Source organism: Harmonia axyridis, chromosome 7 (genome assembly GCF_914767665.1).
Source record: "Harmonia axyridis chromosome 7, icHarAxyr1.1, whole genome shotgun sequence".
Lineage (NCBI taxonomy): Eukaryota > Metazoa > Arthropoda > Insecta > Coleoptera > Coccinellidae > Harmonia > Harmonia axyridis.
In genome coordinates, this window is record NC_059507.1 from 34,429,255 (window position 1) to 34,694,691 (window position 265,437).

A 265,437-nucleotide genomic window follows, 5' to 3' on the forward strand; every position below is an offset into this window, starting at 1 on the left:
GTGATTTTTGCATTGAAAATTGTTGGTTGGCAGAACAGTTTTCTGAACCACAAATTTGACATATAATAGATAAATCCGTTCCAGTCTATTTTGTTCCACAGATGTGCCAGAATGAACTAATTCGCCACATAATTAGAGAAAAGTATATCCAGAATTTTGTTATTTGAATATCGGAATTTCAATTGGTTAAATCAAATTAGTGTAGCTTTGATAATGAAAACACCTGTCACATGTAAAGTAATTAGATATTTAAATTTCTATGGTCATAGAGTATTATTGCTAGTCTGTCTGGAAACAGATCGAATGAATTTGACCCTACGTATAACATAAATTCATAAAATCTCGAATAACTCTTGAATTATTGAATTTGGGAGCATAATCATGTTCGGTCACTACCCTTATTTTTTATCGTAGAATCCAACGAAGTCACAAAAAATAGGGTTCTAATTTGAAAATCGAAATTATGATCAAATTTTGTTCACAATTTTTGGCACAATATTTGAAACACCCTGTGATGATATTCTTCAAATTCAAGATATGCACGATATTCCTACATCATTCTAGTTTGAGAAAATGAATTGAGTATACTCATATGATATTCACAGTAAAAATAATTCACGTAATAGTGACTATGGAAATTCTCTCTTTTTTTCGGTTTTTCCTTAATATTTTCAAAACTATGAGGACTAACGCAATAATTTCAGGGAAGAGTAATTTAAAATGGAAATCTTGATAATATCTAATACATAAAATGAAAAAAAAAGTTTTTTTTGAAATTTTTTTTTCAATTCTTGTATAACCGGAAGTGCTGGAACTTCGAAAATAGTTTAGCTGAATAGGGCATCATAAACAATGTCATATTCCGAATTTTCAGATTTCAAATCGGCCCTGTTCTCCAGAAACGTTTAATAGGCCGTCGAACTTGAAGCACCCTGTAGATAGAAGTAAAGTAATTTTTAGATTACCCCCGAAGAAAAAAATGAACTACGCCCTTGTTTCACGGGAATGTATCAACCACAGAACAATAAAAATTAAACCGAGCATTCAATGAAGAATGCCAAACCTCAGGAAGGTCTACCCCCACGATTTCCTGATGAGTGATAGCATTTCGAATGATGGGGAAATAACAGTTTTTCATATTCAAAGATCCATGATCTGGCTGACGCCTATCTGTAACAATTTCCTCATGCAATTACTCTCACTGATACCATACGCAGACATTGAAAAGTCAAGGTGAACGCCAATCTATGCTATATTCAAATGCAAAGATTTATGCATTGATCCGAATGCATAACGCATAATAAATAATACAATATCAACCCTTTTCCATACCAAATATGAAAAAGTAATTTTCTATTATAAGAACTAGTACAAATTTTTTTCATTGCATTGATACTATTATCACTTGAAGGTCAAGATCTTTCTTGATATAAATAGGGCAACTAAATGTCTAGGTGGTAGTCTAGTTCGGTACTTTAGGCCTATCAACATGAACGCTTTAGTAAGTAATTCAAAAATCTCTATTTTCTCCAGTTTACTTTGAATCTCAGGAATACCTCGATATATAAAAGCTGCAAATATTTTTATACGGACACCAACTTCAAGCTTAGCTTTCAGCTCGGTGGGATTATGAAGTTTGACAAAATTCGAAGCCCACGTTATCAACATCAGTGAAATTGTATCACCTCTTCTTCTTCTTTTAGTGCTTCCTCTAGTAAAGATTGGCCTCAACCGTGGAAAATTCGTCCCTCTTTTTAGCGGTGTCAACATGCCTGACCAGTATCTTATATTCTTCATCCAGGAGTGTTGTATCCCTAAAGTTCCTCGTTCTCCCATTATTTTGCCCTATATGATCAACTGGATCTATGAATACTGATCACCCCTCAACATTTATTCGTAAGAGTCAGTTTTCCACCTTTTTATTTGTGTTAAAAACTATCTATCTGCATCAACACTGTCCAGCACTTTCTTGTTCGACACTTTATACGTTCGAGAAGTCCTAATAACAGTGGCGACGCTATTTTTCAAAAACAGGGGTGGCCAAGGATGGGCCGGATTTTTTTGGGATGTCCAAAGATAAAGTGAAATTATAGTTCAGCTAATCTTTTAATTATTTTATGCTTAGTATGTCAAATTTTAAGGGGGCCCGGGCCCCCCTAGACTCCCCCTAGCGTCGTCCAGCGAAATACCCACATTTCAAATTCTTCGATTTTCCTCAGAGTTTCCAACTTGCCTGTACAGGCTTCCATCTCTTTTAAAAGAACAGAGTATTCAATATAACCTTCAAACATTCGAAGATTTCATCTCCAAGGATGCATTACTCAATAGTCCCTTCATTCGCTCAAATGCTGATCTAGCATACTCTATTCTTGATCTTATTCGAATGCTGGATGTAGAATGTCACTTTTTGAACCTTCTGTTTACTTATTCTATGCACTGGCCCTCTAAAACTATGTTGGCTATATTATGTTAGACCTAAATGTCGATTTTCACTTACGTCATATTTCAGAGTCCTAACTAGAAAAACTAAATATCCTGGCATATTCTCTCGAATACATAAGCGTACAACTTTGCAGCCGCCGTTTTTTTTTTCGGAATTCGAGGCTTTATTGTAAAAAAACTGGTTATACATATTTGATTCAAAGTATTGTCTATATCTATATGTCTATCGCTGGCCACTACTTTCTCCCATATTTCAGACAGCGTACGAATCCCGCGTTGAAAAAACTGGTCATCTTTTGAAGCGATCCATGAATCGATCCAATTTTTTACTTCTTCATAAGACCGGAAGTGCTGGTCAGCCAGGCCGTGTGCCATTGATCGAAACAAGAGATATTGCGGTTGGATTGGACTTCACATTTAAACGTTTCCAAGCATGTCATGACCACTTTTGCAACATGGGGTCGAGCATTGTCATCCTGTAAAACCACTTTATCATGTCTCTCATTGTATTACGGCCGTTTGTCTTTCAATGCTCGGCTCAAACGCATCAATTGCGTTCGATAACAATCACCTGCAATTGTTTTAGTCGGTTTCAACAACACATAATACACTAAGTACGCCGAGCATGACCTTGGAACCGTGAATATTCGGTTTGGCCTTCGACGTGAAAGCATGGCCGGGATATCTCTATGATCTTCTGCGCTTGGGATTATCGTAATGAACCTATTTTTCATCTCCAGTCACAATGCGATGCAGAAATCCTTTCCGTCTTTGCTTTGCAAGCAGCTGTTTACAAGCAAACAAACGCCGTTCAACTTCTCTCGGCTTCAACTCGTACGGCACCCAATTTCCTTGTTTCTGAATCATTTCCATGACTTTCAGGCGTTTTGAAATGACTTGTTGCGTCACTCCCAATGATCCTGTCAATTCTTGTTGCGTTTGATAAGACTTTTGATCAAGTAATACCTCCAATTCTGCATCTTCGAATATCTTCTCTCTTCTGCTGGTCTTCGACGTCGAAATCTTCTTTTCTTCTTGAAGCGTTGAAGCCACTCTCGGCATGTTCTTTCACTCACAATAGATATTTGAGAGCATTCGATGAGCCTCAGCCGAAGTTTTCTTCATATTAAAGCAGAAAATTAAAACCACCCGCAAATAAATATAATTTGGCACGTAAGCTGGCATGTTTAATCGAGAATAACTTTATGATGCAGACACAAATCGACTAATATTTCGATGGCGTTATGTTTAAAAATACCTAAGCTTATTGTATGACATCTACGATCTATTTATTTCGACTACCACTTACCGCTACAGACAAATATTGCAAAACGGCGGAAGCAAAGTTGTACACCAATAAATTCTCTCGTTTCTATAATTCTCAGAGTTTCCGAAGATTGTACCTTTTCAATAGTTTCCTGACTATTCGATTTTCATTTTTTGTGTGTATTTTCTGCTGTTTTAATCGTTGTTAGTCGAGACGGAAACATCAAACAATTCAAAGATCATGAAAATCAATGCAAGCGTTCTTGAGTAACAATTCTACAATATGTCTTATAAATCCAATTCTTCCTGCAGATCCTCGCCACCTTCGCCTGCCTGGCAGTAGCCTCCGCCTCCCCATCAGGCCTAGGAGCTGTTATAGCAGGACCAGCAGGAATTGTATCAGGACACGCCATTCCCGGTGCCATCGGCCTTGGTGGTATTGGTGCTCTTGGTGGAGTTGGTCTAGGATTAGGAGCTGGACTCGTAGCCCCTCATGCAGGAGCAGTCATCGCAGGACCTTCCGCTGTTGTTGCAGGAGCAGGTCTAGCTGGACCTGTTGCCGTAGCAGCACCAGCTCTCGCTGTTGGAGGAGTAGGAGCCATCACCGCTGGAGGTGGCGCCATCTCCGCCACTGGACACGGAGCTGCCGTCAGAGGACCACCAACTGCCCCAGTTGTTGTATCTGGACCCTCAGGAACTGTAGCTGCTGATGGTCTCTGGGGACCAACCGCAAACATTGGAGGACCTGGCGCTCTTGGAGCTATTGGACATGGAATCATCGGTCATGGAGCCATCGCCCATTTGGGTTGAGTGTTCGGAAGATCCCTGTAAATACGTCTTGCCACCTACATGAAATTTTCCATAACTACATTCTACCTTCATCTGATCAAAATGATCATTGTCATTTTTATTCATCATTATCCTGCATGTCTGTGTGTGTTGTTCTATGTGTTTATTGAATAAAATATTTACACACCAAGTCGTTTATATTTCAAGTATTAAACTTATAAATCACAGATTCTGATGCGCCAATATGAGAACTATTCAAATTCCATTATAAGAGAGTAATAAAGGAAGAAGAAATTCAACCAGTTGAATTTTGGTGGTTTCACTAGTGACTTATTTCAATTATGTCCATCTATCAAGAAGACATATTTATGCATGACATATCGAAAAGTGGCATATAAGCGTTGAGAATAAGACTAAATGGTCGATTAGCTACAAAATAACACTTCATGAGTATTTTGAATTTGAACAACCTTTTTCACATCTACCTGTTGTGTTCCCCAACACAATATACGTGATGAAGTCGAATTAAGAAAACGCATCCGCAATTCGGCTTCATCACGTATGGATGTTGCGTATACTTTGTCTTTTAGGCAGCCCCAATATTAAAAGTCCAGAGGATTTAGGTCTTCATGTACTCATCCTTGGTACAGGAAGACTCGTCGCTCCAAATGATCTTATTAAAAAAATCTGGATCTGCATGATGTTTTCGCAAAATTTGCCGGCAAAATTGAATTTCGTTGAAGTCAATAATTATGCGAGTAATATTTCCGCACGTAAATAATTGCCATTGTTCACTAAGTAATGCAATATCGAAGATTTCTTAACAGAATTGACAAACTTGATTTTGTCAGAAACGTATCCATTTGGATAAAAACAGCCATATCTTTTTTCTTTGAATAACAAATGACTTGTGTGATACCTTTTTGAAATCACTATAAAATAGACAATTTATTGGTGTAATGTGCAGCAGTAGCTCGGTACATTTTGGTTCCACTACGATGGGCTAAACTTCATGAACAAAATAATCCACTACCAAAATTTCCAATAAAAATAAAACGTTCGGAAGATATTTTTAATGTAAACGTTAAAATCATTCTTTAGCAATATTTTACTGAAAAAATTAACCAAAAAGATGTAAAATTGTACCAACCGTAAGGACAAAACTATTGAAAGTGGCAAAAATTCATTATTTTCTAAAAAAAAATATCTCGAAAACGGTAAGACTTTTATAATGGAAATTTCATCGTAGCAGGTGGGGTATCCTTTGATCTACATTCTCCCTCGGTTTGACGTGGTCTCCACGAGATACCCTGTATATCAAATTGACAGCAAACTTTTTTAAAAATGTTCAACGTACTGAGTTAAACTATTTTCCTATTGAGAATGAATCATTATAAAACAATATCAATTATCTTTATTATCTATCATTATAAACAGTACATATCATGAAATGAAACTATAGTAACTGAAATCTAATCTATTCACCACCCATCATCTTGTAATTGAATGATGTGTAGGTTAACGAAAGGACGGCGCACATTTCCAATAACAGTTATCACCGCAAAAACCAATAGGAATGTCAATTGAATGGACTCCACCCTTTTCTAGAGGACCACAGTAAAAAATTCTGAGGTTTATCGCTATTCATAAAAGAACGCAATCCTTTCCCTTTTGTTTACGTGTGTTTGTTAACTGTTTTGTGCATTCTGGATTTCGTCATCTGTACGTGAACATAAACAGATCGTAATCGCAAGTTCACTGGGAACAGGAACACACATATTTCAAGTTGAACTGTCACTTAGCGGTTCAGATATGAAAATAGATATCAGAGTAGCTTATCATTCGCATTGTTTGCAATAGAAATTGTATCTGAAAGAACCACGCACGTTTTATATGGGAAATGGCTTTCCGTGAATTTGGCTGAATTTTTGATATGTTTTAGTTCTTGATAAACTGATCAGAAGTGTCCATAGCCACAAAGCTCAAAAATGGACAGTTTTCGAGATATGGAGCCTTGAAAATGGATTTTTTGCAATTTTCGGGGTTTTAGCTCATCAATCGGGGAGCTCTCATTTCTGGTTGGGATGGAATTTGGATGTTCGGCGTGCAGAACCGGACTGAGAAATGATCTGCCTTGGTTATATTAGGCACCGCCATCGATAATTTTTTATACACTGCTCCACATTGGCTATGAATTGAGATACATAATTCAAGATCTTCCATACATCTTTTCATGCAACAAGATGACGCCAGAATAATTCACATGACCGAGAAACGACATATAGTAATCACAATTATTATCCCTGAGGATATATAATTATGATTTTCCCATTTTCCCCCATTACAGCTCGCGATGCCTGGTTATGAACATTTTGGCTAACATATTTGATATTATTGGACATCAGATATATGAGGATTCAGTTATTATGGTCTCTCTTAAAAAAATTTCACAATATGTCGTTTCTCGGTCATGTGAATTATTCTGGCGTTATCTTGTGGCATGAAAAGATGTATGGAAGATCTTGGATTTTGTATCTCATTTCATAGCCAATGTGGAGCAGTATAAAAAATTATCGATGGCGGTGCCTAATATAACCAAGGAAGATCATTTCTCAGTCGGGTTCTGGCCGCCGAACATCCAAATTCCATCAAAACCAGAAATGAGAGCTCCCCGATTGATGAGCAAAAACCCCGAAAATTGCAAAAAATCCATTTTCAAAGCTCTATATCTCGAAAACTGTCCATTTTTGAGATTTGTGGCTAAGGACTTTTCTAATCAGTTCATGAAGAACTACAACATATCAAAAATTCAGCCAAATTTACGGAAAGCCATTTCCCATACTAAACGTGCGGGGTCCTTTCAAGACCGTTGATCTCATCTTTCAAAAGTTAACTATCTGACGAACGACACCACAGAAGATTGTGTGGTGATGATAGCCGCATAGAACCAAACGCGCTAAAATTGGGCGACAGTCGTATCTACCACTATATGTATATTCCAGTGTTCCCAATCTAACGCGAATTAAACTAATTCGCAGATCGAATTAGTGGGAGTATCTATTTTTTACTTCACACACGCTCCTTCCAGCTCATTATAATCTCGGTTATTTGAGGCGAAGTAACACCTAGGAAATATCTGGTGCGGATTCCAGATGAAGGTGTTGCAATCCACCACGCTACGGGAGGGCGTGGTAATCGAATAGGAAAAATAATGCAAGGTTGTTCTGCCGTATAAAATGGAAGTAATACATAATTGTCTTTAAAGTATATCCTTGTTACAGATCGACAGATTCAACAATGAACTCTGTGGTAGGTAACGTTTTGATTTTTTTTTAGATCGGATTTGATTTCGTAACTTTGCATTGTTTCGTTTCGTGACTGCGGGTGATTGAGGAGGGATAAGGGCATTTGAAGGGAACGAGGAAGGATTTTGCGAAAGATCATTCGTTGTTTCACTATAATTTCAATTGAAAACATTTCAAAAAAGCTCTAGCTGGGGCGATCGTTCTTCGACAAAAAAATTCTATAGTTCTGTTGATAAACGTCTTTCCGATATTTGTCATGAACATTTGAGTAGTTATTTTCTCTATTTCTGTATCAAATCCATTCATTCTGTCGTGTGAAACAAAATCGTGCGGAAATATATCAGTTTAACACAGATTTCATAATTATATTTCTTCATAAGAATAATAATAAAGGTCTTTATTCAATTAATTTCATGAAAAATAATAACAAACTCAGAACACTCCTGTTTATGATACAGACAACTGTTCTGCCAACCAACATCAATACACGATATTTTTGGAAATATTTCATTAATTTCAACCAAAATTCAGTGAATTAGAAAAAAAAATGTCTCGTTTTTTAATTTTGAACTCATGAAAGACAATAAATCCCTCCTGCACTTGTATTATATGAATAACTATTATATTCACATATACCTATTACATTCATAAACAAAATTTTAGTCTCTTCTGTTGATGCAGAAATACTGCACTTTGCTTTCAGATTTGTTTATTTGTTTAAATTTTGAACATGTTATTATTTATTAAATGAAGGCCTCGTTTTCAATAACTCATTTGAGGTATGAAATGAATGATTAAAAAAAAATAGGTATTCAGCTTGAATTTTTCTTGTTGTGGTGACGAAAAAAAAATTTTGCATCAAACTTGAAATTATACATCTGATAGCAAAATTTCATCTGGATTGCATTTGTTGTTTCCAAAAATTGGATTGAGACTATAGATAAAACGAAATTTTGAAAGGTCATAATTAATGGGACCCATAATCAGAAGTCAAGTTGGAGGTAATGAATATTAAAACTTGGGCATCCCAGAATACTGATGCCATGACCTTGCCAGCTGACTGTTGGATTTTTCCTCGCTTTGGATTCAGTTCACCATGTGCAGTCCACTCAGCTGACTGTCAATTGGACTCCGGAGTGAAATAATGGACCCGTCACTGCTCAGAATCATTAACACGTTGTTACTTTTGATCGATTGTGAGCTCGCGCGGCACCTATTTTGCACACAGCTTTCTCATGTACAAATATTCGTGAATGATATGATGTACACATTCAGATGATATCTTCACAACATCTGCTATCTCGATCAACTTCACTTCACTCATTCAAAATTAGTTTGTGAAATGTTTGGATTTTTTCGTCGGTGACAGCATCTTTTGGGCGTCCACTGCGTTTGCCGTCTTCGGTGCTCATTTCACCACGTTTGAACTTAGCATATCAATCAATGATGGTTGATTTTCCTGGTGCAGATCCCGGAAACTCTTCATCAAGCCAAGATTTTGCTTCAACTGTATTTTTCCCTTCAAAAAACAATATTTAATCATCACACAAAATTCTTTTTTTCCATCTTCTTTCAACTAACAAAAGTAGCTACACTCACAACGCAATATCTCACAAACTAATGGTCGGACTGCTGTCAAATTTTGACACGTATTTTTTGAAGGTTGGTACTAACTGAAAATCATATGGATTTAAAACTAGCACCGCCATCTGTGGATCAAACCGGGGACTTTTCAATTGGCCGAATATAATCCAAAATTTAGATTTTTCAATAACTCGAAAATTTGGATTAGACGGAATTGAAACTTGTTAGTAAGTTTCAAAGGATCAAGACCTCTGCTAAACGTTGTGAGGATTTTCCACTAAAAAATTAACTTGAGCATTCTTTTCGAAAAGTTCGATATAAAGGGTTTCCAATTAGAGGTTTCATTTTGAATACCCCGCTATCTGAGCTTTTAAACTTTCATCTTTTCACATTTGACAAGTAAAATCTACGCCATTACATCCAGATTTTCAACGAAAAAACATCTTCATTTTCATTTAGGATGCTACGTTAATGAATAGAATTTCTGCATTTAGGGCTCCGAAAATCCAAGAATAATTGTTGAAAAGCCTCTTCACCCTTAAAGTTTTTGGGCTGGTGATGTGATTGGACCTTACTTATTCGAAGTTGTGGCTGGTGCAACTGTTGAGGTGAATGGATTGCGATAGTGATCTATGATTAATGATTTTTTATCACAATTGAAACATTAACAAACTAATTTTTTCAACAAGTGTCCAAAAGCTTATATGCCATCGTCATTGCCAAATTAAGGAAATATACCAACCTATGCATAACATTGAAAATTTATAACAATACTCCTCAGGTATGGTTGCTATTGGCAGCTTGCGTACGAGGAACGCTTGCTGCCCCAAGTCTTCCACCTCTACCAGTAAACCCTGGAGGTATTGGAGGCCTCTTCAGAGGACCAAACTCGGAAACCATCATCAGAGGACCTGACGGCAGCGAGATAACCTCAGAACAAATAGGCGGAGCAGTTCAAACATCACCTGGACTGGAACCTATCGTAGTACCAGATTATCCATACGATCAAGTTGCAGTATCATCAGTTGCTGTAGCTCCTTCTGAGACAATTGGCGTTCCGAATAACATAGAGGTAGCTGGACCAACTCTCATCCAAGAGAATTCTGGTAGCACCTTACAGTTAGCTACAATACCTCAATCTTCACCAATTGAAGTTACGGCAGCAGAAATTCCAACACTTGCCACGACTGCTGAAGAACCACATATAATAGAGACTGAATTGGTAGACGCTCCTGAAGTCGAACCAAACCAGAGTTCTGACTTGGAAGGACCATCTGGATCAATCTCTGTAAGAGGATCAACATCTATTGTGTCTGGACCAGCATCAACAACAATTTCAGGTAATGGAAACGAATTGTTAGCTCAATATTTTCGGTAGTAAATTAGAAAAATTGATTTCAGAACCTGTCAGAAGAATACCAACCGTAGCTTTGCCTATTCAAGAGCCAACAACTCTTCTACTTCCACCAGCTCCACCAGTCAATTTGCATGCTGTTAATCCGAGTTTGACATCAGTGGGTTTGAATTCTCCACCTTCTGTACCAAATGCACAAATTCCATTAACAAGTTCACAACAATCCCTGTCATATCCCAGTTTAAACACTGATCTGATACCACCACCTCTACCATCTACTCAAATAGCAGGAATTGCTGATACTTCCTCCATTCAAACTCAAACTGTTTTTTCTGCTCCCATATCATCTTCTGATCAACTAGTTCTCAGCGACAATGCTAGAGTAGGAATTTCTGATTCCCCCTCTATTCAAAGTCAAACCGTTTCTTCCTCGCCTATACCACTAGAAGCATTACCACCTAATGCAGTAGATTTGGGCCAAACTATAGTATCCACAACACAGAGGTCTACTGTTGCACCTTCAGCAGGTGACATCGATGTCAGCAGGATCAATTTAGGGCACAATCCAACTCAGCAAACTATTGCGTTTTCACCATCACAAATACCACTTGAACAGCAAAACATCGTATCATCCACTTCTGCTCCAATTCTATCTTCGACTATCCAAACAGTACAGCAAAATGGAGGAATATCACTTTCTCCAAGCGTGCCTCTCTTGACAACAGCATCTGAACTCAATCGTATAGATGTATCTTCTTCTCCTGCTCTGAATAGTGCCAATGCGATATTCACTCCAAATGGTTTGACTGGAAGAATCGAATCTCAGGAACAATCGATTCTCAGTAACCAAATAGTATCGAATACCGCTAGTTTGGCTTCAGATGATGGCAGACAGTGGTTAAGCCCAACCGAAGCTAATATTCCTTCAAGGCCTTGGGTGAACGTGGACACCGATCATATCTTGCCATCATCAGTATCACCACCAAGAAGTGGGAGTAATGAGTTACCAATTTCCACAGTTCTAGATACAGTCCTTGTGCAACCAACAGATCCCAAGAACAGGGAAGTGATTGAATTTGGTGGAAAGCAGTTGGAGAATGTTGGTAACATTGTTCCTGTGTTGCATCACCCTGTATTAGTGGCAGGAGGCTTGACTCATTTCCACCAAATACCAACAGCTTCAATAAGCCAGCTTACTTCAAGAAATGATGCCAACATTCAAGATCTTAATAGATATGGAAGGCAGACAAAAGGAGAAGAAGTTAAGAAATAGTGTAGAGTTAGGATTATATCCATATTTCTTCTAGTCTCTTAGAGTTATATTTTGAATATTATGATAATAAAATATATGATTTAAATAGTTTATGTTACATCATTCGTAGAAAAATGCCAAAGACTTGAATTTTGAACCTCGATATCAAATTTTCAAGCAAAAATTGAACAAATTTTAACGAATAACCATCAAATGGTGGTTATTATAATAATATATTCATATCAGTCATAATAGTCATATCAGGGAAATATTTCCATGATATGTCTCCAATATATTATTTTCCCTTTTTGGTTTTTGGTCAATAAAAGACATAAAATATAATTTTCGGAGATTATTGTAGTCTATTCCTGATAATGCTTTGGCGAGGCGTTCACCAGTCATCATCAGTAAGGCATTCAGTGTTCTCTGCCTTACACTTTCATCTCTCGGGCAAGCAAAGAGTCACAATAATGCATTCAAAAATTTGATTGGTAATTGAATTAGTCATTGGTGTAAGAGTATTGTTCTTTAAGGTCCTACTTTGAATGCGATATCACAAATTTGATTTAAGAGTGGGTAATTTTGTACATGATTTTGTTAACCAAGTAATCTTCAAAATTTCCATTATATATTTTTTCTACACCGTATATAAAATCGCCTTCACAAATAATATAGAGAATAATAATAAAAAAATTTCAAATTTATAGTTTTGACTGTGACTCCTTCCATAATTTATGATCTGAATAACATTCAATTGTAGAAAATGGTACACTATTTTCTCTAGCTCTCCTTTTGTTAAGAATGAATTCAATACTAGATATATCTCCTACTGTTGCTTTTTTTTAAATTGAATTATAGATGTAAAATGTGAATCATCAGTATTTCAAATGAATATGCTGATTCTTTGTAAACGTTTATTGTTATACATTAATTAAATTTTAATCCACATAACATAACTTCAATATTATTGATAGAATGTCATTTCGTTGAAATGAAATTTTATCACAACATTTTGTGGGGGTTTGCAAAAATGAATTCCTTTTGAATTAAATGGAATAAGAAGTACCTTGATTTTTAAATTTCCTGTAATTATAATTTTGAAAAAATTATAGAAAACCAGTTTTTTTGAAAAATCTTTCTTCTAGACGATCCTTAGATATTGTTAATAATAATCAATTTGACAAAATTTCAGTTCTCTTCATCATAATAGCTATGCTCTTATAATTACAACTATAATTTCATTCAAATATGATTCACAAAAACAATATTCAGTAGTTCAACTTGAAGGAAAAAAAGGCGTTCATTTATATTCAAAATGCTATATTTGAGTCCAATTTACAGAGACTAGGATCTGACAGGTAACAATCAAATATATCACATAAACAAATATTGAAAAGATAAATAGAAGAAGGAAGAGGTATGAACGTTTGGCAGTGCATCAAGAGCAAACTTGTTGTATCATTCCTGAGTTGATCAGTGTAGACGAAGACCTGATTTCAATAGAAGACCGCCTGAAAATAATCACATAGTTAGAAATTCACTCAGACGCAGTTGAATAATACACTAAACATCTATAAAAGGTGTGAATAGTAAACTTACTGGATGGTCCTACTAAAACACCTCCGTGACCTCCACCAATGGCACCATATCCCAATCGTCCTACAGCAATACCTGGAGAAGCCAATATGGCTCCAGGAACGCCGATAGCACCTGAAGTAGCAATTCCAAGACCCAAAGATCCCAAAGCCAATCCTGGACCTCCCAAACCGATGGCTGGACCAGCTCCAAGACCGATCAAAGAAGCTCCACCAATTGGACCCACAAGGTTAGCTGAAGCACCGATTGGTCCAACAAGAGCGGCAGATGGACCTCTGGGTCCAACCAAATTAGCTACAGGACCAGCTGGGCCTACCAAATTAGCGGATGGACCAGTTGGACCGACCAAGTTGGCAGTTGGACCAGATGGGCCGATCAAGTTGGCTTGTGGACCAGTTGGGCCGACCAAGTTTGCAGTTGGGCCAGTTGGACCGACAAGGTTGGCTTGTGGACCAGTTGGTCCGACAAGGTTGGCAGTTGGACCAGTTGGACCGACAAGGTTGGCAGTTGGACCAGATGGTCCGATCAAGTTGGCTTGTGGACCAGTTGGTCCGACCAAGTTTGCAGTTGGACCAGTTGGGCCGACCAAGTTTGCAGTTGGACCTCTTGGACCTACAAGATTGGCAGTTGGACCGGCTGGGCCTACCAAATTGGCTACTGGACCGGATGGACCTACAAGGTTGGCGGTTGGACCGGCTGGACCTACCAAGGTTGCTGTTGGACCTGCTGGGCCTACAAGGTTGGCGGTAGGGCCTGCTGGACCTACAAGAGATGCAACTGGACCTGCTGGACCTACGAGAGAGGCAGATGCACCGATTGGGCCTACGAGAGATGCTGATGGGCCGTGTGGTCCAATTAGAGATCCATATGGTCCTATTCCCGCTACGAGGTTAGCAGATGCTCCTACTGGACCCCATACAGCTCCTGCTGGTGCCAAAAGTCCTGCACCATGGCCAACTATGGAGGCAGTCGACGAACAGATGATCGTCAGAGCGATTGTTGCAAATGCCTGTTGATAAGGAAACGGAAACAATTATTTCATTGAATTCCTTGGACATACGAAGTTAATGTAAAGGGCTTTCACACTTATGCATCGACAGTATTTTGTTGAATTTTGGAAGGCGAAAAATTATTGCTAATAACAAATGGGAGTGGTGAAAAAAATGTCAAATATTCAATTTTTATCGGACTATAAGTATATTAGAAAAAATAGGTAAAAGGAAAACCTTAAATAAAATTGGTAAAATTGAGATATACCCGTATAATTTTTGAGATGTGGATTTTTTGGGTGGAACTGCTGAAATTCATTTTGAAAACATCGAACAATGAAATGAAGGACAGATGTTCTAGTTACAGTTACAGTTTGATAATCAACTAATAAATGTGAAAACGAGGAAATTGAAATTAAAGTGAAAAAGAGAAAATTTTCCACGAGAGAAAAATGTTATACAGTTAGATTTAACGCGGAAGAGGAATTCCGATTCGGGAAACGTTAAATAGACATAACCTAACATAACCTATAACGTTATACTTACCAAGGAGTTCATATTGTGATAACTAACTAAAATCCAGCGAATTATGATTTGAATCTAGCTACCCCCTGCTTATATATATCCCGGCGGAGTCCTTCAAACGTTCGTGCATTAAAATATTCAGCAAATAGGAAAAGACAAGTTTCATATTGTGTCCACCCATGCCGTAATGCACATTGCATCATGTTAGAATGCGAAAACCGTAAATGGAGCATGTTATTCAAATGATACCGCTACTAAATAGTTACAGGCAAAAATTGATGGCCTTTGCGTTCGATACCCATTTCACAACGGTTTTTTCTTCTTGGGTATCTTTGTATCTTAATGATACGTCGTTTAATGAACATTGCTTGAGCTATTGGCTGGTGCATAGCGAAGAAAGTTCACACGATTTCCGGAATTCCTTTCCAATCAGATAGCTCCGTGGATTTTGGCCCAATTCAGGAATGTTTCTTTTTGTTTTGTCTGTTATTTTCGATATGGTGTTTACTGGCTAATGATGGTGTTCCAAATCAACAAGCAGGGTGCGCTTCGTTGATATTTGTTGTGTGAAGATTTCCGTGTTATAAGGAAATTCTGAATATCTCGAAAACTTTGGGGCGTATCTAATTTGAAACGAATTTTTCACTGAGAGTATTATACAGTATGTCCCATCGAAAATTTGACCCACCCAGAACTCAAAAACGAAGAATTTCCTAAGAAAAAAAAATTAGTTTTCATCATGAGTTTGTTCCTAAAAACTACCCCCATGAAGTTGGCATCAACTCCCAACATTTTTGTATAGGTAAGAGATGTCAAGTAATGATTAGTTTGAAAGTTATTCATGCTCTGTGTACAGGGTGGGCAAATAAGCGAGGTAAGCGGCTATATCTCAGAATCTACTCATCGTAGAGACTTGCGGTAAAAATTTTTACCACTAAAATGTACAAAAAAACACACTGGAAATTGTTTTGAAGTTCATACCTCTACCGCTAGGGGGCGTAATAGCTATCGTCGAGTAGAAAAATGAATTTTACTCGAAAATGTTTCATATGAAGTTGAAGGAAAAATATCATCACTGTAATCCTTGATAAATTCTTCATCTTTTTGAATTGTCACTTTCGATTTAACGACATCAAATAAGGGTAGGTTGAAGGGAGAAATCTGACTGATTGAAGTGTCTGTAACTTCAGTTTGGCTCAAGATTTTTGAGCAAATTAGATCTCGTCTGAAAGATAATATCTTGTTGATTGAGGACAAAATATATTCATGATAAATTTGTTTTTGCTGCTTTCGATAGGGGGCTTTAAGTCATAAGTTCATTGTTTTGTTCATTTTACTTCGAAATTTCAAATGTAATGATAGGATTTCCTTAACAGAAACAGAAATTCCATCAAATTTACAGGAAAAAACCTGCAGGTCGCAAAGCGATAGTTTCAGGCGTTCTGAAGTTATGGCCGAAAGAAGATATTCTTCAACTGATGCACGGCGAAAAACCAAATTGTGTCTTTAAGTTTTGACAGAAACAGAAATCCCATCAAATTTCAAATCATATAAAACATTTTTCTACTAGACGATAGCTATTATGCCCCCTAGCGGTAGAGGTATGGACTTCAAAACAATTTCCAGTGTGTTTTCTTGTACACTTTAGTGGTAAAATTTTTTACCGCAAGTCTCTGCGATGAGTTGATCCTGAGATATAATCGCTTACCTCGCTTATTTGTCCACCCTGTACAACCCAGTTAAAATTTTCCGAATCGGTTGATTATTCACAAATAATGTAATATTGATCTTACCGTTAAAAGGTAATATAATGTTGAACAGACAGTTGAACAGCCCAAACTCATAAAACCTAAGAGTTTTGAAGAATACAAAAATTATTTTCAAGTTCTGTATTAGGGAGAAAGAATTCCTATGACGAAATTGTTCCGAAAAAACAACCTGAGGGTGGCAACAACCCCAAAATTTTTTTAAATAGGGAGATAATGTTGGATATGGTTCAATTGAGAACTTTTTTCTGTTCGTAGTTGAAATGAAAAAATTTTTCAACTGAAACACATCCAACATCTCCTCCCTATTCAAACAATTTTGGGGGTTGTTACCACCCTTTTTTTTGGAACAATGTCCTAATAGGAATTCTTTCTCCTTAATGCAGATTACAGAACTTGAAAATTATTTTTGGATTCTCCAAAACTTTTATGCTCTTGAGTTTGGAGGGTTGAACTTTCTGTTCAACATCACTTTTTGGCGTGATATTACATTATTTCGTGAATAATGAACTGATTTTGAAAATTTAATCTGGGTGGTGTACAGAACATAAATAACTTTCGAAGTAACCAATAATCGACATCTCTTTCCTATTTCATACAATGTTGGGGGTTGATGCCCCCTTGAGGGGGGTGGTTTTTTCGGAACAAACTGATGATGGAAATTTTTTAAATCTTCGTTTCTGAGCTCTGGGGCGGGGGTGTCAAATTTTCATTGGGACACCCTCTTTAGCAAACCCTTTACTTTATATGAAAACTTTAAGAGTTTTCGAGGATGAACTTAAAAGGAGGATAAACCGCATTTTCTAACTGAGTGAAAGCACGTTGTGACTTCCGGAAAACACAGAAAGATACTAAAATGCGGCATTTCGATAACTAAATAGGACATTTCATAAATGAATCTTCATTCATATTGATTTGAAAATGTTTACTGCTCAATCGTTTCTTCAGAACCTTATTGATCAAATAATTACAATTCATGAAATGTACAATTCAGTTATCAAAACACAGAATTTTCTTGTCTTTCTGTGTTTCCCGGAAGTCACAAACTGCTCCCATTCAGTTGGAAATTGCGGTTTATTCCAAAAAAAATTGAGTTCTAATGCTCTAATAAAGCAATAATATACTGGGAGTGCCATTCGAAATAAGAAAGAAGTAGTCTTTTTCCGGTTTAACCGGAAGTTGTAAAGATCTGAAAATATTTTAGGAATTTTTTGGGAAGAACGTCTCAAACCCCAATAAGCAAATTTTCAGCTCAAAATTATGATTAGTTTTCCATAAACGACTAATAGGCCATCGCGATTAATCACCCTGAATATGTCTCTATACAGAGTGGTCCAGATCTCAGTGCAATAACTTTGGCATCGGATATAACGAATTATTTCATGAAAAAAATTCGCATATCCTAACAAGCTTCGTTTTCGAGATACAAGGTGTTAAGGTTTGAAAAAAAATCAGTTTTTTACTTATAACTCTAGTATCTTTACATTCATTGTTTTATTTTTCAGGTATTGAAGTCTTGATGATGTTTCGAAGTGTCTCCTGCCAAATTTATACAGTGGTGTAGATATAGGGGTGCGATGATACTTTCCAATTGAAAATCTACAGCACTGTCTTTTTTTTTCGAAAAAATTGTTTAATTTCTGAAATCAACAGATCTTCATTAAAATAAAGATTTTATTTACATAGAATGTGTCATTTTCAAGATAATCGAGTACAAAGCAAAAACTAGGTATCCACAAAAATCTACAAAAAATATATTTTTCAAATTTTCCCAACTGTGATAAATGAAAGTACAAAAATTGGCTTAGTGTATTATAATGCTTTCAAATGGCATTTAATTGAATATTTCAGAAAGAAAATTTATCAGACACTCAAACAATAAAAAATATTCACAAAAAAATTTATTATTTGAGTGTCTTTCAGAAATATTCAATTAAAAGCCAATACAATCATGAATTTTCGTTGAAGAATATTCAACCTATATTATTATCAATTATTATCAAAATTTTTCAAAGAAGTGCCCAAATTTTCATCTCTCGGTAAAAATAAAACCTCGATTACCCAATATTAATTTTTTACATTCTACAGAGTGGACTTCTTTTAGGACGGGAAATCTAGAGTGTCGACAGAGGCATCGCAGGCCCCTTTGAAAGGTTACATTATGCCATTATGTGTGAAAAAAAATATCATTCAAATGTCCATGACTACTACTTCATACGTAGATACTGTACCCAATTTTTCATCATTTTACCACATAAATTTGGCTGTATTTCATTAATAGTACGTTCAATGTCGATTTTTAATTGCTCAGTTGCTGTTGGATTATCAGCATAAACGTGAGACTTAATATATCCTCAAAAAGAGAAATCACAAGGTGTTAAAATCACACGACCTGGGAGGATAATGGCCTAGACCATTTCTTGAGATAATTTCATCCCCAAATTTTGTTTTCAATAAATTGATCGTTAAGGTGGCTGTATGGCGAGTAGCACCGTCTTGTTGAAACCACATATCCTTCAGATTATTCTCAACTGCAGAAAAAAAAATTAATTTAACATTTAACCAAAAATTCTTCATCACTGAATAACTTTTTTTTATGAAATGGTTCATCATTTACCACTGATTTTGATCAAACAATTTAACAATTTCTAAACATTGTTATCTTTCCATGATCGAATGGCAATCCTGTTGAACACAAATGACATAAGAAATGTTAAAAAATTAAAGAGAGTATTGCCGTTACAACCATTTTAAATTGTATCATTCTTATCGAAAAATATTTTACTTGTTTCATCTCAATTTAATGTTATTGAACAAATATAGATAATTGGATTCCAATGATACCTTTCCATTTCAGAAAGCACAAATAGATTGAAACAAGTCCGTCGACAACCTTATCATTATCACGGTCAATGTTGAATAAATCAAGTCTTAATTCGTTCAAATCAATGAATTATTTAGACGTGTATATACGAGAAACTTGATCTTAGCGAGTTTGATTGAATGACTAGAAACACATATATTACCTACTTGGCTTATTAGGAAGTTCCTCAATTCGTACAACATTGCAACCCTTTTTTTGTAGGAAAACGCTCCAAAGTTTTATTTTATATGAAAATTTTGCTTCTGAGTCTATCGAAGATACGTGAAGCGAGAAAAACACTGACGGAGCTTTTGAGCGCTTATTGATTATTGCACCTTTGGAGACCACATGCAGGTAGGTACAAACGAAAATAACAGATTCCTCGGATCATTTTCAGAGAAAAAGTCCTAAAGGGTGTTTTTTTTCGAGGTATATAACTTTAAGTTGGCATTACTGTTCAAGATAGCAACCGATTTAACAGCTGTCAAGTGATTTATTCTCAGTTTGGTTTGGCAATTCATCATGAATAGACTCACGCTTGAACAACGCTTGCAAGTGGTGCAATTTTATTTCGAAAATAATGGTTCTGTGCGGAATACGTATCGCGCACTACGTCCATTTCATTTTGTTTAGCGATGACGCGCACTTCTGGTTGAATGGCTACGTCAACAAACAAAACTGCCGCATTTGGACTGAAGCTAATCATCAATTGTATGTCGAAACACCGTTACATCCAGAAAAACTGACTGTTTGGTGCGCTTTATGGGCTGTTGGAATCATTGGTCCGTACTTTTTCAAAAACGATGATGGCCAGAACGTTACAGTCAATAGGGATTGGTATAGAGCCATGATTACTAACTTTTTCATTCCTGAATTGAACAACCATGATGTCCAGGAGCTGTGGTTCCAACAAGACGGCTCGTGCCACAATCGATTTATTGAAAGACACATTTGGTGACCGCATAATTTCACGTTTTGGACCTGTGAATTGGCCTCCAAGACCTTGTGATTTAACACCGCTAGACTACTTTCTGTGGGGATATGTAAAGTCATTGGTCTATGCGGATAAGCCACAAACCCTTGACCATTTGGAAGACAACATTCGCCGTGTTATTGCCGATATTCGGCCACAAATGTTGGAAAAAGTCATCGAAAATTGGACGTCCAGATTGGACTACATCCGAGCCAGCAGTGGAGGTCATATGCCAGAAATCATTTTTAAAATGTAATGCCACAAGATTGTCTTGCGGATAAATAAAATTCATGTCAATCGAATAATCCATCCTTGTAATTGCACAAGTGCATCAAAATTACCGATATTTTGCATGACAGCGTGTTGTCATAAAAACTGCATGAGTTCATTTTCATTCTTTCTCCAAAAATGAAAATGATCCAATGCAGTTTTTCAAAGAAAACACGCTGGAATGCGAAATTATCCGGTCATTTTGATGCACTTACATCACTTTTCAAACTGATGTAGAATGGAATTGTCATAGATTCGAACTGTGTAAGATGCATAGAAACTATGCATCTATGAACAGGACAATTATCGCAGTGCTTTTTCGCTTCCTACAATGCAATTATCGTAGGTAATTGCACAAGTGCATCAAAATTACCGATAATTTTGCATGACAGCGTGTTGTCATAAAAACTGCATTCGGTCATTTTCATTTTTGGAGAAAGAGCCCTCCACCTTCGGTGTCGGGCTCTTTCTCCAAAAATGAAAATGACCGAATGCAGTTTTTCAAAGAAAACACGCTGGAATGCGAAATTATCCGGTCATTTTGATGCACGAGTGTAATTCGGAGGAATATTTCCCGAATGAACTGTTACATTACTTGTCAAACTGATGTAGAATGGAATTGCCATAGATTTGAACTGTGTAAGATGCATAGAAACTATGCATCTATGAACAGAACAATTATCGCAGTGCAGTTTCGCTTCCTACAATGCAATTATCGCTGTAATTTTCGATAATTGTTCTCCATATACATAGAATTTTTGACAGGAGGGAAATATTCGCTGTAATTTTCGATAATTGTTCTCCATAAACATAGAATTTTTGACAGGAGGGAAATATTCAATCTTTTGAATATCTTTTTGATTATTAGGTAGGTATGTTATAATATCTTTACTGGATTTTCAGTTAGATGTTCCAAAAAAAAAAAGGAATCGAATCGAAATAGATTGTGATATAACATCCAGCCGACTGAGCAACAGATTTTATCAATCCAAATGGATCAGAGTAGGTACACTTAAGTTCGAAGTAAACGTCATATAATTACATATTTTGCCTCGGCAATCAATGGTGCAACCATAAATTGCAACAGAAACACAGTCGTGACGTACGAATGTCATTTTCCTTTTGTATTAGATACCAGCCACACCTAAGATTGCCATACTCGCTGATTTTATAGCTTCCTTCTCCTGTTATTTCTCAATTAGTAATGTTTAATTTCGAAAAAGTCTCCAATATTGGTTTTATTTGAGGCTGATTAAAAAATATAGATGTTTTATGTACAGTGCATCCCATTTTGGGTGAGACAGCCAGGTTTCTCACTTACTATTTAAGATAGAGCTTTGCGGTTTTCACGTTCCTGTCCTACTTTTTCGTGAAACTCAAGTTGGTCTAATCAGATTTTGCATAACTGTTTCCGTTCAAGAGATACAAGGCGATTTTGGAAATTGATACTTTTCGGACCCCTCCTTTATCTCCGAAGTTATTAGAAATAATGCTGAGGTAAAAACTACGTCCGAATCAGAATTCTGCGTAGAATCCAGAGGCGTACTCAATTTTTTTTTCGGGGTATGGTTTTGAAGATTCAACACAAACCTATATTTTTTAAATGGAACACCCTATATATCATTACTTCGTTGAATTCTTTATTTTTTTCCCTTCAAAATGATGTATGATACTATGTAGGTAGGATGTTCAGAAATATCAAAAAAACACTAAAACATCAAATAAGCTGTGTGACCTGTTGCGCCGTCTAGTTGGAACCACAGCTCCTGGACATCGTGGTTGTTCAATTCAGGAATGAAAAGTTAGTAATCATGGCTCTATACCGATCACCATTGACGGTAACGTTCTTGCCATGATCGTTTTTGAAGAAGTACGGACCAATGATTCCACCAGCCCATAAAGCGCACCAAACAGTCAATTTTTCTGGATGTAACGTTGTTTCGACATACACTTGAGGATTAGCTTCACTCCAAATGCGGCAGTTTTGTTTGTTGACGTAGCCATTCAACCAGAAGTGCACTTCATCGCTAATGGACGTAGTGCGCGATACGTATTCCGCACAGAACCATTATTTTCGAAATGAAATTGCACTATTTGCAAGCGTTGTTCAGGCGTGAGTCTATTCATGATGAATTTCCAAACCAAACTGAGAATAAATCTTGTCAACTGTTAAATCGGTCGCCATCTTGAACAGTAATGCCAACTTAGGGCCAGTTGCACCATTTGCCTAAACATTGATTAAAATTTAAACATTGATTAATTTCTGATTTCTCTTGAGAAATCATAGAGTAATCAACGTTTAAATTTTTAATCAATGTTTAGGCAAATGGTGCAACTGGCCCTTAAAGTTATATACCTCGAAAAAAAACACCCGTTACATTAAAAAATGTGTAAGGTTCTATAATATTACCTTGCAATTGAAATAAATGAAAAACTGAATTGCTGACGAATGGATTCCATGAATTATTCAGATACGGCGCAAATCTGCTCTAATGTATCAATTTAGCATATCTCCTGCAGTGTTGTGAAGTGGAAAATAAAAAAACGGGAATTATTTTCTTCTACACCCAAGCGACCTATCCCATACATGTCAACCGAGCATGCAATATCGTTTGATCGTACGTAAGACTTGTTGAAGGTTAATATTTTTCTAGAAAAACTCTAACGCATAAATACGAGGGTATATGCATTTTATTCTGTAGTTTCCTTCCAGTAATTACAAAGGCAAAATGAACTCTGTGGTAAGACAATTTTTATTTTTGATTGAATCTCTATGCACCAAATATGATATCCACTTGAACTGGAAAACTGAACAACCATAGAATTGAGTCAAATACTCAGCTCTTCACATCGTCTAACATCATTACCTACCAAGAAGCTCTAATTTATGAATGTGAGACTCGCACCATATCCGAAAGATAGTTTCAAATTCCAAACTTATGTTGATTTCCACATCGTTTCCTATGATTTTCGAGTTTTGGCTACATTTTCCACAGATGTCAAACTGGCATTTGATTCAAATATACTTCTATGCTAACCAAATTTGAAGTTAATGTCAAAGAGAAGTCTCATAGAACTCGGCGAGATATTTAATCATTGCTTGGTCATAGAACTTGAACGAATTTTCTATATTATTATATTATTTACTAACCCCTCAGCTTTCCCTAACAGCTTCGTCAAAACTGAAAGTAAGAAAAATTAATGATTTTCAGGTAGCCCTCTTCCTCGTCTCAATGCTGGCTGTGAGCCATGCCTCTATCTTGGGCTTAGGTGGCGCGGCTACCTTGATTGGACCTGCCAACCCAGGAGCCGTTCTAGCTGGTCCAGCTGCCCAAGCAGCTTTGGTAGGACCTGACGGAAGTCATATTTCTGCAGCTGCTCAAGCCGGTGCCGTTGCAGCAGCTCCAATACCTGGAGGAGTTGTATCTGCTGCTGTTGCTCCAGGAGTTGTGGGTGTCCATGGATTGGGACTTGGCTTGTTGGGATTGCACGGACGCTAATCATAGAATACATCAATGATCTTCTTAGCTATCTTCATGTGATTTTGGTCTTTTTCTTGTATCTCTTCAAAATTGTGCTTCAGTAAATCTATCTTTCCTATTTTCAGTGTTTATTTAATTTTCCAATAACTTGTCGACTTAATTGCCATATATACGTCCAGACATACGGCTTTGCCCTTCCACTTTCGAAAAACATCTGGCCGGTAAATTTTATAATGCCTTTTTGGATTAAAAAAGGTTGGTAAAAATTCAGCTGATTATCGGATCGTTTTCTATGGCGCTCATCAAATTTAGCTAACGTTTTCACATTGACAAAAAATAAAAAAAGAAGAATTCCGCTGTTGAATGTCAAAGTGACGTCTCATTCATTCATAGAATAAGCCGAGGTATGTATTCATCATTTTACCATAGAATATTTACAAAAAAAATTCATCTCTAAAAACAATTTTTGAATACAATCACATTCGACCAAATTGAGAACATTAGTTTTATTTCGTGGCGGCGCCGCACAATCATACTTGTCATTTCGATCTTTTTTCTGTCGATTCTGAAAGGATAAATTGATTGAAACCCGATCCCGACCAATCAAAAGCGATGTGTAACCGAGTATGATCCACAGATTGCGAAGTTGGCGAAAAAAATCTAATCAGTACATACACCAGGTTTTTAGACATCTTAATTATTACTCAAAGAAAAATCTTATATTACTTAACTCATTGTTTCGATTCCCTATATAATCTTCTTATATCATTTTCATAAGAATTTGAGCAAAAAAGTTCTGATGTCTACAATTTTTGAATCTTCAATTCATATGAAATTGTGCACATGCATTAATGTCGGTAATTCACTAATAGTAAAGGTATAAACAGAACGATGCGGAGCGAGACGGGAACGAAACTTTTGCGGGATGGAAATCAACGGCGGGATACCTATGAAGGAATGCATACCGGTACGAACTTTTTCCGAGTTATTGGGAAAATTACGAATGGCTACCTCAAAATCATTGGAATTATTTAGCTCAATTACAAACTCAAGCAACTTTTATTTCTAATAAAGTTATCTTGTTTACGACCGATCGGACTTTACTACAAATATGTTAATGCATGTCGTATGGGATACAATATATTCTTTAATAAATTGGTGAAACAAGGTGTACCACTCAGCATCAAGTAGTGCTTCAGATAACTAGCTTTACGAGACCGTTTTACCCCCGCAGTCCAAATCAGAACAAATCTATTACAAATAAGTTTGCAATGAGTATAATTTCATTAAAATACCAGAAAATGTTCAAGTTCAAATGTCAAACATGTAATAACAATAGCCAAATAACCTTTTTTGAAATACCATTGGCTGTGTTATCCATTACGGCATTAAATACAGACATTGCACTATCAAAAAAATTTGAAAAGTCTATATTGAATTAATTCTGAAAATGCTATTAGAAAATCAAACAAATGTATCACTTTTCAATTTTTTGTAATTGAATACACCAATTGCCTTGATCATAATAATTGGATAAAATTTTTACATTGGTCAATTCATTACAAGAATTTTCCAGTTCGTTTTCTTCATATACATGATAATAACGAAGGAATGTCCCTTTTTCTTCAGAATTTTGTTTCAATTTCCATGGAACAAGTAGATCTTTGTGTTTGAATTGAGTTCGGTTAGTATGTATTGGTAAAGAAACTCCTTTCTCAAGGGTTAATCCTTCAGGAATTACATTATCCTCTTCTTTTTTCTCTTGTTTGATATAATTGGATTTTTTGTTTTCTTTAAATTGATTTTTGGCCCAAACATAAACAAGAGCCTTTCCTCCAGGTCGTAGTATTCGTACAATCTCCCTGATCGCCTGCTGTCTTCTTTCCTGAAAGGAAAGATTTCATAATAATTCCCCACTTCTGAAATATTTATTCATGTTCTACCTCTGTAGCTAAATGATGTATTACAGCAATACAAATACATGCATCTGCTATTTCATTCCTGAATGGCAGAGACAGACAGTCACATACTAAAGATTGGAAGCCTCTATCTCTGCAAACATCTGCCAAGCTAAAACTTCTATCACAACCTATCTGAAAATCTTAATTTTATTATTTGACTGAAATTAAAGTGAAAAAGACATACGTTCAATGTATTTTTGTTGATTCCTAAATATTTTCCATTTCCACAGCCAATATCAACTAAAACTGAACCTTTGTCCAGAGATTCTAAAAATTTCAAAATGTTAGGCCAAGGTTTATGTCTTGTATCGCTAAAATGATCAGCTATTTTCTCATAAACATTGTGTACATGAGTTTGCTCCAATCTAGCAGCAATTTTTTCATCGTTGATGCTGAATTTTTGGTTAGACAAAAAAGTATCACATTTACTAGGGAATTTACAATTACATTCCCCGTTTCTCAACTTCCTGAAAGTATAAGAGATCCTCACACCTCTCACAGATAAAGTGCATCTGTTATTTTTTTTTATTACATCAAATTTTCTAGGAGTAATACAATGTGTCCAAAAGTACCGACTTTCTTCTGACATAATTAAAAGTGACCTCCTGGGTAAATTCACACAATAATGAGCTATATTGTCATTCTTAAACTCCATTACTATTGAGGAACCCAATGATAACGATATTATTGGATCAATGAAGGCAGAATGGGTGTCAACATGAGCAGGAATTCCCTGTCCAGGGAGGTAATGATTTACTGTTAGCTGATCTGGTACAAAATCTTTGAACTTATTACATCTTTCACCTAATCTTGTCCAAAGAAACTCACAATCCACCGGAATTTTTTCTGTAAGAGGATTATTTGGATCAACATTGTTAGTATCATATTTAAATTCAAACCCAAAATGTTTCACTTGTCGGTTTTTCATTAATCCTGATTCAGATCCATCAAAATTCTGTATTCTTATCAGTAAATCTTCTTCTTCTGTAGTAATAAAATCTTCTAGAATTATCAAACCTGGTGGAAGGTATTCCCATTTTATTTCATCCTTTATTAATGGTAGAGATGAAACAAACCCTAGAAATACAGGTTTATCATCTTGGGCTATTTGTAAGCATCCATTGCAAGAGTTGAAGCAGGAACTTGCATCTTCTATTGATTTGAAAAACACAAAGCAATAAGATTTTCCTGGTAACATGAACAAATCTGCAATTTCACCATATTTCTCGAATGAACTAAGGACTTTTTCTTCTGAAAGACCATTTACCAAACCTGCATTGCAAATAACAATTATCTAAAAAAAATTATTTCAATAACAATAGTCTCAATTATTTTGGTACTGTACATTAGTGGGATCGGTCGAAACTTTAATACCATCTTTTGATAAAGTGTGATAGTGTCTCCTCAATTTCTTTTCGAATTTCATCTTTATTTTCAATTAAAATCTTGATGAAATTCAAAGATAAAATAAACATTGAATATTAGGTTAAGTCACAGAATAGAAAAATATCATTAACTTCATAACCCGAGATTAGAAATTTAGGGATGTCAAAATATTTTAATATCTTCACAAAAATATAGTGATATGAAACAGAATATTCTCTTTGAAAATAAATAGTACTTTCCTAATATTTCTTTTCGCAAATATAGTTTGTTACATAAATACATGGATCAAAATTTTCGAATTAAATTTGAGATAATGTTTCTGTTCAATAGGTGTTTCATTTAGAAAAAAAAATCGCATTTTCAATTGCAAATCAGTGGCGGACAGGAAGGGCATCATGGTCCCTTATCTCCCCTATTTATTACACCACTGGTAAAATCTAAAAAATTATGCATTTTTCACATTCCCCATTCAATTTGTATTAAAAAATGTTAGCTTGTTTGAATCCGGAAAAACTAACCGTTTTGAAGGTAATTACGCGTTTATCGCAGTGTGGCAACTGATTTTTTTTACAATAGATTGATTTACCATTGACAGGCTTCAATACTATGTACCTCTGCAAGAAAGCAGCTTTGGAGAAAACATGCATATGGAAGTGTCATTATTTTTGTTGTTAAATATACAGTTGTTATTTGGACCAGTTTTTGGGATTGTAAAATTAATTTCTGCCGAACAAAATTTTCATCACTACTACTAGTTTCGGGAATTCCTACATATAATAACTGTTAGCTAAGCTACAGTGAAAATAAAACTCGGATTCATAGGATTTTTATATTTTAATTAATTACATATACACATATGTACATTTAAAAACTTTGGTATATTTAGTGGAAATAAGCTCAAACGTCATAAAAAAAAGAAGCTAGAGGATACCTTATTGTAAAAGCTAAACATGTACAAAATATTTGTAATAAAATGAGGATCGTTGTCAATTTTGCTTCATGCATGGGGCCTAAATATAAAAGCACAAGGTTTATCAGCGTGAAATTATTAGTTGTTATGAATCCATCTTTCTCTTGCCATTTTATCAACCTCAAAAACTTAAATAATTTTATAAAAAATTTTCCTAGAATTCCTAACTTTGAATAATGAAACTTTACTAAACTACAATCTAATTGGTTAGTTTCAGCATTGAACATCGGTAAACGATGTCTAGGACATTCAATGAAACGAAATAATTGAGGTACAGAAAACAGAAAGTTGAAAACTTGTGGAATGAAAAATAGTAAAGTCGTTTTACTAAAATGTCCTAGAATACCAACAACGGCAAACGTCATTCCAGAAAAGTAGCAAAATGTGTCTCCAACAAATATTCTAGATGGATACCTGCAAAAAAAAAATGAATGTTTTCATTTAATTTCCATGTAGTTTTTACTTTTAAAGAAGATCACTTCCCATCCCTAGATTTAGGTAGAAATTGGATTAATTTTATTTTATGACCCTGAAAGAACATAGAAGAAACCGTCGAATTCGAAATTAACCATGAAGGGTAGGGTGGGGTGCAATAATTTAAGTAGAATATAAAAATAAAATTATAATTAGCAATAGCACCCTAAGTTCCATAAAGTTAAATTTGGCTTCGGAATGTGGCCTCAACATTTCCAATGTATATTAACAAAATAAACTTCCGAAGAATATCTTTATGTATTTTAGGGCTAATTCAAATTTCTCTTATCATTTCATATTATTACGTCCAAAAAGGTGACGAAACAGGTGTTAATGATGATAAGATTAGATTTTTGAGCTCGAAAAATTATGAAAAGCCTTTTGAACAAACATATCACACCTCAAAGGATAAAGTAAACCTGCCTAGACATCATGTTCGAGATAAGTTTACAGATTTCAACTCTAGCCTGTGCTTCACCAATGGCACAGATCTCAAATCGATGGACAGATCGAAAAATTCATGGAATTGTGATTGTAAAATAGGTTGGCATGGTGCCGAGTGTGGACAGCCAGAAGTGGTATGGAGGGCTTTGTTAACAAACAAACAAAAACTGAAAGTAAAGGGACCTATGAAATATTCAAGAAGAATGCTGTATATATTTCAGGTGAATGAATTCATGGAAAACATTATCGATATAAGAATCAATGAGCTTGATGAAGTTATAGATTTGTTTATACTATTTGAAAATAATGGCAATAGGATAGAGAAACTATTGAAGAATGGTTTCTTGAAAAAATATCATAAGAAGATAATATACATCAGGAACACCCTTCTTAAGGATCTTTATAATACCATTGCCTCCTCTATATCGAGCTTAGAAAATAATGATATAATTGTGATTAGCACATCCATGGAAATTCCCAACAAGTTAGCTCTAGGTTTCCTCAAATATTACGACAACTGGCCTGAACCCATTTCATTCAGACTAAGATGGTCAGTATTTGGATTTTTCTGGAAACATCCTAATAAAACTAAAACAGAGGGAATAGCCTGTTCTGTGAAATATATGAAGAAGGTGTTTGATTCCAATTTTGTCAATTTGTATGAGAGCAAAAGCAATTTGGGGTTAGTTTTAGGAGATTTGAACCATTATGGAGGATGGTATTGTGAGTACTGTATGGATCCCATCCAAATAATCAAATTTGCTAAAGAAAGAAACCTTGAGCTAGTTAAATGGAAAGAACTGAAGAAAAATCAAATCGATGTCAGCTACGTAGAAGATCTTATTGGAAATGGATTGTATATTGACGGAAAGACTGAGCTAGAGAGGAGTAGAAAATACCAAGATAATTATTTTGCGCCAACATCTGTTTCTGATAATTCAATGAAATATGACTTTTTGCTTATGAATTTATACACAAAATTGGACTATTACGAAGGCTAACAATGAATTTCAGTCATACTAGAAACTGGTATTTGCTAAATTACTTTCGATATTTACTGATTTTAGTAATGAATTATTTTTAATAATTAATCTGTAAAATAGTTGATATGCATTAGATTTCATATAGTTTCAATATTTGAGAGGAAACTTGCTACTAGTCAGTAATGCCTAATATTTTAATTAGTTCCAAATCAGTTTTTTCAGAGTAATCAAATTACAACTGTGATATAATAATAATTCGAATTAAATTGTTGATATAACAATCAATATTTTCTTATTCTCCCTTTTTATGTTGTTGGATGAGATTATTGAGAAATTCTTAGTATATAAACTTTTTACTTTTATAAGATGTATAAATAATTCAAAGAGATTACTTACCAATTATATTTAAGTAAGGCAAGTGAAGTTGCACAGTATGGCAGCAAAAAATAAAGACTAAACTGATGTGCCTTCCAGAGTGGTCCTGATAATTCGATCAAATTGAATATTATTATAGAAATTGCAATCACGATACTTTGACCAACTTCTAAACCATTTATACCGGCAAGAATATTGATAGCGTTTGTACAAAATACAGCTAACATTCCCATGTAAACATAGTAAAATATTCCAATATCTAATATAACTCCAAACAGACCTCTGAATGGTTTTGGAATCACAATTGTAGTTGTATTGAAATTAATATAATAAACCATAAGTAAGGGCAATGAAGCTATCGTTGGTAGCAACAGCTTATGTCTCCAGCGAAGGTCTAAAACATCATCGGCAAACCCCAGAAGGAGCATACAACAGATCGAAAGAAGAGCCACAATCAGTTCAACAAACTGCCAAAAAAAAAAACAAAAATTAATTCTTATGCTCGAAGAAAACCTCCATGGAGACATATACCTCATGCGGGAACTTTTCTTTATGATCCCCATTTCCAAATGATACAGGAATAAACAAAAACATGGTTATCAAAAATATGCATCCTGTAACAACTCCGATAGATTCAGGTCTGGAAAAAGTAAATAATGTATTTATATAGCTATTTTTGAAGATTGAAAGTGCAACATACATTTTTACTCCAATTTTCTTACTTTTATCTATACCAAACAAATTAGCTTGAATGAACTTGTCTTTAACTTTGGGAATAAGCTTTATAGAAAAATAATAAGCCGCAATAGACATAAAAGCATTTACTACTATAGGAAACCACATTATAACTTTATTCAAAGAATTTTTATTCTTAATTCAATGTTTTGGTGTACCAAAGTTTTTTCTGAGGAAAACTTTCATTATTATTTTAGTGTAATTGGTGTCTAAAACTATTTGCCTGAAGCTACCGAGATAATCCTATTCGCAAATTAATGTTATATTTTATCATTTTTCTCTAATCAGAATTAAAGGTTAAACTTTTCCCGATAAGTTTTGATTGTTGGCAGTCATAGAATAAGAGATATGAAATTAGCTGCGAGCTGCCGCATCCGCTGGCATACTTGCCGAATATACTCGAAGATGTGTCTTGCACATTGGCGTGTATCAGGGTTTTACGCAGCGATTGCAATTTATTATCCGAATATTTAATTATACAACAGAATCTGATTTTGTGAATCGTTGAATAATGAATGGACAAGTTCAAGAATCATAATATAACTGCTATCTGATAAATGTAAATACTTGCACAGAAATTTAAAAAAGAAAATTGAGACTATAGTCAGAAGTTTTATCTTTCAAAAAAATGTTTCCGATCAAATTTTCGAAATTGCTCGATTATTCTTATTGCAGGCATAAAGCGATATTAAGCGAATAACCACTAACGTCCGCGGTTATTCTTGGTTTTGCCCTTGGTTTTAGCCCTTTAAGAATAACCGCGAATAATTAACTTTCGCTTTAACACAATATAGAAACCATATGTGTGTGTTTCTATACTGTAGCTTGAATACAGTGTCAGTTATGCTGTAATCAAAACAAACACAAGCAAATTTTATTTTAACATCATCATTCTGTATTATTGCTACGTTTTAATAAAACGAAGCTTGTATTCAACAGAAGACTGTGAAGGCTTGCATATTTTTGAGTCTGGGATTCATCAAGTCTTATTTCGATCAAATGCAACCTTACTTTTTCAATGACCCAAAGGATGCATTTCGGTTTTTATGTTAAATATGATTTCTAATCTTTGGATAAGCTTCGCTTTTGTGAATGAATTTCAGTAGCTTCACAAAAGGCCAATGCACTCCACTGGGTCAGACCCTCGTTCAGTTCAAGTACCTTCAGCAACTCTATTAATTCAATGCGGGCAGCTAACTTCACACTGTTCTGTCAAATGTAAATATAACCTATCTACATTCAAATTAAAAATTTAAGTTATGAAATTATCCTATTCTAGTTATTATTAGTTCCATGAAAAGGTTTTTCTTCATACAACTTACTTTCCCCAATTTTACTTATATCAGATTCAGAATTCAAACTTAGCAGTTTGATTTGCAATTCAGTTCCATTCAGTTTTTAAAATAACCAGAATAATTTTTGAAAGCAAATGGATACTGATTATAATGTTATCCTATCAAGTGCCAGAAATTTTAAACGACTTGGAGATTTCACTCATGCTGTTGAAAATTACTTTTTATACTTTGAAAATGTTCCTGAAACAATATGGGATGAATGTACCGTGAAAGAATTTATTGATTTAGTTAGTGATATGGATATTTTCCTTAGAGTGGATTCAGTAAAAACTGAAATATGGCGTATATTAGAGAAATCCTTCAAGTTATTTCCAAGTAATTGGAGGATGGCAAATGCTTTGGCCAATGTGTTTATGAAGTAGGTATGTGGTCATGAGTTTGAATTTGAATATAACTCAATTATTTTCTATTTTAGGGAAATCGAGCATGAATTATTTCCCATTCTTACATTCCAGGCATTTCGACTTGCAAAAGATAAAAATCAATCTTGTTTAACAGTGGAAGATAAGTTATTGACAGTTATGTGGGATAAAGTTCCGAGGTGGCATTTCAGAATGTTAAACGGAAAATTACGAAATACTGCATACAAAAAAGTTATATACAAATCCCTAGAAGATGGTTTCAAAAATGCGATAGATATTGGTGCAGGATGTGGTCTGCTGAGTTTATATTTAGGAACTCACAATTCTAATCCAAAGATAACATTATTTGAAGCAAATAAAACACTATATGACCAAGCCATTTTGAATATGAACAAATATTGTCCCAATGTATCTTTAACTAGTATTCAAATTAATTCAAATGATATTGCTTTCACTGAATACAGATCTAATTTATTAGTAACTGAAATATTTGATGTAGCAGTTTTCGGAGAAGGTATTTTAAGAACTTTGTGTCATGCTCTGGATACCTTCATGATCAAGAGTAACTACCGAATCATTCCTGCAAAAGTCAAAATTTTTGTAACAGGAATTGGATGTGATAAATTAAGTAAACAATTCAGGCTTCAGAATGATATGGATATATTACATATGGACGAGACTTTTTATGTTACGAAAGATTTTATCAGTGAACCCTATGATGCTAAATGCATATTGAAAGAGAATTATGAGATTTTAACTGACACTGTTGAAGTGATGGAACTTAACTTTCACGATAAAGATTTCTTGCACTTGATTTTAAATAATTTGTGGAAGACAAAGATACATTTGACTGGTTTGAAGTGCGCATTGATAGATTGTTTGGTTGTGTGGTTTGATCTTCATCTCGATGAAGAAACAATTGTTTCAACCAATCCCTTCCACAGTCAGAATGAACCTTGTTGGGAGCAAGCAATATTCCATTCTACAATTCCTTTGCGAATAGATAAAAATGTACTTTTGCCTTTAGAAGTAAAAATTGTGAACGAACATTTAGATTTTGGATTAAATGTTATACCAAACTTTAACGCTCACTTTATTTTGGATGAATATTCCATTCTAATTTTGAATGATGAAAAATGGACTAGCTATGTAGAATCTCTATCTGAAATAATACCTAGTAAGCGTTCAACAATATTCGATTTCAGTTCTTTCCCATTGATGGGCTTACTGCTAGCGAAAAAAGGACATACAGTTTTTCATGTTTTTAGATACGAGGAGAATCTGAAATTTATCGAATACCTGATTAAAACAAAAGATATTGAACCTACATTATTCAAGTTTGTACAACACAAAGATTATCCATTTTGTGTTTTGGGTCAAAGCGAGATAGATTATGTGTTTTATGAGCCTTGTTGCGCCAATGGGTCATTAAATCCTTCACCTTTGGATAATATTATCTTGGAGAAGTTTGAAGCCAAAAGTTTTTTTACTGGAATCATTGTCCACTTCAAATTGATACATTCTCCTTATATAGATTACTGCAATAGGGTCTCGGCAGAAAATGTAGAACCTTTTGAAGATTTAGCCTCTAAAATGAATGATTTTACGGTAGGTTAACTCTAAAAAAATAAATTAAATTGAAATAAGAATTGTTAGGCCTCATTGATACTACTTACTCATTTTATAGGGTACTGAGCATGTTGATCTATCTCATAGTTTTCCCCATGAAAGCATGACAAATGAACAAAAGTGGGACATGACGCAGGATTCTACCAAAATAGTCCCCATACAAATTCTGAAAGATGGAAAGATAAATGGAATATTGACCTGGTACACTTTGATGGGAATTGGAGGAGTTCAATTCACTACAAACGAAAGCTCCTGCTTCAAATTGAAGGCCTTTCTGTTACCTGAGAGAAATGTTGAAAGTAACGAATTCCTCAATATATACTGTCAGAGTGAAAAAGGAGTTTTTTTGAAAATTGAAATCTGTGAAGAAAAATGGCTTAAAACAAATTTTCAATCATACGATAAATATAGCAGTCCCATTCTGTCATTCTATAACAAATTTTGGAGATCTTATGATCAAGAATTAGAAATGCTGTCCAATTCTATATCATTATATGAATAGTTTTTATCATGTTATAAATAAAAAATACTACATGTTGTTTTGTTATATTTACTCTTTGTACATTGACACCTGTATATTTTTTTATTCTTTAAGTACTTCCCCTCAAAATTTTCCTGAGGGGACAATTTAAAGTTCCGTGGGGTAAAGTATGGGAACATTTTGGAAAGATTAACTTGATGAGAAATTGCTTTGAATTTTGAACATGCGAACTTTTTTTTGCAAAGAAATTTGCGGTACTTTCACTGACTTATACCAGGAAGCTCTTGAAGCTACCACAAGTTGCAAATGTTCGGGGTTGACTGGCCTATATAAGAACAAGAAGTATCAGCCAAGATGTCGTCGACTTCGTTAACAGTATCCACAACCTTTTTTGGGTTTGTATGAATAGGTAGGATTAAAAACTAAAGATCAATTTGGTCGAAGTTCCCGGAAGGCTAACAGAGCCGTAACGACCCCGATTCAGTAATAATAATGTGAAAGAAATATTTCATTTTCATATTTAACTGCAATGGCAAACGCACATTTCACCGATGAAATAATAAAAAAGTTCTTTTATTCAGGGGTTTAATTTTTGCTAACAAGAGGAATTAGTAAATTTGAAGGTGAGAAAAATTAAAAAAAAATCTGTTTTGCAGTTTTATTTGTTGAACTGTATATCCAACAAAAACTGATAAACTTACTGAATTCTTCGTGAAAATGATTTCAAATCCGGGTATTGGAAAGATTGGTTTAGTAAGTTTACCTATTGATTTTTTTTAATTACATGTCTGATTTCAAATAATATTATTTAGTCACGGAAGATAATATACCTAGAGAGGTTTAGATTTTATTTACAAATTAGTTTTTATAGATTTTTTGAATATGATGATTTCAGGTCATGTTATATTGTTTTGATATCAATTGCGATTTATATTCTATCATTATGTGTAAAATAAGATTAGCCCACTCCTTAGGAAAATACACAAGTCATTTATTAAGAGAAACTCTAATGAATTCTTAGACATATATCGTATTGAAATTTTCAATAAATCACTGTAGAATATTTGTTAAAATATTTTCAAAGCGTGGAATTATTTTACACTTGGAGATGAGCAAAACAATTATATTAAAATCATATTGTACAATAATTGTGATTTGTCAATAAATGTCCTTCTCCTTAACACCAGCAGGGTAATGAAAAACAAAATGATTCTAAATGATGAAAACAATCTATTTACAATATATACACAAAATGTTTAAACAATCATTAACAATCTAGTATTCATGATCAGAATCAAATTCTTCATCATCGTTAATGTCAACTGAGGGTCGCAAATCCAAATCTTCATTCAGTAAGGACTCCTCACTGTCGTTTTTCTCAATGTTCGTAGTTGACGCTGGAGTTTTAATTAAGCTTTTCAAATGTAGAAACTCTACTTCATTACGACTGAGTTCCTGATTAATCTTCTTCAAAATTTCAAATAGTTTCTGTTCCATTTTCAGAAGCTTTTCCAATTTTTTCTCATTCGAAGCCATCGCGATATCTCTCACAAAATTATTCACTTACTGCGAGTCTTGAAAAAAACCTATATCAACTATAAAACAAAAATGCCCTGAACTCAAAAACTAACAAAAACATAACCTAACCATATGTTTGCGATTTCTGAAAACAAAGAATAAGGTGTCTTGTCCTCTTCTTTCTCTACTTCACGTCACGATTAACCGCGCTTTTGGGTCACAGAAAAGTCTAGATAACTGTGGAGATTCAAAATGACAACGACTCAACGACTGACAGATGCACTGATTCTATGGTTCAACATTTTGTCCTCAATATTTGCTTGCTTTTGTGCTTGAAGCAAAGTGATAATAATCATAAACGAAAAACTACATTTTTCTTTTAAAATGATATTGATTCCATGAATTTTTAGGCAATAAATACCTCTTAGAAAAATGAATGGTAAAAGAGTTCTCTTTATTATATTATCACATAATTAAATATTTATGCCTTTAACTCTACTCTTAATGGTTTAATAAAACCTTAATTTTCGTAAAAATAAACCACATAGTTTTATTAAGAATCATTATTTCATTCAATACTAAATATATTGAGTATGAATATTGTATTTTTTATATTCAAACAATTAATTTTTATGGTATTCTTTCATAAATGTAGAAATGATTTGAAATAATTTTTTGGTGATTCTTTATAGTTTATACAATGCCCGGTGTATCCGACATGGGCATGGTTTGGATGGGGGCCGGTCAGGCTACTGGAGATGTTCCTCTGGGACTCATGGGTGGTGAACATCAAGATATATTAATGGATCAAGATAATCCTTATTTCACACCTTCCCATCACAGTATGTCCAATCAGTCCTTAGAAGATATGAATATATCCCACACAGCTCATATGGTATGCTAAAAAAGTTTTATGTATGATTCAAAGATTAATTTAACAAAATTTCAGGTCGACGGAATGGATAATTTAGATATGATTCATTATATTGACATAAAGAATGATAGCAATGATTCAAGTTATGCAGATGATGATGGTTCACAACCTGTTTACATTACGACATCAACTCAGACAATGTCAAGTTTTACACGAAAAATTAAGCCTGTTAAACATCCTGGACTTGTACTGAAGACTCCTATTGCTTATCAGAGCGATACTGATCCCTCCGTTATTCCTATTCAAAAGGATGGTATAGGTAAATTATAAGGTCTTATATATATTTTTTATTATTAGTATGTAATTTTTCCTCTTGTAGCTGTTTGTGAAAAGTGTGGTGCCATAGGTGTTAAACATGCATTTTATACTCGGGAAAGGAGGTTTTGTAGTATGGCATGTGCGAGAGGATACAATGGCTTAATCAGTGAACCAATGCCGCAACAACCTCAACAAGTGACACCAAATTCACCAAATGAGAACCAGCAATATGCAAAGTACAAATTTTCTATGCAGCATGAAGACTATTTTTCAGACTGCTATCTTGACCAACAGTTACCTCAAATATTGCAAGCCCCAGATTCTCCTATGGCAGAAGAAAATACCACCATAGTCAGGAGAAAACCTGCCAGGATGGCAAATTCTTACGACTGGGATTCTCAATTGAATGATCAGTATTTCAATGCTGCTCCAGTTACTAGTTTCAAACATGCACCAATGTTTGATATGTGGGAAAATATCATGGTGGGTATGAAAGTAGAAGTGGAGAATACAGATTGCGATAATGCCTCAGATGCCTTTCCTGATTCTTTCTGGGTGGCCACGGTCATTCGGATTGTGGGATATAAAGCGCTTTTGAGGTACGAGGGTTTCGGCTCTAATGACTCCAAAGATTTCTGGGTTTCCTTATGCTCTAACCAGGTAAGATATAGTTTATTATCCATAATGAATCCTTCAGCTAGATTTTGAGGTTCTTGAGTGAACCCGACATTAACTTCACCTAACCTACAAATAGTAATCTAATTTATTTAGAGTTTCACCTTGAACTCAACTATAAATTCCTCTCATAAAAAAAAACATTTTTTCATTTACCATGTTTCCACATTTGGCTCAGGTAAAATATTATAAACATTTAATGGTTTCACAATGGATTAATGCACTCTTGTCTTTTTGATGTTTACACCACCGAGATAACACAAAACTCAATAAAGTTAACATAAAAAGTTCTGTAAATTATATAATTTATCTACTCCTATTGAATTATATATTCATTATTCAACTGCTTTTGAGCAATTGATAGTATCTATTAACAAACATCGTGAGTTATAATAACTACTATAACTCACTATAATAAATCGGAAAATTTGGATCTGTGCTTGTATACTCTGCTTCTATTCGATTGGCCGAAAGGGAACATTCCATTATTGTTATTGAGGGGAGGAATGTCCGAGGAAATGTCACTTTAATAATTTTGACGTTTTCAAATTAAGTTGATATCTAATTATTGTGAATGTTTCGCTGAAAACGATTAATTCAGATAGTGAAGATGAAATATTATATAGGTATACATTTCCAAAACACAAACAGCTAATGTAACCATACAGAATTACTTGCCCGAAAAAAATATAAAAGAGTTTGTAGCAGTAAGGTCATTAAGTCGTCGTTTACAGGGAATGTTTTTTGGTATATTTTAATGCATTTTTATAGGCAACTATTCAGGGTTTTCAATATAATTCTATTTCTGTACTCTGTACTGGATTCGAGCTATCTGAAGCTAGTTCGATTGTGATTGGTGACACTAAGTTTCCATCTCTCGGGATCGAGCACATATGTTTATTTCCCGTTCCTTCTGTCTATATTCTAAGTCTGTATTTTTTTCTTAGTATTTATTGATATAGTCGTAGATAAAGTATAGTATTCAACTTGCGGTAATGGTCATAACTCACTTGATGAATTACTGCACTCGCCCGCGGCCTGTGCTGCAAACTTCATCTACGTGAGTTATGACCTACATTACCGCTCGTTGAATAATATACTATTATTTTGATGAACATATCCAGATCCACGAATAATAATAATAATTCACTTTATTTCTGACCTATGATCAGTAATACTTAGCTGTGTTCAATATATTTCTTTCCTCAGCTAGTGGATGAAAATGTTTCGAATTTTTCCCTGATTCAACCTTGAATATCTTAAAAATGGTGTCTTTTTCTGGAATGAAGAATAATTTCATTATAATAATAATATTTTGTATTGTATGTTGGTGACAATCTTTTATACTCTGAACAAGCCAATAGCTGTATGTCATTATATTCCATTCATTTCATTAAAAATTCCATATAAACTGAAGTGAAATATATTGTTAAAGTTTGCAGTGTATCAAATTATTATTTCATTTTCAAACGGCGCCAGATAGGTAGCGAGAATTCGAACAATTCTGAAGAGCGCCACCTTACAGAACTCTTGTAAGCAGAACACCAAAGCAACAAAATCGAATCAGTACACATGACAGGGATTGTATGCATCTTAGCCGTAACCTAAGAAGATACTTGGAACTCAATTGATGTTTATATATTTTTTTAAATTATTAAACTCTATTATAAATATGAATGTTAATTTAGTTTTAAAGGTTTAAATTATATTTTAAGGTCTTGTTACCAGTAGATTTGTAATGATTAGAGGTCAGAAATAAAAGGAATTATTATTGATAGTGAATTTGGATTATCGCTAACTGCTTTTTTTATGTATATTTCTAGGTTCATCCAGTGGGATGGTGTGCCACAAGGGGCAAACCTTTAATACCTCCGAAAACCATTGAAAACAAATATAGCGATTGGAAGGACTTTTTGAGGAAAAGATTGACTGGTGCAAGAACGCTGCCATCTAATTATACACATAAAGTGACAGAAAGTATGAAGTCTAGGTTTGTTTCTGGAACCAATCTCGAAGTTGTAGATAAAAATCGTATATCTCAGGTCAAAGTAGCAATAATCCATAAAATAGTAGGTAGGAGATTGAATGTTAGATATTATGACATGGCTGCTGATGATCCCGGCTTCTGGGCCCATGAGGATTCATCTTTGTTGCATCCAGTAGGATGGGCTAAGAAGGTTTGTTGATGTTGATTTTTAATATACAGTTGATTGTTATCGTCATTCAGACACGATAGGGTGTCCTATTCATTTACATCCTCATAGATTAAATTTGCAGAAAAATAATTAATATCATTACTTGGTTATCATCCATTGTTATTTATTAAATAAGAAAATATTGGGAATATTGGACACAATTTTATTCTATTGTTTAATTTGTACAACGCCGACGTTTCAAAACAGTTCGTTTCTTTTTCAAGGCTAGTTATGACAAACAGTATTGTACTCTTATTATTTTTATTATTATTTGAACTGGGGTCGTTTTGCTTCGGTAAGCCTTCCGGGAGGTCGTCAACGACGTTTATAAAATTGACAACCTCCTTGGGGGCCTTGGCCGTTACCTCTCTGGTATCCAGGACCGGCTTACCCATGTGAATGGTTCTTAGTCCAGCCAGCTCCGGACACTTGCATAACAAGTGTTCAGCCGTTTCTACTTCCGATCCACAGAGCCTGCAAATCTCGTCTGCTGACTTTCCCATACGGTACAAATGATGTTTGTACCGACAGTGCCCCGTCAGCAGTCCCACCATCACCCGAAGCTCTGCTCGCGACAGCTTCAGGAGCTTTTTGGCGTAGGTAGGTGAAATCTTCACGAATTTCTTTGCCTGAGCAAGTCTAGGAGTGTTAGTCCAGTGGATTGTCCTACTGTTCAACTCCCATAGCTGGACCGCAGCTTTGTATTGGTCTTTTCCTATCCCACAGAAAGGCTCAGGTCCAGCAGGTCTTAACCTTGATGCATTTTTTGCAAGTTCATCCGCTCTTTCATTTCCTTCAACCCCACAGTACGCTTATTAAAATCATTAAGACAATTTTCAAGGAATCAAAATTCTTTCACACCGCAGATGTTGATTATTTGCGGTGATTTTGATTCCTTGAAAATTGTCTTAATGATTTTAATAAGCGTACAATATTGTTTGTCGTAACTAGCCTTGAAAAATAAACGAACTGTTTCGAAACGTCGGCGTTGTTACAAATTAAACAATAGAATAAAATTGTGTCCATTATTCCCAATATTTTCTTATTTAATAATGAAATGATAGTTGATGATGATGATAGTTCATGACAGAATTTGTTTAAGATTTTATATTTATTCATAACACAAATAATGTTCTCACTAGGAATGACTATTATAAATTGTTGTCAAGGGTGTTTTTTTTAGAGCTATAGAACTTTAAATTGCAATAAAACAACGATGGTGTATTCGATTGACATGAATTTTATTTATCCGCAAGATAATCTTGTGGCATTACTTTTTAAATATTATTTCTGGCATATGACCGCCACGGCTGACTCGGATGTAGTCCAATCTGGACTTCCAATTTTCGATGACTTTTTCCAACATTTGTGGCCGTATATCGGCCATAACACGGCGAATGTTGTCTTCCAAATGGTCAAGGGTTTGTAGCTTACCCGCATAGACCAATGACTTTACATAGCCTCACAGAAAGTAGTCTAGTTGGTGTTAAATCACAAGATATTGGAGGCCAATTCACAGGTCCAAAACGTGAAATTAGGCGGTCACCAAACGTGTCTTTCAATAAATCGATTGTGGCACGAGCTGTGTGACATGTTGCGCCGTCTTGTTGGAACCACAGCTCCTGGACATCATGGTTGTTCAATTCAGGAATGAAAAAGTTAGTAATCATGGCTCTATACCGATCACCATTGACTGTAACGTTCTGGCCATCATTGTTTTTGAAGAAGTACGGACCAATGATTCCACCAGTCCATAAAGCGCACCAAATAGTCAGTTTTTCTGGATGTAACGTTTTTTCGACATACACTTGAGGTTGATTAGCTTCACTCCAAATGCGGCAGTTTTGTTTGTTGACGTAGCCATCAACTAGAAGTGCGCTTCATCGCTAAACAAAATAAAATGGACGTAGTGCGCGATACGTATTCCGCACAGAACCATTTTTTTCGAAATAAAATTGCACTATTTGCAAGCGTTGTTCAGGCGTGAGTCTATTCATGATGAATTGCTAAACCAAACTGAGAATAAATCACTTGACAGCTGTTAAATCGGTCGCCAACAGTAATGCCAACTTAAAGTTATATACCCCGAAAAAAAACACCTGTTACATACAGAATATATCTCTAAGAGTATATTTTGTGGTTGTGTCAACGGATACCAGTAAAAAGTCACATGTCTTGAACTTCCTAATTAGTTGAAGTTTCATAAAAATTTAAAAAAAATGAAAACTAGAAATATTCCGCTCAGAATATACAATATGTAACAGTCCCCGAAACATTTTCAGGTCGGACACCACCTTGTGGCCCCCCTCAACTACGTAGAGCGTATCAACCAGGGCGTATTCGAGGATAACGACGCAACGGACGACCTCTTCACCCCCTTCCAGGCGGGTTCGGTGGTCCATCCCTCCACGGTCGGATTCTGCATCGGCATGAAACTGGAAGCCATAGATCCCCTAAACCTATCCTCCATCTGCGTGGCCACCGTGATGAACGTGCTCAGATGCGGCTACATCATGATCCGCATAGACAGCTATGAATCCGATGCCACCGGAGCGGACTGGTTCTGTTACCACATCAAATCGCCCTGTATATTCCCCGCCGGTTTCTGCGACGAGAAAGGCATCCCTCTGACGCCCCCCAAAGGCTATGAGGCTGGAACCTTCGCCTGGAGTCGTTATCTGGCCGAGACGGGGAACGTCCCCGCCACTCAGAGTTTGTTCAACCACTACGTACCCCTCCACGGTTTCGTGACTGGGATGAAGATCGAGGCGGCCGATCTGATGGATCCGAGGCTGGTTTGTATAGCGACCTTGGCCAAGGTCGTGGGCAGGCTGCTCAAGGTGCATTTCGACGGCTGGGAGGAGGAGTACGACCAGTGGTTGGACTGCGAGAGTCCGGACATATATCCGGTGGGTTGGTGTCAGAGCGTGGGGCACAAGTTGGAGGGACCGCCGGTGCCTTTGAAACCTGCGCAGGTCGTGACAAAGTCGAATAAAGGTGGGTTTTTGTTTTTTTTTTCTCATTCATGCATAAAGCAAAACTTTATTGAACTATATTTAGTGGAAAAAGAAGTTCTTCATTGCACTAGTGCAATAAAGTTTTTATTGCACTCATCTGTCATTCTACTTCAACGTGCTGTCATCATGACAAACAAATATTTCAGCCTGAAGGAAATAACGATGTACAGTTACCAAGTACTAGTAAGTTTACAGCAGTAACAAATCAAGAAGTGGATTTAAAAAGTACTTCACCGCGAAATATTCATATTGAAAATTGCACCAATTGTTCATTCACTTTCAACATTGAGGGTAAAAATAAAGTTTGAGTTAAATTGTTCGTAACGTATTAGTTCCTGTTTCAATGCAAATCGATATTAATAATAAATTATTCAAGTTGCGCTTTTCATTTTCCTACACCTAGTGCCGCACCTCAATAAATCATTTTTTGCTTTTTGCATGAACGTAGAAAAAAAGTTGTATGCAACTCGTGCAAAAATTGTGTATTGCACTTGTTGCATAAATAACTATTTTGTGGGGTTGTAGATGGTCCACAGGGTGGAAGAGTTTCGTACTTGTGGGCTCCAAACGCTTTGTTTTCGAGATACGGGGTGTTCCTTGTAGTCCTACTTTCTTGAGTACCAAAACTTATAATTAATTTATTCATCACAACTCAATAACTGGATCTATACAGGGTGTCCCGTAAAGATCACGTCAAACCGAGGGAGAATGTAGATCAGAGGATAACCCACCTGCTATGACAAAATTCCCCTTATAAAAGTTTTATCGTTTTCGAGATATTTTTTTTTTTGGAAAATAATGAATTTTTGCCCCTTTCAATAGTTTTGTCCTTACGGTTGGTACAATTTTACACCTTTTTGGTTTATTTTTTCAGTAAAATATTGCTGAAAAATGATTCGAACGTTTACATTAAAAACATCCTCCGAACATTTTAAAGGGGGGCTATGAGAAATATTTTGAATGGAAATTTTGGTAGTGGATTATTTTGTTCATCAAGTTTAGCCCATCGTAGTGGAACCAAAATGTACTGAGCTACTGCTGCACATTACACCAATAAATTGTCTATTTTATAGTGATTTCAAAAAGGTATCACACAAGTCATTTGTTATTCAAAGAAAAAAGATATGGCTGTTTTTATCGAAATGGGTACGTTTCTGACAAAATCAAGTTCGTCAATTCTGTTGAGAAATCTTCGATGTTGCATTACTTAGTGAACAATGGCAATTATTTACGTGCGGAAATATTACTCGCATAATTATTCACTTCAACGAAATTCAATTTTGCCGGCAAATTTTGCGAAAACATCATGCAGATCCAGATATTTTAAAAAGATCATTTGGAGCGACGAGTCTTTCTGTACCAAGGATGGGTACATGAAGACCTAAATCCTCTGGACTTTTAATATTGGGGCTGCCTCAAAGACGAAGTATACGCAACACCAATACGTGATGAAGCCAAATTGCAGATGTTTTTTCTCAATTCGGCTTCATCACATATGGGTGTTGCGTATACTTTGTCTGGAGGAAAAAGGCGGGCACTGTTCTAGGATGAAAACTTCAAATTGGAATATCTATGCCAAATATAATTTGAATATCTTGTGAAGAGAAGGTGCTATGAGAGGAAATCTTGAAAAAAATCTAATTTAACACCCTGTATCTTGAAAACGAAGCATTTGCGGTCTCATGATTATAAATGATCCAAAGAATCTGTCATTTTCATTTTTACCTCCAATTTAGGAACACCCCTGTATACATATTGATAACATATATTTGTTGTAATATTTCCCTATTGTGATATATTTCCCTTCTTTTTTTCATTGTATCAACCTAAAAAAAAACTACATTCATTAGTTTGTTTTTTGAATCTTTGAAATAGTTTTTACGAAATTAAAAAACAAGTTTTTCTGCAATTCTCTGATTCAGTGAATAATTGCATATTTTACACCGTTATCTTGGAAGTGGTACTAGCAGTAGACAAATACGTGATGAATAGGCTCTTTGACAGTATATAAAAATATACACACCGGCAAAATTAAGGGATGCAGTCCTCAGTTTCTTCGTTTTTTGTTATATATAGGAGTGAATAAAAAAGTGAAAAGCAAATGTTTATTCAAAACAACTGTGAAGTGAATCCTGTATATAACAAAAATACTGAGGAAGTCATCTAAACAGTTATGTCAAGCTAGAAATAAAAAAAAGCAAAAATCGGTCAAAGGATTTAACAAAACATTAGGTACAAACTTCGTTGAGATTTTGTCTGTTCCCCTAATTTTGGGGTGTGTATTATATACTATTTATTTGCATACATCAGACTTTCAAAAGGAATATATGTATTAGGTGTCCCATATTCGTTGTCTAGTGAGGGGATCTCAGAACCTCTTTGAGCTAGAAAAAATGAATGGCACATTTGCGAGCTCGATTTTTGGAATAATTAATTTGGTGAAAATCGCAACCTCATAAATTCAACTGTTTTCAAGCTGTAAGAGAAAATTGGAAAATGGCGTGAAATGAAAATTTTTTTAAACTTCTTTGTTATTGGTGCTATCAATATGAAACAAAAACATCCTACAGGCACTTTTTTCAGTAGAATCCATTAGTGACCACCAAGGTCTCCGGATTTAACATCGGTACATTTTTTCCTTTTGTCACATTTGAAGAAAAACGTTGAATCAATTTGAAATGTTGGCAAAACTAATGGTGGTGAATCTGGAGACTTTGGTGGCCACCGAATATTTTACTTATCTGAAGTTATCCGATTATTATAGATAGGCACTAGGTTGTTTTGAAGAATGAAACTGAAACTTTTGATGTTTTTTATAGTTTGATAAAGAATTTATGTATCATGTATATTTTCGAAAAGGAAAAATAGCGATTTCATTTTTTATGAAAATTATTATGGTTTACATTTAAAAAAAACACAACAAGTTTGTATTATAACTAGATTCTGATTAAAAAAGTGCCTGTGGGATATTTTTGTTTGATGTTGAAAGCATAAATAATAAAAAAGTTATAAGAACATTTCATTTCACGCCATTTTCCAATTTTCTCTTCCAGCTTAAAAACAGATGAATTTATGAGGTTGCCGTTTTCACCAAATTAATTCTCTAAAAAATCAATCCCAAAAATGTGCCATTCATTTATTTTCTAGTTCAAAGTGGCTTTGAGATCCCTCCACTAGAAAACGAATTCATAAATTAATGAATTTTCATTATATAAAAAAGATATGCTCATCTTCAATTCTTCAATAACCTCCAACTTTTTCTACAATGAAATATGTTTGTTATGTAGAGAGTCTGAACAGTGATACCAACTTGAATCGTCCATTCAAACAATGTTATCTTTGCTTATCATGAAACTACATTGGAAATATCATTTTATTGACTCGATTCTCCCCAGGTATCAAAAAGAAAAATCGGAAGAAGAAAACCAAAGATCAATCGAGTTCACCAAAAAGTATTGCCTCATCAGTGAAGAGCGTAAGAACTGAGAGGAGTAATGATCTGTCGATCTCAGGATTAAGGGAGGAACCAGAATTATCTTCTGTTTTTGATGATAACTCCGAACTGGATACAGCCAATGAATCTATAGGGCCCGATCAGAGCCTACCAGCACAATCAGAAGCGTCTCCACCTCCAGAAAGAAAAGTCACATCCTATGTGAAAAACGTATGTGTTTCACCGTTGAAATTTGTAAATTTTTAAGATTTATTGTTTTCAGTCAACGACTACTACCAGTCCGACAACTATTCCTAGACTAATTGACAATTCGGGTGGCAATTGTGATCCAAGTGGCTTAAATCCCAGTGAATGGAACGTTTTCGAGGTAGCTCAATTTTTGAGGGTAAACGATTGTGCCAATTATTGTGATGCATTTAGTAAACAGGTAGGTCTACAAGTGAATTTTTGAAATTATTTTTATGTCGCTTGGAAATTTTCTATCTAGTAACATACAGTATTGACATATAGCGGGTGTTTTTTTTCGAGGGATGTAACTTTAAGTTTGCATTACTGTTCAAGATGGCGACCGATTTAACAGCTGTCAAGTGATTTATTCTCAGTTTGGTTTGGCAATTCATCACGAATAGACTCATGCCTGAACAACGCTTGCAAATAGTGCAATTTTATTTCGAAAATAATGGTTCTGTGCGGAATACGTATCGCGCACCACGTCCATTTTATTTTGTTTAGCGATGAAGCGCACTTCTGGTTGAATGGCTACGTTAACAAACAAAACTGCCGCATTTGGAGTGAAGCTAATCCTCAAGTGTATGTCGAAACACCGTTACATCCAGTAAAACTGACTGTTTGGTGCGCTTTATGGACTGGTGGAATCATTGGGCCGTAATTCTTCAAAAACGATGATGGCCAGAACGTTACAGTCAATGGTGATCGGTATAGAGCCATGATTACTAACTTTTTCATTCCTGAATTGAACAACCATTATGTCCAGGAGCTGTGGTTCCAACAAGACGGCGCAACATGTCACACACAAATCGATTTATTGAAAGACACGTTTGGTGACCGCCTAATTTCGCGTTTTGGACCTGTGAATTGGCCTCCAAGATCTTGTGATTTAACACCGCTAGACTACTTTCTCTGGGGCTATGTAAAGTCATTGGTCTATGCGGATAAGCCACAAACCCTTGACCATTTGGAAGACAACATTCGCCGTGTTTTTGCCGGTATACGGCCACAAATGTTGGAAAAAGTCATCGAAAATTGGACGTCCAGATTGGACTACATCCGAGCCAGCCGTGGCGGTCATATGCCAGGAATCATATTTAAAATGTAATGCCACAAGATTATCTTGCGGATAAATAAAATTCATGTCAATCGAATAATCCATCGTTGTTTTATTGCAATTTAAAGTTCTATAGCTCTAAAAAAATACCCTTTATTTATATGTTCTTACTCCTTTCAAAGGAAATTATTCCAATAAAGTGATGACATTGTGTTGATGTATTATCTCATTCTATATTTTGATGGCATGGTACAGACTAGGTTATTGATTCAAGTATAGTAAAGCAAAAATCTACATGCGAAATTTCGTGAAAAAATAATATAAATACGAATTTAAACAAGCGCCCAAAAACTTCAGAGTTAGTGAATTATTTAACTGTTTTGAATTGAAAACTCTTTACAATAATGTGGTATTTATTATAACTTTTCCTTATGTTGCAGAAAATTGATGGCAAAATGATGCTCAACTTGACAGAGAAAGAAATAATCGAAATAACCGGTGGAAAAGTAGGTCCCTCGTTGAAAATATATGATCTCATTCAGCAACTGAAAATCAAAGTGAACCCATCACAGTCTCGCCAAATGAAAGCAAATATCAAAAAGTTTTTATAGTGCCTAATCTATTCATATTCTATTTATAATTATACAATGTATATATGATGACGATACGTTAGTTCATCTTTGAAATTGTATGTACTTGAATATCGTCAGAATCCTACAGATTGATATAGCTGTCGAAAAGAAGTAATACTGCACCAATATTTGGTAATAAAGTATTGAAAATATTTATATGAATCATTTAAATATAGAAACCATCGGTTTTATCATCAGTTTTTCTTGTTTTTCTTTATTTCTGTTTGTGTTTTTAGTTCTTAATGAAGGATTAATATTTATTTTACAAAAAGAAACCTGAATTTTACCAGTGAAATCGGTAATGAACAGGACCGTTATCAGATCAACAATATATTTTTTCGGCAACCGTCCGGAAAGTGCTCACTTCCCGGACGCTTTTTCTCTGAGAAAGTAGCATTTCCCGGCCTAGTCCGGAAAGTACGTACTTCCCGGACTAGGCCGGAAAAAAATCATAGAATCCATAGCAACCGAGATAACGACTGACAGTTCATATGAAATTAGTTGTCAAAAATTTGCATGTTTTTTTATCGCAATCGCAATAAAATATGGAAAGCAGCAGCGATAGTGTTATTTTACATGGTTGCCGAAAAAATATTGTACGCAACACGCCCGAAAATGGTTTTTTTGGACTCACAGACTTCCAGGACTCGCTTACGCTCGTCCTGGAATTTTGTCTATTCGTCCAAAAAAAACATATTTTCCGGACTTGTTACGTAAATTTTACGTAACAAGTCCGGAAAATATGGTTTTTTTGGACTTGTTACGTAAATTTTACGTAACAAGTCCGGAAAATATGGTTTTTTTGGACGAATAGACAAAATTCCAGGAAGTCTGTGAGTCCAAAAAAACCATTTTCGGGCGTGTTGCGTACAATATTTTTTCGGCAACCATGTAAAATAACACTATCGCTGCTGCTTTCCATATTTTATTGCGATTGCGATAAAAAAACATGCAAATTTTTGACAACTAATTTCATATGAACTGTCAGCCGTTATCTCGGTTGCTATGGATTCTATGATTCTTTTCCGGCCTAGCCCGGGAAGTACGTACTTTCCGGACTAGGCCGGGAAATGCTACTTTCTCAGAGAAGAAGCGTCCGGGAAGTGAGCACTTCCCGGACGGTTGCCGAAAAATTACTATTTTTGATTTATTGAATATATTTTGGGTTAAAAATAAAATATGTTGTATCTAATAAATTATTCAATTGAGCAATTGAGTACCTACATTTGATCAATTTTGTTCTCAATGAATGTACTCTTATTGAATTTCACCCACAATTTGAATATTTATTCTCCATTTTTGCTTGCAGAAGTAAATTATTGATTTTATTTCTGTGAATTAGTGGAGATAAATCATCAAATATATTTTTTTTTATTTATGGACCACTGTAATAATTTCACATTCATTTCCATAAATAAATGAGAAACTTACCTTTGATAAAAGCATATTCTCCAATACTTCACAATGAAGTTTCCTCGTAAGCTGTGTAGAATAAGAATATTTATGGAATCTTGTACAATATGTGATAACCTATTTTCATCATTTATGAAAATATTTATTTGAATAAAGTGAAGCAGAAAAAGAAGCAAGTGGAAGGATATCTCAATTTTTTGGAAGAGATTGATTAAATGTTTGCTGAACACTGTCATATCCTACATTTTTTGCTTTTGATATTCTCATTTTGCCCCTCGAAGGAGAATAACAGGCATTTCATAGTTGTGATAACAAGAAACATAGGACAATGTGGGCAGATTTTTTTTTATTCAACTTGAATGTTGCTCAAAGCAACATGTCATATTTTTTTTAGAATTCGTAACATCTCATTATTTTTAGAGAATTCTCATCACTTTACATTTTACTGATTTGAATGTTGTATCATTTTCGAAATTCATTCCTTGAAGTGCAAACATTTGAATATTTTGTGTTTTCATCAATCCACTAAATTTTTTGAGATACTTTCAATCCATTTTCGTTCCATTGTATATTTGTCTGTCAAAAAACATTTCATTCTCATTCAATAAAACGAAGAATATACAAAAAAACCATCTCCCAAGTATTTCATTTTTAATCATAGGAATCTACCATCACACCCGAAATATTCAACCCAATCAGCTGATATTTAAAGGTAGGTTGAATAATTTTCAATTCAAATATACTGTTTACATGTGAACGTCATTAAAATTTGAAAAATTAATAAAGAGCCTTTCTATGTTTCGACTTCTATCAATTTGACGAATACCAAATCATTTTGCAGTTATAATTCCTAATGATCCTTTATTTCCTTAACTCGAACGATAATAACTCCTTTCCAAGATCACCTGCCAGGTATCTATCGTACGAGATTAGTTCGAGTTCACGATCTGCAAAATTTAGGTGGTAGCGAACACAATTTAGTAGGGAAGGGAAAGTCCTTTCTACGACTTGGGTACGTGCGGCGTTTGGCGGGAAGGACGAATCTTGTGTACGCTCTTTGGGCGGGGCTACACGCCAGCTGGCAGACGATCAGCGCGCCAAACACAATTTTCCTCCGCGTCGAAAATAGTTCCGTCATGTTATCACAAATAACTCTGTGAAATCTGCGATAATTATTCAAACTTCAATTGATTTCAGTTACCATTGCGATAATTATCCATATTTACGCGATAACTTGTCAGAATACGGGATATTTGACAATATACGTTCCACCTAATGTCGGCGTAGGGATATCAGAGTGGCGTCAGCTAGGCCTCAGCTGTTTCCCGCCAAACTCCTCTACCAGAAAACCGCTGTGAGGCGTAGCGTATGTTGCTTGTCTCGCGCTTCGTTTTGATATTAGAAATTAGTGATAAAAGAAAACTTTGAAATTTGTTTTGACAACCATCTGTACTTAGTGCGTTGAAAATGTCTATCTATGCGGGTGAAGATAGAGTGATTTTCGAAGGTAGCGTGGACGTGAAAAAAGATATACTGAGTGATTTGTCCAGGTGAGCAATTTTCGAAATTTTACTTTTACCGCCTAACGTGACTTGTACACATGATTTTGACGTTTACATTAATTTGACTTTTGAACGTCATCCTAAATAATCTCTGGTGTTGCACTAAGTTGTACCTGAACTCGTTTTCTAATTCGAAGTGTGAAGTTACCAAGGCTTGCCAAATATTTGCCGGCAATCTCAGCTGTGTTATGCGTTCGCCATGTTGTGCTGATATCGTGTCGAGGTGTTTTATTTGTTAGCCGGTGTACGATTTGTTTCTTCATCCGCTGGGTTTTAAACTTTGTCGGAAATACTAGAAATTCCTGCGTTGTTACTACACTGGATTTACTACTACGATTCAATTTGTGGAAGTACCTGTGCTTCGAAGAATACCTATAAGGAGTTCATTTTCGAATCGGGAGGTTTCCGATAAGAATTTATCTAATCGGTTCTGTTAATTTTCGCCTTTGATAATGTTGAATTGTGACTTATATCGGTAATCGCATGAATATTTTCGTGATGAAAAATTTAATCATTTATAGTTTTTTCGTGTTTTATACATCGACTCAATGTTTTTAAGGATCTCGGATTCCAACACACTGAATTCGCACCAATGTTTTCGTGATTTAGAAATCTACAGATATGAGTTTTGATATTCACTGCAATTTTCATTTATTTTGATTTTGTTCACATGCATTTTTCGTTTTTTTAGCCATGAATTAATCAAGTAATTGTTTAATTCTTATATTAAGTATGTTTACTCTTTGATTTATATCGGAATGAATAAAAATGGAATTTGTCGAAGGCTATTGAAATTGGAACTAAATTTCTGTTTTTTATTTTTCAAAATCTATGTGGATAAATTTTGTTATTCGTTTCAATATTTTCAAGATAAGCAAATAGTAATCATTTTATAAAGCTAAGCTAAGCGACCGTGTTCTTTTTATTTTTTCACTGCATTTGGGACTCGAAGAATATTCATAGTTTTCTAGCTAATTTTTTGAAAATGTTTCTGTTATTCTGGATGATAATTCAATTTTGTAGGCTCTTTGAATTTTTGAACATTCGAAAGAATTCTCCCGATTATGTTCAAATAATAATCCAATTAGATATTTGCTTTGAATGCATACTAGGTATTAGAAAAAGATAAATTCTGAAACGCTAACTCTATAAATTTGTGCGGGGAATTTCTGAAATATTTCATCATTATCCCAACCGTATTAATATTTTTAATTTTATATTTTAACCCTGTTAATAATTAATAATTTTGATTGAGATGAATAGAAATCTGACTCATGGTTCGTCATTGTACCTAGTCAAGACGAAGTCATTCCTTACCTAAATAAAATTTAATTGTAGATTTTTGGAGAAGATTATCAGTGTTAAATATTGTTTCTTAAATTGCTGATAGTTTTGTATTCATTATTTATTGTATTCTATATGGCGTAAATTGTCCTAGATTTCTGATAATGATAAGGGATGTAGGATATTTCTGGAGATTTAAATTGTTTTATTCATACCTACTTGTTAGCAATTGTTTGTTCCCAGGAAATTAAATCGTTTATTTGGTTGTATTTGTAACTTTAGAGACAATATGTTCTTCGTGTTCATTTAGTTACTTGAATCGTTAGTTATTTCCATGAATTAGGTATATCAAAAGATATTTGAAGGACTATAAAGATTTCTGGTTCTTATATTTTCATATTATGTTCTTTGATTCCGGCATAAAAGCTTAACTAGATTAATACAATAAAAGTGATAAGAACGTATGTAAAAGATGAAAAAAATGATATTTCTCTAAAACTTTTTCCGCAATTGTTACCAAAAATTCAATATTGGTTTTATAGGAACAATGACATTCCGTAGAGGAAATACCTACCTAATGTCCCTTTTGTGAAGTAGGTACCTATACAGATGTTATTGTTAAAAGCCCTCAAAAACGTGAACAGAAACTTCAAGGGGGGTTTAGAACAAACATCTGAGGAATTTGTAGATTTGTGGCTTATTAACTAGATTTCATTTATGCTATGTTATTGGTTTTCTCGTAAAATTTAGTACACATGGCTTGCTTCGAACAGTTTCAGAAAACTGAGTATCCTAACTGTAAAACTCATTTTCTGGAATACAATGCAACGTAAAATCGTGAAACATGTGACGCTATGACGTTGCCGAATCTACACTTCCTCCACATGCGGCAACGTCGCGAATCGACGTCATTTATCGCCGAATATCGACTTTTTCCGCTTTTCTATCGGCATGTATCTTTCGCTCCAGGTGTTAGCCGATGACTGCGAATGAAATTCGTCAAAACCGAGCCCATGGCGCTTTTACAGCCGGCGTATTTGGCTCGATTCGAGTCTCGGCTTAAGTATACACATGCTTCGCATCTAGTATTTAACGACAAGAAATTTACTGTCGAACACTCGGCGAGAACCGCAACGCGTAGCCGTAATGTTTTCTCCTCTTTTCTCTACAATGGATCGTAAATTTTCATCGTTCGATATCGCTGCGGTGTGGCCTCTGGGCGCGAGATTTTACGTGGGCGTTAAAAAGTCGTATGGACAATAGCGGGCTTCCCGTCAAAAAAGTACACGGAAAATAAAAAAAGAGATTTTAGGGAAGAAATAGAGGTTATACTATTAAAACGTCTGAAAATTTCACTAAAAAACCAATTGGGAATCAAGAAATATGGGGAAATTTGACAATACTTCGGTAATTTTTCATAGGTTATGGGCCTTTGACAATCGACGTCAAGTTGCAGGTTGTCGTGCAGATTCAATTTGATTCTGTGCTGAAATCGCTCTATCATTTGTTTCAATTTTTGGAAGAAACTGTTAAATGGCAGTTTAGAATAAACTCAATTCAGTTCTTGTTTTATATCACTTTGAAAATTGAAAGGTTTTTCAATCTTATTTCAATAATGAATTTCAAAATTTTTTCGTTATCATGGAATCACTAAAACTAAAGGGACTATGGATCGGATAGAAAGTGATCATAATTGACGTATTGGTTTGACTTGTTCAATTTCGGAAATTTTTTGTTTGGACTTGGAATATTGATTATCTTTCAATTTTAAGACCAGGACGAATTTCATTTAGAGATGTAACTCCTGTTTTGTTTCTGCCTGACTTTACACTGTTATGTTCAGATTGATTTGCCCTGAAGATGGCCATGTGAATGACCGAAAGCTTGACGTCATTTAATAAAGAACTTAGATTCCAAAGTGATTTTCTGCTCAACGCATAAGGTTTTTTAGTTCAGTTTAGGAAGTCAAAGTAGATACAGAAAATAATAAACATTCACCATACTATAAATTCGATAATTAGGAAAAATATCGTTTTCCAAATATTCAAATTTGCATATTTAATCGGAAATCACTCAAATAAATATATTTCATTGAATATAATATATATTCATAATGATATAGTACAATTACGGATTTGAAAATATATCACAATCCGACAACGTAAACTAACCATGTTGGGGACATGTAAAAATTGCGTATACTCCCTCTATCTATGTTTATTACTCTATAGATTACCCCATTAGGTTTTCACATTTTGATCGATATCAGTTAAAATGTTAAAACCAGAGGAAGCCACAGTATGATAAAATACAATACCCCGTTGCAGTCACAGTTTGATGTATAGGAATTACTGAATTTATTTGCGATTCTTATGAATTCAAGTTTATCGTTTGATTTTCTACACTCGATCGCTATGCAACGCGAAACACGCAATTTGACCCAAGAGAAATGTGCCCAAGCGATAGTATTGCGAGAAGAAGGGTGGACATACACAAGAATTGCAGAAAGGTTTGGAGTTTCCCATACAAGTGTGTCCAGAATGTTGCAGCGATTCAGGGAGACAGGTATGAATGTCCGAAGACCAGGACAGGGTAGACCACGGGTAACAACTGCCATTCAAGAACGTTGAAACTTCAGAGTTTCTTCGTTGAGACAACGGTTTGCAACCGCTCGCCTCCTTCAAAATCATCTTGAGCAAACTCATGGGGTGCAAATTAGCACTCAGACAATAAGAAATCGCCTCAGAGAATAGGATTTAATGCTGATAAGTATATAAGGAACATTCTTGAAGAGCATGTAGTGCCATTTGCCCCATACATTGGTGAAAATTTCATTTTTATGGACGATAATGCCAGACCCCATCGTGCGCGCATCGTTCAGGAGTACCTTGAAGAGGTTGAAGTCTCTCGAATGGAATGGCCAGCAAGAAGTCCAGATCTCAATCCGATTGAGCAGGTTTGGGACAACCTCAATAGAAGGGTGAGAAGTTCAGAAAATCATCCAGCTACTCTTAATGACTTAGGAATCCAACTCAGAGAAATCTGGGAAGGATTAGATCAGAACATTTTAAGATCACTCATTTTGATTATGAACCGTCGTTGCAGAGCTGTAATTAACGCAAGGGGTGGAAATACTAAGTGTTAAATCACTTATCAGCATTCCAGTATTTTGAAAATTGTTAATTTCTCTCCTTTCACATAAGATTCGGTAAAATCCTGAATTTTTCTTCCATTTAATGTGTCTTGTTTTGTTCAAAACCTTCCCGAGAGAACATGAAAAATAAGTTATCAAGTTTTTCGAATGTTTGCCAACCGATCAAACTAGCGCCGAACTCTATCGAAGAAAAAAAATCCAACCGCATCGTTATTAATCTATTCAGCTGGGCCCCCCTCTATAGCCCGCCCAGACGGTGAATCCTTGACCGTTTAACACTCGGCCATAATATATAAAGATGTAAATTGGACGTTACGGTAAAGTTCAGGTAGACGGGCGAATTTTTCATGGACAGCGCACGTTGCAATATGCCTTTCTGGATTACTACGGGCGAAGAGGTGGGCGACGCAGGGGGGAGGGCAGAAGGAAATTACAGGGGGGGATCGAACGGCGTTAATCACGTGTTATTAGGGAGGGCGACAAGGTGAATCCTTTGCTGGTGGAGGGAAAACGACGACGCATCGGATCAAGGATTTCGATTTATCGATATCGTTTTTGGTTTTTTTTTGCGAACGTCGAATATACAGGACGTTCCTACATTGGAGGTGAAGGGTGTTTTTTTTAGAGCTAAAGAACTTTAAATTGCAATAAAACAACGATGGATTATTCGATTGACATGAATTTTATTTATCCGCAAGATAATCTTGTGGCATTACATTTTAAATATGATTTCTGGCATATGACCGCCACGGCTGGCTCGGATGTAGTCCAATCTGGACGTCCAATTTTAGATTACTTTCTCCAACATTTGTGGCCGTATATCGGCAATAACACGGCGAATGTTGTCTTCCAAATGGTCAAGGGTTTGTGGCTTATCCGCATAGACCGATGACTTTACATAGCCCCACAGAAAGTGGTCTAGCGGTGTTAAATCACAAGATCTTGGAGACCAATTCACAGGTCCAAAACGTGAAATTAGGCGGTCACCAAACGTGTCTTCCAATAAATCGATTGTGGCACGAGCTGTGTGACATCTTGCGCCGTCTTGTTGGAACCACAGCTCCTGGACATCATGGTTGTTCAATTCAGGAATGAAAGTAATCATGGCTCTATACCGATCACCATTGCCTGTAACGTTCTGGCCATCATCGTTTTTGAAGAATTACGGACCAATGATTCCACCAGACCATAAAGCAAACCAAACAGTCAATTTTTCTGGATGTAACGGTGTTTCGACATACACTTGAGGATTAGCTTCACTCCAAATGCGGCAGTTTTGTTTGTTGACGTAGCCATTCAACCAGAAGTGCGCTTCATCGCTAAACAAAATAAAATGGACGTAGTGCGCGATACGTATTCCGCACAGAACCATTATTTTCGAAATAAAATTGCACTATTTGCAAGCGTTGTTCAGGCGTGAGTCTATTCATGATGAATTGCCAAACCAAACTGAGAATAAATCACTTGACAGCTGTTAAATCGGTGGCTATCTTGATCAGTAATGCCAACTTAAAGCTATATACCTCGAAAAAAAACACCCTATACTATTGTTCCGAAGATTCATCATTGGAAATAGTAATCCAAAAGGCGACAAATCGACCAGCAAGCATTCTATACATCTACGACAGCAACCCAACAAAACGACCCAAGATTTCGTGACCCTTCCGTCCGATTCCTCGTCAGGTGACACCTCTTAACTACCTGGCCGGCCAGCTGTCGTTCGATACGGTGAAAATGCTGGTCCAGATTTAACAAGATCGGTGCCTTTCTTTTTCTGCCCGGTTCCCGAAGACCGCCTAGAATCACGGTAAAGTAACAGCCGGTACTGAGATATGACGCGATACTTATCACCTCAAAGATAAGCCGCCAATTAAGGCGCTTAATTGGACCGGTGTGTCATTCGGCGACCATGCCTAACCGGCCGATACACGTTACGGGCTCTGATTGGCCGAGAAATGACACGAACCGATGACGTGGGAATCGGAACGTCCAGTTTATTGTGCCCTATAGAAGAAAAGAAAGGGGTCATACATCGTTATGAATGTATATTATATTGAATGAAATATATTTATTTGATTGATTCTCGATTAAATATACAAATTTGAATATTTAAAACCCGATATTTTCCGAATTGTCGAATTTGTAATAAGCAGAATATTTATTATTTTCTGTATCTATCTGCTGAAATCCAAGGTTTGGCAACTTTTGCTCTCCTAGTGTCATCGGTTGTTTCACGTCGTTTGGCGCGCTTGAAGTTTGTTTGATGAATCTCTGATATATTTAGGTATTTATTTCAATATATTTTGAGTAAATATGAAACGTTGAATCACTATGGAGCATAAGAAGTGCCTTCTTCGTGGAGAAACTCGCGAATTGAGTGAAATATCGTATCACTGATGTTTTCATTCCCGCGAGCTTCATGTCAAATTTGATAGTTCATGTTGGGGACAAAATTTGCATACCGAAAATGACACATGCTCCCTCTATCTATGTTCATTACTCTGAGGAAAGACCCATCAAACCGAATCATAGTAATGAAGCCAAATTACAGCGATCGCCTAGACCGTACAACAATCTAAAAAAACCTTAAAAAACGCGTCCTCTTCCTGTTTTTTTTTATCTAGCGGCGCCACTTGTACCGTGTACGTACATCCCAATGCAACAGCGTAAACGTCAATAACAACAATAATTACGTACCGCAAACAATGCCGCACTTAACATAATAATCACCTGGTATTCCTTATCGGGGCGCCAGTATTTAATGACATCGGAGATGATTGCATATTTCCGATGTGACACGAAACGGTCACGAGGTGCAAAATTGTTTAAGGTGTCGATCTGTCACCTTGCCGTATCGATTTTGACGGTAGTAGAAATGTCAACGAGATCGCGATACGAAAATCGAGAGTGCTTTATTATCTCTACCAGTTACGTTTACGTTTATTACCTACGTTTGTGAGAATAATATAGATGTATTGTTTGGTAATTTTGAGTTTTCGAGTGTTGAACATATAAAATGCATGTATGAGTTACTGGCAGATTATACTCTTTCTGCTTGTTGAAATAAAAAAAAATGTAGAAAATAGATTATATCAATTAAAATTAAAAAAAAGAATTAAATAATTTCTCGTCTCAGGTTGTCACTCAGAGTAATGAACATAGATAGAGGAAGCATCTGTCATTTTCAGTAAGCAAATTTTGTCCCCAACATAAACTGTCAATTTTGACATCAAGCGCGCGGAAATGAAAACTTATCAGTGAAACGCTATTTCACTCAATTCGCGAGTTTCTCCACAAAGAACGTACTTCTTACGACCCATAATGAGTCAACGTTTCATATAAACTCAAAAATATTGAAATAAATACCTAAATATATTAGTAATTCAGAAAACAAACTTCAAGCGCGCCAAATGTCGAAAACAACCGATGACACTAGGAGAGCAAAAGTTGCCAAACCTTGGATTTCAGCATGTAGATGCAGAAAATAATAAATATTCTGTTTATTATAAATTCGACAATTAGGTAAAATATCGGATTTCAAATATGCAAATTAGCATATTTCATTGAGAATCACGCAAATAAATATATTTCATTCAATATAATATACGTTCATAATGATATAGTGAAATTGTGGATTTAAAAATATATCACAATCCGACAACGTAATCTAACCATGTTGGGGACATGTAAATTGCGTATACCCCCTCTATCTATGTTTATTACTCTTTGGGTTGTCAAAATATATCCTTTCTGTTATTTTTTTTACATTTTTGTACGTTTCGTGTGTCACGGGCAAGTTATGGTTGTCATTATTGCCCATCTGAGCTTACAATTCGAAATACAGCAAAAATAATCGAAGAGACTTGATCTCTTACTGATGTCTTAAAGGCCTCAAGAGGGATTACCACCACGAGGCTTTCCGCGTATCAGTCAAACATTAGTTACCCATTCATATCCCCTCTGGCGCTCCTGCGATGACCAAACTTTGTAACTTCTTTCTCTTTACGAAGCATATTAGTAGAGGGCAGCACTATACGACGGTGGATTATATATTTTTTTTAGAAAAATCATAGTAATTATTTTTCATAGGTTTCTGTTTTTTCTCGAATATTTTAAAAATATATCAGTACTTTGTACACTGAACATATCATCAATTCTTTTGCGGAAAACGAAAAGTTGCCAAAAATTTTTTCCATTTGCAAATTGAAAATATTGTCATTCTACAATTTAGATTATTATTGTTGTGTAATTATGTAAAAAACCTTATAAAATCGGTGGTTGTAAGAGAAAAAATCTAAAATTTCGTTTTGAACTGAGCAGTCACGTGGTAGTATTCTCTTTTAAGGTCCGCTTGACCGAAAATATTGCTGCTGTAAGTGAAAGCGTTGAAGAATATCCAACTTTATTCATTCTTTGGCGCGCACAAATTTGGGCCTCTCTTACTGCACGCTAAGCTGTATTTTGCATCTCCATCCTTATTAGGTTCAGTTTAAACAAGTACTAAAGTCAGCTGACTGACTGATGCTGATTGAATGCTTGAACAACAACGTTTGGATGGCGCATCGAATTTTCTTCAGCGACGAATCACATTGACTATGTATGTGACTATGTAAACAAGTGTAAATTGTCGCAATAGAGGGGCAGTGAAAATCCTCATTCAACTGTTGAGACCATTACATCTACAAAAAGTTACTGTAGGGTGTTCATTTTGGTCTGGTGGAGTGATTGGACGCTACTTCTTTGAAAATGAAGGGGTGGTGAAGAAGTCTATAATAACAAAATGATAGATGGTTGATATTTTCGATATTACTCTGAAGCAGCCATACTCAACCTTTTTTTACGTTGGGCCATATAATTGCTACTGTTCATTCTTGCGGGCCGCAGTTATTTACCTACCTACCTTACTTGTAAAACTATAGCTTTAGCCCGCGTTTCCGCCCGCGTGGTTTTTTTTCATTGCGCATAATCATATTTATTTATTACTGATAAAAGGTTTGAAAAATCATGGTACTGGCGGTTGAAAATATGTGATACGGCAATCTCGCTAAGAAGACAAGGTATAGGTAGTACACTAATAGTGTCCTGCAAGTCTAAATGAGTGAATATTAATACCGTTATGTTTGGGTATTTTGAAGTATTATTCGTGATACTACTGTGAAAATTGTAATACTGGGCTATGCTGTGGCTCGGGCCGCATAAAAGGGACAAAACGGCCGCATGCGGCCCGCGGGCCGCACGTTGAGTATGGCTGCTCTAAAGTGTAATAAGTACAACAGAACGTCAACCAGCCAATCTATCTACAGCTCGGTAACAGATAGAGGTCGACAAATCGTCAATGGAGTGAGTATCTTTACGTGCCAAGGTTGACGTTTGATCGATCGTACCAACCTCAAGAACAGGTGGTCGGTCCCGACCGGTGGTTCTTGAGACACTTAACCGGTAGTTTCGAAAAAAAAAAGAGGCAAATAGAAATAACCTACGTAGGTATAATCGTATAAATAACAACAACCTCTCTGTCACGACCATCAGGCATCGGTCACGAGCTGCGCGTCAGCGGGAGAAATGAAGTAATTACTCGTTATTAACATTAGAAATTACGGTCTAGGGGATCCGGCAAGGTTGCGAATCGCCGGTTGCTGGAATCTCGCAAGGACGATTTTCCAACCGGCGGTAGAAGGCTTCTCTCTACACTCGTTGTTGTTGTTGTTATGTACTTGGGATGAATGGGGGCTTACGTCACTGCGCGCCGTAACAGAGTGAACAATAATGGTTCTTGCATTCCATAAATTACGTGGCTTATTGAAACGCCGGGATACGAAAAAAAAGTTACGTTGAGCGTCCTGAAAATTCTTAAATTACCTGGATTCATAATTATGTGGGCTTCACTTGTTATAGGAGGCCTTAATGAAGGGAAATCCATTTTGTGGTTCCGAAAGAAAAAGTGAATACACATAATCGATTACTTAATAGTCGTTTGCTTATAAAGGCTGTTTTTTTTAGAGCTATAGAACTTTAAATTGCAATAAAACAACGATGGATTATTCGATTGATATGATTTTATTTATCCGCAAGATAATCTTGTGGCATTACATTTTAAATATGATTTCTGGCATATGACCGCCACGGCTGGCTCGGATGTAGTCCAATCTGGACGTCCAATTTTCGATGACTTTTTCCAACATTTGTGACCGTATATCGGCAATAACACGGCGAATGTTGTCTTCCAAATGGTCAAGGGTTTGTGGCTTATCCGCATAGACCAATGACTTTACATAGCCCCACAGAAAGTAGTCTAACGGTGTTAAATTACAAGATCTTGGAGGCCAATTCAAAACGTGCAATTAGGCGGTCACCAAACGTGTCTTTCGATAAATCGATAGTGGCACGAGCTGTGTGACATGTTGCGCCGTCTTGTTGGATCCACAGCTCCTGGACATCATGGTTGTTCAATTCAGGAATGAAAAAGTTAGTATTCATGGACCAATGATTCCACCAGCCCATAAAGCGCACCAAACAGTCAGTTTTTCTGGATGTAACGGTGTTTCGACATACATTTGAGGATTAGCTTCATTCCAAATGCGGCAGTTTTGTTTGTTGACGTAGCCATTCAACTAGAAGTGCGCTTCATCGCTCAACAAAATAAAATGGACGTAGTGCGCGATACGTATTCCGCACAGAACCATTATTTTCGAAATGAAATTGCACTATTTGCAAGCGTTGTTCAGGCGTGAGTCTATTCATGATGAATTGCCAAACCAAACAGATAATAAATCACTTGACAGCTGTTAAATCGGTCGCCATCTTGAAGAGTAATACCAACTTAAAGTTATATACCTCGAAAAAAAACACCCGTTACAAAAGTAGGTATTTTAAAATAAACTCTGCTCCATTCCATACCCACCTGATTAGATTTTCTGCTAAAAAAACTACGTGATTTATGGAATGAACGTCGAAACTTAATAAAATGTTCACGCAACTCGATCAACCAGATAAATATTCATGGAGGATTCTCGGAACGAATGGTCATAATCCAAATTGAGCTGACGAAGTCGAAACCAACCCTAAGGGTGGGCGTTCTGATCCATCCCCCTTTTTCTATACCGTCCAAGTTCGATGAAGCAATTTGAATTTAGGATGACGATTAAAAAAAAAAAATGTTCTATTCATAGGGGCATCGAGGGCTGAATATCAGCTGTTCGAGGAGAGTCCGGCAATCAGTAAGGGACGAGGGGTGGTTTTATTGAGAAACGAACGAATCGATCGGACAGGGTTTGTGTTTAGAACTAGCGGGGAGAATCCACTGACGTGTCTAAATGGGGATGAATAGAGAACCTTACAACGAACCTGACTCCAAAATATCCATCTCTATCTCTATGTTTTCTAGGGGAAAATATATAGACCTGGCAACATTGCATCTCACAGATATAAACAATAATAAATAATGAGCTGAATAAGTTGATTTTAGAAAATCTTGAATTTTTCGTATATTCTATACCAATGGCAACGTCGTAATTTTTCAAAGAGTATGGTTCAGAGTCTGGCACTTGGCCGTTTGAGACAATTTTTTTATACAGGGTATTCCTGAATTGGAGGTACAAACGAAAATTCCTCAGGTGGAAACAAAATGAACTAATAAAAAAATTACAGTGGAAAATGCCTAGTGTTCATGTAGTATCTTGTATTTGTTTATTGATTTGGATGAAAGTTGAGTGTTTTATTTGTAAGTCCCTTGAAATTAAAATCTATATGTAGTAACAACATCTACCTTGATATCGAAAACATCAAAGTCCATTTATTATATGCGATTTTTAACGGATGACATCATCAAAACAAGGCGAACTAATTTGTTGAGAATGTTTCCCTGACCTATTTCTCTAAATTGAGTGCGATATATTGATAAGGGAGTTAATTTTTTTTGGCTTTTCTACGGATCAAAATAGAAATTTATTCACGATAGTTTGATGATTATAGTGTCATGAGTTTCTATTATATTAACAAATAAAAGTGTGCATTAAGAATTCCAAATCAATAAATTAGTGAAGTAACGGGTGTTTTTTTTTCGAGGTATATAACTTTAAGTTGGCATTACTGTTCAAGATGGCGAAGTGATTTATTCTCAGTTTGGTTTGGCAATTCATCATGAATAGACTCACGCCTGAACAACGCTTGCAAATAGTGCAATTTTATTTCGAAAATAATGGTTCTGTGAGGAATACGTATCGCGCACTACGTCCATTTTATCGTCGACAAAATCGTCCATCAGATCAGTTAATTCGATTAACCATGGAACGTTTTCGCACCACGTTTACTCTTATTGATAACTCGCATCCCCAGAGACGCCGTACGGTGCGTACAGAAGAAGCTATTGCTCCTGTAGAGCGTAGCATTGAGGAAGACCCGAATGAGTCTATCCGCCATCGACCACAGGAATTGGATCTGTGTCCATCCACTTTATGGAAGATTTTGCGGAAGGATCTTGGTTTGCGTGCTTATAAAATCCAACTCGTGCAAGAATTGAAGCCAAACGATCATCAAGTAAGGCGTAGATTCGTCGAATGGGCCCAAAATGAGATTCCCGTTGTTCCCGATTTTCATAAGCGAATTTTGTTTAGCGATGAGGCGCACTTCTGGTTGAATGGATACGTCAACAAACAAAACTGCCGCATTTGGAGTGAAGCTAATCCTCAAGTGTATGTCGAAACACCGTTACATCCAGAAAAACTGACTGTTTGGTGCGCTTTATGGGCTGGTGGAATCATTGGTCCGTACTTCTTCAAAAACGATGATGGTCAGAACGTTACAGTCTAAGGTGATCGGTATTGAGCCATGATTACTTACTTTTTCATTCCTGAATTGAACAACCATGATGTCCAGGAGCTGTGGTTCCAACAAGACGGCGCAACATGTCACACAGCTCGTGCCACAATCGATTTATTGAAAGACATGTTTGGTGATCGCATAATTTCACGTTTTGGACCTGTGAATTGGCCTCCAAGATGTTGTGATTTAACACCGCTAGACTACTTTCTGTGGGGCTATGTAAAGTCATTGGTCTATGCGGATAAGCCACAAACCCTTGACCATTTGGAAGACAACATTCGCCGTGTTATTGCCGATATACGGTCACAAATGTTGGAAGAAGTCATCGAAAATTGGATGTCCAGATTGGACTACATCCGAGCCAGCCGTGGCGGTCATATGCCAGAAATCATATTCAAAATGTAATGCCACAAGATTATCTTGCGGATAAATAACATTCATGCCAATCGAATAATCCATCGTTGTTTTATTGCAATTTAAAGTTTTATAGCTCTAAAAAAAAAACACCCTTTCTAAGAAATTGAAATAAGGTTTCAATGAAGAAATGATAGCCAAGGTTGAAGCCTATTTCGAAAGTAAAGTCTAATCTTTCTACAAGATATTGAAAAGTTAAAGGAGCTTTGAAGGTGATCATGTTGTCGAATTTTTAAGACATATTGTGGTGTTACTGGTTGGGCCCTTAACCTATTGAGAGTTAACCATTCTTCCAAATTACCGACAATACTGAAAAATCACAGGTAGCATTTCTGAAGCTGCGACAAGTGCTCCAGTCGCTCTGATCGTTTATCCCAAAATCTGCGAACTTAATAGCACCAACAACCAAGTCGTGAAAATCCGGAAAATCCCAAAATCAACAGGCGGATTCCAACGTTATCGTCCCCCGAAGTATGAATGGTCTTGTTTATCGCCCGAGCTATTCAAACAAGCCAGGAACACTCGCCTACCATTCATCGAAATTTCACCAGATAACTTTGTTATAATAGAGAGAATGTTTTTCTTTCGGGGCAACGATATCGCGCGGTTTCAATGACGCGCCAAATTCGGTGGAAACTATAACTGGAACACTTGACGCGTTTGTGGGTTCTCCTTCGTTATCGGCCAGCTCGATAAGCGATAATTATTTAGGTGGCACACTGCACGACACTATCATCATCTCTGGCTTACGTAATTTTTGTTTGCTGGAATGACTGTTCGATTTGTCGGTTCACAAAAACTGCATTCGGGTTATTGTTTGTGCTTCCCGCTCTCAATGACTTCCTTCAGTGATTTCCGAACAGTTGAATTCAATTTGTTATTGTTCTGTTGTTGTTTTCGCTTCTACCATATCTGAAATGCGTTTTAGACAATCACGAACAATTTTCTTGTATGTCGGTTTGTGTCCGCTCGTCCTTGTTAGCAGCTTTTACTTTTACAGGGGTTTACCAATAAAAGGTTTCATTTTCATATTAACAAAAAAAAACTGAATGGTGTTTTTTAAGAGCTATAGAACTTTAAATTGCAATAAAACAACGATGGATTATTCGATTGAATTGAATTTTATTTATCCGCAAGGTAATCTTGTGGCATTACATTTTAAATATGATTTATGACATATGACTGCCACGGCTGGCTCCGATGTAGTCCAATCTGGACGTCCAATTTTCGATGACTTTTTCCAACCTTTGTGGCCGTATATCGGCAATAACACGGCGAATGTTGTCTTCCAAATAGTCAAGGGTTTGTGGCTTATCCGCATAGACCAATGACTTTACATAGCCCCACAGAAAGTAGTCTAGCAGTGTTAAATCATAAGATCTTGGAGGCCAATTCACAGGTCCAAAACGTGAAATTAGGTGGTCACCAAACGTGTCTTTCAATAAATCGATTGTGGCACGAGCAGTGTGACATGTTGCGCCGTCTTGTTGGAACCACAGCTCCTGGACATCATGGTTGTTCAATTCAGGAATGAAAAAGTTAGTAATCATCGCTCTATACCGATCAACATCGACTCTAACGTTCTGGCCATCATCGTTTTTGAAGAAGTACGGACCAATGATTCCACCAGCCCATAAAGCGCACCGAACAGTCAGTCTTTCTGGATGTAACGGTGTTTCGAAATACACTTGAGGATTAGTTTCACTCCAAATGCGGCAGTTTTGTTTGTTGACGTAGCCATTCAACCAGAAGTGCGCTTCATCGCTAAACAAAATAAAATGGACGTAGTGCGCGATACGTATTCCGCACAGAACCATTATTTTCGAAATAAAATTGCACTATTTGCAAGCGTTGTTTAGGCGTGAGTCTATTCATGATGAATTGCCAAACAAACTGAGAATAAATCACTTGACAGCTGTTACTTCGGTCGCCATCTCGAACAGTAATGCCAACTTAAAGTTATATACCTCGAAAAAAACACCCGTTATAATTGAGGGAAAGTGTAAAATTGACAAAGGAAGAACAATTAATAAAGTTAGCAATTTTCACTAGGACCAGTGAATATTTGACACAAAAAAAAGATTTATTATTGAAAATAATAAACCGAAATGGTAAGGGTCTTCAAAAAGCAACCCCTGAACAACTCGAATCGTGCAAACGCATCAAATAACTACCCTCCTTCAGAAAAGTGGGCACCCCGATCCGTCAAATCGGCTCGTCAAAAACCGATGAACCCCATTGGACGAACCGCGGGAACAATACGGAACCCGGAATAAAGAGCTCGGTCATCAATCAACCCTTATACACTAATTTCCGACCCCCTTAATTGTGATTTCCACTCTCTTCTGGCCCTCACGCACAAAAGAAGAGCGGAATTCGGCAAATTGGAGAGAGGAGGTCGCCTTAAACCCCCCTCTGCCCTCCCGCTCTCTCCACCCTCCTGGCTCGACCCTTCAAGGTCGCGGCAACAATGCGCGCACCGGGGGATGTTCACCTCAGCCACGGGCGAAACCGGATGATTTTGATAATCGAATACCGAATGAATTTAATAATCGAATGATCATTCGAATTGATTTTGATTCGTTTTACGATCTGGGGTAGGGGGTGGAGATGCAGTAAGGCGAAGTTTCGCTATTTTTAGGGTGATTTTATATATATAATTGAAAACAATGCTTTAATGAGTTCATTACAGCACTATTTTTAGAACTGTAATGAACTCATTACGATACTGAAATAGAGAAAAAACATTAAACGAAAATGTATTTCGTACAGCCTTTAAAAAACTAGATGGTGCAATTATTGCACCATTAAATATGATTCATTCACCGACATGTTGAAACTTGTGCGGCGGGGTTTCGAATGGACTAGTTTAGTGATGTTGATAATACTATATTTGACACGATAGAATTAAAATATAGAACAAAACTGATAAATCAGTGAAAAAAATTTGAAAATCCATCAATAAAGACTGAGAAATAGATTATTTAAATTTACGTATTTTAGCGCGGAACGTCTTTGGTCTCCGACTCGTCTGTGACGTCACGCTACTTGCCTGTGATCGCTACACCATAAATTACGTTTAAATACTTAGCCGCGCCAAGGCTCTCGCGCCGTTTGTAGTTGTACAGTGTAATTTTAACTCGAGTTTTGTTTTTATGTCACCATAATGGAAGAAGGCTTCGTGAAAGGACAAAGTTATTTTTACTCAATAACTTATTTCAAACCAACTTACACCTTGGTATTTTTATTATCAGAAATAGACAGCTAGTACTGATAGGTACTTGCATCAAAATGATCTTACACACATATGAAGTAGTATTAGGTCCAATTAAGTCACGCCTCATTAATTTGCACCACTTCTTCCTTTGATTCATGTCATTTGGTACATGAAAAAACAATTTATTGGGGTTTTTAATTGTCGTGCTTGCACACATAGGCACAATACAATATTTGTAGGATTTTTATTTCAGCCATCGTGTAACGAACAAAACACGACCCGAACGGCACAAGTGATTGTACACCAATGAATTCGTAAGCACTCTGCGAATACCAGTCGCCTCGTGTAAGTGGCGTGACGTCACACACTAGACTGAAATTATTCTTCCAAGCGCAACTTCAAAGTCCCATAACTTTTTCATTTCTAGAGATATTTCAATGATTCTTCCACATTTCTGTTTCATTTTACTTAAATTTTTAGAATTAGTCCTTGACAAAAAAATGAAAACTAGTCCTTTAACTACTCACATCGAGTTAGAGAGGTAATTTTTGTGTCTTTGACTTGTAGAGGTAAAAATGATGAAATAATTTTGTCTTATGCATGGTTATTTCTTTGACTTAGACAGGTTTTTTCGAGGGGATTGAAAATAATTCGTGTTATCATTTATATCGAGGATTTTGAGTTAACGAGAGACGACTGTATTTCTGAAAATTATTTCTACCGTTCGATCAGATCGAACCCCCGAAACGTACCTAATGTCTAATCCTCTCTCCTTCCAGCAGGATAAACAAGGGCGGCGAGCCACCGACGCCATCCATGGAGGCGGAGAAGCGGATCCGAAGGGAGATCGCGAACAGCAACGAGCGCAGACGGATGCAGAGCATCAACAACGGCTTCCAGTCGCTCAGGTCGCTGTTGCCGCACCACGAGGGCGAGAAACTCAGCAAGGTAAGTCTCCGCAGTGGGGGAATAGGTGGGGGGTGTGGTGATTAATTAAACGGCGCTCCGGGTTTTTGTCGCCTAGGGGGAGGTGGGGGGTGTTGTTTGGTTCGAATTTCGGACTTTTTGTCTGCGGGATGCGGATCTGGTAATTAGCGTGGGGGGAGTTTTTAGGTGGGTTGGGGATTTAGAGGGGGTGCGGAGGTATCGTAGAGTAATGAACATAGATTGAGGGAGTATATGCAATTTTTACATGTCCCCAAGATGGTTAGATTACGTTGTCGGATTGTGATATATTTTCAAATCCACAATTTCATTATATCGTTATGAATGCAAAGGGTGTTTTTTTTAAAGCTATAGAACTCTAAATTGCAATAACACAACGATGGATTATTCGATTGAGATGAATTTTATTTATCCGCAAGATAATATTGTGGCATTACGTTTTGAATATGATTTCCGGCATATGTCCGCCACGGCTGGCTCGGATGTAGTCCAATCTGGACGTCCAATTTTCGATGACTTTTTCCAACATTTGTGGCCGTATATCGGAAATAACACGGCGAATGTTGTCTTCCAAATGGTCAAGGGTTTGTGGCTTATCCGCATAGACCAATGACTTTACATAGCCCCACAGAAAGTAGTCTAGCGGTGTTAAATCACAAGATCTTGGAGGCCAATTCACAGGTCCAAAACGTGAAATTAGGTGGTCACCAAATGTGTCTTTCAAAAAATCGATTGTGGCACGAGCTGTGCGACATGTTGCGCCGTCTTGTTGGAACTACAGCTCCTGGACATCATGGTTGTTCAATTCAGGAATGAAAAAGTTAGTAATCATGGCTCTATACCGATCACCATTGACTGTAGCGTTCTGGCCATCATCGTTTTTGAAGAAGTACGGACCAATGATTCCACTAGCCCATAAAGCGCACCAAACAGTCAGTTTTTCTGGATGTAACGGTGTTTCGACATACACTTGAGTATTAGCTTCACTCTGAATGCGTCAGTTTTGTTTGTTGACGTAGCCATTCAACCAGAAGTGCGCTTCATCACTAAACAAAATAAAATGGACGTAGTGCGTGATACGTATTCCGCACAGAACCATTATTTTCGAAATAAAATTGCACTACTTACAAGCGTTGTTCAGGCGTGAGTCTCTTCATGATGAATTGCCAAACCAAACTGAGAATAAATCACCTGACAGCTGTTAAATCGGTCGCCATCTTGAACAGTAATGCCAACTTAAAGTTATATACCTCGAAAAAAAAAACACCCGTTATTATAATATAACTTTAAAACTGATTGCAATGAAAACCAAATGATTACACCCTGGTATTATTTAGTAATGCGTTGAATAAATATTTCGCCATTCTCTGTCAATCGTATTGCCTCATTAGGATCACACGAACAGCTGATTTTACCCAGTCCTGCCAACCAATTATTACCGAGAAAGCTCGTTTGCGACCCCTCCGGTAATTCCAAAGCTGTTACATCCCGAAAAAGCCATCGCAGAACGTTCCAAGCGTTCCCGACAACCCATTCACGGCCGGGCGTTACTGCGACCCGAACGCCCGGATTCAACAGCTCTCAAAATCCGGGCGGAAATGGTCCTTCGGACGGCGATCGCTCTATCGCGCGGTTAAACGGCCCGTCCGATGGCCGTAATCGCCGTACTTTTCGGCGCCTAACGGCGGTGCTCGGTCGTCGCTTTAACGACGCCCTCAACGACGTCGTTTCGGCCGCATCTGGCACGCGGCTCGGGCCCGTTTCGTGACGTTGCGATCGGACGCTAGATTGCGGCCGATTGTACGGATATACGGGAATATATACGGGTACGAATGACAGCCTTGTGGCGTCCGAGGCGAGTATATACTTAGAAATTGTCGATTTCGAAGAATTAGCAGTACCCCAGTTAAAATCAATTGACAATGAGCCCGATTTAACGACGACAGTACTGCCAAATGCTTTACTCGAAGAAGTCGATCGGTGACATTGCCCATATGCTTCTCTTGAAGCCATAGACTAGTAAGTAAAGGTTGTTTTTTTTAGAGCTATAGAACTTTAAATTGCAATAAAACAACGATGGATTATTCGATTGACATGAATTTTATTGATCCGCAAGATAATCTTGTGGCATTACATTTTAAATATGATTTCTGGCATATGACCGCCACGGCTGGCTCGGATGTAGGCCAATCTGGACGTCCAATTTTCGATGACTTTTTCCAACATTTGTGGCCGTATATCGGCAATAACACGGCGAATGTTGTCTTCCAAATGGTCAAGGGTTTGTGGCTTATCCGCATGGACCAATGACTTTACATAGCCCCACAGAAAGTAGACTAGCGTTTTAAATCACAAGATCTTGGAGGCCAATTCACAGGTCCAAAACGTGAAATTAGGCGGTCACCAAACGTGTCTTTCAATAAATCGATTGTGGCACGAGCTGTGTGACATGTTGCGACGTCTTGTTGGAACCACAGCTCCTGGACATCATGGTTGTTCAATTCAGGAATGAGAAAGTTAGTAATCATGGTTTTATACCGATCACCATTGACTGTAACGTTCTGGCCATCATCGTTTTTAAAGAAGTCGGACCAATGATTCCACCAGCCCATAAAGCGCACCAAACAGTCAGTTTTTCTGGATGTAACGGTGAGGATTAGCTTCACTCCAAATGCGGCGGTTTTGTTTGTTGACGTAGCCATTCAACCAGAAGTGCGCTTTATCGCTAATGGATGTATTCCGCACAGAACCATTATTTTCAAAATAAAATTGCACTATTTACAAGCGTTGTTCAGGCGTGAGTCTATTCATGATGAATTGCCAAACCAAACTGAGAATAAATCACTTGACAGCTGTCAAATCGGTCGCCATCTTGAACAGTAATGCCAACTTAAAGTTATATACTTCGAAAAAAAACACCCATTATATCCGAAAAGAGCACCAGTACGAATCTCGCCTCCAGGTGCACGAAATTACGCACCGAAAAACGCCGCGTTACGAAAACGGAAACGACGTTTAATATGTTCACGGTGGATTCCCATATTTTCCTCTTTATAATGACGAATCGCCACGATTTACATCGTAATTGAGCTCTCTCCCCTGTCTCGAATTAATAAGACGGCCATAACTCCCAAGTTAATTGGGCAATTCCTCAGTTCTCGATTATCGCGCGCTCTGTTATTAATACGCGATGCAAATTTGATCGATGTAAAAAACGCGTTTTTTTTTTCGTGAGAGATCGCTCCCTTAAATGGATACGACTCCTTATTAAATTTCATCGGGCTTCGGGCCGCGTTCTTGGATGAGAAGAAGTGGATTTTCCGCGTGATGGGTTTGTAATACTTGGGGACTTTTTCTTTTTCTTCTGGCGCCTTGTCCCCAGCAAGCGTTGATTATTACATTTGGCCAACTGAGGAAGACAGCAGAAAAACTGCAATTGCTTTAATTCGTGTTATTCCAAAAAATGCCATCTCAGACAACTAGCTCTACGAGACCTGTTTTCAATGCGAGGCAAATCGATTTAGAAATATATATATTTTTTTAATTAGAGATTTATTTCTGACCCTTGAACAGCGGATTTCTCAACTGGTATCAGAGTCTAAGATATAGCCATAATTTCCTGAATATGAATACGATTACGATAGAATTGAGAAGTGCGCCTTTTCCATTTGTAGTTCAGAAAATCAAAGCTCTATTTCAGAAAAGGGAACATGTAGTTTAGAATGAAAAGGAAAGTTCAGAAAAAAAAAATGTATTTGAGAATAGTTGATTTGATTTCAGAAAAACGAGAATGAAATTTAGATTAGGAAGTAGAAATTCAGAAAAACAAGGATGTAAGTCAGAAAAGTGAATCGAATGCCAGAATAGTTATTTATAATACAAGTGCAGAAGGCATTGGTATTCTTCCACGAGTTCAAAATTCAAAAACGAGCCACGAAGTGGCGAGTTTTGGAATGAACGAGTGGTAGAATGAGCCTTCTGTACGAGTATTATACATTATTTTCTCTAATTCATTGCATTTTCATTGAAATTAATGAAATATTTCTATAAATATAATTTAGTGATTTTTGCATTGAAAAATGTTGGTTGGCAGAACTAATTCCTTTAAGGCAAATTGATGAATTGACAGATAAAGCCGTCGCGGAAAGTTCGGAGTACCAACATAGAATAATAAAATATAACCATGAAAACTGTGCGTTTCTGATATATTCTCGCACGATTTTGTTCTACAAGATGTGGAAGAATGAACGGAATAACCACAGAATTAGAGAAATTGTATTTCAGAGGTTATCAATTCAATTTCGGATGATGTAATATGTAATTCAAAACCTTACTGATTGTGAGGTACCAGTACAATATGCAACATAGGTATTACACATATATGGCTATTCATTTTTATTAATTCTGAAGTACATACATTTAACCAATCCTGAATATCTATTCAGTATTTCAGCAAATCCCTATTCCAATTTATAATATGAAATAAATTTTTCTGAATTGAATATTGCTATTCTGGAATACAAATTACTGTTTCTGATTATGAAGATCTTTTTATGAATTTAAAATTCCCCATTCTGAATAAAAAACTTCCAATTGAGAATAGTTATTTATAATACAAGTGCAGAAGGCATTGGTATTCTTCCACGAGTTCAAAATTCAAAAACGAGCCACGAAGTGGCGAGTTTTGGAATGAACGAGTGGTAGAATGAGCCTTCTGTACGAGTATTATACATTATTTTCTCTAATTCATTGCATTTTCATTGAAATTAATGAAATATTTCCATAAATATAATTTAGTGATTTTTGCATTGAAAAATGTTGGTTGGCAGAACTAATTCCTTTAAGGCAAATTGATGAATTGACAGATAAAGCCGTGGCGGAAAGTTCGGAGTACCAACATAGAATAATAAAATATAACCATGAAAACTGTACGTTTCTGATATATTCTCGCACGATTTTGTTCTACAAGATGTGGAAGAATGAACGGAATAACCACAGAATTAGAGAAATACAATTTCGATATTCAGAAACCCAATTTGCTTTTCTCAATTACACATTACGCTTCCTGAACTACACTTGGAAATTGTGTAGTATTCGTCATAGAAGAACCTACATTCAACAAAACGTTCATATGGAAGATTTTTAATGTCACGGTGTTCACGGCCACTTCTAGACCACACTTTTTCGTAGGGTTACACGCACACGTGGATATTTCGCAGAATCGAGACCGTCGACGGTCTTGGACCGTCCATAACCTCAAAATAAAACCCGCCTAATTGGCCGACCTTCTGGTCCGGCCAATTATACACATCTATCCGTTCCCTTTGTCTCTAGTTCGGCAGATGTGACGTCTGCAAAAAAAATTCGCGGCCTCCCGACGCGATACGGTCGACCTTGCAGACTCGAAATTCAGCCGTCTGTCTGTCCGCCCGCCCGCTAACCCCTTCCCTCGTCGTATCAATGGAGGAGATTCGGAATGATCGGATTGCGGCTTCTAGACCGGAGGACCTTCGGCTATCGCGAGACACAAAGAGATCCGAACAGCTGTTCGCGGAATTGCCGGGGGCAAGGAACCGATCCGATATCGGCGATTTCTGACGCCCGGGTCTCGATTCCAAGACTTCGTGTGGTTTTAGAGCACGTCCAATGGACTAGTTTTCATTTTTTTTTTGTTAAGGATTAATTCTAAAAATTTAAATAAAATGAAACAAAAATGTGGAAGAATCATTGAAATTAGGGATGCGCCGAAGCGGCTTTTTTGTGATTCGGCCGGATACCGAATCTCTCACTAAGCAGCCGAAGCTTCGGCCGAAGCGGCCACCGAATCGATTTTGATTGTTACTCATTAGAAATACAGTGAATAATAAGACCATTGGTACTGAATATATATTCTCTAGCAAACAACAACTAACAACTTTTACCAACACCACCCCTAGATATTTCAGAATTACAGTTAATGCGTCGCGCATATTTATTGTCATCACATAGCGAATAATATTTCCAAATATCACTATTATTTTTAGACATTTTACTCGTAAGTTTGTACAACTACCGCTTCCTTCGAAATTCAAACGCGAAATGAAAGCACAATCAAAGGGCGTCTGGTCTGATGCATTCGATATGAGCGAGTCTCAAGACGAAATTGTATCTCGTCGCTTCGGCCGAATCGAACAACTGCTTCGGCCGAAGCCGAATAATTGAAAAGTAGGCCGAAGCGGCTGGATACCGAAGCCGAATCGATGCTTCGGCGCATCCCTAATTGAAATATCTCTAGAAATGAAAAAGTTATGGGACTTTGAAGTTGCGCTTGGAAGAATAATTTCATAGTACGTGTAAGTGTTGTGACGTCACACACTAGACGACTGGTATTCGCAGAGTGCTTACGAATTCATTGGTGTACAATCACTTGTGCCGTTCGTGTCGTGTTTTGTTCGTTACACGATGGCTGAAATAAAAAAAAAATCCTACAAATATTGTATTGTGCCTATGTGTGCAAGCACGACAATTAAAAACCCCAATAAATTGTTTTTTCATGTACCAAATGACATGAATCAAAGGAAGAAGTGGTGCAAATTAATGAGGCGTGACTTAATTGGACCTAAAACTACTTCATATGTGTGTGAAGATCATTTTGATGTACCTATCAGTACTAGCTGTCTATTTCTGATAATAAAAATACTAAGGTGTGAGTTGGTTTGAAATAAGTTATTCAGTAAAAATAACTTTGTCCTTTCACGAAGCCTTCTTCCATTATGGTGACATAAAAACAAAACTGGAGTTAAAACTACACTGTACAACTACAAACGGCGCGAGAGCCTTGGCGCGGCTAAGTATTCAAACGTAATTTATGGTATAGCGATCACAGGCAAGTGGCGTGACGTCACAGACGAGTCGGAGACCAAAGACGTTCCGCGCTGAAATACGTAAATTCAAATAATCTATTTCTCAGTCATTTATTGATGGATTTTCAAAATTTTTTCACTGATTTATCAGTTTTGCTCTATTTTTTAATTCTATAGTGTCAAATATAGGTATAGTATTATCAACATCACTAAATTAGTCCAGTCAGACGTTCCAACCCTTATCGGCACGTTCGTTCGCCTTTTAAACGTCCTACCCCTCTCTCGCGACAATCGCCGGTCGTCAGACGAAAACCATTCGCCTCGCGAGGCGAGAGACGGACCGGGCCGGCGGCCGAGATAACGAAAGCAGAAAAGTCGACTAATAGGGCAATTATTTCGCCGATACGACCGTCATGCAAAACGGTCTGGGCAGATAACGTAATCTGCACAGAAATTTGTATGTTTATAAACGAGCGTTAGGTTGGCAGGCCTGCTGCACGTCGCGTTACGGACGACCGACGGTGGCGACGTCGGCGGTGCTAGAGGGAGGGGGGAACAGAGCGTTGTTAATTAACGGGCGCCTATTTTTCGAGGTCGTCATTCTCGACTTGGACGATTATCGTTCGAAATTAAACGGTTGGGTATCGTTCAACAGGTCGATGAGGCGTTTTCGGTTTATTGCTTGCGATGATGGCGTTTTGGAATCGTCGGAGGAGAAACGGAATAGCCTCCGTCCAGTGGCGTGTACACATAAAAGCTAGAACTTCAGTTGCCCCGACTAATTCGAAAAAGAACAGATGCATTTATAATTAAAGTAAGGATAAACAAAGGAAAAAATTTCCACTAAAATTCATTCTTTGCGATGGTGATCTGTCAGAAATAAACGTTCTGATACCTTAGTTTATACTTATACGTCTTATTTGATGTGGTTTTTTATGCTATCCTGATAATGCCATTTTATTGTATGGACATTCATTTGATGATTTCGATGTATTCGAATGATTTATAACCGTTATTCATAGGCCTGATGAAGGAGCTAAATGCTCAGAAACGTTGCCATTGAATAAATTGTGTACAACTGTTCCTTGTGACTGATATTCCCCACCATCGAAAACGTTCTGATTGGTTGAAAATCACATGTGTGGAATTTTCTCTGAAATTCCGGATAAATAAAAATAAATGTCTATATTGCGACAAAGCATATTCTTACTAGATAATACAGATGAATCTGCTATCGTTCTGACAAATGGACCTACTATATCGAAAGGGTCATTAAAACTTCTGAAATCTTCCAGTCAAACGTTGAAATGTACCTATAAAGGGGGTGAGGGATAATTTTCATAATAGCTACTCCCCTATCAAGAACCAATTATTTAAACTTCTTATTTGAAGGGCTAAAGGATGTATGGGTAAAAGTTAGTAACCTAGTTTTTAACGATCACAACCTAGTTGTTGAAAAGTGCCAAAAAAAACCATAAAAACTGCAGTGCCCGAGAGTGCCGTAACGTCAGCTTTCAAATGGACAAATGGACAGCTCTCGTCTTTACCCACCCCGCCTTTCTCGGACTATTAGACGCCCCTAAGTGGCGGTCTCTGCCCAACCCGTAATTCTCGCCGTCAACTTTACCCGAAATATATCGTTTATCGGGCGGAAATGCAGCGGGGAACTAGATGGCGCCACCGTTTCAACGCGATCGGAAAATTACGGTCTGCCGTGCCGTGGAAAACGGTTGATGATATGGAATTAGCCGTCACTTGAGGATATCGTCCGGACTGTCGTGATTTCGTATCCTCGAAAGGAGTGGCGGTTTTGGATATTTATCGGTATCCGAAAGTATGAAAATATACTTATTATTCGACTTGAAACGAATATGGCGTAAATCGCCGAAGAAATTCAATTGAGGGAGAGCAAATTGCCCTTCCCCAATTGGATTTCAATGAGAGGGAACAACACCACATGACTGCTCAGTTCAAAACGAAATTAGAGATATTTATTTCAACAAAAACAAAATCACTTAATATATTTAAACAATTATCGACTTTGTAGTATTTCAATATTTTTAATTTTCGAATAAAAAGAATTATAAGAATCCTTTTTGTATTTTTCAAGAGAATTGATGTATTTCAGAAACTATTCGTAAAGGAAATCGTACGAGAAATTATTACTAAAGAGACGAAACTCTGATTTACTGAAAATTTAAAAAAATAATTAAACACTACTTGACTTGAAAATCAAGCTCGTGAAAAATTACATACTTGAGCTTAACTTGATATCAAGTTAATTGATATTACTTGAGCTTGACATGCACGCGTCGAACTGCATATACATATTTCTGCAATCTCGTGCGCGCTTAGACTTCTTGAGCGCCGAGAGACTGAATCATTCGCCAGTGCGACTTTATTAGTAGTTTTCTCACATTTCTATGAAATCTATCAGAAGATTTTGGTAGTTTCAGGAATATCTTTCCAAACTTAGCCAAAATGGCCGAGGATTTTTTATCAACTGCAGCATCTTCAGCTACTGCTGAAAGACAATTTTCCAAAACTGCTTTTACACTTACAAAAACCTTCAATAGGTTAGGCAGAAATCTATAAGATGCCTCATGTGTCTTAGATCCTGGATGGAAAATTATGAAATCAAACGAAGCCTGGAGGTTTCTCAATGTTAAGAAACTTTATTTTCAAATGAGTTTTTATTTTGTTATGATTTATAGTGATTTAATTTATGTTTCTATTTCAAGAAACTTTTTATTTTCGGTTCTTTTATACTATGAGTTCAAGAAATAAAAGTGTTTTTTGCAAGGTTCCTTCTCATTTCAACATTTTCCTATTGATGTGACAATACACAATAAAACTGCTAAAAATCAAGTAGCTTGATATAATTCTAGTACTTTGAAAAAGCGTATAGTAACAAGTAACTGAACATTTCCAGTCGAACCCGAATTCAAAACCTACCCTCATTTTCCGCCCGCGTTCTTCCAAGAGCCAACTCTCGAAAACCCGCCTTTTGGCTTGCGTTCCTCATGGGACCGTTCTAGGCCGACGGGGTTTTCGGAGAGTGGTGGGTTGCGGCTCCTCGACTGAAAGGGTTTACTCAAGGATTACGTGTTGAATTTGATCCTTCGGCCGGACAGGGATTAGGGCAAAAAGTGGCCCAAAAGTTTTTCTTGGGGAAATTTCCGGGCTAAAAAGCTTCTGACTATTCATCAGCGTGGGCGAGGAGATTGAAACTGCCCGGGGGAGGATGATGTTTAACGAGGGTTCGAATCCGGGGGATGCTGCGTCGGGGACCGCCTTCGAAACAAGCGGGATCTGATAAAGATTCGAAACGGATTTACGGAAAACTTCGTTGTTTTGTTTGCGTCTTAGAATAATTTGCACATGTTCTGATTTCGCGTTTTGTTTGGATAGGTTTTCGTTAGAATTTGTAATTTAAACAGGAACGTGTTATCTGCACATAAGATTCCGGTGTTGAGAAGGCCCGAGTGCATTGGGGTACCCCAGGGGGGTGTTTGTGGTCAATGAAAATTAATTCGAAGTTCCTATATGGAACTTTAGTATCACTTTCTACATACATTCTTCTGAGAAAGGAGCAATACAAAAACAAATTGTTAGCTTCAAACAATAAAGTATGTGTGGATAAATATCAGTATGAGCAGAGGAAATGTGAAAGGGGCATCATACATTTCAACGTATGGTACAAAAGCACAGATAAAAACATCAGCAAAAACTATGTTTCCCCTATAGATGTAGTGATTGGTTTGTGTATTTGTTTACAGAATGAATTGACAAATTTATATTGAAGAGCTTCTTCATCCAAGCTAAATCTTCTTCCTTCCATTTCACCAAAAGTTTATGACGCATATATCATAATTAAATCTGAAAACAAAAAGGAAAGAACCAGAAAGGAGTAATAAATTATATAGGTTCCATTATATTGATTTCAGGTTAGCGACCCATTCTGAAAAAGAATCTTAAACCGAATGGATAGCTTGGAAACCATCATGAAATTTATAAATTGGACAAGTATTCAACAAGTGGTCAATTGTTTCTTCTTCACCACACTCACATAGTGGGCTTTCAATAGAATATCATTTGAAGAGCATACTATTACAACATCCATGACCAACCAGTCCTAAGTCGATTTTAAATACGCCAAATTCTCCTAGGAAGATTGAAACCTGGAACTTTCTCTGAAGGATCAACGATTAACTTTTGTTGAAGTCACTACAAGAACTTCATTCCGAAGGTAAAAATTCCTTGTCACTTTCATTAGATTGAAGGAAAGTATTAATCCATGAAGGTTTACCAGATTTTCATCTGGCTCTTCTAGTATCTGGGAGGTAAGATACAATTGGAAATAAGTTCGGGTAAAAAATGAAATTTATCCCAAAATTTCTTGACTGCATCCTGTCTACGAATATGAGGCGGAAGAATATGTGATAGCACTGGTCACCAATGTAAAGGTGTGGATCTAATAGTTCCACTAATAATTCTCATAGTAACGTTAAGCTATGCATCAATGTTATGAACATGAGCACTATTGAGTCACACAGAACAACATTATTCATCAACAGAAAAAAACAAGGTCAAAGCTGTCGTACGAAGTGTTCTGCCATCAACAACATATGAAAAACCATCTGAATTTTGGATAATAAATACATATTCTAAACGGATTTACAGAAAACTTCATTGGTTTGTGTTCTATCCTACTTTGCGCCTGTTCTCATTAGACCCTACAATTTTACCAGGAGCATGTGATCTGCACAAAATATTTCGGTGTTGAAAAAGCCTGAATGTGATGCGATGGGATTCCCCAGGGGGGTGTTCGTGGTGAAAGAAAAATAATTGGAAGTTCTTATACGGAACTCGAACACCATTTTATTCATTGATTCTGTGTTGATTAGTATGGAATTGCTATCAATTATGGGATCAATCTCATATTTCAGAAATTATAGCGCGAATTTTCGGAAATTCGGAATTTAATTATGTTGTAGTCCAACAAAAACGTCTATTCAATGGGCCTGTGACCTATATAGTTTACAACAGGCTCGAAACGATTCATGAATTTGGTTCTCCGTGTCAGGTGACAATAGTCTAGTTTCCAAATTACGTCGAGGACGCGAACGGGACTCGCCAGGACAGCGGCGCAAACCGCGACCTGTTCAAAGGATGAACGCTGGGATTATCACAGCCGTTCTATTATTAAACGTCGAAATGCACAATGCGACGCCGTAACAGTCGCTGCTGTTACGACGATGAATGACTGACGGCCAACCTTGAGCGTTTCCGATTAATTGAACGATTCGCGTATTGTTCGCTCGGCCAGGATCTAGAACTAGATCTCTCCACTAACTCTCTGCCAGAGTTAGACATGAATGAAACGGAATCACCGCGAGCTTTTATTTCGTTACGGGAGACGTAAAAAAATATTTTTACTAGAGAGGGATTCGTTTTACTAGAGAGGGATTCAGTTTCACGGCGGGATCGATAAGAATGGGGGGTGCCCCATGGGTCCGTAGTAGGTCCTCGCTTTTCTGGACTTAACGATAAGTCGGAATAACTTTAGTACCCAACGTCGTGGTTCTTTTTATGTGTTCTATTGATGGACATGAAGCGATTTCAAGCGATCAATCAGTAATGACTGCTGTTATTGTTGGTTTTGACCCTTTGGGAATAACCACTAATAACTAACTTCCGCCTGAATACTGTGTGGGTCATGGTTCATCATTTTCATTAACGTAGGTTAGGGAGCTGTAATCAAAACAAACACAAGCAGTTTTAGTTTTAACATCATCCTTCTGTATTAAAGCTTCGTTCTGATAAAGCAAAGCTTGCCACCAACCGGAAATTTTGTAGGCTTGCATACTATTTAGTCTGGAATTCACCAAGTCTTACTTCGATCAAAATTTTCCTTACCTTTTCAATGACTCCAAAAGTTCAACTTGGCTCTCAAGTGTAGTCTCCTGCGATCCAAATTGCAAGTTGAAGTGCTAGTTGATAATCATGTGATAATAACCAACAATGACCAAAAAGCTTGTTTGAATGCAGTTGGTTTTTGTTGCTAATAACCATTGATAACCAGGTTATTCTCTTGAAATCGCCTAATGATTGCCTCGAAGTGGTTATTCGAGAGAAGCAAGAATCTGAGGGAGCCATATCAGGGCAGTAAGGAGGTAGTCCGATGCGATTTATTGGAGTTGTTTTGTGACCTTAAAGTCGTATCAGTTTTATCACAAGCACAACATAATTGTGCCTCTTTGTGGAAGAGCTGAAGTATTATTATTATTATTTGAACTGGGGCCGATTTGGTTCGGTAAGTCTTCCGGGAACTGCGACCATGCAGATCTTTTGTTCACTACCCTACTCATTCATAGAAACCCAGGGAGGTCGTCAACGACGTTAATAAAATTGTCAACCTCCTTAGGGGCCTTGGCCGTTACCTCTCTGGTATCCAGAACCGGCTTACCCATGTGAATAGTTCTTAGTCCAGCCAGCTCCGGACACTTGCATATCAAGTGTTCTGCTGTTTCTGCTTCCGATCCACAGAGCCTGCAAATCTCGTCTGCTGACTTTCCCATACGGTACAAATGATGTTTGTACCGACAGTGCCCCGTCAGCAGTCCCACCATCACCCGAAGCTCGGCTCGTGACAGCTTCAGGAGCTTTTTGGCGTAGGTAGGTGAAATCATCACGAATTTCTTTGCCTCAACAAGTCTAGGAGTGTTAGTCCAGTGGATTGTCCTACTGTTCAACTCCCATAGCTGGACCGCAGCTTTATATTGGTCTTTTCCTATCCCACAGAAAGGCTCAGGTCTAGCAGGTGTTAACCTTGATGCACTTTTTGCAAGCTCATCAGCTCTTTCATTTCCTTCAACCCCACAGTGCCCTGGTACCCATAGTAGAGTCACCTTATTTTCTCTGGCCAGTTGCTTTATGGTGTTACGGCACTCCCAAGTCAGCAGAGACCCCTGACAACACGATTCCAGGGATCTCAGCGTGGTTTGGCTGTCCGTGGTGATGTAGATATGCGCCCCCTTGAGGTTCATTTTGAGACACTCCTGGGCGGATACATAAACAGCCATTACCTCGGTCTGTAGAATCGAGGTTTCACTTCCCAGGGCTTTAGAGATCCTCAGTTTAGGTCATTATATCCCAATGCCGGTGCCAAGAGCTGAAGTAGCTTTTAAGTGAGGATTGATGATCAACGTTCATTTTGTGGAAGTATTTGTGGGAAGATGGGGGTGCTCCATGGACCCGTTCTAGGTTCTCCGCTATTCTGGATGTATGCACCGAAAAGTTAATTTATCGAAAGTGGTTGCATCGAAGTGGTTATATGTATTTTGGGAGAAAAAAGAGTTGCCTTTAGCCAGGTCAATGGTAGTTTAATGAGGTCTTGGTGCAGGGTGCATTAATTTTCTTCATTAAATCTAGAAATTTGTACGGCTTCAATAGACATATATCGAAATTATTCAGAAATACCGCAACTAACTTCCAACAGAAATATTGCGTCCCTTCTATTGAAAATTAACGAAGTCGGGTTTTAAAATGTACAGGGTGATACGACAACCAAAATGCAGGCTACCAGCTCTCAGATTTCCCGAGAAAGGCAGATCGACACATTTTCTTCTCGATCTCCAAACAAAACCTATATTTTCGATAAAAAAGGATACTTTGGACTACTCCAAAGGTTGACAATCGTCAATGACGATCAGATAGAAACTCGACGGACCGTGGAACGAGCCGAGGTCGTGTAGAAAAACAGCATCGTGAATACGCGTTCGAACTCGGGGCGTGGATGGAAATATTCGCCGGCCGGGCCCTGACCTAGTTAAAGCCGTCTGGCTTTTGACGCACACGCCGATAGAGATGTGTTTTCTCGCGCGCGCGATGTTAGGAAATTCGGGCACCGCGCGAAAAGTCGTTCGAAGAAGGTGGAAAATCGCTTTGCCGTTGAGAAGGTTCGGGAAAAAAAAATCGACGAGGCGGAATAAATGCCCATAACAATGCTGATACGCCTTTTTGATCGATGGAAGTTCAGACGTCGTCGGTAGACCGCACGCTTTCGACGTTGCCAGGCGCCGCGTCAATGCCCTTGCGAAAGCGTGGGTTTTCGAGTTTCGAACATCGAAAGGAATTTCGGTTCGAGCCTACAACAACTGAATTGTGACAGAGAAATTACATTTTTAGAAAAAGAAAAGCATTGACTTCGATTGTCCTTTGGTGTGTAGTGATAACTAGCTTTCTCTGTCTAGCTCATGCTCGCCGTTTATGATTGACGTAGCTGCAAATTGGACATAAACTCTGGTGTCTACATGAGAGCCCAAAAATGTCTTGATATGGATTTGGATGGTGTGAAAACTAGCTATCCCCGTCCTTCATAAAGGATCTCATTAAGACCAATTCTTATTGGTCGAAAGAAACCCTAGCTTTCGATATGTGAGCTCAAACATGTCTTGACAGGGACTCCAGTTACATTGCATAGTTATTATATCATACCACGACAAATAAATTGTCCGGACATAGCGGTATTAAATGCAATGAAGAAGCTTACGAACTTGCACTTAAAGCCTTGACCCTTCTGTAGGCTTGACAAGGAACACTACAGGACAGAGGTTAATCAATGGAAGCTTAGGAATAGGGGCTCCTATGTTGGAATATACAGGGACTTGTTGCATGTGAAAGGATTTGTGGAATGTTTTTCACCCCATACAAAGAAGCTCACGTTGGCCATTTCTAATTGGTGGGGTGAAACCCTAGCTAGTGGTATGCCAGCCTAAACATATCTTGATAGAGACGTCAAAAAGGGCTTACCTATACATTACAACGGATAGTTAGGACACGCTGAGCTAAAGCTCTTCGATGAACCGTCTTGGCTCTAATAACTTATGACATCTGGATGAAGGCGACAAACTGACTGCTAAAGTTTCCAAGGCTTAGTGGTATTGAAGGCAATGAAGAAGCTAAGGAACTAAAGAGGAACTCAAGGAGAAAATACACTACAGGTTGAAGAAGCTAAGGAATAGCGGTTTGTGCAATATTCTTCGCCCTACTCAAAAGAGCTAATGTACTTAACAAGTGCTTGGTATTGTATACCAACAAATGAAATTTAAAAAGGTTGTAAATCGAACAAGGAAACATCTGAACGCATAACATGCAAATGTCTTGAACTGACCAACCTAAGACATACTTCTGGTCCAAAATCACTCACAGAGTGATATCAAAGGATCCCATGAATGTTTCCAGATGTGCTTTATAGTAGAGGATTTCCTTGGAAATTGTCAAGTGGAGTACTGGCAACGATACGGCTTGATATTGTAGATATCCAATGTGAGGAGAAGAGATGAAACCCCATTAGTTGAATAAAGATAGTATGTCATTTGAACAATTCCCTCTCCAACATCACTTCGATGGAAGGGATGTTCATCTGAATCACGATTTGCAGAGAGGGTGAGACATGTACTCCCCTCTCGTTTCTAATTGGAGTTTCACTGTTTGTGGGAAGAAGAGGGAAGAGGGGAAAACGTTGATCTCTGTTCGACTTGCTGCATTCTTTGTGCATTTCTTTCTAACGCATTGATATTACACCCCAAGATACCATCTTGCCAGCATTGTGGAACAAAATATCAGGCAGGGTTTGTTTGTTTTCTTGCTGAGCTCCCTAAAATCCTAGATACAATACAAAACCCTTGAGCCTCATCCACCAACTACCCCTCAACAAATTTTTCGCCACCAAAGGACGAATCCGGTGAAAATAGCGTCATTTAACGTATAACGAAGACGTAAAAGACCCTTTCGGCTTTCGTGACGTAGAAACGTGAACCTTTAAATTAACCGTACGGCCGGTTGTGTTGCGAGTCGGCTTTTCCACGAGCCGTGGATGTGAAACGGCAAGAACCGAGTTACCCACGCCGCGCACAAAGGCACGGTAGAAACGGGGTCAATCACTCTCCACCGTGTCACGGGACGAAAGAATTTTTTTTTTCGCGCGCGAGCGCCAGTTTCCCTTCGCCCGCTCTAATGCGGTTCGCAGATCTCGCGTGATTTTTTTCCAAAGTCGTTAGAATTCCCCAGCCATCTGGTTAATTAATTGGTGGTATATATATATTTTTTTGGGCAGATTTCTGAAAAAAATCGAGAGAAGCACTCATTTGACACAGAATTGTTTAGATGTATGCAAGGTGTTTGGTGAAGATGTCATAAATTCCGGACATTCATACCTAATTATGAAAAAAATTGAAACGTAGGAACAAGTTATTAACTTGTTTAAGATTTAGCTTTGAGAGAGACAAAGTCGAAAAATTACAATATGTATAACAGGCCTTAAAGGCGGCCACTCACGATGCGCCCATGTTCGAGCGTTTACAGTCGGGCAGCTCGGGACACGACCGCACGACTGTAAATCAGAGAATGAACTTGACTGCCCGACTGGAATCTCTTGAACGCCTGCTACCAAACGCTCGAAAAAACGCTTTGTGAGTGGTGGGCATTAGAGGTATTACCACCACGTGGCTTTCCGCGCATCAGTCAAATTTTTGGTACGCATTAATTTCCCCTCTGGCGAGTGCCAATCAGTCGTTTCTGGAAAACCAGACGTATTTGAACTCCTTGGTGAATCCAACGCAATAATTGTTGTGGTAGAATTTACTTCACAATTTTCAACACTATATTCGAAACGTTGTAATCTCCTCAAACAAATATGTAACAAAGCTACCATACAAATAAATATAGCAGAAAACCTAGTTATCCAAAAACTTAGTGTTAAAAGAGGAGTTAGACAAGGGGACACTTTTTCCCCAAAATTATTCACCCTTGCATTGGAAGACATATTTAAAAAACTGAATTGGGGTGAATGGGGTATAAAAATCGATGGACAACATCTCACCCATCTAAGATTTGCCGACGATATTATACTCATAAGCAGCAAGCTGGAAGAGCTTCAAGAGATGTTAAAGGAGTTGAAAAGGGTGTCAGAGCAGGTCGGCTTGAAGATGAACCTAAGCAAAACAAAGGTATTGACTGAGGATATTAAAGTCGAAATGGATGGTAATGAGATCGAGAAAGTTAGTGAATATGTATACCTCGGACATACAATAACACTGGGCAAACAGAACCAAACTGCAGAAATCACGAGAAGAATCCGTATGACCTGGGCCGCAGTGGGAAAACTTGGAAATGTTCTGTGAAATCTAGAAATCCCTATAAATTTGAAGAGAAAGGTGTTCAACACCTGTATACTCCCTGTTTGACCTACGGCGTAGAAACGATGACACTCACAGTCCACTCAGCCAATCGAATGAGAACGACACAGAGAGCTATTGAAAGGGCTATGTTAGGGATATCCTTGAGAGATCATATTCGGAATGAAGAGATCAGGAGAAGAACGAAAGTAGAAGATGTAATGGGTAGGATAGCGGAAATGATATGGGCCTGGGTGGGACATGCGGCTCGACAGGAAGACGATCGATGGACTAAGAAAGTTGTACATTGGAGACCACGAGAACATAAGCGAAGTGTAGGAAGATCACCAAAACGCTGGTTAGATGATATTAAATTGAAGGTCGGACGATGTTGGCACCAGTTGGCTCAAGATAGAGGAAATTGGAGAATTCAAGGGGAGGCCTATGTCCAGGAGTGGATGCAGACAGGCTGTTGAAGAAGAAGAAGATATTCGAAACACCCTGAGATTATATTTCTTGAATTCAAAAGTTGCACTTCATTTCCGTCCTTTTCTACTTCGAAAGTCCGAATTCAGTTCACGTTTAAGATAATAAGAAAAAGCTGAACGAAATATTGACTACGCATCGATATTAAAAAGCTATTTGAAAGACTGCAAATAGTAGAAACGGAGAGTCGTACAGAATTGAATAATTAGGTAATCATCGCAGAAAAGAATAAATAGAAAAAAAAAATTTTTTATTCTTTTGTTCAATGTTAGAAATAGTAAGAAGGCAAAAATATTTTACCTAAGTAGAGACAATCAAAGATCGAAGCATCCAACCGGTGCGCCTTGAACCTACCCATATGATCGTCCGCACCGGTCGTCGATTTAAAGATCCAGAAGGCGTGTGGGAAGCAGACCAGACTAGAGTAGGCCTAGAGAAGGCTGTCTATGCACCGTGATTGATCGTTTCACGCGTCACGTGACCGAGGCTAATTGTTCCCGTCTGTTGAGGGACGCCGGAAGAGCGGAACCCTCGGCTTCGCGCTCCGAAGGTTCCGGCGTTGAGGTAGCTCGCGCGAGAGCTGTGGGGTTCCCCAGGGGGGTGTTCGGGGCGCCAGAAGAATTTAAAAGGTTCGTTATACGGAACTATGATAGCTTTTTGTTCGTTGATTCGATGTTGTGGATTGCGAAATCGTATTTTGTTGTCAGATCAGTTCAGTATTTCAGAAATCGTAGCGTGAAAATTGAAGTTTTTTAATTTGTTCGAATCATTTTCGACAGTAGTAGTGATTAACAACCAAAATTCATAATATCAATCAATAAATAAATAAAACGAAAAGAAGTCTGAATAATTTGGTGCAAGTTATTCTCATTAAACCTTGGAGATGATCATCGGTGGTCGAAATCTAAGTTTATCTTCGAGGACGTTGCCCCACAATTATTTGTTGATCCAAACATTATGCAAAGTTTCAAAACAAATTTTTTCAGTTCGGAACTTCCGATTGTGTATGTTTGCAAAACGGTGTGCTGTTGGAAATCAATCATTTCCCTTTTGGAGCGAAAATGTGACGAAATGATATGACGCTTGTTCTTCGAATCAATAACTCAAAAAAAAAAGGCATTCGCGATGAATATGAATGGAACGAATGCCGCGTGGGCAGAAAAGCAGACTTGGATTACGAAGAGGCGTTATCTACGAGCGGTATTCGAGGTTGACGCGATTTCGTACTCAACAATGGGCGGTTTTTTTTTCTGCGATAACGCGCGAAGCAGACGACAAGCTTTGCACTTCCTGCTCGAGATTAGGCCGTTCACTTCGATGAGTTGGCAACGCTAATCGTTGTTAAGGCCGGCATGGTTTTTGCGCGCTATTAAAACGGATAGATAGGCTATTAAAACGGATAGATGTGTCGCCACACCACGCAACGTCACCCAATTCTGTATCGAATTGTCACGTTGTGACGACACATAAGCGAGTTTCTGTCTTTATTATAGCGATATGTATAAATATCAGAAAATTGACAACATTGTATCCTTTCCCTTCACAATAATGTAACTTTTGATAAATTTGGTTCATTTTTGTCTTGGAATACGATTCCAAAAAATGACAAAATATTAATAACCAACCATAAGACAATTCAAGATGACTAAAACTGAACGAATTGAATAAACGGTATAGTTATTCAATCGTTCACTCAATTTGTACAGTTTTAGTTATTTTTTGATTGGTTATATATATTTTGACATTTGGGATTGAATTCCAAGACAGAAATAAACCAAATATATTATAAAGATATATTATTGTGAAGGGAAAGGACAAAATGTTGTCAATTCTTTATTTATATGGAATTACCTTCATCAAATAGACTCAATTAACTTTTATAATTTGAAGCAATATAGGCTATTTGACATTATAAAAATATTGCCCTATTCCTAGACGTCCTCAAAGATTAGACGATATGCTTTGATTTTATGAAAAAAAAAAAAAAAATTCTATCAAATATGGAATAAAGCTGTAAGAACTCGAATAATTCAAATCTGTCATCTCGTGATGCAAAACGAACTGGATTTGGCGAACTAACGATGACGTCAATTTGAAGTAATCACGTGTGTAATTTGCATTTTCGTTCCTTTGCGTTGAGTGTTTTGCTGCTAGTTGTTTGGAGAGATTGAACCGATTCATTTTCCCCATAGAATACTTTTTTAACTTGATATTACTCATATAAAAATAATATTCTCAAGAAACGGATGAATCATTTATACAGGGCGTTCCACCATTGAACGACGCTCTAAAACGGTTAAGAGTTGAAATTCGCAGCTATCATTAGGTTGCATTCTCAAAAAATTTGGAAATACCAAAAAAGTGTAAATGACCAATTAAATTTTCAGATTGCATGAAATAACTAACTTTTCAAAGCTTAATCAGATTAAAACTTACCGTTTTTAGGAAAACCTAATAACTACGAAATTTATGAAATGAAGTTAAACAGAATTGCTTTTATGCTAATTCAAACTAAGCTTTTGTGATTGTCATATTTTTGAAACCATCCACTTTTCATGTGATCAATAATCGTCACTTAATAATTCAGGGGAATTTTAAAAATTCTCTGCATCAACTTGCAGAAAAAGACTTGTAGCCTCCGAAATTTCATGATGCTTTTGGGGTCTGCAAATACCGGTTGAGTTTTTCAATGAAAAATCCCAATAACACGAAATATACCGATTCGATCAAAATGAAACTCGGCTGTTGATTGTAGAATAACCTCAAAAAGAAACAGATGTCTCTTTTGTCAACATCGAACGGTCCAAAATGATGAAACAATGAGAAGGGACCGGTAAGTGGATATATCAGAGGACCCCAAATCGTTCCAACCCTGAACCAACTCCAGTTTACGCAATCGGCCGATCTTATCTGTCGTCGATCTCTATACGTTTCCTCTATTTATTACCTTTTTTCCATTAGCAATCGGTCAATTTTCCACCCCAAAACCGCCCCCGAATCGAATAATGTCATAATTCCACCCCTCGATCCCCTTTGTTCGGGCGTATTCCCGTCCGTACGAAGAGAAACAAAACGCGATCGGGCTTTATGTATTTTTTATGGACCGTCGAATCCGATAAACTCGGTAATTTCGGCGTTTGCGGCTGTAATTTTTTTTTTGGGGACGCCGCCCCGTGGGCCGCGCAACACCCCATAGAGAATTCCTATCGTTTCCTGCCGATCTTTTCATTATTCAGGCTGGCGACCTTCCCGTGGCCGACCTGGATAAGTTGGCTTGGGACTAGGGACTTTTTTCGACGTGACTTTCAACAAGTGCGTCTGAACTATACTTACATAGGTAGTTTTTTTACAATTGGTCCATATTTTGCCTTGCCTTTGTATGTTGTGTTGTTCTAGGTTGATAGGCTTCATCAAGTTCAAAACCCTTTTCTCTTACTCTTCTGTGAAATAGGTATACAAATCATTCACAATGGACTAGTTTTCATTTTTTTGTTAAGGATTAATTCTGAAAATTTAAGTAAAATGAAACAAAAATGTGGAAGAATCATTGAAATATCACTAGAAATAAAAAAATTTTGGGACTTTGAAGTTGCGCTTGGAAGAATAATTTCATAGTACGTGTAAGTGCCGTGACGTCACACACTAGACGACTGGTTTTCGCAGAGTGCTTACAAATTCATTGGTGTACAATCACTTGTGCCGTTCGTGTCGTGTTTTGTTCGTTACACGATGGCTGAAATAACTATATACATACATATACATTACTTTTTTCTCTTTTTACTTTTTACTCCTCACATAAATATGTTTTGCTATTGATAGACTTCAACAACCAGTACTCAACTACAAACTGTTTATGAAACGTTTTTTAAATAAATCATTGTTATAAGTTGAACCATGATGAAGCAAACTCAAAAGTAGATACCTACTTGAAAAGTTTAACTCCTTTTATTTCTGCACTGACATAAGATGGATTTGTAGAAAAAAACTTCATCACTGCAAATATATCTATTTTAGGCAAATTGTCACTTTGTCCTTTCACGAAGCCTTCTTCCATTATGGTGACATAAAAACAAAACTCGAGTTAAAACTACAAGCGGCGCGAGAGCCTTGGCGCGGCTAAGTATTTGAACGTAATTTATGGTGTAGCGATCACAGGCAAGAGCCGTGACGTCACAGACCAAAGACGTTCCGCGTAAATTTAAATAATCTATTTCTCAGTCATTTATTGATGGATTTTCAAAATTTTTTCACTGATTTATCAGTTTTGCTCTATATTTTAATTCTATTGTGTCAAATATAGTATTATCAACATCACTAAACTAGTTCATTGAAATACCAATTTTAGAGAGTTCAATTTGATTTGGTTGATATCGACTAATTCCTTAATCCAAGTGTGAATTAAAGATTTTTTTGAAGTATGAGATACGGATGGGGAAAAATTTTATTTAAAAAATACAAACATTCCGGGACGAACGTCTGTATTTATTTGATTTGTATCAAGTTACTCATTGTGATCATTAAACGACAGATTGCACGAAATAACGATTGTGAGTATTAAATAACCAGCTGTGACTATTAAGGAACCGCTCATGTGTATTAAGTAACTGTTTGGATTTATTTCGGTAAGCCTTTTAGTGAGTTTTCATTCCCGCTTGCATTTTTATCGTATATGATCGAAATACTCATCCTCCGATAAACATTGTCATAATTCATCAATGGGCGTCGAATCCGAAAGAACCCTTTCCGAAACCGACCATTTTCCGATATCGTTACCAGCAGGCGGGCGGATTGATTGACCTCACCGTCCCGTCCCGAGAGCCAGCTGTAAATGTAAACAAACAACGTAGTGACTCCAGTGAACCGATGATCCAATTTTCGTCAAGACAAAACGACGTCGTCGAATCGATACGGCGTAGCGAGTAAGCGTGCTCCTTACGCCCCACGTAAACAATATAATTTTCGAATGGGTTAAATGGCAGTTTGTTTCGAGTTGTCGTCCGGTTATTGATGATGAAACGGCATTACGTAGATTAATGCGCTTTTGTGGACCCCGCGCGGGGTTATCGGACGTCGATTTCGTTTTAGGTACTCGTGCACCCGTAATAATCAACACTTTCATTCATTATGTTTACTTTCAAAGCTTTGTTTTCGTTTGTTATTTTCGATTATAAAGCGTGATTTTTTAGAGCCATAGAACTTTAAATTGCAATAAAACAACGATGGATTATTCGATTGACATGAATTTTATTTATCCGCAAGATAATCTTGTGGCATTACATTTTAAATATGATTTCTGGCATATGACCGCCACGGCTGGCTCGGATGTAGTCCAATCTGGACGTCCAATTTTCGATGACTTTTTCCAACATTTGTGGCCGTATATCGGCAATAATACGGCGAATGTTGTCTTCCAAATGGTCAAGGGTTTGTGGCTTATCCGCATAGACTAATGACTTTACATAGCCCCACTGAAAGTAGTCTAGCGGTGTTGAATCACAAGATCTTGGAGGCCAATTCACAGGTCCATAACGTGAAATTAGGCGGTCACCAAACGTGTCTTTCAATAAATCGATTGTGGTACGAGCTGTGTGACATGTTGCGCCGGCTTGTTGGAACCACAGCTCCTGGACATCATGGTTGTTCAATTCAGGGATGAAAAAGTTAGTAATCATGGCTCTATACCGATCACCATTGACTGTAACGTTCTGGTCATCATCGTTTTTGAAGAAGTACGGACCAATGATTCCACCAGCCCATAAAGCGCACCAAACAGTCAGTTTTTCTGGAAGTAACGGTGTTTCGACATACAATTGAGGATTAGCTTCACTCCAAATGCGGCAGTTTTGTTTGTTGACGTAGCCATTCAACCAGAAGTGCGCTTCATCGTTCAACAAAATAAAATGAACGTAGTGCGCGATACGTATTCCGCACAGAACCATTATTTTCGAAATAAAATTGCATTATTTGCAAGCGTTGTTCAGGCGTGAGTCTATTCATGATGAATTGCCAAACCAAACTGAGAATAAATCACTTGACAGCTGTTAAATCGGTCGCCATCTTGAACAGTAATGCCAACTTGAAGTTATATACCCCGAAAAAAAAACCACTATATTTACCATTGATCCTCATATATTAAACGTCCATAAATACACTACTCGAGTCTACCTATTTCAGCATCCCAGCTATCTATCGTCCGGTCCCTTCGAATACCGACGAAAGGACTCCGTTCTTCGATAACAACAACCGCAGAGAAAGAAAGAGAGAGAGATAGATGGGGGCCGGTGAACTTTGGGCACGCTATCTAAGAGAACCTTGATTGTCGATTTAAAAGTCTCAAACGGCAGGGGGAACGAAGATATAGATAGAGGAGAGACCAGGAAGCGATAACAGGGGCACAACGACCCAGGGACGCGAGCGCGGGCGGGGAGAAGAGAACGAGAGAGTCGCAGACCGTGAAAGTAACGCCTGGTTGACTTTTGACGCGGTCTTCTAATGAGGGGGCCTCACTTGCCCGGTTCACCTGTACCCCGACGGTCTTTTTCACGGTTCGGGGACGATCTGTTCTTGAAGGGGGCGAGAGTAGAAACACTCGACACTAGAACTGGCCGAATAGCGAAGAGTCCACTCTCTTGTCACAGGTAGAACTGAAAAAACCGACTGTCTGCATATTCGTATATTCAAATTTATACGTAACACCTCCATTTGAAGTCCGTTGGGTTCCGATGAATTGAGACAAGGTTGTATGTATATCCGTATATCGAATTCCACACAGAATACCCCTATCTTGAGTCCTATGCTCTTGTCGGTCGAAGGTTTAAATCGGTAAAACACATAATGAATTCTTCAAATACAATGATTCTAAAGGGACTAAGATTCTTCTTAGTCCCTTTTGGGACTTGATTCGGTAAATGATGGACTACATTAAATTTATAAATGTTAAATGCGTGGAATATTCCTAGTAGGATTTCTTATTTTTCCTTCCGAAGTTAGGCCTCCTATATTCCGATCAATAAAAGGCCATTTTGATGCAACACCTGCAACCATCAGGTAATACCCCAACAAGAACACCAAATCGCCAAAGCGGCGGTGGCAAACTTTCGAAGGCGGGGGAAGGAGGAGGAACGCGAAGGCCTATAAACCGATATTACGGAAGTTGGAACAGAAGAGCTAATGGTCCTCTCGCATGATACCACCTGGAATTTGCATAGGACATTAGGGAAGGGGATGAAATCCTAGACCGGCGAAGAGGGTGGAGTATCTGCATTCTAATTTCAGGTATCGCGGCCGTGTCTTCGATGCAAATCACACCACGTCACCTCCTCGTTCCCCCACTTGTTGGGGGGTTTTATTTGCAAATTATCGGCAATTTGGACCCCTTGGCAAGGCTTCAGAAATCGGTAACGAGGCTATTTTTGGCGTTACGTTGATGGAAAGAAAATGTGTGTATTTCCATATTGTGTCCTCGATATTAACGAGAATAATGTACTCGTAGATGGTGCCGGTGTACCTCAGGGCTCAGTACTGGGTCATCTGGAGAACTTGGGGCTACTCTTTGCGTACAATCTTGTATGAGCTGGAGTAAGTCATTCGAGTTTTGTGACAGTATAGTTGAATTTAATGATGGTTTGAAAGTGTGTGTGCAAAATTAGACGCACTAATTAATATAACAATAAAGATAGGTAATATCAGTTCTGCTGGTACTTGATAAAAAGTGATTACATTGGACATTGTGAGTTATTGCTTGAGCTGTTTCCTAAATTGTGAAGTTTTCACCAAGCGGACAACGAATCGTTGGGTGCGATGAACTCCTTGAAGTATTGACATTTCGTTGTTGGTTTACATTAGGAATGTAATGAAAAAAGTCAAATTCACGATGAAGTACTATAAATAATAATATAATAAGTTCATTACTAAATATAAAAATAGCATTCACGAACGAAAACTGATTAATCATTATTTGAAACAAATGTTTTCGTAAATGACACACTATTGCTTGAATCTACATGTGACGTCACCGATGACGCCACGATTTGTCAAATTGTAATTTGACGGGCTTTTTGGATTCTGCTTTTTTGAAAGCATATAGAGAAATATTTAAACGATTTGAAGATATTCACCAAACAAACGCTTTCGTAAATGACACACTATTGTTTACTAGTGCAAGTGACGTCACCGATGACGCCACGATTTGTAATGTTACAATTTGACGGACTTCTTGGAATTCGCTTTTTGAAAGCTATTTTATTGAGAAATATTCCAACAACAAAACATTACTGAATGAATTGAGAGGATTTGAAATATCTGCGAAAAAGCCTAATTAAATAACGGGGGAATTCATACGAAAATAAGTGGCATTGGACAACCAAAAGAAAATATACTTCAAAGGGCAAGTTTCCTGGAGAATTGGGCATATGGCCACCTATACTTTGCGATCTGACACCAATCGAATTCGCCAGTGGAGTACACCAACAAACCAACGCTTCGAGTGAAAATATTTGGATTCAGCGTCGAATCCATCGCTACCGCGCTCGATCAAAGTTCACCTTCTCGAATTCGACGACCGCCCACGAACCTCCCAAAATTGCCCGATCGCGGATGATGACCGTGGCCCCCCGACGCCATGAATGAACAACATTTTCAGGGTCCTCCTGGTCTTTGTAATTGCCGAGCCGACGAAAGAGAAACCGTTGCACCCGATACGCCATTTACAACGGACGGCGTACATATCTAGATAGTAAAAATTATGGAGCACACTACTCATGAATGAAAGGAACGAGGTCGCCCGTCTAACCGAAGGAAGGCGAGACCACAAGACGGGGCCGGTTAAAAAAAAAGAAGAAGAAGAAGAATAAGGAGCGTTTCCATTTCCATAAACTCTCTACTCTGTGTGTGTATGGATGTGACGTCGGCCACTGGGGTTGTCGAGTCAAAGAAAGATGATTGTGAAGCTATGTATTGGCTCGTAGTGGTTTTTACTATTACTACAACACGGCTTGGAAAATACTACGGATTGCGATGTTGTCGGTTGTATGCGGATTAGTGACTGGATTGTCTAGGTCACTGTAGGACCCCCGAGAAGTTTCGAAGTTGTGCTAGATAGGAGATCCAGGTTGTGCTCTGCTTGGATTTTTTCTGGTCCGGGAATTGAACTTTTTACTTTTGGATTAGGAGTTCGAAGTTTTAGCCACTTTACCAACCGATCTTGAGGGTTCATCTTTGGAATTTGTCTTATTAATCGCAGGACTTGAAGTCGATCGATTCTAACTTCACTCTTGTATAGGAAACTTTTTTGTTGTCACCTTTAGGGATTGAAGGTGCACAACAATATATTTCATTCAATCCTGGGCCTTTCCATAAATTTGTGGAAATAAGGTTTTTTCTATCTCATTCTACAAAATAAAACGGCTGAATCAATTGAAAAAAATATACACTTTCGTAATGCTTCTAATTCCTATTGTTTTTTGGCGGCCTCTTTGAATTTTACCTTTTTATTGCTATTCATAGAGAAATAATAATGCGAAATGATAATATCTATTTTTTTTACTGAATGATTTGGAAGAATTTTTATTGTATTGTAATTATCTGGATGAAATTTTGTCTGAATTTTTAGAGAGGATATATATTCCCTTGAGAAGTAAATGTATCGAATAAACCAATAAAATACATAAGAAAATTCCACTTAAAAAAAATAAAAATTAATGAAGTAATTCTATTACCCGCATCTCCAAAAAAAGATTAACGATGCGGATAACAACTTAGGAGGAGAAAACATGAATATTTCATATAAAATTAAATGAATATCATTCAGAATTGAAAAGAATTGAAAGAATAAAAAATAATCAAAAGAATAAAAAATCAAATATGAATATGTATAAACACAATTATCGCCCTTCAACAAATGGAAGAAAACATGAATATTTCATATAAAATTAAATGAATATCATTCAGAATTAAAAAGAATTGAAAGAATAAAAAATAAACAAAAGAATAAAAAATCAAATATGAATATGTATAAACACAATTATCGCCCTTCAAAAAATGGGAGAGCTGCATACACATTAATACAACAATAAAAATAAGTAATATTACTTTTGCTGGTTCTTGGTAAAAGTGATCACAATCAGCATTTATGATTTATCGTTTGAGCTGATTATAAAAGCTGTAAAGAAGTTCACCAAACTCAGGATAAAATCATTGGGAAGAGGATAAAACAGTAGGAGACATGAGGAAACAGGAATATTTTCACATGTAACGAACCAAAAAGAGACATCAATAATCAATCAGGATTTAAAATAATTGATGAAAATTGAAAAAAAATATGAATAATTGAAAACGATTCGAAAGAATTTTGAGAAATCAGAAGAATTGAAAAAAAAACTAAAGAATAAAAAAAATCAAAGGAATAAAAAGAATAACAATTAAATAAGAACATGTGTAAACACAATTTTATTACTGTCGAAACCAGCTCCCTCAGCATCCCTGCCACCGCCAATTAGCCTCGAGTGCGCGAATCGACAACGTCGCCTACAACCGACGCGACTCCGACGACGAAACAAAGTGTCGAAAAAGAAGCGAAAGAAAAAAAAAGGAGTAGTACGTCGTAAAAAATCGAAGGTATATCCGTAACTTTCTCTCATATACGAGACTACGGGAATAGTCGCGTAGTTGTGGAGAGACGGAGAGAACGTTCATTAAAAACTCGACTAATACGCCGAATGGCGCATTCATTTGCGAACGGCGTACGACGTCGCGCGGCGCACGACGCCGTCTCTCATTAATCCCGCCGGACCGGTTGTAGGTCATGTGGGCATATCGATTTTCACGGCGGTTTTTTTTTTTTTCGGCGAGGTGAATAATTAAAAACGCGGGGAGGCGTCGGTTGGATCGGGACGCCGCGACGCTAGGCGGAGTAGAGAGGATAGTCGTGGTTTGATGTTTTTTTCGGGAGGTTGGTTGGGAGAAGCGGTTGTGTTCTGGATGATTACTGTGTCCTTAAACTGCAATCTATTATACGATAATTGGATTTTACACATTTCTACTGGAGATGAATTGCAGTCAGATTAATAATAAATATTTAAGAAATATAATAATTATAATAATAATAATGATTAGTAGTATCCAAGTTACTGTTTGCAGGGCTGCTGCCAGACATTTTGGTGCCCCGGCAGAATTAAAAATTAGCCGCCTGACCTTTTGGTGCCCCGGCAAACTAAAAATTTGCCGCCCGACATTTTGGTGCCCCGGCAAACTAAAAATTTGCCGCCCGACATTTTTTTGTCCCGGCAGACTAAAAATTTGCCGCCGACATTTTTGTGTCCCGGCAAAATAAAAATTCGCCGCCAGAAATTTTGGTTCCCCGACAAAATGAAAATTCGCCGCCAGACATTTTGGTTCCCCGGCAAAATAAAAACTCGCCGCCATGCTTATGCTAATTCCCTTATTTGATTTCAATAAAATTGGCAATTTTTTTATTGTACAACAAAGAATGGTTTTTTCACCAAGAAAAAAATGTTGTATCAAAAATTACGTCTTGTTTTATTAACTGACTTTAATTCCCTAAAATTTGGCGCCCCAGCAAAATGTCCTGTATGCCGACCCTGGTGGCCCTGATTGTTTGAAAAAGTTTATAGGAAGTTATATTTGTACACCAAACTAGATAGGTCTCGGTAAAATCAGATATTATATTACTAGCGAGAAAAAAATTCTAACAGAAAATCTCAACAATGGTATCTGATAATGCACATAGCAAAATTGTTGTTAGATATTCCTCTCAATTATACAGGATTTTCCAATAAGAGGTATGCATTTTGAATAGCCCGCTTTCTTGTTCATATGTGACTTTTGAACCTGTCATCTTTTGGGATCAATTCAATCTCACTAACTAATGATTTTTCAACATAACAAGCCAGGCCACAAACATAACTAAATAGACGATCTATCAATACATAACCTTGTGGTTGTTGTTCAGTTGCCTTATGGGGGTTCTTGAAGAAGGGTCACCACCGCGTCACAGTCTATGACCAAAATAAAATAATCCTGTCTTTAGAAATCCCTTCACTATTCAAGTAAATAATACCAAATATGCTCCAAAATTGGGAGGGTTTCTTCAACTAGGACCGATTCTCCAAAATATTTTTTTTTTCAAAACCTCAGGAGTACCAGGATCGCTGCAGGTCCTTATATTGAGGAATCATCTCCCATATATTTATACTGATTTTATTTCATTAAAAAAACGTTACAAAAATATAAATTAAACATGACTGAAAATCAAGGAATCTCATTCTAATACTTCGCTGTCGAAAATCCATTCGTCGTGAGACATCTTTAAATTTTCAGTTGACGTAGAAGTCGGGGAAAGTCAGGACACAGTTCGAATACCTCACGTCAATTATTCAAAGCCTTCTTCGATTTAATGGAAAATACGATGGGGTTTAATGAGCAAAGTGCTAAAACGACACTCGAATCGTCTGTTTCTCCATCGATAATGAATTAATGAATTATTCCATTAACGCTTCTTCATAAATGATTCGATTTTTCATTAGCGTCTGAACTGTATTAATTGGGTCAATTTTTTTTCTGTCGAAATTTTCTTTGACGCCGACGCTAACTTTTTCTTTTTTTTTCCAGGTAAGGATACACTTCGGAATTGAAATTCGTCTATAATTTGACTTCACGAAAAGGTAAAGTGAATTATTAATTAGAGTAGTTTATAATTACTCTTGATGTTTCTAATTTTCATTCATATTTCTTTTGTATCAAGTCGACTTCACACTGGATCAATTAAATTAAGATTTATGAATCGGATAGAAAACTACAACCACATTAGAAATTTTATTATTTTTAATAATTTCATAGTTAGTAAAGTAAATTTTTTTTGTAACTGAATATTATCCTTCAATGCGTTCTTCAATTATATTGTACTATCGAGGTCAAACGCATGACGAAAGTCAGTAATATCTCATTTCCTCATATTATAAATTCAATTTTTATATTGCCCTAATAATGTCAAATATGGGGAATTATACAAGTGATTTATTTTCACTTTGCGATGTAGACTTGATTCATTTATGCTTGTGGAAAAAACTCGTAGAGAAGAAATGATATTGACACGTATATTATATGTATTTTCTCATATTTTAGAGGACGACAAAAAGTAGTGTGGGACAATCATTATATTATATTCCTTTGTTGTAAATCAAGGTAAAAAATTTAAAGGAAAAAAAAAACAAGCTATTGAATGCGTGTCCCACGCCTGTTACAGATAATTATCGGTTGAACTAACAAGCTATTAAATATTTCGTAATTGTTCTCGATACCGGTGGAAGAATTTATTCTTGAAGTTCTTGTTGTTTATGCTATGGAATTATCTATCTGGGATCCGTACTTCTTCAATGTGAGGTCGAAAATAATGTAATTTTCGGGATTTTTGTTGGATTTTGTCTGGAACACTAATTTTTTAAATTAAATCATTCAGTCTCTGAAAATTAGGAGGAATATTGCAAGTGCAAGAGTGAATATGAATAGTAAATGCAACAGTTCGAAAAGAAATTACAAATAAAAAAACTCTTCGAGTTCATAGAAAAAAAAATATGTTGGAAAAAAGTTAATTAGTTGTTAGTTTAATGTGGAATGTGTTTATTGTACTTAATCACGAGAAAAACACGTAGAGTACAATCAAAATTTTTTGCACGAGTTGTATAAAATATTTTTGCTACGATCAAACAATAACAAACAAAAAACAGTAGATACTGCGATCCGCTAAATACCGGGGTTTATTTGAAAGTATTGTTAGGCAATAATTTCACTGGCCTCAAAGGAATTTCTGGAAACTTGGTCAACCCTTTTATAATCGAAATATTCTGGCTTCCTCCAAGAGACTTTGGATATACTATACAATAAATATTCAATTGGACCAGTGCCATAGATATTTGATTACTCTAGTGCAATAACGGAATATTGTTGTTACTGAATTTAGTCCAACGATCAAAAAATTAAATCGAAGAAAGAGCAACATAACAAGTCAGTAAAATATCCCTCCTTGTGGACATGGTCATAATACGCTTAAGAATGACATAATAGTGCAAACATAATTTAATTGCACTCGAAAATCAGCGGAACATTATTTCGACCGATTTAGTTCAACTAAACTTCGTTTTTATACCAATTGAAAAATAAATGGAAGTAGGAACACACCAAGTTAGTAAAATATCCACCCTTTTAGTTATGATCAAATTAACCATGAAAGAATTAGATATGAGTGCTAACAAAATTTAATCGGACTAGGAAACAGTTTTCTGAATGAATAAAATTCTACAAAGCCTCGTTTTAATACCAATTGAAAAAAAATGAATAAGAAAGGACACATCAAGCTAGTAAAATATCCACCCTTCTAGGGAAGCTCACAAATAGACGTGAAAGAATGAGAGAAATTTAATTGCACTAGAAAATTATGGAAACAGTTATACAATTTTACAACGCTTCGTTTTTGCACCAACTAAAAAAAATTGAAGAAGCAACACATCAAGCTATTAAAATATCCACCCTTCTGGTGATGATCACAATCAGGCAATAAAAAATTAGATATGAGTGCTATAAAAATTTAATAGCACTAGGAAAATCATTGAAGCAGTTTTTCATCTGAGTATAATTCAACGAAGCCTCGTTTTTATACAAATTTAAAAAAAAAATGGAGAAGAAGGAATACATCGAGTTAGTAAAATATCCACCCTTCTAGTGATGATCACAATTAGACTTGAAATAATAATGAAAAAATTAATTGCACGAGGAATTTATCCAAACAATTTTTCAACCGAATTAAAATTCTACAAAATGACGTTTTTACACCAATTAAAAAAAATGAAGAAGAAAGAATACATCAAGCTAGTAAAATATCCACCCTTCTAATCATGATCAGAATACGGAATGGCAGATTCGGGCATAAGTGCTATAAAAATTTAAATAATAAATTCCACTAGGAAATTAACGTATCAGTTTTTCCCTCAATAAAATTCAACGAAGCTTGGATTTTACAATAATTAATAAAAATAAAAAAATAAAAGAAGGGACACATCAAGCCAGTAAAACGGCCACCCTTCCGCAACCCTCGAACTATACGTCGGGCTGCATCGAACGCGGTCGAGCGTCCCCCCCTTACGCCGCCCCCTCTCCCCGGGCCACCCCATCCGTCATAATTCTTCTCAAGACCGAGAGAGCGTTCCGGAATCTCGCAACCGCCCCGTCCGCACCCCGCACAACCCCCTCTCTACGAGGGAGAGACGTAGTACGCGATGCGGCGTGAGCCGGGGGCGGCGGGGGTTGGCGGGAGGCATCGGCCACCCTGCGCACTAGGGATGCTGGGAAATATCGACTGACCGACCCCCTCCTCTCGCGCGCCCCTTTGGCGGGGGAGGCGTTCTCCGGTGATGAATTACGGGGGCCTCTCTCTCGCCGATGCGTTCTCGGGGGCGGCGGGTTCCGTACGGGATGGGTGGTTTCGTTATTTCTTCGGGGGAAATTTTTAGATTAATTTTTTGTTTTTGTTGTTGTGAAGGTAGGATCGCGTGTTTTTTTCGTTATTGGGAGGTGTAGATTCGGGATTTTTACTAAAAATTGTTCCAGTATTCGTATTTTGCTTCCTTTTATTTCTTTAAATGAACGTTTGGAACAGTTTTTAGGAATTTTTTCTTTAGGTCCTCCTTGAAAATTATCGGAAATTATGAAAGATGTAGATATGAAATTTAATACAAAGATACAAAAATTGGTTGCTACATGGAGTTGATCCTCGTAGTTCGAGAACAGGACCCCAGAATTTTTTAAACAAAAAATCTAAATTAATTGAAAAAAAAAAATCTGAAAATTAACGATACATAATCATGGAATTAATTTTTTTGGGTAGTTTCTGCCTACAGATTCGAAGTTATGAATTTTTGAAATTTTCATTCTTTTTTCAGAATTAATGATCCCTGGTTCGACATCCCCCTCTGATGGCTGTTTATTCATTTATTTTTTATAGCGATACTTTTATATATTTTTCGTCGAGTTTCGATATATTTTGCCTTAAAAGAAGGGAATAATAAACCATAGTGTTATGAACATTGAAATTCGAATTATTCTAAAATTTCCGATTTGGTTCATTTTCTTCAATAAACTTTGAAAATAGTTTGAGTTGGAAAAAAAAACACCTTCTGAAATTTTCACAGTTTACTTATTGGAATGTGAAGAATCCTAATTTCGAATGAAATTTTTTAATCCGTCCATCCGTCGTCAGATCCTCTCTCAAAAACAATGAAAGCTATTCGCTTGAAATTTGCTAAAAAAATAACTTTTTATACCTCAATGATCCCCTCAGATCGAGACGTCGTTCCAAAAATTTTTGAAGCATACAAAAAAGAATCAAATTTCGTCAAATTTATACAAATTTACAAAAATTAACTACACAGAATTATGAAATTTTATAATTATTCTGAATAAGTTTTCGTCAAATCAGTTTTGAAGTTATGAATTTTTCAATATGCCCCTCCCTGAAAATGGTGCTTACATCATCAATATTACAACCTTATTGTTATTTAACCTAGAATGAATATCCTAGGTCGAGATAGAAGGAAATAATAAACCGTTAGATAGAATTTTTAGTATTTTATTTCGGGATATATTTCTAAAATTTCATTTTATATGACGAACGAATATTAAATTTATAATATTTAAATATAAATTAAATTAATAATAACAAAAAAAAAAATAACGAAATTTCATATATTGCAATTTTTTCAAAATGAGTATTTTGTTGACAAAAAAATAATTATAATAAATTGGCGAAATCAAATTTGGCAATTTTTATTTACGAAACAAATTCGGGCTAGTCACACTTTCACAACTTTACAAATCCCACTCAAGAGTGCACATTTCGCCAACCCGAAAATATGTAACGTCTTGCTCTCCCCCGGGATCTCTGATTAACCGAACCCGACTGCCCCCATTATCGTAAAGGGGGACATGTAATCCGCGACTAGGACGAACGCGAATCCGGACATCACCACAAAACGCAGCAGAGCATTCTGGAAATAACCTATCCCAACAACTCCGCTCACGTACAGGTCAGGTGCACTATGATTCGTTAAATGCACCGCGTGCTTTCGAACTACTTGGGATTCACCGTTGCAACGTCCGTGCGTTCGACTACGACGGGTTTCCCGGTCGAAATTGATAATTCCACCGCATAGTTATCGAGTCGATAATGAAGAAACCTAGAAGGCGACGCCTCGGATCGGACCGGGACACGAAGGAGCCCTGTGGGATCCCGCAAGGGGGCTAATCCCCACCTGGTCGTTGTCGAACGCTTTTATTTGGCGTAATTTGGTAATTTTCCTGTGATTTAGGAAGATACACCGATTTGAGAAAGTTAGCAGAAATGCATGGCTCGACTTGAATTCAAGTCAAGTAATTGTTTTTCAATGTCAAGTTGAGATTTTTTTTTATCGAATACACACTTGAAAAATCTAATACATTATATTTTGCTACTTGGATTTTTAGCAGTAGTGTACACATCAATAAAAAAATGATGAAATGATAGTGAACATTTCAAAAAAAAAAAAAAAGAAAACACTTTTATTAATGAAACATTAACTGAAAATATCGAGAATTTCAAAATGGAAAAACAAATAAAATCACTATAAAACATAGAAAAATTTAGTTTCTTAATATTGAGAAACCTCCAAGCACTGTTTGATTACATCGTTTTCTATGAAGGACTTAAGACCAATGATGCATCTTATAGATTTTTCGCTTAATCTATAGTGAGTCAGTCAGAGCAGCTCTAGAAAATTGTCTCTCAACATGAGCTGAAGATGCTGGCGTTGATGAAATTTGTGTGGAAACACGTTTTCGTGCCTCTAATAATTCTAAAATATCTTTAGAACAGTCAGCGCGTGGTTCAGTCAGGAATTTGTCTATTTCATATCGCCAAGCCATTTCATTTGCTCGATTTACAGAAGATTATTTGAATAAACTTAGGAGATCGATGCCAAACTCACTATATAATTATTTTGTCTAAGCGCGCACGAAATAGCAGAAATATATCTGTATCAGACTCAAGTAATTTCTAGTAGTTTGATATCAAGTCAAGCAATGAATATCTCATTCCAAATCAAGTCGATCAAGGATTCAAGGAATGTAATTTGTCACAAGCTTGATTTTCAAGTCAAGTAGTTGGTGAAAATATTACGCTATTTGACTCGATGAATCCCTAGTTGCAAGAGCACACCAGAAGAGAAATCGTTCAGAGATGGATTAATCCAGAACTTCATTACTGCAAGATGCAAAAATTATCTGGATCTCAGTAAGAACATGCTACACCTCTTCACTGGCTTTCTTACTGGCATTGCTATCTCAGAAAGCAACTAATGAGGATAGGGTTATAAGAAACTGACTAGCGCAGATTCTGTCAGGAGGAGAAAAAATACTTCTTTTGCACCTTAGCACAGAATGCATGCCGATACAAAAAAAAATATAAGAACGAGAAACTTTTAGTAGGGAAAACACAATTTATTGAAGCAAGCTTTTGTTGGTGCAGTAGTGAGACAATATATCTTGAGATCTTGGTGCGATGTAACCCCTCACACAGTAATATATTCTTGGCGGAAAATGAGCCGTTGATCCTAGACTGGAAAAAAAAACCGTCAACGTTGATCTTACGCGAAGACTGTAGGATCTATCAATCAGGCCGAGGAAACGGCATGACGGAAGTGTGCGAGATGTTGTGTGTTCTGAATGCGAAAGACGACGATAAATCAGGTTTGGTGTCAGGGACGTCGATGCGGCTGCAGAACGTGCGTTCCCGTATATAAGATAATAATTTAATATATTCCATTCGATTCGAGTCGGTCGAACGTATCCCGTTTTTAAATGGTTGGGGATTCAGGGGTGATCGCAAATCGAATTCGAGATAAAGTACCAGGGACTGATCGCGAAAAGTTCATCGAAGTTTTTTTTCTGTTATTGTAATTTTCGTTATTTTTTATTTTCATTTTGTTTCGTTGATTTTTTTGTAGGTTTGGCGGTTGCTATTCGGAAAATATCTCTACAAATCAAATTTGTATTTCAACCTATGAAATGTCTTAACGGAGTCCCACACGGTTCTGTTTGCCAAATTTTTTATTGTTGTTGTTAGGACCTGCTACTTCTTCTAGATTTTTCAAATTTTATCTTGTTTCGTTGATTTTTCCAAAGTTTTGGTGTTTGCTATTCGGAAAATCAAATCAAAGTCGTATTTCAGCCAACGAAAACCCGTTTAAACGGAGTTCCACACGGGTCTGTTCTCCCCCAAACCAAAAAAAAAAAACACCCGAGTATAACCGCGCGGTCGACGAACGAACAACCCCCGGGACGCCCGCGCTACGCGAGAGCGTCGGCATCCAAGGACGCCCTCAGCGTCGCGGCGTAGAGCGTACCCTCATTACCGGCTGAACCGGCGGGTTCACGAACGCGGGGGTGGGGGGTGTCGGAGGGCTCTACTAGACCCAGTTTCTCCACCGACGACGCACGCGGAGGGGAGCGAGAGAGGCATCGTTCGGATCGGCGTCGAGACGCGCGCGCCTATCGATCCGCGACGGCCTGACGTCAGCCTGTTGACGGTTGCCGGGGCGACCGTAACGTCGTTTATCGACCCGGGCTAGTATAGTTTGGCGTGTGTGTGTACTATTCCCGGCGCGGGTTTCCCATTGAGGAAGGAAGGCAGGAGGAAAAATCGGGTAACCCAGCGACATAGTGCGGCGTTTCGGGTCTCTGGGGGGGACGCCCGGGGCGTCGGACTGCGTTCGGGCCGTGTACGACGCGGAGTCCGGGAGGGTTCGATGTTTGGCCCAGGGGTTTTCTTGTATGATAGGTTTTCTGGTATTATTTCAGGCTTAATGAGTAGCAGATTAATCGAGGACAAGGCCAATTCATCATTTGGAATTGTTATTAGTGCATTATTTAAAATGCACAATTATTTCGTGTCAGAATTGGGGCCGGTATTATAAAGGATAACCGACGGTTGAACCGTGCGTTAACTACCAAATTCCGTATTTCTAGTGAGGAACTTGGTAGTTGACGCAACGGTTGAACCGTCGGTTAAAAAGGGCGTTTTTTTAGAGCTGTAGAACTTCGATTGACATGAATTTTATTTATCCGCAAGATAATCTTGTGGCATTACATTTTAAATATGATTTCTGGCATATGACCGCCACGGCTGGCTCGGATGTAGTCCAATCTGGACGTCCAATTTTCGATGACTTTTTCCAACATTTGTGGCCGTATATCGGCAATAACACGGCGAGTGTTGTCTTCCAAATGGTCGAGGGTTTGTGGCTTATCCGCATAGACCAATGACTTTACATAGACCCATAGAAAGTTGTTCAATTCAGGAATGAAAAAAATAGTAATGGCTCTATACCGATCACCATTGACTGTAACGTTCTGGCCATCATCGTTTTTGAAGAAGTACGGACCAATGATTCCACCAGCCCATAAAGCGTACCAAACAGTCAGTTTTTCTGGATGTAACGGTGTTTCGACATACACTTGAGGATTAGCTTTACTCCAAATGCGGCAGTTTTGTTTGTTGACAAAGCCATTCAACCAGAAGTGCGCTTCATCGCTAAACAAAATTCGCTTATGAAAATCGGGAACAACGGCAATCTCATTTTTTTTTTATTTGCAAGCGTTGTTCAAACGTGAGTCTATTCATGATGAATTGCCAAACCAAACTGAGAATAAATCACTTGACAGCTGTTGAATCGGTCGCTATCTTGAACAGTAATACCAACTTAAAGTTATATACCTCGAAAAAAAACCACCCTTCACTTGAGCTTGAGCCAAGTATCTTAAATATCAAGCCAAGCCGTTAATTCTCCCACAATTAATTATGATTACATTAGAACTTATCACCCTTATCGCACAATTTCTCAGAACACCCCGTAGAAACCTACCCTATCGACTGCATCCTCCAACCTTCCCCCCAAGACCCTCGACGTGGTAGTTTTTCTACGTCTCGTTCGCAGCATCCGGTCGCGCGCGCCTGCTTCCTACGCCCTCCTCTTCACGGACCACGTGTTGTGCGGGAGAAACGCTCCCCGAGATAACCACCCCCCTCCCGCCCCTCGCCTCCTTTCCACCCCCGCGTCGCCGTTTTATTACGGCGCTGCTGCATCCGGAAAATGAACGCCGCGATGCATCCGGAAATAAACCTAGTTACCGGACGGCCGTTTCCCCCTTTGTGCAACCCCACCCCCCTCTTGCCCCTTTGGGGTGTGGGACACTCTCGCTGGAGTATGAGGACGCCTATGGAACGTGAGAAGGAAAGGTGTATATTTCTCCGTTTTTTTTTTTAATTTTGCAGCGTTGATTTTGGGGAGAAATCCTCGAGACCTGGTGTGAAGGAGTTCTTGAAGGGTCAGTTTTAGGGCTCATGTGATAATAGGTGGGATTTTTGGTTGAAATTCTATACAAGGTAGTGGAAAATACTGCGAATTCAACACAAGGATTGTTCTGACATTCAATGAACTCTCATTGTATACAAGAATTTATTTTATTTGTTGGCGTCTCAATAGATTTATCTCTTCATGAGAACAAGAATTTGAAAAAATATGTTAAGTTGCGAAACTTATATACATATTATCACGTAATGAGGAACGAGCTGGATTAGACATTTTATATGAATATTCATTATTCATTTCATTTGGAACCAAAAAAAACCTCATCTGAGGAAATACACAACGGATCTCTTTCGCAATTGGCCGCTGCTCAACTGTCTCTCAGGCAGATATACTTGCAATTCTTACCTAAAAAGAAACTACCAGAAATGTTATATACCGATACTTGCTGACAATCAGGCAGGCAAGTTTGTTTAGTCTGGGTTTCCGGTCACTTGGGAACTAAAGGAAATTATGAGGCCAACACACTTGCCAAAAAAGGAGCACAAAATCCTTGCATTGACCATTGACCCAGAAAATTTCTGTGGTATGGGTAAATATATGTATATACAAGAAAGAGTTCCCGGAGAAGGAAAAAAACCGTAAGAGAATAGTTATTTATAATACAAGTGCAGAAGGCATTGATATTCTTCCACGAGTTCAAAATTCAAACGAGCCACGAAGTGGCGAGTTTTGGAATGAACGAGTGGTAGAATGAGCCTTCTGTACGAGTATTATACATTATTTTCTCTAATTCATTGCATTTTCATTGAAATTAATGAAATATTTCCATAAATATATTTTAGTGAATTTTGCATTGAAAAATGTTGGTTGGCAGAAGTGATTTCTTTAAGGCAAATTGATGAAATGACAGATAAAGCCATGGCGGAAAGTTCGGAGTTCCAACATAGAATAATAAAATATAACCATGAAAACTGTGCGTTTCTGATATATTCTCGCACGATTTTGTTCTACAAGATTTACAGAATTAGAGAAACATTTTGACGAAATCTTTCAGGTTTGGATCATTCCCAAAAGTTCCTTTCTATCTTTGATATTGCGAGATCTAAGAACTATTCGGAACTTAGCAATAACATGCTACAATTCCTCAATGGATTCCTTACAGGACATTACCTCATGCTAATGTGTCTAGCAGAAGAGACGAGTGCATATTCTGTGGATGAGGAGGAAAAAACTCCGGATCAACGGGTGATACCATCGCCTGCCAACGCAAAAAATATTTTGAACAAGTGAGTAAAAGTGAGGAAGTAACTTCTTTGAAGCCATCCTATATAGTGGAGTTCATTAGTTCATTCTAAAAATGTAGGGCGAGCTGTGGACTATGACAACCAAGGCGAGAACAGCGCTGATGGGAGACACAATATACCTTGAGGTGCAATAAAACCCCTCTTAAATCTATAATCTACAATTCCTCTAGGAAATTATGGGTCCAAGATTAGTGCCTTCTGGAACCCCATTCGGTCATTAGAAAATTGTCGGAATTTCACCTACGAAATACATGTTTCGATAAATCTTCTGAGGAATGATGAAATATCTCGACCTTTCCAACTAAATATTATTCATATTATAGTAGACCGTATGACGTCCCTGGACGTCAAAAAAGGGCATCCCCCGACACGTGTTCTCAGGATTAACCCCGACGTATTTCCGTGGATCGACGTAGCGCCGTCCCGTTCCGCAAATTAATCCGTTTCTGGCAGACAACAACGACTTTCTCCGAGATCGAAACCGGACAATAACCGTAACTTGTCAACCAGATGATCGATCGTTATCGCGTTCATTGTTTGCTTTCTTTCCGTGAGTCGACGGAAAAGTGTTTTTTTTTCCTTCTTCTTCTATCTACCCGTCGGTCTGGCGATATTGGAAAACGCCATTGTGGACGGCGGATCGCAATTACAGATAAGTCGCCGGTCCTGACGTCGAAGACGGAGGGATATAAGACGAGGAAGGAAGGGAATTATCGGCTTTGAGACGGAGCGGCTGATTCTGTGTGTGGGTAGTCGCACGTGCCGTGGTTTGGACATAATCGTTGCGAACTCCTACAAGATTAATCGATTTCCGATGACTGGAGTTCTTGAGGGATGCGTTCTTGGTCCTTTATTGTTTAGTCAAGGGGTTCTAGAAATGAGACTTAAAGCATTTATTTGCCAAAAATGTATCAGATGATCTAAAATTCAAGCATTAAAAGGCTGATAATCTGACATACGTGGATTTAAATATTCACTACAGAATTTACTTACCTCAGTCACTTATCACTTAAAAATTTTCCTTCATATGACTGCTAGCATGGAGTTTATTAAGGTAGAAGATTCGACAGATCCTTCATAGTTCCAATGAGATATGAGTACCTGGATAAAGTAGATTCTTTTCTTTCAATCTAGATGCAAGTATTATTATTATTTGAACTGGGGTAGTTGTGGCTCGTTAAGCCTTCCGGGAACTGCGACCGTGTAGATCTTTTGTTCTCTACCCTCCTCATTCATGGAAAACCAAGGAGGTCGTCAATGACGTTGATAAAACTGACAATCTCCTTAGGTGCCTTGACCGTTACCTCTCGGGTATCCAGGACCGGCTTCCCCAAAGATGCAAGCATATTTCAACAGACTCCCTTGATAGATTCAGGTTTCTTTATGAGGTCGTCTAGTTTTTTTTTATTGAAACACTGCTTTGAATTTGCCGTTGTCATCAGATTGAATTCTTTGAACTTCACCACACGATATTTCTGTATCCTGTATCTCAAAAACTGGAGCTGATAGCAAGAATCTGGAGACGTTTTCTGAATCGACACAAGTTGCAGAATGGGCTCCTATTCCAACACGAATGCGAAATTCGAAAACGAGTGACGAAGGAGCGAGTTTTCGAACGCATGAGTGTCGGATTTGCCTTCTGCAACGAGTATTAGACGATATTTTCTCTATTTCAGTCGAGTTTTGTGAAATATTGTCGAAATTCAATGAAAAATTCAGATTATATATCCTAGTGACTTTTGTATTGTATCTTGGCAGTTGGTATGACTGTTACGAAAATTGACAGATAACGGAAATTGAATATGAATCGTACGTTTCGAATTTTGACATAATTTATAATTACGCATTGAATTCGTGAATTATTCCTGACGAAATCGATTTAACACTAGCAGAATTAAGAGAAATTGCGAATAATGTTGCAAATCATATCGCTATATCCAAGTTATATTATATTGACAATTATTGACGTTTGTTAAAATTTGGTAGGATTTGAAGTCAGTATAGACAACCACAAAACGAAAAATATAACTGAAAACGATGCTGTAATGAATTCACTACAGCACTGTTTTTAGAACTGTAATGAACTCATTACGACACTGAAATAGAGAAAAGTGATTTGAAACCAGCTGTTGGTTTTCTAGCACTAATTCGTTTTTTCATTTTATTTGAACAATTCTATGAAAGCAATTAGCGCCCCAAAACCACTTTCAATGAAGTGCAATCTTGTTGATGTGAAACATAACCAATCTATTCGCTCTCTTGAGTAAGAAACCCGTAAAGGGCATACAAGAACCAATTCTCGAGCTTTAATTTTTACCTAGGGTGGACGGGGATTCAGGAGACGTGGTAGTAGACCCCCGAGGGGCCCAGGGGTGGTCGGTTACACGAATAATTGCGTCGTAACTCCGGTCGCGGGACGGAGATAATAAAAGGAGAAGAAAACGCGTAAAAAACGGACGTAAACGTCGCCGTAAAACTCGGCCGCTGATTGGTTGCTTAGGCCCCGTGCACACGCGAATCCGGGTCGAAGGACCAGGGGGACCGGATCGGGCCGTAAAGGAAGAGATTAGTGGGGGGCGACCCCACCCTCGTGGCGGGGGACGAAGGTCCGGTTCTAGACGCGCGTTTCGCGAGTGTTTTTTTCACGGGAACAATGGGTTCCCCTTCGTCGAAGGGGGACTACTTGATGATGACGAAGACGTTTCCTTTTGAAAAGCGGGAATTCGGGGTTCCTCTCATCAGGTTGAGTGGCTGAACGGGAAAGGCAATGAGGATCGTTTGGGATATTCGATCCCGGGGGGAGTAATCTTTTTGCCGGGCGTTTTTCGTCGACTTGGGAGACTTTTGGGAGAGTAGACGCATCTGGGGTTTTCTAAGGAATCGGGCGATTCGACGTTGCTAAAGTTTGACGTGGAAATTTCGGTGCTTCTGATTGTCGACCAGAAAAGTAGTCATTTTCCTTGAAATAGAGTCTTTTCCCGTAAAAAAATTTCGACTTCATCAATGCCAGTTTATAGAGGGTGTTTTTTTTAGAGCTATAGAACTTTAAATTGCAATAAAACAATGATGGATTATTCGATTGACATGAATTTCATTTATCCGCAAGATAATCTTGTGGCATTACATTTTAAATATGATTTCTAGCATATGATCGCCACGGCTGGCTCGGATGTAGTCCAATCTGGACATCCAATTTTCGATGACTTTTTCCAACATTTGTGGACGTATATCGGCAATAACACGGCGAATGTTCTCTTCCAAATGGTCAAGGGTTTGTGGCTTATCTGCATAGACCAATGACTTTACATAGCCCCACAGAAAGTAGTCTAGCGGTGTTAAATCACAAGATCTTGGAGGCCAATTCACAGGTCCAAAACGTGAAATTAGGCAGTCATCAAACGTGTCTTTCAATAAATCGATTGTGGCACGAGCTGTGTGACATGTTGCGCCGTCTTGTTGGAACCACAGCTCCTGGACATCATGGTTGTTCAATTCAGGAATGAAAAAGTTAGTAATCATGGCCATTGACTGTAACGTTCTGGCCATCATCGTTTTTGAAGAAGTACGGACCAATGATTCCACCAGCCCATAAAGCGCACCAAACAGTCAGTTTTTCTGGATGTAACGCTGTTTCGACATACACTTGAGGATTAGCTTCACTCCAAATGCGGCAGTTTTGTTTGTTGACGTAGTCATTCAACCAGAATTGCGCTTCATCGCTAAACAAAATAAAATGGACTTAGTGCGCGATACGTATTCCGCACAGAACCATTATTTTCGAAATAAAATTGCAAATTGCGTTGTTCAGGCGTGAGTCTATTCATGATGAATTGCCAAACCAAACTGAGGATAAATCATTTGACAGCTGTTAAATCGGTCGCCATCTTGAACAGTATTGCAAACTTAAACTTATATACCTCGAAAAAAAAAAACACCCGTTACTTTTCATTTCAAATCGGTCAATTTTGTATGCCGTTTTCGTCGCAAACTGCTTGCTTCATTCGAAGTAAATCCAAAATGAAGGAAAGCTCGACTGGCGATATCAACATTTGTTAGTCACGCTACAAAAATTCACACTTTCACCCCTAATAAAACAAACTACCATTTCACGACGAAATTGCAAAAAAAGGAGATCGCGCGATAAGAAAATCACCGCCCTCGATTCGACAGGTACTCGACCTCCTCCTTTTAATCGACTCCTCCGCTCGAAAATTCCGATACCCCCTTTGGAATCGGATACGACGGCGGATCCATCCGGATCTCCGAACTCCCCCTTCAGACCGGCGGGAGAGTTTTGGAGGGTCGGGGGTGGCTCTCCGGCGCTTTTTAACATTCATCCGCCGACCCCGCAGCCAGGCGTCGAACATCAAAGGTCTCGAACCGTTAATTCCGCTCCCCACCCCATCCCGACGACGAATTCGGGATAATGGGATGATGGGACTATCACATGGTCGGGCGATTATCGCATCGCGGCGCTAATTTTATGCGGGGAGCGTCTTTGGGCAGGGGCGGAGGAGCATCCCTGTTTGAAGCGAGGGCTTTAAGAGGCTCAGAAGTTGAATTTGTTTGGGAATGAATGTGGTGTGACTTATCACCGAGTGTTTGTCTTGTTTAAATCTTTATTAATGATGTTTTGTATTTTCGTATAATTATTTTCAATGATAAACTTATGGAATAATTCAACGGAACTTACACAGTTTACGTTTTGGAAAGTGTTGAATCCAAATATAGATTTAAAAATTGATTTCTCTGATACTTGACATCACATAAACATGAAATCAAAAACGATGTTTTGCTACGGTGATACTGAGTATAATATTTTTTTACCGCAAAGCTCTACCACTCATATTTTCTAAGTTATGAATTCTCGAATATCTTACCCGATATGAGCTTCATAATCATGCAATTGGTCCTAGGCTTGAGTGCCAACCTAGATTCCAGCCTATCCAATAAACTATAGAGTGAATTCTGAATATGATTATGACATTTTGACTATGGATAAGGTACCTACATCTTTTTAGATCAGTTTGGTTGTCCACATCTTATGATCTATTAATTTGGTGAAATTATTGTTTCTCTAATATATTTTAGAGGTGTATCTTAGGTTTTGATATAGTGATCGCAGACCTTCAGTGATGGAGTGTACCAGAAAAAAAAGAACTTAGGTTGATTAATAGATCCTGTAAAGCATACAAAAGCATGGGATGAATCAATTCTGTCAATGTAATATTGTCAAATCATTACTATAGTGATATAAATCCGATTACTTATTTGTTTTGGTTATTCATTATTCCAATCCCATGCCATTGAGGACAAATAACCAAATAGTAAAACTCTGCCTCCCAACATTTCTCGAGTCACGAGACATTATCCGGGTGGAAGGACCAACAGAACGATACAGGCTCAAAAAATAACTACCCCCAGAATCTGTATCAAATGTTGTCTGATTCCGGATATAAATCCCCAGATTTCTATCAATGTTTTCGTAGAAATGAAAACAATATATAGGGTGTTTTTTTTCGAGGTATATAACTTTAAGTTGGCATTACTGTTCAAGATGGCGACCGATTTAACAGCTGTAAAGTGATTAATTCTCAGTTTGGTTTGGCAATTCATCATGAATAGACTCACGCCTGAACAACGCTTGCATATAGTGCAATTTTATTTCGAAAATAATGATTCTGTGCGGAATACGTATCGCGCACTACGTCCATTTCATTTTGTTTAGCGATGAAGCGCACTTCTGGTTGAATGGCTACGTCAACAAACAAAACTGCCGCATTTGGAGTGAAGCTAATTCTCGAGTGTATGTCGAAACACCGTTATATCCAGAAAAACTGACTGTTTGGTGCGCTTATGGGCTGATGGAATCATTGGTCCGTACTTCTTCAAAAACGATGATGGCCAGAACGTTACAGTCAATGGTGATCGGTAAAGAGCCTTGATTACTAACTTTTTCATTCCTGAATTGAACAACCATGATGTCCAGGAGCTGTGGTTCCAACAAGACGGCGCAACATGTCACACAGCTCGTGCCACAATATATTTATTGAAAGACACGTTTGGCCTCCAAGATCTTGTGATTTAACACCGCTAGACTACTTTCTGTGGGCCTATGTAAAGTCATTGGTCTATGCGGATAAGCCATAAACCCTTGACCATTTGGAAGACAACATTCTCCGTGTTATTGCCGATATACGGCCACAAATGTTGGAAAAAGTCATCGAAAATTGGAAGTCCAGATTGGACTACATCCGAGCCAGCCGTGGCGGTCATATGCCAGAAATCATATTTAAAATGAGATTATATTGCGAATAAATAAAATTCATGTCAATCGGATAATCCATCGTTGTTTTATTGCAATTTGAAGTTCTATAGCTCTAAAAGAAAACACCCCTTAGCTCCACTGATTTCTGAGCCAGATTTCCCCAGATCTGGCAACACTGCCAAGTGCGCCCGTTCCGCCTCAGGTGCGACGACGGGGACCTCGCAGATTACGGCCGGGAGGCGGTTTCTCCACCCCTAACCGACCCTCTTCTCTCATCCGTCTTCGGCAGACGTGTGCGTTCTTCATCTGCTCGACCGCCACGTGGTCTAGCGCGCCCGTGCCGGCCGACCGACCGGGTGTGGTGGATCCCCCAGGACCCCCCTGCTAGTGGTGTGGGGGCTCCAGCGAGTCTGTGTTATTCCCGCCACGTATCGGTCGTCATGGTGATCGCACCCTTCTTGATACCGCGCCCGGTCCTTGGCTTCGCTGCGATCTGATGCGGTACCAAAAGGGATATCAGCGGTCCCGAAACGTGGTTTGAAGGGATTGGGATTTTCTTCGTTAATGGACTAGTTTAGTGATGTTGATAATACTATATTTAACACGATAGAATTAAAATATAGAGCAAAACTGATAAATCAGTGAAAAAATTTTGAAAATCCATCAATAAATGACTGAGAAATAGATTATTCAAATTTACGTATTTTAGCGCGGAACGTCTTTGGTCTCCGACTCGTCTGTGACGTCACGCCACTTGCCTGTGATCCCAAGTCCGTGTGCCTGTTACACGTTTCTGGAATAGTGAGCCTGAAAATTGGGATTATGATATCATTCGATATTCTCCACTAAGTTGAAATAAAAGGTTATCCATTATAGGTTTCATTGTGATTTAAAAAAAGCTAGTTTATTTCGAAAGGAATTGTTGGAAGCTTATTTCCAAGTCAAACCTTGTATCCCTATTGTAAAGTGAAGGGTATGCCATCATCGGCGAAAAACGATATAGCCTATTCTCAGTTGTTCTTGAGCGACGAACACGATTTCAATTCTTCACATCCCTAACTTGGCCCAACAGCTCAAACTATTCCAGTTGTTTCTCTATTGCTTTCCGAGAAGGTGCTTTACGACGACCTAAAAGTGCTTTAGTGTTGCAAACTGTGACTGCAAAATTTTCTCCAGTTCTGTAACGAATTTTATTATTTTCATTGTGTTGTCGAAGCGTGTTCATTTCATTTTTAGTGATGGCGTGTTAAATGCTTCAAAAGCTACAGTTGCCCAGATAGTGGGCTGTTCGAAATGAAACCTGATTTTGAAAACCTTTTAGAATAATGTGGAAATTCTTGAGAATCCAAGAAATATTTCAAATAAGAACCATGTTTTAACTAGTGTTGACCCTATTTTATTCTGTAATTACATTTGTTAGACCTGCTCTCCTAGATCTAGAACTATCAGCTGCAATTAGGACAAATTGCAGCTGAGTTCACGGTGTCGGTCAAACCTAGTTAACCGCCGGTTAAAAGAACGGGCTTAAATGTGTTACACAGTCGCGCAGTAACATATCCCTTCGCCCGTCTAGAACATTCCCGAGCTACCGTCGGAACCTACCCCGACCTGACCCCATAAGACCTCCCCAAAAGGTCGAAGACGTCGATCTGGGTAAAAAAGCCACGCAATATCTCTTCCCCGCCGACTTGTATATCGTATCCCAGTTTCCCGGAACAACAACAACAAATAAGCGTCCCATTTATCCCGAGAGTGCATCTCTCCCCGCCCGCCGTGTCAACATCCGACGTGTATCCTAGATGGAAACGGGCGGCGTCGGTTTTACGGTTCCTCCGTCGTTCTGTAAACGGAACGTACCCCCTGACCTTTGCCCTTAGCCCCCCCCTGTATCTCCCCTTTCCCCCTCGGGATGTGGGAGCGTCGGCCGATCGATAGAGGCTGTTCTGCTTCGCCGACGCTCCCTGTTCAAGGCCGCCCGGCGTCGCGACGGCCCGCGCGGCTTCGCCGACGACGACGACCGTAAACGGGCGCTTTGTTATCGCGAAACGACGCCGACGCCCGGTCAGGGGACGTCGGCGAACTAGGCGATATAGACGTCTTTAGCGCCCTAGGGCGTGACGGGAAATGATTCGGGGGAGGCGCGGGCGGATTAACGACGCTCCGCGTCTGCGGAGGGACGCCAGGCGTCGCGGGATGTTTTACGGCGGGTTTTATGTTGGGATTGTTCGATTTATGTACGGTTTGGTCTGGTTGATGTTGGGGCGTTGGTGGCCGAGTGGGGAAGGGTTTTTAAAGATGTTTTTGTTCGAGTGTTAACTCGGTTTTATTCTTGAATACAATCGGTTACAACCGACATCGTCATTATCGATTCCTAAAGACGTTGAAGCCTTTTATTTCTTTTCAGGTTCATTCTTGAATAAATTCAGTCCTGCGTAAATCTTATCTCTTCAGTCTAGGTTCTAGACCACTTGGGAATTGAAGGAAATGAAGGGACCAACTTACTAAAAAAGAGTACAAACTCCTTTCGTTGGAACGGAACCTTTCTGTAGTAAAGGACAATATACCTACAAGTAAAAGCTTCAGGAGAAGCAAAGAACCGAAAAAGAAACACTCTGGCAGAATCTTCCTGGGTTGATTCCAAAAATATTCTTTGACACTACGAGATCCAATAAGCATCTGGATCTCGGGGAGAATATACCACATCTCCTCACTGGATTCTTGATAGGGCATTGTCGCCTTAGGAAACACCTCATGATGATGGGTCTATCAGAAGATACGAGTGCAAATTCTGAGGGAAGGAGGAAGAAACTCCAGATCATCTGGTGATGGAATGTCTCGCCATCGCTAGCCAACGCAAAATCTGCCTTGGACAAGAAACTTGAAAAGGGTGTTTTTTTAGAGCTATAGAACTTTAAATTGCAATAAAACAACGATGGATTATTCGATTGACATAAATTTTATTTATCCGCAAGATAATCTTGTGGCATTACATTTTAATTATGATTTCTGGCATATGACCGCCACGGCTGGCTCAGATGCAGTCCAATCTAGACGTCCAATTTTCGATGACTTTTTCCAACATTTGTGGCCGTATATCGGCAATAACACGGCGAATGTTGTCTTTCAAATGGTCAAGGGTTTGTGGCTTATCCGCATAGACCAATGACTTTACATAGCCCCACAGAAAGTAATCTAGCGGTGTTAAATCACAAGATCTTGGAGGCCAATTCACAGGTCCAAAACGTGAAATTAGGCGGTCACCAAACGTGTCTTTCAATAAATCGATTGTGGCACGAGCTGTGTGACATGTTGCACCGTCTTGTTAGAACCACAGCTCCTGGACATCATAGTTGTTCAATTCTGGGATGAAAAAGTTAGTAATCATGGCTCTATACCGATCACCATTGACTGTAACGTTCTGGCCATCATCGTTTTTGAAGAAGTACGGACCAATGATTCCACCAGCCCATAAAGCGCAACAAACAGTCAGTTTTTCTGGATGTAACGGTGTTTCGACATACTCTTGAGGATTAGCTTCACTCCAAATGCGGCAGTTTTGTTTGTTAACGTAGCCATTCAACCAGAAGTGTGCTTCATCGCTAAACAGAATTCGCTTATGAAAATTGGGATCAACGGCACATTATTTTCGAAATAAAGTTGCACTATTTGCAAGCGTTGTTCAGGCGTGAGTCTATTCATGATGAATTGCCAAACCAAACTGAGAATTAATCACTTGACAGCTGTTAAATCGGTAGCCATCTTGAACAGTAATGCCAACTTAAAGTTATATACCTCGAAAAAAACACCTTTTTAGAAGTGGGGAAGTAATCTCTTTGAAGTCCAGATACTGGAGTTTATTAGAACTCTCGAACTAGAAGGCGAGCTGTAGATCAAGTAATGACCAAAATAGCTCTGATGGGGGCACAATAGACCATTAGGTCGCAAGGCAACGGAACCTTCTCAATCAAGTTTAAATCTAATCTATTGTTATCTTTCCACATCATTTGTCTTTTAAAGACTATCTCTTGATGATGATTCCTCTTTCTTGTTTCGACTATTTGGCACCCAAGTGAATCTCTTACATTTTGAAAAAACAATTAGCAATTAGCATCCTTTCGCAGTTCATATTCTCATAAATATTTTTCCTAATTACTGAACAATATCTACAAATCATATAAAAACACCCAAAACTAGCGGATTTTCTGATTTTACCGGACCTAGAACAGAACCCTGAAAGCACCCCCCGAGAGAGACTAAAACGTCGGATATAAGGAGAATAAATATCTATAAGAAAACCTGCACCGATTTGTTCCGGAATGCGATTGTCGTTCGCGTAGAAAACAGCGTAGTAGGATCGTTGGAATATGCAGAATCGATTGAGTGTGGCGAAACGAATAAAAACGATCGGAATTCGCCGAGACATTCCATTCTTGTAATCGCGTCATCGTCCCAGTTCTCATGAATGGAAAAAGTTCAACGATCATAGCGCGCTCAGCCGAAAGCTGTTTCACTACGTACACTCCTACGATTTCCATTGGAAAAAAAAAAGGTTTTATGTGTTACGAAGGAAATGGGCAATTTAGAGATTACTGAATGGGATATTCGACGGATTATTCAAGGCCTCTCGTATTATTTATGTCTTTTTATTGAGCTCATAAGTATCTTTTATGAAAAAAGATATCAAAAGAGGTAAAGTTGAAAGAGGCAGACAAAATGTAATTTTATGTTACGTGGCGTCAGTGCGGTAACTTTGAAGTATAAAAGATGTGGTTTTATGTGGAAAAGCCTTCATTTTCAATGTGGATTCAACGATTTTTTGGTGATGATTTTATTGATGAAATCATTTTATTATTGTCATTGTAAATATTTATTTTATTCGAATGTGTATTTTCATTATAATAATTTGTTTGAGGTTATAATTCGTTTTTGTTGTAAATGGAAAAGTGTTTTATGACTTTCTATGGAAAAATGTTTTTTTCAGAATCTCAAAATACTGACGTCAATTTCGCCTAATGCAGTTCTTTTTCTGAAATTCAGAATTATTTCAAATCTATGCTTTTTTTTGGCGTATGCCATATCACATTTTCATTTTCGAATTATGAAGGGTGTTTTTTTAGAGCTATAGAACTTTAAATTGCAATAAAACAACGATGGATTATTCGATTGACATGAATTTCATTTATCCGCAAGATAATCTTGTGGCATTACATTTTAAATATGATTTCTGGCTTATGACCGCCACGGCTGGCTCGGATGTAGTCAAATCTGGACGTCCAATTTTCCTTGACTTTGTGGCCGTATATCGGCAATAACACGGCGAATGTTGTCTTCCAAATGATCAAGGGTTTGTGGCTTATCCGTATAGACCAATGACTTTATACATAGCCCCACAGAAAGTAGTCTAGCGGTGTTAAATCACAAGATCTTGGAGGCCAATTCACAGGTCCAAAACGTGAAATTAGGCGGTCACCAAACGTGTCTTTCAATAAATCGATTGTGGCACGAGCTGTGTGACATGTTGCGCCGTCTTGTTGGAACCACAGCTCCTGGACATCATGGTTGTTCAATTCAGGAATGAAAAAGTTAGTAATCATGATACCGATCACCATTGACTGTAACGTTCTGGCCATCATCGTTTTTGAAGAAGTACGGACCAATGATTCCACCAGCCCATAAAGCGCACCAAACAGTCAGTTCATCTGGATGTAACGGTGTTTCGACATACACTTGAGGATAAGCTTCACTTCAAATGCGGCAGTTTTGTTTGTTGACGTAGCCATTCAACCAGAAGTGCGCTTCATCGCTAAACAAAATAAAATGAACGTAGTGTGCGATACGTATTCCGCACAGAACCATTATTTTCGAAATAATATTGCACTATTTGCAAGCGTTGTTCAGGCGTGAGTCTATTCATGATGAATTGCCAAACTAAACTGAGAATAAATCACTTGACAGCTGTTAAATCGGTCGCCATCTTGAACAGTAATGCCAACTTAAAGTTATATACCTCGAAAAAAAACACCCGTTACCAACAATTTAGGAGTACCATGTTTGAAGTTTATGAAAGTTTAATCTGAACGAATGTTAATTAACATGGCAATATTTTTATACAGTGAAACAGTCTATTGAAACATAAGATTTAATCACATGTACAGGCAACCTTAAAATACGAAAGATTGTGGTAGCATCAGCGCTTTTCCGGAATTTTCAAGGAAAAACCTTCCAATCGCTCTCATCGACAAAGTGGACCAAAATCCGACGATTTTTCCCGAAACCTAAAGGTAACCATACCCGACCGGACGTACCCCCATCACGCGAAGGTCTAAGGGTCGGCATTTCCGGCGTGCCGGAAATCGGCGTCCCGCCACCCGAGACGCTCTTCCGGGCTACGTCGGTCCCGATAAAGACCCGCCATTAACCGCCGCACTGTTGCATTAATCAAAGGGACCCGTTAATTCGCGCGGTGGAAATTCGGGAAACCGAGCCGGGAAAACCTGAGTGGGACGGAGGGGTGGGGGTGGGTAGGGAAAATCCATCCGGTGACCGCGTGAACTGTGACCTTTCGGGGGCGGCGGATTTAACAAACAGCCGTACACACATACGGCGGCGGTGCGATCGATAAATTTGGGCCGGATGTTACGTTTTGGATTCAGCCACACGTCGGGAGTTTGTTAATTTGCCAGTCAATCGCGTCGGAAAATGAACGCGGATTTCCCCGATAGATTTCCGAAGCGTTTGGTTGTTCGGCATTTTACGGCGTACTTCGGTTTTTGGTTTCTAGGTCGCGTTTTGGGATCCTTTGAGGAATTGGATAATTTTTTTTATCAGTATTAAACTACAGATATTCTATTTCCATTTTTCGATTATTTAATATCAATATCAAACTAAAATTCTTTTTTTTTTCTTTATTGTTCTTGATTTTTAGTTGTTCTTATAACGCCAAAAAGAGTACTCAACACACTTTTTCAAACTTCAAACTAATGGTTTAGTTCCGCGTTGAGAGTAAAAATATATCAGTGATACAATATTTCACTGAATTCGCGAATTTCTCCACAAAGAACGCACTTCTTATGTCCTATAGTGAATCAACGTTTCATATTAACTCGAAATATATCGAAATAAATACCGAAGTATTTAAGAAATTCAGACAACAAAGTTCAAGCGCGCCAAACGACGTGAAACAACGGATGACACTAGGAGAGCAAAAGTTGCCAAACCTTGGATTTCATCAGGTAGATACAGAAAATAATAAATATTCTGCTTATTATAAATTCGACAATTAGGAAAAATATCAGATTCCAAATATTCGAATTTGCATATGTAATCGGGAATCACTCAAATAAATATATTTCATTCAATATAATATACATTCATAATGATATAGTAAAATTGTGGATTCGAAAATATCACAATCCGACAACGTAATCTAACCATGTTGCGTATGGTTCCGCGCAACTACATTCACGAAATACTACAGTATTTGTGAGTGAGAAAATCACTAAAAAATTGGCCAATGGAACACGAAATATTTATTATTTAAAAATTAGAATTGGGACAGAATTGATCAGTTTTTTTTATTCGACAATAACAGCAGTATTCAGATGTTCCTGAATTTCTGTTATATTTCAGTCTTTTATGTGTTCTTGATTGTTGGGAATGCAGTCGAAAATTGAGGATCTAAGTGATTGTGACTGTCTAGAAGGCTATAAATAGTTATTTATACTATACCTTGTCAACTTCAAATTGAGACTAATCTTAATCAATTTGAGATTAAACAATTTCAAAATGAGAATAAACAACTTGAAAATGGTTAGCACAATCAAATTGGGACTAAACAATTTCATATTGAGAAATGACATATACATTTAAATTTGATGATATGATATAATTTATAATTGCTTTATAATATTAATACCTATTATAAAGCATATCTACATGAATACAGGAAGCAGGATACATGAAACTAGCAGAAGCAGCAAATATAAAACAGCAGATTTGTACTGTTTTCAATAATAATGGAGATTGGTGAGACCTGCAACTAAATTTAAATGTAATTGTCATTTTTCAATTTGAAATTGTTTAATCCCAATTTTAATGTGTTTATTCCCAATTGGAATGTATTTATGTCCAATTTGAATGTGATTATTCCCAATTTGAATGTGTTTATCCCTAATTTGATTGTGTTAACCGTTTTGAAGTTGTTTATTCTCATTTTGAAGTTGTTTGTTCCCAATCTGATTGTGCTTACCATTTTGAAATTGTTCACTCTCATTTTTTCTTGTTATTGTTTAAACTCGAATTCAATGTGTGTTTTTGGTTGAATCGATCAACATTAATTCTATTAAATTGAGATAATGAAACACCGGATTTCTTAACTAATATATTGAATTTGGCTGTACAAGTTCTGTGTTTACAAGGTAACAGCTACGAGCGTACTGAATATGATACCCCTATTTTTCTCGGGGATGTTAAGTGTCGCTTTGGATTTCGCATATCAAAGCGCAATCCAAGTCCCTGATTGGTCCACGTCTTCGTTCCTTGCCCTTAGATGTGACTTCAGGATGACCATATGTAGCGACAATGTGGCGCCAAGGATGTTCCTGTTCTATTTTTAGCTCTCGCTGTACCTACTGGGGTTGGTTTCTCGACCTAAATGCGTCTTTCTGAATATTGAACTGCCCGTAAAATTGCGTGAAATTCAGTTGACGCAACAATGTGACTAGTCTCAATCTTTTGGTCAAGTTGAAAAGGTATACAAGAACACAAAGCAAGTTTTTTGCTCGTCCGTATTGCGGACAATTGTGCCAACCTTAAAATGATAAAAACTTGTTTTTTATACGTTCAGTTCACGGAGGAACGAGTCGAGCGTCTTCAGGCGGATTTCTAGCATTTAAAGCGCCGCCCCCACGTCCCGACCTAGCGGAACGGCCGATCCGTCACGGCCTCGTCCCCCTTTTGTATCATCATCCGTTCCGGCGTCGAGATGCGGCCGATTACCGTCTCTTTTAAATTTAAAATGGGCGATCAGCTGGTCGCGTTTAAAAATACATCGGAATATACACACGGCGGTCCTTCTCTCTCTCGCTTTCTCCCTCGCGATTCGGATCTTCCCGCCGGTGTGCGTGTAAACACAGCTGATTGGGGCGTGTTGACGACCTGCCGTCACACGTACGTCGCCGCCTGATCGATCCGGAGCGGTTCGGGGTAGGTCTACGCGGTTTCGCGTAAATGGCAGCGACATCTGTAGGGATGGGAGGCGAGAGTCGTCTTGTTGGTGTCTTTGGGATTGGAGATTTTAGATTATTGATGAATTGTGTGATTGATGGTCACTTGAACATGCTAAAAAGGACTTTGGGCTACTATTTATTAACTAAAATGACTAAATAATGATAAAAAAAGTATTAGTACAGGGTGTCCTAAATTCGATGCTCACTCTAAATCAGAAAGAATCTTGAAGCACCCCCGTTTTTTTTTCAAAATGATAAGATATCAGAATAGTTAGGTTTATGCAACAAGTGCAAAAAGTGATTTAAAAAGTACTTCACTACGAAATATTCATATTGAAAATTGCACCAATTGTTCATTCACTTTCAACATTGAGGGTAAAAATAAAGTTTGAGTTAAATTGTTCGTAACGTATTTTAGTTCCTGTTTCAATGCAAATCGATATTAATAATAGTATTCAAGTTGCGCTTTTCATTTTCCTTTTTGCATGAACGTAGAAAAAATGTTGTATGCAACTCGTGCAAAAATTGTTTATTGCACTCGACGTGAAATTGTCCGACGAGGCCGTTAGGCCGAGTTGGACAACATGTCGAGTGCAATAAACAATTTTTGCACGAGTTGCATACAACATTTTTTCTACGTTCATGCAAAAAGCAAAAAATGATTTATTGAGGTGCGGCACTAGGTGTAGGAAAATGAAAAGCGCAACTTGAATACTTTATTATTAATATCGATTCGCATTGAAACAGGAACTAATACGTTACGAACAATTTAACTCAAACTTTATTTTTACCCTCAATGTTGAAAGTGAATGAACAATTGGTGCAATTTTCAATATGAATATTTCGTAGTGTAGTACTTTTTAAATCCACTTCTTGATTTGTTACTGCTGTAAACGTACTAGTACTTGGTAACTGTACATCGTTATTTCCTTCAGGCTGAAATATTTGTTTGTCATGATGAAAGCACGTTGAAGTAGAATGACAGATGAGAGCAATAAAAACTTTATTGCACTAGTGCAATAAAGAACTTCTTTTCCACTAAATATAGTTCAATAAAGTTTTGCTTTCTGCATTAATGTAGAAAAAGTAAATTATAGATATCTTGGTATCTGTTACGATATATTCGAAAAATTCTAAAATGTCTTTTCCGTAATTTTATGGTTTATGTGAATTCAATTAATTGTGTACCACCTATAATATAATTGTTTAATGACTTGTACTATATTGAATGTTCTCAATCTAAAGCATTAATAAAGATTATCATTATAATATTATTATAACATTCGCAATCGATATTGAAATAACAATTTATTTCTTTTCAGGTAAGAATATACACCAGACGTGATATGAATTATCCTTGAATTTGAATCTACGGTAAGGTGATGTAGATATTTGTTTTATAACAGAGTTTTATGATATTTTTTCATATTATTTGTGAATTCGTTCAAAACTATTATGTAGTCGATGTCATTATTTTGTTTTTTTTTCCGGAACCTTGCATGTTAAAAAAAATACCTTATTGGAGGTGTACACATGATTTTTTCCAATTTTTTTTTTTGTCAATTTTGTACATTTTTTGCATAAATAACTAATATTATTGCCAATTTTTTTTTTGATATAAATTTTTTTTGTCAACTTTGTACGTTTTTTGCATAAATAATTAATATTATTGTACTTAATGAAGGGTTTTCCAATGGAAATTATACCATTTTAAATGGTTGTAATGGCAACACTGTGTATTAACATTTGAAATTTCTAGTTCAGTCGTGTTAACTAGGTTATGCCCTATAATCAAGGAAAGATCTTAGGCGATTCAAAGATTTTCAAACAAAAAATAAAAACCCAATATCGCTATTCCATAATACAACTTCTACAATGTTCTGAAAAGCCCTGACCTACTTAACAGATTCCTAATAAAGTCCCACAAAACATTCTAAGCGCAACACGACGGTTCTCAAACGAAAGAGTTGTAGAGGGGTGGGGGGTAAATAATGCATGTTCTAACAGGCACGAATCTCATCAAACACCGGACCTACTAACGACTTTAAACGGCCGTAATCCCGCAAAGCAAATCGTTTTGTGTGGTGATCAAACCCGCTCCTATTGCTCCCTTAAGGGTGCTTCGACTTATAACCTGCTATTTTATTCATAACGAACCCCTTATTCCCCCCCACCCCTCTTTCATCACGGACGCACGACTTCGTCGTTCGAAATTCATCAGGAGGTCCGAACATTAGCGTGTTTGATCGGTAAACATCCCAGTAGTGACACCTGCGAAAGTAAATAAAAATGATGACGATAATAAGGCCCAGTTTCACCAAATGCTTTAATCTTGACTTGGCTCTTGAGTGAGGCCTTAGATCACGATTAATGTAATGTAGCGTTTCACCACATTCCAAAGCGCCATTTAATCGACCAATCGCGATTTAGCACTAATCGGCCATTTTTGGAGGATTACAACCTTTCAAGTTGAGATTAATAATTATTTATCAGTATGGAACTCTTGTCTATGTAATTATTTTTCCGGAAATTTATAATTTTTGGGTCAATTTTATCAAAATATGACTATATGTATAGGCTCAATATTTCCCATTTAAAATACACGTAAACTTTGTTTTTGTGTTTTAGGAAATTTATTGCAAAGAATAATTTATTGATATGTTTGATTGAAATATTATTTAAGAAGCAGTTAAACTTGTTGATAAAAATAAATAAGTTAATAAAATTACTTATATAGTTTTTTTTCCAGAATATGTGGTTTGGTGAAATGGGATAATTTCTTTTTAACTTCTGCAAGTTTCCGACATTTCGAAGCACATCACTCGACATTTTCGGCAAAAATTAACTTTGTTTTTTGTTTACAAGATGACAAATGTTTTGAAATGTTATGAGTTATGAATGAATGACACCTGACACCTAGCGCCAATGGTGGTCATCACTGCTAATACGATACAGAACACTATATAACTTTTTGTTCACAACGTTGCCAAACGGTTTGACTATTTAAACGCGATTTGGTTAATCGCGATCATCTTCGGACGGGTTGATGCATGGTGAAACAGAAAACACTGTTAAGCCTGCTTTAGTAACAAGCGGAGTTTAATCAATCTGGGATCAAGTGCTGTTTGGTGAAACTGGGCCTAAAGGGTAGTCGAAATCTCCGATAACTAAATATGGAGAGGAACTCAGCCTGTATGGTGGGAGAGTTGAAAGTGGGGGAAATCATACTAACAATCAATTGTATAAGGTTTACCAAAATGGGGTTGTTATAATGGCAACACTGTGTATTATTTTCTGGCATTTCTTATGTCATTTATGTCCAGTAGGTTAGGTGCGTATTATTTTTGACATTTGTGCCAATAGGTTATACCATTCAATCATGGAAAGTTACACGCTTCAACAACGTTTGGAAATTACATAAAATTATTTTTTATTTTTAATTCTTGCATGTGGATCAGAGGAACGTTTGAGATTGTTTCACTCATACTGAAAAGTGGTGTGATCTCAAAAACGCCGAGAGGAGAGGAGTAGTCAAACTTTGGCAGGTCACGAGAATGCCACGTGTTATAATATAAACCCCTCTTGAGTTTAAATTTGTATTTCCAGTAATGAGAATTCCGCGATTATAAAAGTCAAACAAGGACTGTTTATTAAAATCTATATACATACCTATATCATATTTTCCGTGAATTCAGGAAATCTAGTTCGTTGTTGACCGCATACTCGCCAAGTTACCGGCCAACTGTTCACGTGATTCTGCCAACCTTACGGAATGAGACAATTCAGTTTGGAATGTCCCTATTTACATTTTAACGACTTATCTGCGGCAAAGGAAATTCGTTTCGGCTTTATTCCTCCTCACAGGAATGAAGTATGATCTCATAAAGTTTTGATGAGGCTGTATAAGGCTCTTGTTCCCGAATAGATTCCGAGAATCACCTCTAAGCATCGAGACCGGTAAAAAGTCCTGCCTACGCGGCATCAGCATCCTGTATGTTAATATCTATCGATTTTTTCCGCCACAGGACTCGTTCGTGGGTGCCCGTTTACGATGCAGTCCTCTTAGCTGCATTCCTCATACGCCGTCCGGTCTCTGAAATTGCATACGAGGCGTGCTCCTTAATATCTTATTTCTTTAGAAGACTGCTTCCTGAATTTTCCGGAGACCACCTGAAAATTGGGAGATTTGGCAACGTTTCGAATGGCAAAATTCAAATTGCGACTGTCATAATGGTAGTTTCACGAGAAATCAGATGTTTTGTGTCATATACGAAGGGTCATTCCCCTCTAAAGGGATTTGTTTCCATTGCACGATATTGCAACATCGAATATAGATTGAATAACTCAAATCGGTTATGTACTTTGATTGAGTAAACAAAAAAGTTTTATTTTGAAAGCCAACGAAACAGAACTTCGCTCAGCACATTTACTTTTCATAACTGTCAAATCATATTATGTATGGATTCGTTATCCTACTAGGCGTTGTTGCCACTTTGTGTAGCTGTAACGAAGCGATTCAACAATTTTTGAAAACTGAATGTGGGTAGTTTCTGAAAAAATTCATCTATAAAACTCAAATTAAGTTTGAATTTATATTTGCAGTATTGAGTATGTAGCTTGAGGAGAATACATCATTCCAAAGGTCTACTTTTATCTCGATAAATAATACAAGGATTTGTTTCAGAAACGCGCTTTTTATTGAAGCGTGGATTAACCTTGAGATTGATACATTGTAGTCTTCGCTTGTTTATATTGTTACTTCAACAAATATACATTGGATTTGTCCAAATTCCTATAAAAAATGAGTTACTAATGTTTGCAACTGGTGTTTGTTTTTCAGTTCGCACGATACCAATAAAGTAAAGAAATGTATGAAACTAGAATAATTCGAATGACATTGAATAATTTGAGATTTTTTTCCTCCATTGGAAAAATTTTCACAACTGTTTATCATACTATGAATCCTTCAGGTGAGTGAAACGTGTTTCTTAAATGTTATAGGTAAGAGCAGAAAAATTGGAAAGATCTACATTGTAGTAATTCGATAATTTTTATTTTCGAATGAAAAAAAAAACTATTTTGGTAACTTTCGTTTTTTTCAAAAGAATTGATGATATGTTATCTGTACAGGGTGGGCAAATAATAATAATATATTCTTCAACTGATGCACTGCGAAAAATCAAATTGTGTCTTTAGGTTCTGACAAAAACAGAAATCCAATCAAATTTGTATGAAAAACCCAAAAGGTCGCAAAGCGATAGCTTCAGGCGTTCTGGAGTTATGGCCGAAAGAAGACACAATATAGTTTTTCAGTGCATCAGTTGAAGAATTTCTTTTTTCGGCCATAACTCCAGAACGCCTGAATCTATCGCTTTGCGACCTTCTGGGTCTTTCATACAAATTTGATGGGATTTCTGTTTCTGTCAGAACTTAAAGACACAATTTGGTTTTTCGCCGTGCATCAGATGAAAAATATCTTCTTTCGGCCATAACTTCAGAACGCCTGAAACTATCGCTTTGCGACCTGCAGGTTTTTTCATGCAAATTTGATGAAATTTCTGTTTCAGTTAAGAAAATCCTATCATTACATTTGAAATTTCGGAGTAAAATGAACAAAACAATGAACTTCTGACTTAGCGCTCCCTATGGAAAGCAGCAAAAACAAATTTATCATGAGTATATTTTGTCCTCAATCAACAAGATATTATCTCTCAGAGGAGATTTAATTTGCTCGAAAATGTTGAGCCAAACTTAAGTTACAGGCATTTCATTCAAACGGATTTCTCCCTTTCCCCTACCCTTATTTGATGTCGTAAAATCGAAAGCGACAATTCAAAAAGACAGAGAATTTTCCAAGGATTACAGTGATGATATTTTTTCTTCAATTTCATATGAAACATTTTCGAGTAAAATTAATTTTTCTACGCGAAGATAGCTATTACGCCCCCTAGCGGTAGATGTATGAATTTCAAAACAATTTCCAGTGTTTTCTTGTGCACTTTAGTTTTCAAAATTTTCACCTCGAGTCTCCACGATGAGTGGATCCTGAGATATAGCCGCTTACCTCGCTTATTTGCCCACCCTGTACAAAGCACTGATATATTTCAAGAATATTCCTGAAAATCCTACAAAGAATCATTCCAAACGAAGAAAAACTATAATTTTGTGAAAATTTATAAAAATACTCTTGAAGTAGGTACTTCTCTTCGATGATTGTTGGAATTATTGTAATATTTCTAACTTCTACTGATCATTCAATCGTTCTGGCCATACCGCACATTGTTTTTCTCCCTCCTCCTCTGAGAAAATATTGACAGATCACGAGAATGCCACTTGAAGGTGCTCCCTCCTTAAAACATCAAAACAAAATAAGAAGGACGAAAACTATTTTTTTTCTGTGACGGGAAAAAAATTTGTCATTTTATTTCTGTTGACAGGTAACAAAATATGACTTTTCACGAAATTACTTTTTTCCCCGGGAAAAAAGTGAGTACTTTTTTCCCGGATATATATTTATCTACATATAGATAAAAGAATAATAATAATACGACCACACTATTGATGGCTTTTGTTGTTGTGCCAATTCCGAAAAATAAGCCAATAACACTGACTCCGAGAAAGAACTGCATGTCTTTTTCATTTTCCATTCCATAAATCTTGAATACGCGGTTTCGTAAATTTTCCGCGATTCAGCTGGCAATAATTTTCGTGACGCTACTTGCTCTGCTTCTATCAACTCCAGTGGAGTCAGAGAAAACTCGGAATCAGACATTTTTTAACTTTATATTATCCAACAAAATAACTACCAAACAATTATTACTGAGTTCGCAATTTTTGAAACAAATCACAAAATTAAATTGACAGATATTTGATAACTTTGAATTTTCCCTTAGCAACGTAGGTCTATTTGCAGCTTACTAGTTTAAAAATTCATATCGATAACATTCTGAGTTTAATATATTGTAATAATATGTTCTTTCACTATTAAATTGTCGTTTTTCCTGTCACAGAAAAAATAGTGTATTATACACGGGAAAAATATTAGATTTTAGCTAACCTCGAGCTAAAATCTAATACTTTTTTCCCTTGTATAATAAATAACTATTGGATGAATGTTTTCTTTCGGATATTGTCTATTCAAGTCCATTCGAAAACACATCCCCCTCATCTGAACAACTACTGCAACATCAAAAATTGCACCGAGACCTTACAAGGCCTCCCCCGTAAGCCATCGAAGACCGAAAAAGAGAACGCGGGGGCGCCTACTTCTAGAACTGCACGAAAATACGACCTCGTAATTCGCATTCGCGCCCACCTAGCCGTAGAAATTCCCTCTCTGGAAGCTGAGAGCACTCGTGGGCGGCAGTTCGGAAGAACCGTTCGCTCGGAAGACGACGGGCGCGCGGGGGCGGCGGGGGAAAAAGCAATTACAGAAGTTCAAGTTCACCGGACCACCCGGTAGAGATGAATTACGCGCGCGGTCCCCTTGCGGAAAGATCGCGCTATCCGCGTCGAAGGACCAACAGCCATTGCAGATGACGGTAGGATGGATAGATTTTGCGGAAATTAACTAGTCCAGTCATTTTAGTAAAAAAGCGATACTAATCTCGGAATTTGCTATAAACTTCAGCTATAAACGGGTATTGTTGTATTTGGACATCCTGAAAGTTGTCTCGAAACCTACATACATATTTGCAAGAAATGAAAAAATCGATTTTTGTGATCTTTGTTGGTTTTGAGACAACTTTTAGAATGTCTGATAAAAGAGGGAAAGGTTCTAAAGGGTGTTTTTTCGAGGTATATAACTTCAAGTTGGCATTACTGTTCGAGATGATGACCGATTTAACAGCTGTCAAGTGATTTATTCTCAGTTTGGTTTGGCAATTCATCATGAATAGACTCACGCCTAGACAACGCTTACAAATAGTGCAATTTTATTTCTAAAGTAATGGTTCTGTGCGGAATACGTATCGCGCATTACGTCCATTTTATCGTCGACAAAATCGTCCATCAGAGCAGTTAATTCGATTAACCATGGAATGCTTTCGCACCACGTTTACTCTTATTGATAACTCGCATCCCCAGAGACAGAAGAAGCTATTGCTGCTGTAGAGCGTAGCATTGAGGAAGACCCGAATGAGTCTATCCGCCATCGAGCACAGGAATTGGATCTGTGTCCATCCACTTTATGGAAGATTTTGCGGAAGGATCCTGGTTTGCGTGCTTACAAAATCCAACTCGTGCAAGAATTGAAGCCAAACGATCATCAAGTAAGGCGTAGATTCGTCGAATGGCCCCAAAATGAGATTGCCGTTGTTCCCGATTTTCATAAGCGAATTTTGTGTAGCGATGAAGCGCACTTCTGGTTGAATGGCTACGTCAACAAACAAAACTGCCTCATTTGGAGTGAAGCTAATCCTCAAGTGTATGTCGAAACACCGTTACATCCAGAAAAACTGACTGTTTGGTGCGCTTTATGGGCTGGTGGAATCATTGGTCCGTACTTCTTCAAAAACGATGATGGCCAGAACGTTACAGTCAATGGTGATCGGTATAGAGCCATGATTACTTACTTTTTCATTTCTGAATTCAACAACCATGATGTCCAGGAGCTGTGGTTCCAACAAGACGGCGCAACATGTCACATAGCTGGTGCCACAATCAATTTATTGAAAGACACGTTTTTTTGACCGACTAATTTCACGTTTTGGACCTGTGAATTGGCTTCCAAGATCTTGTGATTTACCACCGCTAGACTACTTTCTGTGGGGCTATGTAAAGTCATTGGTCTATGCGGATAAGCCACAAACCCTTGACCATTTGGAAGACAACATTCGCCGTGTTATTGCCGATATACGGCCACAAATGTTGGAAAAAGTCATCGAATTGGACTACATCCGAGCCAGCCGTGGCGATCATATGCCAGAAATCATATTTAAAATGTAATGCCACAAGATTATCTTGCGGATAAATAAAATTCATGTCAATCGAATAATCCATCGTTGTTTTATTGCAATTTAAAGTTCTATAGCTCAAAAAAAAACATCCTTTAGTAGGGTTATATCACTTTTCTCCCACGAAGTTTCAATAATTTTGTTTTCGGAAATAGTATTACAGGAAGGAATTCCAAAATACATCATGTATCCTGCCAATTCTACCACTATAAATACATCTCTGGTAACCCACTTGGAATACGTTTTTGCGCGTTTAAAAAGCACTCAGTTATCTGATCGAGTGGAATCTCATTCCGAAACAAAGCGGCAGTCATCGTCTTGGTAATAACGTGAGAATGTTGACGCCGTCGACGTTCAAACAATAACAAAACAAGCGACAAAGATCCCAGTCATGATGCACAACAACAGTCGCCATTATGTAACCATCGAACGTCGAGAGAGCGAGCTTCTTCTTCTTTTCCCGGCCTGTGGGAGTCCTTTTGTCTGCCGTCGTCCCGTTCCCAAGTACATTTCCGTACCAGTCGTACCAACCGTTCAGACGTTGGGAAACGGGCCCGGGACATTATCTTATCAAGGCAGCTCAAGGAGTATAGTTGTTATTGTTGTTGCGTCGGTTCATTTTATCCTTGGGTTTTCGTTCGAACGACCTAGTCGGAGAACGGAGAAGCTTGGCTAGGATCGGGGTATTCCCCTGTTTCTGTGGTGTTGAGAACATCCCACGAGGTTATTTTAAGCGCTACGTCAATCGAGATTCTGAATCATTAACATTGTTTTATATATGAATATACACTGCGCAAAACAATTAACGCACATTTTGAAAATCTCAATTTTTGTGAAAGTTAACTCTACATTGACTTTATAACTTATTTTTAATGTTCTCTCGGGAAGGTTTTGAACGAAACAAGACACATTAAATGGAAGAAAAATTCAGGATTTCACCGAATCTTATGTGAAAGAAGAGAAATAAACAATTTTCAAAATACTGGAATGCTGATAAGTGATTTAATACTTGGTATTTCCACCCCTTGCATTAATTACAGCTCGGCAACGACGGTTCATACTCAAAATGAGTGATCTTAAAATGTTCTGATCTAATCCTTCCCAGATTTCTCTGAGTTGGATTCCTAAGTCATTAAGAGTAGCTGGATGATTTTCTGAACTTCTCAGCCTTCTATTGAGGTTGTCCCAAACCTGCTCAATCGGATTGAGATCTGGACTTCTTGCTGGCCATTCCATTCGAGAGACTTCAACCTCTTCAAGGTACTCCTGAACGATGCGCGCACGCTGGGGTCTGGCATTATCGTCCATAAAAATGAAATTTTCATCAATGTATGGGGCAAATGGCACTACATGCTCTTCACGAATGTTTCTTATATACCTATCAGCATTCATAGCTCCATTATCAACGACCACTAGGTCTGTGCGAGCAGTCAAAGATATTCCACCCCATACCATAATCGATCCTCCCCCGAAACCAGTAGTATTCAGGAAATTGCACTGAGCATATCTTTCATGTGGACGTCTTCATACAAGGGAACGTCGATCACAATGGTAGATGCAAAATCTAGACTCATCTGTGAAGAGAACTCTTTCCCAATCAGCCTATTCCCAATGGATATGCTCTCTCGCAAAATCCAAACGCGCCCTTCGATGGGCTGGGTAAGATCTGGGCCTCTTGCCGCGACACGAGGCCTTAAATCATATTCTCTGAGGCGATTTCTTATTGTCTGAGTGCTAATTTGCACCCCATGAGTTTGCTCAAACTGATTTTGAAGGAGGCGAGCGGTTGCAAACCATATGCATGCATAATTCTGATAAAAATAATGAGAACACCTTCAGTTGTATTTTTATGTCCCATAGTGAATCAACTTTTCATATTAACTCCAAATAAATTGAAATGCATACCTAAATATATCAGAAATTCAAAATACAAACTTCAAGCGCGCCAAACAACGTGAAACAACCGATGACATTAGGAGAGCAAAAGTTTCCAAACCTTGGATTTCATCAGGAAGATACAGAAAATAATAAATATTCTGCTTATTATAAATTCGACAATGAGGAAAAATATCGGAATCCAAATATTGAAATTTGCCTATTTATTCGGGAATCACTCCAATAAATATATTTCATTCAATATAATATACATTCAAATCGATATAGTAAAATTATGGATTTGAAAATATATCACAATCCGACAACGTAATTCAACCATGTTGGGGATCTGAAAAAATTGCGTATACTTCCTCTATCTATGTTTATTACTTTATGCTATAGAAAATTTTGTTTTCCTGATAATTTCAAAACTACCAATATCATAGAGATGAAATTTTGTAAAATGTAATAATGCAAAAATCGGTGTAATGTCGTTTAAAAAAACCATTTATAATCATCTGAATCAAAAGTTTTCCAAAACCTATGGAGGTCGTAAACCCAATTTGGGGTAAACCCAATAAAATCGCCACAGCCTTGTAACACTTAAACCATTATTGGGCAGAAAACTTTCTTTCCGAACTCCTCAAGTTATTTTCGACACTTCCTACTTAAAGGGACGAGCTTCCTGTACAGGGGGGACCTCATGCTGCCACATGCAATAACAACACCCCACTTCACTGTTAATGGTTACGATAACAGATAAGCCGAAAGCGAACACTCTGTGTGTATCCGTATGGGAAGCGTCTTGTGGATAATGCGTAGGATGTGGGGAAACCAGACGCTTTCAGGAAGTTGGGATGTATGCTGTTATGTTTCTTGTGAACTTAGTTCTTTCTGTTTGCAGCGGAAAAAGTTCTGAATTTTCAAGTAGCATTGGCTTGTTGCCTAAGAAAAAACGTTAGTGGGTGTTTTTTTTAGAGCTATAGAACTTTAAATTGCGATAAAACAACGATGGATTATTCGATTGAAATGAATTTTATTTATCCGCAAGATAATCTTGTGGCATTAAATTTTTAATATGATTTCTGGCATATGACCGCCACGGCTGGCTCGGATGTAGTCCAATCTGGACGTCCAATTTTCGATGACTTTTTCCAACATTTGTGGCCGTATATCGGCCTTAACACGGCGAATGTTGTCTTCCAAATGGTCAAGGGTTTGTGGCTCATCCGCATGGACCAATGACTTTACTTAGCCCCACAGAAAGTAGTCTAGCGGTGTTAAATCACAAGATCTTGGAGGTCAATTCACAGGTCCAAAACGTGAAATTAGGCGGTCACCAAACGTGTCTTTCAATAAATCGATTGTGGCACGAGCTGTGTGACATATTGCGCCGTCTTGTTGGAACCACAGCTCCTGGACATCACGGTTGTTCAATTCAGGAATGAAAAAGTTAGTAATCGTGGCTCTATATCGATCACCATCGACTGTAACGTTCTGGCCATCATCGTTTTTGAAGAAGTACGGACCAATGATTCCACCAGCCCATAAAGCGCACCAAACAGTCAGTTTTTCTGGATGTAACGGTGTTTCGACATACACTTGAGGATTAGCTTCACTCCAACTGCGGCAGTTTCGTTTGTTGACGTAGCCATTCAACCAGAAGTGCGCTTCATCGCTAAACAAAATAAAATGGACGTAGTGCGCGATACGTATTCCACACAGAACCATTATTTTCGAAAATAAAATTCCACTATTTGCAAGCGTTGTTCAGGCTAGAGTCTATTCATGATGAATTGCCAAACCAAACTGAGAATAAATTACTTGACAGCTGTTAAATCGGTCGCCATCTCGAACAGTAATGCCAACTCAAAGTTATATACCTCGAAAAAACCACCCGTTAGATTTGAAGTTGGTAGGCGACTTCAAGCTTCAACCATGGCCTCTAAAAAGAAGCAGTCACATTTTCGAATCACATAACAATTTGGGACTGAAGATCGCCGCATTGTTAGAAGATAAGTCAAGCTTCAGCCTTATCTTTTAAAAAGAAGAATTTTCAAAACATTTCTACGTATCCTCGAATCTGAAGGATGAAAATATCAACTTCTCATCTTTATTATCGAGTTTTTCCATTCAAATAGTACCATTTTTTTAAATCCTCGTGTTTCCCGTTGTTAAATTTGACCTGCATCGACCTGGAAATAATCCAACTCCCGTCTCTCGCGAACGTAAAAACGCGGTTTCTCTCTATCTTCGGACGTCGATGAGGTGGGTGTCCAGAGAGATTTATCTCCTTCGCTAGGTGCATTTTTGCGCACTCTGAAAACCATCGATGAAGAAAGTCCGACACACACACGCGGGGAGAAAGAGAGAATTTAACATCTCGTTAGGCGCAAGTGGAACATGCACCGGTAACAGCATCGAAAAAAAGCTCCTTTCGTGCTAGACAACCTCTCTCTAGATTCCGTACCTCATACCGGGCGATTGATGATCTCGGTGCTCGTACACGCGAGAACGAAATATTACGTCATTAATGGCCGTTTGACAGGCCGTTGTACAGCATCAGTCAACGTCATTCGGTGCACTGGATGAGGTCGCGTTTTTTTTTTAAGAAGGCGCATTTAGCGATAGGTCGGTGTGTTGCGAAAACGGCAAATGTTCATTCCATTACTACGTTCCTTTTTTAGGTTTGAAATAGAGTTAGATGAAGTCCTGAAGCTGGGTTGATTTCTTTTGCGTTCTCGTACAGTAATAGTTGAATAAATTTCACTGATTATAAGTTAAAGGATATGTTAATCTACCTAATTTTACGGTTACTCTATGTTACAACATTGAAAGGTCAGCATTTTGGGTGAGGACATTTCTTGGTTATATGCCCACCTGTTGCATATTTTGTTTCACATTAGTTATGTGCTATCGTTAATTTCTTTCTTTCTACTTTTTGAAGGCCATATTTGAAACTTAGAGTTGTCTACTAACGTTGCTGCGATAGTCACTCTAACATTATTTGAAATTTGTCTACAATATGACGAATAGTAGGTCGATTCAGTGACTAATGTCGTACATGAATTCTTTTTGAATTTCTCTCAATAATCACAAATGAGCACTGACTAACATAAAACAATTCAATGAATTATAAACATTGTCGAAGCGTGCTCCTATCTATGATTAAAACTTTCTGAACACAAATGACATAGGAAATGTCAAAAAATAATATGTACACGGTGTTGCCATCACAAACATTTTAAATTGTTTCGTTTCTATTGAAAAATCCTTTATAATCGATCGAGCCTTTGTTTTCGTTATTGGTCATACACTCATACATATATCATCATAAACGATCTGAGAAAAAATGATATGTTTAACTCGGCAGCAAAGTAGACTTGCCTTGGCTGAATTCCTAACCTCGCTACGTTCGGCTATGAACTATCAGCCGCGGCAGTCAATCTACTACTTGGCAGCCTAGTAAAACAAAAACCTATTGTTTAAATGCCCAAAATTTTCAAAGAGCTTTCCATAGCAAAATAGTATATTCTAAAACAAGTTGCAGAATGGGCTCCTATTCCAACACAAATGAGAACGCATGAGTGTTAGAATTGCCTTCTGCAGCGAGTAAGAGATGAAATTTTTTCTATTCCAGTCAAGTGTTTTGAGATATTGTCGAAATTCAATGAAAAATTCAGATTATACATCCTATTGACTTTTGTATTGAATATTGAAAATAAGATGAAATAATTTCTAACTTCATCAGGCTGATGAAAAAGAAGAGAGAAGAATTTCCAACCGAACAAAATCTTCACCACCTTGAATCTAGAATGATAAAATGACATTTCCGCGCCGATATGACAGGTCGCCGTACAGCCGTCAACGCCATCTATGTCAGGGCCGTCCGCATCAGCGAGTGCACATCTCAGCGAGCCGCGATGACGGGTACAGCTCGTAAACTTTGCAACGATTTATAAATAGGATCCTTTCGACACGAATTTTTCTCGGATGATGTCATCCCGTTCCGAGATCAGCTGTTTCCAAGATTGGCTTGAGGCCGCAGAAGGTGCAGACTGTTTACTCTCGTGATAATACGAAACCACGGGCGCGCAGCAAGAATATACGTCTCGCTGCATGTCGAATCCGTTTTAAAACTGGCTACGAGTTATTCGGCGGTATGAAAAACATTTATTTATTGACATCCTCGTAATTAGATTCAAGAACGAAATGCATTGATTTAACACAAAAAAAAAATGTTATTCAATCTGCGAAAAAAAGCTGTACAATAATAATTGTCGTTCATTATTAGTCACGAGATACCAAATAGATTGAACGCACTTGCATTTTCATTTTTTGTGTCTATATTTTTACTGCTAATTTTGACATTTTGAAAATACATACATAGTTTGAAAAGAGTCTTTTCTCATATTCTGTGGTTATTCCGTTCATTCTTCCACATCTTGTAGAACAAAATCGTGGGAGAATATATCAGAAACGCACAGTTTTCATGGTTATATTTTATTATTATATGTTGGTACTCCGAACTTTCCGCCACGGCTTTATCTGTCAATTCATCAATTTGCCTTAAAGAAATCAGTTCTGCCAACCAACATTTTTCAATGCAAAAATCACTAAAATATATTTATGGAAATATTTCATTAATTTCAATGAAAATGCAATGAATTAGAGAAAATAATGTATAATACTCGTACAGAAGGCTCATTCTACCACTCGTTCATTCCAAAACTCGCCACTTCGTGGCTCGTTTTTGAATTTTGAACTCGTGGAAGAATATCAATGCCTTCTGCACTTGTATTATAAATAACTATTCTTTATTTCATGGATTCAGTTCCTACTTGATGGTAATTTATTATTAAATGAAATCAAACAGAACTTTGCTTCCACAAGTTTTGTCTCATTTCAATTTTAATTATGATGCTATTATAATATTCTAAAATAGTTATTTATGCAACAAGTGCAAAAAGGGAATGTTTATTGCACGAGTTGCATACAACATTTCTTCTACGTTCATGCAAAAAGCAAAAAATGATTTATTGAGGTGCTGCACTAGGTGTAGGAAAATGAAAAGCGCAACTTGAATACTTTATTATTAATATCGATTTGCATTGAAACAGGAACTAATACGTTACGAACAATTTAACTCAAACTTTATTTTTACCCTCAATGTTGAAAGTGAATGAACAATTGGTGCAATTTTCAATATGAATATTTCGTAGTGAAGTACTTTTTAAATCCATTTCTTGATTTGTTACTGCTGTAAACGTACTAGTACTTGGTAACTGTACACCGTTATTTCCTTCAGGCTGAAATATTTGTTTGTCATGATGACAGCACGTTGAAGTAGAATGACAGACGAGTGCAATAAAAACTTTATTGCACTAGTGCAATAAAGACCTTCTTTTTCCACTAAATATAGTTCAATAAAGTTTTGCTTTTTGCATGAATGTAGAAAAAATATAATATTCCATATTGGTATTGAAATTACTGACAATATTTTTTCTTTTCAGGTAAGAATTTACACCAGACTTGATATGAATCATCTTTGAATAATTTGACTCTATGGTGAGGTGATGTAGATTTGTTTGATGACAATTTTATGATATTTTTTCATACTACGTATAGGCGAATTCGTTCAAAAATATTTTTATGATTAGAAGTGGTTCATTACTAGGTTTTTGATGTCATTATTTTGTTTTTTTTTTTGGAACCTTGCCAGTTATAAAGAAGGCTGTATATTATGAATGAAAACATGAATCTTTCCATTTTTATTTTTTCAATATAAAAAAAGATTTCGTTACCAATTTCATATATTTGTTGTATACATAACTAATATTATTTCAATTAATGACGGATTGTCCAATAAAATGATACATTTTCAAATGGATTGGCGAAAATATCGAATTTAAAGAGAAAAGGTTTTCACTGGCTGGGCCCGTAACCTATTGAGTAACTTATTATACGGCGTTTTCCGGCGCACAAACGCACCCCAAACCAATGCACATGTGTACGCGCATCTCCGTAACACCGATCTCGATACTTTTCGATCGGCGCTGTACCTTCTGGGTCACGAAGGAACTTTCCTCCCGAATTCTTCAGATTCTTCGTCCGATGCCGCCTCGGAACGTGACCCCGAACACAGAGCGAGCTGCAGGCCGTTCACATGCTTCATGAATGGATAAGATCGTTCTTGAACGCTCGAGTCAGAGGAATTTCCATCTATCCGTCCGCGAGACTAGAGAGAAGTTTTTAAAGTCCCACTGTGTGCTGGCGCGTTTCGTTAGATAACGTTGCGGTAGGTTGAAAGGAGGCTTTAAATATAGAAAACGTCAGAGATAATCGAGGCTTTTCGCGCGACCGGATCGATCGCAAAATGCGAATTTTCGTTCGGATATCGGCGTATGTTATTGTGTTCGGATTGTCTCGTTTTTATCTTCGTTCTCGGGTTTTAGATCCTTCCGAAAATAGTTTTTATATCGGACGACAGCGGTGATAACGAAAGTTTTGGCCTCATTTGAAATACACTGCGCGAAAAAATTAACGCACATTCTGAAAATCTCAATTTTAATGAAAGTTAACTCTACATTGACTTTATAACTTATTTTTTATGTTCTCTCGGGAAGGTTTTGAACGAAACAAGACACATTAAATGGAAGAAAAATTCAGGATTCCACCAAATCTTATGTGAAAGAAGAGAAATAAACAATTTTCAAAATACTGGAAAGATGATAAGTGATTTAATACTTGGTATTTCCACCCCTTGCGTTAATTACAGCTCGGCAACGACGGTTCATACTCAAAATGAGTGATCTTAAAATGTTCTGATCTAATCCTTCCCGGATTTCTCTGAGTTGGATTCCTAAGTCATTAAGAGTAGCTGGATGATTTTCTGAACTTCTCAGCCTTCTATTGAGGTTGTCCCAAACCTGCTCATCTCAGATCTCGGATTGAGATCTGGACTTCTTGCTGGCCATTCCATTCGAGAGTCTTCAACCTCTTCAAGGTACTCCTGAACGATGCGCGCACGATGGGGTCTGGCATTATCGTCCATAAAAATGAAATTTTCACCAATGTATGGGGCAAATGGCACTACATGCTCTTCAAGAATGTTCCTCATATACCTATCAGCATTCATAGCTCCATTATCAACGACCACTAGGTCTGTGCGAGCAGTCAAAGATATTCCACCCCATACCATAATCGATCCTTCCCCGAAACCAGTAGTATTCAGGCAATTGCACTGAGCATATCTTTCATGTAGACGTCTGTATACAAGGGAACGTCGATCACGATGGTAGAGGCAGAATCTAGACTCATCTGTGAAGAGAACACTTTCCCAATCAGCCTCTTCCCAATGGATATACTCTCTCGCAAAATCCAAACGCGCCCTTCGATGGGCTGGGGTAAGTGCTGGGCCTCTTGCGAAGAAACTCTCAAGTAACGTTCTTGAATGGCAGTTGTTACCCGTGGTCTACCCTGTCCTGGTCTTAGGACATTCATACCTGTCTCCCTCAATCGCTGCAACATTCTGGACACACTTGTATGGGAAACTCCAAACCTTTCTGCAATTCTTGTGTATGTCCACCCTTCTTCTCGCAAAACTACCGCTTGGGCACATTCCTCTTGGGTCAAATTGCGTGTTGCACGTTGCATAGCGATCGAGTGTAGAAAATCAAACGAAAGAAAAACTATTGATCACTAGAATTGATCGAGAACAACTGATTTCAGAATTGAGCCAATACATTCAAAATCTGATAATGTCGTCGTTTTTTATTCCTGCTGGGAAAAAAAATCTGTATTGAAGAAAAACGTTGAAAATGGATAACATATGCATGCATAATTCTGATAAAAATAATTATCATTGAGAACACCTTCAGTTGTAGAATGAATTTGAGATTTCCATAATGTGCCTTAATTTTTTTGCGCAGTGTAGAACAGTATGAATGTTAGCTTCTATGTATTATGTACTTATTTACTACAAGGTCTAGCGCAGAACAAAGAATCCATTGTGGGGAATTTGTGCCACGAAAATAAATAAATGTTTATAACTTTATCGCTAGGAATTTCTAGCGTGGAGTTCACTGGGGCATTCTTGCCGTGAATAGACTTTTATGTTATCATTATTTCGTCATTTTAGGGTTCTGATGAAACGTTTCACTCGTCTGAATGGAAAGGTTGTGAAGGTAACGAGGTTTTACCGTCGAGGATCTCGAAATTAGAAAGTAATTTTGTGTTATTTTCTGTCCTATTTCACGATTACCTAGAATATTTCGTACAACTTTCACAAATGACATCCAAACGTTAGATTATCCTCACTAATTGATGAGGATAATTGGATATCTTGAGTTTTTGCCTTCAAAACTCATGGAATGTTATTTCAGTTAATCATTTTAGTTAAGGGAATCAAAGTGGAAACGATTCTTGTGTCGAATTTTATTAATCTGGTTCTCTTAGAATAGGCCTGAGCTGCTTCTCCAAGACAATTGGTGCGCTACTGCGTGTTGAAGGCATTGATTGAAATTCTTCTACGAGTTCAAAATTCAAAGAACTGCCATCGAAGTGTCGAGTTTCTTAATGAACAAGTGGTACCGGGTTTTTCACCATAATTTGACCCCCCCTTCAACTTTGTTACTGAAAGAGGTACAAAAAAATGTTTCTCAAAAAAGTTGCACGGAATCGACTAGTCTTTTTTAAAATGATTTCACAAAATGAAATATATTCAGAGTGGGCAACATATTGATTGCAACTTCATTTTTTCAAATGGAACACCCTGTATATTTTTCTATACTTGAATAGCTATTTTTCCCCTGATTTCGAATATATAACATATGTTTGGCCTATCTCTCTTATTCTGAGTACCACAAGAGTTTCAAATTTTAAGAACCACCTGGCAAGCTGAGTAATCAGTTTTCAAGTGGAAGGCTGCGATAATACAAAATGCCTTTTTTTGAGTTATCTCGTAAGCAACGATATATAACATTCGTTTGTCATATTCATATTCATCGAATATTCACTACACAGAAGCGGAAAAATTTGAAATATTTATGTGAAGAACAATAAAAATAAGAAAGCTACAAGGAGAGAATATATGGAGTTCCATCCAATTCCAATTTATAGTGAAAAACGTATGTCATATCGTTGCCAACGAGATAACTCAAGAAAGGGCATTTTGTATTATCGCAGCCTTTCACTTGAAAACTGATTACCTAGCTTGCCAGCTGGTTCTAAAAATTTGAAACTCTGTGGTTCTCACAATAAAAGAGTTAGACCAAACATATGTTATATATTCGAAGTCAGGGGAAAAAGAGCTAGTCAAGTATAGAAAAATAACAGGGTGTTCCATTTGAAAAAATTAAGTTGCTATCAATATAATGCCCACTCTGTAAATATTTCGTTTTGTGGAATCATTTTAAAAAAGACTAGTCGATTTCGTGAAACTTTTGTAGAAAACATTTTTTTGTGCCTCTTTTAGTAACAGAGTTAAAGAGGGGTCAAATTATGGAGAAAAACCCGGTACATTGTACATCTCTCTAATTCACTGAATTTTAATTGAAATGCTGGTTGGCAGAACAGTTTGACAGATAACATATCCGTGACAGGAGAGTTCCTAGTACCAACATATGATAATGAAATGTAGCCCTGAAATCTGTTTGAAACTGAGATATTCCCACACGTTTTTTTTTTCAGAATGAACGGATTTGCTCCAAATCTTGTAGAATATGTACTTATTAATAAAAGGTTGGGCAGCATCTATTTGTTATATGAAAAATTATCTCGTAAAATTTCGTGCCGACAGGCGCCATCAAAATCATAAAAAAATCAAGAAGAGGAAAGCACTGACGTGAAACAAGGAACTCATCATCCATGCCCCAATTGCACGTTTGGAGACCACATATATTCTTATACAGTTCTACACTTCCAAAGCAAAAATTGACGCATACATGAACAAGCTTTCAAAAGCTTCTGATTTTACGTCAGTGTTTTCCTAATTTTTTCAACCAAATGAGTTCAATTAGCCCACAAAAGCACCCCTACAATTGTCATGGCTTTTCCGCGAAATTTTCTACGTATCGTTAAAATTCCTACGTCATCGAATCGTATGACGTACGGCTCGATTACTCAACGACGGACGTCCTGTCCCTTTAAACTGCTCCTTTTGTGTGTCGTGTATTCAAACGAGGTCGGCCTATTATTGTCAATTACGGAAAGCAGCGAAGAAATTAGACCCCGGTATAATATATAGACGTTTCCGTGAGAAAGATAACGTAAGATAACCCGTTTTCTTCGACGCGTATTTAGACGTACATTATTCCCTTCTGTGCTTGCTACTGCTCCTCCTCCTCCTTGTTGTTGTTGTTCGAACGGAAATGTTAATATAGTTCCCTCTTGCCTGAATGCGTCTCTCTTTCGACGGCGGAAATACCACATCCGGACCAGACAAAGGAATCGTCTCCTTCGTCTTTCTCTGGTTCTCTCGGCCTTGGAAACGAGCGGGGCTCTCACACGGGTTGCCAACTTGCAATCGTGAAAATCACTAGTCGTTCGAGCGAATGATTTTGCCAAACGAATGCAATAAGCATAAAATCACGAGAAAATTTGGCAGAAAATTTTGCAAAATCATTCCTCCACCCAACAAATTCAAAATTCATTAAAATTAAATATCGTGAATAACGTCAAAATTTTTAGCGTGACTATTTCCCTCGCCTCAATTTTCATTAATCAAAAACGGCCAATTTTGAATTACAAATGTTCCTAGATGGAACCAGTTTATCCGCGGCTTCACAGTAATAAACATAGATGTCATTTTCAGCAAGCAAATTTTGTCCCCAACATGAACTATCAAATTTGACATGAAGCGCGCGGAAATGAAAATATATCAGTGATATGATATTTCACTCAATTCGCGAGTTTCTCCAAAAAGAACGCAGTTATTATGTCACATAGTGAATCAACGTTTCGTATTAACTCAAAATATATTGAAATGAATACCTTAATATATCAGAAATTCAGAAAACAAACTTCAAGCGCGCCGAACGACGTGAAACAACCGATGACAATAGGAGAGCAAAAATTGTCAAACCTTGGATTTCAGCAGGTAGATACAAAAAATAATAAATATTCCACTTATTATAAAGTCGGCAATTAGGAAAAATATCGGATTCCAAATATTCAAATTTACATATTTAATCGGGAATCACTCAAATAAATATATTTCATTCAATATAATATACATTCATAACGATATAGTGAAATTGTGGATTTGAAAATATATCACAATCCGACAACGTAATCTAACCACGTTTGGGACATGTAAAAATTTCGTATACTCCCTCTATTTATGTTTAGTACCTTATGATAACAGGTTTCATGAAATAGTCTTGTCAAATACCATTCGGGCATTAAATTTTTCGTGTGAAAAAAATCGAAAAAACACAATGCAAAGTTATACTTTTTCAACAAAAAGCATTCGTCTAGATCCTCGCCTTCGACTCGGATTTTTTTTTTAGCGATTGAAAATTGTAAAGAATGTTCTCGACATTATTTCAAACCGTTCAGAAAATAATCTAGCTGTACATAATTCATCTTATGATTTTATATGGACCGAATTGATGCAGTTCCTCCCACCATGTTCACCAACTCTCAAATATCACAAATTTTATTGCAGAAACTATTCAGCTAATTTAAGGAACCTCTCAGAATCAACGCTTGATCAACTGTATAGTTTGTTTGAGGTTTTTTGGAATGTCTAGTCAATTCCTACACTTGGTAACCGTAACTGATCATTTTTCACATATAGACACTGATTTACAAGATTTACGGACATCATATTATCATTCACATGGAAGAAATCTAGTGTCGAGTTACATTTTACAATCTAGAAACCTCTGAAGTGAAAAAACAACTAAGTACTGCTAAAAAGTACGAAATTTTTCAATTATATTGAACAATCAATCGAGCCGTGAAAATCTTCATCATTATACGTCCTATTTTAGTCTCAAAAATCGATTTTTCAGAAATTCCTTGAAAAAAGTAAGAATTCCTTACTTGCGGACTGCCCCAGATACAGAGTGACCCCATAACAACCCTCCTCTCTTGCTCCCCTAGATAGTAGCTTCCCCAGTTCGGGGAAGAAGCGCCTCAAGTGCCCGATTACGATATCAGGACGCGGGGCGCCATCTATCGCGGGGTCCACGAACCGACGTTTGGCGCCACACCCAGCTGATATCGTGACGTCACGACGCGTCGTTTAGTCGACGAGCTGGCCGAATGCCCTTGACGTCATTTTTGGGTGAACGAACCCGGTTTTTTTTGTTTTTCCGCAATCGGTATCGGAAAAACTTGCGAGGATGGAGACTTCTTGAAACAGCAATTTTGGGTGCTGGATGGAAATTATTTTGTTATGAACTTCTAGCATATTTCCGAGAGTTTGTTTGAATTTTTTCTGTTGCCTCACCTAGATTTGGGAGTTTTCTGATGATGGCGAAGTTTCTTGTTCATAATACAATGACATCTGCGTAAAATTTTACTCTGTGATCATTGTTTTATCATTGATTATAATTCATTACTCTAATCAACTGCTAGTTTCTTGAAAAGCCATTCCTTTTTTTATTTCTATCAAACATTCTAATCAAAAACGATACCTATTGATAATGCTCTTCACTATTATTTCAATCACAACATTTTACATTTGGTAAATTGAAACGACATGAAAAACGCTGAATAACTTATGTATGAGCAAACGCTCAAGAGACGAGATCAAAGTTAGTCATATATGGAGAAATTGGTAGGTAGTATAGATTTTATGGACAGGAAGCGACAGTAGTGAAACTGCAATAAAACTAACTTTCCTACTGAGAAGTGATCAATGTTGAAGATGACTCAGGTCTTTGAAGAAATAAATATACAGGGTGTTTCCTAATCGTGAGCCAAAACTTCAGGAGGTATATAGTACTCATGAAAATGAAAAAAATGTTATTATATTGAACATTTAAATTGTTGAATTAAATTATTTTCACAAATAAAGGGTGTTTTTTTTTAGAGCTATAGAACTTTAAATTGCAATAAAACAACGATGGATTATTCGATTGACATGAAATTCATTTATCCGCAAGATAATCTTGTGGCATTACATTTTAAATATGATTTCTGGCATATGACTGGCTCGGATGTAGTCCAATCTGGACGTCCAATTTTCTATGACTTTTTCCAACATTTGTGGCCGTATATCGGCAATAGCACGGCGAATGTTGTCTTCCAAATGGTCAAGGTTTTGTGGCTTATCCGCATAGACCAATGACTTTACATAGACCCACAGAACCATTATTTTCGAAATAAAATTGCACTATTTGCAAGCGTTGTTCAGGCGTGAGTCTATTCATGATGAATTGCCAAACCAAACTGAGAATAAATCACTTGACAGCTGTTAAATCTGTCGTCATCTTGAACAGTAATGCCAACTTGAAGTTATATACCTCGAAAAAAACACCCGTTAGATTTGTGTTTAAGGAAATTATGTGAAAACGCCATAAAAATCTGTTATTTCTAAGAAGCAATATCTCTAATTCCATTTTGAACTGAGCTGCCACGTGGTGGTGTTCCCCCTTAAGGGGTCTTGTCTGACATATTATAGTTCTCAATCTTCAAACTCTATCATGACGGAAACTCATCTAAGACACGCCTGCATTATTTTCCTCATCTATCCATTTCCTCGAGACAGCCTCGCTATACCAAACTATAGCGTATCGCGGCCTCAGGGGTATGCATCAGAAACGGGTTTCGGTAAACACACCCCTGACAGGCCACTTAACCTACCCGCAACATGAATATAAAACAGATCCGAGGAGGAGGACGGAACTTTTCCGGTCCGACGTCTCATCCATTTTCCTTCAATTTCCCCGCATAAGTCTGTCGTTCCGCGGCACCTTCTGCCGTTATTACTTTGGGGGTTCAAGGGATTGGGCCCGACGTGTCTTCGTCGGATAATGTTTTGTCGTGCCGAGCAAAACAGATGTCGAACACTGTCTGATTTTATTTTTCTTCCCGCTTTGTCGGAAAGTTCTTCGATTTTTCTTGCGTCTTGCGTGACAGGGAAAATATTCGTTGTGGATTTAACGCAGTCGAAGAATTGTTGTGTGAAATGGATTTAGCGAAATGAATTCTTTATCCGAAAGTAAACGTAAATAAAACACACTTTCATTTAGAATATCGATCGAATTCTTATTTCAATATAATGCTTGGACCTTGCCTTTATTGGTTGGAATACAACAACATTTGAATGTCTTCTGCGTGATATCTACAGGACTCGTTCCTTGTAAGCCAGTTATCGATGACTAGCCGGACATTTTGGGCAATAACTTACAACTTAGCCAACTCATATTATATGACTCAAACGAGAATTACGCATCCTGAGATTTTTTTTATAATGAAGCCAAAACAGATTGTATTGCGAGTCTTGTTGCACCATTTGGCTGGAACCACATCTGTTCCAATTCCATATCATTAATTTAAGGACAAAAAAAAACGGTTATCATTTGGCTATAGCAATGAAAATTGACGGTTTGAGTGTCACCTTCTTAATTTTCAATTCAATACGGGGCAATCACACCATCAGACCAAATTCCATACCATTGACTTTTTGTGGATATGAAGGTTTTTCAGCAGTAACATTTTTCAATGACCCAAACGACAATTTTGCTTGTTTACATAACCTTCGAGTGAAAAAGTGTTTGGAATATCGCGTTTTCGTGAGTATTATTGAAACACTGATGGTGGACAGACGAGAACTTAATTGTTGTACAGCACTTGGAAACATCCTTGAACACTACTAACTCAACTGGTCATCACCCCATAACTTACTCCACTGAACTTTCCTTTTCCCAGTGTTATACTTGGGTTACAAACATAAATTCATATTGTACACCGTGAATTTCTTCTTCCTTTTCTTATTCTCTGAGTTGCAGGCTTAGAACATTAATAAGAGGAACGGAAACCGTCTTGAAACGGTTGCATTTGTTGTGATGCCAACATTCGTCACTCCTTGTCTGACGGGACACTATAGCAGTAACGTAACATAATTTGATTAATTTCAAAATGATCAATTTATGCTCAAAAATAGTTTAAAATGTGATTTATTCATAAAAATTCTTTCTTGTTTCAAAAGGGTCAATGTTTTTCTCAGTTTAATGATTTAGCTATTGGCAGCTATGAAAAAAGAGTTTCTGATAAAGTATTCAACAATCAAATCAGGATTCTCCACGCTTATAGCTCGTACATACAATCGGCTTGCTCGATTGTGATTGGTGACTCTAAACTTTCATCTCTCTTGTATTCGGGTTCGAGCACAAATGTTTACTTTCCGTTCCTAATATCTATATTCTAAGCATCGTAGCGACCTTCAAGGCGTTCTAAATTGACAAGTATAAAAAATTCTGAACTCTCGTTTTCAAATCCGTGATGAGTAAATTATAGACTAAAGTAGCATCCTCAAATCAGCTTGACCGACGCAACGAATCCGAAGCACCACCAGGTGTCCCGATCGATCGTCCAACTGGCAAGGCGACTGTAATTTCCCAATTCAATTCTGTAGGAACCGATTGACTCCCTCGCCCTAACCTCATGTAGAAACCTGTCGAAGGCAATAATAGAGCAGGTGGTCGCCAGATCGGCGATCGTATCTGTTCGGCGAGGCTCGTGCAATCGTCTTCCGACAGCTGTTCGATTCGATGGACCACACCCTATATTAACTGGCTACAGCCACAATCTTGGTGGGGCTACTACATTTTGGTTTGTTATTTCCAATGGTGAACTTTTGGAATCGGCCAAAGAAATCTTTTTTATGAGCAAAATTGTAACATTAGTATAGTAAAAACTTTGAATTAGTCTTAACAATCCATTGTAGATTTGAGGACCGTTTCATCTGGGATGCCTTCAAAGAGGTTACTTCCTCACTTCTACAACTCTCTTGTCCAAAGCATTTTTTGCGTTGGCATTACGTCACTAGGTGATCTAGAGTTTCTTTCTCTTCCCCACAGAATCTGCACTCGTCGTTTTCTGCTAGACTCATGGGGTGGTCAATGTACTGAAAGGAATCCACTGAAGGAATCTTGATAAGATTCAGATACTCCTTAAATATTGCAATATCAAAGTTTAGGTTAAACTTTTTGGAAGGATCCCACCCAGGAAGATTCCGCCAGAGTGGTTCTCTTTCGGTTTTTTCCTTCTTCTGACACTCTAAGTATTTTACCTATGCCACAGAAAAGTTCTAGTACAATGAAGGAAGTTTGTGCTCCTTTTCTGGCAAATGTGTTTGGCCTCTTCATTTCATTTGCAAGTATATCTGCCTGAAAGACACTTGGACATCAGTCTAACGATAGCAAGCATTTCGTGCCAGCCTCGAATACTCCCACTCGCCGTCTTGGTTTCAGAACTAGCTGTGTACCATTCAATGGTATTCTTTTTGAGAGCTGGGATTGTTGACTTCCTTCCCCAATATTGTTTTCCAGTTAGGATCGTACTGAATTTTCATCGATCCGATCATTAGACTAGGAAATGGTCACCAAATATTGAGCATCTTAATCAGCGCGTATTTTCATGTCCATTGTTCAGAACCCACTTCATTATACTCTTGAATTAAAATAAATCTATTTCTCGAAGTACTCAATCATCTCGTAGATCGGTTATCACTTCCTTCATCAACCTACCTAGAAGCTCGCAGCGCAAACTGTTCTATCTCGGGAATATCTGATATATGGACGTCGTATATCAGCGGACCCGGGACGTAGCCTTGGGGAACGCCATCCGCGCGTACAATATTTATCGCTCTTGCGCTCAATCTGTCCCGCGAATTTTCCATTTTCCATCTGGAACTGTATAAGGAATCGACGTGCTGCTCGAGGCCGACTCCAACAGCTGTTCGAACCGACGACCACGCCCGTTACGGCGATGTTACCACTTGGCGACTTGGTGATGCGTGGGAGGCAGGAACTGACCGACCCGAATCCCTGAGACTCTGAGAGTGAATCACCGTTCTGTTGCGTTTCGAACAGACGTGAAAGGCGATGTTGGAGATCCTGGGCGGAATGTGTGGGACTTCCCACGGGTTCTTGTTGCAATTTCCTTCGAGGATCCGGTAGAGAGGATTTTCGGAGAACTGGTGTTCGTTAGTGGACCCAGAACAGACTTTGTGCTGTCACAAATTCGGCTTTGTTTTCGTTGGTGGTACAATTCGTTTCGAAGATTTAAAGAACACGTAATCATAACAACTTCATTTGCAATGGACTGTTATAATCATATTTGAGTTTTTTTTTAACAAATTTACATAACAACCATTTTAAGTTGAAATGTCAGATATTTATTAAGAGGTAACACCACCACTTGACATTCTCTTGATCTGTCAATATTTGCTCAGATGACTAAGAGGAGAAGGGACAAAAATAATGTGCGATGCTGCCAGAATGATTAAATGATCAATTGAAGTTAGGAATATTACAATAATTCCAACTTTCATCGAAAGGAAGGTTTACGAGTCTTTTTATAAATTTCCACAAAATAAGTGTTTTGCCTCTTTTGTAATGATTTTTCACGAATATTTTCAAAATACATCAGTGCTTTGTGAGGATACCATATCATCAATTAATTAATTTGCGAAAAACGAAAATTTACTTAAATTATTTTTTTCATTCGCGAATCAAAAATATTGAAATACTATAATGTTAAATATCGTTCAAATGAATTACGTGAGAACTCGAGAGAAAATCGGTGTTTGAAAGAAAAAATATATTTGATATCTCTTTGAACTGAGCAGTCACGTGGTATTACTGCCTCTTAAATTCTAGTGCATTCGGCCTTTGAACGGTAAAATTTAATAATGATTTTCACCTTTCTATTCTCTAGTTTCTGGAATCGTTAGAATTATCGAAAAATGACGTCCCTTTTTTCTATTCTCCTAATTTTCAATATTTCATTTTTTCGTGAATTTTTTCAGAGCGGAGACATATTCAACTTCATATAAGATCATAAAGATCGGTACAGCCGAGTTACGATTATGCTAAAGAATATAAAAAACTAAAAGTCTCATAGTATGAACTATTTTAAAAGGATTCTTCAAAATGACTCTATTTCTATTTAAACATTGATGTTGATAGGATTTTCAACGAAATAAAAGTATGGAATACAACTACATATACGCCATATCAATGAAACACTAATCGGAGCATATGACGTCACTTCTTAGTGTTTCTAAATTGGAGGTAATGACAGATTTCTTTAATCATTGTAAGCATAAAAAGGCATGAGCTCGCAAACGATCTGTTTTCGAGATACAGGATGTTGAAGTTTGACATTTTTTTCAAGTTTTTCTCTCATAATACCCTTCCTTCACAAGATATTTCACTTAAATTTGGCATAGACATTCAAAAAAAATTTGCAAAGTTTTCAAACTTTGGTCAGTACTATACTTTTAGTTTCTTGTAGCTTTGTCGTATCTGCTACAAATTTCGAGAAAAAAATTCGAACAATTCTCTAGTAACTCACTGCAAAATCCAAATTATTATAAAGATCTAGTTTCAGCTGTGATGAATCAGTTAATTTTAAGTTTTGGTGCCTAATTACCCAATCTTATGCGAAGATTGATAAAGATTCGATAAACTGGTGTAATCACAAAAAAGTGGGACAACAAGAAACACCCTATATCTCGAAAACAATGCATTTGCGGGCCCATGTGTATAGCACTTTTAGCCTTAAAATTACACAAGGAATCTTTCATTTTCCTTTGTACCTCCAACTCAGGAACACCCTGTATAATAAATGAAGTGAAATGTTACATTTCATACATTCAGTGACGTTATAACATTCAATTTCGAAAACGATCCCAAAAACAAGTGGACCTGTTGTAATACGAATCAATATTTTAGATTTCGTATTTATTCACACGTCAACATGAATCGAATCTGAAAGCTCGTCAGATCGAATCTGGAAAACAAACAACGATAATAGCGCCGAGGACCCAGAATCGATATGAATGTGAGTCATTGTCACGAGACGAATTGACAATGTCCTCGTTAATCATGCAAAAATGTATCATCGAACGATTATTACGTATCCTTCGATAAACTCCCAAGTTCGTAAACAAATCCGCCTATTCTCTCCGTGTAATCTCGATCCGACTCGAAGGACCATCAGATGGATAGATAGGTACGAGCGGAGAGTTGTCCGAAACGAGAAAGTCTTGCCGTGCCTTTTGTGTACGAATATCGCAGGTAAGGCGTTTTTCCGCCTTTCTCGTAATCGCGAACGCTCGAAATGCCTCTCGTAACCGAAGGTTCTTTCACCTGCTGCGCCTCCCCGGCAGAAGCAGCTGTCGACGACGGAGGCAACTAGCAGCATGTGCACCGGTTCCTCGTTCCCTTTGTGTACGTCGTCGACGGATCTCTTACCTGCTTCGCTATTTTTGGGACGGGGAACAGCTGACGCCGTTCCAAAACAACAACAACGACCCGACTTGGTGCCAGTAGTGAAAAAATGCATTTGGTGTACCTCGAGACTGATTGTCTTTGATACCTCCTCTCGTATCGTTACGGTTTCTTGTATTGCAGATGGAAGTTTTCGGGTCCTAATACATTGGACCAAATGTTGATATAAAGGGTTCTCTTATAAGAGGTTTCATTTTGATATTAAAAAAAAAAATTAGTCTAAAAGTCTAAAGGTCTTAAATTACGGTGGCCAATTGTAATCATCTCTTCGCGCGGAATAATACTGCACCTGAAAACTTTTTTTGCGAAATTGCGTTTCGTTGCTTATGTGGCATATAGCGCAGTCTTTTTGAAAATATATGTCGTTCACATCAATATCTTCCAATTCTGATCATAAAAAAATCATTAATCGTAGCCTTATTCTGAATTTGGCGATTATTTCCAAACAATTTGGTGTTTCGTTAATCAATTCATGGTAATTTTTTGTCAGAGTATCCTTGGTAATTGGCATTAAACTTCAGAGTAATAAGCATAGAGTGAGATGCATAGAAACCTGGTGTATCTACCTGTAAAACTTTCAGACAAAACGGGAGATTTTTCAGATTTATACCTACTTGATTTCGAAGGATCGCGTTTTTTTCAGATGGCGCATACATCGTTTACATTTGACATTTCTCTCAATTCTCGACTTTTGTGAACCAGGGGCGTAGATCTTTTTTTTTTGGGGGGGGGGGGTAATCGAAAAAAAAATTTTGACGACAATTTTTACTCATATCTGTAATGTTAAAAAAAGGAGTTTGATAACGAAGTTTGAACCAAATTACTCGAAATAATTTTTTTTATTACTAATTCGGTTGTTCTTACCTTATACTGGGTGTTCTCAAATTAGAGTTACGAAGGAAAATGAGAAATTACCTGGATAATTTTGGGGAAAAAAAATTTCATGAATATGAGCACACAAACGCTTTGCTTTCAATATACAGGTTGTTTCTAGTGTGTCATACTTTTTGTGATGCTAATATCAGTTTATCAAATATTTATTAATCTTCGCTACAGATTGGGTAAATGAATACCAAAATTAATGCATTCATTAGAGCTTACTAGCTGGATCTTTATAATAATTTGGATTTTCCTGAGGATTACTAGAGATTTTTTTCTCGAAATCGATAGCAGATACGACAAAACTATAACAAACCAAAAAGTGTAGTACTGGACTAGAGTTTTTTTCTACATTTTTCTAAACTAACAACCATTCACCAAAATATAGTTTTGGAGGAAGGAAGCAGGCATCCTTCCAGAAAAAATATCACCCTGTTGATTTGCATTCAAAATTAGCATATCACATGGTGAAAACTTCAAACTGGAATATCTATGGCCAATTCAAATTAAATATCTTGTGAAGGGAAGGTTATATGAGAAAAAGAAACTTTAACACATGTATCTCAAAACAAAATGTTTTGGGGACTCATGTTATAGGACTTTTTTCTTGAAATGATCCGGAAATCTGTCATTTTCATTTGTATCTCCAATTTAGGAACACCGTGTAATTACCCCCAGTATCCCCCCATTTCTACGCTCTTGTCATGAACTTTGAGTATAGAACAATAATATTTTATATTCAATGGTCTGTCATTATATTCCATTCATTTGAGTAAAAATTCGATATGAACTGAATTGTAATTTATTGTGAATTTTTGCAGTGTTTAAAATCAGTATTTCCTTTTTAAACGGCACCAGGCAGATAGCGGGAATTCGAAAAATTTTGAAGAGCGCCACCTGAAACACAATCGAATCAGTAAACACACCAAGTATTCTATGCATCTTAGCTATGATCATAAGATATTTAGCATCGTTGCCAGGTTGTGGATTTTTTCCTAGTTTTACAAGATATTGCATACTGCTATAATATTTGAGTTACAAAACCAAACCAATGAAATGAATGATACGTTGACAGCATCGTGATTCAATATTCCCTGATACGGTAACGCTTCAGGCAGCAATAAGGTGTTTTTCCTTCAAAAAAAAGAATCAATATGGAACCGGGCAAAGCACGAAAACCGCGTTAATCAATTCCCAATCTCAACATTCGTCAACCTCTCATTAAAGGCTGTCGTCCGTCCGCCGTACGGTGCTCCACTTCGGGTACAATGACATCCAGTGCCGTGCTCGAGAAAACTACGTATATTCGTCTGGTAACGTAACCGTGTCAACACACACGTCGACCGCAACATATTCGATCGAATCCCGATAATCGGATTCGAAAATAACGCACAGAACCTCTCGAAATTCGACACGATCGAAAGGATAAGGATAGAGAGAGAGAGAGAGAGAAAACGAGGTGGTTGGTTGGATCGGATGCGTATGGGAATCCTTGTAGCTGAGCAGCGAAGCCTCTGCGGTGTGTCGCACGGAAGGGTGTATAGTTTCAGCTTCGAGGGGAATAGGGGATGGGATAGTAAATCCTCCACGTTATGAGGTCGAACATTGGAAAATAACACGATGGTTTGGTGTTATACACTGCGCAAAAAAATTAACGCACATTCTGAAAATCTCAATTTTAATGAAATTTAACTCTACATTCACTTTATAACTTATTTTTTATGTTCTCTCGGGAAGGTTTTGAACGAAACAGGACACATTAAATGGAAGATTTCACCGAATCTTATGTGAAAGAAGAGAAATGAACAATTTTCAAAATACTGGAATGCTGATAAGTGATTTAATACTTGGTATTTCCACCCCTTGCGTTAATTACAGCTGGGCAACGACGGTTCATACTCAAAATGATTGATCTTAAAATTATCTGTTCTAATCCTTCTCAGATTTCTCTGAGTTGGATTCCTAAGTCATTAAGAGTAGCTGGATGATTTTCGGAACTTCTCAGCCTTCTATTGAGGTTGTCCTAAACCTGCTCAATCGGATTGAGATCTGGACTTCTTGCTGGCCATTCCATTCGAGAGACTTCAACCTCTTCAAGGTACTCCTGAACGATGTGCGCACGATGGGGTCTGGCATTATCGTCCATAAAAATGAAATTTTCACCAATGTATGGGGCAAATGGCACTACATACTCTTCAAGAATGTTCCTTATATACCTATCAGCATTCTTAGCTCCATTATCAACGACCACTAGGTCTGTGCGAGCAGTCAAAGATATTCCACCCCATACCATAATCGATCCTCCCCCGAAACCAGTAGTATTCAGGATATTGCACTGAGCATATCTTTCATGTGGACGTCTGTATACAAGGGAACGTCGATCACAATGGTAGAGGCAGAATCTAGACTCATCTGTGAAGAGAACTCTTTCCCAATGGATATGCTCTCTCGCAAAATCCAAACGCGCCCTTCGATGGGCTGGGGTAAGAGCTGGGCCTCTTGCCGCGACACGAGGCCTTAAATCATATTCTCAGAGGCGATTTCTTATTGTCTGAGTGCTAATTTGCACCCCATGAGTTTGCTCAAGCTGATTTCGAAGGAGACTAGGGGTTGCAAACCGTTGTCTCAACGAAGAAACTCTCAAGTAACGTTCTTGAATGGCAGTTGTTACCCGTGGTCTACCCTGTACTGGTCTTCGGACATTCATACCTGTCTGCCTGAATCGCTGCAACATTCTGGGAAACCCCAAACCTTTCTGCAATTCTTGTATATGTCCACCCTTCTTCTCGCAAAACTACCGCTTGAGCACGTTCCTCTTTGGTCAAATTGCGTGTTTCGCGTTGCATAGCGATCGAGTGTAGAAAATCAAACGAAAGAAAAATTATTGATCACTAGAATTGATCGAGAACAACTGATTTCAGTTGAATTACATTGTGTGTTCATTGATGATATTTGAATTGAAGTGGGAAAAAAAGAAAAATCAAAATGACATAATTTACTTGACCGACCTTCTAACTCTTATGGTTTAAAAGTTACCAATACAATCCCATTAAAAAAGTGGCCACCCTGTATATCGTTAAGTTTTCGAAAAATATTTTTTTTAATTGCGTTTCCTTAATTTTTTGCACGGATCTTATTCTTGAGCTAGGAGAATAAATGTGTCATATCTAATGATTTTTGTACCAAATTTCGAACAAGAACCTCTTATAGTTTCCGAGAAAAGATTCAGACGCTGGACGAATGGATCATTTTCAATGGAATTTTTTTTCTCTCGAATGGATCATAAGGTTTTTCAATTAAAATATCGAGTCATAACGAAAACTATACGTGCATTCCACCCGTACGAATATACACAACTATATGCACAGAGAAAACGAGCACCGTCGTCTTTTTTTTTTTTTTTTTCATCGGCCATATCCGGCGAATATCCATTTGCATCCGTCCTTCTCTCTGTGTTACAGGTCTTCGAAGGTTGTCGTCGTCAAACCGTCTTTTTGTTTCCCGCGATATTCCCTTGTGGGAATCGCGGAATGCTGTTCTCAAGGCCGCTGTGCCGACCGGACAGAATGCCGATGGACCGGAATGCCCGCGGCGAGGAAGAGGGGGGGGGTTTCGCGAAACGTATAGAAGGCCCGTGCATCTCGCGTTTCCAACGTCACGTGACGAAGCCACCGACGATGAAACCGTAACGACACCTGTTTTACCGGCCGCTTCCAATGTTTGTTCGGAGCCGAGGTGTCAAGTGGTAGAGAGGATCACTTGAACGGAAGTGAATACGCCGCCCAAAGTGTTTGTCCAACTGTTCTTTCGATAGATGGACAAACATAAACGCTTCGAGTGGTGGCTGAAAGCCCTGGCTGTTTGTATGTGTGCTCAAGAGTGTCTTGAGATTACTCTCAATTCATGAATCGCCGTTCTTGCTAAGCTAAGAGAGGGAAATACCACGACACTTTTGCTGGAAGCTACAAAGTATCTCTGTTATGCCAATATATAGTGGCACCGAAAGTTATGAACAAACCGATAAACTCTCAAGAAGGGTAACAACCATTTGACCTGAAACCTTCTTTGGGCTTCGAAAAAAACACTTGGAAAAGCAGTTTAGCAGTAGGATCGCAGAAACAAGAGATGCCTCTGGTGGAATACAAATTGACTTCCTCAAGTGGTTCTCCGTCTCACACAAAGAAGCTCATGCAGATGCAACGAGTTGATCTGGACTTACTGTTGGGCTACTGACTGTGCACGATACAAATGTCCAAAACTAGTCAGACCAGGCAGCAAACTTCTGGACAAGGCAGTTTTCATGAAATGATAGTCACGTTTTCCAAGTTGATGAACTTTGGTGACCCTCACTGGGTCTAGAACCTTCTTGGCGCTCAGAAAAGAGCAGCTATTCAGCAATGGGATCTCAGAATTTAGAGATCCTTCTGATAGACTGGAACTGGACTTCCTCAAGTGGTCTTATTCAAAGAATCTCATGCAGCTGCAACAAGCTGAGTTGGACTTTGTTGGACTGCTTACTGGACACGATACAAATGTCCAAAACTAGCCAGACTAAGAAGAAAACTTCTGGTCAAGGCAGTTTTCACGTCTTCCAAGCGCGTTGTCAGATTTGCCAAGCCTATGAACTTTCAAAAAGGGTCGCTCTAACTGGATCTGAAACCTTCTAAGAGTTTAGAAAAGAGCAGCAGTTCAGCAATGGGAGCTCAGAAATAAGAGATCCTTCTGGTGGAACTTATGCAGCTGACACAAGCTGAGCTTGGCTCACTGTAAACTTGGGAACCGTCAAAATGTCTCAAATTAGCCAGACTAAAAAGCAAGCTTCTGGGCAAGGAGGTTCTTATGAAGTGATAGCCACGTTGTCGAAGGACTTTGTCAGATTTACTAATATGGTAGATGATATCGTTGAGAATTTTTAAGCAGGGCAAAAAAAAAAAGATCAAAATGAAAGCAGTTTTCAAGGGCTGATGTTTACTTCCTCAGCCTCAAAATTTTATCTATCATAAGCATACGTTTTACTCTGACGATTCTTCGCTGTTAGATTCGTTGTATTGAAATAGAACGTCTAATATATCCGGGTCAAGAAGGGAACGAGGGTGTTCCACAAGAGCCTATTCTTGTGCCCGCCCAATCCTACCACCGTTCTATTCTACCGAAATTAAGCAAAATAGTACTCGACAAATCAAGGTAGAAAGTTCCAAACACGTCCGAACCACGCGAATGAAAGCCAGTATGCCACCCATAGCGTTTACACCAACGACGGGCGGGCAAACAAACAAACACATAACAGTCGGACGTAAATCACCCGTAATTCCGGCTCTAAGTGGCGCGTTTGCGGAATATGCACATGCACATTTTACGGTGGCGTAAATTCCGCCTTCGAGCGGTAACAACACGTTGCCGTCCCAACGTCAATCTCGGATAGGTGCGCACCACACCGGCCGTTAGCTTGGAAAAATACGCCTTGACGTACCGGTCGCGAATGACATGCGAAACGCGACCGGCGTGGAAGCCTTATCCGACCCTTATAAGGCTTCCACGCCGGTCGCGTTTCGCATGTCATTCGCGACCGGTACGTCAAGGCGTATTTTTCCAAGCTTCGGGTTTTCATTCATTCGAAAGCGGAGAGATAGTAAAAGTTGATTCGCCCGGTGCTCTCTGGCCTATTCCTTGTGGTTAGGTTATTTTTATGTGGTACGGTCGACAAGACCACACATCTACTCTTGGTCGTGTAACAATTGAAGGACTTCAGGTGAAGACCGATTCGTCTTCTAGAGAAAAATACATGTCTTAAAAAAGACCTATGAGAACATTATAGGGAATAAGGTTTCAAGGACAGGATACAGTATATAAAGGCTTTAAAAGCAACACTTATCTTTCAAGAAATGCTGATATTTGGATATGAATTCGATAAGCAATTGAACCAAGGAAGCTATTGTGTTTTGGTTTTATCTAAACATAATTGTATATCTATAGAGCAATTAAAGGCTGTGTAGGTCTTCAGTCTTTTAAAACGTTTAGGGGGGTGATCCACAAGAATACATTCTTGCACCCGTATAATCCCTGAACTATTCTACTCCACAGAAATTGGACTCGACAAATCCCAGCTGACAAAATCATTGGTACATCTGAAACGTTGAACAAGTAAGGGTAGCAGAGGGGTGTTCCTCAAGGACGCAACTTTGCGCCAACACAGTTCCCCTAGTATTTCTTTTGAAATATGCGGATATTTTGTGATGAATTCGAGAAGCAGTTAAACCATGGAAGAAATTGTGTTTTGGTTTTGATTGAATCTGAATCCATATTTAAAGATCAAGTTATGCGATATGGACCTCCAGTCTCTTGAAACGGTAACGGGGTGTTCCACAAGAATCCATCCTTGCACCCGTATAATTCCTGAACTATTCTGCCCCACAGAAATTTGACTCGACAATTCCCAGATGACAGAATCATCGGTACATCTGAAACTTTGGAATAAGTAAAGGTAGCAGCAGAGCGTTCCTCAGGGACACATCCTTTCGCCATCACATTCCTCCTAGTATGTCTTCCAAAAGATGCTGATATTTTGTGATGAATTCGATAAGCATTTAAACCATGGCACATATTGTGTTATGCTTTTAATTGAGTGCATATCTAACTATCAAGTAATGGGCCTCCAATATTTCGAAACGCTATCGGGGTGTTCCACAAGTATCCATCCTTGCACCCGTACAATCTCTGAACTATTATCTACTGCATAAAAATGAGGCTCTACAAATTGCCAGAATTGTCCGTACTTCTGAAACGTTTTACAAGTAAGGGTAGCAGAGGGGTGTTCCCCAGGGGCGCATCCTTGCGCCAGCACTTTCCCCCTAGGACCGACGAATCTCGACGATGATGCACCGAGCGCCATCTGTTTTTTTCGCCGATCGTCGTCGCGTAACCGCGGTAACAACCAACCGCACACGGTGCGAAATGCATAACCGGAGGGGGGTTATGCGGGGGGGCATTGGCGCCGTTCGCGGCCAAGGTCAAGCCTGAGCGGCGCGAGTGGGTTTGCGAAACGCCGATGTTTCGCTGCGCCGGAACAACAAAAGTTATTTTTAATCCGTCGAAGCGCGGACGAGTGTTCAACTTTGGCGCGATCGGGTTATTTTAGAACAGAGTGGTGATGAGGAGGGGGGGGAGGGCGATGATGTGTCAGTGATTATGTCGGATTTTGTAACGCGGTGTTACATGTACTTACGAGGTTTTCTTGGAAGTCGTCGTCGTGATTTTGCCGCGTACGCTTTTTAAGACTTTAATGGTTTGGGTTGTTATTTGAAAAAAAAAATGACAATGCAAATTTTGTACTGGTTTATTATTTCCTCGCTTATCGCTAAATGAATACGAATAACAATAATATAATAACTAGCGCAGCAGAGAAAGTTGAAAGAACATTATGTCCCTATATTTTCGTCGATTATTTATAACCCAGCATCATTCGATCGGCAACTTCAATATCTAAAGAATTTCTTGGGGGTTGCTCTTCAAAGATAATAATAAAATTAGAATTTCATGGCCACCAGTTTGTAGTTAAGTAGTTGAACACCATGATACAAAGAAATGTTATTATTTCTTTGTATTAAGTACAGTGGCGACGCCAGCTTTGAAAAACAGGAGGGGCCAAAGGGGCCAGATTTTTTTTTGAGTGGCCAAAGTAAAGTGGAATTATAGTTCAGCTGATTTTATAGTTATTTCAGTATGTCGAATTTTAGGGCGGCCAGCAGAATTCATATATTGAGAATGTATTAGATATCCTAGAAACAACTGGAAAAAAAAACAACATTTAAAATTATGTATTTTTATTTAAGCGAGCTGTTTTCAAGCCAAAATTTATGTAGGTGCGCCCTCTCGCCCCTCTCCCTAAGTATAAGTATCCCTAAGTGGAGTATCGTCCCGCCCGAGCTCGCTAGAGGACTCATTAGTTGGGCAATCCAGCGATCTCTGCTTAAAACATTCTCTCACACTATAGTGGAGAGGTGACTCTGCTGCAACGCAGCGGCTCACTTAAACTCGCCGGGGCCGCATTAAAGTGTGGCACCACGCCCCTAACGCCACCTCTTGGACAGACAGAGTCACTACATTATTATCTTCATTTACTTTTCGAACTCCCGTTCAATTTCCGAATTATAGAATGAAATTTTCATATTTAATTATTTTTATACAACCGACAATCTACATCCAACACGATGTAGATATCATTTGTGGTTTCCAAGATATCAAAGAAAAACTATTTTTTTCTTACTCCAACAAGCAAGTTCAAGGGGACTTTTTCTTAAAATAGCTCCAGGATAACCCATTCAAATTTCCCATATACGCTATTGCGGTAGTGTAACCCGCGAAGAGCGAGCAAAGGAAGGAAACAGTCCCCAGAAAGATCCGAGATAAAAATTCCGAAGTCCAAAAGCGGAACGGACGTTCGTAATCAGCTGGTCGGGAGTTTAAATCTCCTCCGACCTAGGAGAGGATGCGGTTGGCGGGCTTTTAAATTCCGTAGCAGCGGGTCCGTGAGTTTACATCACATCCGTCGTGGCGCGGTCCGGGTGCCGTTGTCGTAGCTAGGATCGACCGAAAGCCGAGGAGATCGTATGGCGAATACCGGATCGCGCGGAGCTTCGACATTCCGACGCGACAGCCTGTGAGGGCGACACTTATCGGAGAGGAGCACTTGTTCGATCGCGGGGTACCGAGAGGATTGTAGATTGGTTTCGCGACTACCTGCGATTGTAAAGCAACGTTTGGTGATTGTAAAACAGTTTAATCGGTAGATATACAGTGTGGTAGATATAAATTAAAAGTCATGGAATAATATTTTTCGGAGGATATTCAACAAAATAAGGAAAACATCATTGAAATGTGAAAAATTGTTTTTAAATATCCTCACAACAGTTCAACGATGAATGAATCGATAATGAATTACGATGAAAAAATTAAATTATTTCGATTTTTGTTTTAATGAAGGAAAGATATTATTGAAGAACTTATTGCCTCTATAATTGACAAAAAATCTCAGAAGAAATAAACTCAAGGTCATAATTTAAAAATCTAACTGCTCTAAGAAAATTAGACAATACAGGTGTTCCCTGAATGAAAGTACAAAAGGAAACGAGAGATTTCTAGGTTAATTTTGAGAAACATTGTCCCCTCAAAAGCTTCGTTTCTGAGATACAAGGTGTTTTTTGTAGCCTTACTTTTTTTTTGACGATTATACGATTCTATCGAATCATTTATTTATGAATAAACATTTCTTAATTTTATTGCTACTAATCGAGAAAAATAAGTTCCAAAACTACTTAGTTCCAAAACAAATAATTAATTTTTCTATTTCAGTACCGTAATGAGTTCACTACAGTACTAAAAACAGTGCTGTTATGCACTAATTACAGTATTGTTTTCAGTTATGTTTTTCGTTTTGTGGTTGTCTACATTGGCTTCCGATCCTATAAAATTTCAACACACCTCAATTGTCAATATAATATAATTTGGATGAAGTGAAATGATTTGCAACATTATTCGCAATTTCTTTTAATTCAGAATTAATTTTTTTAATTCTGTGGTTATTCCGTTCATTCTTCCACATCTTGTAGAACAAAATCGTGCGAGAATATATCAGAAACGCACAGTTTTCATGGTTATATTTTATTACTATATGTTGGTACTCCGAACTTTCCGCCACGGCTTTATCTGTCAATTCATTAATTTGCCTTACATATATCAGTTCTGCCAACCAACATTTTTCAATGCAAAAACACTAAATGATATTTATGGAAATATTTTATTAATTTCAATAAAAATGCAATGAATTAGAGAAAATAATGTATAATACTCGTACAGAAGTCTAATTCTACCACTCGTTCATTCAAAAACTCGCCACTTCGTGGCTCGTTTTTGAATTTTGTACTCGTGGAAGAATATCAATGCCTTCTGCACTTGTATTATAAATAACTATTCCTCATTCGAAATGTGCGATTCAAACTCAAATAATTTGTCAATTTACTTAACAGTCACACCAACTGCCAAGATACAATACAAAAATCACTAGGATGTATAAACTGAATTTTTCATTGAATTTCGACAATATTTATTTCACAAAACTTGATTAAAATAGAGAAAATATCGTCTAATACTCGTTGCAGAAGACAATTCCAACACTCATGCGTTCGAAAACTCGCTCTTTCGTGGCTCTTTTTCGGATTTGCTATAGAAATTGGCATATCACGTATTTTAATATACATATGTATATGTCAAATTTCAGTTTAATATCTTGTGAAATACAGATGCTATGCGTAAAAAAAACTGAAAAAAAAAACTTTAACACTCTGTATCTCAAAAACAAAACGCATTTGCAATCCCTTGTATTGTAGACCTTTTTTTCTTCAAATTTTCAGAAGAATTTTCGTTTCTACCTCCAATTCAGAGCACTCTATATTTTTTCAGGAAGGCTATAAACATAACCCTTAAATTTTGAATTGTCATCTCTCTCCCCCTTTATTTATGGGATCGTTGACCTTCTTTGCGGTGAACGGAACGGCATTGGACAGAAATAGACTACCAAAATAAAAGAGAACAGATATAGGCTGAAGTTTCCAACCCTAGTAACTGTTGTCCCTTCAGTATCAACGACTTCTGCAGTCGATGTTGACGAATGGAACAGCTGGAGTAAGAAACAGTCGATACCGATAAATCAAAGAAAAACCTCCAACTGATAAGACAGTATGTTGAATGAACTCATGTTTCTGTTGATTTTGTATCGGACACAAATAGACCCAATAGACGTTATCTTACCAGAAATTTGGCTTTCGTTTGGGTTTCACAATTGATTTAGTAAAGAAGCGAGTATGTTATCGCCTTGAATTTAATTTCTATGGAATCCCGCAATAGCATTTGTATTTTGAACACAATTGCATTATGTTTATTTGCTGTTGAAATCTTATGTTGAATTCTGATATTCATATCGAAATTATAATTTTCAACTTTTTTGGAATGTAAAACACAACCTTTGTGGACCAATTATAATCGCACCCTGTTTTATAATCGGCAATCAGCATGATGTATTGACAACTGGACATCGAAGGCCCATAACCTATTAATATTTCCTATCCTGGCGTGTTCTGTCAGATTATAGTACTAGATCCAGCTCGTCTATGTTATTGATAAATTGTCTGGTTACCAATACTGTCAGAAATTCCGAAAAATATCGTAAATAAGCGATTTCAACTGCCGTAGGGGGTGCTGCTAACTAAAGGGTGTTTTTTTTTAGAGCTATAGAACTTTAAATTGCAATAAACACGGCTGGCTCGGATGTAGTCCAATCTGGACGTCCAATTTTCGATGACTTTTTCCAACATTTGTAGCCGGATATCGGCAATTACACGGCGAATGTTGTCTTCCAAATGGTCAAGGGTTTGTGGCTTATCCGCATAGACCAATGACTTTACATAGCCCCACAAAAAGTAGTCTAGCGGTGTTCAATCACAAGATCTTGGAGGCGGATTCACAGGTCCAAAACGTGAAATTAGGCGGTCACCTAACGTGTCTTTCAATAAATCGATTGTGGCACGAGCTGTGTGACATGTTGTGCCGTCTTGTTGGAACCACAGCTCCTGGACATCATGGTTGTTCAATTCAGGAATGAAAAAGTTAGTAATCATGGCTCTATACCGATCACCATTGACTGTAACTTTCTGGCCATCATCGTTTTTGAAGAAGTACGGACCAATGATTTCACCAGCCCATAAAGCGCTGGATGTAACGGTGGATGTAACAGTGTTTCGACATACACTTGAGGATTAGCTTCACTCCAAATGCGGCAGTTGTGTTTGTTGACGTAGCCATTCAACCAGAAGTGCGCTTCATCGCTAAACAAAATAAAATGGACGTAGTGCGCGATACGTATTCCGCACAGAACCATTATTTTCGAAATAAAATTGCACTATTTGCAAGCGTTGTTCAGGCGTGAGTCTATTCACGATGAATTGCCAAACCAAACTGAGAATAAATCACTTGACAGCTGTTGAATCGGTCGCCACCTTGAACAGTAATGCCAACTTAAAGTTATATACCTCGAAAAAAAAACACCCGTTAGTTTTGGGCGTGGGCGCATTCGAACTTAAAATGATGGTTCATCCGCATAATCCGATTGTTTTACTCAATTATGTTAAAGAAGAGAAAAAACATAATTTTCAAGCTTTTTAAGTCCAAACTGGACAGATCACTACTGCATACTTATTTCTCTCTTTGGCCGGGCGAAGTGACAAAGAGCGTAGGATCTTCCGTCCTCGTCTTACGTCGGTACCAGGCGAAGCAATTCGCGACCGCGGCCTTCTGGATCTAGCGAACCAACACCACGTCCCGCGTTGTTCTAGTAGTACTATCGTACCGCGAATTCTATTTATAGAAGTTGAACGTCTGCGAGTCGCCGGTTACCTTACAGGTTTTTTTTTCGCGTTCTCCGTCCGTCTCTCTCTCCTTTCTTCGTCTCTTTCTCCCTCGAGCAGCAGCGGCGTTCGTGCGTGCTGCACCGATGACGGAACGTGCAATTTGGCCGTCGATTAATTGAATGGCGGCAATTTGAGCGAATTATGTTTGCGGAGTCGCGTACCAAGGCAGGACGCTACTTCCTGCCGTCCCCCACGACGGTTTCGGACGCGCGCCCAGGGTCTTTTCCGGGTCGGATGGTGATAAACCTTGGGGAAATTTCGAGGAAGAAGAAATTTTGTTGTTTAATTTTTTTGCCTTTAAAATTTGAGGATCGCTTTCTCGAACAATGTTTTTTCTCCCAAATTTGATGCAAACATCTCTTATAGTTTCTGCATTCAAAACAACACTGAATTCTTTCTTTTACTCGATAATTAAACAAAATAATTTGTGATAAACATAAAAAGATTAGTGGAAATTGGAAATTTTATCAACATTGAATTCTAACCTCTAACAGTTTGCTATAGTTGGAAAGTAATGAATGAAAGTAATCTATGCAATGAAATATTATTAAATAATAATAAGTTTGATACTTATCTACTATTCATTGTTTATAATTCCAAGTGTCATTCAAGTCGAACCATTTTTTTGAGGGCTTGAATTTTAATTTTTTAGAAATACACGTGTTCCTCAATTAATAGTACAAAGGATAATTTCAAGAAATAAAAGTCTCTGAACATGGGCCCGGAAACGATTTGTTTTCGAGGTACAGGTTATTTCTTCTAGACTTATTTTTTTTGTGGTGATTTATACCAGTTTATAGAATTTTCATAAGTCTTCGCAACAGATTGGGTAAATAACTTATAATTAATTTATTCAACACAACTAACTGGATCTTTAAAAAAAAATGGGTTTTCCTAAGGATTACCAGAGAATTTTTTGTTCAAAATCTGTAGCAAGGACAAAACTACAAGAGTAGCACTGGACCAAAGTTTCTTTTCACATTTTTCTGAAATAGCAGTGGTGTACCAAAATTTCTGGAGAAAACAAGCGAGCATTGTTCCCGCAAAGATATCATCTTGCATTCAAAATTAGCATATCACATTATGAAAATTTGAATTGGAATATCTTTACCAAATTCAATAAAATTGTGGCTTATCACTAGTACCATGGAAATTTTTTAATTGTGTATTTCAATTTGCTGCAAAACCAAAACTAACCCCTTCTTTTTATCTTTACCAGGCTGCCATCCTTCAGCAGACGGCCGAGTACATCTACAACCTGGAGCAGGAGAAAACGAGACTGCTGTCACAGAACTGTCAATTGAAGAGGCTGGTCAATCAGCACGAAGGAGGCGAGCTGCCGCCCAAGAAACGAAAGACGCCGGAAGTTATAATGCCGACGTCTACCAAAGCGATGGAGGAGGATAGCGCCACCGAACCCTCCCCTGTCGGTCTCATAGCTCTGACCGTCACCGGATCAGCCTCCAACGACAGCTCCGCAGAGATCAAGAGACAGCTGGAGAAGGTAAGCGGCTAAGATCTTTTCCGAAATGACAAAACCGGTTTCGACTTGACGTACGTCGATCTCGTGGATTTCAGGAAACGGTTTGATTTTCTTACGGTTGGTATTCGTGAAGTTCTGTCATTAGTGTCACCTGTCAATGTCATGAAGAGACTGTCGTTCACTTTTATATCTGTGTCCTTAAACTTTATGTTCTATGGCTTAGAACAAGATGTATAAAACAATACATCTGATAAATGGTTTCAATAACTTTGTCGAGGCACCTTGTTGTTCTGACAAATTTTAACAGGGCTATTTAGTGGATTCAACTTCTTATTAGAGCCTTCAATGACTCGGTGACATGAACATATAAATGCAGCCACCATTAGTTGCATTGCTTTATAGTGCTTATCAACTGTCGTATGTCACCGAATCATACAAGACATAATCATCAATGTGTCAATAATACGATTAGTCCGGGAGCCAGTAACAGATATACATGACCAAGTTCCTCTCCAACGGTAATTAGTAGAATGCATCAGATAATAGTAATAAAATGCCTCGTAAACGTCAGCTGCGACTCTGCTGGGGGGAAGAGCGGTGGCAGCCCCCCAAACACGAAGAAAAAAAAAATACATTCAGTCATTTCCTTCCAACTGGAAATTCGTCAAATTGTAGCTAACCCAATATCTAGACGAAAAAATACAATCAGCTGGCTATAGCATGGTGGATTATACGTCAGCTGGTGCCTCAAACATGAAAAAAAATATTTTCAATGACAGCTCTGACAGCGACTCTGATATAATGAATCAGAGAGTGCCACACTCGCGAGAAAAGGACTTTCTCCACATGTTGCACAATAATATTTAGTTACTTCCACTCTCTGATTCAGTATCAGAGTCGCTGTCAGAGCTGTCATTGAAAATATAATTTTTTTTTTCATGTTTGAGGCACCGGCTGACGTATAATACACTATGCTATAGCCAGCTGATTGTATTTTTTCTTCTAGATATTGGGTTAGCTACAATTTGACAAATTTTCAGTTGGGGGGAAATGACTGAATGTGTTTTTTTTCTTCGTGTTTGGGGGGCTGCCGCCGCTTTCCCCCCCAGCCGAGTCGTAGCTGACGTTGACGAGGCTTTTTATTACTGATGCATCTCACCAAGTATCTCTCGAGAGGAAATAATCAACCAAATTTGCACCTGGCTCCTGGACTAGATCTTTTCTCACACTTTTTACCATCAACTCTAATCTCCCTTTGCCCTTTTACAGGAAAGGAGCCTCCGCGCCATACTCGAGAAGCAAGTCCAGCAGATGGAGGTGCAACTGTACGAGCTCCAACAGCAGCTCGGCCAGACCCAAGTCTACCACGTGGAGGACAACGACGACCTATCGCTCCAGCTCGTCGCGGCGGACAGCATCCCCACCGTCGGCCACACTCAGACGGTAGTCTGTTCGCCGGTTCGATCCAGGACAGTTTCCCCCGAACCGACGGAGCCCCACTTCGACGCCCCCGAACAGCAACGGCTACCCTCGGTGCTCGAGGCCGCCATCAAGGCCGAGCCCAAGGTGGAGGTGGAACGCCTCCCCTCGCCCCACGCCGAAGAGACCTCAGCCCCGGGTCGCTTCCTGCCCAGCAGGTCGCGGCAGAGCCTGGAGACCATCGTCGAGGCCATCAGGCACCTGGAGGGCGACCACATGTTCGGCGAGGAACCGCAGCGGCCCCAGGAGGTGCCGCTGGCGCTCACCAAGAGGCCGATGACGACGTCCGCCGACCACCTGCAGGCGGAGATGAACACGTTTCTCGAGTTCAGGGGCCACCACGGCCAACAGCACCGGCCCGGCGTCATAGTGGTCAAGCAGGCGTCGTGATCTCGCATCATTCGGTACGCGCGCGGCGCCCCTCTGCCGGGGGGCGCCATGGGGCGGATTCCGCCGGGCGGCGTTTAAGGCCGTCCGGTTCCTACTAAGGTTCCCTATTATTTTTTTTTGTCGTCTTCGAATCTCGAGTGATTGCGGGTGCTGGATCCGCGTTTTCTTTTTAGATAGACTCCGAGATTTTCGGTTCGTTTGCCCGTCAAGGTCGCAAATTTAGGTAGCCTTAAAGGTGTTTGCACGGTTGTGGAAGGGTACCCCGAGCAAGTTCTTAATACTCTTGTAAACATCTCTGTTGGTCAAGGTTTTCTTTCTTAGCTTCAAGGGTGTTTACAGAGATAACGTTAAGTGATATTCCCGAACAAGTTGATGATGGTATTTTTGATCTTTAAGCTATCGTCTCACCATAGCCACAAATGTCATTTGTCCAAAGAATACCCCCAAAAATATCAAATTTCAATTCAATAGAATTGCAAATATCTAAAGTTAGGTTAAATTAGGTTAGTTCTTGGTGAGTAAAATCGTAAAATATATTGAGAAAATTGACAGATACAAGTTCGGAAGCAGAAACCTTTGGACGATAACCTTGTAAGCACCTTTGATTCCTACCAATGTTTGCAGTAAACCCGACTTGGATGTTTCGTAACTCTTCGTGATCATCCCCAGTGAGACCTAAGAGGGCAGACGGGCCGGATGGTCGGTTGAATTTTTGTATATGTAAAGTTTATCATGACGTTTTTTTTTTATTTCGTTACTTAAAACATGAAAGTTTCGTTTATTTGAAACGCCAAAAAATATATTTATCGATGAATTAGAATATGTAGTGAAATGTTTTGTTCCTTTATTTGTACATAATAATTTTAGTGAAACCGTACCAGTGCGGTGATAGAGTTATGTATATGTATAACTGCGATTATGCATATTTGATATCCTAGCACTCATAGTAGACCGGGAGTATGTTCTTTTTTTTCTAATTTTATTATTAGTCTGTTGTTTTATCTTTTATTTTCAGATGTTTTTTTCGAATGGCGCCCTATGTAAATAAAGTCAACCGAAGTTGGTATACGTATGATGAAGTTTTCAGAAAATTATCGATTGTTTTTGGTTATTGATGAGTCAAGTTATGATACAGCGCAAACTACACGGATGCAGTCGTTTCTAGGTGTTCTCGAAAAGTCTGTTCGACGAGAAGGAAATTAAATTTTAGTGTATGGAAGGCAATAAAAATGATTTTTGCTGCTTCGAACCAAAGAACCTCGCCATTTTTGTTTTTTGTTAAACGCGACGTACCAAATGGTGCGAATTGTAAATGCTCAATTTTTTTTGTTGTAACGAAATTACCTAGTCATTAGGGATGTCGAACAGTTTCGAGAAACGAAGAAAGAATGCATCTGCGTTATCTGTGTCTAAACAGAGTGAGTGGTAAGCACAGGCCCTTCTGACCTCAGTGTGACGAAAGGTCCCAGTATTTGACGGAGACAAGGGACAGTACTGAAATTCACCGAACTGCGATACTTGTCAAGTAATAATAAGTTAGGTCGGATAGTAAGCAGACCAGTACCTCAAATTATCAAGGTTGGTACTTATAGGGATTAGTTGAATCGCGTTTTATTCATTTCTGCTTTTCTAGCAGAAGATGAAGTTATTAATAGTATTGGACTAGGTAAATTGAAAGTTTGTAAAACATATTTGATAATATTAGTAAGAGATGATGAAATCCCGTTAACTTAGGTTGAAATTCAAAATTGATCCTCTTTCGGCTTTAGGTAAAATTTTATATGGCTAAATTGAATTATTGGCATCGAGCTGTGATACCAGCAGTAATTTTGGAGCGTTTTTTAAATGAATTTTATGAGTATTTGATAAAGTGAGGGTGTTTTTTATACATATAGGAAAGGAAGTTGGTCCATTTAGACGTTTTAATAACATTGAGGTGCTGGTCTTATTGTTGGTAGGGAAATAATGTTTGAAAGAAAAAAAATATTAGCGTCATCGACATGAGGTAATGAGAGAGTTCATTGGAATGGAACTATTGTAGGGTTTAAATCCGCTGGTCTTTTTAATGCATTTCTTGATTAAGGAGTAATCTTTTTCCAAATTTCAATGGGCAGTCAATTTTGAGTATTCATATTTGTTATTTTTACCAGAAGATCAATTCAAAAGGTTTAAAGTTAGACATGCTGAAGAAGTAAATTCGCATAATATTCAGAATTGAACAGCCCGGCCCTTTTTGTTGTAAAATGAAGACTGGGTGTAATATAGTAATAATATTTAAGTGTGTTCTGGAGAAATATTCAATAAACATAATGGAAATATTCTGTCTTACTGTTCCTTTGTGATAAACTTTTGAAACATCCTTTTTCAGTGCCCGATTGATTACACAAAGAAATAATTGTGTTTTCTAATGAACATAACAGTTACAACACACTGAACTATTTATTATTCTATATAGAATTTTTATGATGTTGTTTGATATCTAAACTTTGTCGGTTCGAATGTCTTCCCTTTCATTAACTCATACAGTGTGATAGTTATCAATTTTCTAGAGTTTTGAACCAACAAAGAGAGCTATAAGATGGTGGAAACTTGAACTTTTGTGACACTTTCTCAAGAAAAATTTAATTTTCATTTATTCAATAGAACGGTGTTGGTATTTTTTCTGAATAATTGCAGGAAAGATTCTTTGTCGAAAAAAAATTGGAACAACTTCTACTTTTTGACAAATAATCATCTCACAAATGTTTTCTCACTTATTTTTTGTACTCTTTCACTCCAAATTGTTCACCCTCTCTTTGTTGCTTTGATTTCTGCATGTTTCCTTGATACGTATTTCATTGTCCTCTTCAATCATCTTTAGAGTGAATATAAATTTAAAATTACTTTTTTTCTGGTTGGTAGTTAATGCAAGTCCGAAATGTGGACCGTATCAAGGGAACTTCTGGTACCCTTTCAGCAAATTTGAGCATTTTCTGCGGGAAGGCACATTCTTTGAATTCTTCATGTTTAAGGATAAGATAGATACAGATAAGAAATTGAAAATGTTTAGAATGTCACACACAAACAGATTTACTTTCTTTACTTTTCAACATGATATGATTCTCATTGAGAACGAAATGGAAATTATTGTACTGGAATCATGGGCTTAAGAAAGCTTCTCTGTTAATGCTTGAAATAGCACTGTATTATAAATATGTTTTTTCATTTCAGATCTTTCATAAAGATCAGTCCATATCTGTAGTTAAGATCCCCATTGCTCTTGTATGCCGACAATTTTGAGAAGAAAGAAAATTATATTAATTTTCGTTCACCATATTGCACATTTTAAGATTTAGATAGAGGTACTAGGCTGGTTTTTTGTAGGAGACAATTAGAGAAAGTTGACTAGTTGATAGTTTATCACAGAAATTTGACTTCACAAGAACAATTGGCTCTTTTTAGATTAGATGTTTGACTTGGTGCATCATCTTTACATTCCTGAATTTCTGCAGGGAACATTTGATTTGGAATCAGATTGGGACTCGGGTTCCCAACAATTTATTCAAGGCATACTATAGCAATGAACTCTTGTCCGATTTGACTGGCTTACATTTCAACTAAGAACAATTTTACCTCACAGATTGAATGAAGTAAATGTAGAAGTGTATTGCTAGTCGAATTTGTTGTTAGTGTTCTTGTCTGAAATCATTACATGCACACATTTGATCTTCAATATTATGTTAGTTGTGTGCCTCCATAAATCATACTTATGTTTGTGTCGCTTGTATCATACAAAAAATTTGAATAAAAATGTGAAAATATAATGTGTTGTCTTTTTGCCCAATAGTTTACAGACCAAAAAATAAAAATAAAATTTTGGTGCTGATTAGCTCTATTTTTTGAGATACAGGTTAATTAGTAATCGAAATTGATTCCTCGCGTTATCACTTGGTGAAACATAATTAATTTATGTTAGTTTTAATACTAGCTTAAAATAAAGGAATAGATTTGACTTAAATGGCCAAAATACAAAATTCCAGCTCAAAATTAGAATCTAATTGGCCGAATATATATCTGAATAAAAATAACCTGTTATTCTGTAACGATTTTGAAATGTAGTATTATACTAGTTACCATGAAGGATAAATATGAAATAATGGCACTAGTTTTGAAAAAAATCAGTTGATTTTTTGATTAAGAACATCAATTGTGTTGATTTAAAATGGAAAGCTACCTCCTTGGACAGCAAAATAAATATACAAAATATTATTGTTTCTTATGTCTTTTGGACAACAGAGCTAAAAATGAATACTGGATTAACAGAAATTGGCCTTTTAAAGATGTCATGATTCAAGGAAAACAAAATGCAATCAACGAAGCTTTCCTTACTAAAAAATAAGATTACTTTTATCTTTGCATATTATTAAGTTGGGGCTGTTGAAGCAATTTGTCATAGCTTTAAATCGGGATGGAAATTGTTTTGGGTACTTGTCAAGTAAACTTTCAAATAAGGCAATGAACGAGACTGAATAATTTGAATAAGTGGTACTACGTCTTTTTAGGAAACATAACGAAGAATTAATAGAAACTGTCCTTTCAAATTTTGAAATTTTTTTGTAACATGAGCATAAATGTTCACTACCTCCACAGCCAGTTTGATCGCTCTCCAGAAAACTTGAGTGATTTTATTGAAAAACAGGGACAAGATTCCACCAGGATATTAAAAGTAAGGTAGATTGATATCCTCATGATGGACGACTACTGTTTGATCTTCAGCGAAACTAACACACTGAAATCCATGCTAGAAAGAAAGAATTATTTAGTGGAAAGTGACTTATGTATGTAAATTTTGTAATAAAGAAGTAAATTCATGCGTTTTTTTAAGTGTCATAGTAACAGTTATAACATGAAATATACACAAATTGAATAAAAAATGCTAAATGTAGCATATGCCAAAAATAAATCTAATAGATGATTCGGATTCTCGAAAATTAACCAGAAAAAGTTGAGAAATTGGTAAATTACCCATATGATCAGACTGAATTTTACAAATCAGTTGCAAAATAGAGAAGGAACCTTTATTCAAAATTTTGTTATGATCGTTTGTTTTATTGGGAGATCAAAAAAGAAATCTTATGAAATCATCTATACTATTCCATTGAAACTTTGTGCAAATAAATAAAAGTCATCTTAAAGTGAATTATCCAAAAATTCAGCTATGTATTTTTTACACCTGAAAAATTATTACAGAATATTTTTTTCACAACAGATTGATATGTTTCAAATTTTTTTTGGTTATTTTCTGGTAGGGGCAAAAATATGCCAAGATGCAATTAGGAATTTTTGTGTTTATTCAAATTCAACTCATAAATTTCACAAATAATTATGAAATGCCTTACTGACTTCAATGCAATCATTCTTAAATTTTTTTTAACACTGGATTTGCCTTTGGAATATCAATGGAATAGGTAAATATAAATCGATTTAAAAATTCGAGCGATATAATGAGGAACTATACAAAAATTCTAAAATATATGTTGGAAAAAAATGTAAAATATTGAGTTTTTGTTGATTTTATTCAATATTATCTACAATTATCACAATCATATGAACTTAGAAGCAATACCCAACAATTTTGTGTATTCAGCACCCTTAGCATGTGTTTTTTCTTTAAGAATCGTTCTTAAGATCGTAGGTATCGGTACATGAATCCTAGTTCCCAAAGGACTGCCATTATCATCAATTAAGACTAAATTATTGCTGTCGAACTTTGGTACTCTTGTATTTTGATTTTGCTTCAGCCCTACTAAAATCCCTTTTTTCTTTTCTCCTTTTATAGCAACCAGGACAACATCACCTGTAACGTTATCTTAAGTTTCCGAATAGAATATGTACATAGTTTTTTCACCTATCATTCCTTTACCAGTTTTGTTATAGACATGGATACATTTTGGAGGTTTTCCTTCTGCCATAGCTCTTTTTCCAATCTCACTATTGTCCACCACTCTCAATCTAGTCATTTTTTGAATCTGGGTTAAAATAGCAGTCCGATGAAATTCACGTATATGTATTGCTTCTTTGGGAAAGTTTTTGATTTGTCTGAGTACCAAATTGTTCATTTTTTCTTGATTATTTAGAATTCTTGTTGAATTTTAAATTATTTAGTGTTGATTACAAAATATTGTTAGGTTAAGATAGTTTTGATTGAAATTTAAGCAGAGACATCTATTTAATATTTAGTGAACTATGATGCGTGCAGAGACATCTATCAGAGAAGACATAAATCACTTTTTGTAGTACAATTTAAGTTTATATAGATGGCAAAATATCAATCAGTGGTTCTAAACATGAATTTCGGTATTGTGAATATAATGATGTTGGTGAACAAATCCGAAATATTTCAGAATTTGTACCATCGCGTGTGAATGTGAAATTATACCACTCGCATGAATTGATCACTTAGGTATGTAAAATGTAACAATTATTTGGACTAGGACTAACCCTATTCTTTTTTGGTAAACCTACTCGTGAAATGAATGACCGAAGGGAAGAATAAAATATGATAGATTTAACGAACTCAATATTTTAAATATATTCTTGTTGAAGACCTATGAAGTTCTTAAGAACTTCAACTTAAGTTTCATTATCTAGGTACTTAAGTTTTTGAACACCGGAAAAATTTAAGAAAAAAAAATGAATAAAGAATGAGGAAACTATTGAGACTGATACAGCACCTGTTGAATCCAGGGGTGCATGGGGAGGTATTACCCCCCCGGAGCATGACTGATACCCCCCGAAGAAAAAAAACTATCAAACTATGTCAGTATGTCTCAATATCAAAACGAAGTTTTGACTATACTTTCCTAGAAGTTAAAGGAAATTTTCTGATTTCAACACTGGGTACAGCGTTTCTGGAAATCTTGGCAATTTCTAAAATCAAATAATTTATTATTAACAGGGCCGATCTGGATCCTATATTATTATCATCTTCTTCTTCTTTCATCTGACAGTAGTAAATGATAGGTTATGGGTAAGATGTCTAAAAACCAGATATGGACTGATTAGCTCTTGTTTTGCCAATTTTGAGAATATTAGTTAAGCTTCGTTATGTCAACTGTAGGTAGCGCTATCAACAAATTAAGATTCTTGTTGTTTATTATTTATGAGTTTTGTGCCATTATGTAGCTATATATGTATATCTTTCATTATAGTTATGATCTATGGAAGCAATTCTTGTAATTGAAATACCAATAAACTCTCCCTATTTCAAATATTTGAATTAATTCCAGTAAACGTTTCGTGTTTTGTTTCACGAATCATACTCGGTTACACATCGCTTTTGATTGGTCAGTATCGGGTTTTAATTAATGTATCCAATCAAAATCAACGGGAAAAGAACGAAATGACAAGTATGACATTGCGGCGCCGCCACGAACTAAAACTAATATTTTCAATTTGGTCGAATGCCATTGCATTCAAAATTTGAGGAGTGCATACACCATGGTTTTATACATCTTAGTTATGGGCCTTTGACAATCGATGTCTATGCAATGAAGATGACGTCAGTTTGACACACTTTGTGTTAGGTTAGGGTAAGGCTATGTTGGGTGTCAAAGATCAAGGAAGTTTTGGAATCGACAGAAGGCGAAAATTATAATTTTGAAATAAAAATTCTAGAATTTCGAAATTCCAAAGTAGTATTCGTCAGGATTCAATGTAAATTTGATATTTCCGAACGAAATAAACATTATGTTTATTTGTGTCAAAATACGAATGTAATTATGGGAGTCCAAAAAAAAAAGGAATAATTACCCTTATGCGCGCGCCAATGATGAACATAAAATGCACAATAGCTGCCTCTTGAAACATCAAATTTCATTTGAATATCTTGACTATATTTCTGAATACGAATACGAAGCACGAACAAAAGTTGTATGTATAGTAAACTGTCAATATTTTTTTTATGTAGAATACCCTCTAAAGTTTGTATAACTTATTCACCAACATGTATGAATCCATTCTACCCCAATATGTCATTCAACTTCATGTAACAACAAACAATTTTTTCCATCGATCACCATAACAAATCAAACCTTACATTCGTCCAATTCTCCTCAGACCTCAGTCTAACATCTCCAATTTCACTTTCCGATATCTCAAAATTCCCATGGGTCAATCTCAAGTCCCAAAACCGACCCAAAGCTGAGCCAGCTCGCAGACAGAAGTGTGTGTTTTCATCCTGTTGACATGTTATTTGACAAGTGCTCTATGCCGTTCCTCACCTCTTCTGAATGCTTGTCACCTTTGAGACGCTCTGATTCGAACGGACAGCCTCACAATGCCCCGTTTAAACTTTAAATTCAACAAATAATAGTTTATTTATGGCTTCGTCCACTGACGAGATCTCTTTACATACACACACCTACGTAGGTACCTTCAACAAGGCATTGTCGAATTTTGGTCGGTCACAAAGAGGTTTTTCTGGATTAGATGACGTGATACGACTGTTACAATTGTGAGACGAGGTTATTGTAAGACGATACGAAAATATGGAACTTTTGTGACTGAAGGAGTGAAAGGTTCATTTGGTATGCTTTTTCTAATAATGGAACATATCGATGATAGAGGTGGCAGGTTTGAGATGAGATGTATAGATAGATTTATTAGGATTACCTACATCGTAATTGCGTCAGGCTACAAGAAAAAACAAATAAATATACTCATTAGTCAATGAACACAATTATCAAATAGTGTCAATATTTATAAAAAAAAATATTTATACTATACTTTACAATTAATTGTGGGCTTAATTTGAGATGAAAGAAACCTATATCGGGGACACCGCGAGTAATTTTGGCGCCTGAAACAAATAATTTTTCGGGCCTTTGCTCAATAACAACATGACTTCCTTCATAACCACCCCTCCTAAAAAAAACAGCACCTGGTCCGATGATAATACAAAACTTTCTTCTTCCGACGAATCATTACAAATTAGTGTTAAAATCCCCCATACAAACCACCTTGCTTCCCTGCGTCACAATGCTCGCATACTCTCCGCTGAACAAGTCCCAGAACAATTTATAATTCAAATCAGGAGGTCTATAAATGACCCCTATCACCAATTCACCTTCAAAACCATCAAGCTTCAACCAGATTTGTTCTATAGGTCCTCCAATCTTGAGAATACTATAACCCAATCCCGACCTAACGTATGCCCCAACACCGCCGCCCCGTCTATTACGATCACAGCGAATGAACTTGTACCCCTGCACACCAATTGCATTATTATCAATAGTATTATCTAATCTAGTTTCATTAAGTGCAACAAAATCCAACGAATTCGCCAAGATCATACTCCGAAAATCTGCAAAATTCCCAACTAACGTTCTTATGTTTAAATGAGCTAACTTAAGTTTATTCATTCAAATCGCGCGAGTTCCTCACATATGGGCTATCCGAAATGAGCTACCTTCACATTAATCATCAAAAATAATAAAACATATAAATGATATAATTATATAACCAGTAATTCAGACAATAACAGGACAGAATAGAGAGAAAACTTCGGCCTGGCTGTAAGGAAATTATTTGCTCCCAACTGAGACAGACTATATACACGGCAAAGTATAAATAATAAATAAATAAAGTATGAATATCTCAATAAATGGACCAAGCCCGGCAACCAACGTTACATCCCCGTATCTCCCCAAAATAAACAACAAATTTTAAGTCACAAATTGCAAAGAAGAAACCAGTATAATATGAGTAAATCTCAAAATTTTACATCAAATATATGAAAGATGATTTTAATTAGCTTTATTAATTTTAAGCTGATTGAACTGATCATAAGTGTCAACTTGAAAAATCTTATTGTTTACAAACACTTTAATGTTACCTTTGACAGTCCAACAACTGCGATTGTACTTTTCTCTCACTTTTTTGAAGAGTTCCAACTTATCTTTCACTAGCATCTCCACCAACACAATTTTCTTTCCCTTAAACTTCGATTTACTGAAATAAACAGCATCTCGCATCCACTGACACACAAATTCTACTACGATCGGACGTTTATTTATCCCTGGTTCCTTGTCCTCGAGTTTCTTGCCTAGCCGATAACAATTATTCAGCTGGTTCTTATTTACTTCTATGTTAAGGTGATTCTTGAACAAATCAACCACAATTTTAAAAAGATCTTCGTCCGGATTTTCATTGATGCCGTAAATAAGGACATTGACATATTTAATTTGGCGCAATATCATTGTAGTGAACCTCAGAGTAATACACATAGATGGAAGGAGCATATGTCATTTTCAATAAGCAAATTTTGTTTCCAACATGAACTATCACATTTGACATGAAGCGCGCGGAAATGAAAACATATCAGTGATACAATATTTCACTCAATTCTCGAGTTTCTTCACAAAGAACGCACTTCTTATGTCTCATAGTAAGTCAATGTTTCATATTAACTCAAAATATATTGGAATAAATACCTAAATATATCAGAAATTCAGAAAACAAACTTTAAGCGCGCCAAACGACGTGAAACAACCGATGACACCAGGAGAGCAAAAGTTACCAAACCTTGTATTTCAGCAGGTAGATACTGTAAAAAATAAATATTTTGCTTATTATGAATTCGACAATTAGGAAAAATATCAGATTCCAAATATTCAAATTTGCATATGTAATCGGGAATCACTTACATATATTTCATTCAATATAATATACATTCATTATGATATTTTAAAATTGTAGATTAGAAAATACATATATTACAATTCAAGACAACGTAATCTAGCCATGTTGAGAACATGTGAAAAGTGCGCATACCTTCTCTATGTTTATTACTCTATGTGGTGAACGAATATTAATATTTTATGCACTATCGTTGCTATGAAAAAACTGTTAAACTTCAAATATAAACTGCAAACATTGAAGAAAGGGAAGACAATTGTAAATTCCCCCAGAAATAAGAAAAAGAGAAAAGAAAATGCATTGCTAGAAAGGCCACGAAACTCCTATGACCAAGTGTACCAAAATTTCATGAAGTGAATGGCAGAAACTTGTAGATATGCAATGTATGAATGAAACTGTACTGTTCGGAAACTTTACCGATCTCCATGAAACATTTTCTACGAGTTCTTTATGGCCCAAATAAGCAATGCTTTAGAATACTTTGATGGTAGGTAAATAAGAATATAAACATAGGTAAGTACCTTAAGTTTGAATATTTGTCGAATATTTGAAACAAGGATCGAAAGTTTTAAACTTACAAAGTTCTGGCTGGAAAATATTATGTTCTGCATTTGAATCAAGAGGCACCTTTTATGTACAAAGTTTCATAAATATCAGGTGTATTTAGTAGATGCCGACGGCAAGAACTTGTAAATACGCTAGTTAGTCACGTAATGACGTAAAAGATAAAAGGTCAGTTCATTTGGTAAATTTACAGTACCAGAGACAAAAACAGATAAAATGAATAGTTTGAAGCTGATAATTGAATACATATCTTTATGCCCACGGGACTGTCAAGAAAAAAAGGCTTTTTGTAACCTACAATCAATTGGCAAAATCCCAAGTATAAAATTTGGGGCAAGTGTGATCCTGAAGAATATACAGATCACTGTCTTGCATTGAACATCGGCAGAAGCTGGAGCTAGTATGAGTAGGTACTCTGAAACTACATGGTAGCTGGAAGAGTACGTCTGATGTTGCTGAAGGATTCATAAATGACATTATATCTTCAAAAAATGAGGTTTCAAGAATGCTTGCAAGCATACTTTCTGAGTCTACTATTTCTTTACAGAGAGTTGATAACCAAACAATGAAACATGAATCCATGTGTGCTGCAGGTAATTTAACATTCACGGGATCCTTTCAAAACTGCCAATTTCATATTAATTCAGATGAAAAATGGCAATAGTGTACAGGATGGGCAAATTTTAATGTTTTAGTACTACAACATTTAAATCAGAGGAGAATGAGGAGATAGACAAAATCTGATACCCCATTCTCGTTCTCTTTTTATCTGAGGAACTATCAAGGGTAGTAGGTAATCATTTTTGGTCACCTGATTTTGTTTTCGAGTTATATTATGTATATAGATAAAAATGAATTATATATAGAAGAAGAATTATATATCCGCTAATACTGCTGATAGAGACACTTTTTTACGTAAAATCCAGTGGCATGGTCGAGTTCACGACAAAAAGATGAAGTATGCATTTTCGAAAAAATTAATAGAAAAAATCCATTAGATCCGAAACAGACAAATTTGAATGTAGAATACTCCTTTTCCATGATTTGGTACCAATATAAATAACATAATGCATAGATATATAAAAAGCGTAATTATATCAATTGAATTTTATACTTGGATGCGTACTCAGAGTAAAAAACATAGATAGAGGGAGCATATTATCTCATTTTCAGTAAGAAAATTTTGTCCCCAACATTAACTATAAAATTTGACATGAAGCGCGCGGAAATGAAAACATATCAGTGATACGATATTTCACGCAATTCGCGAGTTTCTCCATAAAAAACGCATTTCTTATGTCCAATAATGAATCAACGTTTCATATTAACTCAAAATATCTTGAAATAAACATCTAAATATCTCAGAAATTCAGAAAACAAACTTCAAGCGCGCCTTACGCCGTGAAACAACCGATGACACTAGGAGAGCAAAAGTTGCCAAACCTTGGATTTCAGCAGGTATGGTAGACACAGAAAATAATAAATATTCTGCTTATCATGATTTCGACAATTAGGATTTCCAAATATTCAAATTTGCATTTTTAATTGAGAATCACTCAAATAAATATATTTCATTCAATATTCAATGAACATTCATAATTATTTTGACATTTACATGATAAACACACAGAAAAATATTTTATTAAAACTGACGAAATTCAATCCGATGAAAATGCTAGTCTTGAAAAAGAATCACAATCAGGATTCGAAACGTTGGCGATGTATTGATGAGATATTGAATTAAAGTTGACCAAATTCCTGTAATAATTATTTACCTATTGAAAACATGGACGTCACCAATAATCGATACATTCATAATGATATAGTAAAATTGTGGATTTGAAAGTATATCACATTCCGACAACGTAATCTAACCATGTTGGGGACATGTGAAAATTGCGTATACTTCCTCTTTCTATGTTTGATACTCTATGGATGCGTATAATTATTTATTATTTTTATATGCTTCAAAAACATTATGCCAAAAATGTGATAAATGACATCAGGTCATATATTCTCTGTTTTCATGGCAGGTCAAAGGCCAGAAAGTTTTGACTTTGGGTTCTGAAGACTGATTCTAGTATTTGAGGTAAAAATGTATACCTACTTAGCTTCATGCAAAATCCGTGGAGAACCTCTAATTTCACATTAGTGATTTTTCTGATTAATTTTTGTTCAATTTGTTTTTCTATTTTCTACCTTTATTGAATTATTATGGCAAATTTGAAGCTATAATATTAACGTTGGAATTCAAAAATATATTCCTACAACAAATGAATGAGAACTTTTAACAATATCTCGTCATTTTCATGAATATTTTCAATTCAAACTTTACATAGCTACATGAGCAGCTGAATTATTCGACTGTTTTCATCGTTTTTCTACATTTAAAACTTGAGATTCTCTGGAAGCCACAAGCATTCAGACACATAATATGATGGTTAGAGAGACTCAAATTGAAATAATTTCGAGTGGTAACATAATCGATTTTCATTACGGACGGAATAACATGCATGCATGTACAATTTTCGAAAAACCCAACGTTTAGACCTCTTCTCGTTTTTTTTCAAGGAGAGACCAAGGCAGCGAATTTTTTTAATGACGGAAAATCACGAACTTTCCATTGAAGGAAAACTCGCGAAAACCCAAATGCAGTTTCCATTCAAATTGAGGATCTCTCTCAATTAAAAGGATTTCGTTTTCCGTTTCTTGTGGAAATGGAATAATGAAAAGAGTGAAATAATTTAGGTGCATTAAGATTTAACGGGAGATGTGAATTTTTAATGAAATGTTTTCTACTCCCTTCACAACTCATTCAACGGGCGTATAATGAGGGTGGGGGAAATGCAGAAAATTATCGGATATGGTTGATGGATCTGGAAAATTTGTATTACTTCAAGAGCTACAGGGTGTGTGAGAATTTAGACGTGTTGAGAAAAATAGTCATCAGTTTCTTTTGACTTCTATGAAGTTTGGTTGGAGAACATCCATATTTCACTGATATGACTCCGATTGATCTTTGTATTTTCCAATCACAAATTATTTTCTATTGGCGTAGGCCTATTGAATGAATTTGAATTAGAAATGAACAGGTACTTGTCTTAGTTGTTGAAAAAAATTGACATTCATTATCTATAAATGAACATGACAACTAAAGCCCTACAGAATCTTGTAATGGAGATTTCACATGCCAATTTTGATGATGTTTACATGGCATCTGATATTAATGAATCTTTCAATTCGTTCATTGACATTGTGCAGTCTTCAATAAATAATTGTTGTCCAATGAGACATCAAGATGTTGTAAAAAAGTCAAATCTGAGGTGGCTGACACCCGAAATTAAGGTGGCTAGTCAAAAACTCAAAGACCTATATTGGCTGTTGAGAAATTCTAGAACTCAACATGCTTTGACAGTATATCAGAAAGCTAAAACTGACTATAATTTGCTGCTTAAGACTTCAAAATTAAATTACCACAAAAATCTCATCAATATGTCAGATAATAAAAATAAAACGGTTTGGAAAATTGTGAATCAAGAGACAGGTAGATCGAAGCATGATGTTGACATCAAGTTACGTCTGAACGGTTCATTATGTTGCGATGCAGATGCACTTGCTGATGCCTTCGCGAATTATTTTTCTTCGATTGCTAAAACCTGCATCCTCGAAAATTATAGTAATAACTTGTCGCAGTTCAACGCTGAGTTCAATTCGAACTGAAACCTTTTTCTTTCATCCGGTAGATAGAGTTGAGATTTTAAATGTGATCAAATCGCTCAAGAACAAAAAAAGCTGTCCTGCTGATTTTGTATCTGTCAGGATTTTGAAGGAAACAGCGGATTACATAGCGGAACATATTGCATTTCTGATTAATTTTTCAGTTACAACTGGTACGTTTCCTACTGTCTTGGAACGTGCTATAGTACTTCCGATCTATAAGAGAAATAATCCTTATAATGTAGCCAACTATAGACCCATTTCCATACTAAGTGTCTTCTCTAAAGTCATTGAACGAATAGCTAATACATGCTAATACTCTCATTGTTAATATTCCTAAGTCTGAATTGATAATTTTTGAAATTAAGAACGCCTTTGGTGAATCAATTTCAATTAATTGCTTGGGCAATGAGTTAATGTCCATAATAACTCAGTTAAATTCCTAGGTTTATATGTTGACAAAAATTTGAGATGGACTGATCATATACATCATGTATATAGGAAATTAAGCTCGTCCTTCTATGCTATTCGGCAGATAAGGGACTCGCTCCCCCTTGAATCCATTATAAATACTTATTACAGCTTGTATTATTCCCATATTGCCTATAACATCATAATATGGGTAAATTCTGTGGATTTCAGTAGAGTTTTAATTTCCCAGAAACGTATCATTAGAATAATTTTCCGAATTGGTCATCGTGAACACTGTAATCCTTCATTTGTTGCCAATAGTATTGTGCCTTCTATATTTTTATATAAATGCTTATTATTTGTGAGAGACAACAAATCTGCTTTTAACAAGTTGTGTAATTTTCATTGTTCTCTACAAGAAGTACTGAAACTCTGTCTTTGCCTGTTCACAGAACAAGGAAATTTGAAACATCTTCATTTTATCAGTGTATCAAGCTTTACAATCACTTACCTGATTCTGTGAAAGTTATGAATACATTAAGTTTTAAGAAAATAGTTAAATCGCTGTTGATTAGTAAGGCATATTATAGTGTTAAGGAGTATTTAGATGATAGAAATCTGTTGTAGTGATTTGTAAATTTGTTTAATCGAGAATAAATTTATGTTGCAGACACAAATCGACTAATATTTCGATGGCGTTATGTTTACAAATACCTAACCTCATTGTATAACATTTGCGATCTATTTATTTCAACTACAGCACTTACCGCTACAGCCATATATTGCAAAACGACGGAACCAAATTGTACACCTAATATAATTTTTGAAACTTAATACGTAAATGCAAAAAACGGATATTTCAATGAAAAGGATGTATATTGTTTTAGCCCTTTTTAAGTTATTATGATGTTTAGTTTTGGCAACGTCGCGTATTCTAGGAATATCGAGACGTATGTTTTGTTAGATATAAATGAGATGTATTGTTATCGGAAAGTTTGGTAGTATAAAGTTTTCGGTGTTTAATATAACGGTTTTAGTTTCATTCACGGACATTTTGAATATATTAAGATTACAGTTCATTAGAAGGACAGTATGTATTGTATAAATCCCATTTTGTTCCATTTCAATCCTTTACCCTGTTCCCTTACATCCTTATACAGTGCGGTGCTGTGTGGAAGCAAAGAGCAGTTTATATTGGTAAGTCTATTATAACATCATTTTTATTGGTGCAAATAGGGAAAATGCAACAATTTCCTATTTTTTGACAATACACCTTTATTATTGATTTCACCAACTCTCAGTGAGTTTGATACATTCAATTTATTTCGGTATTGCGTTTGAATATTGGCATAGACGAAAATCCAGCCTTACATAGATATGAGGTACTGAAGAAGAGGAGGATGTTCATAGCTTCATTGAATTGAGCGATTGAAACTATTTTTGTTGACATATTACTCGGTATAGTGTCTTGAAATTGGTTACAAATTCAATTCAATGAGTCTTCAGTAGCCTTCCGGTTGGCTTATCTTACGTTTCAGGGCCCACTCAATATTGGCTCAAAACCATATTTTGGGAACTCATGTACTATAGTAATTTCTATGTCTCATTTTAAATATGTTCGAGGATTTATAAAGACGAGATGAAAGTTGGATGAAGAATGTGAACTGCTAAGAGCTTTAGTCGTCAGTCTCTCAAATTCTTGTACGAATCCCCGCATAGAAATGATGAAAGGAAAAAACACCGTCTGAAACAATCCCCCACTGCACACAAGAAGAACACTCAATCATAGTCGCAGAAAACTCCAAGAAAATCCAGCCAGCTCGCAATCCCGCTGAAGAAGCTCATCTGAAGACTCCCGTATATGGCATTGTCACGCCCGGAATCTCCACATAATGAAAAAGTAATGAAAAAAAGCTCTCTCTCCTAATGATAATACCTCACGTACACAGGTAATACGACGCCAGCGCCCGTCCTAATTCGTTCAAATTGTAAATCTCCATTAAGCCATTCTTTTTCACGCCATCACGAAAGGCAGAAGATCAAACAGGGAGTCGGAGGAGGCTGGAGATGCGCCAGCAGCTCCTTTGTCAGGAGATCGGATCAGGGTATTATGCAGATTCGAATTCATTTGCGCGCGAGACAGTGGCGGCGATGAGAGAAATGAAGACATCAGTTTTGAAGGGGCCAATTTCAGAAAGACGACGATGAATAAGAATTGATTCTTATTTTTATTGAAATTAGGTTCATAAATTAATAAAAATGATAGTTCAACATCTATTTTTACTGATATAAGCAACTATTCTACATGATAAGATTTCGAAATTTTCAATGGTGTTCTGTATCATTAATTCTTCAAATGTGGTGAAGAATCTATATCAAACCCATGACAAATTCATTCAAAGGCCACTTCGTTGTTGTAGATTGTAGATTTAGGGAGGGTTATTGCACCGCGACCTTATGGCCTATTGTGCCTTTCGGCTTCCATCCGGAATTTTATCTTTTTCATCTTTATATTTTGTCTGAATTATAAAATCTTTAATTCTTGCTGCACACCAGAACAACTTGAGAACAATAACTCAGTAGTTCTACCCTTGTTGTCATAACTCTGAAATGGCAGGCTGATGATACGAGTATGGGTTGGAATGCCCAATAACAAAAGTCTTATGAATCATGTGTCGGACTTCGTCTAATACTCCTAAGGCCTTGCAGTCTTTTCACAGATGTTCTGAATAAGATACCCAGGAATGGTTATTAGGAGGTACCATTCATTCTAATAACAGAATAACTAATTTATTTGAGCTCCTTCAGCCTAGATTAGAATTGGATTTAAGGGGAGTTTCATTGCACCTCGATCTTACGGTCTATTGTGTCCCCATGAGAGCTTTTCTCGCCATTAGTCGTCGTAGTCTACTCCTCGTCCTCCAGTTCCAGAGTTATAATGAACTCTAGTATGTGGGATGGCTTCAAGAAGATTACTTCCTCACTTCTTAGTTAGACTCAATGATTTATTCTCATAAGGTTTTTCCTCCAGCGGCAATGCCCTGTAAGCAATACAGTGAGGAGGTGTAGTATATTCTTGCTAACTGCTAAAATCCAGATACTTCTAAGATCTCGCGGTGTCTAAGTTTCAAAGAAACTTTTTGGAATGATTCAACCCAGGAAGATTCCATCAGTATGTTTCTATTTAGGTTTTTCTTCTCCTGAAACTCTTGTAGGTAAATTTACCTATACCACTGAGTTTGTCGCATCGAAAAATTGTCTGGGGTGTGTTGTAGAATTTATGGCGTTTAATTCAAATTGCAATTTATTTGTGAAGACATTAGTTTTCAGGTTGTTCCTAAATTACAAATGGGTACAAATGAAAATGACAGATTTATCATTTCAAGAAAAAAATCCTATAACATGAGTCCGCAAACGCTTTGTTTTTAAGATACACGTGTTGAAGTTCAAGTTATTCTCTCATAGCACTTTCTCTTTACAAGATATTTAATTTGAATTGGCGTAAATATTCCAATTTAATGTTTTAATCATGTGATAAACTAATTTTAAATGCAAATATACAGGGTGAATTTTTTCTGGAAGGGTGCACGCTTCTTTCTTCCAGAATTAAATTTTTTTCGAACTACTGGTAGTTTGGAAAAATTTAAAACGAAACTCTGATTCAGTACTACATTTTTTGGTTTGTTGTAGTTTTGTCGTATCAGCAATCGATTTCGAGAAAAAAAACAGCTCTCTATGTATAGTAATTCTCAGGAAAATCCAAATTATCATAAATATCGAGTTATGTAACTGTGATAAATAAATTAATTATAAGTTTTGGTACTTATTTACCAATTAACCATAAAGATTCGAAAAACTGTTATATGCATCACAAAAAATAGGACTACAAGAAACACCCTGTATCTCGAAAACAAAATGTTTGCGAGCTCATGTTTATGGGCCATTTTATTTTTAAAATAATCCAAGGAATCTCTCATTTTCTTTCGTAACTCAAATTCAGTAACACCCAGTATAAGAAAAGAACAATCGAATTGGTAATAAAAAAAAAAATTATATCGAGTAATTTTTCTCACATTATAGATAGGAGTTAACATTGTTGGCAAAAAATGTTGTTTCGATGAGCTTCAGTCGAGTGGAAAGTAGGTAGTCGGTGAAAGTCTTCCAAAGTAACAAAAATCTTAAATACCAGCTGGCAAGGTTATGGAACCTCTATTTTGGGACGTATAATGGTATATTGATCATTGACTATCTCGACAAAGGTAAAACCATCAATAGTGAATATTACATTATTATTGGATCAATTGAGTGCACAAATTGAGAAAAAACCTCCTCGAATGCAAAAGAAAAACATTCTCGATCATCAAGAAGATGTCCATTGTCACAAATCGATGAAAATCATGGTCGAATTGAACGAATTGCTCTTTCAACTACTTGAGCACCCTGCTTCTTCTTCAGATCTGGCCTCAGTGATTACTGGCTTATTGCAGATCTCGAAAAGAATGCTTCAGGAAATAAATATGGTTCTTACGAAGATGTGATTATTGAGGTTAAGGTCTATTTCGAAAGCAAAGGTGAAAGGTATAGTAAAAGTATTGAAAAGTGAACGGAGCATTGGGGTACATGTATTGCTCTTGAAGGTGACTATGTTGATGAATGAAGTCGAATTTTTATGAAAAAAATGTGTTTTTAGACTATAGAGGTTATCATTCACTGTATAGGGGTCGTTGCGGATCTGTTAGCCTTCCAGAAACTGCGACTTAATTGATCTTTTGTTGATAAATCTACGTACTCATCCAAACCCAGGTAGGCCGTCGATACGGTTAACGAAACCGACGACATCCTTAGAAGCCTAGGCTATTACTTCGTGAGTATCCAGAACTGACTTACCCATGTGAGTGGTTCTTAGATCAGTCAGCCCTTTGCGTTCGGCTACTTCCTTTCCACAGAGCCTCCAGATCTCCTCTGCTGAAGCACAGCTCGTGGTAGCTTCAGGAGCTTCCTGGTATAGGTCTGTGAAAGCACCACAAATTTATTTGCCTGAACTACACCCGGAGTGTTTACCGAGAGGGTTATTCTATTGTCACATCCCTATTATTGGACCTTGACTTATATTGGTTTTTTCAAAGCCCACAGAAAGGCTCAAGACCAACAGGTATTAACCTTGATGCCCTTTTTGCAAGTTCATCGGCTGCTTCGTTTCCTTCAATACCACAATGCCCCGGTTCCCATAGTAGAGTTACTTTATTACCTCTGGACAGTTGCTTTATGGTATTACGGCACACCCTAGTCAGTAAACACCTCTGGCTATATGATTCCAGAAATCTCAACGTGACCTGATTGTCCGTAGTGATGTAAACACGCGCCCCTTTGAGGATACTTTTGTTACTTTGTTACTTTTTGTGACACTCTTGGGCGCAAGTATAGACAGCTAGTGTCTCGGTTTGCAAGATAGGGGGCTCACTTCCCAGGGATCTAGAGATCCTCGTTTTAGGCCCATATACCCTTTTTCTGCCTTTTTCTGATTTTGATCCATCGGTATACCATATGGAGAGCTTTTTGTCCAAGCGGTTTATGAAGTTCATTGCACTCAGACGGTCATCAATGACCGTTTCATGTGGTACTTCGAAATCATATAGAGTTGACATCACATCCGAGGGTTTTTCAAAGAGGCAAAACCATCAGATTCTTACAGGTTAGTCTTGGGACTAATTTTCTCATTTTCATTTCTTGATTTGTGTGAAATTAATGATAATGTATTATTATGAAAACGCCAGTAGGCTATTTAGGCGTTGGTAAAATCATTTGCCGATGCTTTTGGTCCAGTGAAGAAGACCTATCGTCTTGGCAACGGATACCGTGAGGACTTTAAAAAGCTGGATTGTGCAAAAATATAAACGAATATCTAAATCTAATAATAACGTTGACCAACCGTTTTTGACAGGCTCGATGCCGTCTCCGATACCGCCGACGCCTGGCGCCGCCACTGCGCCCCAGCAGCTCCTTTGTCAGGAGATCGGCTCACAGTATTATGCAGATTCGAATTCATTTGCGCAGGGATCTGAATAGGATCCTAATGGAGACGGATGAGTGGTCCTGGCGGATATTAAAAATTGCTGATGTCTTGTGTACAGACTGATCCACCTGACTCAGCTGAGAGGAAGGGGGAGGTGCTCGAATATCGACGTTTCGAGGGGTTTTTCTTGGCACTTCGTTGACGAGATCTTCGCGTGTGTGGGATGGCGAGCTTTAGCAAGATTAAGTTGGGGGACTGCGAGGATTGGGTCAAAATGGTCTTAGGAATTAATGTGATTTTAATTCATCTGATAGACAGTTGTACGTACTCAATGCTATATTTAACAACAAGATTTGGAAACTACTATACGTGCAGGACTTATTGGTCGAAGGAGAGTCGGTTTTGAATGAATTACTTCACTTCTTGAAAGATTTCCAATAAAAACCACATTTATCTTTTTTCTTTTATTTAAACTTTCATATTAATATACAAGGGGAGTCAATAGGGCTCGATCGGTCGATAATTCTTGGATATTATTTAAATTTTGACGGAATCCACAGTACTCAGCGCATAAGAAAAAAATTTTTTTTTTATTCCAGCTGGTCCAAAAGTGGTGATAGAAGATACCACTCTGTTTTTTAAATGACTAATGAGAAATATATATCTAAATTATATCTTATTCTTATTTCGAAATAACCTACTTGTCATCTGTGGTACTTTTTGACCATTTTTCATGAATATTAAGTAAAAGTGTATAAGAATAGCTATAACTGAACTTTCACCTAATGAAGACGATCATTGTTATTATGGCTTAAACTGGAGATAATATCTTGAAAACCGTTTCAGATAATTGTACGATTCTTTTATTGTATTCCCGACAACTTTACTAGTCTTCTACAAATGTACGGATCACTGAACAGGTGGTACCAAAGTCTCTACAATTTCAAAAAATGACCTTAAAAAAATTTCAAGAAGTCCATTCATTCAAATGTCATGGACTATATTGTTTTTGCCTGACGTTGGATAGCCTAGTGAGTAACCTTCTTATTTTTGTTGAGACATGTTGTGCCTGAAATATTTTCAAAATGCATCGCATTTCATGTTTTGTAGTTACTTTTAGAGATTCATCAAGCCAAGTACCTTGATATTTGACTTGAAAATCAAGCTCGTGAAAAATAACATACTTGAGCTTAATTTTAGATATTTATTGCTAGACTTGATATCAAGCTACTTGATATTATTTGAGCTTGATATGCACGCCTCGCACAGCATATATTATATTTCTGCAATCTCGTGCGCGCTTAGACTAAATAAGGGGATTCCTCGAGCGCCGCGAGACTGAAGCATTCGCCACTCGCCAGTGTGACTTTATTAGTATTTTTCTCACATTTCTATGACATCTATTGGTAGATTTTGGTAATTTCAAGAATATATTTCCAAACTTGGCCAAAATGGCCAAGGATTTTTTATCAACGCCAGCATCTTCAGCTCCTGTTGAAAGACAATTTTCCAGAGCTGTTTTTACGCAATAGGTTAGGCGACAAATTCGTAAGATGCCTCATGTGTCTTAGATCCTGGATTGAAAATCATGAAATAGAACAAAACCTGGAGGTTTCTCACTATCAGGAAACTCTATTTTTTATTATTCTTTATTTTGTTATGATTTAAAGTGATTCAATTAATGTTTCTATTTCAAAAAAATTAATATTTTCGGTTCTTTTTTAAAATTAGTTTGATAAATAAAAGTATTTTTTGCAAGGTTCCTTCTCATTTCATCATTCTTTCATTGATATGACACTACACAATAAAACTGATAAAAATCAAAAGCTTGATATGATTCAAGTAGGTACTTGAAAAATAAATACTTGACTTGGCTTGAGATTGAAAAACTACTACTTGGCTTGAAAATCAAGCCAAGCGGTGAATCCCTAGTTACTTTCCACGCATACATTTTAGAGGGATATGATTTCTCAACTCTACTTAACACCTACTAATAAAATCAATTGAAGAATTGTCAAATCAAAGTAATTATCAAAATATTTGGAAACATTAATTTTGACAAAAAAATAAAAAAACAGAATCATAGTCTGAATTCTCTAAAGGAATTCGAAATGACTGCAAAGTTTCAGCTGAAAAAGTCTCATCGATTTTTATCGTTCATATGATCTGCTCAGAAGCAGTTGATATTTGTTAAAAATTGCAGTGTCCTTTGAAACCACCTGATGTAAAGTGTTCCGTACATTTGCAGAAGTCTTGAAAACTTTTCGGGAAATCGTGAAAAAAAATCGTACACGTCTTGAATGAAAGCACAAGACTAACACTTTCAGAATTTCTTGAAATAAAAAGGTATAATTCCTAAAATATCCTTCCCAATGTAAAAACATATGTAAACTCATCCCCATTATTGATTTTTTTTTATAGTTTTGAGACCCCAGGCAGTAAATGTTCAATATAGCTGTAAAGTTTATTATGTCCAATTGCTCATATGCTCATATTTTTTTCACCTATATAATAAGGTTGCCTACAAGCTATGTTTTGTTATCAGTTAAAAATGAAGCCTTAGTGTTGGCGAAACAATTGTCGCAAACATTAAGAGATAAGTGGAAACCACTTTGTTTTATTATTTCAATTTCTTCAACGTTTATCGAAAGAAAAGAAATCATATGAAAATTTCCAAGACGATTGAAATGTTATAACTCTTCAATTGCAATATCTTTTGTCGTCCTATTTTCCTAAATTTTTATTCTCCTAAATTTTATTCTCCTAATATCTCAAGTATATAAGCAAACTTGAACCCTCTTTAAAAGTTTTGGTAGCACCTTTAAATAGATAATGTGTATCAGTGTTATCTTTTCAAAGGTGCTACCAAAACCCTCATATTCGGCCTCCGTTTTACAAAATCCAACTTACACCAGGCCCTCAGATTGTCAAGACTGACGAAGGCCTTCATTCTCTCCTCATTTTCCCATATCAAATTAGCCTCACTTGTTTCAGGTAATAGGCGTGAAGGAGCAGATGTCCTTCTCTCTCTTTCTCTCTATGAAGATCTAAATCTCGAATTTATATAGTTATGAAATTATTGTATACAATTTTGAGTCCGTCAGGCAGATTGTGGTGTAAGTGTCGAGCTCCTTTTGAGATGAATGGGCTTTGTTGGTTGATGCGTGTCATTCATGTACTTCTTTTCATTGATGAGACACCATTTGAAAGGTTGATGGTCAGTTCTATGTCCGAGGCTTTTTGAATTGATGATGAGGACGGTGGGAAATTGGGCATTTGGTTTGAGTTTTATTGGAATATTCTTCGAGGAATTTCGAATTTGATACATTTATTTTTTGATGGGCTTGCAATTCTTGAATGAAGAACTTTGTCGAATAGATGAATTGACCACTGGTGAAAAGATGAAACGGTATTTACCTAAAGCTGACCAACAACTTCCATGACAGTGGTTTAGTAATATTCTCAAGCTTTCATATCCGTCAAGCAACTTTTAAATTAATACCTTCTTCAGGTATTTTTTTGTTTGACTTGGCTACAATTTTGGAATAGAAGGATTCGTCAAACAGATGCAAATTCATCATTCTAGTACTATAAAAAGATTTGATATATTCCCAGCTGACTTATAACTTTCTTGAAGGAACATTTGTGAATCGTTCAAGCTTTTTTGCAAGTTGATATGTATAAGTGATAAGATTTATTATATATTTTGTTTCAGTCTGGGTATTAAATGAGGGACATAAATTCAGTTTTTGTTTTCAATTAGAATATGTATTAAGTTTATGTTATCTTTAATGAAAATATAGATGCTTATTAGTATCTAATTCGTCGAGATACATTCATACGCCGTTCTCAAGGAACTATGAGAGATATTAGCATGAAATTTAGTACAAAAATCGGTTGCTAATTTTGCTATTCTGCATTGATGTACCTATAGCTCTGGAATACGACCAATTTCACTATACAAAATCAGTTGTGATAATGCAATAATCCTTCAAGTTCATGATTAAAATCCATAAGTTTTTAGGGCAAAAAATTAAAGAAGAAATCTCGATAAATTTATATTTACAGAAGTTGACTTTAGGCATTGTTTTTTTACCAATTAAATGAAATGAAATGAAAAAATGTTGTTATGAAAAGTCGTTTTTTTATTGTATCAAGGAACAACTCCCAAAAAGAATGTACATTGTTTTGTTATCCTGGATAAATTGAATTAAACCAATGAAATGTTCATTATTTCAAAGTTCAGTTCATTATTCGATCGGTTTTAGTTTGTATCAACAATGTATCACTATTCATTGAAATTGTAAAACATTTGATGTAAGTACGACTTTATAGTTCTAATGAAAAAGTTCTTCTATCCAAATGAATATTTTATTAAAACAACGAACACTCTCGCGATATTGATGAACAGGGATTCATATTATCAATGAATAAGAATGTCCTGACGCTGACGCAGTTCTACCATTCTCGCAGCCACAGGTTCGAATCCAAATAGGATGAAAGATTTTTTTCATTCCACAATTTGCTTTTTGATTAATATCAATGGTGTAGAAATGGGTGGTACTGGGGGTAATTATACCACCCCCCCTCCCCAAGATTTCCAAAATATAAAATTGCAGAATTTTCGCAAAGACGAAGAACGAAAATTTTTCCATAATATGAACCAATTATCATTTTACTCATTTTTGAAATCCGCACGGAACTCAAAAAAATGGACCCTTTCACGATTTAGGAATGAGTTAATTATAGCTTTTAAGATGAGTACTTTTATTGCAATACGAGCACGTCTATGTCCGAGTTTAATTATTTCCCTTTATCAATATCCGCTTTGTCGGCGTCGCCCCTTATTTGCCATCTGTGATTTTTGCATTCGTAATTGATATACACTTACCCGTTGGTAGGTATAGGTTATTTGCAACTATCATTCTCGTCACAAAATTTCAACACTGTAGTCAAAAAACTGAACTGGGTAATTCGCATAGAAAAATTATCTGGGCTGTGTTGTACAATTTATTGTGTTTCATTCAAATTGCGATTTATTTGTGAAGATATCAGTTTTGAATTGACTACATCTTAATTGTAGGTACAAATGAAAATGACATATTTCTAGGTTCATTTTAAGAATTTAGTCCTATAACATGAGTCCGCAAGCGCTTTGTTTTTGAGATATAGGTTTTAAACTTCGAGTATTCATTCCCTTCACAAGATATTCAATTCGACTTGACATGGATATTCCAATTTAAAGTTTTCATCATGCGATATGCTAATTTTGTATGCAAGTCTACAGGATGATATTTTTTCCGGAAAATGCCGCTTCTTTCCTTCAGAGCTATTTTTTGGTGAACTACTGCTACTTTAGAAAAATGTTAAAAGAAACTCTGGTCCAGTACAACACATTTTGGTTTGTATAATTTTATCGTATCTGCTATCGAGTATCAGATTACTCGAGTTATGAACACCCTGCCTAGTAATGTCGTGCATTCTTCCTCAGCCAGGCTCAAATCTTATTTGTTTAAAAAGCTCATGAATGATCAATAGGCATATATATATATTTGTTATCATTAAAGGTGAATTCTTCCATTGAATTTAATTTAAGTTTCTTTTTTTTTTCTTATTTTCTCAGTGCCACTCTCGAATTTTGGGTTAGGTGTAAGAACAGGTGGGGGTTGTACAGAAATGTGCAATTACCCACACTGAACCTCGCCCTATTTATTTGTATGATATATTTTCTGTAACTAATGTCTAAATAATAAAGACCTTTATTATTATTATTATTATTATTATTATTTCGAGAAAAGCACAGCTCTCTAGTAATCCTCAGGAAAATCCAAGTTATTATAAAGATCCAGCTAGTACCTAAGCTGTGATGAATAATTTCATCAGTTTTGGAATGTATTCACCCGAAGATTAATAAAAATTAGAAAAACTCATAGAAGCACCACTAAACAGTACGACTACAAGAAACACCCTGTATCTGGAAAACAAAGCGTTTGCGAGCTCGTATTCATGGGACTTTTTATTCATAAAATTATACAAGGAATCTCTCAATTTTCTTCATAACTCCAATTTAGGAACACCTAGTAACAGGTGTTTTTTTTCGAGATATATAACTTTAAGTTGGCATTACTGTTCAAGATATTCTCAGTTTGGTTCGGCAATTCATCATGAATAGACTCACGCCTGAACAACACTTGCAAAGAGTGCAATTTTATTTAGAAAATAATGGTTCTGTGCGGAATACGTATCGCGCACTATGTCCATTTTATTTAGTTTAGCGATGAAGCGCACTTCTGGTTGAATGGCTACGCCAACAAACAAAACTGCCGCATTTGGAGTGAAGCTAATCCTCAAGTGTATGTCGAAACACAGTCAATGGTGATCGGTATAGAGCTATGATTACTAACTTTTTCATTCCTGAATTGAACAACCATGATGTCCAGGAGTTGTGGTTCCAACAAGACGGCGCAACATAGGTATCACACAGCTCGTGCCACAATCGATTTATTGAAAGACACGTTTGGTGACCGCCTAATTTCACGTTTTGGACCTGTGAATTGGCCTCCAAGATCTTGTGATTTAACACCGCTAGACTACTTTCTGTGGGGCTATATGTAAAGTCATTGGTCTATGCGGATAAGCCACAAACCCTTGACCATTTGGAAGACAACATTCGCCGTGTTATTGCCGATATACGGCCACAAATGTTGGAAAAAGTCATCGAAAATTGGACGTCCAGATTGGACTACATCCGAGCCAGCCGTGGTGGTCATATGCCAGAAATCATATTTAAAATGTAATGCCACAAGATTATCTTGCGGATAAATAAAATTCATGTCAATAGAATAATCCATCGTTGTTTTATTGCAATTAAAAGTTCTACAGCTCTAAAAAAAACACCCTTTATAAAGTAAGAACAACTGAATTGGTAATAAAACAAATTAATTCGAGTGATTTGAATCAAACTCCTTTATCAAATTTTTTTTCTCACATTACAGATATGATTAAACGTTGTCGTCAAAATTTTTTTTTGATTGAACCTACTCAAGAAAAAAAAAAGATCTACGCCCTTGATTAATATTGTTTGGATTTGGAATATTTTTCGAGCGAAGGAAAGTAATAAACCGTTGTGTAAAAAATCTGTGAATAGGTATTTCAAGGGAGGGTTACATTTTTCTATCTCTCAAACGATCCCAAAGTTTCATTAATGAAATAATGAAAATAAACCAGTTAATACGCTTCGAAAACTCCCAATTCCATCAACCACAATCATCGGACACCCAACTACTTCTCCCTTCTTCTCTCAACTTCCTCCTCCGACTGTACCCGACATTCAGCCATCGCTCCACTATCTCCGTCTCCGTCCCACCCCTGCACCGCCGCCTATGCCCCCTCTCCCTCTCACCCTCATCAGCCCGAAAGAGGAGTCTTTCATTCAGAAATTGCGAACGTTTTTACCCCGCCCTTTTTCCAAGGGCGAAAATATGTAAAATACCGGATCGGACCAGGGTTTTGTGTGTGCCGAATGTCAAGAAGAAGGGGTGCTGGAAGGGAGAACCCGCCCCTAGCAGGACCGAGGGTCTCACCCCAAGCGGGGGGGCGACGGTTGCACGGGGGGGTAGGACGGGAATTAAGGGTGTTTTTTTAATGGCAGACGGGTTTGCGGTTGTTGCGAATGTTGAAGAGGGATTTTGGGTGGTGTATTGGAGTGTTTTAACGTCTTGGGGATGATTTTCTTTGGAGGGATTTTTGGTAGTCTGAAAGGTTGCAGTAACATAACGGTCTATTAAGTAAATAACACTGTCTAATCACTTTGAGTTTTTATAAAATGTTGTTCTCTGAGAATGACACAATTCTATTTTTTTTTTCATTAGGAACAAGATGAAGCCTGCAGTTATTAATATTCCTGCCAGAAATTTGATTTTCGTGAAGTCTTGAGGATGATTCTTTTGTTGGGTTTTTAGTAGTCTAATAACATAACTGAGTAGATATTAAATTAATAGCACTGTCTAATCAATTCGAGCTTAATAAAATGATGATCTCTGCATTATTCTATAATGATTGTTATTCATTAGAAACAAGATGAAGCCTACAGCTAAATTTTCCTGCCACAAATTTGACTTTCGTGAAGTGTCTTGAAGATAATTTTTTTTATGGATTTTTGGCAGTCTAAAAGGTTGCATTAACATAAATGTCTATTAAGTTAATAGCACTGTCTAATCAGTTCGAGTTCCTATAGAATGTTGTTCCCTGAGAATTACTCTATTCTATAATTTTTTTTTTCATTAGAAACAAGATCATGGGCGCCCGCAGGGGGGGGGGCCATGGCCCCCCCTGAGATTTTGATTACCTCATTTTTCAGCACAACACCCTCGATATTACTTTCTCAATCCAAAGGGCATGGAAAAAAGGAAAGTAATGGATTCTCAACAATTTTCCGGTTTTTAATGACAATCATGGACGCATTATCGTTTTTCAATAACTTTCATTTTGCCCCCCCTGAGAAAAAATTTCTGCGGGCGCCCATGAACAAGATGAAGCCTGCTATTAATATTCCTGCCAGAAGTTTGACTTTCGTGATGTCTAGAGGATGATTCTTTTGTTGGATTGTTGGTAGTCTGAAAGATTGCAATAACATAACTGAGTAGATATATATTAAATTAATAGCATTGTCTAATCAATTCGATGTGGATCTCTGCATTATTCTCTAATGATTGTTTTTATTAGAAACAAGATGATGCCCGCATATATAAATTTTCCTGCCACAAATTTGACTTTCGTGAAGTGCTTTAATGTCTTGAGAATTATGTTTTTGATGGATTTTTGGCAGTCTAAAAGGTTGCAGTAACATAACTGTCTATTGAGTTAATAGCATTGTCTAATGAGTTCGACTTTATATAAAATGTTGTTCTCTAAGGATTGAATTATTCTATAATAATTTTTATTCATAAGGAACAAGATGAAGTCTGTAGCTATTGCCCTGCCAGAAATTTGACTTTCGTGAAGTGCTCAATGGCTATCTAATAGCTTCAGGATAATTCTTTTGGTGGATTTTTGGTAGTCTAAGAGGTTGCTGTAACATAACTATCAATTAAGCTAATAGAACTGTTTCATCAATTAATTCGTTAAAAATTGTTTACTAAACTTGTACAATACTCAAAATTAATTTGGCAAAAGTATTCAACCTAAACAAGCTTGTATACCAAACACTGTAAAAACTAAAAGATCAAGTTCTCCCCCAAATTTCACATTCCTCTGATGCTTTAAATCCACTATATCCACAATCAAAATAGGGTAATTAACATTTTTCCTATCATATAAAACTGCTCTAAACTTATGAAATAAGTTTGCTCGATTTTGACCTAACACCTAACTTATTAATAACTTTTATTTTCTGAAGATGACAATATCGTTGGCGAAACGATTCTCTTATAAAGATACTGTAAGACTGATAAGAGTTATCACAAGTTCAGTATAATATTATAAAAATATTTACAAATTACTGAAATTTCGACGTATCTCGAAATTTCAAAGTTTCATGTGAATGTTAGTATCAAGTATTATTCCAGAAACGTTATAAGTGAATTCTTTTCAATGTTTCGATTCTATTTCACAGACATGGTGACGAATTGACTGAGCGATCTGTTCGGGGAAAAATTGTCGATGAACAGATATTCGTAAAATTTGAATCCATTCAATTAAAATGTATCCATGGAGAATACTCTGAACCAAAAAATTCAATAAAAAAGTTCATTGAATTTATGCATTCAATCATATTTTAGCCGATGAATAGAAACATCAATACAATGAAAAGTCGTTCATCATATTGATGCATTTTTTTCATTGTATCAAGGAACAACTTACATCAGACCAATGAAATGTTCATTATTACAATGTCAATGTTTGGTTCATTATTATATCGGTTGTACTTTGCATCGATAATAATATATTAAGTAGGTAGAGTAAATGCACTGGTTCTCGACCAGTTAACAGAAACATCGATTTCGAGCACGACTTTTTCACACATAAACTTATCAAATTTTAATGGTATTGGTGTTCATCGATTCTTTGGCGAGTTTTAAATGATTTGTCATATAATTTTAAGCGTTCTTTTCGCATTTAACCTTTGAAATGTGGAAACATATAGAAAATCTCAATAACTTCGGTTCACGACCATGCCGCAGAGTTCTCGAACATTTTTGTGTTAGTTTTCGACCACTAATAATAGTGGCCGTTCCACTTGAAAATTTCATATAAAACTTTAGAGCGAGATGAGTGATTTGTACTTATGTACTTTCGTACCGTACCATCGACATCACTACCTATCACTCAGATGGGTTTCAGATGAGGTAATTAAGTAAGAAACACTCGGAAGGCAAAAAAAAAATATTTTGCAAAAGTTTCCATTTTCTATAAATATTTCAAAATAGCAACTCATACAACATTCTTTGTTTATTTTGCTCTTAATACCTATTTATAGACTACTGAGTAAATAAAATATAAAACACCGACCACCAGTGGTCGAGAATTAAGTACAATCTAATTGGTTCTCGACCGCGAATAAATAAAAGGTAGAAATAAGTGTTTCAAAGTTAATTAGATGGTCGCAAACTAATATTCAGAAAGAAGATATATAAATGAATCAGTGTACCGAAAAAACACGAAATTCATCCAACAGAAATATATCGGTTGACATTAACAATTATTGAATGGTTCTCGACCACTTTGGTCGATAAATAAAAGATACAAATTTTCCAATACCAGTTCGCGACCGCCGAATATTGAACAAAAAAATATACATTCATTTGCTTCTTGATTGAAATACACTCAAAAATATATCTTATAGTTGATATGGGACAAAATATACACACATAATTCATTTAAAATAAGAAATAATTACTATTTTCTGGTCATATATCACAAAGCACTTTTATAAGAGAGGACGAGAAAGAACCCTTTTCTATGATGATTATAAACTAATTTTTAGCGCGAAAACTTTGACCTATACCACTACTATGCAAACTATTCTGGAAGGTTAGAATGGTCGAGAACACGTACCGCGAAAATATTTTGCACTACATGATACCTATATGTATTTTTATTATTATTTTATCTCAAATCACGGAATGGCAGACAACCAGTGCCGGTCGGCTAAACAGTGCATTTACCCTGTATAGGTAGGTAGATACGAATTAATGTTAGTTATTCCTTATTACAAAAAAGTGTTGAAATTCTAAAAGGCACTGAAATGAGCGTTGAGCATTGTTATCACGCTTCTGAGAACCAATAATTCCCCAATCCCAAACCCAGATATACGAATTTATCAGCTCGCTGATTCGCAACATGAACAATTACGTTCCTATTATGCCATTTGGACGATTCAATCTTAAAGTTCAAATGTGGCGCGGCATTTTCATCCGGCTTCCTAACGAACCGAAAACCAGCCCACTGCCTGCTCCTGGGGGATATTGCAGCCATTTTGCAGACCCACAAAGGCGCAGCACACCTCGCAAGACTCTCATTATATTAAATATTATGGCGATAACCGAATTACGCTCTTTTGTCGACCTTTTTTTTTACGCCTCGTGAAAGAGTTGAATTAGTGAAGGGTGGAGCGCAGCTCCCTCTATTTGCCGGCAGATTAAGCGATTTGTAATTATTCCATCATTGTTGATGACGGCTTTTTCGTCTTTGACGAAAGTGGAGGAGTTGAAATATGTGGTGAAAAGCGCAAATGAGTGCTTTGAAGGATTTCACATCAACTGATTTTGTATGGCTTGATTGAATGTGACGCTTGATAGTTTCATCATTAGATGAAGAAGAAGGGCTTTCTTATTGAAGTTTTGGGTCTGGAATATTTGGAATTTAAGTTCATGCAAAAAGGTCTAAATATACATAACCATAATCAATACTATTCAAATACAGTAGACTCTCGTTAACTTGAATCTTGTAATTTTAGAAAATGGACTAGTTTAGTGATGTTGATAATACTATATTTGACACGATAGAATTAAAATATAGAGCAAAACTGATAAATCAGTGAAGAAATTTTGAAAATCCATCAATAAATGACTGAGAAATAGATTATTTAAATTTACGTATTTTAGCGCGGAACGTCTTTGGTCTCCGACTAGTCTGTGACGTCACGCCACTTGCCTGTGATCGCTACATCATAAATTACGTTTAAATACTTAGCCGCGCCAAGGCTCTCGCGCCGTTTGTAGTTGTATAGTGTAGTTTTAATTCGAGTTTTGTTTTTATATCACCATAATGGAAGAAGGCTTCGTGAAAGGACAAAGTGACAATTTGCCTAAAATAGATATATTCGCAATGATGGAGTTTTCTTCGAATCCATCTTATGTCAGTGCTGAAATAAAAGGAGTTAAACTTTTCAAGTAAGTATCTACTTTTGAGTTTGCTCCATCATGGTTCAACTTATAACGATGATTTATTTAAAAAACGTTTCATAAACAGTTTGTAGTTGAGTACTGGTTGTTGAAGTCTATCAATGGCAAAACATATTTATGTGAGGAGTAAAAACTAAAAAGAGAAAAAAGTAATTTATATGTATGTATATAGTAAGTTATTTCAGCCATCGTGTAACGAACAAAACACGACACGAACGGCACAAGTGATTGTTCACCAATGAATTCGTAAGCACTCTGCGAATACCAGTAGTCTAGTGTGTGACGTCACGGCACTTACACGTACTATGAAATTATTCTTCCAAGCGCAACTTCAAAGTCCCATAACTTTTTCATTTCTAGAGATATTTCAATAATTCTTCCACATTTTTGTTTCATTTTACTTACATTTTTAGAATTAATCCTTAACAAAAAAATGAAAACTAGTCCATTCCAATTATTTCCAATCCCCTTGAAAACACCTGCCTAAGTCGAAAAAATAAACATGCATAACGCATAACTCAAAATTATTTTACGGTTACATTTTACCATTTTTACCTCTATACCTAAGTCGATGACACACAATATTTTAAGTATAATTTAAGAAAAAAAAAAAGTTGTGTGCCCGACTATGTATTTCAATCGATTGTTTCCATCGAAAATATAGGTAAGTACCTACTTGACAAACACGTTTCTAATTGGTTCAAGCAGAATAAGATTATAGACTTTTTTCATCATTGAAATTAGATATATGTTAATGGGGGGTAGTTTACACATTTTTCTCTATGCTTGCTTAGTTTTTTATTTTTTAAAGTTCAGTTTTGTAAAGGCTGTAAAGACCTTTCAGAAGATTAGAGCTTGTAGGAAAAACTTATTTAGAATTTTCAATGCCAATTCCTGAAACAAGCACAAAAAATTTAAATGAAATGATCACATTTTTGCAATAATTTGTCACGAGTTGTAAAAAATGTTGTCTAAACATAAACGAACAATAACACTTTAAATTGATCAACACTGGAGTGAGTCTAAATTAGACTCTTTCGTCTCAGACAAATTACTAAACTATTCAGAATTTGTCATGATATTAGTCGCCAACAAACTGGGACGTTGATCTATTTTATCTTGAAATTTTCTATTGTCAATTCATTTTTCAATAAATTCATCCAAATATGTACGACTTACGCCTACTGTAGGATATGAATTCTTTACAATTCTTACCTCCATAACTCGAATTTTAATTGGTTTGCCTCTATGCGTCATTTCCTCTATACCTAAGTCGAATTTAATTAAGAATGACCTGTACTTATAACTGGAACTACGCCTAAATCGAATTATAGACAAGGGTACAATAGATATAGAGCGGAAAAAATTGTTCATTGTATTGAAGAATAGCGATAATCAATTTGATTTCATTGATACAATGTATTTTTTCATCAATTTTATGAAATTTCATTCCTTAACGTCCTCTACTCATTCATTGATAATATGAATCCCTGATGTTAATATCGATTCTGAAATTGATGTTGAGTTGTTTCGATGAAATATTCATTGCATAGAAGAACTTTTTTTATTAGATCTATAAAGTCGTACATTAACTGTTTAGGACAATTCCAGTGAACTGCAGTACCTAATATTTTATATTATTAATACAAAGTAAGTACAACTGATCGAAAAATGAACCGAACATTAGTATAATGGACATTTCATTGGTTTAATGAAAGTTGTTTCTAGATGCAATGAAAACAATTCATCAATATGACGAACAACTTTTCATTTTATTTATGTTTGTCTTCATCGATCGAAAAATTATCGATGACGAAAAATACATTTTTTTCCATTTAATTTAGGTACACTTTTTGTTCAATGTCCATACAGGAGTAAGAAAATATGTAAATGGTGAAACCATTAGCATTTAAAAGAATTTATTGAAGATATTAATAACAAATTTACTTGAAGATCAATTTTATGAGAGTTTGTTCCAAAGGAACATTTTGTCCAAATCTTAAGTAATTTCCAGATTTTAGCTTAAAATGTTCTCAAAGAATTGAATTTAACGTACCTATATGATTGAAATTGAGAAAACAATTTGCAAAACGTCACATTTTCGAGGTTATTTTTTTTTCTTCGTAAAATAATTTGTATAGATCTTGTATTGTGGGAATGAAGTCAATTATTATTATTATTGGTGAATGACATTGTGAGACATAAGTAATTCCAAGTTTTTATGACAAATTTTTCATAAAAATTACCTACCTATAACTTTGGGAGGTTTTGATGATATTGGATTACGTCAAAGCAATGATTTTTGCGATTTTACATCTGTGATTTGGATTCAAAATTGTGAAAATTCAGGCGAACCTAGAATTCCTTTTCTCGAATTTCACAAAGTTTCTTATTGCAAATGATAAACCGTATAGCACTATCAATAAAAAATTTCCTCCGTTCAATATTAGTGCCGTTTTTCCAAGTTTCATCCACTTGCTAAAAGTGCGCTCCCTTTCAGAAATACGAAAAAATGTTTATCTGTTTACCGACGTACAAAAGGAACGAATATCTGGAAACGAAATATTTGAATTTCCATGGAGTTATCCGAGTTTTGCCTCACCCGAGGGTATTGAAAAAGGAAAAGTCTGCCATTGAATTTTTCCATATACGAGCAAGTAAATATTCGACACTCCCTCGATGGTTACTTCTCTCTACAATTGAATCTCCTGCAAATAAGTTTTTCGTTTGTGAATTCAGATGTGGCGGCGTCTTTAGTGAGATGAAATGGGAAAATCTCGATGATTTTACGTTGAAACTAGAGAATTTTGGTTTTTTACCTGTGCGTATCACGAAGAGGACGATAAGCTGTATTTTTCAGAAAACAAAAAGAAAATTCCTGGCACGTATAGAAAATTATTAGAAACGCTGTGATTCATAAAAACAGAAAATTTCTTTTGCGAAATTTAGCATTTAGATTTTGATGCAATATGAAACACTTCACACTATGCCTTCCGGATATATCAAAAAATCTTGATGAATATTCGACTTTATTCGTCAACCTAGTCACCTTCAAGAATGAGACATGAACCTACTACAACGTTCCTCCAACTTTTCAATACCTTTTCTATTGAAATTTCGTCTTTGCCTTTAAAATAGTCTTCAAACTCGGCAATGACTTCTTGTTAGACCCAAATTTCTTGAAGCCTTTTTTGAGGTCTGCAAAAGGCCAGTCATCTCTGGGGGTCAGATCTAGAGAATAAGCTAAAAGGCAAGGAGTTGAATAAAGCGCAATTCTTTCAATTTGACCATGGTTTTCATCGATTTTGTGAAATTATATAAAACAAGAATTCCTTCGTTTGCTACTCTTTCGAAAAAAGTGTGCCTAAATTCATGATATTCATTTGAAACATACAGTATAGCAAGGCGTAAATGCTTGAATTTTGAGAAAAAATCATGAAGGTTTTTTCAGGTAAACAATTATTGTTACTTGAATATTAAAGTCGTTTCTTGAAAGTCTTTAAAATTTTAGAACACGCTGTTCGAGAAGATCCAAAGTCGTTTAGTTGTAGTTAAAATACCTAGAGCACGTGTACGCGGAATTTATCACCAGCTAAGTGAATTTGAAAGAGGTGGAATTATTGGTTTACGGGAGGGGGGTTGTCATTTCGAGAAATTGCTAACCGTACGAATAAAAATCCAACTACTGTTATGAGATTGTGTCAAGCGTGGTTTGATAATGTCCAAAATCGAAGAAGAGTAGGCACCGGTCGTCGAAGGGGCACAAATGAAGTTCAAGATCGACGTCTAAGACATAAGGCCATTAGAGGCCGGTTTGCAACAACTCTATGTTTGGCTGATGAGTGGTTAGGAGAACAAGGCCATCCTGTAACTGTCCGAATGGTTTACCGCCAGATAAGGTCTTTTGATGGACTGCAGCATTATTGACCACATCATCTTGTGTTACCTCTGGCGGTTGAGCATCGCCGGCAACGATTAAGGTGGTGCAGAGAACGTGAACATTGGAATGGCATCAGATCGTCTTTTCTGATGAATCTCGATTCTCCTTGGGTGCACGTGATGGCCGAAGAAGGGCAAGACGACGTCGGGGAGAAAGACCTTGAACCTCAGTTTGATGTTGTGCGTCATGTACACCGGGCAGAAGGCGTTATGGTATGGGGTGCTATTGCACATGCTAGTAGGTCCCCTTTAGACTTCATTCGAGAAATAATGGAGCAATATGTTCTCCCTTTCCTTAACCGGCTTGAGAATCCAAAATTTCAGCAATAAAATTCTCGACCTCATTTTGCCAGAGTTAGCTGAAACATTTTCGAAGCAACCCATGTGAATCTTTTGCCATGGCTGCCCAGATCCCCTGATCTTTCGCCCATAGAGCATGTTTGAGACATTTTGGGTAGAAGGCTTGGAAATTTACCCCAGCACCCACGGATTTTGGCAGCTCTGAGACATGAAGTATCTACAGGTAGCTTCGAATAGTATCCCTCAAGAAGAAATAGACCATATTATTGCATCAATGCCGAGACGTGTTGGGGAGTGTATAGATAATTTACGGTAGCTCAAAAAAATTTCGTGGACTTTTTTTTTCATTGTCTTCTGAAACAATTTCCGAATTCGAACCAGAGCGTACAGCATCTTCGGTTGTTCTTTAATCACGTTTATAAAGTCAGCATAGCTCCTTTTCACCGTTGTTATCAAACCATTGATTTGCTTACACAGTGTTTTTTCCCATCAGAAAACATTCTGCATTTGAATGTTTCTATTTTGGATGAAATCTTTTTCATGGATTCTACAATTTTTTTAATCAATGCTCTGTCCTTTTCATCATCAACTTGACATTTTTTTTTTGTATCTTGGCATTTCTTCGACCCTTCCTGCAAATGAAAATAACCGAAAAGATTATAATCAAATTCGTCCTTTCTCGTTGAACGGTCAACGTTAGAAAATTTAGAATTTGATTCTCAAGAAAACAACAACAAAGGATATTTTTGGCATTGATTCGATCGATTCAATATCACATGGAAATATCTGTGGGTATAGGTACACGTCATGTCCTTATAAGGTTGGATTTCAATAAACTCGAATTTTGTTATCTGAGTAAAATAAAAAATAGAAAAAGTCGATTAATTTCTATCGAAATTTTTCAGTATCGAAGAACATCTATATTTTCAATGGAAACTCAGAAAATGCGGTCACCATTTTGTTTTCCGACGTCCAATTCAATTAAAAGTCGTTGGCGAAATTACGCCAGAATAATTTTCATAATTTCGGACTGTTTGAATGAATGATTAAGAGAGAGGTAGGACTGTGCATCGGTGCACTTTGCTCATTAAAATATAGCAATTAGAGAAACACTCTGCCGCTATCAAAAACCTCGCGAAAAAAAGCTTTCTGGATCCGTTAAACCAGGGCCGGAACACTAAGTTTTATACTCGTAATTTTCCAAATTATTTTCAAGGAAAGTAAAGGGTGTTTTTTTAGAGCTATAGAACTTTAAATTGCAATGAAATAAAGATGGATTATTCGATTGACATGAATTTTATTTATCCGGAAGATTATCTTGTGGCATTACATTTTAAATATGATTTCTGGCATATGACCGCCACGGCTGGCTCGGATGTAGTCCAATCTGGACGTCCAATTTTCGATGACTCTTTCCAACATTTGTGGCCGTATATCGGCAATAACACGGCGAATGTTGTCTTCCAAATGGTCAAGGGTTTGTGGCTTATCCGCATAGACCAATGACTTTACATAGCCCCACAGAAAGTAGTCTAGCGGTGTTAAATCACAAGATCTTGGAGGCCAATTCACAGGTCCAAAACGTGAAATTAGGCGGTCACCAAACGTGGCTTTCAATAAATCGATTGTGGCACGAGCTGTGTGACATGTTGCGCCGTCTTGTTGGAACCACAGCTCCTGGACATCATGGTTGTTCAATTCAGGAATGGAAAAGTTAATAATCATGGCTCTATATCGATCACCATTGACTGTAATGTTCTGGCCATCATCGTTTTTGAAGAAGTACGGACCAATGATTCGACCAGCCCATAAAGCGCACCAAACAATCAGTTTTTCTGGATGTAACGGTGTTTCGACATACATCCATTGAGGATGCGCTTCACTCCAAATGTGGCAGTTTTGTTTGTTGACGTAGCCATTCAACCAGAAGTGCGCTTTATCGCTGAACAAAATAAAATGGACGTAGTGCGCGATACGTATTCCGCACAGAACCATTATTTTCGAAATAAAATTGCACTATTTGCAAGCGTTGTTCAGGCGTGAGTCTATTCATGATGAATTGCCAAACCAAACTGAGAATAAATCACTTGACAGCTGTTAAATCGGTCGCCATCTTGAACAGTAATGCGAACCTAAAGTTATATACCTCGAAAAAAAACACCCTATATATGGTACAAGCTAATCGCTACCTGTTATAGGTACCTAATCACAGAAAATCAACTCCACAGCACTCTTTACCACGAATTTGAATGAATGCACGTTTCATAGAAATTGAGCATACCTATTCTTTGTTATAATTATAGAGAAATTTATTCTACTAAAAATTATAAAAAAGTCTTCCACTGGGTTACAGGCGTTACAGCATCTTCCTATCCTGAATATTCTCTTTGCACCAAACCAAAAAGTATCCTCAGATACGTCCCTGTCCTTATCTACTCCACCAGTCGACTTTGTCGCTTACATTTCGAAAATGAAAAATCCAGGAGGCATATTCCCTTATACACCCCCTCTCCGTTCGTCGCATATGTACATGACAAATCATTACGACATCGTCATTACCGACTTTCAAGTGTTATATTTACTAAGACGGCCATTTTGTCGTATGCGACTTGGGAGCTTTTAATGGCTTCCCATCAATTATACCGGCGATGGAAATGAGGAATATCTGCTTGAATGGAAAATATACGTACGGTTTTCGCATATTCATTTCATCCTCGCCTCTTCAGAATCGTTAGAGTCTGATGAAGATTGTTTTGTGTGGTTTTGATGCTTACGGGTATGTATCAAGATATGTTATTTTGAGGCATTGGAGGTAGCCAGGATTTTTGAAAAATGGTTTTTACAATTTTCTCCTGATTATCTACAGTCAAGTTCATTATTATATCTATAGGTTGTTCCTAAATTAGAGTCACTTTTGAAGCTGACATCTTTTGACATTTGTCAAATAAAAACTACGTCATTAGTGAAAATGGAACAATACACGCTTCAACCACACATTGAAATTGTCAAAGTCCACAACAAAAATGGTGAAAATTTTGCAGACACAGTTCGCAAAACCAAAGCACTTATGGATCATCGTGAAGTACCTTACCGGCCGGCAATAGTGATACTAGTGAAAAAATTTGAGCTGATATGATTGGTTAATGATGTGAAGAATCGAAACCGTGAGCGTCACTCAAGAACATTGCTGCTGTACGGTGTTTTTTTAGAGCTATAGAACTTTAAATTGCAATAAAACAACGATGGATTATTCGATTGACATGAATTTTATTTATCCGCAAGATAATCTTGTGGGATTACATTTTAAATATGATTTCTGGCATATGACCGCCACGGCTGGCTCGGATGTAGTCCCATCTGGACGTCCATTTTTCGATGACTTTTTCCAACATTTGTGGCCGTATATCGGCAATAACACGGCGAATGTTGTCTTCCAAATGGTCGAGGGTTTGTGGCTTATCCGCATAGACCAATGACTTTACATAGCTCCACAGACAGTAGTCTAGCGGTGTTAAATCGCAAGATCTTGGAGGCCAATTCACAGGTCCAAAACGTGAAATTAGGCGGTAACCAAACGTGTATTTCAATAAATCGATTGTGGCACGAGCTGTGTGACATGTTGCGCCGTCTTGTTGGAACCACAGCTCTTGGACATCATGGTTGTTCAATTCAGGAATGAAAAAGTTAGTAATCATGGCTCTATACCGATCACCATTGACTGTAACGTTCTGGCCATCATCGTTTTTGAAGAAGTACGGACTAATGATTCAACCAGCCCATAAAGCGCACCAAACAGTCAGTTTTTCTGGATGTAACGGTGTTTCGACATACACTTGAGGATAAGCTTCACTCCAAATGCGGCAGTTTTGTTTGTTGACGTAGCCATTCAACCAGAAGTGCGCTTCATCGCTAATGGACGTAGTGCGCGATACGTATTCCGCACAGAACCATTATTTTCGAAATAAAATTGCACTATTTGCAAGCGTTGTTCAGGCGTGAGTCAATTCATGATGAATGTCCAAACCAAACTGAGAATAAATAACTTGACAGCTGCTGAATCGATCGCCATCTTGAACAGTAATGCTAACTTAAATACCTCGAAAAAAAACACCCGATATCTACCGTTTTCGAGAAATACCTATGACTTCAATTTCAATGTTATCGAGACACCAGTAGTTTTTAAGGAAACACGTCATATGTTGCAAAAAAGTAAATCGAATAAAAAATGATGATTAATGTGAGCAAAATATGGTGCCTCGATAATATTTTTCTCGAAAACGGTAGTAGCATCATAGGACAGACATACCTAAACGGATATGTTGAAATCACCCAATTTCAATTTTGGCCTATAACTGTATAACTCGAAAACAAAAGAGAGATAGAGGAAAGCGTAAACGACAAAAAGGGTTAGGGCCAATTGCACCATCCAAAAAATAAACGCTGTTTACGTAATCAATGTTTAGTACTAATCGATGATTATAATTTCTACCGATTGCACCGATTGATAATAATCGATGTTTAGCTAAACAGCAGATATGTTTGGGAACATTTCAAAATATCGACGATGATCATAGAAAAATCAGGACTATCAATTTTCTAGTATAATATGTTCTCTGTTCTTGTCGTGACAAAGTTAACATAAATTACAAATTATTATTATAAATTGTCATTGAGTTATAAGTCACGATCTGAATCTGAATCTATGTTTCAATTCTGAAATTCGTCACAAAACCAAACACAGAAATATACAATGTGACACCATCAGGTTATGTCCATAAAGAAATAATGTTCAAGTTATGTAATAAGTCATATAGTTCGATGTTTTGAGTTGCTCAGAACCATAGACCTAATGTCAAATTCATATTAGGTCTATGCGCAGAACCCTGTTTAAAATTAATCGGGAAAATAAACGTCCGAATTTTCCTGTTTAGTGTAATCGGTGATTAGGCCCCATTAATCGTCATTTGATAGATGGTGAAAGAGAAATCAGAACGTAATCAATGTTTAAATTTTTAATCACCGATTAGGCAAATGGTGCAACTGGCCCTCAAAAGGTTATAATTTAGGTATCACCACGTACCAATCTTTAATATCCCATCACACATCATCAGAAACGCGAACATTCGCAGAAACCATAATAGAATCGCTTCTACGCCACCCGTCATAACTAACCCCAATCGCATTACCTCGTCCTTGTGAATCCCTCCACCCCAAAAGGAAAAATCGAATCGGCCCCCCCCATAATCATTTCATGAATTTTAAAATTCCCAGTTCCACTCCTCGTTAGACGTGGACCGGGCCACAAAATGGACCTGAATTACATCACGGAGAGTTCGTTAAAGCTCAAATGACTTCTTTGTGAATGTTTCACCCTCTAATTATACGGGGTGATTAGTAAAAACGCCGCTTCTGGGCTGATGATCACATCCAACGAATTACGCGTCCCCCAATAAGCATTTAGGGAACGTAGGGGGGTGGTGGTGGTTGCCCTCGGGGGAGATGATATTTGCATCTTGATGGAGATGTGCCACCCTCTCGGCGATACCAATCGAATCCGATGCGAAGGAAATTCGAATAATTTCGTGGGGTGGTTTTTGAAAGCAGGGTGGGACGTGTTTTTGACAATGGGGTTCAAATTATACAAAGGTACGTTAGTTTTGTTGGATGTTTTGTTGGAATAGCTGTTTATGTAACAACCAGTTAGATTTTATTTGCTATAACGCCCTATTAACTTTTTTTGGTTGACGTTTTATTTAACGAAATAATATAATACAATTCTTTGTTCTCTACCTTGCTGTTACCTTTGTTACTTTGAGGTTTGAATTTGGCACCCTCCTGTTATTTAAAAAATTATAGGGAGGTAGTTATGCTTTATTATTCTTGTAGTTACAATTGTCTTAAAGACTGTGAATGCCGGACTCACGTCATAGATAGTATAAAAATTGGTAATTTCTGTACGGAATGTCCTCCATAGGGTCAAGTAGAAAAAGTCACTAAAAGCTTTAGATCATCGTTTGGCACCCAATTACCTCCTTAATATCTACATATAAAATCTGAAAGTTATATATTATGTTACTTGGAACAGTAACAAAAAGTGTCTTCCTAAATCACTGTTTGCATATAGAAAACCCTAACGTCAGAAACCTTTGAAAAGAAGAAAATTTAGGTCTACTCATCACATCATATTCAAAATATATTTCAAATATCCAATAATTTCTGATGTGTTCAATTTCACTTCATTTTTGTATTTTCATAGATTCCAGAATACCTATCAATCAACGACTGTAAGTAGGCTTACATTATTTACTCATGATCTTCAGAGCGTCTAGTAGGAATTATTGCTCACGAAATTTGTATGGCAATATTGATTACCAATTTTTAATACACTATTACATTCATCTGTGAAAGTTTGAAGTTCAAGCGTTGCCATATTGAAAAACACCATAATGACAAGAAATTCTCTTTAAAATAACAAGCTGAATCTTTATAGGTACAGCATTTTTTCAAATTAGACGTGAACCTTGGAGGACGTGTTAGTATGACTCATATTTATTGATATCCGAAAATCTACAGTTTACGAGATTTGAGTTCTTGTGATTGTTAAAAGATTTCCCATCTTGAAGAAAAGAATAGTCAATTTCTAAATCCATTCGCCTGCAACTTTCGAATTCCACAATTTATGTATGAAAAAATTATTCAAAATCTTGCCAAATTCCTTCTTTATTTCCTAAAAAAATTTTTTGGCAACAACGTTTACTCATATCTGTAATGTGAGAAAGAAAGTTTGATAACGAAGTTTGACCAAATGACTCGAAATAATTTTTTTTACTATGAATTCGGTTGTTCCTACCTTATACTGGATGTTCCTAAATTAAAGTTACGAAGCAAAATGAGAGATTACTTGGATAATTTTAGGAATAAAAGGCCCATGACTATAAGCCCGCAAACGCTTTGTTTCCGAGATACAGGGTGTTTCTAATGTGTCGTACTTTTTAGCGATGCTTATATCAATTTATCAAATCTTTATCAATCTTCGCTACAGAGTGGGTAAATAAGTACCAAAACTTTAATTCATTCATTCATTACAGTTTACTAGCTGAATCTCTATAATAATTTGGATTTTCCTGAGAACTAGAGAACTATATATAATATTTTTCTCAAAGTCGATACGATAAAACTATAACAAACCAAAAAGTGCAGAATTGGACCAGAGTTTCTTTTTACGTTTTCTAAACTACCAGCGGTTCACCAAAAAATAGTTCTGAAAGAAAGAATCATGCACCCTTCCAGAAAAATATCACCCTGTGAATTTGAATTCAAAATTCGCATATAACTTGATGAAAACTTTAAATTGGAATATCTATGGTCAATTCAAATTGATTATCTTGTGAAGGAAAGGTTCTATGAGACAAAAACGTGAACTTTAACACCCGTATCTCAAAAACAAAGTGTTTGGGGTTATACGACTTTTTTCTCTTGAAATGATCCGAGAAATCTATCATTTTCAATTGCACCTACAATTTAGGAACACCGTGTAGTTTTAGTCAATTCAAAACTGATGCCTTCACAAATAAATTGCAATTTGAATGAAATACAAAATGGTACAACACATTCCACACAATTTTTTTTATGCGAATTACTCGTTTCAGTTCTTCGATACTATACTATATACTATACTATTGAAATTTTGTGACGAAAATGATACAAAAAACCGAAAACAACGGGTGTATACCGATGACGAATGCAAAAATCACAGATACTACTGAATTGAATACTTAAATGGTTTTACCATCGAAACAATTATGGTCCTCTCGAAAGTATGTAAAGTATCCAACCATATTAAAATGTATTTTAGTATGTAGGGGTATATTTCAATGAAAGCTAGAATGACCTGAAGAAGAATACGGTAATGTTCGGTATCAGTAGTCTTTAGTGGGATTTTCAGGTCTTTTATTGGATGTAACCAAATAAATACTTCTTCTTCAGAAAAATCACTTTCTATTTTATCTATAATAAGACGATTATAACTGAATTACCTCGTCCATGAATCTTCTTGAATTATTTCAGTATTGACAAATGAAAACTGATTTTGATAAAACAATTTAACAATTTCTTAACGTTGTTGCAGCGTGTATCATGATTGAATAGTATAACCTGAAGAAGAAATGTGATAAGAAATGTTAAAAAAGAACTCCTCATGTTTCCGTTTTTTGATTGATCTTAAAGACATCTCTTTTGAAGGTTTTGAAGAACTATTGAATGCAATCTGTTTGATTATATTCGATTTTTTGGGGCAATTACGTAATAGCTGAAAATTACAGATTGAAATTGAACTGGACACATACAAACGTCAATCTCAAATCTCCAAATGGCAAAATCCCAAAGTCGACGTGTAAAACCAGCCTAAGCCTCCCACGCACCTCCTCAAAGCCGCAGATTCAGAGAGATGCGAGGCACAATGACGAAATAAATTGGATCAAGGCATGCCCTGTCGGTGACTTGTAGAGTTCCACAATAGCTCATCATTTCTGGAGAAGACGTGCCTGCTCCGTACGATTCTCGTCCTTATACAAGGGACGCATAGGGGAGGAGAGCGGTTAAAACTGTTTACCGAACTGTCAGCATCGGAAAATGTCCTGAAAAGCATTTTCCCTCCAAGAACCGGAACACTTATCCAATATTTCCCGGCCCATCTAACAGGGAGGGCTTCTTATTTATTTTTATATGACTGGTTCTGCTCGAAGAGATAAAATGCTGGATTGAGGCGTCATTATCGAATTGATGTGAAAGGGACGTCCATTTATGTCGACGCGGAAATTGATTTAGGCGTCTTTACGTCCTGTCGTCGGTTTTCTGAGACGTCGACGATGAAACGCTATTGATAAAATTACTCAATCATCTAGAAGTTACTTTCGATAATGCAATTTTTATCGATACTGGGAAGATCTAAATTTTATTTATCCCATCTTGGAGTATCTAGCTGAGAATAAGTAGATTTGTAAAACAGCTTGAAAGACATTTTTATAATCAATTTATTTCTGTGAAGGCCAAGTATGCTATAGAACGTTGATGGAAGAAAATGTTCTTCAAAGTGAGTTTGAAGTATGGAACGCCCCAATTTTCTCGGAAACCTATCGCACGATTTCTATATAGATTTTGGTGTGCAAAGATCTTGTGATATGGCCGATATTATAGTGGTTTTTACATTGTTAACAGATCTTTCCCTTTTCCGGAATAATGATGAACTTAGTTAATTCAAATTAACCCCTCTGTATTTTTTCACCTCTTGTAATCTTCAAGAAATACTGAATATTTTTCATGTAATGTTACCTATACCTAAATATCATAGTATATCGGAATAATAGCTCTATATAATAAAGACGGTTATTATTATTATAAAAGGGATTTCCAAACTGGACGTGAAACTTGGAAGACGTGTTAGTATGTCATATTTGCTAAACCAAAACAGTTAACAAAGGTTTCTGAAATTATCAGAATTTCAAAAAAATCGTTACTTCTTTTTAGTTCCCTATTTTGCACCTCTCAATTTTTTTTCGTTGATTTTTTCGATGTTTCGAATTATGTGGAAGTTGTTTACACATTCAACATATGGAAAATTCCTCCGATTTTGAAACTAGTTACTGTTAAATGCCAAATGTTTTCAGCAGAACACATGTTTTTAATCCCATTTAGTTTTCGAAGCTTTGCATGCCCTACCGCACTTTGCCATTTGTATCTTGTATTATGATGGTAATCTTTCATCGATCGTACGCTGTGTATTGTGAAAGTGAATATCAGATATATTACTTACGCATTGTTCATTAGAGTCGTATAGAAATCCAGGAATAAATCAAGATACCTACAGCATAATTAGCTGTTTTGTTTAATTGAAAAACATTACCATTTTTTGATATACACAAATTGCCCATTGATTTTTTCAAAACCTTTGAAATTGTTTTATGTTCCTCTTCCATTGAAGTGAGGAGTTTTTTAATAATAGGTTTCAATTTGAATAGCTTACTATCTGGACACCACTTTTGAGGCTGTCATCTTTCAACATGTGACAAGTAAAAACTACCTACGCTTTCACTACCATCGGAATGATACAATACAAAAATGGTCAAAATTTTGGAGTCACAGTTCACTAAACTAAAGTACTTTTGAGTCGTTGTGAACTCTACCCAGAAAAGTGAAACTGGTGGAAAAATTTGAGCTGTTGGGGCAAGTTGATTATGTGGAGAATCGAAACCGCGTGCGTCCTCAATGTGTCACTGTTTTGTGCGGTTTTTGGGCTGGTGTTGTGATTGGACCTTACTTATTCGAGAATGACTCTGGTTCAACTATTGCGGTGAATGAATTGCGCTACCGAGTTATGATTGAAGAATTTTTATGACTGGAATTGGGAGATATTGATGTGGACGACATACATTTTCAGCAAAGCTGTGCCACTCAAGCAACAAAACAATTGGAATTATGCAAGAAAAGTGTCCTGGCACTGTTATTTCTCGAATCGAAGAGATGATCATAATTTACCACCTTTAGACTTTTTTCTTTGGGTCCACGTGAAAGATAAGGTCCATGCCAATACTCAACAATCGATTCTCATCCCCAACATGAACTATCAAATTTGACAAGCGAAATGAAAACATATCAGTGATATGATATTTCACAAAATTCGTGAGTTTCTCCACAAACAATGCACGTATTATGTTCCATAGTTAATCAACGTTTCTTATTAACTCAAAATATACTGAAATAAATACCTAAATATATCAAAAATTTGGAAAACAAACTTCAAGCACGCCAAACGAAGTGAAACAACAGATGACACTAGGAGAGCAAAAGTTGCCAAACCTTGGATTTCAGCAGGTAGATACAGAAAATAATATTCTGCCTATTATAAATTCGACAATTAAGAAATAAATCGAATTCCAAATATTCAAATGTGCATATTCAATCGGGAATCACTCAAATAAATATATTTCATTTTTTCAATATAATTTACATTCATAACGATATACCTTGTAAAATTGTGAATTTGAAAATATATCACAATCCGACAACGTAATATAACCACGTTGGGGACATGTAAAAATTGCTTACACTCCCTCTATCCATGTGTGATACTCTATGAGAAGGACCAAAATGAATGTTCTCGTTAGTCGTTATGCGAAAGAACATAGATATTTTAAAATACGCTTTAATGTCAATATGCCAATCGGCTGAATTGCATTCTGTCAAATCCAATTTTGCTTAGAACCTTTTTTTAAATTTTTACAGAATAACAAGCATTTTAATTCTGGTATAATAATAGTGAATTGAAGAAAATGATGTATAATATTCATAACGAAGGCTCATTCTCACGTATCATTAGATTTTCATGATGAGTTTAGAGGAAGTTTTTTCAAGATCAAAACAAAAGAAACATGAGACACTACGAAATCCAACGTTAACGTACAAAAAGAACCAAATAAAAGACCCAATAATAACCCAATACAAACCCAAAACAAGCCATCGCCCAACAACATAATTCATTATTTACCAATCACTCCGCCATATTGAAAGGGCAAGGTGTTAGCTTACCGTTTCCCATCATTACGCAATAAAAATCAAGAATCCTTTGATATATACGTCCCACACGTCTGTTTTTTCTAGATGCCGATCTATAGAAAAATCAGATCGGAAAGGGACCTTTTTCGAGCGTTATCGTCAACGAGATCTGACAAACGGATTGTACATGCCAGATTCTCACCCCCTCTGTAAACAGAGACTCTTTTTTACCCCTGCCCTTACACTTCGTTTCTCATTAGTGTAATTGACGACGTCCGATGTTTTGACAATGACATGATGGATTGATCAGATTGCGTTTCATCAAACGATTTTTGTTTTTTCTGATGTGTTTGTGTTTTGGTATACCTATAGGTACCTGGTGGCTGTAAATCGAGTAGGTGTTGTATAGAGAAACTAGAGGAAGGAAGTATTAATTTCAAAGAGATTTTGATTGGAGAAAAAAATATCCCGAAAAACATCGTCAGATGTTTGTAAGCCTTCTCCTCAGTTGAATGAGTTTAAATGTTTAAGTAGAAATACGAGTTGTAGTGGAAATACATCAGTTATTCCACAAATAGTTAAAAAATTTTTGATTTGATTAATATACAGGGTTAGAACTATTAAGAGTGGCATTACAGGGATATCGAAAACTGTTAGAAATACAGGATGGCTTAAAATACAGAAAAATGGCGTTATTTAGGAATGAGTGTGTTGATGTGAGCAGATCTGAAATATCTCCAATGGTTCCCGAGATATCTCTAAAAAACTTAAAATCGAGATTCTCTTTTTTTCTGTATAACTTTGTTTACGGTTTATAATCATTATCCAATAGGTATAGAGATTCTAATGGTGTCGTCAGATTTTTTCTGGTTTCCATTGTTTCAGAGACGCGATAGTCAATTTTTTTTTCTTTTGGACAGAAATTGGTTCTCGTTATGAGGTGATAAAAAAAATGCGAATTCAACAATATATCACACTTTACAAAAGAATCGATTCTAGCTACGCAAATTTGAACTCCCTTTCAAATTTTTTGTTTGAATAGTAGACTGGTGCTAGAATTGTCAAATAACTTGTTACTTCACTCAGTTGTTATGTGAAACAATTACTTAATTTTTGTAAAAAACTTAATCCTGTTTGATAAGTAATGTCCTGTTAATTACATAATCATTCTGATATACCAACACTCTAGATAGCGTACAGTACAAATGGCAATGTCTGTAGAAATTGTTCTACATAGTAATTTGAAAAACTCAGGTGATGCTTTCACATAAGATCTAGAGTGTTGGTAGCAGCCATAAAAAAATTAACTATTGCGTCTCTAAAACTATGGAAAACAGAAAAAATCAGACGACACCATAAGAATCTCTATGTTGGATTATGGCTACAAACCGAATTTCATGGAGTTATCTCTAGAAACAAATGAGTTATACAGAAAAAAATTCTGGATTTTTAGTTTTTTCGAGATATCTCGGGAACCAATGGAGATATTTCAGATCTGTTCACACCAACACACTCATCTCTAAACAACGCAATTTTTTTCTTATTTAAGCCATCCTGTATTTCTAACGGTTTTCGATATACCTGTAGTGCACCTCTAAATAGTTCTAACCCTGTATAATTGAATAACAGGATAATGTTTCTGGTATTTTGAAACAATTTCGGCAAATTGTGAGGCAGATTTGATTTCTTTAAAGAGACATGGGGATGGGGGATGGTAAAATCTTCAACAGTTGCCGAAGGATATATTGACAAATTCAGGAATAAAGATGGACATAGCCAATATAATATTTAGAGGAGAAAGTTTCGAAGACAAATTCGCTAGTGAATGGTTTTCACACCGGAACTATACCTACACTACAGTGTTGACATTTCGTTTTTTGACTCATATAACGAGTGTTTTTTTTCGAGGTATATAACTTTAAATTGGCATTACTGTTCGAAATGGCGACCGATTCAACAGCTGTCGAGTGATTTATTCTCAGTTTGGTTTGGCAATTCATCATGAATAGACTCACGCCTGAACAACGCTTGCAAATAGTGAAATTTTATTTCGAAAATAATGGTTCTGTGCGGAATACGTATCGCGCACTACGTCCATTTTATTTTGTTTAGCGAAGGAGCGCACTTCTGGTTGAAAGGTTACGTCAACAAACAAAACTGCCGCATTTGGAGTGAAGCTAATCCTCAAGTGTGTATGTCGAAACACCGTTACATCCAGAAAAACTGACTGTTTGGTGCGCTTTATGGGCTGGTGGAATCATTGGTCCGTACTTCTTCAAAAACGATGATGGCCAGAACGTTACAGTCAATGGTGATCGGTATAGAGCCATGATTACTAACTTTTTCATTCGTGAATTGAACAACCATGATGTCCAGGAGCTGTGGTTCCAACAAGACGGCGCAACATGTCACACAGCTCGTGCCACAATTGATTTATTGAAAGACACGTTTGGTGACCGCCTAATTCCACGTTTTGGACCTGTGAATTGGCCCCCAAGATCTTGTGATTTAACACCGCTAGACTACTTTCTGTGGGGCTATGTAAAGTCATTGGTCTATGCGGATAAGCCACGAACCCTTGACCATTTGGAAGACAACATTCACCGTGTTATTGCCGATATACGGCCACAAATGTTGGAAAAAGTCATCGAAAATTGGACGTCCAGATTGGACTACATCCGAGCCAGCCGTGGCGGTCATATGTCAGAAATCATATTTAAAATGTAATGCCATAAGATTATCTTGCGGATAAATAAAATTCATGTCAATCGAATAATCCATCGTTGTTTTATTGCAATTTAAAGTTCTATAGCTCTAAAAAAAACACCCTTTTTATGTGAAATCATAATGATAATGTTGGAGATGTACCTAATATCTGCCGGCTGAATTAACGAGCTCACAAAAGCTCCCTACTTCCCTCATGTTTCTTTAATTATTGTTGTTTTCCTTACATCTGAATTAAATTTAAACGATTCAATTCATTTAGGGAATCTCGAATTATCTGAATCTTAAAAATGTTAGTTCCCACAGATGACACTTATACCCGAACCCAGGTAAGATCCGAGTTCGAAGGACCAAGAAGTTTACGTATATCAAACCCCCGCCATTTTGTCATTACCGGTGCGGCTATTCACAGTTGCATAAACATAGGGGGGTAAACATACATTCACACACTTAGCAAGATAAAAACGAGGAAGCGACAGATGTCGGGAAAAAACACCATTATTGGTGGCCGCGAATCCGAAGTGCCTCTCCGATTGGTCGACAGCCCGACTTTTAATTTACATTCGTTTTTCAGCAGAGGGATCTAATGTGCAGTCGTACAACTGTAGGCTGGCGAGTTTGGGCCGTTGGAGATTAGGAGAAACGGGCTGGGTGGTTGGACCAGTGGTCCAGAGGCGGTCTCATGGACTTATCGCGCTTTGAAGTACAGTCCGGGATGGATTTTTAGGTGCTGGGATGATGAGAGATGAGCGGCAGATTTTTGTGGAGATGAGTTTTGTGTGAACTAGAATGGGAATTTCATCGTTTCAGTGATACATCAGGTATAATTTTTGACGTCTTCGAAATTTCGTAAGAAAATTTCAAAATTTTCTAGACTTTCGAAAAATGTGAATTTTCAAAGTGCAGAATTTTCTATTTTGCTTCATCTTGGCAATATTTGCAACTACTTGAACCAAGGCACTGAATTTACAAGGGAAACACCTAGGTATAGGTACCGGGTTTTTCACCATAATTTGACTCCCGCTTTAACTTTGTTACTAAAAGAGGTACAAAAAAATGTTTTCTACAAAAGTTTAATGGAATCGACTAGTGTTTTTTAGAATGATTTCACAAAACGTAATATATCGGGTGTCTCAAACTCGATGGCCTATTAGACGTTTCTGGAAAACTAATCATAATTTTGAGCTGAAAATTTGCATATCGGGGTTTGAGACAATGATCTTTCTCCCTAAATTATTTTCAGATCTCTACAACTTCCTGTTATACCGGAAACAGACATCTACTTCCTTATTTCAAATGGCACACCCAGTATATTATTGCATCATTAGATAGGTTTTTTGATGGCAATTTCGGCAATATGCCATACCTTGGGTTCATGAGTTATTGGGATTCTTATGAAAAAAAAGGTAGCGATGAGGACTCACATTTTTTTGAATATTTCAGCAGAAAAAGCCTTTTTCGAAAAAAATTTGTTTTGTTTCGATTACGCAAATACGTAGTATTATAAGACTGTTTTTGGCTTGGACAAAAAATGTACAGGGTGTTTATAAGAGGTCAAGAGGATCATGAACTTGGACAACTCAAATTCATCAAAACTCAAGATTTTCAAATTAGAACCTATATTTTTTATTATTTCAGTCGATTCTACGTACAAAAATAGTGGGGGTTACTTCAGCAAACCCTATACCTAAAATGAATACTTTAAGAGTTATCGGGGAAGAACTTCAAATGAGGAAAAACCGCTATTTATAAATGTGGAAATAATTGTCTGTTACTTCCGTAAAACACAGAAAGAAAATAAAATTCTTGCCTGATTCTGTGAAAGTAATGAATAGATTTAGTTTTAAGAGAATAGTTAAGTCGCTGAGGCATATTATACCTAGTGTGAAGGAGTATTTTGATGGCAGGAGGTAGGTAATATGTTTTGATAATTTCGTAATCATATGACTTGTCCTATACCCAACATTGGGTCCAACAGGGTCAATATTATTGGTTATTGTTTTTAAAATTAGAACACGATTTTTTCAGGATTTTGTTGTGAGTGTAATCTTCGTGGATATTGTTGGATTCATATATCCGATGTCAGGGCATTAGCTTTTTTGACTATAGACTGATTTGTTATCCTAGAATTGCCATAGCCATTCGTTTCTAGTTTTCACTAGAAGTTTGTCTTATTTTTCTGATCACTTACACAAGCCCTCAATTTTTTTCTGATGTCACATAAAATTCTCTGCCTTGGTAATTGTGATTATGACTTGAAAGCATAGTACTTCATCTTTTACATTTGCTACTATAGTAGATTTGTGATATCTTTCCGTCGATGAAATACCTAAAATAATCATATACTGCTCCACAAGAGTTAGGGATATCGTATTCAATCGTTTTGAAAAGTATGTAATCTTCGAGAAAATCACTGCAAAATCATTTAAAACTCAATAACAACTTGAATCGATCCAATAAAAATCAGTATCAGACATTTCGTCAATCTTGTAGCCTTTTTTCTGAAGTTTGGTTCTTTGCACATGCTTCATGAATGTTCTTATTTTGAAATGGAGTCAGTTCATCAACGGCTTCGATTTGAAACGAGTTTTCTGAGAATGCTAAGACGTAAAATAACAAACGCTGAGGCTAATAGGGCTATCGGAATGCTACAGGGTGGCCTAACTCAGGTTGTTGTAGCGGAAAGGCTCCAAGTCAGCCAAAGTGTGATATCTCGACTTTGGAATAGGTTCAGGGAGACAGGTTCCATGTTGGAAAGACCAAGACGAAAAACAACACCTTCTCAGGATCGTTTCATCACCGTTTCGGCGAGAAGAAACCCTACAACTACGTGTACTACGTGCTACGGAATACTCTTCAAAATGCAGATGGGGTCCAAGTTTCCATCGAAACCATCAGACGACGTTTGAGAGAGATGAATCTAGGTTCTAGACGTCCATTAAAAGGAGTTTCATTAACACGCGACCATAAGCGACAAAGACTGGAATGGGAAAGGCAACATATCAATTGGAACGATCATTGGCGTAGTGTCCTTTTCACTGATGAATCCAGATATGGACGATTTTCAGATTCTCGAAGAATAAGGGCATAGACAATCCCACGCATACCCCGTAATCGTCGATATGTCCAAGATGTCCATCCATTCCGAGGGGTTAGTGTTATGATATGGGCCGGGATATGTTTCAACGGGCGCACAGATCTACACATTTGTCCTGGGAATATGATCACCTTACATTATAGGCAGCATGTCATTGACAATGTTGTGCCAAATTTTCACGCTGCTATTGGTGAAACTTTTCAATTTCTAGACGATAACGCTAGACCGCACCGTGCAGCCATAGTTGAGAATGCGCGCGAGGAGCTTGGTATTCCACATTTACCAATACTCCGCACTCGCCAGATTCGAATTGCATAGAACATGCATGGGATATGCTCCAAAGAAGATTAGATGATAATCATCAACCTACCCCAGAATCCTTAAATGATCTGAGAGAGCTTCTGTCCCGTTTATGGAACCAAATTCCTCAAGAAATGTTCAATAACCTCGTGTGTAGTATGCAAAGAAGATGTAATTGATGCCCGAGGAGGCCATACATTGTATTGATAGTCTTAAAACGCTTGAATTCTCTGAGAATGAAATTTCGTTATTTTACTCGATTTTTCTTAACCACCCTGTATACGCTGCAGACCTACGGGCTAAAATTAATTGCAACTTGAAATCATATTAATATGAAAAAATATAATTCAAAAGAAAGAAAAGCAGAGAACAGAAAAGAGAGTCATGATAAAGTAATTTTTCCTACAACTGCTATGGAAAGTAGCGTATTCTTCACAGCTTACTCAATAACAAAACTATGTATTGCACATACTGTGGGAAATATTATTCCCCACGGTACTTTGCCCACACCTTGCTTGGTAGACCAATGAAATTGGGCTTTTGAGTCGTTTCTATGGAAACGCAATAAATTAGCACATACTTTCAACGAAGGTCATTTTGATTTGAATCAAGTCCGTTACTTGAAATATGGAAATTTGTGCAGTTGTAGGAAAAGTATAGTGTGCAACATGTGGAGAAAGTCCTTTTCTCGCTCGTGTGTTTGCGGCACTCGCCTTTCAGGCTCGTGCCACAAACTTCCACACTCGCGAGAAAAGTAGGACTTTCCCCACTTGTTGCACAATATACTATTAAAGTATGACAATGCTCGACCTCATGTTGCGAAAGTCAAGACATACTTGGAAACGTTGAAATGGGAAGTCCTATCCCACCCGACATTTTCTCCAGACGTTGCTCCCTCGGACTATCACTTGTTTCGATCAATGGCACACGGCCTGGCTGAGCAGCACCTCCGGCCTTATGAAGAAGTAAAAAATTGGATCAATTCGTGGATCGCTTCAAAAGACCACCAGTTTTTTCAATGCGGGATTCGTACGCTGTCTGAAAGATGGGAGAAAGTGGTGACCAGCGATGGACAATACTTTGAATCACAAATGTATAGCCTGTTTTTTACAATAAAGCCTTGAATTTCGTAAAAAACTGGCGGAAGCAAAGTTGTACGCCTATGTACCGGGTTTTTCACTTTAACTTTGTTACTAGAAGAGGTACAAAAAAATGTTTTTCACAAAAGATTAACGAAATCAACTAGTGTTTTTTAAAATGATTTCACCAAACGAAATATATACAGGGTGGGCAACATATTGATTGCAACTTCATTATTTCAAATGGAACACCCTGTATATTTTTCTATATTTGACTAGCTCATTTTCCCCTGATTTCGAATATATAACATATGTTCGGCCTATCTTTCTTATTCTGAGTGCCACAGAGTTTCAAATTTTAAGAACCACCTGGCAAGCTAATCTGTTCTTTCAATTGGAAGGCTGCGATAATTCAGAATGCCCTTATTTGAGTTATTTCGTTGGCAACGATATATAACATACGTTTGTCATTGAATAAAACTATTCATCGATTATGCACAAACAGAAGCGGAAAAAAAAAATTTGAAATATTTTCGCTTTTTGTGAAGAACAATAAAAATAAGAAAGCTACAAAGAGTGAATATATGGAGTTGCATCCAAATGATCCAATTTCAATTTATAGTGAAGAACGTATGTCATATCGTTGCCAACGAGATAACTCAAAAAAGGGCATATGAGTTATCACAGCCTTCCACTTGAAAACTGATTACTTAGCTTGCCAGATGGTTCTTAAAATTTGAAACACGGTGGAATAAGAGAGATAAGCCAAACATATGTTATATATTCGAAATCAGGGGAAAAAGAGCTAGTCAAATATAGAGGAATATACAGGGTGTTCCATTTGAAAAAATGAAGTTGCTATCAATATGTTGCCCACCCTGTATATATTTCGTTTGGTGGAATCATTTCAAGAAACACTAGTCGATTTCGTGAAACTTTTGTAGAAAAAATTTTTTGTACCTCATTTATTACCAAAGTCGAAGGGGGGTCAAATTATAGTGAAAAACCCGGTACGTCAGCGCTTTCCTTATTTTTCGTCATTCTCAAGCCTTGAAAAATAACCGACCAAAAGCGGAAACTTCAAAGAACAAGATCGAAATAAATAATTCCTCCACAACTTGGATTAAGCCCCCCTCATCATTGTCCCTAATGACACAAAGTACGGCCCCCTCGGCAATTTCCCAATTCGCCCGCTGATGGAAAGACGCCGATTCTCCCAGATTTAACTATTAAAAATAATCACCCGCTCTAATAAATCCTCTCAAAAGCGGGATCGAGAATCGTGAGACGAAACCGATCCCGGAGTCGATCGGCCCGATCAAAGCGATTATATTACTATCATTTGTTTCGGAAATGAAGGTGGATCGTGCCCGGATCGCGGTAGGCTTGTTAGAGCGACGCCGAGCGTCGGAGAGAGGTAGGACTAATTTTTTTTTGTCGGGGACGAGAAATCGTGCTCGTTAACGCGGTGCGCGTTCTTAATGTTCTACATCTGTTTTGATCTCGTTTGGCGGCTGGGATGCTGTAAATGATGGCAACTGATACGCTGCGAGGCCGGACTTTTTTTTTTTTGGTTCGATCATTTTGTTTTTTATTTCGGTGATGTGATACATATATCTGCGCACCTTTTCATTGATTGTTCATACTTGAGAGCTGAAAACGTAAATACATAGGCGTACAACTTTACTTCCGCCGTTTTTTTTTCCGAAATTCGAGGCTTGATTGTGAAAAACTGGTTATAACGGGTGTTTTTTTTCGAGGTATATAACTTTAAGTTGGCATTACTGTTCAAGATGGCAACCGATTTAACAGCTATCAAGTTATTTATTATCAGTTTGGTTTGGCAATTCATCATGAATAGACTCACGCCTCAACAACGCTTGCAAATAGTGCAATTTTATTTCGAAAATAATGGTTCTGTGCGGAATATTTATTTTGTTTAGCGATGAAGCGCACTTCTGGTTGAATGGCTACGTCAACAAACAAAACTGCCGCATTTGGAGTGAAGCTAATCCTCAAGTGTATGTCGAAACACCATTCCATCCAGAAAAACTGACTGTTTGGTGCGCTTTATGGGCTGGTGGAATCATCGGTCCGTACTTCTTCAAAAACGATGATTGCCAGAACGTTACAGTCAATGGTCTCAATAGAGCCATAATTACTAACTTTTTCATTTCTGAATTAAACAACCATGGTGTCCAGGAGCTGTGGTTCCAACAAGACGGCGCAACATGTCAAACAGCTCGTGCCACAATCGATTTATTTAATCCGCCTAATTTCACGTTTTGGACCTGTGAATTGGACTCCAAGATCTTGTGATTTAACACCGCTAGAATATTTTCTGTGGGGCTTTGTAAAGTCATTGGTCTATGCGGATAAGCCACAAACCCTTGACCATTTGGAAGACAACATTCTCCGTGTTATTGCCGATATACGGCCACAAATGTTGGAAAAAGTCATCGAAAATTTGACGTCTTGATTAGACTACATCCGAGCCAGAACGGCGGTCATAAGCCAGAAATCATATTTAAAATGTAATGCCACAAGATTATCTTGCGGATAAATAAGATTCATGTCAATCGAATGATCCATCGTTGTTTTATTGCAATTTAAAGTTCTATAGCTCTAAAAAAACACCCTTTACATTCATGATTTCAAAGTATTGTCCATCGCGGGCCACTACTTTTTCCCATCTTTCGGGCAGCGTAAGAATCCCGCGTTGAAAAAACTGGTCATCTTTTGATCCTCCACGATTCCATCCAATTTTTTACTTTTTCATAAGACCGGAAGTGCTGGTCAGTCAGCATTGACCGAAACAAGTGATAGTTCGAGGGAGCAACGTCTGGAGAATACGGCAGGTGGGGTAGGACTTCCCATTTCAACGTTTCCAAGTATGTCTTGACCACTTTCGCAACATGGGGTCGATCATTATGATGCAGTAAAATCACTTTATCATGTGTCTGGTTGTATTGCGACCGTTTGTCTTTCAATGCTCGGCTCAAACGCATTAATTGCGTTTGATAACGATCGCCTGTGATTGTTTCAGTTGGTTTTAACACCTTGTAATATACTACGCCCAGCTGGTCTGAGCAAATACTGAGCATGACCTTGGAACCGTGAATATTCGGTTTGGCCGTCGACGTGGAAGCATGGCCGGGATAGCCCCTTGATTATCTGCGCTTGGGATTATCGTATTGAACACAATGCGATGCAGAAATCCCTTCCATCTTTGCCTTGCAAGTAGGTGTTCACAAGCAAACAAACGCCGTCCAATATATCTCGGCTTCAACTCGCACGTCACCCATTTTCCTTGTTTTTGAATCATTCCCATGACTTTCAGGCGTTTTGAAATGGCTTGTTGCGTCACTCCCAATGATCCTGTCAATTCGTGTTACGTTTGACACTTACTTGATCAAGTAACCGTTGAAACCACACTCGGTCCGTTCTTTCACTAATAGCAGCCTCTCCATAGGTATTCAAGAGCTTTCGATGAGCCTGTACTGCAGATTTCTTTATCAATATTAAAGCAAATTTTTTTTTGCAACGAAACAGTTTTGCCAATCACAAATTTTACGAGAAAAACTGACAAATTTTATCTGATATCGGTTTTTCGAGCAAATTTAGTGATTGGCGAAACTTTGAGTTGAAGATCCTCAGGTGTACCAGGATCGCTACAGGCCCCTGATATTGGGGAATCATCCCCCATATATTTATACTGATTGTATTCCATTAAAGAAACGTTACAAAAATACAAAGCAAAATATGACAACTTCTTCTATAAACATAGTCTCTTGAATTGGAGGTACAAACGAAAATGAGAAAATCATCCCAAAATCTCAACATCAATTTTGTGGTCACGAAAATATTGAGTAATTTTTTTTCCAAAGTTTTTTTAATTCTTTATGGTTCTGGTTACGCGACTAACATGAACTTCTGCAATAGTCTTGAAATTGTCTTTTTTCATCTAACTGCCAATTTTCATTTTGATCGAATTTGTGGTTTCGAAATTAACAGGAAAACAAAATTTCGAACAAGTTTCTAGAGATTTTCGTTCGAGAATTATGCGAAAATTACTTACATTTTGAGGAAAAACAAGACCTCAAAAAGAATCCAAGAAAACACCAAGAATTACATTGAGATATTCTTTCATATGTAAATAATTGTAATTGTAATAAATTCATTTATATTACTCAATTTTCTCAGTTCATTTCAAGTTTTCATTTCAATACAAAGAAACTCATTGAAATTAACATTTCAAATTTTACGTAACATACTGTATTGTAGGACAAGCTTGTCTGTTCCAGAAGCTTCCAGAGTTTATGTGAAGACCTGAATGAAGAATAGGTAACATGATATCCTTTCGAAAACGGATGTTTATAGTGTAGGGGTGTAGTGGGCTTGGAAATACGTTGATGTAATAAGCCTCTAATTAAGAGAAGTATTGAATTCCAGTAAACATTATGGTTTTGAATGTCGAAGTTGTCATTTGGATTTCTTCTTGTCTTGTAAATTTTCAGATATTGAGTATCATTGTAACCAGGTAAGACATTGAAAAAACAAAAACCCCTTGACAATCATAATTTTTTTATTCATTGATCCTTTCATATTAATTCAGTTATATTTATTTATTGATTAAAATTGATGAAAATTTATCATAGAAATAGTAATTCGATGGGTATATTATCTATATCTACTAAACTATATTCATTAATTGTTTCAAATCACTTCATTAGTTGAAGGATCCTTGATGAGTATTTTCGTTTGAATGTTATCTGATACATTGTATATTGTGGATAAAATTAATAATTTTATGAGAAAAATTCGACACTTTAAAAAAGAGCGTTTGCAGGCTTGTTGAAATTCCTACTCAAGCCATTTTTTTTCACGAAATTAAGATTTTAGCTTCATCAGACTTAATTCAGTCTTCTAAATAAAAATCTGAAGTTGAAACTTACCTACTGGTAGAAGGCAATATGCAATTGAATGATTATAAAGGATTTTCCAATAAGAAGTTTCATTTTGATATTAGAAGGAAGGTATATATTTTGAGAGAAATCAATGGATGTTTTGTCATTGTGAGGAGAAAGGTATGCTATTAACGATGGAAAACAATATCAGCCAAATGACAAAAACAACTCCGTGAAAGAGAATTTTTAGCAGGTAATGTATTGATAGATTGTCTATTGAGTTTTATTTGTGATCTGGATTGTTATGTTGAAAAATCACTCCAGAAAGGTGAAGTTGACGGAGTATTTTTTATTACTTTGAAATTTTCTTATATGTTTGTCATAAATATGTAGGTACAAACACCCTAATAGTCTTTGGCCTATGAATTTCAATATCGTTTTTATATCCTTCAATTTATTATGGTGATTAGTCATGCCTATACCTATAATATATACAGGGTGGCCACTTTTTCAATGGGATTGTATTGGTAACTTTTGAACCATAAGAGTTAGAAGGTCGGTCAAATGGAGAAAAAGTTGCATGCATAGAAGCATTATCAAGCAGTTCAAACAAATCGAGATTATCAGGGCCGGTTTTCGAAATATCATAAGGAAAGTAAATTCTGTCATTTTGATTTTCCTTTTTTTCCCACTTCATTTCAAATATTATCAAAAAATGTTACAGGAATTTTTTATTCGACAATAAATTGTTCTCAATTCGACGTAATCAGATTTCGTATCCAACGTTTCGTGCTCTCTGGGCCACCCTCAACCTCATTTTTTTCAATACGGACCTGTATATTTTATGACACTTTTCGAAATAACTTTTAACGCTGAATTCAACGATATATCATACAATATCATTCAAAGTTGATTTTTAGGTGATTTTGACCCTTATCCAATTTTCTTTGGGTCGGATCTGTAGTGAATGCAATTTATCAAAAACTCCTGTTAATAAAATAGTCAAGAGACGCGAATACAATGATTTTAAATTTGAATACCAAGCCTTGCAAAACTTATATCGTAATGATATCAAAATAAAGTTCGATTCTGGAACAAATGACAAATCCAACAGTAGTGATTTCTCACGAGAAGATTGAGAATGTATTGGAAGGTATTGAAGAAGACGAAATAAGCAAATGTATAAGAAGTATGGGTTCCAGAACCGTTAAGTGCATTTTACAAAATGATGGACATTTCGAACACTTACTTCGTTCATTTTCATTTACTTTCGAATAATCATTCGATTTTTCTTTCATTAAATGATAATTCGTTTAATTATTATGAATTGGAATATGTAAATAATTATTACTTGTTTCTTGATTTCATTCTGATATGTTCCATTTAGTTCAAGATGAGTAAGTTGATTTTCTCATCGAAATGTATTGCTTGTTGTTAATTAAACTAAGGGTACCGAAATGTAATACAGCTCCGACCCAGAGAAATTTGGATGAGGGTCAAAATCACCTGAAAATTAACTTTGAATGACATTGTTTGATATATCGTTGAATTCAGCGTTAAAAGTTATTTCGAAAAGTGCCATAAAATATGCAGGTCCGTATTGAAAAAAATGGGGTTGAGGGTGGCCCAGAGAGCACGAAACGTTGGATACGAAATCTGATTACGTCAAATTGATAACAATTTACTGTCGAATAAAAAATTCCTGTAACATTTTCTGATAATATTTGAAATAAAGTGGGAAAAAAAGAGAAATCAAAATGACAGAATTTACTTTTTTTATGATATCTCAATAACCTGCCCTGATAATGTCGATTTGTTTGAACTGCTTGATAATGCTTCTATGCATGCAACTTTTTCTCCATTTGACCGACCTTCTAACTCTTATGGTTTAAAAGTTACCAATACAATCCCATTGAAAAAGTAGCCATCCTGTATACCTATACATATAATGGAAACTATTACATTTATTACACCTTTCTCATTCTCAGATTTAATTATAATACATATATGCGTCGTGAATTTCTGATGAAGATGAATGATGAAAGGGTTTTGTTTGGATGAAGAATCCCTTCAATATGAACTCACTTTGTAAACAAATACATAAACCAATCACTACACCTATAAGGGGAGACAGAGTTTTTGCTGAGGTTTTTATCTGTTCTCTTGTATCATACGTTGAAATGTATGATGTTATCATTGTTCTTTGAAATTGTCCAAAACATTTAATGTACCACTTTATACGACTAACGAAAAAAGTTCTTCTATTATGCAATCTGTTATGTTAGGTATGTTATGTTATGCAATGAATATTTCATTGAAACAACGAAACTCGATATTGGTGAATAGGGATTCATAATATTGAGAATAGGCCAAGAAACGGAATTTTATTATACCTATTGATGAAAAAGTATATTGTAATGAAATCAAGTTGATCATTGCCATTCTTTACTACAATGAACAATTTTTTTCAGTTCGACCAATTCTTGAATAAGAATTTTTTTCGCAATCATTCCCAATCGTTCCAGCCCCTCCTCAGCTTCCAGTAAGCCTCATTTTCGCATCTTCTCCCACTCCCATTCTTCCCAAATTTATTCTCCGAGAACCAATCCTCCTCACCTCATGAATAATCATTTTCAATTTATTACCGCAAATTCAGCGAATATTCAGAATCTTCCTCAACTTAGTTACACCATTCAGTGTACTTCATTCTTCCACTTTGGCCGTTGCGCGAATTAACGAATTTACCGAATAAAACCCCTCTCAAGACGAGAAAGCGATTTTTAATGAGGTACCCGTAAAAAATTGACACAGAACCGGGTCTTCTTTCTTTCGGATGAAGTCATTCTTTGATGTGGTGTTACATTTTTCAGGGTGTGAAGATGGTTCGTTATTTTTCAGGCCACAAGGCTATCGATTTCCTCATCTCTGCAATGGCCTGAAGATTTGTTGGGCTCTCTTAGTCATTATCGAATGTTTTAATTGGAAATGGTGAAAAGTCAGGTGGGTTCACGTTTCAACAGCCTCTTGAAAAAAATTCCCGCATATTTATTGCTTCGTTAGTGTTGAAATATTGAATTTATTTCGTTAGATAGATTTTTAAAGCTGTAGAACTTTAAATTGCAACAAAACAACGATGGATTATTTGATTGACATGAATTTTATTTATCCGCAAGATAATCTTGTGGCATTACATTTTAAATATGATTTCTGGCATCTGACAGCCACGGCTGGCTCGGATGTAGTCCAATCTGGACGTCCAATTTTCGATTACTTTTTCCAACATTTGTGGCCGTATATCGGCAATAACACGGCGAATGTTGTCTTCCAAATGGTCAAGGGTTTGTGGATTATCCGCATAGACCAATGACTTTACATAGCCCCACAGAAAGTAGTCTAGCGGTGTTGAATCACAAGATCTTGGAGGCCAATTCACAGGTCCAAAACGTGAAATTAGGCGGTCACCAAACGTGTCTTTCAATAAATCGATTATGGCACGAGCTGTTTGACATGTTGCGCCGTCTTGTTGGAACCACAGCTCCTGGACATCATGTTGTTCAATTCAGGAATGAAAAAGTTAGTAATCTTGGCTCTATACCGATCACCATTGACTGTAACGTTCTGGCCATCATCGTTTTTGAAGAAGTACGGACCAATGATTCCACCAGCCCATAAAGCGCACCAAACAGTCAGTTTTTCTAGATGTAACGGTGTTTCGACATACACTTGAGGATTAGGTTCACTCCAAATGCGGCAGTTTTGTTTGTTGACGTAGCCATTCAACCAGAAGTGCGCTTCATCGCTAAACAAAATAAAATGGACGTAGTGCGCGATACGTATTTCGCACATTATTTTCGAAATAAAATTGCACTATTTGCAAGCGTTGTTCAGACGGGAGTCTATTCATGATGAATTGCCAAAACAAACTGAGAATAAATCACTTGACAGCTGTTAAATCGGTCGGTTGAACAGTAATGCCAACTTAAAGTTATATACCTCGAAAAAAACCACCCGTTACATTTTTAAGGTTATAGTAAAATTGTGGATTTGAAAATATATCACAATCCGACAACGTATTCTAACCATATAAAAATTACGTATCCCTCTATCTATGTTTATTACTCTGAGTTGGCGACCAATTGACACATGAATGACTCCTAACTTCACGTCAGTCCGTTTTTTACCGCTATCGGCACCGAGCTTTAAATTGTTATTTTTTAGACTCACTGCTTCATTATAAATAACGAATTAACGAATCAGACAAAAAAACAGTGAGAAACTATCACCCCTTCGCCTAATCAAAAATAATTGAACCCAATTTTTTTACCCGTCCTACATCATGCGCCTCTAATTTCTGGGAGCAACAAGGCGTCTATCTTCCCCAACCCCCCGCGGCGCATCTGCACCCCCTCGCAACAAGCGCGTGTTTTAACCCTCCACCACCCCCCTCTGCCCCTCTAGGACCGTTTATTAACTTTGTTACATTGTTAGTTGCTCGTTCGCAAATTATCCGAGCGAGTTTGCCCAGGCACGTACACTCACCGCATGGCAGGGCCATGCTACTCACAAATGACACGTCACTGTCATATTTGGCAAATATTTCAATCGCTCCTTGTCACGTTTCATCTGATACAGAAGGGATACAGCGGATATCGGAACACGTGAAGTTGTTAATGGACTTATACGCGTGGGGGTGGTTTGTATTTTGCGATGATTTCATTTATTAGGGTTTTTTGGGGGATGATTAGGGAGGCTTTGGGGTGTTTTCTAATGTGTTAGTTTTGAAATTGCTTGGAATACAGGGTCGTTATGAATGACTAGCTGCCCGGCCTAGCTTCGCACGTTCTGTCAGGCAACCCAAAATACATCCTTCGAAGTATCAAATCATACTCTATGATGACAAAAATCGAGATCGAAAATGTATCATTCATTTTTTCTAGCTCAATTGAAGGGATTCTGAGATCCTCTCACTAGACAAAGAATTTGAGACACCCGATACAGTATGAGTTGAATATTTCAAGAATTTTTCGAAAATATTTCTTGGTATATTTATTTGACATAAATACAAAATATTGATAAGACAATCAATTTTTTTGTGCTCCCTCTAATAATTGAAAGACAAAGTTATTCACGACAGTTGACAATGCTATTATCAATTGCAAAGTTATTGACAAATTAATTTGTTCTTTAGAAATCGTATATTAATAAATTAGTCGTAGATGAAGAAGTAAAGGGTGTTTTTTTTAGAGCTATAGAACTTTAAATTGCAATAAAACAACGATGGATTATTCGATTGACATGTATTTTATTTATCCGCAAGATAATCTTGTGGCATTACATTTTAAATATGATTTCTGGCATATGACCGCCACGGCTGGCTCGGATGTAGTCCAATCTGGACGTCCAATTTTCGATGACCTTTTCCAACATTTGTGGCCGTATATCGGCAATAACATGGCGAATGTTGTCTTCCAAATGGTCAAGGGTTTGTGGCTTATCCGCATAGACCAATGACTTTACGTAGCCCCACAGAAAGTAGTCTCTAGCGGTGTTGAATCACAAGATCTTGGAGACCAATTCACAGGTCCAAAACGTGAAATTAGGCGGTCACCAAACGTGTCTTTCAATAATTCGATTGTGGCACGAGCTGTGTGACATGTTTCGCCGTCTTGTTGGAACCACAGCTCCTGGACATCATGGTTGTTCCATTCAGGAATGAAAAAGTTAGTAATCATGGCTCTATACCGATCACCATTGACTGTAACGTTCTGGCCATCATCGTTTTTGAAGAAGTACGGACCAATGATTCCACCAGCCCATAAAGCGCACCAAACAGTCAGTTTTTCTGGATGTAACGGTATTTCGACATACACTTGAGGATTAGCTTCACTCCAAAGGCGGCAGTTTTGTTTGTTGGCGTAGCCATTCAACCAGAAGTGCGCTTCATCGCTAAACAAAATAAAATGGACGTAGTGCGTGATACGTATTCCGCACAGAATCATTATTTTCGAAATAAAATTGCACTATTTGCAAAAGTTGTTCAGGCGTGAGTCTGATCGTGATGAATTGCCAAACCAAACTGAGAATATATTACTTGACAGCTGTTGAATCGTTCGCCATCTTCAACAGTAATGCCAACTTTAAGTTATATACTTCGAAAAAAACACCCGTTAGTAATAGAAAAATTTCAAGAGGTGTTATTCCATCCAATAACTAATTGATAATATTAGGTAGGTACCCCTGAATCTCTTTCAGTCCAATTTGCACACCTTGACAATGTAAGTAAAAAATTTTTTAATTCAATATATCTATTCTGATGACTAGCTTGATAATTTTTTTATTCTGAAACGAAAGCATGAGAAACAAGAACCAAAAAAAAAGCTCTTGCAAAATTCGAATTTTGTTCAAATTTTTTCTCATAAAATATACCTTTTATGCTATAGTCATAGATGTAATAACATATCTAAACGTCAATAATTCTCTTAGTTTTGCAAAAAATGTCCCTACACTTAGGTAAAATCTCTCGGACTTTGCATCAATTCAAAACAGAAGTCAGAGGGTTTGATGTATGCTTGAGTCTATATTTATTTCTATCTATTTCAATTTGCTCTGTTCTTGTCAGCAAGATATAATAGTTAGATATTTTCATCAAAAAATACGTTTTTTCACCCGAATTAGTAGCTGATAAACTAAAGTTTCCTCTTTAATTGAATTTTTCAGTCAATGATGTGTTCTTCCTTTCAATATTTCTGTTTTCCGTACGAACCTGACAGATGGCGCTCAGAAAATAAACGACCCCTTCTTCATATTGCAGAGTTCTTTAGTCATTCCCTTTGTGTTCCGAGTACAAAAGTAGATTCCTAGCTTCTCTCCAGCGGTAGTCAAAATTTGAATCTCTTACATCGTGTGGTGTGGCGATAAAAAATTAATTCATCAGTGGATAGGATGAGAAAACATTCGGACACTTCTATATTTTTTTTTCAAGGAAATATCCCAATGGCAATATCTCTACTAATGAAAGTCAATTTTTCCCTCTCGTTTGAACATTGAATGAATTTCAACAAAGATCAAAAGGAATTAAGGAGTCATCTTCATTAAAGTGAAAAACGAAAATATAATGCTGAAGACTTTCATCGTCAGATTATTTAGGTTTATTCGGGTTTTTTACCTGACGTATATTGTCTTTACTTTACTTTACTTTATCAAGAAATTAGAAATAGTGAGAAGAGGTGATTTAATATATTGAAAAATATAGAAATGAAAATGGAATTTTTGCGTAGGTACAGAAATTCATCCTTTTATACGTGTGAAGAAATTCTAGATATCGCATTTATTCTGAAAACCCTGACTTAGGATTCAAAATAAGTTGTTTTTGTCACAATTGCCTACCTACGACTAATTTCTCTTCAATTTTTGTAATATTTGATTCATGATTTATTAGCGAATTCGATTATCTGGATTTAGAAATATTTTTTTACATATCTATACATCCAACATGATCTTTTGTGTTTCTTTTCGGGAACTTCATCTCAGTATTACAATTTAAGTGTGAAAATTTTCTTCGCTAAAATGAAGTGTTTAGAAAGTGAAGAAGGAGGTTCAATTGAACTGATCTATATTTGGTGTGTATACAATCGAAATTAAGTTTCTTTTTATAAGCCATATATTTGAATATGGTAGATCATAAGAGTGGTATGGACCCCGTATCTCTAGTTTAGGAAAGGATAAAAATCTAACTTTTATTTACTTGCCTTATTACTTGAAAACTAGAAAATAAAAATATGTTTTTAAACGTGGGTTTAGTGGATCGAATAACTGTTTTAACACTTTTATAATATAAGTTTTATTCTTAAACAGAACAGGAGAACAACGGCTTCCAAGTTTTTTTTTTTTATTCAACTTATGACGTACTACTCATAGACAAGACAAGACTATATGCGGCTGCGCAATACATGTCATTGATACAATCATAGAATATGATCAGTGTTACCACTAGGATAAATTAACTTGCCATTGTTCCCTAAACATAATAACAACACTCCCCCTCAATGGTAAGTTACCCAAAAAAATTTCTTAAAATACATTGCAGTTGATTGTAAAATTATTGAATGAACTTAGAGACAGCGGTTTCGTGAACAAATCTGCGAGTTGCAGTTTGGTTGGAATATACTTTAGTGAAACTGTTTTATCATTTATTTTGTCTCGAATGAAATGATAACGAATATCAATATGTTTGAGTCTCTTGTGGAACTCTGGGTTCCTACACACTTTGATAGCCGATTGATTATCTTCATAAATCATGACATTTAAACTATCACAAATTTTTAAATCACCAATTAAACTCTTAAGCCAACAAGCTTCACTTATGGCTAAGCTTAAAGCTATATATTCCGCTTCTGTTGAAGACAGAGCTACGGATGATTGTTTTCTAGAGCACCAACTGACTGTGCACCCAAAAACTTTAAATACATAACCAGACGTAGATTTCCTGTCTGTTCTATCCCCAGCCCAATCTGCATCAGCATATCCTTCAATTTCATTCTGAAAATCAGTTTTTCTAAAAACTAAACTTAAATTTTGTGTTTTTTGAACATATCTTAAAACTCGTTTAATCGATTGCCAAAGTTGTGAACTTGCAGTTGATTGATATCTACTTAGGATACTTATGCTTATACATAGATCTGGGCGAGAGCATAACATGGCATACATTATAGAACCTATTGCTGCTCTACATCTTTCTTCAATTTCTATACTTTCAGAATTTTTGCGTTTAAGATCATCATGTCTAAAATTTGGTTCCATAGGGGTATTACAAGGTTTACAGTTTTCCATTTTAAAAATTTTCAACATTTTCTTTAGATATAAAGTTTGGTTGATTATGATTTCATTTTTCAATACATTTTGTGTGATGTGCATACCCAAAAAATAACTGATACCTCCTAAGTCTTTCATTTTAAAGTGTTGATTCAAAGTAACTTTTAGATCATCAACCTCTTTTTCATCTGATCCGGCAATTAATAGATCATCAACATAGATCAATACAAAAATCTTTGAACAGCCTGAAATTTTGTAGTAAATACAGTATTCATTTTGAGATCTTACAAAGTTCAATGTCATCATTAAATCATTAAATTTTTTATACCAATTTTTTGGTGAGGATCGTAATCCATATAAGGACTTCCTTAGCTTTGCAAATTTTCCTGTGTCAGTATTAAAACCTTTAGGTAATAAAATATATACATCATCATCTATTTCTCCATTTAAAAAAGCACTACATACATCAAGTTGATGTATCCTGAAATTTAAATTATTGCATATAGCTAAGAAAATTCTTACAGAAGTTAATTTCGCTACTGGACTATAAATATCGCCGTTTAATGGAATTGTCTGTTGAAAACCTTTTGCAACAAGTCTTGCTTTGAATTTCGTGACACTACCGAACTCGTCTTTCTTCCTCTTATACACCCATTTGCACTCTATGACAGGCCTTTTAACATCACTATCACACACTACTTCAAACGATTCATTTTCTTGCAACGATTTTACTTCCTCCTCCATTGCCTTCCTCCATTGCTCAGCCTCAACGCTTTTCATAGCATCTTCATAGCATGTTGGTTCGTCATCTTCTGTAACTGTCAACAACAAACTATCCAAATCCATTTCAAAATCTTCAAACCTTGGGTTTCCTCTTAAGTTTCTTCTCAGGTTATATCTTCCATTCACTATTTCTTCACTGATTTCTGGATCCAACTCTTCTTCATCGGTAATTGTCTCTTCATCGTGTACAATATTATCAATTTGGGTATCTTCTAACTCCAAGTCTTGATTTTCTTCAATATTACAGAATTCAGTTATTTTACCTTTTGTTTCTTGAACTTTTTCTGGTAGGAATATTACATCCCTCTGTATGACAACCTTGTTTTTATCAGGTAAATACACTCTAAATCCCTTTGTGTCTTCTCCATAACCAAGGAAGTATCCTTGTTCATTTTTTGTGTCCCACTTCAATCTATTTTCCTTAGGTACTAGTACTGAAACTCTACTTCCAAAAATATTAAAATTTTCCATCTTATATTCCTTTTGATTCCATAATTCAAAAGGAGTTTTAAACTGAACAATGCTTGGACCAGAGCGATTCAGAACATATGTAGCGGTATTTATTGCTTCTGCCCAAAACATTTTTGTCAAATTTTTATTGCTATGTAACATTGTCCTGGCTGCTTCAACCAATGTTCGGTTTTCTCGTTCCGCCCTTCCATTTTGTTGGGGAGTATATACCACTGTGCGTTGGTGGCATATACCTCTGCTTTGCAGACATTCCGTTACCTGTTTGTTCACAAATTCTAAACCATTGTCTGTCCTCAAAACTTTCATCTTTGCACCAGTTTGCCTTTCTGCCATAGATATATAATTTTCAATTGCTTTTGCTACTTCAGATTTCTGCTTTAGGAAATAAACATGTCTATATGAGGTGTAGTCATCTTTAAATAATAAAAAATATCGAGCTCCTCCTAACGAAGGTGTTTCCATAGGACCACACACATCTGCATGAACTAGCTCTAAAGGTACAGTAGCTCGTGATTCACTATGTTGAAATTTTAATTTATGTTGTTTGCCCGATAAACAGTATTCACAAATAAATTCATTGTTTATATACTCAACATTCATTTTTTTAAGGAAATCTTTGATGTACTTAATATTTTGATGTGCTAATCTGTGATGCCAAGTCTCTAAATTTTCTATATTTTTAACTGTCATACATTCAGAAATATTATTAGTTAATTCATTTTCTATTTTGTTTTCATACATTTCCTTCTTGAACTGCATTTTATATAATTTATTCTGTCTTAGTGCCTGGGCTCTAATATTTCCATATTTATCAAAAAACTTACATGATGAATTATTAGATGACATGAAATATCCCTTATCAAGAGCACATCCAGCCGAGAATAAATTAAATTTTAGGTCAGGTATATACAAAACATTCGATAATGACGTTTCAATGAATTTTCTTCCATTATAGGACCACATTTTAATATTTCCATATCCTCTTACCTCCAATGTTTGCCCATTTCCAACTTGCACCATCCTAGGGGTTCGATCCTCGAACATTTTCTCGAACAAGCTTCTATCCCATGTCATATGTTCAGTGGCTCCCGAGTCAAGGTACCAATCACCTGATTTTACACCATCTGAATATACCATAAAAGCGTTGTGTTCCACTTCTTCTTTGACAGGATTCTTATTCGACGGTTCTTCCTTTTTCTTCTTGATCCAACAAGTCTGAACTAGATGTCCTTGTTTTCGGCAGTAACTGCAAAATTTATTTGTTTTATCAGCCTTATCATTCTTAGAGTTCTTAGTTCGAAAGTAACAGTTCTTTGCTATGTGACCAGCTTTTGCACAGATGTAGCATTTTTTGGTTGGATTATTCTGAGAACTCGTTTTGCTTACTAGTGCTGTTGTCGACTCTACTGTTTTGCATCTTTCTTCTTCAAGCAATAATCTAGAGGTTAACTCTTCCAATGTTTGATTTTTATCTGGAACTGACTCCCATGCTGATCTGAAGTGTTTAAAATGTTCTGGCAAGGTCATCAAGATTTTAGTAATTATCATTTTATCTGACAGAACTTCACCTGCAGTCTTTAATTTGGTTTTTATTTCCTCAATTTTGGATATAAATGTATTCACAGAGGAATCAAAGTCGAGCATGAAAAACCTTTGTTGTAGCAAATGCACACTTACAACTGATTCTTTATCATATACCGTTTTTAATTTGGTCCACATTTCTTTCGCAGATTCACATGACAGTAAGTGAGTTAGAGGACCTTCTTCCATACGTGTAACCAACAATTCTTGAGTTTTTGCGTCGTCCTTGAGCCATTTGTTAAGTTCATCTCCTGAACTGGGTTTTATTCTTGAACCATCCGCGATCTCGAAAAGACCTCGTCCTTTTAATATAATACTGGTTTGAAACTTCCATATGGGCCAATTATCACCATTTAATTTTAATGTCGTCGTGGTCGTGTTATCTGCCATTTTACACCACACGTGGTTTTTTCGATTTTACTTTTCACACACTCGAAAAACGTATCGTTAAATTGTTTTTATTCCAGTTGCACGACTGGGCACATAACCTGTTTTTAAACGTGGGTTTAGTGGATCGAATAACTGTTTTAACACTTTTATAATATAAGTTTTATTCTTAAACAGAACAGGAGAACAACGGCTTCCAAGTTTTTTTTTTTTATTCAACTTATGACGTACTACTCATAGACAAGACAAGACTATATGCGGCTGCGCAATACATGTCATTGATACAATCATAGAATATGATCAGTGTTACCACTAGGATAAATTAACTTGCCATTGTTCCCTAAACATAATAACAACAAAATATTTTCGACCACACAGGATGTTCAATATTTTCCCGACAGGTTCCGAACCTAACGGTATTGCATCCGGAGACCTTGATGTCCATCTGAATATTTTCTGGAATCACAGATTATAACCGATAGGCAATTGGTTGCTTTATCGTGTGTTAATGACTTCAGATTTCAGGTTTTCGTTTCATGTTAATAGCACCAGTAATGAAAAAGTTTTCATTTCATGAAATTTTCCAGTTTTCTCTTGTGGCTTGAAAACAGTTGAATTTATGAGGTTGTGGTATCCACCAATTCAAATCTCCCAAAAATCAAGATAAAAAATGTATCATTCATTTTTTCTAGCTCAATTGAAGGGATTCTGAGATCCTCTCACTAGACAAAGAATTTGAGACACCCGATACAGTATGAGTTGAATATTTTAAGAATTTTTCGAAATTAGGGTGTTTTTTTTAGAGCTATAGAACTTTAAATTGCAATAAAACAACGATGGATTATTCGATTGACATGAATTTTATTTATCTGCAAGATAATCTTGTGGCATTACATTTTAAATATGATTTCTGGCATATGACCGCCACGGCTGGCTCGGATGTAGTCCAATCTGGACGTCCAATTTTCGATTACCTTTTCCAACATTTGTGGCCGGACATCGGCAATAACACGGCGAATGTTGTCTTCCAAATGGTCAAGGGTTTGTGGCTTATCCGCATAGACCAATGACTTTACACAGCCCCTCAGAAAGAAGTCTAGCGGTGTTAAATCACAAGATCTTGGAGGCCAATTCACAGGTCCAAAACGTGAAATTAGGCGGTCACCAAACGTGTCTTTCAATAAATCGATTGTGGCACGAGCTGTGTGACATGTTGCGCCGTCTTGTTGAAACCACAGCTCCTGGACATCATGGTTGTTCAATTCAGGAATGAAAAAGTTAGTAAGCATGGCTCTATACTGATCACCATTGACTGTAACGTTCTGGCCATCATCGTTTTTGAAGAAGTACGGACCAATGATTCTACCAGCCCATAAAACGCTCCAACAACAGTCAGTTTTTATGGATGTAACGGTGTTTCGACATACACTTGTGGATTAGCTTCACTCCAAATGCGGCAGTTTTGTTTGTTGACATAGCCATTCAACCAGAAGTGCGCTTCGTCGTTAATGGACGTAGTGCGCGATACGTATTCCGCACAGAACCATTATTTTCGAAATAAAATTGCACTATTTGCAAGCGTTGTTCAGGCATGAGTCTATTCAAGATGAATTGCCAAACCAAACTGAAAATAAATCACTTGACAGCTGTTAAATCGGTCGTCATCTTGAACAGGATTGCCAACTTAAAGTTATATACCTCGAAAAAAAACACCCGTTACTATTTGAAATTAACCGTTTTTCACAAATCGAACGGTTTTCTCCCCACTCAGCCATTTCCGCTGTTGCCAAATCTAAAAAAAAATCGTAAAACCCCGTAAACCATCACAACTCTTTCCAAAAACCATCGAATCGATCTGGCAGCCCGTTTAATCTCACTATACGGTTGATCCGTCGTAACGTACCATCAGGCAGGAAACGCAATCAATTAGCAATCAATCAGTAACCGGATCCGGAGTGAGCTGTACGGGAAACGCTATTTTCTGCAAACAATCGCCAGGAAAGTTCTCTTAATTGTGCGGTACATTACAGAAAGCGACCTCTGAAAGGACCTGGGGAATAATTGACGTGCATTTTGTGCGGAATTAGAAAACGTGAAATTCAATCTTCCAGTTCGATTCTTTCGACGAGCTTCTGGGCCGCGCGATGGGGGAGATGGCGAAGTCGATGACGGCCTTTGTTCTGGGAGAGTTTCTATTTCTCGGCGAGCGATCTTCCAGATGGAGATTTGCCGAATTAAGTGATTGCGTATCGGTGCTAGATTGGTCGTTTTTTATGGACGTCGTTTTGGTGTTGGTTTCTTAGAGGAAATACGTGTACTTCGCTTTTTATTGTTAACAATTGAAAGTGGTTGTATGATATAAGTATTCTTTTTTTGAAAGCCTGTTCTCTGAACAGATCGCTTTATCATTTCGTTATAATGTCTGGTACAATTTTTTAATCTAAAGTACAATGAGGATAAAAGAAATAAATTAATATTTTCTCCTTGTGAGGAGATTTTTGTCCAGATATTGATGATGGACTATATGTTAGATAGTTTATTGGGCTATTTCCAACATCAAGGGCGTAGAAATGGGGGGTACTGGGGGATATTACCCACCCCCCAAGATTACCAACTCGCAAAGACGAAGAACGAAAATTTTTCCATAAAATGTAACAATAATCATTTCACTTTTCTTCGAAATCCACACGGCAGTAAAAAATCGGCCTCTTTACGATTGATGTGTTTATTTCGCTTTCAAGATGAGTACTCACTTTTATTGCACTACAGGCACGTCTTTGTCCGAGATTTATTATCTTCCTTTATCTATCGCTTTCTTGGCCTATTATTCACTATCTGTGATTTTTGCATTCGTCATCGGTATACACTTACCCGTTGTTTTCGGTTTTTTGTATCATTCTCGTCACAAAATTTCAAAAGTGTTGTTATCAAAGAACTGAACTATTCGCATAGAAAATTTGTGTGGGATGTGTTGTACCATTTTGTGTTTCATTCAAATTGCAATTTATTTGTGAAGACATCAGTTTTGAATCAACTAGGTATATCTACTCGATGTTCCTAAATTGGAGGTACAAATGAAAATGATAGATTTCTCGGATCATTTCAAGAAAAAAAGAAACATGAGAAAAAGAACATGAGTCCCCAAACACTTTGTTATTGAGATACAGGTGTTGAAGTTTAAATTTTCTCTCATAGAACCTTCCCTTTACAAAATAATTAATTTGAATTGTCCATACCTATATATTCCAATTTAAAGTTTTCATCATGCTATATCCTAATTTTGGATGCAAATCCACAGGGTGATATTTTTTCTGGGAGGGTACCTGATTCTTTCCTTTCCTTCAGAACTATTTTTTTGTGAACCGCCGGTAGTTTGAAAAATGTAAAAAGAGACTCTGGTCCAATACTACACTTTTTGGTTTGTTTTATCTGCTATCGTTTCTGCTATCGATTTCCGGAAACATTACAGATATGAGTAAACGTTGTCGTCAACATATTTATTCGAACCAAATTTATAGTTGATAGCTTTGTCATTCATGCGCCAGTTTTGAAACTATAGTTATCTGCAGGTCTCCAAGAGTGCAAGCCGAGGAAAAAATATTTTGTATTTCTTTTAGAAGGAGCTTTTAGGAATGGCATTTCGTGATAATGTTTTACCAATGAGGAAAATGCCAACTCAAGATTTTTTTGATTCCATTTACGGAATATCCGTTCATGTACAATATTGTATTTTATTTATTCATGAAAAACCACTGTACTGACGGACAAAATATAAGAATTAAATTTTTTTTGCAATGAATCTTGCAATTTGTTGAATCGCTATTTTCAACATGAGTGCTAGTGCAATAGGCGTTTTATGTTTCACCTCTTCAAGAGATCCCAACAAAATTCAAGGAATTTTCATTGGTAAAACAACAAACAAACAAAATGCAATTCTTTCAACTTTTCAGCAATTTCGAGAAAAAAAAATCGGATTTTTAAAGGCGTGTAACTTTTAAAGGCTAAGAGCTTTTTTTTATCTCAACCTTATTCTATTTTCAATAAAATTAGGAAATATTCTGCAGGAATAAAATGAAGATCGAATATTTTCTCATGAAATAGAAGATAACTCCACTCTTGAAATCTTATATCTTGAAATAATTTAAATGAGTTCAATCGGTTTTTGATAAATTTTTAGTTTCAGATTCCTGTTGATAAATTAGAAAGTACATTCATTACTGCCTCTTTTTTTTTCTTGAAATGAAAAAATACTATATCAATGAATTGTGAATCCTAATTCGATGTTTTTTCGCATTCAAAGTAATCAGAACGTTTAGTCCCGATGAGATGATGAGATGTAATATCATACTTATGAAAAACCTGGATTGCACTTCGTTTATTCACAGATAGTTAGCCGACGCATCTTTATAATCTAATTTTAACGTTTAAAAATCCGTTTCAAAATTAGCAGAAAATGTTTTTATCCTCTTTTCTACGAGTAGTAGCTATCGCTCTTTTCGATTCTCTAGAGATCGCAGTTGTGAAGATATTGGATTGAATTTTAACGCATCTATACCTATTAGGTACTATGTATGGAGTGAGGATGTGAGTAGAATTTCTCAGAGATCAGAAAAAAGTATTTCCACTTCGACTTGGTATTGAAGACCAGCAGTTTTCGATATCTGAGAGACTACTAATTTGTAAGAATCGAGATTATAAGAAAAATCTTTTTAATTATCATTTCAATATCTGAAAATGAAAATCATTTTCTCAAAGTCATTTCTTCCGTTTTCATTTTTCAAGAAATTTCGATCGCAATTTTATACCATAAGTATTCTTATGAAAGTTGGCATGGAAAGTTCTGAATTAATTCATTTTTCTGTTTCCCTCCAAATATTTCAGAAGCTACTTCTCAAAGTGAAGAAGAAAATAGAAAATTTTGAGTAGTAAACAAAGAAATGAAAAGAATAGTAATGCAAGGAAAAATTTAGAAAGAAATAGAAGTCGGGGTATTTCGTGAAAATTAGGGATCATCACGGTTTTTACCGTTGAGAAATATCTATTTGAAAAAAATTTGTCGGAAAAGATGAACCGGAAAAAAAGCAAAATTAAAAGATGCAGCAAATTTTAATACGATGTTATAGAGTAGTGGTGGTTCAATTTCAATTGAGTTTTAAAAATCTCCGAACTATCAATCTCATAACTTTCTCAAGCTGTAATAATCCCTAATTTCATTTTTATAGGGTTTTTTCAACTAAAGATTTTTTCGGAAACAATGCAAATTTGTGTATGGAATACAAGCTCTGAAGATTGTACTTTGCACACGCTTGGTGTCGGACAGTTGTAACACATAGGTATACAAAACTGGGGGCGATTCTACATGAGAAAATAATGACAGTTCACTATATAATTTTTGTTCGCAAATGCTTCATATTCCGAGATACTCAAGTTTTTTTTGAAAACCTGCTCTGAAACTGGTTAAGATATTCAAATGAAATTTTTTTCAAGAGGTAGTTATTGCGTATTTATTGATACGCAACTTAGAATTTTATGATCATCATTGGCGCATATAAGTCTCTTTTTTTGAAAAAAAAAATGCTACGCTTCTGAGGTATTTCAATCTGAATTTTGAATTCCTCGTTCAATTTGCGACAAAAAATTTTTTTATGCAAAAAATAAAACATTTGAATGCGTAGTTCTCAATTCTTAATTAATTATTCATCAATAGATAATTCTTGATAATGTAATTGAGGTATGATATTTTTTTCCATAAAAACTACGACTCATAAAAAAAGGAGTGAGAGATCATTTGTCACAAATTGAACTAGCAATAAAAAAATTATTTTTTATTTGATCTCAATTCTCAGTGGTGTAGGTAATAATATTTTCTTTGAAAAAATTGAGAGCTATAAATAAATAGACATTAACGGAAAACGAAGCATATGTAGAACCACCCTCTGAGGCCTGAAATTAATCGCACTTATGTAATCTGAGCACTTGTTGTAATCTGAGCAATTTCCTCAATAAAAACATGTTAAAACTAATGATTCTTTGTACACTCCTGTTTTGAGGGTTGAGTCGTTCTCAAACTTAATTTTGTAATGCTAAAACTCATATTATTTATTAATATTTGAATTATTAGCATATAAAATTCGGTAAAATTTTCACATATTCCAAACACCAGACATCTCACACATACTCAAACCCATAAACACGACCATTTTTCTTTCAACAGACACGCTAAAACCCCTCAAGGACTCAGCCCCCTCGGTCTCCGTTCGATTAAAACAGACAAGATCAAAAACCACCCCCTCTACCCCCTCAAACCCTCTCGTCACCAGACCACTCAGTCATTATCTTCCCCAATCCTCCAAACCACTTCCTAGACGCGAAAAAACGCGCGCGACAAATTCGCATATACTTAAAGGAGGGGGTAAGGGGGGGGGGATAATTTTGCGCGACATTCTCGCGAACCCCCTGATAAGCAGGATTTTTCATATCCTAATGGCCACGATAACACCCCCCTCCTGCCCCCTCGGGCCCCTCCTGGCGCGCCAGCAAGGAGAAGGTGGGGTTCCTAAAGGTGCAACTCTTGTCCTGCTCGCATCCAATGGTGAGGCGCGGGCAAGGGTTATTGCAGTGCGAATTTTTAATTATGCCAGCCCACGGTCTTTTGTTTTTGAGGCGCGATTCGAAAAGTACTTTATTGAAACGCGGATGAATAGGGGTAGGTGGTGGGGATGCTTTTAAGATGGTTGACTTTGGACTTTGTCGATTCGAGCGCGTCGCGGGGTTGAGAAAGAGAGAGAGAGAGAGGGAGAGTGGGGCTCATTAAAGGGTTAGTTCTGTGGCTATTTCCAGTTTTAATTAGGGGATGGAGTTTAGCGGTAATTAGTGGTGAAAGATGATGATGAGAGTGAGCCGTTGTGTTACGACGGGTGGTTTTCAAGGGGATGATGGGGGGTTTTAGTTTTGTTTTATTTGGGGGGGTTGGTTATTTTTTTTTTTATTTCGTGGAATGAAGGTTGATAAGCACTGGTGTTCTTGCGGTTTTCGTTTTGGAATTTAACATTCTGGAATTCGTTCCAATAGAGCGTTAGAAAGAAAGGGTTGTCAAGTATTTGTTTCAGTATCTGTTCGTTCTTTATTGATTTTCCTGGCTAAGGTTTCCTTGATTTTTTTATTCATTATGAAGGAATCACCTTTAGATAATTAATTCTAAAACCACTCTGCAAACTAGGAGCTAATAGGTTATCCTAATTTCAAAAAGTGTTGAATGATATTTCATTGTTGGCTATTTTCTAGAATACCAAAAGCAAATAAAAACCTTTCAGTGAGCATTTTCAGCAGCATTTGAATAAATTTCGTGTATGTTATTCGTTGCATTTGTTAATTCAAAAAAGTCTTTAAGCAGTAGTTTTAAATTATTGGAATTTTTCAAATTGAAAAAATCCCTGGAGATGAAGAAATTGGATTATAATTGTCAAAGATGATATTTCTTCATTTACAAAAAGATCATTGCACCACCACCACCTTCATAGTAGACTCGATATAAATTATTGATCTTTCATTTAAAACTTCGCGATAACTCAAAAATTAATAGATGAGCGATATCACTTCAACATATATATAAGTTCCAGGCCTTACCAGTGAAAAACATTTTTTCTTGAAAATTAGATTTTAGACGTCACTTTCAAGAGTGATAAACTCCAACGTTCCTTTAACTTTTGCAACACGTTTTATTCATTTTACAAACAACAACAAATGTAGCGTCATTTAACCTTCAATATCTCGAATCAGACTCAATTTAATTGACAAGCATCTTTTGAGGATTGATACTAACGAGAAAAAAGTGGTATGGCTCTGGCGGTGCGATCTTTGCGCTTGTCCTAGGACATATTGGGCGATAAATATTTGATATTGTGTAACCAAAAAAAACCTTCATTTTGAATTTTCCAGTTTTTTAAAGTATAGTTTTTCCCGAATGAATTTCCTAAATCCTAATTTTCATACTCCGTTATTAGATAATATTGATTTTTGTATATGACATAATTCATTCTATCTCAAATTTATCTCTGAAAACATGAATTGTTCTAATGAACCTTTTTATGAGAGCTTTCCTCAAAACTATGTAATGTTGTGAATGAAGTTTAGTTATTGAAAAAAAAATGAGTTGATCTAAATGAATTGTAGGTAATTCTATAGGTAGGTACGTGCTACTCACTAGGAATTATGATTTTTTGAATTGATTTCGATATAATTTAGACAAATATTTCGTACTCTGCTTAAAGACATCTTGATCTTAACATAAAAAATTCCCGAATAAAATTGTGTAAAAAAATACCTACTGGTGAAAGACTATAAAAATTATTGACAATATTTTACTATGATTATGTGTCACAGTACGATTCTAGTTTCTTTATTATTTAATAGAGTAATTCTTAATTCTCTTTCCGTTTTGCATCTAATAATTGCATCTTCAATCAGTTCAACGTACCTACAGATAAACTTGACCTAATATTTTCACATTTTACGTCAATACACAAGAATTCATCAATACAAAAAAGTTTGATATCTTGAAATCAACGAAACATTTCAAATACCAATCTGTTCCTGTCTTGATAGATGAGACTGTAATTATTTGATCTTATGATGATGGGAATTATTCTAGACTTCTTTCTATATTTATCTCTTTTTCCGAAGAAGTGTTATTGACATCTTATTTTGAAGATTGGTTATCAATTCTGAACTGAATTATTGAATGTTCACTGCATGTGATTTATTTGTATAGATACCATTAACATTTCCATTGTAATGTATTCTCAAGTATTCAGCAAGTGTACCTATAGGTAGCGTATTTGCCAGTTTAGTATATCAAATCCTTGTCCTCGAAAATAGAAAGTATCTTGTTTTACATATTCATGTTTGAAATCAAGCTCAGCATAACTTGTTGGAAGGTTCAATAATTTCGTACAATTCGGAAAATGATATCATAAAATATTATTTGGAATATTACTTACTGCTTATTCCAAAAATTCCATTTTAATGTACCTATATCGCTACACGTCCATCACTGCTCATTCAACACCATGAATTCAAGTTTTATTTGTCGTTGAACCATCCTTACAACTAGGTAGGATTACATACTTCCATTGGAACAACGAAGGAAATTCAAGAATATTGTTGTTAATTACAAATGTCATTATTTAGTTTCAATTTCTTCCGTTTAGGTAACATATTTATTCCCTGAAAAAATAAGAGAGTCTTTTATTCATCGACTTTCAACGAACATATTCCACTTATTTTTTTTTATGTGCCTAAACATACAACTCTAAGATATAAATCCCTAATCCCTATAGTACATAAATTCTAATGTCAATATAAATTATGAGACATCTTCAGAAACTTATATCTTAATCGTAGCTTGTCACTCCACGAAAGTAGGTACCTATTCTGAAACTTAGCAAATCAATTCATTCGTTTGAACAGAATTATTTGATCACGTGATCCACATGTAATACCTCTGTAGATGAAGTTTAACCTGGTATCTTTGAATTTTATCTTGTTGTGGTATCAGATGTATTTCACAAGAAAATTGGTCGAAAAGTATGACGATAATATTTGAGAAATTCAATAAAAATTTGTTTTACAAGGTCGAACACGCTTTAGATTTTGATTTGCATTTTTCTGGTAAAGTTTGCAGCTTTTTGCGCTTTGAATCCCTAGCTGAAAGAGCTGATTTGAAAATTAAGCTTTGAAACAGATCGATCATTTAATCATATTCTTCAAAAAACTTTTCTGGAATACCTTATCTGTGCATTGGTGTTCCTGTTCTATAAAATGAACTTCATTCTTCATGTTCTTTGTCTTTTTTTTCTTCATATAAGAAGCATATTCTTCTAATATTTTCGCTAATTCTGGAGTTTTCTCGATTTAAGGAACATTTTCTGCTCAGCAGGAATTCCGAAAACTGATTCCATTCCACATAGTCGTTTTGATTTCGGGGCACTAGTTTGACAATTTCATTCTTAATTTCTTCGAAGGAATATTTCCAAATCTATATCCTTTTTGGCGGTCTTGGTGCCCTTTTTCGAATGACTGAACGACAAATACGTTTATCTATTCCTATTGAATTACCTATATATCCATTATTCAACTGCTTTTGAGTAACTAATAGTATCTGTTAACAAACAACGCGAATTGTAATAACTCACTACTATAAATTATAACTCTCTATGATAAATCGGAATAGATGGCTCTGTGCTTCTATACAACTGTGCTTCTACTCGATTGGCCGAAAGGGAACATTCCATTATTGTTAATGAGGGGAGGAATGTCATAATTTAGACGTTCTCATATTAAGTTGATAACCTAATTATTGTCAATATTTCCCTTCTGTAAAAAATTCTATGTATATGGAGAACTATCGAAAATTACAGCGATAATTGCATTGTAGGAAGCGAAACAGCACTGCTATAATTGTTCTGTTCATAGATGCATGGTTTCTATGCATCTTACACAGTTCGAATCTATGGCAATTCCATTCTACATCAGTTTGACAAGTGATGTAACAGTTTATTCGGGAAATATTCCCCCGAATTACATTCGTGCATCAAAATGACCGGATAATTTCGCATTCCAGCGTGTTTTCTTTTAAAAACTGCATACGGTCATTTTCATTTTTGGAGAAAGAGTCATGCAGTTTTTATGCCTACACGCTGTCATGCAAAATTATCGGTAATTTTGATGCACTTACGAATATTTTGCCGAAAAAGATCAAATCATACAGTGAAGATGAAATATCATAAAAACCTCCAGAAATAATACAAGCAGCTGGCTGATGTTACCATACAGAATTTTTTGCTCGAAAAATCCCCCAAAAAATGTAAATGTGTTTACAAAATTTTCAAGATGTGTGTAGCAGTAGGTAAGTCATCGTTTACAAAGGTGTTCTTTTGTAATGATATTCTGAAGGTATTTTTTGGAAAATTTGAAAATATATAAGTTCTTTGTGAATTGATCACTTTATCAATTCTTTTGCGAAAAACAACTATCTTTTTCATTCGCTAATTAAAAATATTGTTATGTAAATTATTGTTTTAGAGAAATTATGTGAAAACCCCATAAAAATCGTAAGATTTGAGAGGAAAATTCTATAATTTCGTTTTGAACTGAGCAGTCACGTGTAGTGGTGGTGTTCCCTCTTGAGTAGTGAAATTCATTTTCATCGTTGAAAATGTACATTGTATCGATGAAATAAGGTAGGTACGTTGATTTAAGACATTCTTCAAAACAATGAGTGATTTTTTTCAATGAAGACTTATTCATTATGTAGATAATGAAGATACACAGTCCTAATTTTTCCATAGAATGTATTTTTTCCTCCAATTATAAAAATTTTGGAGAGCAAATAATATCTCCCATTCAGATTTCTTCTACTCTTCAACGTTTTCAAGCAGAAAATTCAGTTTTAGATTAAAACATATCTAGAAATGAAACGTTGTGAACAGTTGTAGTAATATATAGTGATCAAAAAATAGTTGGATAATCCCTATCTGTGCATTCCAACGATCTACTTCTTGTGAAATAACAAAGCAATATTTTTATACTAACCAAATTTACCTATTTACTAAACTATATAAAAGCACTTGGCAATCTGTAGGCATTAATCTAATTAAATGAAAGTGAAAATACTGAAAAACTGTACAGGATCATAGAAAACAAACTTGAATGAAACACTGAAAACAATTATCGTACCTATAAGTAAAATTATGAGGGCATTACATTTTTCCGAAAAAAAATCGAAATAACATGCTGCTAAGTGATAGTTTAACAAGAAGCATTAGTGCTAGTGGTAACAAAAATTCTAGTCGGAGACGATGTGTTTTACACCTGCACGGATGTTTTTTGATGAAAAAATATTAGATATACTTTGCATTGTGTTTTTTCGATTTTCTCACAGAAAAAATTAGATTCCCGAATGGTATTTGAAAAGACTACATATTTCATGAGACTACTTGTTTTCAAAGAAATTGTAATTTTTTGTGACAATAGCTGTTAAGTTTTGCCGCCTGTAAGATGTCTAAAAACCTGGTGAATGCACTGATTAGATTTTTTTTTTGCCAATTTAGGGAATATTAGTTATATTCGTTATGTCAACTGAAGGTAGTACTATTAACAAATTCTAACAGATTTTTATTATTTCAAATATTTGAATTTATTCTAAAGTTGAAAGTTGAAACTTAGAATTTATTTTAGTAAACGTTTTGTGAATAGGTATTTCACAGCAGATGTACCAAATGGGGATGACTTTTCAATGTTTTCTTCTTCAAAGTCCTAGGAAATACAGATATTCACAAGATGATCATTCCTTGCACTCTTCTTTGGACACGATACACTTTGAATTATACAAGATATAATACCTACAGAAACAACTAGTTCATTAAAATTCACTTACCTTGATGCCTTTGTTTCCTGAGATTAGGGCCTCACATGAAAAAAAATTTGAAAAGCTTTAGTGCTATCGTATTTCTCCTGTCATTAGTGGATTTTATATTTCTTTTTGCGTGACATTCTGCACATTTTTCTTATAACGAGAAGTTGATGAAATGCATATTACAAACATTTATTATACAGATACACAGAATACTGATCCTTGGAGTTCATTTGTTGATTTGATATTCGATACAGCAATCAAATTCAAATCAAAATCAATGGAAAAAATATCGAAATGACAAGTATGACATTGCGGCGCCGCCACGAAATAAAACTAATATTCTCGATTTGGTCGAATGTCATTGCATTAAGAAATTGACCACCATGTTTTTAGACATCCTACCATCTAGAAACCATTTTTAATTCAAAATTGAGCGTTTGTGATTGGTGGAAATTAAGACGAGGGAAATAGTCAGTTCAAAAATTTTCAACAATGCAAAATTAGTGCTTCAAAGAACTGTTTACGAACGGCCAGACATTCTTGAGTTTTACAAAGAATTATACACACTTGGCAACCTAAAGGTAGGGTAAATGCACTGGTTCTCGACCAGTTAACACAAACATCGATTTCGAGCACGATTTTTTCACACATAAACTTATCAAATTTTAATGGTGTTCAAGCGTTCTTTCCGCATTTAACCTTTGAAATGTGAAAACATATAGAAAATATCAATAACCTTCCGTTCTCGACCATTTTTGTGTTAGTTTTCGACCACTAATAATAGTGGCCGCTCCACTTAAAAATTTTATAAAAAACTTTAGAGTGAGATGAGTGATTAGTACTTACTTTCGTACCGTACTATCGACATCACTACCTATCACTCAGATGGGTTTCAGATGAGGTAATCAAGTAAGAAAACGTAAAAAAAAATTATTTTGCAAAAGTTTCCACTTTCTATAAATTTTTCAAAATAGCAACTCATACAACATTATTTGGTTATTTTGCTCTTAATATCTATTTAGAAACTAATGAGTATATAAAATATAAAACACCGATCACCAGTGGTCGAGAATTGAGTATAATCAAATTGGTTCTCGACCGCGAATAAATAAAGGGTAGAAATAAGTGTTTCAACGTTAATTCGGTGGTCGCAAACTAATATTCAGAAAGTAGATATATGAATGAATCAGGGTATCGAAAAAAAAAACGAAAATGATACAACAGAAATATATCTGTTGAAATAAACAATTATTGAAGTAACATATTGGTTCTCGACCACTTTGGTCGAGAAATAAAAGATACAAATTTTCCAATACCAGTTCGCGACCGCCGAATATTGAACGAAAAAATATACATTTATTTGCTTCTTGATTGAAATACACTCGAAAATATATCTTATAGTTGATATGAAACAAAATATACACACATAATTCATTTGAAATAAGAAATAATTACTATTTTCTGGTCATATATCACAAAGCACTTTTCTAAGAGAGGACGAGAAAGAACCCTTTTCTATGATAGGCGATTATAAACTAATTTTTAGCGCGAAAACTTTGACCTATACCACTACGATGCAAACTATCTTGGAAGGATAGAATGGTCGAGAACACGTACCGCGAAAATATTTTGCACTACATGATATATTTTTATTATTATTTCATCTGAAATCACGGAATGGTCGAGAACTAGTGCCGGTCGGCTAACCAGTGCATTTACCCTATACAAACGCTCAAAAGAAGATCTATCTCCACCCCGTATACCTCCCAACCCCCGCAGCGTCTTTTCCAACTGATTACTCGAGTTTAATCGAATATAAAACACTCAATTTCAGCAGTTAATCCTTTTCTTATCAACATACACATCTCCCCTCGCCGCCTAATCCTCTGCCGTCTTCGGCCGCTTTCGCCAAACTCGCACTAAATTTCCACTTTTCCCGTGCGATACAGAGATTCGGAAAATACCTACGGAGCGAATTTAAGGCCTTAAATAAGTTCTCAGGAGCGACTTAATAAAACCCAAAACCCCCCCTCGGCGGGTCTGTGTTCCCGCTTAATAAATAATCTGCAGATCTACGGGAAAGTTTCGAAAGAGCCGACGGCGTCGGGCGCGGATTAAGATGAGAGTGTTTAGAAATGCAGATAGCGCGAATTCAGCGAATTCCGCAAGGGTCAGAATTAATATCTCGTTTTGACCGCCCGGTTTGGTTTCGGACGTTACGTAATTACGTTTTGGTGGTTTTGGAGAAGGTCCTTTTGAAGCCGGGGGATGAATGCGTCCTTTGAGGTAATGCAGCGAATATTTTCCTGGATGGAACATCAATTAATGACGATTTTACGAAGAAAGTACAGGAAATAGATCGTTCAAAATGCCCGTAAAATTGTCTGATTTTTTTTAGTCACTATGTTGGCACAACTGTTCACAGAATTGGAAAATTTCGGGATTCTCAGCCGTGGTTTAGTCGGTTTTCAATCTTTCGTCTCGCTCAATACTTATGCGGTGAACATCTTTGGAAGTTTCTAAATCGTAGGATGTATCTACCTATAACTCCAGAATGGATTTCTTCTACTATTATCTACCCTCGTCTTAATTTCCACCAATCGAAAACGCTCTATTTTGAATTAAAAATGGTTCCTAGATGGGAAAAATGTATGACAGCAACTGTCAGCGAGTTTTTCCGAGTTTACACGAGACAAAGCTTGATAGATTTTGTCATGAAAGATTACAATATCTTCGAAAACAAGTAATTATGGTCTTATGAAATACTCTTGTCAAATACCATTCGGGCATTTAATTTTTCCTGTGAAAAAATCAATGCAATCAATGCAAAGTAATATACCTATTTTTAACGAAAAGCAAAGTGCAGGTGCAAAACTGTTTGTAGCCACCAGCACTCATGATTTCTGTTGAAATAGGTATTACTTAGCAATGTGTTCTTTCAATTCATTTCAGAAAAATTAGATGCCCTTATGATATTACTTGTCAAGAATGATATTTATTCATCAATATAAATTATATTGCACATTATACGATACCACTACCCTTATAGTAGATTGAGTATAGGTACCGGGTGATTTTTTCGAATTGAATGAGTGTGAAATCTGAAAAGGAAACATCTTGGGGAAAAATGATTTGAAATAAAAGGTTGATGGTTTGGAAGGGGAAGTCCACTTATGCCAGAACCTCTTCCATTTAATTTACCCTTGTAGGAGTACGCGGGTTAACTGTGGAAATTAAAATGGGAATCGCTGTTTTTTATTGCAGATTTGTGTTCTACGGCAAAAAATAATTTTGTATGAATAGTTCACATGAAATTTCTGCTGAACTGCTTGTTTTCCCTGTATAGTATATCCAAAGTCACTTGAACTGGTCCATAAAAACGCTTGGCCATAGATGTCCCTTTGAAGTGTACACCGCGATCCGCTAAATACCGGGGTTTACTTGAAAGTATTGTTAGGCAATAAATTCACTTGCCCCAAAAGAATTTCTGGGAACTTAAACAACCCTTGTTTAATCGAAATATTCAGCTTCCTCCAAATGACTTTGGATATAGGTAGGTATTATACTATCATTAATCATTTGAAAATGGCGAAATTATTTGTTTTTGGGTCAAAATAAGGTCGTTTAGACGGAAAATTCAAACTCGAATACAGAGTCATCAATAGGACGATTCGTGAAAATTTGTTTGTAAAAAAGTTTTGTTTTGACGTAGAATAAGAAAAAGATTGAATGAAGTTAAATGAAATTAAATTATTTTTTATTGTACTCGAGAAATCAATTGATGGAAAAGACACTGCGGGTGATGGGTGGTATACAGGGTAGATAGATAAACAGCATATTTTAAGTGTTTGTAGGACGATCGCATTATTTCGTTGCCATATGTGTAATTTTAGAATATTGAGGCTAGAACACAAAAACTTGATACTTCCAGGGTAGGTTCGGATGTACAACCTGCCAAGGTTGAGTGTGTTCATGGGCAAAATCCGAGAAGGGGTTCCGTAAATATGGCTGTCTAAAATTCAGTTTCCCTGTTAATTCCAAAATCTCATTTTCCATCAAAATGTAAATTTGCATTCGGATATGAAATTACAATTTTCAAGTTTCATTGAAGATTTCCTGTTGTTCGCCTAATCAGAACCTTAGAAAATTCAATGAACATATCTAGGTACCTATTATCCAACCCCACCAAACCTAACCAGCAGAGCTGGTGAGAGCAATTTTGGCGCCTGAAGCAAAGAATTTTTTGGCGCCCCAGCTGAAAAAGTATCAATAAATATTCCTTCCCCCCCCCACCAAAAAACATCACCTGCCTCGATGATAATTCGCCATTTTTGATTTCTCTATAGCGATTTTGCCAATCGTTTCCTTTCTGAAGTAGTTTCCACTGGGTTTCTTTTTTTCGGATATTTTTACCTACAATCAATTCCTACATAAGTAAAATATCTGATTCTCACATTCATAATCGATCACATACGATCGATGAAAGAATACCTATCACACCACAAAATACAAAGGGCGGTAAGGCATGCGAAAACTAAATGGGATTAAAAACATATGTTCTGCTGGAAACATTTAGCATTTATCAGTAAGTGGTTTCGAATTCAGAATCGTAAGAATTGTCCATATGCTGAATGTGTAAACAATTTCCACGTAATTCGGAGTGTTGTTTTTCGTCTTTGTGAAATACATTCATTCCATCCCTTATTCAATTAAAGAAATAGGGAATGCTGCTTATATTGGTTGGGTTGCCATGTGTTATTTATTGAACAGGCGGCTTAGTAAAGACGGTTTGGAGATTTTCATTGCAATGAATGTTGATAAACGCAGCAAAGCGGACCAACCTCATCAACAAACGGTAGGTACTCATAAAAATAATTCTTGAGTTTTGCTGTCGTGTTTTTATTGGTCCTGTTTGTTCTCGTTAAATCCGATAAAAAAGATCTTGTACCCTAACGTAGGTAGGTACCTATCTGTCGTAAATTTTGAGTAACAAATTGAATTCCTTTTGCCGAAGCGTTGAAAATGTTGGATAATTTGATATCTCGTAAATCAACCACATTATTGCTCTGATATGATTCAGGAAAACTTAATTTTTTTCCTAAACTTAAATTAGCCTTTTGATGGAACTGTGTTTTCCAACATAAAGGAATCTGGAAACAAAATTATTTCTGATCGCTTTCATTGAAGTTGAGCGAGTTATTATAATAATGAA

The 265,437-nt window shown here is 36.8% G+C and overlaps 11 protein-coding genes and 1 long non-coding RNA gene across 17 annotated transcripts; 7 read left to right on the forward strand and 5 right to left on the reverse strand.

The window, feature by feature from the left end:
- Positions 1-1,333: 1,333 nt before the first annotated feature.
- On the forward strand, positions 1,334-4,687 carry LOC123684224 (chorion class CA protein ERA.5-like). The gene is made up of 2 exons (XM_045623400.1): positions 1,334-1,501; positions 4,021-4,687. Exons 1-2 carry the CDS (start codon positions 1,490-1,492, stop codon positions 4,516-4,518), a joined length of 510 nt encoding a protein of 169 aa, XP_045479356.1. The 5' UTR covers positions 1,334-1,489; the 3' UTR covers positions 4,519-4,687.
- A 2,994-nt stretch (positions 4,688-7,681) lies between these two features.
- Positions 7,682-12,098, forward strand: LOC123684572 (proline-rich protein 36-like). The gene is made up of 3 exons (XM_045623866.1): positions 7,682-7,806; positions 10,168-10,726; positions 10,788-12,098. Exons 1-3 carry the CDS (start codon positions 7,795-7,797, stop codon positions 12,011-12,013), a joined length of 1,797 nt encoding a protein of 598 aa, XP_045479822.1. The 5' UTR covers positions 7,682-7,794; the 3' UTR covers positions 12,014-12,098.
- Positions 12,099-13,295: 1,197 nt separating this feature from the next.
- Positions 13,296-15,281, reverse strand: LOC123684128 (mucin-19-like). Its single transcript, XM_045623267.1, has 3 exons — positions 15,124-15,281; positions 13,592-14,597; positions 13,296-13,503 (listed from the first exon to the last, which is right to left on the reverse strand). The coding sequence occupies exons 1-3, from the start codon at positions 15,133-15,135 to the stop codon at positions 13,466-13,468; spliced, it is 1,056 nt and encodes a 351-aa protein (XP_045479223.1). The 5' UTR covers positions 15,136-15,281; the 3' UTR covers positions 13,296-13,465.
- Positions 15,282-23,557: 8,276 nt separating this feature from the next.
- On the forward strand, positions 23,558-24,574 carry LOC123683785. 2 transcript variants are annotated; one of them, XM_045622677.1, is made up of 2 exons: positions 23,558-23,715; positions 24,187-24,574. In XM_045622677.1, the coding sequence occupies exons 1-2, from the start codon at positions 23,704-23,706 to the stop codon at positions 24,472-24,474; spliced, it is 300 nt and encodes a 99-aa protein (XP_045478633.1). In that variant the 5' UTR covers positions 23,558-23,703; the 3' UTR covers positions 24,475-24,574. The 2 variants fall into 2 exon arrangements, with proteins under 2 accessions (XP_045478633.1, XP_045478632.1); XM_045622676.1 differs by having other exon boundaries at positions 23,583-23,718.
- A 1,248-nt stretch (positions 24,575-25,822) lies between these two features.
- On the reverse strand, positions 25,823-27,922 carry LOC123684614 (alkylated DNA repair protein alkB homolog 8). The gene is made up of 4 exons (XM_045623934.1): positions 27,763-27,922; positions 26,602-27,711; positions 26,400-26,549; positions 25,823-26,341 (listed from the first exon to the last, which is right to left on the reverse strand). Exons 1-4 carry the CDS (start codon positions 27,841-27,843, stop codon positions 25,934-25,936), a joined length of 1,749 nt encoding a protein of 582 aa, XP_045479890.1. The 5' UTR covers positions 27,844-27,922; the 3' UTR covers positions 25,823-25,933.
- A 696-nt stretch (positions 27,923-28,618) lies between these two features.
- LOC123684352 (UDP-N-acetylglucosamine--dolichyl-phosphate N-acetylglucosaminephosphotransferase) lies at positions 28,619-32,118 on the reverse strand. Its single transcript, XM_045623581.1, has 4 exons — positions 31,750-32,118; positions 31,581-31,689; positions 31,071-31,516; positions 28,619-29,187 (listed from the first exon to the last, which is right to left on the reverse strand). The coding sequence occupies exons 1-4, from the start codon at positions 31,890-31,892 to the stop codon at positions 28,701-28,703; spliced, it is 1,185 nt and encodes a 394-aa protein (XP_045479537.1). The 5' UTR covers positions 31,893-32,118; the 3' UTR covers positions 28,619-28,700.
- LOC123684351 (beta-1,4-mannosyl-glycoprotein 4-beta-N-acetylglucosaminyltransferase) lies at positions 29,315-30,959 on the forward strand. Its single transcript, XM_045623580.1, has one exon. It carries the CDS (start codon positions 29,466-29,468, stop codon positions 30,690-30,692), a length of 1,227 nt encoding a protein of 408 aa, XP_045479536.1. The 5' UTR covers positions 29,315-29,465; the 3' UTR covers positions 30,693-30,959.
- A 520-nt stretch (positions 32,119-32,638) lies between the features above and the next one.
- Positions 32,639-35,677, forward strand: LOC123684489 (protein arginine N-methyltransferase 9-like). Of its 4 annotated transcripts, none has more exons than XM_045623775.1 (3): positions 32,639-33,497; positions 33,555-34,678; positions 34,770-34,927. In XM_045623775.1, exons 1-3 carry the CDS (start codon positions 33,214-33,216, stop codon positions 34,784-34,786), a joined length of 1,425 nt encoding a protein of 474 aa, XP_045479731.1. In that variant the 5' UTR covers positions 32,639-33,213; the 3' UTR covers positions 34,787-34,927. The 4 variants fall into 4 exon arrangements, with proteins under 4 accessions (XP_045479731.1, XP_045479730.1, XP_045479729.1 ...); XM_045623774.1 differs by adding an exon at positions 35,189-35,677 and having other exon boundaries at positions 32,640-33,501; positions 33,595-35,109; XM_045623773.1 differs by adding an exon at positions 35,189-35,677 and having other exon boundaries at positions 32,641-33,501; positions 33,555-35,109.
- Positions 35,678-37,389: 1,712 nt separating this feature from the next.
- On the forward strand, positions 37,390-49,731 carry LOC123684274 (polycomb protein Sfmbt). The gene is made up of 9 exons (XM_045623461.1): positions 37,390-37,568; positions 37,822-38,024; positions 38,079-38,322; positions 38,383-38,981; positions 40,820-41,173; positions 43,474-44,188; positions 47,604-47,872; positions 47,925-48,089; positions 49,388-49,731. The coding sequence occupies exons 1-9, from the start codon at positions 37,562-37,564 to the stop codon at positions 49,556-49,558; spliced, it is 2,727 nt and encodes a 908-aa protein (XP_045479417.1). The 5' UTR covers positions 37,390-37,561; the 3' UTR covers positions 49,559-49,731.
- Positions 37,717-39,382, reverse strand: LOC123684275. The gene is made up of 2 exons (XR_006748122.1): positions 39,153-39,382; positions 37,717-38,029 (listed from the first exon to the last, which is right to left on the reverse strand). It is a non-coding gene; the product is annotated as an uncharacterized LOC123684275 (long non-coding RNA).
- A 1,144-nt stretch (positions 49,732-50,875) lies between the features above and the next one.
- On the forward strand, positions 50,876-177,898 carry LOC123683765 (transcription factor AP-4). 2 transcript variants are annotated; one of them, XM_045622650.1, is made up of 4 exons: positions 50,876-52,542; positions 70,223-70,391; positions 171,963-172,247; positions 173,496-177,898. In XM_045622650.1, exons 1-4 carry the CDS (start codon positions 52,460-52,462, stop codon positions 174,093-174,095), a joined length of 1,137 nt encoding a protein of 378 aa, XP_045478606.1. In that variant the 5' UTR covers positions 50,876-52,459; the 3' UTR covers positions 174,096-177,898. The 2 variants fall into 2 exon arrangements, with proteins under 2 accessions (XP_045478606.1, XP_045478607.1); XM_045622651.1 differs by having other exon boundaries at positions 50,878-52,542; positions 70,226-70,391.
- Positions 177,899-179,634: 1,736 nt separating this feature from the next.
- Positions 179,635-180,281, reverse strand: LOC123684143 (39S ribosomal protein L14, mitochondrial). Its single transcript, XM_045623291.1, has 2 exons — positions 179,983-180,281; positions 179,635-179,931 (listed from the first exon to the last, which is right to left on the reverse strand). Exons 1-2 carry the CDS (start codon positions 180,191-180,193, stop codon positions 179,678-179,680), a joined length of 465 nt encoding a protein of 154 aa, XP_045479247.1. The 5' UTR covers positions 180,194-180,281; the 3' UTR covers positions 179,635-179,677.
- Between the last annotated feature and the right edge of the window lie 85,156 nt (positions 180,282-265,437).

Excerpts from the sequence above, each read along its gene's own strand:
- LOC123684143 (XM_045623291.1), bottom strand. The coding sequence starts at position 180,193 with ATGAACAATTTGGTACTCAGACAAATCAAAAACTTTCCCAAAGAAGCA. Across the intron at positions 179,932-179,982 it reads AACTGGTAAAGGAATGATAG|GTGATGTTGTCCTGGTTGCT; the intron begins GTGAAAAAACTA and ends ATAACGTTACAG.
- LOC123684572 (XM_045623866.1), top strand. Across the intron at positions 10,727-10,787 it reads AGCATCAACAACAATTTCAG|AACCTGTCAGAAGAATACCA; the intron begins GTAATGGAAACG and ends AATTGATTTCAG.
- LOC123683765 (XM_045622650.1), top strand. The coding sequence starts at position 52,460 with ATGTCTATCTATGCGGGTGAAGATAGAGTGATTTTCGAAGGTAGCGTG. Across the intron at positions 52,543-70,222 it reads ATACTGAGTGATTTGTCCAG|CAGGATAAACAAGGGCGGCG; the intron begins GTGAGCAATTTT and ends CTCTCCTTCCAG. Across the intron at positions 70,392-171,962 it reads AGGGCGAGAAACTCAGCAAG|GCTGCCATCCTTCAGCAGAC; the intron begins GTAAGTCTCCGC and ends TATCTTTACCAG.
- LOC123684128 (XM_045623267.1), bottom strand. Across the intron at positions 13,504-13,591 it reads TGTTTTAGTAGGACCATCCA|GCGGTCTTCTATTGAAATCA; the intron begins GTAAGTTTACTA and ends GATTATTTTCAG.
- LOC123684489 (XM_045623772.1), top strand. The coding sequence starts at position 33,214 with ATGGATACTGATTATAATGTTATCCTATCAAGTGCCAGAAATTTTAAA. Across the intron at positions 33,498-33,554 it reads TTGGCCAATGTGTTTATGAA|GGAAATCGAGCATGAATTAT; the intron begins GTAGGTATGTGG and ends TTTCTATTTTAG. Across the intron at positions 35,110-35,188 it reads CTAAAATGAATGATTTTACG|GGTACTGAGCATGTTGATCT; the intron begins GTAGGTTAACTC and ends CTCATTTTATAG.
- LOC123684274 (XM_045623461.1), top strand. Across the intron at positions 38,323-38,382 it reads TATTCAAAAGGATGGTATAG|CTGTTTGTGAAAAGTGTGGT; the intron begins GTAAATTATAAG and ends TTCCTCTTGTAG. Across the intron at positions 47,873-47,924 it reads TCACATCCTATGTGAAAAAC|TCAACGACTACTACCAGTCC; the intron begins GTATGTGTTTCA and ends TATTGTTTTCAG.
- LOC123684352 (XM_045623581.1), bottom strand. The coding sequence starts at position 31,892 with ATGTGGTTTCCTATAGTAGTAAATGCTTTTATGTCTATTGCGGCTTAT. Across the intron at positions 31,517-31,580 it reads AAGAAAAGTTCCCGCATGAG|TTTGTTGAACTGATTGTGGC; the intron begins GTATATGTCTCC and ends TTTTTTTGGCAG. Across the intron at positions 29,188-31,070 it reads GCCTTACTTAAATATAATTG|GTATCCATCTAGAATATTTG; the intron begins GTAAGTAATCTC and ends TTTTTTTTGCAG.
- LOC123684614 (XM_045623934.1), bottom strand. The coding sequence starts at position 27,843 with ATGAAATTCGAAAAGAAATTGAGGAGACACTATCACACTTTATCAAAA. Across the intron at positions 27,712-27,762 it reads TTTCGACCGATCCCACTAAT|ATAATTGTTATTTGCAATGC; the intron begins GTACAGTACCAA and ends AATTTTTTTTAG. Across the intron at positions 26,342-26,399 it reads TACATCATTTAGCTACAGAG|GAAAGAAGACAGCAGGCGAT; the intron begins GTAGAACATGAA and ends CTTTCCTTTCAG.
- LOC123684351 (XM_045623580.1), top strand. The coding sequence starts at position 29,466 with ATGTATATTAACAAAATAAACTTCCGAAGAATATCTTTATGTATTTTA.